The following is a 288,358-nucleotide window of genomic DNA, read 5'->3' on the forward strand; positions in this document are numbered from 1 at the left end:
ATCTTTTTAAAATTAAAGATAATTCATCACAAAAGATTGTTGAGAGGCTTTTGAGAGGCAGAAAATGTTAGTGACTTTCATTTTTTTCCCAGCGATTACTCAAAATTTTGTAAATCTTCAGGTCAAATTCCAGCCAGTGTACTCCATTAGAAAAATTTAAATAAGACAGGTATAACAAATAATCTAGAGGAAAGAGAGTAAAAAACTTGGGGATGAAAAATAGCATAAGACTCTCTATAAGAACCCAAGTAACAGAAGACTTACTCAAATAAGGGAAGTTATTGGTACATAGAACATGAAGCTCCATGGAAGAGAAATTCCAGGATTATTAATTTAGTAGCTCAAAGTCATTATCAACAACCTAGCTTTTTCCATCTCATCTCATTGTAATCACCTCATCAGTTGGCTTCTTGGTTGTAAGATGGCTATAGCTACTGGCATAAAATATTCCTATGCCAGTGAAGGGAGACAGAAAAAGTGACTATCTTTTTGTTGTGTTTAAAACTAAGAAGGATTTTTCAGAATCTCTCAGGCATCCCTCATATCTCATTGGTCATAAGTGGGTAATAAGCCCAAACCAAAATCAGTCATTGGCAAGGTAATAAGACCTGATAATTAGTTTAGATCCATAAGAATTTACCAAGGCATGTGGGCCAGAGGATGCTCTTAATCCATTTAGGCTGCTACAACAAAATGTCATAAACTGGGTGGTAGCAAATAACAGAAATTTATTTCTCACAGTTCTGGAATTGGAAAGTCCAAGATCAAGGCACCAGCAGATTTGGTGTCCGGAAAGAACCTGCTTCCTGGTTCAAAAATGGTCATCTTTTCTCTGTGTCCTCATATGGCAGAAAAGGAGGCAAACTATCTGGAGGCTCTTTTATGAGGACACTAATCCCGTTTATGAGTGCTCCACCCTCACGACCTAAGCACCTGACAAAAGTCCCACCTCCAAATACTATCACATTCTGCATTAGGATTTAACATCTGCATAACATTTAACAAACATTCAATCTATAGTAGTTGAACCTAAAACCAGAATAAAATTTCGACTCTGCATGGAGGAAAAAGGTTGGGAGTAAGTTTTGGGTGAGCAAGTATCAGTTTTACCTATATCTGCTCTACATATTAATGTCCTAGACCTCATATCTTTCTAAAAATGTGATTGAATATAGGAATTTTTCAATCCTTTTTTTTTTTTTTTTTGATAGAGTCTCACTCTGATGCCTAGGGTGGAGTGCAGTACCGTGATCTCAGCTCACTGCAACCTCCACCTTCTAGGTTCAAGCAATTCTCCTGCCTCAGCCTCCTGAGTAGTTGGGACTACAGGCATGTGCCACCGCACCCGGCTAATTTTTGTATTTTTAGTAGACAGGAGGTTTCACCGTGTTGGTCAGGCTGGTCTCAAACTCCTGACCTCAAGTGATCCTCTTGCCTAGGCCTCCCAAAGTACTGGGGTTACAGGTATGAGTCATCGCGCCCACCTTTAGCACACTTTCTAATCTACTTTTGAAAGACACAGAAATTCGCAAAGGAAGCTAATGTCTTTCCAAACGGATCCAGCATTTACCTATCAACCAGGCAGAGAGAAACTTACATTTTGCTATAAAGTTGAAGAGATGGAACATCAAAAAAGTACCATTTGTCCTGGTTTTTACATACATCTGGCAAGTTGTGTTAGTTGCACTAGTTTTAATCCCCGGTGGCGAAGAGAAAAAATATACCAGAGTTTGTAGACATGCAAGCACTAGAGTCACACTTTTATTGACAATAGCGTAACTGGGGCTGGGTCATCCAGGCTTGTGAGAACTAATGGTTACAGTGAAAGTGCTATGTAGTGGTATGCTACTACCGAGCATCTGTTCCCAGCTCTGCTTCAGTGGTATCACATTGAAATCAACCAAATCAACCATAATGAGCATATTAACCCCATAGAGATATTCAAATGCTACAGCCCAGAAAATAAAGCAGTCAAAAATGAAGTGGTTTGCTGTTAAATGTTTAACAACCACCACTCTGAAGGCAGAGAGGAACCCTGATGCTAGAGACTGAACAGTATTAGACTGTTCAGGGTGCTGTAACAAACTACCATAGACTACATAGCTTACAAAAACCAGAATTTTATTTGTTAGATTCCGGAGGCTAGGAAGTCCAAAATCAAGTGGCCAGAAGATTTGGGGTCTGGTGATAGCCTGATTCCTTACTCATGGATATCTTCTCTTTGTACCTTCACATGGCAAAAGGCACAAGGGAGCTCTCTTTCTTTCATAAGGGCATGAATCCCATTAATGACAGCTCTGCCCTCATGACTTAATAACCTCCCAAAGGCCCCACCTCCTAATATCATCACATGAAGAATTAGGATTTCAGCATATGAATTCTGAAGTGATGCAAACTTTCCGTCTATAGATTCAAGGCAATCCTCTGCCCCTAGAGAGCTGGTTGTTAAACATTTACCTAAATACTCAAAAAATTTACATTACCCATCATTACTACAATTACAAAAGTGAGGGTTTCCTGGGATGTTATAGCACAATGTAAATAAACAATATATGTAACAGACTCATAAACCTGCAGTCCTAGAACCTTCAAACAGGGCTTGGTCAATACTGCTAAGGATATAGAGGCAAATACATTCAAGATAATTTATAGCTAGTTCTTTTAGTTTGCAGTTTCTGCTTTCCTTAGAATTATTCAGACTCTATGCAGATCATTTTTCTAGAAATCCAGGTTTGGTGCTCAATTATGAGACATCAGTTTGAGACAGGGAATTTGGTTTAGTTTAATGGGCTTGCTTAAGGCACTTGTAAGGGATATAACAGACTTAGGTTCTTAAACATGTCTGGCATTAGCTAATATGTTGTTTTTCTCATTAATCCCTGTTAATACATCTAGTGCTTCTGAGTTTTGGTTTTGACATCTGTAATATGCAAAGGTTGAATTCACTCAGTGGTTACCAGTGCCTCACACTCCTCTGGCCTGTAGAACATTGGCCTCTTCTCTCTATCTCCATTTCATTGTATTCCTTTGAACCAAAACTCAGATCCTCAGAACCAAAATCGATTTATTGCTGTAGCTAATGATGACATCATGACCTTATTTCCCAAAGATGTTTCAGAAATATTCATAATGGATACATAAGATTCTAGGTATACCGCTTTTCTTTCAGCTGTCCAAACACACCAAGATCCTTTCAGCATCCAGGGCTGTGTCTGTTTTTTTCTCTCCCTGGAAATGCCCTTCTGCAAATAGCCATCTTCTCCCATCCTTCAGGTCTGCATTAGTTTTCTGGGACTTCCATAAAAAATACCAGAGACTGTGTGGCTTCAACAACAAAAGTTTATTTCCTCACAGTCAAGTGAAAGATCAAGGTGACAGTAGGTTTGGTTTCTGGTGAGGCCTCTCTGTTCAGCTTCTAGACCACTCGTTCTCGCTGTGTCCTCAGCTGGCCTTTTCACCTTGTGCATCCTGCAGGAGACAGAGGGTTCTGATGTCTCTTCCTCTTTTTATAAAACGAATGGTCCGATTGGATTAGGGTACCACCCACCTTTCTGCCCTCATTTAACCTTGATTACCTCCTTATCTCCAAATACAGTGACACTGGGGGTTAAGGCTTCAACATATGAATTTGGGAGAACACAGTTTAGTCAGTAACAAGGTCCCTACTTTCAGCAAGTGCTGCTCTGCACCTTCCACTCTAAATTTAAGCTCTCCTGTTTTTCTCTCATAACACCATGTTAATTTCCTTAATCATCTGTATGTGTATATGCACACACATACGTAATATTTTGTACAATTTATTTACTTGGAGCCTTTTTCTGCCATAAGACTCTAAATATCATAAGGGTAAGAACAAAGCCTACCATATTTACTATTACATTCTCAGCAATTGGCATGAAGTGGCACACAGTGGGCAGTCAATACATACTGTGGTTTGCTCACTATTTATTTAATAAATAAGCACTTTAAAAATCAAGATGCAAAAGAAGAATGATTCCTTGCACTCCCTGAACTCATCTGTGTACTGGCAGTAGTACCGGCACTTTTCAAGCATTATCTTATTTGTTCTTCACAGCCATGTAAGTTATTGCTGCTTTATTTTCCACTTGGTAGTGATAATCATTGTCTGCATTCATAATCCACAAAAGTGGAATTAAAGGGTCAAAAGGTATGAGCATTTTGAAGCTCTCAGAGCATATCATTAAATTGATTTCCACAGAAGCTTGCAATAATTACTGCATGTCTACTTCATCATGCCCTCATAAGGATTAACATTTTTATCTATGCAAGTTTTAGAGGTGAAAATGGTAGAGCATTAATATTTTAATTTGTTAGATTATTTGATAACCAAAGAGTCTGAAGCCAAAGCCCTTTCCTGCTATTCCTACTTATGTCTTGTCTCCCATGCCTATACCCCCTGCTTCTTCATGGGAAGTTGCCAGGAAGCCTGTAAGAATTCTTGGTTTTCTCAGCACCGTTACAGAAAATCTTAATGATGATGATCTTAATTAAAATTGCTCAAGAAATTTATTTTTTTTAGTTGACAACTTCTCTGATAAAATCCTCCAGTAACTTCTAATTACCTTCATGATTAAGCCCAAACTCTTCTTTACCATATCTAAGTCATTACATTTTCTGGCCACCACCTCATTTCCATGGTCATCTCTCCTTCCTCTATTTCATATTTTATAGTCAAACAACACAGAACTGCCCACTTTTTTTGCACACATAATCATTGTCATTTCTTTTTCTCGGCCGAAGATCTCTCCTCTCCTCTGGCTGTATTACTTTTCCCCTCTTTTCTCCTTCTTCTCCTCAGCTTCATATCCTCTGACAAGCTTCCATCTCTATTCAGCATTATTTAAGATATTTTCATGCTATGATTTTTTTCTATGTCACAATATCAACTTCTCTGTAAATACTTACCCATTGACTGGATTGGGTAACCTTCCTCTGCTTCCCAATAGCTCCCTGTGTTAACTGGTGAATTATAATGATATGTCTGTTTATCTCTCCTGAATAAGACAAGAAATCCTTGAAGGCATAGACCAGATCTTCTTCATCTTGTATTCTTAGGAACTAACACAGTGCCAGTGATTATTACATAGTACCAGATATGTAATAAACATGTTTAAATGAATTAATGACTGAGAGAATGAATTATTAACCTTGAGGAGGAAATGCAACATTTTTCCCTGTAAAGTGGATGAAAAAGAAGAAATATTATTAGGTTGGTGCAAAAGTAATTGCGGTTTTTGCCATTAAAAGAAACAGATTCAGTAAAGATTCTATCAGAACAAAAGAAACATCTCTAGATATTCGATATGGAAGAGATTTAACTCAGCATATTAGAGCCCAGGGAAACAAAGATCACAGCGTTGAGCATAAGCAGACTCTGGCTCCTCAGTGTTCCATTTTTCCCCTTGAAATGCAACTGGGCAAGAACTAGGTGAATGCAGCTCAGATGGTGAGCATGATATCACTGCTGAGGAGCCCCAAACGAACGCTTCTGCCTCTTTATGGATTTGTGAGCCAAATGGAGGAACTCCAAATGGAGGAACTCCAAAAATTATGACAGTGAAAAAGATCTGACCTAACTGACCCCATCTTGCTTCTAACCTCCCAAGCTGTCCTTGTTCATTACTGGGCATAGGCCAACTAACTTTCAGAAGAATTTATAGTTTAACTTTGAAACAAAGATAATAACAGCTCTTTTCTGAAACAAATTCCTTTCTTGTCTGGGGTCCAGGCTGCCTTTGTAATATAAACAAATTAGCCATAAGATTACAAATTATGGCTTAGGAGTCATAAAGCCACAGACCACAAGGTTCTGAACCTCCCCAATTGCTCCTGGGAATAACATCACTATTGTAAAACCTAAGATTGATGCTTGAAATATTTTTCAGACCCTGCATTCTGATACACCAGCTGGTGCCACCCAGATTGGCAATCTGGCTCAACCAGTTCTGTGATCCAACCCAGGAACAGAAGACAGCAAGAAGAACACACTTGGACCTCCTATGATTTCATCTCTGACTCAACCAATCAGCACTCCCTACTCCTTGTCCCCTACCCACCAAATTATCCTTTAAAAACCCCAGTCTCCAAATTTTCAGGGAGACTTATTTGAATAATAAAACCCTGGTCTCTCATTCAGTGGGCTCTGTGTGAATCGAACATTTTCTCTATTACAATTCCCCTGTCTTGATAAATTGGCTTTATCTGGGCAGCAGGCAAGGAAAACCTATTGGGGAGTCATAGGGGAAGTAATAGGAGTTGGCAGGTATGGAGTCAAAATGGAGAGAAGTGCCTTAGGCAAGTCCTCTACTGAGGTCTGGGAGGAGGTTCCTGGAAAGTGATGAAGACCCCTTGGGCCTAATAAAAATGCCTCCATGAAAGAGCATGGCTAGTCCTGGGGTGCCTGATTCCTTGACTGCAGTTCCCTCCAGAAAACTACAATGGACTGGCAGTGCAACAAGTCTGGTGTGGGGAGGGCGACTGCCCCCAGGGAGGCCTCTCCACCCTTGCTGTGGTTTAGCCTGAAAGATCACACATAGAATTTGGGAGTTAAGCTGGACTCCTTACAGGGAAACTGCTAGCATTCAAGAGTTTAATTATATGGGTATTGTAGAAAAATGCCAGGATAATCTCAGCTGCCCGTAGCACCAAATTGGAAGGCTGGCAGGAAAACACCCAGAAGGTGGAAAAACCTCGCATTTGCCTTCTGCCAAAACCCATATGTGTGACCCTGCTGCTTATGAGGAATGATGGTTTCTGCTTCTTTTTGGCCTACCCCATATTGCATAAAAGATGTATTGAAATCTTACCTGAAATCCAGCTAGTGGAATTTAAGTAAACATAATCCCCATGGTTCTAGCTCATGTGATATAAAGTAACAGGCAAAAAACGGGAAAAAAAATCTGAGTTGCCCATAAATAAACCAGCACAGTACAGAAGACAATGTATGGGGATAAAGAAGAGGAAATATTTTTGCCAGACAAACTAAATACCATCTAAAATGCAGGAAGCCAACTTGGAAGTTGTGGAATTGGAAATGAGATGGCTAAGAATAGTTCAAATGATTACTTTAAAACTGTGAACAAGTAATTCACAAAAACAATTGATGCTAAGAAACTTATAAAGTGAAAAGCTTAATCTTACTAGTAATCACAGAGATAAAACACACATATATCCGAATTTTACTCACTTAAAGAATTTTAAGTGCTATCAGTGCTACTTTGGTCACTGATCATGTATGGTCTCACATTTGGTGATATAAGCTAGTCAGCATGCCAAGTACAGGAAAAAAACAGTTGTTCTTGTTTCCACTGTCATTGGAATCTATTGTTCTCACTATTTTCAAAATTGATTTGTCAAAGTGCATCAAGAACCTTAAACTGTTATTTTCTTTAGCTCCCAAATTCTATCTTTCAAAACGCATTCTAAATAAAAAGTTAGAGTTGCTGGTCAGTAATAATCTAAATAACCACCAGTAAGGGAAAGTTGAAGATAAATAATAGAGTGTCTAAAAAGAGGAATAACATGGAACCATGAAAAATCAGATGCTGGAAATCAATTCTGCGACATTACCTAAGTGAATTTTATAATATTAAGGGGTATTTTATAAGATAACATGCACATTATTCCTGTTATATGCATAAAAATAAGATTGGGAGGAAAAGCACCAAAAAGCTGATCACCAGTTTCTGTGTAATGGTATTATGGGTGCCTTTTTTCTCTACACTGTTTTTGTTTGTTTGTCTGCTTTTGTGAGTTCTATAATAAATATGTTTTACTTATTGAGTTGCTTTGAAAATTCATTTGACATTTTGGCTTATAAATATGAAATCAAACTCATCTGTACGGTTGCATGATTCAACAGTTGTCCAGCAGCTCCCATCAGACCAAGCAGGGAATTAGGAAACCAAGAGTTTGTTTCAATTTAAGCTGTGTGACGTTTAGCAAAACAAGTTGGCAGAAGGGCCAAAGGCTTAGGGAGTTGAGAGTGTGACACCATGTTATCTGCCCTGGATAGAAACAAAAATTGTATCTGTTAGGATGCGAGACGAACACTGAAGTAAAGTGAAGGAATTGAGGGACTGAGAATCCTAATGCAATTTTTCCTTCGAGATGAAACAACCCTAGGAAACAGAAAAGTCCAGAGTGTAGCTGAGGTATCGAATGCTGCAGTCATGGAGATGCTTGGAAGATGTGATGCAGGACATACAGTCTACATGGTCCTGCAGGTCCTTTGGGATTACTCCAACATTTGAGGAAAGATCAGGACACAATAAGGATCCTAAGTCCTCAATGGATGCAGAGGGGTGCCCTGGAGCAGGTGGTGGCCTGGCCTGAGCAGCACACAGGAAGTGACATGAAGAGATGAGAATTGCAGCACTGTCTCTACACTTGAAGTTCTCAGGGTGTCTTACTTTTAAAATAAATGTTTACAACTTTGATTTTTAACATTTTTAATTATCATCACTTCCTCAGAAATGTGTTCTGATGTAACCAATTTTCCTGTGGTACCTTTATGATTCCTTAGCTTCTGAAGGGGAAGAGGTTACAGTATCAGTTAATTTACTTCCCAGCTATCATTGCAGTGATTAATGACTGGCCATATGGAGAATCTGCTTTTAATTTTTTTTCTCATTAAAATCGTACAAGAAATATTGACAGTACCAATTGCTTCGGAACAGACATTTCAGGTTCAGGAATAGTTGAGAACCATTCTGTGGATGGTTGCTCCAGTGAATAGTTTTCAAATTATATGAAATTGGTTTTTTGTTAAAAGTGCAAAAGTTGTCCTAAAAATGCATTAATTTTATTAACTTGTTTAGAGACTTGGAGTTCTCTTATGACTGAGCCAGCTAGCATTTTGGGAAAGGACAGAAGACAAGACTACCCTCACTGCCTACTGTATACACTGGGCTAGTGCGAAATAATTCTCTATCATTATGATAATCTATCCATCCTCAAGGTGGTAAAATTGAAGCAGGGGCTTCAGTGAAGTCAAATGGGCCTAGAAGTAGTTGTGATGTCAAGGGAGAGGGTTCAAGGGAGAGATAGTAATTCTGGTCAGAGTTCCTATCAGCATTATTTTCTCAAGGTAGACATTATCTGCACGAGATGTCTTCTTCACTGATGTTTCCAGCACCTCCGTTTCCAGCTCCTCTATGTGGAGTCTCATTTCAGCAGAGGAGCCTGAACTTCTTAGAAAGTAGTTCAAGACTTCAAGAGCCAGAAAGCAGAAGCAGCCACTCTGCCTAAAGGTCGGACTCAGAAGTTTCATAATGTCATTTTTAACTATTCTATTAGTCAAATTAGGTACAAGCAGTCGAGATTCAAGAAGGGGAGACGGCCATGAGTACAGAGAGGAAAGGAATTGACGGCACTGGCCATTTTTCCTGAGACATCCTATGAGAAGTGCAGAGAGTTATAAGGGGTATGGAAAAGAAGCTGCAGCAGATTGAGAAAGAGATTAGAAAATGACTTGAATAAAAAGGTCATATGATAGAAAAATAAGCACTACTTTTGGCATCACCCTTCTTTCACTGAGTGTCCATATACATCCTTTCCTATGCTTGATGGTGAAGATATAAAAATGATTCAATATGGGCAATGCTATAAGCTTGCTTGTGTTCCCTGCACCCCAAAATTTATTAAGTTGAAATTCTAACCCTCAGTAACTGAGAATGTGACTTCATTTGGAGATAGGGTCTTTAAAGAGGATAATTGTGGCTCACGCCTGTAATCCCAGCACTTTGGGTGGCTGAAATGGATGGATCACTTGAGGTCAGGGGTTCGAGACAAGCCTGGCAAATATGGTGAAACCCTGTCTCTACTAAAAATATAAAAATTAACCAGGCACAGTGGCAAGTGCCTGTAATCCCAACTACTTGGGAGGCTGAGGCACGAGAATTGCTTGAACCTAGGAAGTGGAGGTTGCAGTGAGTTGAGATCATGCTGCTGCACTCCAGGCCTGGCTAGCGCAAGACTCTGTCTCAAATAAAAATAAAAATAAAATAAAATAAAATAAAGAGGTAAATAAAGTAAAATGATGTCATATGGGCAGATATTATGCATTGCAAGAAGGGGGCCATCCGCAAGCCAGATAGAGAGGCCACAGAAGACGGCAAACCTGCTGACACCTTGATTTTAGACTTCCATCCTCTAGACTTGTGAAACAGTAAATTTCCATTGTTGAAGCCACCCAGTCTGTGGTACTTTGTTACGGAGGTCCCAGCAAGCTGACTGAATACAGTATACTCAAGACACTTAAACTGCATGGATGATGTAGACAAATAAGTAGATTTTTCAATATAGTGTGATAATACCTCCAATAGGGGTAGACACAGGATGCCATGGGAACATAGAAAAAGGACACTATATTCTCTTACTTTAGATTCTTCTTTAAAATAATGTATCATTGCTTTTTCTGATGATGAAATGAGACATTTTACATAAAGCCCTGAAATAATAGGTGTCTATTATATATTGGTTCTTTAGCTCCTTCCTTCAAACCTATTATATACATACATAATATTTTTTTCTCCTTCTACCCATGGAAAGAAAAAAAAGTAGAAAGTCAGATTGGAAGCATATGAAAAACACACCACTGACCCTGGGGACTGTATGCGCACCCAACCGTGAGGCAGAAGCCTCATTTTGGCAGCTCTGGGTCACTTAGGAGTTTTCCACAACAAAAGGGCTACTAATTCTGAAGCCTTATGAAGCTGTGTGTTGGAACCAGGATGGTGGTTCTGAAGACATTTTAAAATATTCTGGATGAGTTCATTCTTCTCAAGTTAAGAGGAATTTTCTCGAGATTAGTTCAAGTTGTGACTGAAAGCAAAAATTAGTAAATAGACCTCATTATTTAAAAATAATTCATGAAAATATAATGTTTAAGCCAATACTAATGGTATTTAAAGGATTTATTTTATCCAAGTTTATCAATGACGAGAGGTTTTTTTTTTTTTTTTTTTTTTTTTTTTTTTTTGAGACGGAGTCTTTGCTCTGTCACCCAGGCTGGGGTGCAGTGGCGCGAACTCGGCTCACTACAAGCTCCGCCTCCTGGGTTTACGCCATTCTCCAACCTCAGCCTCCCGAGTAGCTGGGACTACAGGCGCCCGCCACCTCGCCCGGCTAGTTTTTTTTGTACTTTTTTAGTAGAGACGGGGTTCGAGAGGTTTTTAAAAAAGAATTTTGATGAAAGGAATTTAACTTGGGAAATCTTGCTGGAAGTTGATGTCTAAGATTAAGTTAGCATTAATGCGTATGATTCATCAGGGAGGAGTTATTTACATTTCTGATTTATCATTTTAATTAAGCAATGCTCAGTGATGATCCAGGGCAGATACATAGGGTAAAGGTTATAGGTATGTGAAGTATTAGGCCAGGCTCTATGATTTGCTGCAGAGGGACCAGCCCAGGGTCATATCCAAATAGATAGGAAATAAATGCTTTTGTAGTCAGTGTTGACAAAAATAATGCTAGGAATAAAAATATCCTTGCTCATTCTATATGTTTTTTTGGATTCCCTCCAATAAACTCCCTTGGCAAATAAAGAATATTAAACACAGAAACGAAATGGCACATTGGGGCCTCTCTAAAAAATCGCATTCTAAGCAAATCCCAGAAATTTGAAAGCATTCTGTAAAAGTTCCTCTAATATGCCTTTGACACAAGAACAACCTTGCTTATACTTGTTGGACTGGCTTCTCTCACCCCTGTCAGTTCAATAAATGACCCCTTTGAGGGAAGTTCAGAATAGTTGTTTATCTATAAGTCCCACGCTTTTTATTAAAGAGGGATGAATTCCCAGTGTTCACATTTTAAAATGCAAGACAGATTGCAGCACCTATAGATGATGATTCCACTGGCAACAGGCAGCACCTGAGGATCTGTGTGCCCTGTCACTGGGTCTGTGGGATCCCTCGGACTGCTCTGCCATTGGCTGGTATTCATTGTCATTCCGGCTGCTCTTGCCCTGCATTCTGCCTCAGTGAAATACTCAACACGTTCTTCCTCACATGCTGCTTTCCTTCCAGCAAGGCTCATCTCTGAACCACATTATACACCAGCAAATACCATCTTCAATCTGTCTCACAAGATTTGCAGCTGGGACAAATAATACACAAGTTCTTAATTCCCAGAGTCTGGAAATTATACTCTAGTTACTAAAAATCTCTCCCCAAATTACAGTCAGTTTGAAGTGACATGTTTATGTTGTTCTGTGTGATAAAAATACCTCTACAGTGACAGTTTAGGTGCTAAGTGTTCTGCTTGTGAGTGCTACATACAATATAATAGTTGTGTCTTCTCAGATAATGTAACGAATATCATGTATTTCAACCTTCTCTATTGTGATAACCTAATATGCCCTCCAAAGGTTTGGTGATGCCAGGAGAGGAAATGTTCATTAGTCTACCAGTACCTTAGGAGTTCTTGTACGCAAACAACAGAAGTTGGCTCTAGTTAACATAAAAAGAAATAGGACTTATAAGAAGGATATAGGCTAGATCATAGAATCAACCGTAAAGGAAGAGGTCAGAGCTTGCTAAAAGTGCATGATCTTTTGAGAGACTGGGTAGAGAAGACAGCCCAAGTCTTCAAGTTCAACTCGTTCTACAGATATGGACCCAGCTACATATGCATAATTACTACCACTGCCAGAATCTGCCCTTCAGCTTCAGTGAATATTTCTAACTGCTCCTCTGCCCTTCCATCATTTTATCAGGATTCCAGGTGCTGAACAAAAGGATCAAATTGGCTGATCCTATTTCATATGCCACTAGCTGCCAGAGATCAGAGAGAGGGAATAACTCCCTGCTTTAGGATATGGAAAATGCCTTCAATATAAAATATTCAGATGCTTGACAGCCAAATAATGAAACTTCAACAAAGGACCTTCTCTCAAATTCATAAAATTGTGTTAATATTTCTAGTAATACTTAACAAAAAGTTTAGCTGACTTTGACATGATCTCCCTCACCAGTTGCACCACCATGCCAAAATAATTGTTTTCCATTAAGTCTGTATGTCAATTAAGGTCATCATATTTCACCCATAATTTTATTCATGATATTATGGAAAAGCAAATAGATTTTCCTAAAATCTTATCCCTGAGGATCTATTACAGCTGTGGCAAGTTTCCACTTACTGAGTAATTACTATATGCAGGGCACTGGGCTAGGTAATTTATATGCAGCATCTTATTTAGTCCTCACAAGGCCCTTTCAAACTCTGTATTACTCACTTCATTTTCCATGTAAAGAAAATGAAATTCAAAAATCTACGTAATGGTCTCAAATACAGCAAACTGTTTACAGGCAGAGCCAGGATGATAACCTAGGATTCACTGATTTCTCCTTCCTTCCTGCTTTACTTCTTTCCTTCTTTTCTTCTATGTCAAAGTCTCTGTTTAAGATATTTTCACCATTCTGTATGGCTAATCAGCAGTGTAAAAGACTGTGAATTCTACCTCACACACAAAAAAATCAATTTTTTTCTGAACATATGTATTTGGTCACCATCATCAAGGATTCTCTGTGACATAGACTGGTTGGTTTTTAAATTTTAAAAAATTATTCGATACTTTTACTCAAATATGAAAACCTATTTATAAAGCTATAGACTCTTGACTGTGTCAGAGAAACAGAATAGAAACTACAATGCTCTGAGAACAAGAGGAGCAGGAGCTTGTCAATGTGGGTTTACAGTTGGCATCCCTCACTTGGAGTCAGAGCAGAGTAGAAAAGCATCTGTCATCAAATGTGACAAAGGCCACTGCCCTAGTTAAACTGTTGTGAACTGGGGCACTTGAGTCTGAGTAATTCAGGACTTTTATTTTCAGACCATGTCCCCAATCATTCCTGTTGAAATGAAGGCCATCTCTTGCCACTAAATGTGCCTTTTGCCCTTAGTAATAATCTGCAACTTTCATCCAAACAGTAAAGACAGAAAAATGGAAAATGTTACATTCTCAGATAAAGGAAAAAAAGATATATTTCTCATTGTGCACTCCAAATGTGTTTTCTTTCACTTTCTCATTTGTTCTGTAACAGATTTCACTGACTGCAGATACATTTCACAAAGTATATAATAAATTTAAAAGGAAAATATCTTCATTCCACACAAATCCATACAATGTATACAACTCTTGGAATTGGGGGAGAGAGTGATATTTTGTGAAATTTTTTTACACAAATGCTAACTAGATCTAAATGTGCATCATTCATTTCAATTACAGTTCAGAAAAGAACCCAGGAGTCATACAGGTACCACTATAATCCACTTAGACATTCTGGATTCTTCTATCTTTTTACAGTATATTTTTTGCCTAGGTGAAGCCCATTGGCCCTGTCTAGTATTGGCCAAGATGAAAAAGAAAAGATAAGCCCTAGTAGAATGAACAGTAGACACGTTGCTGCTTAGTTACAGACAGTGTTATGTAGTGATTATGGGCTCTGGAATCAAGCTTCCTTTATTCAAATCCTAGTCGTTGGCTGTGTAACCTTTGCCAAGTGATTTAGCCTCTCTGTAACTCAGTAGCCTCACCTATTAAATGGAGGTGATGATAAGTGCACTTCATAAAATTACAGTGAGGACTAAACATGAGCTAATAAATGTAAAGCATCCAGGCCAGCCCACGGTAAATCCTCAGTAAATATCAAAATTGTGAAAACTTACTGTGTGTATTTTCTCCGTCATGATTCTTCCAAAACATTTGTTAGTTACCAAGCATTCAATTACAGAGATGAACAATAATCTACTTAACAATTGTCATAAAGTTTTAGAATTTTTTTCCAATTTTTCACAGTTATATATTTACCTAATTTTTCAGATTAACCTTAGAATCAATTTGTCAACTTTCTAAAAAAAATGCCTCTTGGATTTTAACTGAGATTATATTAAACATACACATTTATTTGGGGGAGATTTGCTTATGAAGTCCAATCTTCTCATCCAGGGATATAGTTTATCTTTCTGTAAATTTAAGTCTGCTTAAAATAAACCTCTAATGTTTTGTAATTATTTTCATATAAATCATCTGTATTTCTTTGAACATTAATTCTTTGGTGTTTTACAACTCTGTCATTAGGAACTATTAAATATAATTTACTCTTATTTCTTGCTGTTATGGAATATTTAGTAGTTTCTTTATGTCACTTTTAAATATAGAGGTTATAATTTTTCACAGTAAAAAATATCAAACCTTTACTGTGTATGACTGTTTTTATACACAGGAAAACATCAACTTACATGCTGAATTTAGAGCAATTTTTAGTTTTATCTTTTTAAAAGTAAAAGGACTTTCCAAAGAGGAAGAAAAATTAGGTGGCTCATGCCTGTAAGCCCAGCACTTTAGGAGGCCGAGGCGGGTGGATCACGAGGTCAGGAGATCGAGATCATCCTGGCTAATACGGTGAAACCCTGTCTCTACTAAAAATACAAAAAAATCAGCCGGGTGTGGTGGTGGGTGCCTGTAGTCCCAGCTACTTGGGAGGCTGAGGCAGGAGAATGGTGTGAACCAGGGAGGCGGAGCCTGCAGTGAGCCGAGATCACACCACTGCACTCTAGCCTGGGTGACAGAGTGAGACTCTGTCTCAAAAAAAAAAAAAAAAAAAAAGGTCCATAATATAAGTATACTTCTAAGCAAAGGGGTGATTTTACAGAGAAATCATTACGATAAATGGCATTCTTGCTTCACCATGAAGGATCGCAGCCCGAATAGAAAGATCAAGAACTTAAGAAAATTCTGTGCTAATTAATATGTCTATTAATGGGTTATTAGACCATAAAAGTCTAACATTTACTACAATCCTGCCTTCTTTTCCACATACTCCTACCTTAGAATTCTTCTCATACTTCTTTAATTATTTCATATTAATTGATTGCTTATTGTTTATTTTTGTCCACTGCCAATGTATTTCCATTAGGGCTACAACCTTCAGCTGTCTTGTTCACCACAGTGACCAATGTCCAATCACAGTCTCATTCGTTTATGTATTCATTAATTGAATAAACAAATATTAGTCTCCTATTCCTTATCAGGAACTGTTGCATATAGACAAGGTCTTTGACCTCAGAGTGTTTATTTTCTGTGGATTTGGGGGAGGATAGAAAGCAAATAACCAAATAAATAACATAATTTCAAGTAATTATAACAGCTACCGCATAGGGTGGACTGAGCAAATCTGGGTGGATGTACTGTTGGAAAAAAAAAAAAGCCAGTGAAGGCCTCTCTGAGTCGGTAACATATGAACGGAGAAGTGTAACATGAAAGATCTGAGGGGAAAACGTTGCAAGAAGACTGAATTTCTATGAAGATCCTGAGGTGGATAAACTTGGTGGTTTGAGAAGCAGCAATAAAACCAGTGACCAAGAGAGAGAATGGAAGGAGATGATGTCACAAAGTCAAGACACAGTGAGATTGTGCAGGCAAGGCCTTCTTGTGTCACACTTTTCAAACTTAGTTGTGCATGTAAATCATCTGGAATCTGGTTAAAATGCACACTGATTCAGGAAGTCTGGGCCAGGGCCTGAGATTCTGAATTCCTAATAAGCTTCCAAGGGATGCTAATGCTGTTGTTCTGGGGACCACTCTGAAAAGGAATCTTCTGAGTTATAAAAAGGAGGTTGAGTTTTATTGTAAATATGAATAAAAGCCATGAGAGGGCCTTGGGATGACATAATTGCTTTTCATTTTCAAAGGATCGCACTAGTGTGTAGAAAAGCCTGTGGAGGTGAAAGCGTGGAAGCAGAAAGCCAGTTAGGAAACTGCTTCCGTGAGGCAACAGAGGAGGGTGGTTTGGAGTAGTCTGAGCAATGAAGGAGCCCAGGACACACAGTGACGTTTGGGACATGTTTTGATTACATAGTCAAAATAATTGATAGACTAGATGTCGGATGTGAAAGTCAGAGTAATCAAGACTGTCTAGTATTAAATGGACCAGTGAGTGATTTGTGGTTCTTGTAAGGCCAGGTAGGACAGGATAGAAGTCAAGGGTTTGGTTTCAGATATGCTATTATTGAGAATACCGTATTAACGATCAAATAGAAATATTAAGTATAAGTTGTGTACATATGTTAAGAGCTTAGGGAAGAGTATTGAATGTAGATGGAAATTTAGGGGTCATTTGATTTTGAAGTTATCCAATAAAATGAGCTCATCTAGCAAGGGAGAATTAGAGAAGATATTTAAGTCTGAGAAGAAGAGGAAAGCTCAGCCAAGGAGACTGAAAAGAAGCTACTTGTGAGGTAGGAAAATAATTCAAGAACATGTGACACTCTAGAATTTAAGTGAAGAAGTGCTTCAGCATAGTGGCTAATGGAGATTGGGTAATCAAATAAGTACCTGTCAGGGTTCAGATGAAATGAAACTGAGAATTGACCACTGAATGTTGCAAGACATGGGCATTGTTGCTAACTTGACAAAGGTGGTCTTGGTAAATAGGGTGATAAATTATTGCCTAGAATGTAGGAAAGCAAGAATGGGAAATGATAAAGTAGAAGCAGAGACAATAGAAAACTCCTTCAAGAATTTTTGCAATAAAAAAAGAGAATGAGCCATAACTGGAGAAAGATGTAAAATCAAAGGAGTTTTATTTTAAGATAAGAGTTATTGAAACATGTTCATGTGCTGACATAAATGATAGGTGATGAGAAAATATGGATTATGCAGGTGGAGGGGCTGGCTGTGGAGAGAAGAGAGAGATGAGAAGAAAATAAGAGTATATATGGGTAAAGGTGCATGTAAGTTGAGCAAGAAGAAAGTGGGAAGATAAGCACTTTTCTTCTAGATGATTCTGTTTTGCAATAAAATAAGAATAAACAAACAGTAGAACATGAGGAAGGAGTGTTGGGGATTTGAGCGGTGAAAAATTTGTGTGATATATTCATCTCAGATAGCATGGAGGCAAATTTAAGAGAATGTAGTGGGATTCAAGGGTAGTACTGAGGGACCATTTAAGGCATGGTAATACTATAAATATGAAGTGGGATTTCTTCTAGTAACATTCACCTACTTAGGGAGAAAATGGCAAGGTTGCTGAGGATACATGCAAGAAAGAAATTATAGTAATGAGCCATGGCATCTAAACCAAGTAAGAAGGAAGTGAGGGCTTGAAAAAGCGGTGAGTCAATGCATTATTTAAATGAGACTGAAGAATAGTTATTAAGGTAAGTGAATTGAGAGGCAAGAGGTTCTTTGATTCTTTAGGTAAGTAAAACCCTGTATAACATACCCCTGAACTCTCCAAAGGTGCAGAACAGTGGAACTGTAGCCACAGGCACACAGCTTGAGCTGTCATGAAAGTTTCTGAAAAGGCTTACTAGAGATTTCCTTTTAGTACACATATGATTTTATTTACTTATGTTTCTCAGAAATACATCTATTGAGAAAGGCAGGGTTGATCAGTACAGCAACTGTATCCCTTTTTATTTTAAGTATTTTGAAATGTTTTAATGCACCAAACTCAAAAGCAAAACATCATTCAAATCAATGGGCTATTAGAGCACCACCCTTAAGTGCTGCTTTGTCTCTCTGCTTATTACTCTTTCAAAAGCAATAAAACAAAAATCATATCATCAAATTTGAATGTTAATTTATTTCCAAAATAATCTGGACAGCAAGCAAATAGAGTCTTGAAATGCTGTCTCATACATTCTTTAGAAAATTGTTAGGAGGGCAAAAAGTCCATAAAGTAAGGCACAAGGGTAGGCAACAAGAAGCTGCTGTCCTTCCATGTGCAAGGCTGCAATGAAGATCTTGGAAGCTGAGAGACTACACCAGCCAATGATGACCAGCGATGATACGGTTCCAAAGGTGCCCCTGCAGCAAAGACAAAGAGATGATTGCCTGTGCCAGTAGAAAAGAGACCATTGAGTTAAAGCTGCCTCTGAAATATCCTTGGTACAATATTTATAACTACTTTTTCCAGTGGTAAAATGAAAATCATGAAATATATGAACAAAAGCCCTTGACGAGTTAGGCATTTTTTAGTCAAATTCATTACAGAGGCTAAATATTTTATATTTCTGTTAAACCTGAATTAGAAAAAACAGTAGAAGTCACCTGCAGTCACTCTCCTCTCATCTGTCAATATTCAAATCCTAACTCCTAAAATTCTCTTAAATACAGCATTGAGAGCCTTCACATCCTTATAGCTATAGACTTCCTTTCCCCTACTTGTCTCAAAAATTGGCCAATGGTATGGGAGAAGGATGGACAGAGTTACATTCCAGTGAGGTGCCTAATTCCCGCTACTTTCAGATCTACTTCTCAGGTTTTTGTCGGACATCACAAAAAGTCTGACACAGCTCAAGTAAGGAGCACATGGGACAGGAAAGCACGTATGTGTGTGGCTTCCCACTTCATCCTTGAAGTTCCATTTTGTATATTTTTAGAATGTTGAAATAGATTTGTTCACCTGGTATCTTCAAAAAGTAACTGTGGAGGCAAGTGAGCAAATAAGATAGTCAAGTCGGGTCACTTGGAGTATAATAAGGCAGGAAAGGTGGTCAAGAGTGAATTTCCTTTCTTATGTGCTAAACAGAATGCATTATTTAGAAAAATAAGACATGAGAGCTGGGAGAAATCTCAGGAGATGTCTACTGCCCGGTTTTAAAGCAATAAAATGATGACAAAAATTGCATGGTGAAGTGGACAACAGGTCAAGATCTCTCCTATCATAGTACTCTTTTCACCACCAAACTAAACTGCCTTACTTGATCTTGGTTTGACTCTGAAGTTGGGAATTGTGTTTATTATTTATGAAAATGACAGAAATATCTACTTCTAATAATTGAACGAAAGCAAAACAAGTGAAAAGCTCTATAGTATGGCTTCTAATGCCTCAGACTATTAATAAACCAAACATATTTTAAAAACACCAAATAAGTACTACATTTATTGATTTAAGTAATACCTATTAGAGATAATTTCTAGAGTTGTTTAATGTACTGTATTCTTAGTAATGGTCTTGAGTTGCACATACTAATTGCCTAAATTAAGGAAGAAAAAAAAATATTGACTGAGCATGTATGTTATAAAATTCTCCAACATTAATATCCTCATCAGGGTTCCTGGGAATTCTACCCGGCAAGGAGCCCAGCTGAGAAAGAATAGTTGTTTTCAGCCCAGAAGGCAGAGTGCCTGAAAGCCGAAGCAATTTATCAGTGTTCACCAGGCACTTACTCTTCCAAAATCAAACAAGTGAATTTCCTGTAGTTGTTATTTTACACATGACGATAGTTCACATTGAAAAATGTGACAACTTAAAAAGTGCCAGTTTTTTTTTTTCTTTTCTTTTCTTTATTTATTTTTTTTTAGATGGAGTTTTGCTCTTGTTGCCCAGGCTGGAGTGCAATGGGATGATCTTGGCTCACTGCAACCTCCGCCTTTGGGTTCAAGTGATTCTCCTGCCTCAGCCTCCCAAGTAGATGGGATTACAGGCCTGCGCCACCATGCCTGGCTAATTTTGTATTTTTAGTAGAGACAGGGTTTCTCCATGTTGGTTAGGCTGGTCTCGAACTCCCGTCCTCAGATGATTCACCCACCCCGGCCTCCCAAAGTGCTCGGATTACAGGCACAAGTCACCGTGCCCAGCCAAAAAGTGCCAGTTTTAAAGATAACTTGGATTAACTTATTTTTTAAGTAACTGAATGAAGTAAGAACAGCACCTGGGCCAAAACTGACCTACTTTTCTGAATCTATGTGTAGCTTTTAATAGCCATGCTTTTCCCAGTTCCACTACCAAAACAATCAGAAAGGGCTTAACTTTTGCATGCCTGTGGCAAACCTTGGCTATGATTGTGCATGTGAGGTCAATGAGAGCACACCGACACTTACTGCAATGAAAAGAACATGGCGCAGCCAGACAGGATGACCATGGGGAGCAGGCAGTAACCCAGCACGCTGGCCACACAGCCGTATGACACCCCTGAAGAGCTCATCAGATTCAGTAAGGCATGAATCACAAGGCAGCCAATGGCACTCATGCCATACACATAACCAAACTGAACTTTTCCTGCCTGAAAAGACGTGGGGGAAAAAAAAAACAGTTTGAACACACAATGGACACCAAGAGGAAATCTGAATATCACGAAGCAGAGAGCGTGTTAGAGTCAGTTCAGTGCTGTTCCCTGTCTTTGTAGGACTGTCATCAGGAGACTGGTAGTTCTGGGAAAAACATGGCCAATGGTTTGAATTCAGATTCTGAAAACAAACACTTCTGACTAGAGTTAGGAAGGAATAAGCATGCTACAAAGAAGATAGACTATTTCTAGACTTATTTTTTATTATAAATTGTCTATTAAGAGTACAAGGCATAAGTAAGACTATACTTTGTCCACATATTTATTAAATAATTACGTGATTGAATAGAGGAATAAAAAACCCGATTTTAGTCTTGTGGATTTATAAGGCATATTAGTAAAATTAGCAAACATCTACAAGATTTACCATGTTGGAACCCATTCTAAGTGTGCCACATATATTTATTTAATCCACATAACCACCTTATGAAATAAGTATCATAATTACACCAACTTAAACATGAGGGCGCTGAGGTGCAGAGAGGATAAGTAACTTGCCCAAGGTAATATAACGCTAAGCAATGGAGGTTGGCTTTGAACCTAGGTATTTCAGCTCTAAAATGTAGGTCCTGAACATCAACAGGAGCTCTTACAAGTCCTAAATAAGTCCCAAAATAATGGCACATATTTAACCCTATTTAATTTAGCACTTAGTTGAACACAGAATCCTTTTATGTTTCATGATACCTATTGCCAGGTTGATTAACCACGCCTTATGAAAAGGTGATTTATATAAACTAACTGGTAATGAATCATAAAAGGTGTACTGTCAAAGGAAGTTAGTAGTGTTCAGAGTACACCACCAATCTTCTGAGGAAAACTCATAAAAACAGCCATTGCTCACAGAGCTAGTATTTTGTGAGTACAAGCCCCAGTAAATGCATTCAGAGAAAATCACAGCATACTATTACTTCAAAAGAGGATATTTTAATGTTTGCTTTCTGAGAATACCAAAGCTACAGTTAAAAATTCATTAATTTTTTATATTTACATTATGCTGATCATAACTTCTAGATAAAAGTTGAATAGGCTGTCTCTGGTTTTCATGGGAATTAGACAAAAACAGTGAGGGAGCTGATAAATTGATTCAGGAGAGAAAGAGCTTTTTAGCTGTCACTTTTCCTTCTCCATGCTATTATCTATGAAGTCTTTCAGAGATATTTATTTTACAATTAATCAGGGTAATGGAGAATGTCATAGCTATTTCAATGTTCAAAATTGTTCACCTATTCTGAATTCTTCTTCCTCTGCAGTTGGAGCGTTGATCACTATGAAGTCCTTTCATAAATATTCCTGACTTTTGCTGGCAGAATTGTCTCCAGCATTAGCCACTGATAAATTCTTATGATATCTTCTGTATTCTTGTGGCCATTTAATGAAATAATGCTAATGATGGACATGCTAGAGAAACACATCAGCTATCCACTGCTTTATTGGGTGAGTTTGCTCCACTTGCAAAATAAAGACAATTTCACATCATTGTCATGCATTAGAGAAACCATCTACTTAATATTTTACTTGGATGGGATAAATATGAGGTAGGGCTAGTCCTAATGGTATAGGACAACTCTCTTACACCCAAAGGACACCTAACTGCACCTTCCTGTCCTGAAAAGGCAGTTCTACAAATGGAGTGGGGCAAATAGGGAGTAGATGAAGCTAATTTGGTAGTAAAGTTGTGTGTTTTCATGTCAGTTATGAACTTCTCTCATCGTGTCTTTCTTTGGTAGTTTGTCCAATTTAAGTTGTAATTCCATTTAGCCTAAATCACTGCCATTTTAAAGAATTGTTTCAAATTCTAACAAGGGCTTATAATCGAAATAGAAAATAAATGTTCTATTTTTTTAACCTCAAAATTTTTAAGGATCCTCCCTATACCATCCTCATTACCACATCGTGATTTAAAATACTTAGTGTTCTTCTGATTGCACTTTTAAATTGGCCATGCATGTTGCTTTTTCAGACCACGCTCTTGGCCCTACCAGAAAAGTTAAATGGAGCAAAAGCTTTAAACCATTTGTCTTCTTGGTGTTGGAAATGAAAATAATTTGGGCGAAAAGAATAAGTAAAACTAAATTTGTGCTAAGTGCTTGAAGCTTTCTTTGGTTTGTCTCCTTTTGCCTGAAGAAAGTCCACTGAAAGAATGGCGTCTTATGTCAGCATGAATCTCAAAGAAGGAAGCATATGTGACTATGACTCTTATGACTCCAGAGATGATAAACAGATTTGGATATTGATTCTGGATTTAGTTTGCTTTCTCTAGTAAAATTCCTGTATCAGCCAGTAAAATCACTCTTACATTTTAATTCTACATATCCAGGAAAGAATTAATCTATAATCAAATGAATTCTGAGTTAAATCATACTTTAATTAATATTCAGTTGGTGTTTTGGGGGAGTCCTTTTTGCTCTATATCAGAATCAATTTGAAAGTTATCATATCTAATGGTAAAATTTCAAGTGATAAGGTTTCATAAAGACATTCAGAAAATACATATTTTCACATATTCTACACAATTTTAGAACTAAATAGAACCTGAAGAGCTACTTAAATAAACTCCTTTTGCCTTGAAGAAAACGAAATGAAAGCCTAGAAATATGAAGCCGAAGGTTAAAGATTACAGCAAGTGGCAAAGCTAGGGTAGATCCAATTTTCTCGCTTCCAGTTAAGAATTTTTGCCTCTATTGCTTTGTATTTAAAATATAAGAAGGGATATGTAAATAACTCTAACTAACATTATGCATCCAAGAGAGATCATAATGGAATTGATGCTGTTCTTTAAGGGATGGTAACAGTGATGTTCTGCTACAGAACAAACAGCTGTTTTATTACAAATGACTTGAAAAAGAAAGATGAGTTAATATATTAAATTGATTGTTTCTGACTATTTGATTAATTGACATGGCCTTACTTAGCAGTTAATCTAAGATTATCAAATTACTGTGACAAAGACAGAAGAAGGGAGGTTAGAGACTAAATTAAAACTCTAGTTGATATAGTGTTTGATTTACAGAGTATTTGCACTTGCTGTAGTACAAAGAAATAAGATGTTATCACTAAATACTATTGTATTGGATTAACATGATGTTATTATTGGCCAAATTACCTGCAGAAACTAGATTGCTATCAGTATTTTGATTGATTATATATAATAATTGAAAAGCAGAATTTTATTTAGTTGCAAATGCATTTTACAACTACTTTTGAAAATTGTATATCCACTGGAAGAAATTATTATTATGGAACATGAAGAGCAGGAAAATGGGGAGAAGGGCTAAATAGTTATTGTAAGAGCTTTTTTTATAATGTTTAATTTCTCATATTATTTATTCTGCCTAGTTTATCTCTTTGTGTCTTAATGAAACAGCATTTTTCACACTGCCTTGACCATCTTTATCATTCTCTGTTTTTATTGTATTGCCATCTCCTCCTTGGTATAAAGTCAGAGACATTTTCTCATTTTTTTCTTATTCCTTTTTTTTTTTTTTTTTAATGAAACATTTTCCTAAACTATGAGCTAGAATGTCTTTTAAACTTTACTTAGGTCACGTTTTTAGTGACCCTTAATACCATTACTTCCAGATATAAAGAATGAAAGCATACATAAGACATATGGTGAAGTCGGGGAACAAATGTCTTCATAAAATGTGGAAAACTAACATTTTAGAGGAAATATGTAGGCTGAGTAAACAAATCATAGCTTGTCATTGCAAATTAACTTTTTCCTAGTAGCCTAACCCAAAACAAGGAGATCAGTCTCGTACCTCATACGATGTTAGAAATAGTCTGGAGATTTATCACAGCAAAGAAAATGGTGACCAAAGAGAAGTGACTTATTCAGTGTCACAATAGAACTCTCACAAAAAACAAAAAATAAAATGTAGGCCTTATATCTCCCAAATCTGTTTTCCTCCCATTATTCCAGATTTAGTCTTTTCTTAATAACAAAAAAGACATAAGTGAGCTCCTACTTTGATCTCCTTCTTGATTTTTGAAATTCTATTTAAATTTATACGTTTTAGCTGTTGCAATGCATAATGGTAGCATATTTTTGTCACTATGGTTAAATTATTCTCTCTCACTTAACAAAATTCACTATGTAAAGTGACACAGTTTCTATTATATTTATACATATTGCTTCAAAACCAGCACTGGCAAGGACAAGCATTAAAATCTGGTGCTTATTGGGACACATTACCAGAAGCAAGGTGGCTCCCAGGGCTATACAAAAAAGAATGGGTCCAGTGAGGTCCGTTTCATTCATAATACTGCCATCTGCTGGCTTCATTGGATTTAACACTGTCCAAGTTTTTTGCCATATGTGATCAAAATGGATTCCAAGTTCTGTAAAAAGGAAAAAAAAGATAGATAATATGATAATATAAATATAGAAAAATAAAAATAAGTTACACTCTTTAAAGGTTAACATATCTGATTAACTTACTTAGCATTTTAATCTGATTGTTTTATCATACCTTCTGAAGTTCCAAGTTCTGTATTACACAGAAACTCAAGTTCTATGTAACATACAAATCTTTAAAAAACAAACTAAAAAGTAATTTGGTTTCCAAAGAATGACTTAAAAGAAATGTGTTAGAGAAATATTTCCATCAAGGAAAACATTCCCTGATTTATGCAGCAAATACAAGCTTTCAATCTAATTAAAAATTGGGAAATTGGCAATATACAGTAAAAAATAAAATTGTAGCTAGCAGATCAAAAATTTCATCCTATTGTCCATCTAGATAGTTCCTTTTCCTGTATTTTCTTTTTTTTTTTTTTAAATTTCTTTTTTGAGACAGGGTTTCCCTCTGTCATCCAGGCTGGAGTGCAGTGGCATGATCCCAGCTCCTCCGCTTAGTCTCTTGTGTAACTGAGACTCATGTCTCAGTTGTGGCATGCACCACCACACTTGGTTAATTTTTTTTTTTTTCCATAGTGATGAGGTCTCACTAAATTGCCCAGGTTGGTCTCGAACTCCTGGGCTCAAGGGACCCTCCTGCCTTGGCCTCCCAAACTGCTGGGATTACAGCCCTGTGCCACCGCACCTGGCCCTTTTCCTGTATTTTCAATTGCTGACACTTCTGAAATCCCGTCATATCAGCCATGGCATAATTTTTAAATTAGTAGTACTATACTAAACTAATGAGACTGAGTCCAAGTCCACTGTGCCTAATGAGAAGAGCAATTTTATGCTAAATGAATGAAACTACACAGAGGGGAAAAGGGCTCTTTCTGCAAGTAAAAGTGATCATGATGTGCACACATATTTTTGTAAGGTCAATGTACTGTGAAGCTGAGTCTATGTATTCAAAGATTAAATTCTTGAGACAAGTTAACCTTTCTCTTTTATACATGGTAATATTCAAATAAAGTATCCAAAATCAGTGAAGTTCAGCGTTCATGAGTCCAAACCTATTTAGAAATTTCTAATTTTTTTTCTCCAATTCCCACTTTTCAAAGACTTCTGACTGCTGCCTCACAGATCCTTCTGCTAGAATCTGCTTCTCTCATTACTATAAAGCAAATACCGAGCCATTTGACATCCCTTGAACATAGAAATAAGTATTGATACCACATTGGTTTCTTTTCCTACCACTCCTGTAGAGATCACCTAAGATGTATCTAGGGTAGAGAAAGAGAACATTCAAAGAGAAGAGTATGACTTCACTATTTAGGGACCAGCAATCAAATTGGTTATCCTCCTTCTATAATTTCAGAATGTCCGTAAGGGTGACGTGGAGGCTAGGAAGAATAAAAGCTAAAATTTACTGAGTGTTTGCTATGGACTTCACAAGATTTACAAAAATTGGTCTTATAAATGCACAATCAATTGCTATTATTTTATCCCTATTTTATGCATCGGATATATAAGGCTTTGAGAGATTAATTTGTCTGAAGACACAAAGCAGTAATAGAAAACCTAGCTTTCAATGCTGCGCAATCTGACTCAAGAAAGCACGTGTTTAACCATAGAGTTGTGGTTGGGTCAATGTTCGTCTAATCATATATATATATATATATTTTAATGAGCCCAATTCTTCCATGTGAAGGACTGTCTTCCTAAATGTATTTGTATGTGGCATGTAACTACGCTTCCAAGCTTTAGTAACTTTCTTTGGTCAGATACAGGGGTATAGCTCAACTTATTTTACAGAGGCACATACCACCTAAATACCTTGCAAAGCTGACTTTCTGTACACAGACTACAACACAGACTTTTAATAAACCCCATGACACAGAGGACCCTTGTTCTAACAACTCAGAAATTTTCAGAGGGTCAGCTAGACACTGGTCTAAACCAAGAAATAAAGTTTTATTCATTTCATGCCCAGAATGACATCTGTTATTTTAAGCTTAAAAAAATCGAATAGTTAAATTAATAGCAAATAATTTACATTTCCGCTTTCTTGTTTCATCCTTTATTTCCACAGTGCATTTGTATATTTATTAATGAACATACACTTTGAATAATATGAGCAGTTCACCAAGCTTAAAGGAGGTTAGAATGTCTAATATAATTTTTGAAAGAGAAGAAGACTTTAAAAATTGAGATATGCTATATATTTAAAATTAATTAATTTTAAATTAATTTCACCTGAAGCTTATGTTCTCAAACTTTATTTTTTAATTTTGGCATTTATGCTAAAAATACATTTTCAGTATTTACCACAATAAAGTGGTAAATTCCAAACACCTTTTCCTCAAAAAACATAATTATTTTGGAAGAAATTCAGATGAAAAATGCTTTATGCAACATCATTACTGATGTCAACCATTTATTTAATGGCATAACTAACTCCTGCACATATTTTAACATCAAGCCATGAGACAGTAAATTAATATAAGCCCATATAAATATTTTCATAATGAAAAATATTTTATGTGCTTTCTACTGAAATATCTCAATAATATTGTGTTTTTTATTTATTATAAGGTATGTGAGCGATTATAACTACTTATTAATTATACATACTCTAATATAACATCTTATTGTACAAAATAAAAGAAGATAAAACTGCTGTAAAATTTGAATGCAAAATTTATTGTTTTGCTGTCATCTAGTGGTAGTAAAGTATATGATACATATGCTATAAAAGTGAATTAAGATCTCTATTTTCTATGCAAATTGTGGCACTGGCCTTTCATATAGAAGCGTCAAGCTATGCTATAAATACAACATACCAAATATCAGTAATTCTTCTTATCTGACAGGTTTGAATTTACTATTATTCTCAAAAATGCATTTAACATATTGATTTTACATTAAAAGCAAAATTTATCATTCTTACATAAAACCAAACAAATATTTTAGACAACAAAATATTTAAGAAATAAAGAAGGACTCTTTTGAAACAACATGCTTTTTGTGCAACAAGGAATGTTCATTATTATAGCTTGATAATTTTATAGGCCATTCTGATGGATGGTCAATAAAAACTAGTAAATGTTATTTAATGCATTATCCTAGAAATTGTATCATTTTTTATATCTGAAAAAGACATATCATGGCCTTTTTCATATCTTTAGACAAAAGAGGCTTGAGGCTTTCACAAGTCACTCAGCTTGAAGAATACATTGGATCCAAAATCCAGATATTTCATAGATTCAAAACACAAAATTATATTAGGTACTCTATCTTCTAATACTGGGGTTCCCAAACTCAGGGCCATGGACCCATACCAACTTGCTCATGGCCTGTTGGGAACCGGGCCACACAACAGGAGGTGGAGGTGAGCAGTGGGCGAGCAAGTATTACCACCTGAGCTCCGCCTCCTGCCAGATCAGCTGCATTAGTTTCTCATGGGAGCATGAACCTATTGTAAACTGTGCATGCAAAGGATCTAGGCTGCACGCTTGTTATGAGAATCTAACTAATGCCTGATGATCTGAAGTGGAAGAGTTTCATCCCAAAACCATCTCCCCAACCTGTCTGTGGAAAAATTGTCTTCCACAAAACTGTTCCCTGGTGCCAAAAAGGTTGGGGACTGCTGTTCTAATACACTGTATATTTTGGGGAAATTGACTCTGAGCTGTATAAAATGGAAATAAAAATCTATTACGTATTTTCTATTCAAATTGAAAGACATGCTAGAGGAGGATGTATAGAGAGTGGTAAATTAATGCAACAGTAGAGACATTTCAGATAGTAGAAAAGATTATTTTCAATAAATGCTGCAGAAAAAAATAGTTAAGCAGTACAGAAAAAAATTAAATCTTACTTCACATATTAAGCTTAAACAACTATTGAATAATAATTTCAATATAAAACAAAAAATACAAAAGGATAATTTTAAAATGTGAGCATCTATAAGGAGATAGAGGCAGTACCTAGAGCTGGAGAAATAGATTTTAAACAAACAACAATTGGAAAGAAATGTTACTAGGAAACATATTCTGGGTTTAAAAAATTAATATCACACTTTTAATATGTCCCAATGACCCATAAACAAATCAGATGGCAAACACAAGCTAGGAAAAAAATGTTTAAAATACATATTCTAGACAATAATTAATATGGTTACTATATAAAATCCCTAAAAAATAAACAAGGAAAGAAAACTCTTTAAATTCTATAGAAATCTGAACCAAAAAAAACGTGAAAAATAAAAAGTCAATACACATACGAGAAATGTCAAAATTTTTTTAGTAACCCAGAGGTACAAAGTATTCCTTTTTCCTTTTTTCCTATGAAATTGACAAAGACATGTCATATTCTACTCTGGAAGTGGAGTAGAACACCATTTTTGACATCATTTGACAGTGTCAGTACCTTTAACCCAGCAATCCCACTGTTATGGGTACATCCTAAGGACAGACTCTACAAAGGTCAAAGATGGCAAAGCATTACTTGCTATAAGGAATAACCTTTAAGGTGTGTTTAAATTATGGTTATGTTATATAATAGAGCTCTATGAAACCATTATAAATTGTTTTCAAATAATATTTAATGACTTTAAAGAATGTTTGTATAGAAGTGCTCGTGACAGGCTGGACACAGTGACTCATGCCCGTAATCCCAGCACTCTGGGAGGCTGAGGCAGGCGGATCACCTGAGGTCAGGAGTTCGAGATTAGCTTTGACAACATGGTAAAACCCTGTTTCTGCTAAAAACACAAAAATTAGCCATGCACGGTGGTGTGCACCTGCAGTCTCAGCTACTCAGGAGGCTGAAGGAGGAGGATCGCTTAAACCCAGGAGGCAGAGGTTGCAGTGAGTCGAGATTGGGCCACTGCACTCCAACCTGGGCAACAGAGTGAGACTCCATCTCAAAAAAAAAAAAAAAAAAATGCTCGTGACATAAAGTAAATAAAAAGAATGCAATACTTAAGTACTCAAACGTATATATATTCATTGAAAAAATAGTATTTTACTTTAAAGTATGCATGTATATTCATGCATAATACATATACATAGGCATTCATAGGAAAATAGAATAAAGGTTAGAAGAAAATACATCAAATTGTTAATGATAGTCATGTCTTTGAGACAAGATTTGAAGTAATTTTTATATTTTTATTATGCTTCTCTGTTTTCCCAATTCTGAAGACAATTAGGCAGAGATATTGGCAAAGCCAAGAAAAATGTTTAACTAGAATAACTTGTAACTTTTAAGTGTTTATTACTTGTAGAGGCAAAACAGAATGAACTGGTTAAAGATAACTGATCCAGAAACTTGACTGGCTTCCAAAGAGCCAATAGATCAATTATATAAATCTCTGTTCTGTTCTGAACAGTTTAAATCTTTCACGGTTTTACATTTTTAAGGAAAAGAAAGAAGAATGTGGTTGGTTGTGTTCATGTGAGGCAAACATCTTTACATCTTGTGATGTAAAATACTGGAAATTTTAATCTATTCCTTTTCACTTGACTACATGCAAAGGCCTTGCAGCAGTTAACCAGTGACTATTTCTGCTTGGTTCTCAAATTTAAATCCACTTGGGGTTTTAGTGTCTTAACACCTATGTTTCTAGCACTGTATTAATCTTGTTTAAGAGCAAAAACAGCACATACAGACTGGCTACATATGAAAAAAAAAAAAAAAAAACCAGTGGATGGAACAACTCCAAAATCCCCTAAGGACCTTCAGCTCTAAGAATCTCTGGATTACCTTCCCAGCAGGAGCGTTATTTACTGGATTTATATACTTCCTCACCTACTCATGCCAAGTGAGATGAAAGGGCTTGCATGAGTCAGGAAAGAAAAATACTGGCTTGTCTCCATGTCAACAATGACAACAAAAATATTAATTTGAGAAACTATCCACTTTGCTCCCAGGAAAACATAGCAGAAAATAAAATATGCTGTTATGAAGTGCTTCATTAACTGGGTGGGAAGGGTGGTCACTCTGATGTAACTACTTTGCCAAAAGATGTCTGCATTTTTTTCTATTCTTGGCCAAGGAGTTCAAATTTAAGAAAGAGTGAAGGAGCATTTAATAAGTGCAGCAATGTCACAGAATGGCCCATATCTACACCCAATTTCCCCTACGCAAACATGCAACAAACTTCCAACGGTTTAAGGGTTTTGGTTCAGCAAACTCTTGTTATACGTGAAACAATCACACATAAAACACTGTACACTGCAGGCTGACAGCACACATTAAGTGCTAATTATTGCTATTATTCTACTAGCTGTACAGACATTAATAACACTTCCTTAACTTATCTTCTAGCAAAGGAGGCTCTTCATCAAAACTGTCAATGTAAGGAGATTGTGAATAATAATCTGAGTTGGATGCTGGCTGAAAAAATTGTCCTGCATAACCTGGTGACATGAGCGTCTCTGATGGAACAAAAGAGGCAGGCTGAGGCTGCTCACCAGCTTGTTGTCTAGAAAAAGAAAAATACAAACATTTTTAGGTCTAAGAAAAAGGTATCATGATAAATAAAGTAGGAAAGTTACAATTTTACTTATATGAATTCACGTAGTTTTTATGAGTATTTACTCATGAAAGAAACAACTTACTTAAAATTTAACTTTAGTCCAAAAATGTAAAACAACTGGTCATCTAAAGGCTTCTGGAAAAATAATCCATATCAATAAACATTAATTGAGCATGTACAACATGCTGAATGCTTCCACTAATCTTTTCTCAATTAAAACTCTATGAGGTAAAAGCTGTATTTCTAATCTCATTTTACAGAAAAAGACACAGAACTTCAAAGAGACTAAATGACTTGTCCAGTAACACAAAATAACATTGCAGGGGCTGGACTCTGGCATGAAGCTTTCTGAACAGTGATCTGCTCATCACACACTGCTGCTTTTTTACTTATCTTCAGGGACCGTCTCCAGCAACGAAGCCCCTCCAAATATGTGGAAGCAGCAAGGAAAAATGATAATTTTAATAGTATAGTTAACTGATAGGAAAAATAAATACATATACTAATCACTGTGAATAAGGAAATATACTTCAGTTCTGGCCAGTTCTGTTGGTAATGACAGTCATTATCAACAGAATTGTCTCTGAGTTCCTAGCTAAATGTATTATCTAGTTGGCTTTAGTGTCTCTTTATTTGTACAAATTTATGGGGTACATATAAAGTTTTGTTACATGCATAGATTGTGTAGTGGTCAAGTTAGAGCTTTTAGGATATCCATAACCCAAATAACATTCATTATATGCATTAACTAATTTCCCATCACTCCTTTCCTACTCTCTCACCCTTCCAAGTATCAACTGCCAATGATTCTACTCTCTACCTCCATGTGTACGTATTTTTAGCACCTTTATGAGTAAGAACATGTGATATTTGATTTTCTGTGCCTGGCTTGTTTCACTTAAGATAGTGACTTCCATTTCCATGTATATTGTTGTAAATGACATGATTTTATTCTTTTCATGGCTGAATGGTATTTCATTGTATATATACCACATTTTCTTTATTAATTCATCCACTGGTGGATACTAGGTTAATTTCATGTCTTTGCTATTGTGAATAGTGCTTCAATAAACATATGAGTGCAGGTACCTTTTTGATATATTGACTTCTTTTCCTTTGGATATATACCCAGTAGTGGGATTGTTTGATAAAATAGTCATTCTATTTTTAGTTCTTTGAGATATCTTCATACTGTTTTCCATAGAGGCTAATAATTTACATTCCCATCGACAGTGTATAAGAGTTCCCTTTTCTCTACATCCCCATCAACATCTGTTACTTTTTGTCACTTTAATAAGAGCCATTCTGACTGGGGGAAGATGATATCTCACTGTTGTTTTAATTTTCATTTCACTGATGATTAGTGATGTTGAACATTGTTTCATATAATTGTTGGCCATTTGTATGTCTTCCTTTGAAAAATGTCTATTCATATTCTTGCCCACTTTTTTCTTTTTTTAAAATTTTGTATTTCCATAGATTTTGGGGAAACAGGTGGTATTTGGTTACATGAATAAGTTCTTTAATGGTGATCTGTGAAATTTTGGTGCACCCATCACCTGAGCAGTATAAATTAAACTCATCTTGTAGTCTTTTATTCCTCACACCCCTCCCACCCTTTCCCTCGAGTCCCCAAAGCCCCCTGTATTATTCTTATGTCTTTGCATTCTCATAGCTTAGCTCTTACTTATAGAGAGAACATACAATGTTTGTTTTTCCATTCCTGAGTTACTTCACTTAGAATAATACTCTCCACTTCCATATAGGTTGCTGCAAATGCCATTAATTCATTCCTTTTTATGGCTGAATAGTATTCCAAAGTGACTAATATACAGAATCTACAAGGAACTCAAACAAATTAGCAAGAAAAAAACAAACAAACTATCCCATCAAAAAGTAGGCTAAGGACATAAACAGACAATTCTCAAAAGAAGATATATAAATGACCAACAAACGTATGAAAAAATACTCAATGTCACTAATAATCAGGGTAATGCAAATCAAAACCATGATGAGATACCACCTTACTCCTTGCCCACTTTTTAATGGGATTGTGTCAGGGTTTTTTGGCTGTTGAGTTTCAGGGTTGTTTTTTTTTTTTTTTTTTTTTTTTTTTTTTTTTTTTTTTTTTTTTTTTTTTTTTGCCATTTGTTGGCTATTTTTATTGCTGATTCAATCTTGCCACTCATTATTGGCTGGGGACCAAAGCTAGATGGAGCTGGACTAGGCAAGCTTGCACTCAGGCCCGCTAGTCATGAGTGCATGCACCAGCCATGACAGGTGAGGGCAAAACAGTCCATCAAAAAGTGGGCTAAGGACATAAACACAATTCTCAAAAGAAGATATACAAATGACCAACAAACAGGAAAAAATGCTCAACATCACTAATAATCAGGGAAATGCAAATCAAAACCACGATGCAATACCACCTTACTCCTTGCCCACTTTTTAATGGGATTGTTTCAGGGTTTTTGGCTTTTGAGTTCAGTTCCTTGTATGTCTGGTTTTTAGTCCCCTGTCAAATGAATATTTTCCAAGTATTTTCTCCCATTCTACTGGCTGTCTGTTCACTCTGTTGATTATTTCCTTTGCTGTGCAGAAATTTTTAATTTAATCCCATTTGTCTATTTTTGTTTTTGTTTCCTACGCTTTTGAGGTCTTAGTCATAAATTCTTTGCCTAGACTAATGTCCAAAAGTTTTCCGTATGTTTTATTCAAGCATTTTTATAGTTTTAGGTTTTATGTTTAAGTCTTTAATCCATCTTGAGTTTATTTTTGTATATGGTGGGAGATAGAGGTCCAGTTTAATTCTTCTGCAAATGGCAATCCAATTGTCCCAGCACCATTTATTGAAAAGCATGTCCTTTTTCCAACTTATGTTGTTGTCAGCATTGTCAACGATTAGTTAGCTGTAAATATGTGACCTTATTTATGTGTTTTCTATTATTTTTCATTGATGTATCTGTCTATTTTTATAGCAGTATACCATGGTGTTCTGGTTACTATAGCCTTGTAATATAATTTCAAGTCAGGTAATGAGATGCCTGTAGGTTTGTTCATTTTTCTCAGAATTGCTTTGGCTATTTGGGCTTTCTTTCTCGTTCTGTATGAATTTTAGGATAGTTTTTTTCTAATTCTGTTAAAAAACAATGCTGGTATTTTGATAGTGATTGCATTGAATCTATAGATTGCTTTGGGCAGTATGGTCATTTAAACAATATTAATTCTTTCAATCCATGAGCATGAGATGTTTTTCCATTTGTTTGTGTCATGCACAATAATTTTTCATCAGTGTTTTGTCATTTTCCTTGTAGATATCTTTCACCTCCTTGGCTAATAAATGTACTCCTAAATTTTGTTTGTAATTATTGTAAACGAAATTGCCTTCTTGATTTCTTTTTCAGGTAGATAGTTATTGCTGTATAGAAATGCTACTGATTTTGTATGTTGATTTTATACCCTACAGCTTTACTGAATTCATTTATTAACTCTAAAAGGATTTGGTGAATTCTTTAGGTTTTTCTAGAAATAAGATCATATCATCCAATTTCCAATTTGGATGGCTTTTTTCTCTCTTGCCTGATTTCTCTAGATAGGATTTCCACTACTATGTTGAACAGGAATGGTGAGAGTGAGCATTTTGTCTTGTTTCAGTTCTTAGAGAAAATGCTTTCAACTTTTCACATTCAGTATGATGTTATCTGTGGGTGTGTCCTAAATAGAGTTTATTATTTTGAGGTACATTCCTTATATTCCTAGTTTGTTGGGGGATTTTATTATGAAAGGATGCTGAATTTTCCATTGAAACAATCATATGGTTTTTGTCCTGGGCTCTGTTTATGTGATTTATCACATTTATTGCTTTACATGTATTAAATCATCCATTCATCCCTTGTATCAAACCTACTAAATCATGACATATTATTTTTTGATGTGCTGTTGCATTTGATTTGCTAGTATTTTGTTGAGGATATTTGCATCTATGTCCATCAGAACTATTGGTCAAGTTTTTGTTGTTGTTGTGTCCTTGTCTGGTTTTGGTATCAGGTGTTACTGGCCTTGTAGAATGACTTAGAGAAAATTCCCTCCACCTGAATTTTTGGGAACAGTTTCAGGAGGATTAGTATTAGTTCTTTTTTTGTACATTTGGTAGAATTCAGCTGTAAATTCATCTGGTCCAGGCCTTTTCTTTGTTTAGAGACTTTTTATGGCCGATTCAATTTTGTCACTTATTATTGGTTGAGGGCCAAAGCCAGATGGAGCTAGACTGGGCAAGCTTACACTCAGGCTCCTCAGTCATGAGTGCATGCACCAGCCATGACAGGTGGGGAGAAACAGTCCTCAGGCCTCTGGTAGAATTCTTGGGTAAACTGTAGTCACCACTGCACTGAGGTCCTGCCACGAGAAGGGTGGGACCAGTCCCAGTGGCCATAGCCTTGGTCAGTGAGTAAGAGACTTGCTTCCTTCTTACAGCCCCCAGTCTGGACAGGGTTCTCTCCCCTGTCTCAGGTGTCATAGCCATCCCAACTGTTCGGTTAGACCCCATGCCCCTCAGTTCATGCTCATGGCCCATAGGAGTCCCCACTTAGCTCAACACTAAGGCTTCATGGCAACTGTCATCCTGCTTAAGTAGGAGCAGTACCTGCTTCCTGCACTGGTGGCTGCAGCCCATGCCACACTAGCTTCTTAGTCTTGGTTGTTAGGGCCAGCCCCTAGTTCACACCCCAGTTCTGCAAACAGCAGCCCAAGTTTCCCTAATGCCTAGGACTGAATTCTCAGGACTTCACACAGTCTGTTAAGGGCTAAGATCTAGAATGGTGTCTTGCTATAGCTGCCTGGGTTTCAGAAACAGCATGGAATACAAGGCATGCTCCCTCTCTAAAGCAGTTCCTTCTCACAGTTTCCTGGTTGCTTTCTAAGTTAGACTTAGGGCTTGAGAGGGTCAAGGTGCTCTCCCATATCCTGGATTGTGCAATTCCCCAGCAGAAGAGTGGACCGCGTAAAGACTCTCACTCACCCTCTCCTGTACTGGGGAGTCATTCCTGGTTCATGACTGGACTTGGCCATGTATGCTGCCTATTTTCCTTCCCCTTCCTAGCTTTTGGTGTTTTCCATCACTTTCCTGTTGAATTCCAGTGTTCTGCCTTGTATAATATATTAGAAGTGTGATTGTCCACACACCGTTTTGCTTCTTCTAAGTGGATAAAGCATGCTTGAAATGCTCCAAGCCAGCCATCTTGAACAAAAAAAAGAGTCCCTCTCTTAAAATGGGTGATTTAATTTTGCCAAACCAAAATACCTCTTTGACATGTTTTTGCTGTTTATTTTTATTCATTTTAAATTGTTTTTACCTTAAAGAATGGAAAGAAACATAGAGCTGTCCAGTAACATGTTTTAAATTTCTTTCACAAAAGCCCTTGGGGTAAACTAAATATACAGTCCAAGGTTCTGAACTTGGTAACTCCCTGTGATTCTTTATGATAAAATATTTACAAAATGGCCTTTAGTACTTTCCTTTGAATATTAATCTTAATATGAAATCTAAGAATAACATATTTGACCTCCTTTATGTGAGTTAGCCTGACCAAGAGAATAACTTATTTAGGAAAAGAAAGCCACATATATAGAGGGGGGACATACACACTTAATCATTTACTAATTCAAATGTATACTCATTAAGAGCAAGAGCCTGGTGTAATACTATTTGAACCTGCCAGAATGTATGGTGATTACCTGCTATTATTTTTCACTTAGCCATGTGTAATATTCCTAATGTATTTTCCAGTAAAATAGGCACACCATCAAAAATACTGGTAGAAACAAATTAGAATAGGAATACGAATGGCTTTTTTCTTGATAAAAATCCCCCAATACCTATTTCTTTAATGTAAGCCTCTCCAGAAAAATGAAAGGGACACATAAAGATGACTAAATGGACCAATGTCTAAGTAAAACTATGTCATTGCCGTACTTGTCTGGCCTCTCCATAACTTATATCAGGTGCTACTAATCAGGTTTGAGTAAACATAACTTTCACAGTTATTAGCTGCAAAGCAACCTTTGTGAACGGGTGGACTATTTCAGGTAGTAACTTTGACTTATCCTCTTCAAAGAGAAACAAAATTTTACAGAAAAAGGTTCTCAGGAGCTTAGCTTCTATTGTCCTTATTGTAATGGGGGTATAATATTAAAATTCCTCTACCACTTATTTAAGAAAGTAAAAATTTAGAATTTGTTGCATAAAGGAAAATACAAAATTTATAAAATTACCATGCTCACCTTTGATAACTATCTAAATTTAAATTGTTTTTCTTTATCTTATATCTTTGTATAGCATCACTGTAATATTAAACGTTGCATCTCAATAAAAATAGCACAACCAATACCAAAAGAATCACATTATTAGTCCAAAGTATGACCCAAAAATCTGTAAATGATATGGTTTGGATCTGTGTCCCCACCCAAACCTCATGTAATCCCCAATGCTGGAGGTGGGGCCTAGTGGGAGGTGATTGAATTATGAGGGCAATTTCTCATGAATGGTTTATCACCATCCCCCTAGGGCTGTTCTTGTGATAGAGTTCTCATGAATCTGATTTTTTAAAAGTGAGTAGCACTTTCCACTTCTCTCTCTTGATCCTGCTCCTGCCATGTGAGATACCCACTTCTTTGCCTTCCACCATGAGTAAAAGCTCCCTGTGGTCTCCCCAGGAGCAGCTATTGCCATGCTTCCTGTTCAGCTTGTGGAATCATGAGTCAATTAAACCTCTTTTCTTTATAAATTATCCAGTCTCAGGTATTCCTTTATAGTAGTGCAAGAATGGCCTAATACAAGAAACTGGTGCTGAGGAGTGGGGGCTTTGCTTTAAAGATACCTGAAAATATGGAAGTGGCCTTGGAACTGGGTAACAGGTAGATGTCGGAAGACTGTGGAGGGCTCAGAAGAAGACAGGAGGATGAGGAAAAATTTGGAACTTCCTAAAGATTCGTCAAATTGTTATGACCAAAATGCTGATGGTGATATGGACAACAAAGTCTAGACTGAGATCTCAGAGGGAGATGAGAAACTTAGTGGGAACTGGAATAAAAGTCACTTTTGCTATAGTTTAGCAAAGAGCCTGGGTGCATTGTGCCCCTTCTCTAGGTATGTGTGAAACTTTAAACCTGAGAATGATGGTTTAGGGCATCTAGTGGAAGAAATTTCTAAGCAGTAAAGCATTCAAGATGTGAGCTGGCTGCTTCTAACAACCTATGTTTATATGTATGAGCAAAGAAAAGATCTGAAACTTGAAATTATATTTAAAAAGGAAGCAGAGTGTAAAAGTTAGGAAGATTTGCAGAATGGCCAAATGGTAGAAAACAAAAGCACATTTTCAAGGGAGGAATTCGAGCAGTCTGCAAAAAAATTGCATAAGTGAAAAAAAGGAGCCATGTGCCATTAGCCAAGAAAACAGGAAAAGGACTCAAAGGCCTTTAAGTGACCTTTGTGTCAGTCCCTCCCATCACAGGCTCAGAGGCCTAGGAGGGAAGAATGGTTTTGTAGGCCAGGCCCAGGACCCCACTTCCCTTCATAGCCTCAGGACATTGCTCCCTGCATTCTGGCCACTCCAGCTCCAGTCTTGGGGCAAAATGAGCCCAGTTACAGTTCACTGCTTCAGAGGATGCAAGCCCTAAGTCTTGGTGGCTTCCACATAGTGTAAAGCCTGCAGGTGCACAGAGTGCAAGAGTTGAGGCTTGGAAGCCTCCACCTAGATTCCAGAGGATTTATGGAAAAGCCCGGATGTCCAGGAAGAAGCCTGCTGCAGAAGTGGAGCCCTCATGGAACACCTCTACTAGGGAAGTGTGGAATGAAAAGGAGGGGTTGAAACCCCCACACAGAGTCTCCACACAGAATCCCTCACAGTGCAGCTGTGAGAAGATGGCCATCATTATCCAGACCCCAGAATGGCAGATCCCCCAGAAGCTTGCAACCTGCATCTAGAAAAGTCTCAGGCATTCATCACCAGTACTTGAGAGCAGCCACAGGGGATGCACCCTGCAAAGCCACAGGGTTGGAGCTGCTGAAGACCTTGGGAGCCCACCTCTTGCATCATTGTTACCCGGATGTGGGACATGAAGTCAAACGAAATTATTTTGAAGCTTTAAGACAGGGGTGTCCAATCTTTTGGCTTCTCTGGGCCACACTGGAAAAAGAAGAATTGTGTTGGGCCACATGTAAAATATACTAACACTAACGATAGCAGATGAGCTAAAAAAAAAAAAAAATCTGCAAAAGTATCTCATAACGTTTTAAGAAAGTTTATGAATTTGTGTTGGGCCACATTAAAGCCACCATGGGCTGCACACAGCCTGTGGGCTGTGGGTTGGACAAATTTGCTTTAAGATTAATGACTGCACTGCTAGGTTTTAAACTTGCATGGGGTATTCCCTTTTTTTCTGGCCAATTTATCCCTTTTAGAATGCCTACACCAATGCCTACACCTCCGTTATATCTTGGCAGTTACTAATTTGTTTTTGATTTTATAGGATCATAGGCAGAAGGGACTAGTCTTCAGGTGAGACTTTGGACTTGGACTTTTGAGTTAATGCTGGAGTGAGTTAAGACTTTGGGGAACTGTTGGGAAGGGTTAATTTGAACTTTGACATGTAGGACATGAGATTTGGGAGGGTCCAGTGGTAGAAGGATATGGTCTGGATCTGTGTCCCACCCAAATCTCATGTTGAAATGAAATTCCCAGCTGGAGGTGGGGCCTAGTGGGAGGTGATTGGATCATGGAGGTGGTTTCTCATAGATGGTTTAGCACCATCTCCCAGTGCTGCTCTGGTGATAAAGTTATCATATCTGGCTGTTTAAAGATGTGCAGCACCTCCTCGCTCTCTCGGTCCTGCTTCTGCCATGTGAGACTCCTGCTCCTGCTTTGTCCTCCGCCATGAGTAAAAGCTCCCTGAGGCTTCCCCAGAAGCAGCTGCGACCATGCTTCCTCTACAGCCTGTGGGACTATGAGCCAATTAAACTTCTTTGCTTTAACCCAGTCTCAAGAATTTCTTTATAGCAGTGTGGCAATGGTCTGATATAGTAAATAACCCAATTCTTATGTTTTAGGTTTTTTTTTTTTTTTTTTGTGCTAAAAATTTCTATTAACAACCTTAATTTTAAGCACATGTTATGAATTTACATTTAGTCCCCTATGTCTTCTGGTATTCTCCTTTTTTTTTACTAAGTGGCACTAACTCTGAATGGCTACAGCAATGAGTTTTCATATATTCTTAGAGACATCTTTCAAACCTACAATATCCTTTCATGAAAAAAGTCTCTGAGATAATGGATCTGGACACTTCACTATTTGCTCCATTAAGCTTATAGTCCTTGATGATTAACCTATTAGAGGTAACGTAATGAGTCAGATTAATATGCTCAATATTTAATACGTTAAAGTTATATATTTGTACCTCACAATAAGTCTTTTGCAGAATATGCCAAGAAAATGTAACTCTTCTCCTGTATTACACCATTAGTTCTATTGAAAGATAAATACTGAAATTGTGATAATTTCAAATTCAGCACATTATTACAGATAAAATAAATGTTAACTGAATTAGATCAAAAGAAACACTGAACTCTGGCTTGTTGAATTTAAACTTTAGCTTTGTTAGTAAACACTTCCTCTTCCTTTAAAAATCACTTCAAACTACAGAGAAGTGACTGTGGGGCTCCTTTAGAACAATCAGCAAATTTCATGTATAAGTACTCATAAATACATATACATTCATTGAAAAATAGTATTTTATTTTTAAATATATATATATAAAATATACATATTCATAGGAAAATAGAATAAAGGTAGCAAGGAAGTACACCAAATTGTTAATAATAGTCATTTCTTGGAGACAAGATTTGAAGTGATTTTAATATTTTATTCATATGTTTCTATATTTTCCAAATTCTATACTGGATACAATTAGATATCAGATAGTTTTCTAAAAGCAGAGATGTTGGTGGAGTCAGGGAAAATGTTTAACAAGAACAGTTCACAACTTTTTGGTGTTTATTAATTCCAGAGGTAACACTGAATTAAGTAGTTAAACATAGCTGATTCAAAACCATATTTGTGTAACTTATCTATGTGAATTTCCAATTAAGCCTGTAAACTTAGGCAATTTAAGTGCCCTTGGTGAGACCTTATCAAATAGGATAAATTTGGTGGTAGCATGAGTCAGGGAGTGGTAGCTGGGAGAGTTGGCTTCCGCAACATTCCTAGACTCTGGTTGGTCCAGCTGGGTACACAGTGATGCCTTAACCGTGTTTGAAATACTAGAAGATCAGGTCTGAGGATTCAGAAAAGATGATGATTCAGTATTTATCTGTTAAAGTCCTACCAAACCACTCAAAGGGATTTTTCCAGTTGTTTACACCCTTCTGCAACAGTATCTATTTCTTTTTTCCAAATAATATGAATAGATTTCACATTTCAAAAGGTGGAAAAATATAGCCTCAGTAGCTAGTTATAGATGGTTGGAAATTATCCCTATCTGAATGATGGAATAATTATGTTTTTTAAAAGATAACGATCCTACTGTTCATTCTAAAATAAGAAAACTTGTTTTTAAACATAAATATCTTCACTGTCTTAGTGAGCACAGTCATCCAGCTTTCAGATCAGTACACTATTGAGCCAAACAGGCTTTTAAAACAAGCTCTCATATACTGTGAGCAGGGTAAGTAAGAGAAGAGAGTGAAAGAGACAAGCAAAGACAGAGACAGAGAAACAGAAGCTGAATGACTGATTATAGCTGTTCTCTAGGTTGCTACATCTTTTGCCAGAATAATCATTATCTTGTTCTGATTTGGGGTATATTTTAATTGAACTATTCATAGTATGCATAAAAGATCAAATCTCTGGATTTCCTTTGATGTACATAGTAAATCACTGACCTGATTCCATGTTTTATGTACCTCATAAAACTACCACAGCTACTATGCCCTTTCCTAATTCCTGAGATGTACAGTGTGAATCAGAATTTAAATGTTGCCGCATCCAAATCAGGACTTGGATTTAAATGCTAAGCATCTGAAGCAGGGTAGGCCATCAACCTGGTACTGTAAAATTATGAGCTTTCCTCGTCTGGCTACATTAATTTCCATCTCTTTGTCATTTTGATTTCTAGGAGATGTTTAGTCAAATGGAAAAAGAAAATTAGAGTGTGTGGGGTGGGTGGATAAAGCTGTGGTCCATGAGTCCTAGCTTAGGGAGAAAGTTTTTTCTCTCTCATTGTACATTTTAGTTCAATTTAATCTGAAAATATCAATGCTACCCAAATGCTAATCTTATCTGGAAAAGAGAGTAGAGAAAAGAAACAGAAGGTTTAGGGCAACTAGTTCCTTTCTACGAAACAGAACAGAGCTTAAAAAGCCTAGTAGATAGCTTTCATTGCGGATTGCAAATTTAGAGTGACCACCTTTGTGTACCTTAGTGCTCAAACTACTCCCTGTGCCTCAAACATTTCCCTTTTTTTTTTTATTTTCACCTTCCAAAGTGTAAACCATAAAAGGCAGCCTGACTAGTGCTACACAGGAGATAGCATAGGAGTGTGAATTAGATACAATTCCAGATATTCAACTTTTCCAGCCTAAAAAAATTATATCTCAATACCTTTCCCTATCTTGAAAGCAGTATCTATTTGCTTATACCTGTAGGAGTGATCAGTAAAAAGAGAGTCAATTTTTTTCTGGGCAGAGTGGGAACAGAAGACTCCCCACTGTCCGTTATACATATTCTGTCTTTTCATCTTTCTATCTGGAGCTTTTAAGGGGTGTGTGTGTGTATAATAAAGCTTCAAAAATTAATACATTTGAAATATACCACACATCCTAATTTATGGCACAGTTTATTCCTATTATCCCAACATTATTATAATAGCACTAATTTTACACTTTAAAAAGTCTTTATTTTATAATAAGTCATATGCTCACACTAGTTACAGCCCTAATCAAACAACCTTGAGCTAAAATCCTAATCCCATTTCTTACTAGGTGTGTAACCTTGAGGAAGTCTCTTAATTTCTCTGTATGTCTGTCTTCTCGTGCAAAATGGGGGTGATAGCGCAAGTTGAATATCCTTTATCTGAAATCCTTGGGACCAGACTGCTTTAGATTTTAGATTTTTATGGATTTTTGAATATTTACAGAATACATACTGGTTGAGAATCCTTAATCTGAAAATTAAAAATCTGAAATGCTCCACTGAGCATTTCCTTTGAGTGCATGTCAGTGTTCAAAAAGTTTTGGATTTGGGGACATTTCAGGTTTTTGATTTTGGATTTGGGATGTTCAACCTGTACGGCCTAACTCATATGGTGCTCCAATGAGTTACTGTATATAATTGAGGATCCAATGAGTTAATTTATATAATTTCAGAACTGTTCCTAACATATAATAAAAACTCAATATATTGTGGTTATTATGAAAGTTGAACAGTCTGACTCTTCTTGCCCTCTAACCTAGACCCACAAAATTTCCAAGAAATCAATTATTTAACAAAATACAGTATACTTAAGTGACTTTAGGTAACAAAGTGTCAATTGCTTTTGTAAGTCATATTTATATGAATAAATAATATTTATATAGTGGTTTTACTTTAATACACACTTTCCTACACATTATCACAATTTTTAATAACAATTCCATTAAGCAGGTATTATTAATATCCTTATTTTTCAGATTAAGACAGTCAGAGAAGTTAAGTCATCCCAATATCACAGACAGAAAATGCCAAAGCCAGAATTTGAACCAAATTCTTCTTACTCTAAACGCCATATTTTGCCACTATCAAATTCTTAATCATTTTGTTTCATTTTCAACTCAAGTTGAATTTTTACCTCAAATAGCTATCATATTTTGACATGTTTACCTTGATTCCATCATGGTATTTTTCATACTTTAATTGCATATTTAATCACTCAATTCTTCAACATAAAAATATTAAATTGCACAAGAGAAAAAACTATGAATTTCATCATTATATTTGGATGTGCAGTGCCCTTCTTAATTTCTGAAACACAAGCAGAATTTCAATAAATGCTTATTAAATTAAATGAAATCAGTTTCACAAGAAATGTCCTGGAAAATATTAGGCAAAAGGAAAATGCTTTCTGTTTGCCCAGTGCCTATATCCCAGCTCCCTGCTAAGTGATAGTTTGAAAAGAGGAGACAAGCCATTCACTTGGCTTAGGCTGAGGTGATAAAGGGGATTCATGGAGAACTTGATTAATTTCTCTGTCCTTTCCTGACATTTCTTCTTGGGCAATTTACTGAGATATGTTGAGGCAAACGCTGGTTTTTCCCAAGGAAATCTCCCTCTCTAGAAATCCCAGTCATAATATTAAGACTTCTTAAAATAAGAACAATACAGCCTAGTACGGTGGCTCACACCTATAATCCAAGCACTTTGGGAGGCCCAGGGGGTCGGATCACTTGAGCTCATGAGCTCGAGGCCAGCCTGGGCGACATGGCCAAACCTTGTCTCTACTAAAAAAAAAAAAAAAAAAAAAAAAAAGCCAGGCATGGTGGCACACACCTATAATCCTAGCTACATGGGAGGCTGAGGCACAAGAATCACTTGAACCCAGGAGGCAGAGACGGCAGTGAGCCAAGATTGCACCACTGACTCCAGACTTATAAAAGCAATTGATACTTTGTTACCTAAAGTCACTTAAGTATACTGTAGATATTTTGTTTATTAGTTGCTTTCCTGGATATTTTTTTGTGGGTCTAGGTTAGAGGGCAAGAAGGATCAGACTCTTCAAATTTCATAATAACTACAATATATTGAGTTTTTACTATATGTTAGGAACTGTTCTGAAATTATATAAATTAATTCATTGGGTGACAGAGTGAGACTGTCAAAAAAAAAAAAAAAAAAAAAAGAACAATATTAAGTACTTACTTTCTAGATCCATAAAGATTTCCATAGGCATTAGAGTCATCACCACTGTGCTCCTGGTTATCAATAGTAAAATTAGATTGGTAAAAATCAGAGTCAAATTGTGCCAAGTTTGACATCCTGAAAAATAAGAGTATGTTTTTAATAAGTTCATGAGTCAATAAAACTTAGTTTGAGATATTTACAAAGCTCAACTGACAATGTGGTTATGGCTGGATTCCTATCAGAAAACAAGATGTCCTTTGAATGGGGTCAATAAGGTATTGGGGGAAGGGTATAGAAATATATGCTAGAAAGTTATTTACAAAATGTGTTATCTTCAACTACTTTGTCTGAAGTTTTCACACCCTGGACTGTGGCTTTTAATATGTTGACTTTAATTGATCTGAAAGAACTAATTTTCTCCAAATATCTTATTCTTAGCAATTTAAGAGAAAAAGCTTAAAACTCAGGACACATCTAGAAGGATTTCCCTAAAATGATGTGTTTTTCACTTTAAGAGTGCGCGCGCGCGCACACACACACGTAGAAAGGATTATTATCTGCAAATGGCTGATAATAATAATACTCCTTCCCAAAGCAAAACCAAAACCCTACAAACCTATTTCCTTGTTCTACTTGGCAATTCTTAAAAAGTGTTTGGATTATTTTCCTTTTTCTTTTGCTCTGGACACTGCACCTGGGCTTCTGGCTGAGTCAGAAAGAAATAGATTCAATCCTGCTAAGGAAAGTCTTTTCTATACACTCTCTCTATAGTTTCCACTCACTTCTGGGAGTAAAGAGGAGTGATTGTTTTTGAATTTAGACGTAATGGCCAGGAATACAAGAGGGAAAAATAAAGAACTGAGAGAAGGAAGAGGTATAGGAGAAGAGGACCTAAGAGAGGTAATAGTGGCTCTTTGGATAAAAAGTAGAGAATAGAGAAGAGACTCTTTTCAACTGGACAAATGTGGTTATTCAACTCAACATTTAATTCTTTATTTTTATTTGAAAATCTTCTTATTTTAAAAGAGTGGATTTAAAAATCACCAGGAGTAATCCATATACTTATAATAATATGTGGAATACTACTTATAAGAAATCTCAAATGAAATCGCATAAACAGCCTCAACTCTAAGGGTATCATTAATCAGAAATATTCAAGTAACAATTGTTAAATATATTAAATTTGTTCAGTTCAATAAAAACACAAAAAGCTTCTCTAGAATTAGATGCAGCGATTCATACATCTGATGCAATAAATCAAGGTTTTACATTAGTAATATGTATAAAAGTAGCTATGAATTATTTAAACTAAAATCAGGACTTAGTGATAAATCTTTTAACAACTTATAAGTTAAAGAACTTAAAATGTAATAGCATAACTTTCTCAACACATGAAAATACGTTATTATAAAGCAAAGAGAGTAATTGAGAATACACTAAATTTTCATAACATGCAAAGCTTTATGTAATATGACTATTGGTACTACAGTACTTACTTAACTGAGCTTTGTATTTTGTTGAAATGCCAGGTCTTTTAGAAGGATCAGTCACATACCTCTTATTTTTTATGGAAAGATCCTCCAGTAAAAGCAGCTTTGCGTGAGAAATTTAAAGCAAATCCTTTGGTGAAAAGATGACATGCTGGCTATATATACACCTTTCTAAATTTGTACTCTGACATCCTGAGCAGATGCTATAGCCAAAAATAAAAAAGCCTGCCAAAAGCCAAATACAGTATCTTATAACACTTATTGTGGTTTACAAACACAGTGAACAGTGTACAGACATATAATTTGATAATATGGAAATTGTGGAATGATAGATACAGTTTCCTTGTGTACATGTCTATTAAACTCTGAGGTAAGATCATTTATTTGAGGCAAGCAGTTAAAAAGAGGCCTCAATGTCCCTTCCGTTTCATGGATTTCCTAATAATATGCAGTAAAAATCAAAATATGGCACATGATCTTATCGTGAAGATCTCAGCACCAAAATGAAAATGAGTTGTGGTCAATTTTATCTAAATCAGAGCTGTTCTGTTTATATGCGCAATATTTATGAAAACTAATTATGGTCTACCTCTGACTTTTTTCCTGCTTCCTACTTTTCCAGCAGAGGCCAAGATGGATATGCTAATGGTATCTAATGCTTCTTACTTGACGGACAGGTTCTGTACATTTTTGAGCCAATTCTAACCACTGGAAGGTGTTAGGCCCATCCCCACCCCAGGAAGCTCCCTGAGTTGGCCCTTTTCTGTATCACTGGGTCACTGCTGGGAGCCTACTCTCTGGTTCTGACCCAGTTAACCTGGCTAATACTATCAATTCTATCTAGATCTGGTGTTCTCGTCCCTAATATTAATCACATGGTTGGAAGTCAAGTTCCCCTGTGGTTTGCTTCATGCTGATTCTCTTTTTTAGGACTTAAAACTTCCCATGCATCCAAGTCTCAGTAACTGAAATTTTACGTCCAAAGGCAGATAATTTGGCACTTAGGAATCTTCAACTGGAGCCAATGGCAGAAAGCTGAAGTAATTTCTTTCCACATTGTTTAAAAGCATTTGGAATTTGAATGTCTGTAATCACAGCTGCCCTTCCTACATTACTAGTCAGGCAACAATTGTTCACACATTTATCAAGGGAGTACTGTTGAGTTCCAGACTCTGTTCTAGATACCAGGTTTCAGAAACAGGCAAACTAAGTTACATCTTAGTACTGATTTTGCTACACCTACACCTAATAATAATGATTAACTGGGCATTGTTCTACAGACTTTAAGTCATTTAATTTTTGTAACAACCTGATAAGGTATTATTATCCCATTTTACAGAAAAAGAAATGGAGATTGAATAATTTTCCCAAGGCCATTAGCTAGTAGCTGAAAAAGTCAATGTTTGAAACCTAACTGAATTCAGAACTCACATTATCCAAGATAATTTCAGGAATTAAACAATAGAATATGCTATTAAGATGGAGCGTGCAAAGGGCAGAGGATTTGAATACTCAGGGAAGGCTTCTTAAGAGGGTCATTCGGATAGAGATCTGACGGATGATAATGAAGAAGTCACTTTAAAGACTACATGAAGAACATTTCAGGCAAAGACTTTCAGCTGGCAAGGAGTTTTGTGGTTTCTGGTTTAGAAAAAAGAAAGCCAGTATTTCTAGGGATTTTTGAATTAGAGAAAAGTTGAAGGAGATGAGGTCAGAGGTATGAACAGAGGCCAGATCAAAAAGGAGCCTGTAGGCCATGGTAAAGAACCTGAAGGTTACTATAATTGAAATGAAATGTCATTCTAGGGTTGTATAAAATGTGATGATATCCTTATTACTCACAAGTGGAAGAGGGAGACTGGTTAGGAAGAGAATGTTACAATAACACAGGCATGAGATGTGAGTGGCCTGAACTAGGGTTGCAGTGGAAGGAGAACTGGTACAAAAGTCATGGCAACTGAGGAAAAGATGAACTACAGGGGTCAATACTGAAGCAGTAATATCAGTAAAAAGAAAATTCAGTGCAGGAAAATGATGATGAGTTATATAAACTGAGGAAGGTCCAATGTATAGGTAGAGTACAGAACAAATACAGAAGATATTTGGAAAGACTTAATAGGATTCAACTTCTATTGAAAGGAGGAAGAAAGAAAAAGCAATTATTGAGGATGATTTCTAGAATTCTGTCAATTTTTCCATTCTAATGCATAATGCCATAGGAAAAGGCTACATTGTTATATAGTGGCCAAATTTTGATTATCATCTTTTCTATTCCTTCTTTCAAAGTTCTTTACCTGAGAACACAGGTCCCTTACGAAAACAGCAGAGATTTACGGTACATTCTTTTTTTTTGACATGTAAATTCCATGAAAAGCCTACCAAAGGTAATATTTTTTATCTTAGTCCATTTAGATACATTTTAAACTTATTTCGTGATGTTGTACTTTTCAACAGTTTCCTTCATAAAAACCTGGCTCGATTAAATGAATTGTAGAAATATATGGACTGAAAATGGCCTATAAAAAAATTTATCTCAGCCTCAAGTGAATTATAAAACATGAAACATTGAAGACAAAATGACTTCAGTCTCTTTAGAAGTGCATTAATGGACCATTAATGCATATACAAGAATATTTTAAAGCTATTCTTATAGATATAACACTGAGTATCTATAAAATACACATTTAAGTGAGTTTTTTCCATTAATGAATTATCTGATTGCTATAGCACATGTTGAAGAACAGAGTGTAGATTGATATTACATATAGTCACAGTGTCATCAATTATTTTAACTCATCTGTTTCAGTAATTGTTTCTGTGTCCTGCATGACCAAAAAGATTGTATTATGTGAATAAAGTTTCTCACCTGATGTAAAAAAAGCCCCATGTTCTACTCATAACCACTTTCTTTTCCTTCCTTCTCATTTTCTTTTCTCTCCCTGCTCTCTCCTTACCTCCATCCTTTCCTTCCCTCCCTCAGTTCTCTCTCAGAACTCTCTCCTAAGCTGATGCTATCTATTCCCAGGGCTTTATATATTAGCTGTATATAGACAGTTCCCAAAGTTACATATGCATCCTTGACCTTTCTTCTCAGCATCAGACTACTTGATAGACATTTCAAACTTAACATAATCCAAACTGGATTCTTAAAGTCTCTACCCTTCCCAATCCAACACTGTCTTCTCTATTTCAAGAAATGACATCACAAAGCACCCACTCAAATCAGAAATCATCTAACTTCTGATGAATCATCTAATTTTCAACAAATTATATCGATTCTGTCTCTTAAATATATTTCTCACTAACTAATTTCCTTCATCTCCTTTGCTACCAGCCTGGTTGAAGTCACCATTTTCTCCCACTTACAATTCTCTTTGTAATTATTTAAAAAGTGAAATATCACTTTTATAGTAGCAAATTGGTAGGAGACAACAAAGTTCACTTAAAAAGACTGTAAAAATACACCTTTAATGACTTGCCAAAATCAGGAAAGATTCTTCTATGGTTGCTAACTGCAATTAGCAGTAGGAATCAATAAGAATTTCCATCCATAGTTTCTCAGCCTCTTTCTGGTGATCTGTCACGTGTTGCAGAGGCTGTGAGTTGCTCAACAGATATACCGACAACAATTTGCCATATACCTGACAGTTATGCATGCATATCTGTGTTAAGTTAAATAATGAATGATTTGATGTATGGATGAATGATCAGTATTATTAATACTGCATACTCAGAATCCCATATTTTAGTTGATGTCTATCAATCTAAGTATAATGCAAAATTGCGACATTCATCACTGCAGTACTCTGATATAAAAATGGAGGCTCAGAGAAGCAAAGTGATTTGTGCGAAGTCACACACCTAGGATGTGAAAGAACCTAGTCTGAAGCATCAGTTCTCTCACTCGCCCAGTTTTCTTTGATTACTCTGTTTCTCCAAAAATATTATGTATGGCTGCCCAGAACTCTCATGTTATGAATGTACCTATTTAGGAACACTAAATGATGTTTATTTATATCCTTCTACCCCAAATATTTTCAGCTGAATAGAGCTGCCAATAAACCAAAAGAAAAATATGTCATCATTTTCTATCTCTGCTGACAGAGAAAGGTTGTTAGTTACCAGTGTTTATCATATAATTACTTTATTATGGCAATCTGTATTGCAATTTAATGCACATCTGCATTAATTCAGAGAAGAATACAATGCATTCTATTTTCCATTATTTATTTTTAATGCATTTTTATCAGTGTTCTCTAAATGCTCTTTTTGTTAGTACCACGTAAGATTTGTTCCTGATCATCTGCCTTTTAAAGACCGTGCTGCTTCTATTTTATAAGCCTGAAACTACAGCCCTGAATATTACAGAAACACATGAAAATAGGCATAAAATTCTGTTGTACTGCATGAATTTTAAAGAGCTCAATATGTTCTATAGCAAGCAAAGAAGAGAAAATTAAAGGATTTTGCTTCATTAATACTATCATAATTATCTTTGACTTTCAATTTGGTTATTTCTTCTTAATTTCCACTTTTTTCCCCTAAAGACTTTATTTGTCTTTATGGAAAACACTGCATTCTAGCAGACTTATTGCTGAACTCTTATTAAGTTTTTAGTTTGGCAATATGTTTTGTTAGCAAAAATATAATTTACACCTGAGATTATGAAAGTTGATATGAGCAGAAGTTGAGTTGTACATTCTTAGTAACCATATTATAATAATAGTCATTTAAATACATAAGAAGTCAAATTTACATCCATTTAGCAAATTTATGTAATTAATTTTCATAGGAAGTCTTTCCCATATACATTCTTCCACAAGTTATCTAACCACATAGATTCTTAGTTCCTTCATCAGTAAAAAGGAATAAAACTTATTCTTACCTCTTAGGTATTGTTTATTTCATCTTTATCTCATCCACTTAATTCTATTTTTCCATGTTTCACAATATATCAAGATTATTAATTAATGAATATATAACTTTTATGTGTGTATATAAACTTCAGTACAAAATATGAGGATTAGACATAATTTTGCAAAAGGAACAATTGAGTACGGTAGCTGGCAAGTAGTGAATTGTCAATAAATGTGACCTGTTATGATTATATTTCTAGGTGATTATGAAACTGGATCAACAGCAAGCACTCACATTTACTCTTGTGTTCATTTACAATCTTTCAACACATAGTTTTTTCTACTTTTATATAACATAAATCTGAATAGTTATTTTACCAAAAGAAGATAGGAGGTTGGACAATTGCAAATGTTCTCTCTTATAGAGAGACTTCAATTAGAGAGTCAGCATTTCCTTAGCATTCATGTCTCATTTTACAATTAAAAAAAACCATTTCTAATAAGAAAAGAAAAAATTGACTTTATTGTCCAAGTATTACTTACTATTTTGACTGAAATCCTTTAGGTACTGCTCAGTAAGGACATATGTTTATGTTGACCATATTTCCTTTAGCAAAGAAAGGTGAAATTCTTCATAATGTTCTGTCGTAATTATGTTTTTTATGACAACATTGCTATTTCATGGCCTATGCAATTGCACCATTATTAAGATTTTTGTCAAAGTATTCCAAGTTTATTGTGAACACTTTATTATGATCAGCAGGTGAGAGTTGTTAAGATAGTTTGAGAAAAATGACCAGATATAGTATGTTTTTAATGTAACTGTCAATATACAAATTCTACTTCATAAAGAGTATCTCTACCTTCTTTCGATAGTAGAAACTAATGGCTCACAGCTTAGAATTTTAACTTAATTTGAACATTTACTCAAACATTGCCTCTATATAGTGAGTTCTTTAAAGGACAACTCTCTGCCTTGCAGTATTTATGTTTCATACACAAACCTGAGCTAGGGAAAGTAGCATATAGCATGAAAAATAATGTTTTAAATACAATTGAATCTTCTTTTTAAAAAATTTATAGTTGACTCTCTGGTTTAAAGTGTCACTAGGCCAGAAAGTTGTCTCACAATCCCAGCAAAATGACATATGAAGGTTTACAAAAGGATAAACATACCACAATGTGAAAAACTAATGCTTGGAGTCAACCTCTTGCCAGAGCCTGGGTAAAATTTCTGTGTTAAGGTTGATGAGCATGTAGTGAAAAAAAAAATGATTTTAGACCATCGCAGTCTTCCTATCATGCACCAGGACAGCTCATTGATATGAAAGGAAGAAGATTCCTGAGACCCTCAGAGATTCAGGCTTTGTAATAAATAGAAAAGCAGCCATCCCCCTACTGTAACGACGCTGCTTTTCTAAGTGCCAGAGAAATAATCCTGCTACCTGGTCTTATGGTCTGATATATATTTGGGGAAAGTCACTCCTGGGAGAAGGGAGGACCACTCTCAGGATATATGGTGAAAGGAAGTTGCGGCTTAGTGGGATTGGGGTGGAAGTTCTCATTAATTGTTATGAACTGGCTGGGTGCGGTGGCTCACACCTGTAATCCTAGCACTTTGAGAGGCTGAGGTGGGAGGATGACTTGAGCCCAGGAGTTTGAGACTAGTCTGGGCAATATAGTGAGACCCATCTTTATAAATAAATAAATAAATACAATGTTTAAAAAGTGTTATAGACTGAATGTTTATGTCCTTCCCCGACCCCCTGCCAAATCCATATGTTGAAATCTAAACCCAATGTGATGGTATCTGGAGGTGGAGTCTTTGGGAGGTTACTAAGTCATGAGGATGGAGCCCTCATAAATGAGATTAGTAATCTTATAAGAAGAGGCCAGAGAGCTAGCTCTGTTTCTTTCCAATATGTGAGGATAAAATAAGAACTCAGCAGTCTGCAACCCGGAAGAGAGCTCACATCAGAATTCCACTATGTTGGCACCCTGATCTCAGCTTGCAGCCTCCAGAACTAAGAAAAATAAATTTCCACTGTTGACAAGCCACCCTATGTCACTTTTTTATAGAAGCCTGAATAGACTAAGACACTAATAATGCTTCTATGCATCCTGGGAACTATAGTCTTCCCACTACCTTGTTGTTACAAGATCAGAGACAAGAAGCACCCAATGACAATACATACTAGGGGAATGAAGCTTTTCATGTATCACACTACTTTCACTCAAAATTCTGATGTGAAACTGTGCAAGACGATCCAATGGAGAGAGAAAACAAGAGTAGACTATTTGTGTTAGCAGCTTTCATGCTGCTGATAAAGGCATACCCGAGACTGGGTAATTTATAAAGAAAAATCATGGTGGAAGGTGAGAGGCACATTTTATATGGCAGCAGATAGGAGAATAAGAATCAAACAAAAGGGGAACCCCTTATAAAACCATTGGATCTTGTGAGATCTATTCACTACCATGAGAACAGTATGGGAGACACTGCCTCCATGATTCGATTATCTTCAATCATCTCCCACCGGGCCCCTCCCACACAATGTGAGAATTATGGGAGCTACAGTTCAAGATGAGATTTGGATAAGGAGTCAGCCAAACCATATCACTATTATTTATATTTATTTCTATATAAAAATATGAAATATATTAATCATTACTAGTATTTAGTCTACACAATTACTGTACTCTCCCTGTTTGCCTGGGTTTATCTGCAGAGTGGGCTGGATCATGAGGAAGACCGGGAACCCATTACATGAAGATGTTGAAAGTGGCATCCATTTTCATTCTTTCCCTTTTACAGAGCCACAGGGTACTGTGGTTTGCAAGTGTGCATTAAATGTAGTTATAAATTATATTTTTTTAACTTAAGCTTGCCCTTACAATACGCATGCATGGCTTCAAAGTCAGTCAGAGAAGAGGAGGAAACAAAGACGTGTTAGTTTAGGAAGCAATGTAAAAAAATCTAGTAAAATAATGCAAATGATAGAGAGTATAAATGATAGTGCTGACAATTGGATCAGGGCTATAGAGACTACACTTAAGATATTATCTCCTAATTCAAAATAAAAGGGCAAAAAAATTAAAATGAAAAAGAAAACAAAGAGCAAAGAAATGACCAATTCATAATGGAAAAACCTGTGGAAAGCATTTAAACTCACTGTTAATAATTTTAAACTAAAATAAGACATAATGTTTGACCTATCGAGTTAGCAAAGATAAAACAAAATAAAAATATCTAGTTTTAGTAAGGCTGAAGACAACCAAAAATCTCATATAAAGTTTATTTTAGTATATATTGTTTTAAAAAATCTTTAGCGGGTAAGCGTTAAAAAGCACTATAAAACATCTATATTCCCTTGATTTAGCAAATTTTATAGCAAATCTTATTAGCAAAAATAACTTATCCTAAAGACTTAATCAGTGATATATATTAAAACAAAATCTTGGCCGGGTGCGGTGGCTCACACTTTGGGAGGCCGAGGCGGACAGATCATGAGGTCAGGAGATCAAGACCATCCTAGCTAACACGTTGAAACCCCGTCTCTACTAGAAATACAAAAAAATTAGCCGGGCGTGGTGGCGGGTGCTTGTAGTCCCAGCTACTCAGGAGGCTGAGGCAGGAGAATGGCATGAACCCGGGAGGCAGAGCTTGCAGTGAACCGAGATCACACCACTGTACTCCAGCTTGGGCGACAGAGCAAGACTCTGTCTTTAAAAAAAAAAAAAAATTATAGTGACCTGCATGTCTAGTATTAGAGGACTAGTTAATTAAATCATGATACACCTATGCAATTGAACACTTTGCAGTTTGAGGCAGATTAAATATAGCTACAAATTCTTTGACACTCTTTTTTAAGAAGGGATGTAATTTCCTTCACCTTCAATATAGGTTGGCCTTAGTGACTTGGTTGACCAATAAAATATGGAGGAAGCAATGTTCTCAGACTTTCAAGGTTGGATAAGAAGCCATTTAGATTTTGTCTGGATCCCTTGGAACACTTGTTGAGTCTGACTGCCATGTAATAAGTACCTGAGATTGTGATGCTGAAGAGGCTGTATGGGGAGACCACATGGAGAGACTGACTACAAGATGAGAGAGAAAGAGATGCCTGATTTTCACGTTCCCAGCTGGTCGAGACATCCCAGTGGAGGCCACAGACATCACAGAAACAAGTCATTCCTGCCAGGCTTTCCCAAATTGCAGATGAATGCACAAAAGGAATGATTGTTTTGAATCACTAAATTTTGGAGTGGTTTGTGATATAGCAATAAATAACTAGAACACATTTGGTGAATTGAATTGGATTTTGAAAATGTTACATTGGCTCTGAGACCAAGTAGTAGGAAAAAGATGGAAGTGCCTCAAGGAGACTATATTAGTGGAAGCTCAAAGGGTCCCACGGTGAGGATTTGAAGGCGAGTGAAAAATATGTTTTTGTAGGATGGAAAAAATTGAGCCTTATTTTATGTAGTACCAAAAAGTTTGGCAATCCTGGTGCCCAGGTTAATGTGAAAAATAGACAGCAGAACTTTACAGACAAAATACAGAAAATGCCAAACAGTTTCTTGCAGCAAGTTATAAGAACATATAAAGAGACTGAACTACAAAAACTAAAGCAGGAACTGTTAAGATTCTAAATGGAATTTAGAGGAAATTTCAAAGGGCCAGGACTTGCTGGATTTGAAAACAAAATAGTTTTCCAACCTTAGTCTCTCTTAGCAAAAATTCTCCAAGTAGAAAATAGCTTCAGCACAAAGATAAAACTTAGGATGCCACCATTAAAGTATGGGCTCAGAGATAAACTTAAGGTTGTGACTGTAAACTATTTGTTAAGACTTCAGACGATGTAAGGGTATACTTAGTAGGGCTTCTAAATATCTCATGGGCACGTCTTGTGAACCCTCTCAGTTAAACAACAGGGTTTTAGAAATATTAACATCCCACAAGAACCACACAGGGGGTCTAATGTAGAAAAAGGCCTGTCTTGGGAAGAAACATTTGTGGTGAAGTGAATTATAAATTGATCCATAAGAAATTCAAATAGGGACTCAGCGAATTGACTGAGCATCTCTGTTCTTTGAACAGAAGCTGGTAAGATTTGTAGATAGTACAATTTCTTACACAAAGTTTGCAAGTACTACAGGTTCCATTTGTTGCAACATGCATTTGTTGTCACTTGTAAAGGGTACACAGGTCTCTTTATGTCATCTTCTTAACAACAATAAAAAGCAGCATAATTTATTAATCCTATATGTTTCCCACCAGGGAGAAGACATCATTCATTGGGAGGTGAGAATTATTGGACTTAAACCTTCAAATTCTTAACATAAAAATGTACATTCAACGAAAAGTGTTGCAGATAAACCCACGCGGAAGACAAAAGATTACAGAAATATTACTTAGCAAGGCGGAATCAGAGAATGGGGACCAGGTCTTTAATTATCAAGTTAATTGGTTTTTATCTGTCATCATCTCTAGCCAGCAGATAGAGTTCTTGGTTCAAGGCACTCACAACTTTGAATCCTATAGAGGTACTGTCAGCCTTTTTCTCTTCAATGCTCTTTCTTCCTTGTTTCTGAGTTATCTTCCTTCTGATGAACGTGTGCTTTTCTTTAGTTATATTGAAACCATTTGTTACATTATACCAACTGTTGTGCTGTTCTGTACAGCAGTACCCCTTATCCCTACGGGATATATTACAAGACCCCAGTGGGTGCCTAAGAAAGCACAGATCCTATGGAACCCTATATATACTGTTTCTTCCTATACATACATACTTGTGATAAAGCTTAACGTATAAATCATGCTGCTATAAACACGCATGCACATGTATGTTCATTGCGGCACTATTCACAATAGCAAAGACTTGGAATCAACCCAAATGTCCATCAGTGACAGACTGGATTAAGAAAATGTGGCACATATACACCATGGAATACTATGCAGCCATCAAAAAGGATGAGTTTGTGTCCTTTGTAGGGACATGGATGCAGCTGGAAACCATCATTCTCAGCAAACTATCGCAAGAACAGAAAACCAGACACCGCATGTTCTCACTCATAGGTGGGAACTGAACAATGAGATCACTTGGACTCGGGAAGGGGAACATCATACACTGGGGCCTATTATGGGGAGAGGGGACGGGGGATGGGGGAGGGATAGCATTGGGAGTGATACCTGATGTAAATGACGAGTTGATGGGTGCTGACGAGTTGATGGGTGCAGCACACCAACATGGCACAAGTATACATATGTAACAAACCTGCACATTATGCACATGTACCCTAGAACTTAAAGTATAACAATAATTAAAAAAAGAAATTTACATGAAAGTCTAAAATAAAAATTGTACAGAAAAAAAAATTAGGTACAGTAAGAGACTAATAGTAAAACAGAATAATTATAACAATATGCTGTAATAGCAGTTATGTAAATGTGGTCTCTCTCTCTTTCCCTCAAAATATCTTATTGTACTGTAATCACCCTTCTTTTAGTTGATTTGATAACCAAGAAGGCTGCTTAAGTGACTAATGGGCAAAGAGCATACATGGTGTGGATACTTTGAACAAAAGGATGATTCATGTCCTGGGCAGAGTGAAGCAGAAGGAGGACAGAACAAGACAGGGCAAGACTTCATCATGCTACTCAGAATGACACTCAACTTACAACTTATGAATTGTTTATTTTTGTAATTTTCCATTTAATGCTTTTGGAACACAGTTGACCACAGGTAACTGAAACTGTATGCTTGCTATGGTTTGGATATTTGTTCCCTCAAACCTCATTTGAAATGTGATCGCAATGTTGGAGGTGGGGCCTACTGAGAAGTGTTTGGGTTCTGGGGTGGATCTCTCATGAACTGCTTAGTGCTATCCTTACAGTAATAAGTTCTTAATCTATCAATTCCTGTGAGAACTGATTGTGAAAAAGAGCCTGGCACCTTCCTCCCCACTCTCTCTTGCTTCCTCTCTCGCTATATGATCTACACACACCAGTTCTCCTTTGCCTTCTGCCATGAACAAAAGCAGCCTGAAACTCTCATCTGACATACATGCTGGTGCTGTGCTACTTGCAGATCATGCAGAACCATGAGCCAAATAAAACAATTTTCTTTATAAATTACCCAACCTCAGCAATTCCTTCATAGCGACACAAATGGACTACAACACTTGGAAAGAGAAACCACGTGTAAGAGGGAACTACTATACGTTATTCTTTTTTCTTGAAGTGGTTTTGGATATTCTTGAACTCATCTCCTAAAGATTTTAGGTTTTAAGTGATTAATGTAGTTGCTCTAATTGCTAAAGTTCAGATGGGTGTTTTGGCATCTAATAATAAAGGAAAGACCAGAACCACTATTGTGATCATCAAAGTGAGCACAGAGTTTATTGATTTGCCAGGCAAGAGAACACACACCAGAGAAGAAATTCAAGGAGTAGTTTTCTGAGGGAAAAACTTTAGGGAGCACTCTGCAATAGGGATGTGGTGAGAGTTTGTGATGGTTATGCTAATGAATACTTGATGTTTGCTTTCTGGATAGGACTGCCAGTCCGTAAGTCTGCCCAAGGTTAGTTAAAACAAGCCCCATCGTTCACCTGTTAAGAAAGAGTGAAGTTCACACTTTCATTGTAATTTTAGCATGTGAGGTTTTGTCTCTTTTTTGTTGTTACCTGTGTACAGAGTATAATCTTTTTTTCTGTGTGTGTGTGTGTGTGTGTGTGTTTTCTCCTTGGCTAATTCTTGGCAGGAATCTTTCTGGAGGAAAAGCTGGGGCCAGTCATGGCAGGAGAGGTGTGGAATCTGCCATGTGAGGCCTGCTGTTTGCCTCCCAGGCCAACTTCCTTTTGCTTGCCCCTGTCCTCTGCCCCTTTGCCTATCCTCAGGCCGCTAGAAGGACAGCTCATTCCTCATGGGCGATCACTCTGCACCTATAGGGTACAGTCTGAGGGAGATTTGAGGGTGGGCTGGGGACTCCTTGTCCTGGGTTCACAGCTGTCCCTACGTCCCCTCCTTCAACACCACAGCTGCCGCCTCCCACACAGGGCTGCTGCTTTCTGCGCAGCCACTGTGCCGCCTCCCACAAATTGTCATGGAAAGAGTGGAGAATGGAGGAGAACCTGTCCTTGGAGGCAGCCCAGGAGGGCGACTGTGTAATGTCACCCACAAGTGAGGCTAGGGCAATGGAGCAGGCCACCAGCAGCAGCACCTGCCGCGTGAATGTGCAGCATGTAACCCAGGCCAGGCCAGGCTCCGGGGTTGGGGGAACCTGCTTGGAGCTTTCTGCCCCACACCCCGAGCTTTCGGCAAGGAGCAAGGCTTGCGAGCAAGTCAGAAGGATTTGAACCGAGCAGCCAATCTTTTCAGCGCCTAAACTCTGCCTGGAGATGCAGCGGGCTGTGTCATCCAGGGCCTCTGATTTGTTGTACTATAGTATATTTCGCTGTGGAAAATGTCACGTTTATTCACCTTGATGCCCACTCACCTGGTCCTGTTGTTTTACCCCATCTCCTCTCCCGCGCGCCCTTTGATTTCTCGTTTCTGAGAAGAGTACAATGTTCACTATTGTAGATTAACCCCTGTGACTCAATATTACCATAGTGCGATGTCGTTTTGTGCTGTTTTGAGCAATTAAAAGTTTTTGAAATTAAAAAAAAAGAGTCTTCACTTGTGTTCAGTAATGGTCCAATATCCTGGAGTCACTCAAAGTTTACATTCATTTATCAGCCATGGTTTGTGAATGTTCAATGTTCATGATTGCTTAAAAGCTTCAGCTGGTTAGAACTAGTTGGGGTGAAACACAGCATATCATATAGTCCAATTATATCATAGGCAATCACTGCTTTAAGTTGAAAATCTTTCTTTTAGATATCTCATTGTTGCCATCACTTACCATCTACTATAATTATATACAAGGCTTATACTCTATTCTGGTGATTCACTTGAGAGTTTAACTGCATTCATATATTCTTCATAGCATCTAGCACAGTTCCTGAGATGCAATAAATGTTCAATAAAGGTTTGCTGAATTAATGAATGCTCAAACGAGACTTTTTTTAACCTCACTTTTTTGTTACCTTAACAAAATTAATGTGTATCTATTTATAACAAAATCTCTGTGTAAGAGGCTTTCTTAATATTTTATCAGTGTAATATACTTGAAAATATCATATAACATAGCAAAACCCCATCAATATATTTTCTCTTTTCATAGTCATTTACAACTAGCAGTTTATTAAAAATAAGATATACATATAAATCTATTTCTCTTCTGATTAATGAATAAATTGATTAAATGATAAATGAAATATACAGTATTATGTTCACAGCAGACATTCGAAAAATGAGACTAATAAGACATGTACTCTCAAATTCATGTGGCAGAATTGATTTTCAGGACTATTTTAAATATATTTATCAAATGATGTAAAATGTATCAAATAATGTAATGATCTTTATGACTTACATGAGCTTGTTTTAATTGTGTGTGTATACACACACACATATACATATTGTGGAACTAAAAACAGTGATAAATCATAGCAATTAATAAAACTGATAAATTAAATTGCTTACTATATTTTAAAGACAAATATTTATATTAAAAAGATGTATTTCAAATTTTATTATTACATATGTTTGATTGTTTTTGGCTGGGAAAATCAGAAGTTTTGGATTATAAATAGTTTCTGGCATTGTTTTTTTGTTGTTGTTGTTGAGACAGAGTCTCGCTTTGTCGCCCAGACTGGAGTGCAGTGGCTGGATCTCAGCTCACTGCAAGCTCCGCCTCCCGCGTTCACGCCATTCTCCTGCCTCAGCCTCCCGAGTAGCTGGGACTACAGGCGTCCGCCACCTCGCCCGGCTAGTTTTTGTATTTTTTAGTAGAGACGGGGTTTCACCGTGTTAGCCAGGATGGTCTCGATCTCCTGACCTTGTGATCCGCCCGTCTCGGCCTCCCAAAGTGCTGGGATTACAGGCTTGAGCCACCGCGCCCGGCCTCTGGCATTGTTTTATTACCTAAGTATGTTATGTAGCTTTAAATATAGCAAAACTACTTTAAAATATTTTTTTCTTTCTATTGCATCAATGTTTCTATATAAAAATCTATTGCTGAGCATGTTTTTAGGCTGTGGATATCGCACTGTGGTTTTCATAGAATAATATTAATAGTTTTACTGACTGTCTTTATTGGAAAGGTTGTTTTCTAACTGTGATAGGCAGCTTCTGATATGGTCACCAATAATCCCAGCATCCTGATATTCATGCTCTTGTGTTATCCCCTCCCCTTGAGCATAGTCTTGATTACTTGATTCTAACCAATAAAATACGGAAAAGATAATGGAATGTCATTTCTGTGATTAAGTGAAAAATATTATGACTTCTATATTGCTAGCAGACTCTATTGCCTTTTTGGCTTGCACACTTTGATGAAGCAAGTTAAAGTATGGGTGAGACCCAGGTGGCATGGAAATCAGAGAAGCCTCACTTTCTACCCGTCCCATTTCTCATGGATGAGTAGAAAAAGAGGTCCTCAGTCCATCAGACCACAAGATCTGAATACAGCCCCAAATCACTGAATGAACATGGAAAAGGATCCTTTCTCAGTTGTGTCTTCATATGAGACTGCTGATCTTTGTATGATATCTCAATTGCAGCCTTGTGATAGGTTGCATAGCAGAGAACCCAGTTCAGCTATGCCCAGTTTCCTGACCCAAAGAAACTATAAGATAAAAAATGTGTGCTGTTCTGTAGTAGTAGATAACTAATACAATAACTTGTCAGTAAAACTGACAAACTTAAATATGTCTTCACATCAAAATCTTTTAAAATACTAATTAAACATATAAGAACTTACCCTCACATATGTCGTTAATACGGTGCAATTTTCATTTTCTAAGAAAACCGGATAATTTACCTTACAAGATAAACCTGTAGCCATTCTTACATCTTCTCTTGATGTATTATGCTCATGCTATTTCTTCCTAAATCATCTATTATGACAAAGAAGGAAAATGGGAGACATTACATTCATAGAACAAAACTTAACCTGGTACCAGAGGGCCTCCAGTTCATCTTTTTCCAAGGGGAAAACATCATCAAATTTTTCCCCTAAGAGAGCTATCAAGTTTTGTCACAGAGATTTCCCTAATAATAGCTTCCTGTAAACTTGTAGGCTAGCAATGTATTTCTGTTACAACATAAGTTCTCTTCTTCCCGCTCTGTGACCTACGGCAATTTACTTAATTTCTCTGCATGTCAGTTTTCTAAGCATAAAATTGTATTTTTGGACTATATGGTATATAAGGACACCCCCATACCTGCTGAAATATTTCAAATACTGTAAGTGTACCTAAAAATATTTATATTTTTAACATGGCCACAGCAGAAGCTTCTGATGGGGAGACATTATCTGTGTTGCAAAGCTGCTTGATATATTGCCTAAATGTGCCAAAAATTTCTGCTAAGACATTTTATTGCAAACTCCAATCTACTGGATTCTGTAGGGATTCTTTTGAATAAATCCTTTTAGGCCTAAAAAAAAGTTCTCTTTTTTTCATATTCCTAGTGCAAGATTAAAAGTGTTTATTTCTCATATTCTTTATTTAACATGTGACAATTGCCTTCCTTGTGAGCATAAATAAATATTAAATTCCACAACTGCCACAGAGAAACAAGCACAAAAGGAAATGATGTTTTTCTAAGATAATTCACTTTCAAATGAATGGATACTACTGTGAGGTGCTTAATAAATCTAAAACTAGTGACAAAATAGGAGGAATTATTAGAGAAAAAATTGATAAGTACTATGCAAAAAATGACTCATATAAGAATACAAAATGTCAGAGAAGCAAAAAATAACACAGGTAAGAAATAGATGCTAAAGTAATATTTTAAAAAGACAAAGTCACAGGAAAATTAATTTCCTTAAGGAATAAAGATCTATTTTCCTTGGCATTGTGCACTTAGAAATGTACTCTTCTGGGTTGCTTAAGAATCCTTTAATCCTTATGATGGACATATATGGCTACTCAATATCCAATCCACCTTCTCATTCCTGTCAGCACCCAGTTTTCTTTTTGGGGAACACCCTGCTGACATTGTATAAGAGTTGTGGGGCTCAGATCAGAATTTTTTCCATAGTGCTACTAGTAGATCCAGATCAACACCTCAAAAAAAGATTATTTCACTAATTGTGAAAACTGGTGCTCTCTCCCTGTATCTGAATAAGAAAAAACAGTGTTTCAATAGCTTCTGACTCATTTTTTAAGGATGTAAGACAAGAATAAACCAAATTATGGAGGAAGGTAGAACCAATGGACTATCAGAGAAACAGACCTGTGGTTCTGATAAATCCAAGGCTTAAAGAGACTTGGCAGTGATAAAAGCCAACAGAACTTCTTATTTAGACCAGGTTAAGCTGTATAATTGTAACTTAAAGTTTACAATACACCTTCCTGTAAAAACATAGTTAACAACCAAAGCGTCTTACTCCCCCAAGAGATAAGAGTGTCTCACTCCACTGCCTAGGCTAGAGTGTAGTGCCACAATCATAGCTCCCTGTAGCTCTGAACTCCTGGTCTCCAGTGATCCTCTTGCCTCTGCCTTCCAAATCACCAGGATTACAGGCCTCATGAGTCACTGCTCCAAACTCCCCAAACTCCAAAGTGCCTTGAATTGATGCCTTTTATTTAGCTATTGTTGTGTATGTTGGGTCGGGATATTTTCCAATTTAAACACTTCTAATCTTATCCTTCCTAGTATTTTATGGGGATAAAAATCACACATTAATACTATATTTTATTTTTAATAGTGAAACCTATCAAAACTCTTAGTAATGTGCTCCTAAACAAAATACCATTGCTCCACGACATAGGTTTCTGAAGAAGACATACCTTTGAAAGACGTATGTGTGAATATGTGTGTTCCCAAATATAGGACAGTACAAAGGCCACGACCATTGCCTGGGGATTGCCTTGGGATTTGTGAAAGTTACTGGACTGGTGAAAAAATAGCCAAGCCTTTTCTGTGTATATACTTTGGTGCATGAGTAGCAAAGACTTTAAGCTAAGGCATCAAACAAGTTTCTGTACACCCTAAAGAGCAAAAGGAAGGATGCCAGAGACAAGTCATTTTCAGTTATTACTAACTTCCTGAATCAATAAGATTCACTGAAGACTTGGAGAACAATAAACTTTGCTTTTGAGATTTTTGTTTTAGAATAATATAACAACAAGCTTAGAAAGTAGTTGAATTGGTCTTCATTTGACAAGAATGACACAAGTCTCTACAGTGTAAAACTAAACAAAATATTCCCTCTCCCTGCCATGCTTAATTTTTTAACCAATAGATGATAATGGAGGCATAATGGAAACCAGCAATCAGTTGATACATTTCAAGTGTGAAATGCAAACATTTTCTTTACTCTGGATTTGTAATAGGCAATTGCTTCTTTCATATTCTATATTAAGGCAGGATAAATTTACCATCCAGTCAAACACATTTCTTCTCCAGACACAGTAACATTGTCCCCATGTAGGCTGACATCATTTATATCTTGAAACTAATTTATTCCCTGCCTCCACGCAGCTGTCAAAATGACCTACATGAGACACAAAATTGCCACGCTACTCCCCTGTGTAAAATCTTTCTAACCTTGCAGGGGCTACAATTACCAGCAACATAAAATCCAAGCTCCTCCTTCCCTGGTCTGGTTCCTAATTTCTTTTTCAACTTCACCTCTTGCCAAACTCTAAATTCCTGCAACATATAGAGGCATATATCATGCCTCTGTTCACGTAGGATCTTCCATCTGGAACCTCACACCTCACTTTCATCTCAGCCTGGTTGAATTTGACTTATCCTTTAGCCCCCAAGTTAGGGGCATAACTCTGTGGTCAAGGGAATAGTTTTCAAATCTGCCAGAGTGGTGTTTGAATGCCCCCTCACTACATATGATCTGTATGAACTCAGTCAAGTTATTCAACTGGCCCAAGCTCAACTGCCCTATCTGTAAAACAGGGGCAATAATACCTATTTATAAGGTTGCTTTGAAGATTAATTGAGATATTTACAAAGTGTATAGAAGAGTACCCGACACATAGCAAGTTCATTATTAATGTGTATAACTAAGTATTATTGTCACCTGCCATGGAAAGACTTTCCTGATACCACCACTCTCTGGCTGTAGAAGTGGCCTCTTCTCCATTCCTTTACAATATTTTATTGAAAATTATATCAAAGCAATTATAACATTGTAACATTATTATCTTTTATAAAATGGCTTTTTAAATTGATCGTAAATTTTATCAGTACTACAACCACACTTATTTCATTTTTGCATGCCCATGGCTTAATACAGTGTCTTACATGTAGTAAACATCCAGCTAATATTTGTTGAGTGATTAATAAATGATATGGGTTGGCTCTGTGTCCCCAGTCAAATCTCATCTTGAGGTGTAATTCTCATAATCCCCATGTGTAAAGAGAGAGACCAGGTGGAAGTGACTGAATCATGGAGGCGGTTTCCCCTGTGCCATTCTCGTGATAGTGAGTGAGTTCTCACGAGATCTTACGGTTTTATAAGGGGCTCTTTCCCTTTCACTCTTTCACTCAGTACTTCTCCTTCCTGACGCCTTGTGAAGAAGGTGCTTTGCTTTTCCCTTTGCCTTCTTCCATGACTGTAAGTTGTCTGAGGTCTTCCCAGCCATGCTGAACTGTGAGTCAATTAAATTTCTTTCCTTTATAAATTACCCAATCTCAGCAGTTCTTTATAGCAGTATGAAAATGGGCTAATATACTTATCAATGAATGCAGATTTCTCAGAATAAAATAAATATATGTACGTAAGTTGTTACAGATAGCCATTGCTACACACACACACACACAACACACACATCAAAATTTACTGAATTTAAGTAAGCAGACATTTATCTTTTTCAGAAATCTGCAGTTTGGGCTGCGCTGATGGGGAGAGCTCTTCCCTGCTCTCCTTGGCAAAATCTGTGTTAACTCAGAAACTAAATGCTGGAATCATGCGAAGGCTTGCTGAGTCCATATGTCTGGTGGTTATTGCTGGGTGTCACCTTAGCAAAAGGCATATAATTAAGGTCACTTGTTAGTTGACTTTAAAATAGGGAGATAATCTGAGTGCCTTAATCTAATCACATGAATCTTTTTAAAACAGAAAATTTTCTCTGGCTGGTGGCTGGCGGCAGAACAAGAAGTGAGATATTTGAAGCTCAGTGGGGATTTGATGTACCATGGCTAGCTTTAAGACGGAGAGGGCCACATGCCAAAGAATGTGAGTAGCCGCTAGGAGATGAGAGCTGCCCCCTGATGACAGCCAACTAGGAAATGTGTATCTCAGTGCTACATGGAATTGAATTCTGCCAGCAGCCTGAATGAACTCAGAAGTAGATATTGCCCTAGAGGTTCCACGTAAAAGTCCGGGCTGACTAGATCCCGGATTTCAGCCTTGTGAAATACTAAGCTGAACTATGCTGTACTTATGCCCTATATAACTGTGAACTAATGAATCTGTATTGCTTGAGGTGCTACATTTGTGGTAATTAGTTCCATAGCAATAGAAAACTAAAACAATGGAGTTTCTGGGGAAAGTATTCAGACAAGAAATACTGCTATGGCCATTTTAGAACTACCACATAAGTATCTATTCAGAGTATTTGGGTTTGTAATGTTTCTGCTTGAACATAAATACTTTAAAAGTTATTATCATTAAAAGAGTCTTTGAACTTAAGGCTAATTTTAACGTAATTTTTACAAATGACCATAAATTATGATATAACAGTCTCAGTCTGATTCATTTTTGAGGCTCTGAAAGAGGAGGTTCATCCAGATTCTTAAGCAGGATCAAGATTTAGACAGAAGGCTACCTCTGGGCCTGCCTGGAGGTCAGCCCTTAGATGTTGTTGTGGTTAAACTCTGTCCCCACCAGAAAGATATGTTGAAGTCTTAATGCCCAGTACCTCAGAATGTGACCTTATATGAAAATGGGGTCTTTACAGAGATAACCATATTAAAATGAGGTCATTAGGTTGGCCCTCATTTAATATTACTGGCATTTTATAAAAAGGGAAATTCCGAACAGAGAGAGAGACATGCACAGACAGAAGACTACGTTAAGAGACACAGGGAGAACACCATATGGCAGAGATTGGTGTGATGCAGCTACAAGCCAAGAAATGCCATGGACTGCCAGGAATCAAGCAGAAGCTAGGAGGGGGGAATAGAACAGATTCTCCATCCTGGTTCCCAGTAAAAATCAACTTTGCCAATTGAACTTCTAGCCTCCAGAACTGTAAGATAACGATTTCCGTTGTTTAAGCCGCTCAGTTTCCGGAAGCCCTAGAGAACTAATACAGGTGGCAAAAGGGAGTGGGCTGCTTCAGCAAGAAATACCTAGAAAAGTATAAGTTGTTTTGAACTTAAGAAATGCACAAAGACTGAGTTTTGAGGTAAATGGCAGAAAAAAACTAGATTGTCTTGAAGGGATTGTTGGTAAAAACTATGGATGTTAAAGGAGAGTCTGTGGAGAGTTCATAAAGAGGAAAGCTGGAGAGAAAGCTTCTATCATCTTAGATCATACATCACCACAAACAATGTCACTAGAAATATGAATGTTAAAGATGGTGGGGTATCAGACAAAAATGAGGATCATTTTTTTGGAAACTGGAGAATAGGTGATCCATGTTAATGGAAACTGAAGAAAAGCCGACAGAGAATTTGGTTGAATTGTGTTCTGTAGAGTGGAAAGAACTTATCCATGATGAACTTTTTATATTCAGCTGAGGAGAATTTTAAACAAAGTATTGAAGGTGCAGCCTGGTTTCTCCTTGTTGTTTACAGTGAAATACGAGAGGTAAAAGATAAACTGAAGAAGGAATCCTGCCTGAGTTTTCCTGCAGATTTTGAATTTCCCGCAGATTTTGGACTCAAGAGAGCAATATCAACTCTTATCTGAATTTCTAGGCTGCCATCCTGGTCTACAAATTTCTTACTTGCTAGCTTCCACAATCGTGTGAGTCAACTATTTAAAATTTTAAATATGATCTCTTTCTCTGTCTCCATATGCAAGTGCATGCCATGCATGGCTATAAATATATACATATATATTTTATATGTGTGTGTGTGTGTATAGCCATATATATACCTAGCATGTTAGACAGTGTGTGAAGCACCTTGAAAAATAATGTGAGAAGCCATTGTATCCAATATTTCTAGCTCAGATAGATTGGAGAATAACATTGCTGTTAGAAGGTTTTTAATATTCAATATCTCATAGGTAGTTATAAGTGGAGTTTAGGGAAAATGATTCAGGTCTAGAGTTCTGAAAACCATCTGTAAACAATTTTTTTTTAAACTGTGGTACTAGATAACTTTTTGAAGTCAGAGGGTAGGAAATAAAGTTGTTGAGAAAAGAAGAGAGAATAACTCAATACACTTGAGGGTACCCTTTTGTGAAACATGCCTTGAGGAAACAGAATAGCCTATATCCATTTGTTCTTACATTTTCCAAAAATTACCTCTAAGCATCTGTATTAGTCAATGTTCTCCAAAAACAGATGACGACCCCAGTCTCTTTAAGTTTCAGTCTGGGAAAGCTCAAAGATGCCAAAAGCATCTGTTTGTTCCAGCCAACACCTTATTTTGGTGCTAATTTTTAAAATTCTTCCCTAATGCTGACTAATCTCCCTTTTAAATCAAAAGAAATCAAAGTCTAAATGAATCACATTTTTTATTCATTATGTTGATACTGTTAGTTTTTAACGGGTCATTATGCTGTTTCGATTTATATTAATCATATACAGTTTTCGATTTTAAAATTCATTTACATATAAAAGGTAGGTTAATTTAAAAAAAATTGAGTATATAAGAGAAATAGGAAGATTGATAAAATACTCTTCCTGACTAAACTATAGCCAGGTTCCTCTGATCCCTTTTACTGGCAAAGCCTCCACTTTGGCCTATAAAAACTACAGACTCTCAGCACAACTGATTTCATCCACATCCTCCCCTCTCCTACCCCTACACACATATCAAAAGACTTGAACAAACACTAATATAGTTTCTAACAGCTCAAGGTTGCATTCTTAAGATGAAATTTGGAGTTATCCTGGACTTATCCCTCTCTCTACATCAAATTAATCTTGTTAATTTTGTCTCCAAAATGCCTACTAATCATCTCTTCATTTTCTGCCACTGATTCACCCAGGACTGTACGGTATCTTACCTAGATTATTAAAATAAAATACTCTCTTTTCCTTTTGATTCTCATGACCTTACTTGACTTCTTTTCAATCCATTTTATACACCATTGTTAGAGAAAGCCCCCTAGAGCAAAAAACTGTTACTTCCTTCCTTACAATGGTTTCTGCATAGATTAATGGTGAAATACTAACTAGTAAGTCCCCATTCAAAGCCCTTCACAAAGTGATACAAACTCTTCTTTCTGTGATTCCTCCTCTACCCCATACACTTTCTATTGTGTGATATGAAAATATTGGTAAAGATCCAATTTTTATGTTCAAAATTTGAAAAAATATAAAAGTCTAAAAAACTCAGAATAATTTAAAAATGGGCTTCAAAAATGAACTGAAAGATGTATTTTATACTGGAGACACACGGTGGCACCATTTTAGCAGCCTAACAGCAATACTAGAGAACCTTTGTTAATATTGTGTGATTATGCGCTAAAATTGTGCAAGTGCTTTAAATGGCTAATGTGATACTACTTTAATCATTTATTAATGGTATTGTTAGTGCTAAAAATGCTCCACAATATCATTAACTTTGAAAAAGAATTTAGAGGTGATAGTTATTTATAGATTGTTTTTATTACTCCTTTGTTTTAGGCTGAATTGTGTCAACACGTCCGTGTTCATATGTTGATGTTCAAACCCCCAGTATCTCAGAATGTGACTGTATTTAAAGATAGGGTCTTTAATGAGAAAATTAATTTAAAATTATTAGGATCGGCCCAAATCAAAGATGACTCAAAAATGAACTGAAAGATGTATTTTATACTGCAGACACACGGTGGCACTATTTTAGCAGCCTAACAGCAATACTAGAGAACCTTTTTAAATATTGTGTGATTATGCTCTAAAGAAAGCATATAATTTTCTGATAAGAAAAATATCAGAAATGTCAGCCTTATAAGATACTGCGGTTTTCTAAAGTGTGGGACAAATACCTGTGGAGGCACCAAGACAGATTTAGGTGAGATATAGACATGGTATCAAGGACACTTTGTCATTCAGATAAAGTTTTTCTTTCACTTATTTCTGGTAAGAAAATTAGGAAACAGACATGTATAGAGGGAAGACCCTGTAAGAAAACAGAAGGTACTGATCTACAAGCCAAACAGAGAGGTCTCAGAAGAAACCAGCTGTGCTGATATATTGATCTCAAACTCTTAAGCCTCCAGAATTGTGAGAAAATAAATGTCTATTGTTTAAACCACCAAGTCAATCTGTGGTATTTTGTCATGGAAGCCCTAGCAAACTCATATTCCCTTCAGTATATTTACAAATATAGAAACCATACAATAGTTGTGGATTAATGTACTATATAGGAGTGCAATCTCCATATTATATATTTATTCTTACAGAGAAACTGAGTCTTGATTTATGAGTTTGTAAATTATGTGAACTCTTCAGAAATCCTTGCTTCAAATAAAATGCCACTGTCCTGAATGTTGGCCGTGTTCTCTACTGACTATTAACCCAATATATTGTGTTTTTTTCCTCATTTGTATCCTTGCTCAGCTGAGCCAAGTTTAATGGAGTGGTTAAGGGTGCAGGCTCTAGAGACAGACTGTGTGGACTCACAGCCCCGGTTCATCACTAACTGTGACTCTAGGCAGTTATTTAAAAAGCGTGGGCCACATTTTTCTTGAAAATCTATAAAACAGATATTAAAAGGGCCAGCAATAGAGGGCTCTGTGAAGATCAAAAGAATTGATACAAAGTATGTAGAATAGTACTGGGAACTGAGAAAAATGTGTTATGCTGTTGATTACTCCTCTGCTTAAGTTCCATTTATCTCCTTGGGTAAAAACAAAAAACTGCCTATCCTTCAAAGCACAGAAAAGATACCTCCTGTTTCTTCTCAAGTTGAATAATAAACTTACGCTGTCAAAGATATTGCAAGACATGAGCTTTAGTTTCCAAAAACTTGGATTCAAATAATTTTTGCATTGATCTATGATGTAATTTTAGACATTTTGCTTAATTTGTTTGAGTTTCCAGAGCTGGTATATAACCTGACACAGTGGAGCTCAGCATTTTTCTAATAAATATGTTTTTCCGTTTGTAGGTTGGGAAATATTATAATATCAGCCTTATAAGATACGGCGGTTTTCTAAAGTGTGGGACAAATACCTGTGGAGGCACCAAGATAGATTTAGGTGAGATATAGACATGGTATCAAGGACACTGTGTCATTCAGATAAAGTTTTTCTTTCACTATTACAATCAATGTTATGGCCCGTTTCCTTTCAGATGCACTTCAAGATTAGCTCAGTCACTGACAACATGGGGAATATATTTCGACCTCAGATTTTAAAAGTGCCATTATTATTTAGACACTAGGTAGAAGGCTAAGTCTCAACGTTGTGCTAATAATAGCATCGTTTATCCCTGGACTAAGACCTCCGCTCCCGGTTGGGGAATCAGACTGCCTGGGCGGCACTCCAGGCTCGACAGCTCCCCAACTGCGACCTCCTGGGCAAGTCACTCGGTCCGGATTTCCTGACGTAGTATGGGGGAACTGACAGTACAACACACAACACAGGGCAGTAGTGAGAAACAGACAATGCAAAGGAATTGGCACAGCACTCAACAGACAATATAAGCTAATATATACTCTGCCTGCACACTGCGTTTTAGGGTTAATTGAAAGCCCCCACTCACGTGACCACTCCCCTGCCCGGCGCCAAGACGCGCTGATGTCACGACGTCGTGCGCCGTGCTGGCGTCAGCAAGCTGCGCCGCGCCGCGCCGCGCCGCGCCGCGCTTTCGGGGTGCTTCCGGAGCTGGTACTTGGGCAGAACTACCCGGGGTTTATTGTCTTCGCTTCACAGGGTCTGTTTGAGTCCTGTCCACCGGACCCTACCCGGGGTACCTTTGAAAACAAACGGGCTATGTTGCTGTTGCTTGTCGGTACCCTCTCCTGACGCCTCCATCGCCCGGGTCATGTGGACCCTCGTGGGTCGGGGCTGGGGATGCGCACGCACTCTCGCGCGGTGGGCCACTGGGGCCGCGCTTGGGCCCGCGCCGACCTTTGGGGCTGCTCCAGAGTCCTGGCCTACCTGCAGGGTCTACAGCTCCGCAGAATTCAAGGTGACTGCCGCCTGGAATCTGATATAGCCACGTTTTAAAACATTGGAGTACCCCATGCGATCTTGGAAATGTGTAGGACTTTCTGGGACTAGCTCTGAATCCTGCTTACAGGGAGGTAGAGCAGAGTGTGAGCACGGCTCAGGTTCCCGACCCTCCACCGTTCACTAGTGTGACCTTGGGCAAGTCACTAACTTCGTAGGATTTCTCATTTGCAATGTCAGATGTTGATTTGTTTACGCGAGCCACTGGTCGAAGTGCTTTGCGGGTATTCATCTATTCTCCTAAAAAGTCTGCTGAGAAAGTTGCTAGTAAATGTTAATATAACGTCCATTTTCCTGCAAATTAACTAGCTATGTGGCCTGGGCAAGTTACTTCTTTGTCACTCTCCTGCTTCATTTGTTGAATGCAGAACTAATCAAACATCCATTGGCTAATTGGTGAGATTTGTGTGATTTGAGGAGTGGACTTTTTTAGACTAATACCTAGAATGCAGGAAGTGCTCGGTCTGTCTTTGTAGTTTTATTATTTCCTTCTACCTCAGCCAGAGCAAACCTGTGTACTTTTGACTCTGGTGGGAGAGGGTGGGAGGTTCAACAACTCTGATAATTGTGAATGGATACAGTTTAGGCAGAAAAGTGAGGTGACTGAAGGCAAGCTATAAGTAGGCAGAAAGACAAAACCTTATAATTAATCAACTTTGGCCCTAATATGCCTGTGGTTTCAAAAATGGATTTATATTGCAATTCACGGTTTTAAAGATGGTGCAATTCTCTACCTTTTGAACTGAAGGGAAAGAAAATCTACAGGGCAAACATCAGAATTGGTCTTTTTTTGGTGGGGGGGCAGACTTTCAGCTATAATTGTGCTTTTATTATCTGTCTTATATGGGGCTGTTATAAAAAAACTTAAAGCTCTTGTGAATTTTATATTTCATTTTAATTTTATGGTTTTGATGATTGTGAAATATAGAGTTGATTGGAAAGAAATGTTTAGAGTACAAAAAACTGGTATATTTTGCTTGATAACAATTTCTAGCAGTTTGTGATGTGTTTTAGTAAAAACGTTAAAGATGTGTACACGTAAAACCAGGAGTTCCATTTAAAAATATTTTTAAGTTTTAAGTGAAAGTCTTTTGTTGGATGTCATCTGTTTTTCTTTCTCACCAGAGAAGCTGTAAAGTAGCAAAATTGTATCTAAAATAAAATTTTGAGGCTCAGTTAGAAACACAGATTTTTAAATAAATCTGATTCCTGGTTAAATGTGTGATAGGAGCAGAAGATTTCTTTCAGCTTTTCTGTAGCTCCGTTGCCTCAAAAGTTACTGGACAAGGTATTCTCAGGTCTTTAGAAGTTCTAGGTATCTTAAGTTCATTCACGATAACAAATTCAGTTCCTGGTTGGCCCTAAAAATGGTGTAGAAATGTTAAGGGATTATTATTTAGCTGTATAGTTACCTTTGACTGTTAAACTGATGTTCCTTGTAATATGAACTTAACCATATGTCTTTATTCTTAGAATAATAATATAAACAGTATAAATGCTAGAAATGATATTGTTCAACGATTAAAAGAATATTCTTTGAATTGTTATACTTGTTTGATAGTATGCAAAATTTATACTCTTAAATGTGGTATTTCCCCTTTCTAGGAAAAACTTGACATGTCTAGGTTTCCTGTTGAAAGTATTAGAAATTTCAGTATCGTTGCACATGTGGATCATGGCAAAAGTACTTTAGCTGACAGGCTCCTAGAACTTACAGGTATTTCATTTATATTGCATACTTAACTGATGGGTGCGAGTTATTGAGAATTACTTTTACTCTTAAATTTTAATTTTATACGTAATAGTCTCTCTTTTTTTAAAGCCCAGAGAAATATCAGTAAGTGTTTCTGTTTATAGGGACAATTGATAAAACAGAGAATAATAAGCAGGTTCTTGATAAATTGCAAGTGGAACGAGAAAGAGGAATCACTGTTAAAGCACAGACAGCATCTCTTTTTTACAATTGTGAAGGAAAGCAGTACCTTTTAAATCTCATTGATACACCGGTAAGTTTAATATTAATTTTGCGTGTATTATTAAAGTCAACATTGTGTCAGTAGTGCAGACAGATCCTTGTTTAATTTTTGAACTGAATATTAAACATCTGCCTTTGCTTTTTGTTTTCTCAGTGTTCTTGTGTTAGTGTCAGTTGTTTCAAAAGTGTAGAGTACAAAAAAGAAACGAGTATTTACAACTTTTATCAAGTCAATAAATTTGACATAATGCCCTTTCCTAAAAACTACCTCAGATTTACAGGTATCAATATTTTTGTTTCTCAGGGCCATGTTGATTTTAGTTATGAAGTATCCAGGTCACTTTCTGCTTGCCAGGGTGTTTTACTTGTGGTTGATGCAAATGAGGTAGGCATTTTTCATTTTGCATGATGTGACATGTGATATGACATGACTGTTTGGTTGTTTCAAGAGTTTTTCTTTAAAATGTGTTTTGGAAATAGAATTTTTGTGTTTGAAAAATAGATTTATTACTTATTGAAAATCATATGGTTTCATCCTATTAACTTGAAATATTATTACACTAAAGCATTCTCTGGAATTGACTAGTTTTTAAATTGGAATTGTTCAAAAGATTGTTGTATTTTTTTTGAAGTGTGACATCATGTTATCAATGCATCTTACAAAAAAACCCCACCAACTTTCGCATTTCTTAATCTGAGGTTTCTATATCCATTTTTTAGCAGATCTTGAGAATAAATCATTAGTTTCAGATCATTTTAGGTGATTTTAAGGCAATAATTTGGGAAGTATTAGGTTTTTAAAAAATCAGTAACATTACTAAGCTCTTTTGTGGTGTAAACCATAAAGACCTTCAGCAGATGACCATATAAGAGCTGTGAATATACTAAAGTAAGCTTTTGATACATGTTTCTCAGAAACTCTTCATTCAAAACCCAACTTTTTTTAGTGGGGGTGGTGGTGGTGTTGTGTTAAGACTTTCCTGATCTCATCAAGGAAAGTCAATCTTGACCTTATATAGGCAGTACTGGGCTTTATAAACTGCCTTGATGAATGTGTTCTTTACCAAGCTTTGAGGTCCTTGAGAGTCCATGTTACATCTTTTGTTTCTCCAATGCCTGATGTATTTCCTGGCATAGAAAAGGCCCTCCAATAAATGCTTTCTGAACTGAAAGGAATTATTACAGAGAATGATTCAGATGCATGGAAAAATAGCTATCATAGTTGATTTGCCCTGTACCTTTCCTTAAAGGCTTCTTATCTCAAACTTAGTAGACTGTTGGCTCACTCTACTTGGTGTGGTTATTGCTTTACCATCAGCGATTTTCATTTTGATCCCAAAGACATAAGTTGGAGAGAAAAGTATGAAGGGTAGCTATGTGGCATTTTGTTTAATTTTATTATTAGCATGATGCAAAGTCTCTTGATGAAGATGTGTGGAATGGTCTTAAATTACAAGTTTTGTGATAGATAATAGAATGGTCATCTCAGTGTCTTGTGTCTTGATATTTTCAGGGTATTCAAGCCCAAACTGTAGCAAACTTCTTTCTTGCTTTTGAAGCACAGCTAGCGGTAATTCCAGTTATAAATAAGGTAATTACAATGAGACAACAGTGTTGTTATTTCACTTTCTAAAAATACAATTAGTGTTTAAATGTCAGTTGTACTATTTATTATATGAGGGATCTCCTGCTATTTATTAAATATATTGGTGGGATTTATCTCTTTGAATTGTATGTAACAGAAGTGCAACTTAAACTCACCCTTGCACAGAGTTGAGAAGATAGTTCCCCTGAATTATCTTACAGTAACTGAGGGCCATTTCTGTAGGGAAGGAATGCAGAGCAGATGAAACATGTTTGTCGGATTAAACCATACATAGGAAAAGAAGAGAAGTTTATAATCTAGGAAGAAACAATACAGCACATGAAGCATGACAATTTAGTGCTAAACTGAGCTGTCTATAAACTTCCATTTCATATTTTAAAATTAATTTAGAATCTTAATTTTAAAATCTGCGTTGCTTTAAATTATATTTATTGATAATGGAGTTAAGTTTAAAAGAAGGCCATAGGTAGGACAGCTTGTTGTCAGACTTAATGTTATATTTAACTTTTAAAATCAGTTCACATGCTGCTTAATTGATAAATTACTACTGATCTCTTCTGCTGCCCTGGGTAGCTAACTGCTTAAAGTTTTTTTGCATGCTCTGCTACCTGACTTCTCTTTTTCAATCATGGTTATTAAATTGTACTGCTAATATATAGATTATTTTACTGCTTTTGAAAAAATGTCATAGAGGGGTCAGTTAGGCTGAAGTGGGTAAGCTTTTAACTACCTCCGAATACTGTTAATACATAATACATCTTATGCTTATTATACTAACACATAATGGATTTTTTTTTAAAGATAGATCTGAAGAATGCTGATCCTGAAAGGGTTGAAAACCAAATTGAGAAAGTGTTTGATATTCCAAGTGATGAATGTATTAAGGTAAAATACTTTCCTAAAAAGATTATACTTTGAAAAAAGTCGCAGGAAATTGGGCTAAGTGAAATTTCATGGTATTTGATAACCTGACATTATACGCTGTTTTTTTATAGTTTTGCAAATTTCTTTTACTATTAATTTCCTTTTATCCTTACCAAAAGTCCCTTTTATATTTTTGGGACATACAGAAATTATTGTGATGCTGTAGTTAAAGGAACTGAGGCGCAAAGGTTTTAATCACTTTCCTAAGATCATGGGTTTAGTTAGCCAATGTGCCAGGACTAAAACACAGGCCTTCTGAAACTCCCTGCGGTATTTCTTGTGTGTCATTTTGCCCAGTGGAAATACTGTCTTTGAAGAGCAGGTTCAAACTAATTTCAAGGCATTTGTATGTATCATTCTTGGAACTGACAAAAACCTATTTTATAAAAAGCTATAGTAGTGCTAGGAAACAATGGATCTTATTTATATCAAAGTTGCCACCATTATAAATTTGAATTTTTGTTTACCTTTCAAATGATGATTTGCTTGTTAAACAGCCACTGCCAAACTGCTATGCTACATGGTAGTGTAAAGTATGTCAGCGCAGCACTGTAATGTTTTTCTTTCAATCTCATTTAATTTTCAAAAGAGCAAGTTATACATGGTTTTATATTTTGGATTGTGTTATATTAAAATGCAATTAACTATTCTGATTTTAATCTTAATAAAATTCATTCAGATTCTTATTTGGTATATGCAAGCTAAGAGTATGGCAGTGAACAAGACAGACAAGACAGTCAATAAATAAGTAAAGACAGACAGACTTTCTGCAGACAGTCAATAAATAAGTAAACAAAGAAGTAACCATAGGAATTACTGACTAGGATAGAGTTTGTCAAGGAAATTCATTTGACAAATTGTTATTATTCTAGGTGAAATACCATAATGAACAGTGAAAAGTCTTTTTTCTTAGAGAGATGTTATGACATGGAATAGCTTAGCAAAAGCGTCTCTGATAAACTGAAACATGGAGGAATGAATAATTTTCCGAAAAGCATTCCAAGAATAGAAAAGACCGTGTGTAAAGGACTTAAATTAGAAAAGATTTGGCATGTTTACTGATCAGAAAGGTAGATTGGATGAGAAGGCTTTGTAGGGGTATGCAGGAATCAAGTTATGCTGGGACTCTTGTGCTAAAGAGCTTGAAAATTATTCTGAGGCAATGGAAGGATTTTAAAGCAAGAGAAACAAATAAATTCAGGTAGCCTTACAGAGAATGGATCAAAGAGGTGTAAGAAGAGATACAGGGAATCCAGCTATGAATAGTAGCCCAGATGTGAAATTATTATATCTTAAGTATTAACTATCCATATGAAAAGGAGATTATGATCCAGGAGGAAACAACATAACCCATGAAACATAACAGTTCATTGCTAAACTGAGCACTGTCTACAAACCTCCATTTTCATACTTTAAAATTAATAAATAACCTTAATTTTAAAATCTGCATTGCATTAAATGATGTTTCTTGATTTGGAGTTAAGTATATAAGAAGCACGGCTGTCCAGAGGCAAGATAGCTTGTTGTCAGATACAAGAAATGAACCATACCATTCATTTGATTTCTTTTTTCTGGTAATGTTAAGCTGCTCTGTGTATGGGCATAGAAAAAACATAATTGGATGCAGTCAAGGTTGAGGTTTTGCCAGCTGCCTCTGATAAGGAGAGAATAGAAAGTGGTTGAACCAGAGTGATTGTAAATGATGGATCTTGGAGTCCCATCTGGGAAAGAATAGAAATGGAGTGGAGGGTGGAGCTGATGGACAGCATCAAGTAGTATATTCAGTAGTTACAAGTTAAGGACTGTTGTAAAGAAAGTGCTACAGTCTAGAGCAGTAGTTGTCAGTGTTGGGTGGTTTTGCCCCTGGGCAAATATTTGGAGATAGTTTTGGTTTTCACATCTTGGGAAGGATGCTACCAGCATCTTGTGGGTAAATGAGGTGCCCTGGTTGCTGCTGAACATCCTATAATGCACAGGACGGCCTCCCAAAACAAAGAATTATCTGGCACAAAATGTCAGTAGGGCTGAAACTGAAAATTCCTGGTCTAGAGTGAATGGGAAGGGTAAGAAGTTTGAAATCAGGATTTCAGAGATAGTCCATTTATTACTGGTGATAAAGGTCAGTCATACCATGTGGTTTGAGTGTTGGCTTGCTTTTCTGGTGTGAGAACAGTAAAGTTAGTAGTAAGATGCCTTATGGTTTTATGCCATCCACATACATTGTTTATTCACACAACAACCTTGAGATTTAGGCAGAATGTGAATAATCACTTCATTTTTTAGAAGATAGAATTTATACTCAAGGAGATAGATACTGGTGAAATACACGCATTCAATGCAGAGATATGATTGTTACCCAGATTTTGAACTGCTAGTCTATTCCTCTTTCAGTGCCATAATCAGGACTCTCTTGTAATTCAATTCTAGAACTGTAGAACTACCCAATTATAATAGAAAAAGAGGTATTTGTCAGTATACTGTTTGCTTTGTTCTTTTCCTTTTGCTGTATTTCTCAAATTGATAACTATTGGAATTATTTCTTCCTTCTGATCATAAGTCACCGGTCATCAAGATAGAAAAGTATAGTCAACTTTAAATGCTTATATTTTTCGCATGTATCTTTTTAGATTTCTGCTAAACTTGGAACAAATGTTGAGAGTGTTCTTCAGGCAGTTATTGAAAGAATTCCCCCGTGAGTATTTGGTGATTTTTATACTAGTTGTCTCTATTTAATAGTTCAAAAACTGTCTATGCTTAATAGTTCAAAGATTTTATCAGCTTGAACTGTTATTTTAGCTTAACAGATGTGGCAAATATTCTTGTAGGGAGTGAGAATAAATTTATTTGCTTTTAGTAAAATATAGAAGGCAAGTACAGTAAAGAAAAAGCAAAGATGATTGATGGAGGTCTTTTCATGACAATCATTATAAAAGATACCTCAGTACATTGGCAATTATTTTCCTTTGCTTTAAGCTGAACAAATATATTTATAAATAATTTGTTAAAACTGGAGGTTATTAAATCTAATATATTTTATAAAAAGGTCTTTTTATTTAGGCTGTTGTGTATCAAACTTTCTCAAGAACTCAAATTAAGTACAATATCTAAGTTGAATACAGGAATTTTATTAAGATTTTAATTTAGTATATATGTATTTACTTTTTACTTATATTTACTAGCCCTAAAGTGCATCGCAAAAATCCCCTGAGAGCTTTGGTATTTGACTCCACCTTTGACCAGTATAGAGGTGTGATAGCCAATGTAGCATTATTTGACGGAGTGGTTTCCAAAGGAGATAAAATTGTATCTGCACATACTCAAAAGACATACGAAGTTAATGAAGTAGGAGTTTTGAATCCTAATGAGCAACCAACTCATAAATTGTAAGTAATCTGCATTAGTAATTAAAATGCATTTGTATGTGGTTCTGTTTCTGCATTTTTCTCAACTTGGTATGCTTAGAATGATCCTCAGTTGGTAACTTAAAAAAAACTGTTTAATGCAACTATACAGTAAATGCTCTGTCAGAAGGAATCTTGGGTGAAGGACAATAGAAATGTCAGTTGATACTTTTTTTATTCTAAATGACTAATTATAACTAGGTTTACGATCAAGGGTAGATTGGATCCTATATTGATACATTTGATGAGACAATGAAAGAGTTCCCTCCACCCATATTGGGTATCATTTTTGACAGTGCTTCATAACTAGATTTTCCATTGTAAAGGTGGTATAACAGAAACCTTAATAAATCTTTAGTGTGGAATTCATGGTAAAACCTTGATTAAAATTCTTGGGGAGTGGGATTAGCAAGGGTAGTGTGCATTAGAAAAACATCTGAATTGACTTGTAAAAGAACTATTTATTGAGTGCCTACTCCATATCAGGTACTGATGAGACATGACCTTGGATACATAATTTGAGCTTTGTAAGGTCCTGTTTCCTCATTTGTAGAAATTATTGAACCAGATGACAATCAGATCACATTTGAGTGTTTAGTGTTGTATGTCTAAAAACAGCACTATATTGAGTCAAAGTCTATTTTTATTTTACTGAAATATTTTAACATCTATTTATATTCTGCCATATATACTGAACATTATCACATCTTCATTTAAGGTTCTTAAAGCTCATTCTAAGTGTAAATTATTTTAACTTTGTAGGGATTTTTTTTTTTAAACTACAGCTGAACTCAGAATTCGTTCTTCTGCTAAAGGAGGAACATCAGATGTCCAGTTTGTTCAGAGTTCACATTTTTCTTGGATAAAAAGTTACCTTTTTTCCATTGTTAAAGCATTTGCAACACAATTCATTAATAAAAGACATCACAAGTAGTGTACTTATTGTAATGCTTTTGTACTTACTAGTTTCACTGTATTTACAATATACTTTAGAAACTGCTGTTTAAATTGCAAAGGTTGGCAGAATCATGAAAAAGGTGATAGGTTTATAAGTAGAGAGGTCTAATGGATTGTAAGACCTGGTGTGTCCATTTGCTGGCAAGCTTCAGAGTTTGATAATTGATATGGAGCACTTATTTTCAAAGTGTATGGAAAGTTTGGAAAGTGTATGATAGTTTCCTGGGAAGGTAGAACTAATTGTGAGTTATGTGCTTGAAACATTAAAGCAGTAAATATTTGCATATAATAATTTTATTTAGATATGCAGGACAGGTGGGCTATCTGATTGCTGGGATGAAAAATGTCATTGAAGCGCAAATAGGAGATACATTATATTTACATAAGCAACCAGTGGAGCCCTTGCCTGGGTTTAAATCAGCGAAACCAATGGTATTTGCAGGTGAGGAGCTCACAAATTCAAAGGTTGAAGGCCATATTTTTAAACTAAAAGTTTGTCTCAGTGGTTAAGGAAAAAAATACACATTCTGATTATGTTAAATAACCACGAATTCCAGCATATTGTTTTACTTAATTCTTTGTTTTACTTAATTCTTTGTGTTTATCAGTTTATAATTTCATATGTATGATGAAATTATATGTGGGAGATCATTTAGGATGTGTTAAGAAATAAGCTCTTAAGGAAGAAGTTGTGATGTATAGAATACAGTAATAGAAATTTTTCTTACTTTTCTAGGGAGTTCATTATTTGAAACATTTTTTAATTAGGATGTTCTTATTACTGATTATCATTAGACACTGACTATCTTCATCTTCGATAGAGTTTCTTTAATATTGTATTGTACTCATGTAGACATGACAGAGAATGGTGTTGCCTCATGTATATATAATTTCAGAATCTGTTACTTCCTTTACTTTGGAGAAAGAAAGACCTGATTGAAGGTCATCAGGTTACTCTGTGCCGAGTATCTAACCCTTGATTTTCGCCCTACAGTCTCTCTCACTGGGAATTAGGAACTTTGTTTACCCCTACCTTTAGGCAAAGTCAGTCATCTGGATTTTAGAGGACTTCTGAGTTGTCAGATGAAAGAGAATCAGTAGTGATTCCCATAGTTTTTGTAAGTAAATACCAAAAAGCAAAATTTATCTGGTTTTAAGTAGATAATCTGCCTTAGAAAATTGAGAGTGCAGTATAGTTTTCATTTCTACTCCTATTTTTATCTAATAATAAAGTTTCATTTGGGTTGTGGGATGTCTTGTGCTTTTGTTTTTGCAATTACAATGTGTTTCCTTAATAGGCCTAATTCCCATGTTTTTTTTTTTTTTTTCTTTTCCCTGTAGTTTTTCAAAAACATTAAAAACATTATTTGAAGTGCCAATCTAGGTGTATATTCTTTAAGACTAATGACTTGTAAGATACTTTGAAACCAAATTATCATAAATTTTTAGCAAACTAGTATTTTGGTCCATAAAATACAAGAAAGTAATTTAAAAGGTAAATGACTAATTTGGAACTTGGCAGCACTACACATGTGGTTTGATTGGTTTGGAGGCAGCTTATCACATGATAATTAGAAATCATTGTATCCCCAGGAATGTATCCTGTAGACCAATCTGAATATAACAACCTGAAGAGTGCTATAGAAAAACTAACTTTAAATGATTCCAGTGTGACAGTTCATCGGGATAGTAGCCTTGCTCTGGGTGCTGGCTGGAGGTAAGATTCATTCACTTTTTTTATAGGAAAGAAAGGTATAAATGGTATATTTTAAAAATAATTTTATAAGAAAGGGAGGTTTTTTTAAAGTATCAAGTACGGGAGGTATAAAATGGTGCATTGTTCTGGAACATTTACTGAAAATAAGTTTATATTAGTGTAAAGTGGACAAAAACAATTTTTATCTGCCTGTTTCACGTTGTGGATTGACATTTTATGGGTAAGTTTTATAGTGATTTAAAATAGATTCCCAGTGGAAGATTTTAATTTTATTTAATGAAATTATGCTAGCATTTAATTATATTGTGAATTCTTTGACTCAATTCCATCCCTCCCTTAAAATAACAATATGTTCATTAAAAAAAAAAAAAAAAATGAAGCCCATGGGACATAAACATTTTGGGGTTTATCTTTTCCTCCCCCAGGCTAGGATTTCTTGGACTTTTGCACATGGAAGTTTTCAACCAGCGACTGGAGCAAGAATATAATGCTTCTGTTATTTTAACAACCCCTACTGTTCCATATAAAGCTGTACTTTCATCATCAAAATTGATAAAGGTACTTAGTATTTAGTACTGTTTTGCATTAGTCTCTTGGAAAAAATAAATGTGTGTATATACAATGCAGGAGAAGCTTTTTGCTATACCAGTAGCTGATTAAGTTTTAAATATTTATTGATTCGTAGTAATAAACATTGAATTACCCTATGCCTAATGATGAATAACTTTTTTGAAAACTAATTTATGCAGTATTTTTCTTAACCTGATATAATCTCCACATTATCAAAACTAGTCTATTGCTGATAGTAAAAAGTAAAATTAGTAGTGAAAACAATGTTCTGATTCTAGCACAAAGATGCAAAATGTAATTTTGGTCATAAGTAATTTCTCATAAAAAGTGAAGCATTCATTCCAGTGACTGAGAAATTTTAAATTTCAAATCAGTGATGAAGACAATATTGTATTCCATGTAAGTGGCAATCTGTTCATTTTAAGCAAATACTAATTTTGGCAATCTAAATATTTTCCAACAAAATTAACTATTAAACTATAATGTTTTCTAAATGTCAGGTTAAAATGTATTCTTTTGTCATACTTTTTCTAAATGGTCCATGAAATATGTTTAGTAAATATCAATAATTGGAATATATTGTTTACTAATACTTATTAATACTAAATGATTTCAGCGGGAGAGATTTTAAAATATAAAGCAAACAAGAAAAATGATCATTATATTAAGATTTCTTTTTAAGTATTGCTGATTTTTCTAATTTTTAGGAATATAGAGAAAAAGAAATTACAATTATCAATCCTGCACAATTCCCTGATAAATCAAAAGTAACAGAATATTTGGAGCCAGTTGTTTTGGGCACTATTATCACACCAGATGAATACACTGGAAAAATAATGATGCTTTGCGAGGTATAACTGTAATACAATTTAATACAAAATTAGGTTTTAGTCCTCTGAAATAGTGATTTCCAACTTGTTTTAAAAGATTTCTTTCTGCTGAGCATACTGAATTTAAAGAGATTTTCATATATCTATATATGTCTGTGTCTGTACACACAGATATAGATATATATACTTTTAAAATTTTGATTTCAAATAAGAAAAATATTTCTGATAATTTGTGTAATTTACTGATTTGATATCTTAGCCCAAAGGAAAGAAATTTGATAATTAGCTAAATGTATAATTTCTTTTTGCCTTTTTGAGTAGTTTGAAAGGTGATTATAGAACTTCAAGGACCATAAATTTGAAAGTACTCCCATTTTGCTTTAGTTCTCACCACATTGTAATAAATGATTTAATCCACAAATGGTATGTAATTATATTCTTTAAAAATACTTATTTGAAATACTCAGATACATATTGGAAAGTGTCAAATGGTGACTTGAGTTTTAATTAGGTTAAAAACTAGATTGTAATCTTGGTCTCACACTTTTAATTTCTCTGGACCTAATTATTTATAAAACAAGAAATTAGGATTTTTGACTTTATATGTAGTTACATTTGATTTACTGTTAAATGAAAGTGTTTATTTTAAAAGATAAAATTCTTAGATAAAGATTAAAAGCTTTGATAGCAAGCCTAAGGTAATTGAAATATAAAATGTGTCGCCTTGGATTATAAATACTGCCTATAAGTTTTTACTAGACCATTAGAGAAATACATTATTCCTCAGTATTTGAGTAGGTTATCATTAAACCCATTTTTTTCCTTCCCTTTTTAGGCTCGAAGAGCAGTTCAGAAGAATATGATATTTATTGATCAAAATAGAGTTATGCTTAAATATCTCTTTCCTTTGAATGAAATTGTGGTAGATTTTTATGACTCTTTGAAATCCCTATCTTCTGGATATGCTAGGTAAAAAATCAATGAGAACCTAAGATGCCTGACCAACTTTTTTGAAATATTGATGACCAAGAGTACACTAATTCTTTAATACTTTCAGCTTTCTTGAAGATAGTTGAGAATCATACGCTAAGGTTAAAATGACTTGGAACAACCTTATAGGTGTTACAGACTACTTGTGATTTGCTTATAGGAGAAAAACTTCCTTTGATTTATTTTCTAACTTTTATTTCTCTTAACAAAAAAAGTTACTCCCCTTTTCATGAAGAGTTGTATTCCTTGTCTGTTAAGAATTAGACCTAATTTCAAAAATTTACTGTAACCTCAGTGGCACTTTTAAAATGTATTTGTATGTTACGCAATCTCAAGAGCATCTGTTTACATTTGAAAAATAAAAGTGCATATTCAGTCCGTAAAAAATGTTAAGTGTGCCCCTCCATTAGTGAACACTTTAATAACTTAGTCTTTCCAGGAACAGGTTGTCCACATCATGAAAACCATTGTGTATCTCATAGGAGTACATGGAGAAAAGCCAGACAAAAATGAAAGAAGAGTTACTATTAAATAACAAATAAGGAACTCAGGGCATGGCATTCTGAGAGGCTGTTTTTTTTTTGTTGTTGTTGTTGTTGGGGCATCTCACTCTAGGTACCCTCACTATGCCCTAAAATCTTATGTTACGGGATAGTATATAGTAGAAAATAGATATGAAACATGGGGAAGCAAAAGGGGAAAAATGAACATTGACATCTATAGAACTCCCACACAGTGCATGAATATTAATGTTAATGTGCAGAGACAAATTTCATGTTTAACGAACATGCTACAGTGACTTGGAATTTTAACTTTATTTAATCATCTTGTCAGTGAAGAGAGTTAGCATATATAATTCTTCTTACCAAGGAATCTTCATGTTCCTTTGTATTGAGAATTTTTTTCTACTTTGTCACCCAGTTTTTTTTTTTTTTTTTTTTTTCTTTTATGTCTTCTTTCAGACAAGACCTTGAGCAAGTAAGTGGCTGTGGAATTTAAAGTAAAATGAATTGGGGGCATATTAAAATTACTAGAGTTGAAAGGAAGATTACTAGGTTTAATGTTTATAAATATTTTTCACAGAAGTCTGTCAATTTTAGTTTGCATTTGGGTACTACTTTCTGAATTATAAGTGGTCTTAAAAACCCTTTTCATTTGGAAACTTAAATACATTTTGAATTTAATGAGAGAACGTGATTTTTGAACTACATAAAAATAAAATATTCCCGCTTCCAGCATTAAGGTAATTGTTATGTTCAAGATGGATGTTTTACATATGCAGTCAATTCCACACTTAACAGAAAGTCATCATAGGCTATGAATTAAGATCAGGGAAAAATTTATTTCATACCAGGAGGCAAGAATCAACTGCAACTAGGTCAGAGCAGGGAGTCCTGTGTTATACTAGAACTGTAGTGGTGTCTAATCAAACAGGCATTTGCCCTCAACCCATAACCCCAGTAGCTTTTTGGAATTGCAGATGTGTTTCCTGCATTCTAAGGGAACACTAGAATGCCTGTGTTTTCAGTAGAGGTTAGGAATTGATTGGGCTCCTTGGAAAAAGAAAGCACAATTTTTATAATGATTTCTTTTGAAAAAATGAGTTAAGAAATTTTTAAGATTTTTAATATTTTGGACCACAACATAGCTGGAGCTGTAACAACTTCAAAGTTAAGGACCACGTCTGTTTTTTCCTCTTCCTATTTGCTTTGTATTCTATAGGATACTTAACATGGTATCTTTCATACAGTAAATGTTTAATAAGTGATGCTTTCTGAAGAAAGGATTTTAACAGTACTTCTGAAAAGAATCTGTTAATAGAGTGTATTATTGTCATTTTATGACCTTTCTGCTGAAAATCTTTAGAAACCAAACATAATTTTGCAAGTCCAGGCACCAATTGTTTTAAAATTAAGACAGTAGGAGTATACATGTTCTTGTCTGTGATTGGGACAACTTGTAAGCCTATAATTGAAATTTTCTTGTTAGACTTCAGTTTTATAAGTTAAACATTTAAATACCTGTTTTGACTAACATTGCAAGCTTTGACCACATTGTTAAAAGTAACAGCTGAAACTAAGTGCTTGTTTGCATGCTAAACTAGGCTCTGTTTGGCTCTGTTTAAACATGTATTATGTACTAGGCATTGCTCTAAGTGGTTTACATGTATTAACTCATTTAATCCTCACAAAAGCCCTCTGAAGGGAGGTGCAAACTGAAGAGCCAAATAGGAAATTCAAAGGTCTCATTTATTAATGGCATTTTATGAGTGTCATAGCATTTATTTAAACATAGAGTTGTCATTGGTAATAGAAAGTTAAACAGAAACCCAACTCATAAATCTGAAAATGATCCATTAATATATAGTATTGTCTGAAGCTTGCCAGCTGCTGGGAACATGGGAAGGCATGGTATTTGTTTTCAATAAACCCTTTTCTTTGTCAGGTTCACCAATTTATTTCCCTTTCCCCTATAAACATATTCCCTTTGTTTTTGCCCTTGATTTAATAAACATAAAAAGATAACATTTAGATCCATTCACAAGAAATTGTATGTGTAATATTTTGATGGAAAGATCTCTTTGGGGAGTGTAATGTGGCAGAAAGTAGCCATTTTGTAAAGAGTAAAAAAGGTAATCTCTTGGGAAGTGTAATATTTATCACTTGGACTTTTTTCCTTTTAGTTTTGATTATGAAGATGCAGGCTACCAGACTGCAGAACTTGTGAAAATGGATATTCTACTGAATGGAAATACTGTAGAGGAGCTAGTAACTGTTGTACACAAGTAAGTTGAATAGAAACTAATCGTGGAATGTGAAAATACTCACTTTTGATATGTTTTTCACTTATTTTTGAGCAGCTGCATTTAAAAAACTTTTAAAGGTAATTAAAATAGAGTTCACCCTACGTACTTTGCTTTCTCTTCTTTTTCCACACTTCTCTCTGGACTGCTAAAAATAGAACAGAGCTATAATAGTCAAAAAGAATAGTGTAATAGAAATGTTTCCCCTTACCACACACACACACACAAAAGTTTAAAAAATTTTATGATGATGGATTTAGAATTGGGAACAAGTTGTTTTGTTTTGTTTTGTTTTTTTAGATGGGAGTCTCATTCTGTCACCAGGCTGGAGTGCAGTGGCGCAATTTCTGTTCACTGCAATCTCTGCCTCCCGGGTTCAAACGATTCTCCTGTCTCAGCCTCCTGAGTAGCTGAAACTACAAGCGCTTGCCACCATGCCCAGCTAATTTTTGTATTTTTAGTAGAGACGAGGTTTCACCATATTGGCCAGGATGGCCTTGATCTCTTGACCTCTGATCTGCCTGCCTCAGCCTCCCAAAGTGCTGGAATTACAGGCGTAAGCCACCGCACCCTTTTATATTTGTAAAAAAATTATAAAAAGGAAAAAACCCACGTGTTCAAGAAACAGCAGATTGGTTAAAATGAATTACAAAGCACCCATATTGTTATTTTCAGCCATTAAAACTTGTGGAGTAGTATTTAGTGACAAAAATGTCTATTAAATAAGAGGGTAGAATATATCATAAACACTGATCATAACAAAAATATGCAAAAAAATGACTAGAAAGATATATGTTTAAAATAAACATTCCAAAATGTTTACCGTTTTCAGTGGCTAAGGAAAGAGAATCAAGAACGGTTTCTATTCTCTAATGTATTTCTAAATTTCCTGTAATCATACATTGCTTTCTTAGAGAAGTTGTTCATGATTCAGAGAGTAAGAGATATTTATGATAAGTAAGTTCCATTTGAACCTCCTTTAGAGATCACCTTTACACTGATTATGCAACTGGCCTAGAAAAATACTTGAAATATTCTTATTTAGGATATATAAACAGTTGTATTTTTCTGTCTCAGAGACAAAGCACACTCAATTGGCAAAGCCATATGTGAACGGCTGAAGGATTCTCTTCCTAGGCAACTGTTTGAGATAGCAATTCAAGCTGCTATTGGAAGTAAAATCATTGCAAGAGAAACGTGAGTTGAAATTGATTTTTGTTCTTGAGCCAGTTTCAGAAATGATATACCTAAAAAGTGAAAGAATATTGAACATTTTAACATTGGCCTAAGCTTTATTCTTACTTGTAGAAACAGTATGATCGTGCTCTCCATTTTTCTGATTTAAGTAATGACTGTTAGTTTGAATTACTTATATAACACCATTGGGTGATGTGATTTGCAGTTAGTATAATATGTATGGGTTTGAGGAACTGTTTTAATTTCCACTCATATGAATGTCTATAACTGAATTTCCCGGGTAAGGAATTTCTTTATGGTTTTATCCCTTTAGGTAGATTATAAATTAATAGAAACTGAAACTAAAAGGTTTTGTCTTCCTAATGACAAAATTACAATTTTTTTTTTAACTCAAAGTATTTAATATCACTTCCCCACTTCCCCAGAGCTAGGGAGGTTATAAACCAAAGAATGCCAATACCATGTTAGGATTTGCATTCTAGATTAGGGACCTCACATGAATTATAGTAGACATGGAAGATAGGCTAGTTTCTATAGGACATGGAAATGTAATACAGAAATCAGAACACTGGCTGGGTGTGGTGGCTCAGTCTGTGATCCCAACTACTTGGGAGGCTGGGGCAGGAGAATTGCTTTGAGACTAGTCTGGGAAACATAGACCCTGTTTAACAAAAAAACAAAAATAGCAATGAAGAACACTGAATAAGCTGCTCAGCTTGTAACAGCAGGTGCAGGGTGTGTCTTGTAGCACTTCCCATTTCCTTTCCTTAATGATACTAAGACTTCTGGGAAACAGGAAGTATCTCCTCAGTTATGAAAAGTTGAAAATTGCTATTAAAGTCTACCTTTACTCAAACCTAATGGGGAAATACAACTATCATGTTAATATAGACTTGAGGTTAATTTTAGGCCCACTGTTTGAAATACATTTCATTTCCTAATACAATTTTGCTTCAGTTAGTTATTCTGTGTTTCGTAAATACTGAGAACAGGCAGAGTGGAGATGATAACCAGGGAACATCCTGGAAAGTGCAACTTAAGACAGTTAGCAAATGCTCATTCTAACATAAGTGTGTTGAGAGAATACCTTAAAAAAACAGGTTTTTCTCTCTAAAGGAATACATAAAGGTGGAGCTATTTTCAAAATTAGATGATCTAGAAATTTCTCAAACATTATAGAAATAGATTAGTTTATAACTGGTGGGGTAGATATATTAATCTTCCTAGCCACTCCATCCACATTCAGTAGAGGCAATAAGATAATAAACATGTTTTGTGTTTCTGAAGTAGTAGTGGTAACAGTATTTTTAGATTGAGTAAAAAATAACGTAATATATTTCGTGTAATCAAGGTCACATCATGCTTGAATTTGGCCTAATCAAGCCTACCACAAGCCTTGACCTTTTTTTCTTAATGTGTGTTGACAAACATGTTGAATTTGTTCTTTTATGCCAAGTACATGAAAATAAATACAAGAGCATTTGAAGTATCTAATTAATATGCTTATGGAAATTTTACATAGGTAATGATACTGTCATTAAAATTTTCTAGTAAAGGGGAGATTGTTTTTGGTAAGAAAGTGCTTTTAAACAGTATGGAATTATGTACTTAAACGAAATTTTCTCTTTTACAGTGTGAAAGCCTATAGGAAAAATGTTTTGGCAAAATGTGTATGTATCTAGTTGTATTTTTTCTACTTTATAACTTTTATGGGTTTTAAATCAAAGGGGGCATAAGCTTACTGATTTCTATTGTTGGTTTTTATACATTATTTCCAAGTTTTCATTTTGAATAGGTAAATTTCAGCTTGACCATGGCAACCGGTTCATTTTGCCCATATCCTTAAATATTTTTTCATCTTATTTATAAAATAAAAATTTACAAAAGAATTATGAAAATTGTTCTTATATGTAATACTAAGGAAGATTCTTATAACAGTTATTTCTATGATCTGGGTAACATGTTTTCTTGATCTAACATATAATGAAAGATTTTGAAAACAATGGCTTTATTTTACAGTTGAAATCAATCTCTCCTGACATATGCTTTCCCAGTTTGCTGTTATTGAGCTGTTAAAAAATTATTCTTGCCTGGGCTTGGTGGCTCACACCTGTAATCCCAGCACTTTGGGAGGCCAAGATGGGCAGATTACTTGAGGCTAGGAGTTCGAGACCAGGCGTGGCCAAACCCCCATCTCTACTAAAAATACAAAAATTAGCCAGGCCTGGTGGTGCATGCCTGTGATCTCAGTTACTTGGGAGGGTGCAGCGCGAGAATTGCTTGAGCCCAGGAGGCAGAGGTTGCAGTGAGCAGAAATCATGCTACTCTACTCCAGCCTGGGTGAGAGGGAAACTCTATCTCAAAAATTAAGAAAAATTATTCTTAAATATAGTGAGAATTGAATGATCAATTCTTTCTCCAAATGCTCAGTATAGTTTTTGGCACATTCATTCCTATGTGATTAAGAGTTTCCTATATTAGACTGTGGCTTTATAGTCAAAATTCCAAGCTTAGAATCAGTAATGAGATTAATAATTCTTCCTTGACATGCATATTATAATACTTGGTTTCTTTAGGGATCTTCACCTCCATCCAAATTAAAGCCTTTATCATTCTTTGACAGTAAAATTAGGATCTGCTAGGAAGATTAGAGAGATGTCTGCCTTATGGAAAATAATTTGGTATGGTTATTAAGATTGTACTGATGCCTCGGTAATCATGTGATTATTTTCTCTTTAGAGTGACTCAGACTTCCAATTTTTAAAAATATTTTTCAGTATGGTGGTGATATTACCCGAAAAATGAAGCTTTTGAAGAGACAAGCAGAAGGGAAAAAAAAGCTGAGGAAAATTGGCAACGTTGAAGTTCCAAAAGATGCTTTTATAAAAGTGCTGAAAACACGATCTTCTAAATAATTGGTGGGAAAACAAAAAATTTTCATAAATTAAAAACTATCTGTTTTTCACTGCAATTTGTAATATGCTGACAACAGAATGAAAATTATAAAATTTGCTTGTTACTTTCAGGGTATTCAGGTTCAAATAACTTACTAGCCTTTCGTTGAAAGGGAGTAATGAGTGGGTAGGTTAAGAGCTTAATATTTTGAAGCCATGTTGCCTGTTCTCAAATACTTGTTCCAACCACTCACTAGTAAGGTGAGCTTTGCCAAATTAACCTTTGTTTCCTCTTGGGTAAAATAGAGATTATATACTACCTACATAAGTTGTTGTGAAGATTAAATGTGGTAATACATTAAATATTCAGAGGTAAAAGCACTCAGTTGTTAAGTCCTTAATGCAGTTATATCCTTAAATGCATTGTAAGGTCCTTAGAAACTGACTTTAAGCAAGATGTCACGTAGCAGGTCCTTGAATGATGACATTTCCTTCTAAGTGGTTTATAACATTGATGAGGAAAAAAAAATTGGTTTATGAATCATTTCATTATTATTATATATTTTTTTTTTGAGACGGAGTCTTGCCCTGTCGCCCAGGCTGGAGTGCAGTGGCACAGTCTCGGCTTACTGCAACCTCCACCTCCCGGGTTCAAGAGATTCTCCTGCCTCAGCCTCCATTACAGGTGCGCGCCATCATGCTTGGCTAATTTTTTGTATCTTTAGTAGACATGGAGTTTCACCATGTTGGCCAGGCTGGTCTCAAACTCCTGACCTCGTGATCCACCCGCCGTGGCCTCCCAAAGTGCTGAGATTACAGGCATGAGTTACGATGCCCAGCCATGTCATTTCATTTAAAGTCACAATTTCCATGAATCTCAACAAGTGAGGACCTGCTATATTTTGTTGCGTGCAGTTTTTCCTTACTGACACTAAAAGGCCACATACTTAAGATTCCATCTACTTGGTTAAAGGATTTTCAGAATCACCTTAAGTGTCAAATTTGTTAGCAGGATTAATTTATCTGATATGAATTCATTTATTAAACAGAACTCAAACAACATACTAACTAGACAGCTGCTCTAGTTCATGATAAAATGTTTATAGATTTTATCAGGTTGTTTGAAACTAAATGGTTTACATCTAAATTCACGGCAGGAGCTGTCTTTCAGACATTCAAAATGCATTTGTGTAAAATGACAGGTGTTTGGTGTTACCAGGAACTCTTAATGATATTTTAATAATTATTGTCTAAATTTCATAATTGAAGCGATTTTAGAGTAGTTAACTTGAGATTTCAGAGCCACTAAATGGCTGTATTTCTCCAAAGCTCTCAGCTGCCGTGTTTATTCAGCCAATGAACAAACCAGACTGCAGACTATATTATAGCAAGATAACATTATTTAGCCATTGATTTTTATCTTCTACCTTGCTTGAATGAACTGAATGAAGAAAATGCCTTTTAGGGATAAACACTGTCAAGGATGAATTTTATACTAAGGTTATGTGAAAGAAAAAAATCTCAAAACCACTAAGCCAGAGGGAAGTCAAGCTGGGAACTGATTGAGGCAAACCTGCCTCCCATTTTATTCCTAAATGAAGACAGTCACAAAGATAAAATTTGCTCACAAGGAAATTCCTTATGGACAAAGACAGAACTCAAATTCTTCCTTCTGCTCACATGAAACAAATGCATAAATGGTTGCTTCCTGTGCCCCGTGTTTCACTAAGCCAGATTAAGATGTAAGTATTCCCCTACCCTCCTCTCACACGTAAATTGTATATTCAGTGAAAGGCTAATCAGAAACCCAGAAGAATGCAACTCTTTCTCTCTTACCTGCCTATGCTTGAAGCCCCCGCCCCTCTTCGAGTTGTCCTTCCTTTCAGGACCAATGTACACCTTACACATACTGAGTGATGTCTCATGTCTGTCTAAAAATGTGTAAAACCAAGCTGTGCCCCAAACACCTTGGGCACATGTGGCGAGGACCTCCAGAGGCTGTGTCACGGGCACATCCTTAACCCTGGGAAAATAAACTTTCTAAAGTGACGAGAGCTGTCTCAGATATTTTGAGCTCCCAGTTATTGTGAAATCATCTTAATTATAAATTAAGTAGAGATTTACTTAAAATCACGTGTAGAAGTAGCCTGAGATGTAGTCCTAGATACATACGTTATCATCTTATGTATCTTCCCTCCCCTTTCCAGGTTCTGATAAAACAGATGAAATCTGAAAGACCATGACAGCAGTATTTTGAAAATGACAGTATTTGAAACTAAAAAATTGTAAAACAAAGTGTTCTATCACTGCCAAGGGATAAGTTACAAATTGGTTCTTGGAACATAATATGTACTGTGTGCTTGCTATTTAATAATTTACCAATATTAGCCTTTTTTAGTTAGACTAATTTTTTTTTTAACCTATAACTCTTTAGGAAATAGTTTTAGTTATAATAGTACAAAAAGCATTTTCATAAGCTTAATTTCTTTCCCCGTCCCACTTTCTCAGTCAGATGACTTTAGTGACTTGGAGTTGTGTGCTTTATAAGTGTATTCCTCAGAGGACCTAACATTAATAAGATTTTAGCAATCATTAAAATATGTTTAAACACTGTTATCAATATTAAAATAGCACTATTTATTGAACTTAATATATGATGACCACTCTGCTGACCTATGTATGCTTCCCTCATTCAATCTATTTAAAAATTTTGGGGAAGAAGCAGAGTTTATTTTCCAAAGTCACCATTGTTGACAGACAGAGCTGGGATTCAATGGTTTCTTTCTTCAAAAAGCTAAGTTCTTTGCCTAACAGCAGCTTAGCTCCTGAGTTAGGGAATGAAAGCAGGAATGAAAGTGGCCAGAGTTTCCGCTACTCAGCTTGTGGAGGAGCTTGAGTACATGAACCTCAAGTAAGCCCCTAACATCAAGGTCAGGAAAGGAGAATTTTTAGACCTTTAAAGCACAGAAATAACTGGTGAATCATGTACCACAACAGGTACCTTTAGCTTTTTCACTGTGATGCTGTATGACTTTCTAAGGTAGTCAGCATAGTTTGTAGTAAATGATTCTTATTACTGGAAGTGTACGTGGAATGTTACTGACTCACTAGTTACTTAAAAAACATAAGGCTATTAAAACATCATCTGGAATTAAAGCAGCAAATTTACCCCATCCCCCACTTTTAACCATAAAATCCTATTACCAATTTTATTTCATTAATTTATTTGCTCTTTTAATATTTTAAGAAACTAAATACATTTTAATCACATAGACAAGCAGGTAAGTAAGGCTGCTTCTACCAGGTGGGCTTCTGAAATGCAAAATGAGCAAAAGGAGCATTTTTTTCGCTCCCCACAGAGGCAGAGACATCTTTTAACCTAACTCCTGATGCACGATGGCAACAAACGCAAAATAAATGCAGGTTCACATATACTATAATTGTTGGGAGGTGAATGCATGTATTCAGTTTCACTTCTGGAAATTTAGATAACTTATTTATTACACGCTTTATTTGAGTTAAAGATAGAAAACAATATACTTTTATGTAAATTGCTATGGCAATGTAGTTTACAGTAATTCCTTTTATATATACTTCATATTATTATTTTAGACATAAGGAATAAAGCTAGTTGTATATTAAGTTTAACAATAATCAGAAAATATTCTCCAAAAGAATTTCTTGAAGTGGATTGCTAGGTATAAAGCTCATAATTGTCAAGATACTTATGTTAGGGACATGAACCCAAGTCATTAAAAATAAGATATTTGTAAAAAAGTGCTATAGAAGGTGGTGCACAAAAAACATGCACTTACACATACTTTCCGAAAGGATGTAAACTACTTTTAGGCACTGTCATCTCTTCAAATGTCCTTTACCAACGATATATAGCACAATTTTTGATGTCTAGATAGTGCTGTAGGAAGATGACTAAGGCAACCACGTGCAGAAAAGCATGTGTGTGATGCACAGAAAATATAAAGATCGCATTCCAAAAGTGAAGGTCTGCAATGACAGTTTGATCTGAAAGGTTTGGAGTGTCATGTCATTAAAAAATGAAATATATGCCACTGGAGTCATATCACAAATGGCACCTTTAAAATGACTTTTTAAACGGGCAGACATTTCTATGCTGTTTTTTTAATAGGTGGCTATGTGACTTCAATACTTTATAATAGCCAATCTTGAGAGCCAGCTACTTCTCTTAAACCCAAGTACAAGATATAAATATTCAAATTATGGAATGTTTAACATAGATACTCAAATGAAAAAATGACAGTCTTCAAAATTCCCCATGTTTTATCATATTGCATAGCTGAAAATTCATCTACTACTTAGTAAAAAGTGCTCTGTTCATTCAAGCAGAATTTTGCTCCAATCTCCTTCAATTTCCATCTTTCATACTGAATAGTGGATCCACAAGTTTATTGTGCACATGCATTAGACCTTAAAGAAAAAAAGCACAGTTCTAGTTGTTTTGTTAATTTTGAACTATTTCATTTACTTCAGACAACAAAGTATTTTTTATAAGACACAGTAAGCTGTTTAGTTCCCATCTTGATAGTCAAGTTTATTGGAAAAGTACAAATAGAAATGTTTCAGAATGTCTTTTATCTACCTAGCAAATACCAATTTATAATTATGTAACAGTCAGATCTAGAATGTGTACAGGTATTTTGGGAGTAACCAGAAGAGCAGTTCTTGTCTTCAAAGAGATTCAGCATGACAAATTTGAATACTGACTTAGATGATATGTTTTAATTACATCTGAAAGTTTATGTTGATCTTGATCTTCTGGCACTTCCTCTACTAGACTCCAGCCAGGGGCTCAGAACTGCTGTCTCACTCTTAATACATTACCCTATCCATTCATCTGGCAAATTATTTTCTAATAGTTTGGCATGTGTATTTATGACAAAGGTTGATTACAAATTCTACAATGAGGGAGGGTTACTAAAACAATACAGAAAACAACCTGTACTAAATCATTTAATTCAGAATAGGAATTTAGATTTTAAATCAGATAGATTATAGATTATAATTATAATTTTGTAACTAGTACATATACTTGCAGACTGCTCTTAGCTATGAAAGCTGCTTGGGAAATAGCTGATCTTCCAGTTACTCCTGTTTTAATGCCTCAGTACTACACTACTTCAGGGAGAAAAAAAGTTCTAAAAAGACTGACCCAATTAGTGAACCAGAGATTTTACAATTTGGAGGGTAAAGAAATGAGTTAAAATTTCCAGGTTATTAAGAACATGGGGGGCTGGGGAAAGGCACTTACAATGCGGTTTTGCAGGAAATGGAATTACTGGATTGGAGAGATAGGTTGCTTGTTAGTGAACAGATATTCCTTGTCAGAAAGGCTGCAAAAAGGACTCTAAAATCCGAACTTTGAGAAAGACCCACTTTTAAGGGACAAGCAAAGAGCACTGGGAAGTGTTTGTGTAGTAGGAGAAATTCTAACCATAAGAACAGGACTGTAAAGGAGGGAAGGGGGAAGCATTCCATTCACTAGTGCTGCAACTGAAAGTGAGAGAAGGCTTCTCAACAGCCTACTTGAAGGTCATATTAGCACCGGAAACTACGTCCAGTAGGAGAGGGGACAACAAAGGGTAATATCAGCTGTATGATTTAGAAGATGTAACATTTTCCGGAGTATCAGTTTGTAGAGAATCTTTTTTTTTTTACTTAAATAGTCTTCATCTGTCATTTGCTAACAACTTTGATTATGGAAAGAATACACAGAGCTTTAAAATACATGCAACTTAAAATAACAGGAAAAACATTAAAAATTCAACTCCTTTATAAAGTTTTTTCCTTTACTATACATTGGATATATCTTTTATACATCAAATAGGACTGCTTCCAAACTAGAAATAATTATTTTGAAAATTCTATTAATTGCTTTTTAGGTATTAAGTCAAATATTTACTGTGACTTCAGGTAAAAATTGACAACTTTCTACATACGAATTTTATATAAATAAATAATTGCTACTTAAGTCAAACAAATAATTCTTCTGATAAAAATGCACCAGACTTCCTGAAACCTTACCAGAAGAAAGGTTAAATGTCACAGATTCTAACCAATGTCTATACAAAGTAACTTTTATGGTTTTGACTCAAAATGAACTCATTCTACCTTTGTCAAACTACTGAGGTGGAACCTAAATACAAAGTAAGAGAAAAAATTCATATGATGTCATGAAAATATACTAAAATCAAAGATAAACTGTTCTATTTAAAAAGCAAAAATGAAAAGCGAGAATGAATAAAACAAATCCCCAGGTACTAAACTTGTTGTCTTGTGATTAACTTGTATCTTTCAAAAGGTATATACTGCTATACAGGTGTATACTGAAATAAACTTGCATTTACTGACAGTTTCTATTGTTTTGGATCTAGTTAACCTAGATCTTATCTAGGCACTAAATAGAACCCTTTAAGATTCTGGTTGGCACTTTTTAGTGATGACAGAAGAAAGGGTAGTGATATGAATGGAATTTGAAGAGTTATGGATGACAATTTTAGGAATTTACATACTCCAGTATTTTGATATACTAGTAACTCAATGGACATATGAAAAGTATACAAACTACATTTGAAATGTGTTTATTTAAGAATATTCAATTTCTCTACCCTTTACTAAAATACTATAAAATGAGGCCCATATGTAGCCTAGAATATCTAAATTCTGTCTTCATATTGAAGGAGATACCCTAACAGAGGCTGATATCCTGAAACCTCTTCAGAAATACAGACAGCTCCAAAGTGAAAAATATTGTGTCCTTTTTAGGTAATGCATCTATCTTCTCATGAATGGTCTGTTTCAAAATTTTTCATAAGAGCTTACAATTAGATGAACTAAAAGAACTAAATACATATAAACATCTACCACCCTTCTATTTTAAATTCTCTAACATATGTCTATATACCTTTTTTGGAAGCACTGGTTATGATATGGGGAAAAAAGCATATGGAAGTATGATTTTGATGTAGATGGTATCATACCTAGAGTTTATTCTGGGAGGCAGTATAGCAGAATAGACAAAAGCCTATATACTGCAGAGATCAGCCTGATTTTGATTTCTATTACCCAGCTCTGCCCAAATATGTGCTGTATGACTTTGGGTAAGTAGCTTAACATCTCTGTCTGTTAAGCCTATTAATTCATTTAAAAATGGGACTATGAGTACCCATTTCATAACATTTTTGTGATAAGTAAATCAAAAAGTAAAATGCATTTGGAATAGTGCCTGGTCATAGAGATATTGGCTATTATTAAATATCTTACTATTCACCAAAATAATATTCACCAAAATGTAAAAATCTGATTAAAAAATTGTGACAAAATCAGATTAGTACAGGCATTTATCTGGGACTTAAATAGGACTAGAAAACGGCCATGTTAAACGAATCTCCTTAAAACTGGAATTAAAATTTGTGGATAGTAAGGATTCCTTGTAGTCAAGGAATCTATTATTTGGGATGAAATCTGAAGGATTACATGGGAAAATAGAGTTAAAACTCCATCAAATGCTCTGTTTTATTCACAAATCAGAAATTTTTCAGTTTTTCAATTTTTCAGTTTAATCTGATATATCTGTGGCTTGGTAAATTAATAATTTAAATGCTAAAAATATAAATAACTAGAAATAATCTTTAAGTGTTAAACAATAAGGAAATGTTTAAATAAATTATGATTTATGTACTTGACTATCCATTAAAATGCTTCCAAATATTTAGAAGAGGCAAATGCTCATGAAACATAAGTACAAATACAAAACTATATACAAAGCAAGATCAGTATTTTGTTTAAAAATAGACTATTTTATGCTTGCCAAATGTCAGTTATTTGTATAACACCTTCAAGATATTTGCCATATTCACACATTTACATGAAATATGGGTTACTGGTTTTGTTTGCATTGAATTAAAAATTTAAGATTATATACTTTATTTCTGAATATGAGATGCTATAGACTGTAAGACACATCATTTTATGTACCACTGAGAAAAAAATGCTACCCGGTAAGCTATGATCTGACACCAATTTTAAGACACAGTCCAACATCAGCAAGATCAATGTATATGAGAGCCAATCAAATATGGTAGCTTTTTTGGACCCTGTCTTAAGCAATAATATCCAAAAAATACAGCTTTCATTTATTCAGTGTATTTTCCAATAGGCATTAAAATAAATACCTAGTTACTAGAGTAAAAAAGATTAAAAAGTATAATCATGTAGCAAAAGTAGCATACCTACTACATGCTTATCACTGACCTATCTATAGGATCAACTATATAACTTTTAATATCAGCTATGTAAATACAGGTGCTTTATGAAAATTACCTGTTTGTACAGCTTGCTTACATATGTGTAGTATGTGGAGCTGACTCTTAGAGAATGGGTTCGACATTGGGTATAGGCAAAATGTCCCTTGAAAATCTCTTAAAACCATTATATCAAGCATATGTGTTTTGTAATACACAGCCTGGTACAGTAAGGTTTCTGAATTACTGGGCTACAGGAAAAAGCAAAAAGGAAAATCAACATGAAGTCTGGGCAATCAAACTCCTGCTTACTTGCAGAGTTTATTCCATACTGTTTTAACATTTAGCCATTATAACTTTAATATATGGGAATAAATTGGCTTAAAATTGTAAAGATTAAATTAGTGGGAGATCTCTATTATCCACTGATTAGGTTCTAAATTTAGGTTAGAGGGGAGTGAGGGAGAGGGATTGAGGTGGGACTGGTAAGTATGAAAAGAAATCCAGAATGAACAAAGATACATTTTCTTTTGGGTTATTTGGTCTTATATATTCAATATGAAAGTAAATTATTAAACCTTGGATTTCAAGAAAAAATGTTTACTGAAAATAGAAACTGAAGAGATTCTTCATGAAAAACAAAAAAAATAGGTACTACTTTGAAGACACTATTATCTGAGAACCTTCCATTCCTTGAAAGAACCAGCTGTGTGTTGCCACTTTTCAAGACTTCACAGTGTGAGATTTAACTCCACAGTCACAGTAAGTTTCAATTTTCATCCACAACAGAATATCTCAGTCGGCTTTTGAAATTCAGTGCTCACCTTTAAAGTATTTCACAGTTTTAACTCTTAATTCTAAAGTAGCATCTTCATCACATACAAAAATAGTTCGGGGATGCTGCTGGAAAGCGGAAACAGTCCACATGTGATTGACTCCTTCTTCTATTGCTTTGTACAGGGCAAATGCCTTGTGTGCCCCTGTTATGAGGATCATTACCTGAAAAATTATGAACACCAATTGGTAAAACTTGTTCCAAATGAGTAATGAGCTCTATTTTTAAAAAAAAAAAACAAGGACTTCGGCACCAATATTTTTTCTGAGAGAAAAAGAAAAATACATAGTTCCACATCATAGTTCAAGGTATTTATTTTTACTTTTTAAGGTAACAAGCACAAAATGTTGCTTCTAGTTTAACAAAGCAAAACAATACCTTCTTATGGGGTATTAGTGCAAACATTATAATACCTGTAATTATTAACACAGTAAATGATGTATAAAAGAAACCTGGGACAATGAAGAAAAAGGACTCTCTTGCAAAAGCAGACTTACAAATCTATGAATAATTTATACAATGTAGAATGATACACCAAATTGCTGTAGTCTAGATAAGCAATAGATACTACACCAGAAAAGCAAAGACTCTAAAACAATAGATAATTTGAAGAGTTACAAGAAACGCCTGAAGAGCATTTCACTGAACATGTGCTATTCAAAGTTGACTCAGAATAAAAACTGGATTTAAAGAAGGATTAGGATCTATTTAAACACAGGAACTGTCTTATAAGCACATATGACTGATATTACCCTTATAAGCTACAGAAAATCCAAGATCTTGGTCCTCAGTCCCTAACTGCCAATGAAATAATGCAATGACATGTTGCAAATGTGAATGTATGTGTCAGAATCTTGTCTTCATCACCTTTCAGCTGGAAACTGATTCCACTTAACACCTCATCTACACACACATTTTTGTAATGTAATACATCTTTAAACATTTTTTTCCTCATTACAATTGTTTTAAAAAAGAATGTTAAAACTGCTGTAGTTCTAAAATATTTATAACAAACTTTGTATTACATATTTTGTAACTAGACCTAAAATGGGAGGAAATACTCGGCACTCTCCTTGAATTACATCAACTCTTCAAAACCAACATGAGAGAAATACTATTCTTATTCATATTTTAAAGATAAGGAAACTGAGGCATATTCTGTAACTTGCCCAAGGTTTTGGTAAGATACAAACAAGCAGTTTTATTCTACAGCCCATATTCTTAGCGATTAACAATTACATTGCCTCTTGTAAAAGTTCTAACAATTAGACAATATGAGCTAAGAGTCTTTTCATTATTGAAGCACACTCTATAAAAAGGTAATGGGACAGGTGGCAAGAAATCTCAACATCAAGTATATATACTGAGAAAAAAAAAGACAACCAAACTTTTATTGGTGAGAAAAGTAAGTACATACCTACCATTAACGTTATGAAGGGAGTGGAGTTTAGAGGAAAGAAGGCTACTGGAAGCTTATAGTATGAAGAATTCATTATTGGTGTTTACAGCTAACGTGTAGATAAAACAAATTGCTCTCTAAATAGACTTGATCTGTGATTAGTTATATCTGTTCTACTCTCAAGGAGATTATTTCTCATATCATGGGAAAGGACAAACTATATGGAATAATTTGGTATGCTTGTTCAAACTGCAGAATCCCTAAATTTAAAGAATCAATCTAGGTGTGGATACCAGGTGATCCTTATGTACACTAATGTTTGAGAACCAGTGCTCAGGCAGATGTTGCACTGATACAGCTTTATGCTACTTAAATGTCACAGTAACACTATTTTAAAAGGTTATCAAAAAGCTAAAGAATAATCAACATTTAATCATCCCATAAACTGATATAAATGATTTACAAAAATTTATAACCTCATATTAAATCCTCCATATCCCTTCTTAGTTGGAATTTTTAAGTCAAATGTAATTTTTAATAAATGAGGAAATTAGCCTGGGCAGCATAGTGAGACCTTGTCACTTCCAAAAAAAAAAAAAAATGAAAAATCAGCCAGGCATGGTAGTGTGCGCCTGAAGTCCCAGTTACTTAGGAGGCTGGGGTGGGAAGATCTCTTGAGTCCAGGAGGTTGAGGCTGCTGTGAGCTGTAATCACACCACTGCACTCCTGTCTAGGCAAAAACTGACCCAAAGAAAAAAACTTAGTATTTGAGTAATTGTTTGTTCTAAAAATCAGCATTAAAAACTGTATTACATCTTGTTAAATGTAATGTATTACATAACTCAGTTTCATATTTTAGAAATAAGATTGCTCTAAAATCCTTTTCTCAACTTATTGACTATGAAATTTCAGTCCTTGAGAGGTCTTTTTTCATATACCTATGATTTTTAGGTTTCTCATATATTTTGATTGACAGTTTGTATCTATTTGTATGTTCAAGTTTAATTATATCAAGATAAGTTACTTATTCATCATACCTTGTCTATACTTTTTTCCTCTGAACCTGTCCGATCTGGCTACCAGAAAGGAACAGAGTTCTGGGTTTCCATATAATTTAACTACATATTACCATGAACTGACTACAATTTGTTCTGTATTCTCAAGGAAGAAAAGATAAATTAATCTTTTCTGTATTCTTAAGGAAGAAAAGAAAAAAGATAAGTTACTTATTCATCATACCTTGTCTATACATTTTTCCTCTGAACCTGTCCAATCTGGCTACCAGGAAGGAACAAAGTTCTGGGTTTCCATATAATTTAACTACATACAACCATGAACTGACTACAATTTGTTCTGTATTCTCAAGGAAGAAAATGACAGCCCAATTTAAAAAAAACTTAAATTACACAGGGTCTGCTGTTCAGAGCTCTTCCATGCTGAAATATACCAAATGTAGAATAGTTGCAGCCCCAGCTGAGTTCCTTTTCTCCTGGAAACCAACAGGGCTCTATCATCCTACATAACATACAGTAAAAAAGCATTTAAATCATCCTGAGAGCTCCAAAAAAGATGTTGTGTAACTAGCAATGCATCATTGTCCCAACAGTCCTTTCATGAGACACTTACAATAAAAAACAAACCATGTGATCAGTTAAGATTTTAGGACCTCAAACTGGAGCAGGAACTGGCAAGTAGCACCTCAAAAGAATTAAACTAAGCTTAATTCTTAGTTTACAGCTTCAAAAGACTTAATTGATCCCTAAACATGTCAGTGAGATTGACAAAAGTTAGTTACTGAAAACTAGAAAACAATTTATACTGCAAAGAGAATGCAATCAAAATATCACTTATTCAGCATCATAACCCGTACAAAATATTAATACATTGACATCAAAGGAAAAACAACAAAGAACATTTAATGCTTACTTCTCTAGCATCCATCACTGTCCCCACACCAACAGTTAGAGCCATAGTTGGCACTTTTGATAAATCTCCATCAAAATATTTGGCATTTGCCAAGATGGTATCCATTGCTAGAGTCTTTAATCTTGTCCTTGATACTAAACTGGATCCAGGCTCATTGAAAGCGATATGACCATCTGGACCAATTCCTTTCAAAAGAAATAGACATACATATACACGATGTAAATAGGTTTCACAAAGTTCAATGTGCATTAAAGAACAACAACAAAAAAACACTTACCTTGTTTTTATACTTGAATTCCTATTACTGCATTAAAATATTTGTTTCTGTATTGATTCAACAAATGTTTCCACATTTTCTACATGCTTAGCAATGAGCTGACATGATTCTAATAGTAAAATTAAGTATCACCTTATATTAATATAACATTTGATAATTCATAAAGCCCGTTCACATGCATAACAGATTAAATATCATTTAATAATCTTATGAGATGGTCAAATTAGCCATATCTATTTCCCTCATTTCCTCCACCTTTTTCTACATACAAAAGGAAATTTTGATGCTCAAGAAAAATAAATGACTTGTTCAACGTCACAACTGGGTAAATACTGAGACAGGACTCGGATCTTTCTTCTGATTCCTACTCGGACATCTTTATAGTCACACTTTAATTTACTTGGTTGTAGTCCAGATAGCGCAATAACTAGTAGACCTTTCTGTAGGATAGTTTCCTCACTTATAAAAATGTGTGGATTGGACAAGATAATGTCTAGGTGAATAGTTTTTTTTTTCTTTTTCAAACTTCTGACTGTAACCCTTGTAAGAAATAACATTTGATGTTGTAATCTAGTATATATATACACATATACAACACAAACATATAAAATATAATTAAGACAAGAATTGCATGAAATCATACTTACCCTTACTAGGAACCATACAAGCTGTTTTCTATTACATTGCATTTCATTAACAAAAGGAAAATGTTGCATGTAACTGGCTATATTGATTTTATGATATAATAATAGGTGACAACCAGTTTTAAAAACACTGCTTTAAAGAGACCTAGTGCCAACTCTAATATTCTAGGATTACCTCTAAAATATAGACAGGAATATGACATTCTTATTTGAAGGAAATGGAAGGTAATTCTTTTCACAAACTTAAGAATCTTTCCATGACATACATAAATCAAGTTTTATTTATAAGTACCCTAGTAGCTAGTCACATTTCTGGCAACCTCAGACAAAAAATAAATCCGCCAATTCCTTGAGTCATTAAAATATCTTTTACATTTATATTCTGCGTCTTTACTTTAATGATATCTGTATTTTACTGACACTTAGCACACAATTTTAACAAAATTTATATAAAATATGACAGAGTAACCCAGTTTTGAAAAATGAAGAAATGAATACTCTATTGAAAGAGGTACAGATGCCAAAGTACAACAATTTATGAATTTTTAATAAGGAGACATAAGACCAGACCTACATGTGGTTAATATGCATTGACTGTTTCTACTATTATGTATTTGCTTATAAATATATAATAATTATAGGCATTAAATTCTCTAGATTTGTAAAAGTGTTCTGTTTCTCCTCTTAGGTACACATATCCCTAACATTTATATTTCTCTATATATGTGTAAAGAGGGAAGGATGGGATCAGGAAAATACAAGCTTCAGGAAAAAATACGAAGTCTACTAAGATCTACTACTAGTGACCTCACTGATGATTTGGGCCTTACAAAAGTGTACAGCTAGTACCGCTAAGCTGAAATTATGAGCAAAGGTTAATAATAGAGCTGGGTCAAGATATTTGCTTGTTGGCTGTAACTGTCAAAAATTGAGGTTCCTGAAATAAAATTATTTTTTAAAATGTGGCTAATTCTTATTCAGCTTTTAAGTCTAAATTAAGATATCAGCACCTCTATGAAACATCTCTAAAACTCACTGTCTGGAGTAAATGTCATTCCTGTGTTCCTACAGTTCTAAGGGTAGAGTGTACATGTACTCTTCATGAAAGTACGGGCTTTATCTTCATCACTATATTCTTACCATTTAGAACAACTAGTGACACACAGGATGCACTTATTAAATAATGGCTGGATAAATGAATGCATGGTTGCTATTCTTTGGTCAGCTCAGTATAGTTTCTTCCACCTCCCACCTTGTTCTCTTCTGCCTTGCTCCCCTCACCAGAGGGGCTGGAACAATTTTAATTTCCTATATCCCTCTTAGGTAAAGTTACTGTGGTCTAGAGACAAGCACTTGTCTCAGGCTGAACCAATCAGAATCTCTGTGTGAATCTGAATCTTGACCAGGGATACAGTAAGGAAGAAGGCATGGCAAACTGAACTACTGGATGATAGCACTGCAAGGAGAAGATTGATGAGTTTCTACTTCTGAGATCTGAGGTTCTCTGGTTGTTTTTCCAGACTTGGTTGTTTCAACTTTTCCTTCAGTTGGTGAGTTAACCTAGAATCATTCCAGTTAATTTACTTTTGATCCCATTATTTCCTTTTTCTAGTAAAGCAAAGAATCCAAGCATGCAATCAAATCAGAAGGTTAACATTTTCCCCACTGTCTTATTTTTACTTTTTAAAAACACTATCACCTAGGCCGAGTGCAGTGGCTCACACCTGTAATCTTAGCACTTTGGGAGGCCAAGGCAGGTGGATCACCAGAGGTCAGGAGTTCAAGACCAGCCTGGCCAACATGGCAAAACTCCATCTCCACTAAAGATACAAAAGTTAGCTGGGCATGGAGGCAGGTGCCTGTAGTCCCAGCTACTCGGGAGGCTGAGGCAGGAGGATTGCTTGAGCCTGGGAGGTGGAGGTTGTAGTGAGCCAAGATCAAGCCACTGTACTCCAGCCCAGGCGAAAGAACGAGACTCCATCTCAACAACAAAAAAAAACCCAAGACACTACTGCCTTAAGATATTTTAAAAGTTTATATATTTAGATTTTATTGTAAAACTAGATTTTTAAAATTATTTATTTATTCATTTTGAGATGGAGTTTCACTTTTGTTGCCCAAGCTGGAGTGCAATGGCATGATATCAGCTCACCACAATCTCCACCTCCGAGTTCAAGCGATTCTCCTGCCTCAGCCTCCTGAGTAGCTGGGATTACAGGCATGCGCCACCACGTCCAACTAATTTTGTATTTTTTTAGTAGAGATGGGGTTTCTCCATGTTGGTCAGGCTCGTCTCGAACTCCTGACCTCAGGTGATACGCCCGCCTCGGCCTCCCAAAGTGCTGGGATTATAGGTGTGAGCCACTGGGACCAACGCTACATTTTATTTTTAAAAATCCATGTTTGTGTATCTTATTGCTGGGGTTAAGTCAGGAATTGCATGATACACCTTTACCCTTTCTCTCAACATGTTTGCCATCAAGAGGAAGAATGAGAACATTTAAGTATGTATTTCCTTTTTTTCTTTTCCTCTTCCCTCTAGGATAGGGAACTCTGCTCTAATTCCCTGGAATGAGCAATAGCAGATTAACATTTTTGAGCTCTTCTCATTCTACTGTTTCAATTCAAAGGGTAGGAGTGAAAAACCCCATTCTGGCTTCAAGCCCAAACTGCAATCTCTATTTCAACTTTACCTTTAATAAAGCTGATATTTTGATCCCATTTGGCACAGTTCTTAAGAGTTTTTATTAACCAAACCCTGGAACAAAAGAAGGGTAGTCGTAAGACCCAGATGCCAATCCTCATCTAAAAATCCAATGATGATAAACCTAGATCAACAAATGAGATTCTTTCATGAATACATATCCAATAATAGGGCATCCCAAATAAGGAAAAGTTCAAAGAAAATGCAATAATCCTTCTCTATGCACAAGTATGTCCTTTAGATGGTACATATAAAATGTCAGGCATTGGATCATCCATGACTACAGTAAAGATGTTAATGTAAGAGGCACGGGAACTCTCTTAAAATATATTTGGGAGCGGGGAGGAGCGGAGAAAGAACTACAGGAAGCTTAAGACTAATTGGTTAAAAAACCAAATCAAATTCTTTTTAGTGGTGTCAGTGATCAACATAATTACAACTTATGCAACATATATTTCAAAAGGAGAACTGAGGTGGTTTATACTGAAGAAACATAACCCCCCCAAAAAAAATTAACTAAAAAGAAGTACTAAATGATTTAAAGTTATAAGGAAAGAGGGAAGTTCTACCAGACATCTTGAATAAGAGTTACAGGCTTAAACATTATTTTATGCTATGAATGCTTTCTGGAAGGCAGGCAAAGGAACAAAATCAAGTGTTCTTATCAGTGTTATTCCCCATAGTAAAATCTATTTCCTATCTTTGAGTCTACAAGAGATTTGTCATATGCATACTTATGTAAGGTCAATAAATTAACAGGGGGAAAAGAAAGTCCACAAATGAAGACATTTTCAAGCAGTACTTAATAATGAACCTCCAACAACTAAAAGCCTTTTTTTTTTTATTATAGTAAATGAGTGAAAACTTTTTTTTATATAAGCAGTTGCAGTATGTTGTACTCCAGTAATTCTCCTAGATTCTGGTGGGAATTTAGAAAATCTAAAGATTAGATGGTCTATACACCCCTCAGATACTCTCAAATATCTACTGTCTTAGCCTGAATATTGGAAGGTACAAATGGTTAATTATCCCCAAATTGAGCCATATGTACAAAGCAGGAGTATGCATATTTTCTAGGATTACAGAAGTAATATTAGTAAATTTTATTTAAAACAGATAACCTTCTAATTTGAAAAGCAATAGTCTAACTTGGTTTCTTGCTCCAATAAACCATTCTATCAAGAAAGTAAATGTTATTGACTCTGCTAGGTAGAAGTAAAAACTGAAAGAGAAGATTTCAATCCAGCTGGATGTCCTTAGAGGGAATTCGGTAAAAATCCCAAGGAATTCAGTAATTCTAAGGGACAATTATTTCCGCATTTACAGTTGAGAGAGAAAGAGAAGACTGAAGTAGCACTTATGGAGTACCAACTACATACCAAGCACCGTGTAAGGCATTTTATACATGTTACAACATGATTAATTCTCACAAATTTTGGAATGGTTAATATTAATCCTCTTTTACAAACGATGTACTTATACTGAACTTCAACTTTCCAAGGTCACACAGATACTAAGTGGCTAAAACAGGATACAGTTTTACATCTGACTTTAAAACCAAATTTCCTCCAAAGATAATCAACTATCTCAACCATACTTGGCCACTTCAAGTATAAATTAACCTCAGTACAGCTCCATTGAAGATCAAATTCATGTAATTTTGATCAGTGTTCTATTAAGTTAATAATAAGTTATATACAGATAATTTACAGCATTAGTATTTTTAGTTGAATATTAAAGAATATGGCAAAAAAATTGATTTTAGTTTAGTTGATGTTGTACTATTCTTATAGCAATTAGCTAGCTGACTGCGATAGTTTATACTAATAGAAAACCATATTGTCTTTATAAAGAACTTCCTATTTTTAACTGTAGATTATGTATACACACACACATATAAAAATTACAAGTGGAATTTGGCAAATTAAACATTAATTTTGGAATTTATGACAATTACACAGCTTAACTCATATTAAGGCTGATAAGTAAAAAGTTTTACATCATTCTTAACTGATTACTCAGTAAGATGAAACAATTAAAGTGATCTACTAAAATCCACCTGTTCCTCATGCAATCGTTTAAACTCTGTAATTTGATAAGTAGGTTGGCTAGAGTTTTAAAGAAATAGTAAAAAGAAACTATCATTTAGGTAAAGAAACATATTACTAATTTTGAAAGATGTGGTAAACTGTCAACTTTAAAGAGGTAGTTGTAAGAGTTTAACACGGATTGGGATGTACCTCTCAAGGCATAATGTAAATAATTCCAGCTGTCAATTTGAAGATTAAGATGGGAATTTTAAGATTATTTTCTAATGAAAATGAAGTAAAACAGGAATCAGTAGCAGAATTAATGGGTATTATGGACAGTCACAGGTGCTCTTCACATTACACAATGAGAAGATTTCTTTTTTAAATTTAAAAATCCCTAATTCAAACACTAACAGTTAATGACAAAAGGATTTTACATACCTCCAACAAAAAGATCTATTCCTCCAGCTTCCTTTATTTTCTTTTCAAAAGCATCACATTCTGCTTGTAAATCTGCAGCATTCCCATCAAGGATATGTGCATTATTAGGATCTATATCAATATGCTTAAAAAAGTTATTCCACATATAAGAATGGTAGCTTTCAGGATGATTTCTCGGAAGTCCTAAAGATGAAGTTAATAAAAATGTAAGTATTCCCAGAAATAAATCTAAAGTTTATTTTTCTGTTTAAGTCATAAGTGTTATTTAATATATCTAACTTCTCTATACCATATTCAATTTAAAAGCATTTTTATGTGGAATATATGATTATATGCCGAGTATTAATCACTTTAAATGTATGCATTAATTCATAAAACATTTATGGAATACTATTATCTCATTTTATAGGTGAACAATTGAAACATAGGAATCTTTCCCAAAGGTCCCATCATTCACAAAGGAGACAGGATTCAAACACAGAAAGTCTAGTTCATGTGCACTTCATCACTGTATTCTCAAACACACAAAATTTTAATCAATGAAACTGACTTTCATGTTAAGCTCAAAATAATCAGCCATTCAAGTGAAATGATAGCCATGTTCCTCCTCTATTCATACTATCTGTGTGCAGATTATGTGGGATCACAACACTTCTTTGGCTATCATTTATGCTACCATTAAATATGTATTGCTATATTTAAATTTTAACAGAGTTTCTATACATCATAGATTTCAGGTAGGCAAGTTAACACTCAAAAATAAAAGTTTCAGGTCTACCAATATAGCTTTTGATTTGAAAAAATACTTAACTAATTACCTTTACATATACATTAGATTATCCTTACAACACTGATTTTAACTCTGCCTTAAGAAAAAAAAGAAGGAGAAATGTGAGTAGACTGGCTTAAAGTTACATCACTGGTGAGTGGCAGAGCCCAGGATGAATGCAGATCTTCTGATTTCTAGTCCTTCATTCCTTCCACTATTCTGTGCTACTATCACAAAAATACAGGTTTTTATATAAACTCCCAATCTCATCTCAAAGCAGTACATTACATTTTAGAAATATATTCATACATTAATATTATATTCAAAACATAAATTCAAATATACTAATATTCTAAAACTACATTCATTTTATTCAAAATGTAACATACCCAAATAGTATCTTTAAGTATAGCTTACCTACATATTCATCCATATTAAAGGTCTTCACATATTTAAAAGAAAGGTGTCCATTCTTATGATATTCTATTAGTTTTTTATAGCATCCTAAAGGTGTACTCCCTAAAAGACATAAAAATACCATTTTCTAACATGACTTAATAATCTATTAAAAAAACTTATTAACTTTATCTATGTTTTTCTTCTTAATAATATTCTGTCATTCCGATTAATTAGGCAATTATTAACTTAAATACATAATCAATTAACAAGTACTTAAACATTTTGGTAAACTAGAATTTGCTGAATAAAGCTGGAAATCTGTCAATAAAAACTGAAGTTTGGAAAATTATCCTTGAGTTGTTGGGTATGGGATATACTATTACAAATTCTAAGATTAGAAGCTTCTGGAGTATGTACCTGAATTTTTAAAAATCTCCCTTTCTGAAAAGAAAATCTTGAGTTCTTGCACAAATGATATATAAATAGGTCAAGTGTTGACCATTTACTGAAATCAAAAGGGAAAACAGAGCTAAATTTAAATATTGCCCCTACTTTCAAAATAGAATCTCAAACTGGCAAACACTGAGTAGGGACTTTAGCCTTACAGCTTTCTAAATGAAGCCCCTGTTTCTCATCTTTTGATAACTTCAGCATGTATCAGCTAAAATGTGTAAAGTGAGAAAAAGAAGTTATTTTTGCTTAGGACAGAACTTATAGGAAAGAGGATCTTCTAATATTTCATCTGAGTTCTTGATTCTATTGTTTTATAAAATTAGTTTGATATGTGAAAAGATGGTGCTTCATGATACGACAGAATAAATTAATTTAGCCACTTGATAGCCTTCATCTTTGCTTTCTAAATTTGTTTTTTTTGTTATTTTTTGTTTTTTGTTTTTTCATTTTAACTTCAAACTGAAAGGCCAGATTGCATTCTTATAACAAGTTATCTGGCCCTCCCACTCCTAGTTGGAGTACTGATTCCTAGTTAACCCACCATCACAAAACAGTGCAAAACAAAAGGCTGCACAAAAAATTTCAACCCAAGTATCATACAGAAATCTGATAAAACAGTCTCTGACAAAAACAAATATAAAGAAAATTCAAGAATAGTAAAAAGACTGCCTCTCATTTGAGATGACAGAATAGACAAGGCTATAAATAAATACCACACAGGTTCACAGAACAGAAGAATAAAAGATTTTCTAAAAGCTTAGCACACAGGTTGTTTTAGATTACAATTATTAATTTAAAAATTATGTAGTAAAATTTTACATTTCTTTGTCAATACGCTATAGCCCACTAACATGAAACCTGCCTAAAAGATGGATAAATATGCTTTCCTCTTCCTTTCTGGAAGGATAAATGAATCTCTTCTCTCTTTTAGTGTCAAGAGACGAGTTATAGGATTCTGTCAATTAAAGGATATATGAATAAAAAGATGATCTGTCACAACTGAGGTGACAAAAAAATTCATTTTCTATTTTGTAATCAATGTGGCTAAAAGACTGAAGAAAAAAAACTGGTTAAAGCAACTTAATTTTAATATTTGCTTTGTAATAGTCATTACTAACACAATTTAGCAAGTACCTACTATGACTTATATAAAACAAAGATTAAGACATTTTCTTTCCTGTAAGAACTCACAATATAAGGATAAGCAAGTACAAAATAGCGATAACACAGGAAAAACGCTATAATCTAAAAGAAGTCTGAGTATTGTAGAACATCAAATAAAAAAGACTACAATCTTGCTAGTTGGAAGAACAATAAAAGAAAATGGCATTTCAATTCAGTCTTGACGAAGGGATACAATTTCCACAAAGAGGAAACTAACTCAGAGCAGAGCAAAGATGGAGCCGGAGATTCAATGATGACATCTGTCTACCATGTGGCTAGATGCTGTGCTAATGTTTTTATATATTACCTCACATAAAGCTCACAACCTTGAGAAACTGGCATTATCTTTCCCATTTTGAAGACAGAATAACTGGGTCAAAAAGATTAAGGAATTTGCCAAATATCATATGGCTGTGAAACCAGGGATTCAAATCTAGATACATCTGGTGCCAGAGCTCATATAGATTCCATTAAATAACATGCGAGGAATATGAGTGAAAGCAAAGCAAAGCAGCTGGCAAGTTCAAGCCCTATTCTTGAACTGCAATCAGTCAAATCTGCCTAGCCCAGTTCTGGGTAAGGAAATGGTGGGAATAAGTTTTGGGAAGCAGATCAGGCTCACAGCATACAGGCTTTAAATGTCACCCTCATTAAGATCACATGAGTAAATATAAAATTGAACAGATATTGCCCAGAAATTGAGCTTGATGGGGAGATAATTACAATACAGCCTGGTACTAGCAATTACTGACATGTATGTTCAAGTCTCAAAAGCAGTGGTGGAAGGGGACATAATTAACCTTGTCAATGGTCAGTGAAGGAGAGTAATGGAAAATTTCAACAAGGTTTTCCAGAGATACTCCCTTGGCAGATATATTACTAGCAGTTATGCTATTCAAAATAAAGCAAAGCTGTAGATCTAAATACACAAAAAGATGTTTAGCACTGCTGACATTTAAGACTCTCTAAGTCTTTTTGTCCCCATTCAAATTACTGTTTTTTCTGCATCATAATTAACACAATGTCATTAACAGAGGTAGGCAGAGTGCAACTAAGGATAACAGCATAGAAACTATACAGAAACCATATTCAACCCCAAGGGCTCACATATCAGAACTGAGGGTGCTGGGGGTGTAGTACTGGTGTGTCCAGTGAAAAAAGTCACCTTTGCCATTCTCACCAAGATCTACTGCCCTGGACCAAAAGAGAAAAAGCAAAACAAAACAATCAGCTTGAAGAGTACCATTCATGGAAATTACTCAAGTGGAAAAAAATTACAATTGTAGTTTTTATGTAATTAGCATGTATGACGGGAGGAGCTGGAGAAAATAGTCTGTTTAAATAAAACACAGAAACTATAAATTTATAGACTATTTACAGTATACAAGGGACTTACACATACACTATCTTAGCTGACTCTCAAAACAGCATCTTAAGTTATTATCCATATTTTTCTTATAGGTAAGGAAACCAAGGCTCAGGGGTATAGAACAAATGCCTTGTAGTCAATAAGGAGCAACTTTAGTTCCAGGTCTAACTCTTTGTGAAAATCATGGGTCAAATAAAGTGCCATAAGATCAAATGATACCACCTGGTTGTTTTTTAAGAGCACGCTTAATGGAAAACTTAATTCAATAAAATATGTAATTAATGCTTCTCCTTAAACTGTGATGAAGACATATTTTTCACTTGTAATATATCTATAATAGAAGCAACATAAATAGTAAAAGGCTAATAAGCATTACATAATATATAACTTCTATATTAATAAGGATTTATAAGGCAGGTGAAGTTAAATTAAGAGGCAACAGTACATAACTTAGGTACCTCTTAATGATTAATAAGAAAGCCGATTAACTAAAAACTGGTATTAATGGTAAAAGCAATGCTCCCCAAAACAAAGGACTACTAGAAAAATGTACAAAAAATATGAACAACACTTAAGTTACAATATATCCTATTGCATTTTGGAGTGATAGGTGAGACTAAACTTTGGCACAAGACCTAGTAACACACTATAGACAGTAGATTTTATATACATGCATTTTTCTGGCCTTTTATACTACGATGTTCAATTAGTGATATGGCAAAAATGAATGAGAAAAGTATCTTACTAAGAGAAACCCTTCAATTCCACCAGAATTAAATTTGGGTAACATCAGAATATAAAATGGAAAAAGTAGTTAATTACCTGTTGGTAAACCCAGTGTAAAATATCTGTCCTGTCCAGGTTTGAACTGAATGATGCGATTACAGATGTACTTGGCTGCCCATTCACTAGCCAAGTCATAGTTATCAAGAATTACAAGCCTCATTATGGCGACGCAGAGCTTCCAGAAACAGAAGTTCAAACCTGAGAAAAGTCCATTTTAGAACACTTTATATAATAAAGAGATAATTTAAATTTAATAACTTTGTAAAACATGTAAATAATAGAGCACTGAAACAGCAGAATATATTGATGATTTTTAAAAGTGCATTACTGAAGAAGGATATGCACATATACAATCTGAATTTTAAAAATAGTAATAATAGCTGTTCTCTTTTGAGCAGACACGGAGTTTAAGGCAGTGGGCAGGTCATTTAAAAGTACAGTTAGCCTTCTGTGGATTCCATATTCGAGGACTCAACCAACCAAGAACTGAAAATATTCAGGGGAAAAATATGTTTGCATCTGTATTAAACAGGTACAGACTTTTTTTTTTTGGTCATTATTCCCTAAATACCGTATAACAACTATTTACACAGCATTTACATTGTATTAGGTATTATAAGCAATCTAGAGATAAAGTATATAGGCATATGTGTGCAGGTGATATGCAAGTGCTATGCCATATAATTTGAGGGACTTAAGCATCTGTGGATTTTGGTATCTGAAGGGGGATCCTAGAATCAATCCCTAACAGATACCAACAGACACCACCCACAGATACCAGGGACAAGTGTACATATTTTAATCCTTACAGCCATCTTGTGAAGTAAATAAAATGCCCAGTTGTAGATGAGGAAATGGACTCACATGATTTGACTAAGGTCACACAGGTAGTAAGCAACAAGGTCAGAATTCAAATAGTAACAATGGGATCACACTAGACATGTTCTTTTTAATAAGAGAATTCAACAGAAGAAAAAGAAAACAAAGTGAACTAAATAAACTGATCTCTGGAGGAGAAATTTCTTCACAGAAAGCAATTTTAGTTCCTCAAAAATTGTTCTAAAGAAAATTATACGTATATTAAGAGATCAGTCACTTAAAAGCTACACGATTCCATTTTACACAATGTAGGTTAATACCATGAAAGATGTGGAAATCAGCATTCTTACAGTAACTCACAGTTTCTGATATCTGTAAGATATATTGTTTTCCTTTTTTTAAAAAAATGGTATAAATTTAAGGGGTACAAATGCAATTTCGTTACACGGATATATTGTTTAGTGACTAGGTCTGGGGTTTTCATGTATCTATCACCTGAATAATGTACATTGATCCTAGCAATTTATCATCATCTACCCACTCCTACTCCCCAACCCTTCTGAGCCTCCAATGTCTATCAGTCTGCTTTCCATCAACCACGTGTACACATTATTTAACTCCCACTTATAAATGAGAACATGTGGTATTTTTCTTTCTGTTTTGGAGTTGTTTCACTTAAGATGATGGCCTCCAGTTCCACTCATGTTACTGCAAAGGACACGATTTCATTTTCAACGGCTGAATTTCGCGGTGTATATATACCACATTTTCTTTATCCAATCATTCATTGATCGACACTCAGGTTGATTTCTTATCTTTGCTAATGTTGTTAATGGAGGGAAGGCCATAAGCGTGAGGTGTCCAACTCCTTGGTATTTTGAACAAAGAACTGCACAAAAGGAAGGAAACACAGGGATGAAGCAGCGAAAGCAGGGATACTGAAGCAAGAAAAGCACTCCATGGGGTGGGAGTGGGCCCAAGCAAGCAGCTCAAGGGTCCGGTTACAAAGTTTTCTGGGTTTTAAGTACTCCTTTTGAGGTCCCTTATCGGTTACACCTTATCTGCATGAAGGATTTGGTCCGTGGCTAATTAAAAGCTGAGGTGAATTGGCTCCCTATGCAGATGAAGGGATGGCCCATGCTCACTCCACGGCCAATCCAAGGCACATTCTCCTTCCACCTGAGAGGTGGTGGAAGGCAGTCGATTGTAGGGAGAGTAGCCTTTGGTCCTTTGCTACTTGGGTATGGGGAGATGGGTTTTTTCCTTTTGGTTTAGCTTTAGGAAGTTTCCGTTAATTGGTTAACTGGCTTTAGGTTCCCTGCCCCCAGACGCAGGTGTTTTCTCTTTCAGGAAGTCAGCACAAATTGGCCTTAGATTTCCTGCCCCTAGACCTTGGTGTTTTCCCTTGATTCAGCTTTAGGAAGTCAGCACGAATTGGCCTTAAGTTCCCCGCCTCCAGACCCTATTCTACTGCCTCGCTGTCAATAGTGCTGAGATAAAAATGAGTGTGGCTATCTTTTTGATATAATGAATTATTTTCCTTTGGGTACATACCCAGTAGTGAGATTGCCAAATGGTAGTTCTACTTTTAGTTCTTTGAGAAATCTTCATACATTCTTTTCTACAGAAGTTGAACTAACTGGCATTACCACCAATAGCTTATAAACGTCCCCTTATAACATTTACTCAACATTCTATGACAATTCCCATAATCCTTAGATTTTTAATTCTTAGTTTTATATTTAAATGCATCAGTCACCAATACGAACGAAGCCTTTTATAACATGGTTTCGGCATTTCTGACTTTTGTACCCACACACTTTACATAGAGTAATAAGTCAAATTTTCTAAATTAATGAGATTAAAGTTCTTATTAAAATAAATGTATGGAATCTAAATGTCTTTAAGAAGATAACAGTTTCGAATTCCGACACACAACAAAATATTATGGTCACCATGATCTAGAATTCTGGCCCAATAACATTTATTTACAGAAAATAAATTACATAGTAAATCATAAATTCAGTACAACAAATGGACTCAGCCTCCACTTAAATATATCCATAATCTAATGTCAAAAACAATTTTAGACGTAAAGCAAAGAATCAGAAACAATTATTGGCTGTCATGACCATCAAAAGATACATTTACTTCTAACAAGAATATATGGCAAGCTGATTGTTAATAAAATGGGGGGGGGGAAAGTAAGGTAAGTAGGACGAGAAGCATTAGAGCTTTCCAATGTCTTCTGCGTCCTGGGCATGTTATTTTTCTCAGTTCAACACACATTTGAAGACCTATTATATACTAAGCACTGCTAGGTTCTGTAGACACAAAAATGATTGAGAACTCTATTGTCAAAGTGCTTAGAATCACTTAATTGTCTCTGAGATTGAAATTATTATTCTCACTCTTCAGATACAGAAAACTGCAACTCCAAGAAGTTTATTGCTGACGTTAAAAAGTGGCCCAGTGAGCTGACTTTAAAACCAAGTGTATCGGACTCAAAGACCCATATGCCACAGATGTTTTATAGGTTGAGAATCACTTAGGATGCTAGCTAAAAATATAGATTCGCAGGTCCCTCTCCCTAGATACAGTGTTTCAAAGATCTGGAAGTTCAAGGAGTCTCTGCTTTTGCAAATTATCACAGGTGATATTCATAATCAGGTGAAATTTGTTAAGAACACCACACACCTCACTGAAACGAAGTTCAAGCAAGTCTCTCAGACCAAGGTACAGGCAACTTTTTGTTTTATTAAACTCTCTGGAGGGCGCAGAGTCATCTCCAAAAGTCCCAAATGAATCCCTTCACCCAGAAGAAAGAAGAATTTCTTCACATTTATTTAAGTTTTTAAGATTTGACTTTTCCAGTTTTTGCCAATCCTCAGAGATCCAAACTACTATGGCCTTATGCAATTCCCTGGCATCACGACAAGACAGCATCAAAAAACAACAGAGCACCACCCTTTCCCTCGTCTTCCTTCAGGTGCTGATTCATTTTGGATGTGCATCGCTAGGGAAAAGGGCTGCTGAATATAAAATCGCAAAACTTCAAAGCTGGATGGCAACTTCCACACCTGTGAAGTTACACAACTAGTTAATGGCGGGGCCAGGACCAGAATCTACACTTGCAGAACCTCTGCTCCGAGCTTTTCCTTACTCAACCTGACCTGACCTCAAAGGGTAAGGGTGGCCTGGCCGCGCGTGTGGGACCGACCCGAGGAGGGACGAGAGACAGTAGAGAAGGCTGTGGTTCCAGCCCGGGAGGCGGGGACTGCAAATACCCTCAGCCGCGCTTTTGCCTGGCCCTCACTCGGCAAACGACAGCGAATGCAAATGAGGATGACTGTTAGGAATTTTTAACAAGTGTAGGGAGAGGTGTCAGGAGGAAGCCGCGAGAGAGGAGAGGACAGGGACGCCTCCTCCCGTAGATACAAATCCTGAGAGGACAACCAGGTCCGCGAGGGGCAGGACGGGAGACCCCACGCGCCCCCAGCCTCGAGGTTCCTGAGACCCCATTCTGCCCGGCCCAGCGTCCCCGTCTCGGCACAAAGCCCGCACAAGGCGAAATCGCCGTTGGGTCCCCCGGCCCGAGTCCCCTTCTAGGCGCTCCCCCCGTCCCCCCGCCTCTAAGCTTACCGGCAGACCCAATGGCTCTTCCGACGCTGGAACAGCGGGAACAAGCAACGCCCAACCACCCGCGAGCGACCCCGGCGGACCAGTGGAGCGCGAATCCCACGGACCCGGATGCAGATAAAGGCGCAGGAAGGAACCGCGGCGCGGCCGGCAGGCGCTGCGCATGCGCGCTGCCTTTTGGGCCCCTGAGCTGAGACTCTGGGAGGTCGGTCCGAGTGCGGTGCCGCGGGGCGCGCTTCCTGCTTGGATGATCGCAGTTTCCAGGGCATCACTTTACCGCTGCTTTCCCCCCGCCATCTTTCAGAGAGGGATTTGCAGTAGATTCTTTAGGCTTATGAGATTTCGTATGTAGTACCGTAGTGCTCATACATACTTTGTTGCTTATGTTGCTGTTTGGCAACATGAAAACATTTGCCGTTTATGAATACATTTCTCTCTCTACTCCAAGTTATTGAATGCATATTTGCAAATGCAATGACAGATAAGCGTCTTGTGTCAAAAAACTCATCAAAGTCAAGTTTGCAAAAGGGCAAACAGTACCATGGGAAATCGGGAGCGTCTCAGTAAGAGAAAACAGAGACTATAATAGGGTACCGGCTTTTGCTGAATGAGTCTAAGAAAGGGATAGAGGAAGCTGGAATCAGCTTTCAGCTGGGTATCACAGATGTCTATACAGGAGTGGGAAGGAAGTAGCGCTGTGGAAATTATTGTAAAGAAAGCAGCAATCATTCAAAAGGAGAAAAGGTTGTTGTGTCTTCACCATATTCCACCAGGAACACTGTTCCATTAAGAACACTGTTTAGAGTTCTATTAGGAACAATACAATCTTGACTCCTGGCCGACTTAAGGTTCTATTTCCGTGGAAACTACAAGTTAAAAAATTGTAAAACGCTGTGTCCTCCAACTCGTTATATGAAATTCTTCACCTGGATTGTAAATCCAGCCTGCTTCTTTGGATGAAATGACTCCTCGTGCATCCTTTAGTTAAGAGCAGGATGTTACATTCTCGTTGATTTAGCTTTAAACAGCAACATTGCTCACATACTGATAGTAGACAGCTTTGTTAGTACTATAGCCTTGAGTAAGTTTGCAAAAGCGATTTTTGGCCAGGTTCGGTGGCTCACACCTGTAATCCCAGCACTTTTAGAGGCCATGGCGGGTGGATGGATTGAGCCCAGGAGTTGGAGACCAGTCTGGGCAACATAGCCAGACACTGTCTCTACAAAAAAGATTGAGGTAAAATGATGAAGTAGTTTGTAGGCTGTGCAAAGAATTTAGGCTTTGTATTATAGGCAATAGGGAGTCACTTAAGCTTTATGAATTAGAGATAAGAGACTAGAACATATGTGTTTTAGAAAGAATGCTGTAGAAAGGTGGAGATTGAATGACGGTCTTGAATTACAGATATGTACCGCATAAGGAAGTTTAGGTAAGGAATGGACTGGATATTTGGCAATGGTCCTGTAAGATTATAACGGAACTGAAAACCTACGGACATTGTAGTAAATGTAAAGCTGTAGAGTAACGTCACTCGTGTTTGTGGCTACATGGGTGTAAACCTACTGTGCTTCCAGTCTCATAAAAGTCTAGCACATACAATTATGTACAGGACATAATACTTGATAATAAATGACTATGTTACTAGTATATGTATTTGCTATATTCTACTCTTTATCATTATTTTAGAGTGTATTCATTCTGTATTTATTTATTTATTTATTTTGAGACAGAGTCTTGCACTGTCACCCAGGCTGGAGTGCAATGGCACAATCTCAGCTCACTGCAACCTCCTCCTCCTGAGTTCAAGCAATTCTCCTGCCTCAGCCTCCCAAGTAGCTGGGATTACAGGCAGCTGCCACCAAGCCTCTCTAATTTTTTTTAGTTTTAGTAGAGACGGGGTTTCACTTATTGGCCATTCTGGTCTCGAACTCCTGACCTGGTGATCTGCCTGCCTCAGCCTCCCAAAGTGCTGGGATTATAGGCATGAGCGCCCGCGCCCAGCCCTATTTATATTTTTAAAAGTTAACTGTAAAACAGCCTCAAGGAGGTCTTTCAGGAGATATTCCAGAAGAAGGCATTGTTGTTGTAGATGACAGCTACATGTGCATTATTGCCCCGATGAACTTCCAGTGGGATAAGATGTGAAAGTGAAAGACAGGGATATTGATAATCCTGACCTTGTGTAGGCGTAGGCTAATGTGTGTGTTTGTGTCTTCATTTTAACAAAAAAATTTTAACAGGAAAAAAAATTAAAAATACATTTAAAATAAAAAAACTTATAGAATAAGGATATAAAAAAGGAAATGTTTTGGACACCTCTCCAATGTGTGTTTTAACCTTAATGTTATTACTAGAGTCAAAAAGGTTTTTTGTCTGAGATGGAGTCTCACTCTGTTGTCCAGGCTGGAGTGCAGTGTCACAATCTTGGCTCACTGCAAACTCTGCCTCCCGGATTCAAGCAATTCTCCTGCCTTGGCCTCCCAAGTAGCTGGGACTACAGGCGCATGCCACCACACCCGGCTAATTTTTTGTATTTTCAGTAGAGATGGGGTTTCACCATGTTAGCCAGGATGGTCTTGATCTCCTGACCCTGTGGTCCCCACTCCTCAGCCTCCCAAAGTGCTGGGATTACAGGCGTGAGCCACCACTCCTGGCCAAAAAGATTTAAAAAATTTAAATATGAAGTAAGAAAGCTACAGGAAACTAAGGTAAATTTATTATTGAAGAAAAAAACCATTGTTTTATAAATTTAGTGTAGCCTAACTGTACATTGTCTATAAAATCTACAGTAGTATACGGTAATGTCCTAGGTCTTCGCGTTCACTCACCACTCATTCACTGACCTACCCAGAGCAACCTCCAGTCCTGCAAGCTCCGTTCATGGTAAATGTCCTATATAGGTGTACTGTTAATATTTTCTAATTTTTATACTTTTTATACTGTACCTTTTATTTGTTTAGACATGCAAATATATACCATTGTGTTATAATTGCTTCCCGTATTCAGTAATATGCTGTACAGGTTTGTAGTCTAGGAGCAATAGGCTATACCACATATGTGTAGTTTGTGTACATATACTAGGTTTGTGTGCATATACTGTATAACATTCACACTATAATGAAATCGCCTGAAGATGCATTTCTCAGAATGTATCCCCATCATTAAGTGATGCATGACCGTATGGTAGGAAGACTCTAACACAGAACGACTCTGAGTGTACCTTGTATTTTTCCTGCCCAGCCTTAGTATCAGGCATTTCACTAATAGCTGATAGTTGTATTATTAATCAACAATGGATGTTAAATTTTGTCAAACACTTTCTATGTATCTATTGAAATGGTTGTATGGTTTTCCATTTTAATATGTTGGTGAATTCAGCGTTGAGTACACTTTTATTGCTGGGGAAAATTCGATTTGGTCATTGTTTTTCTTGGTCAGGATCTTTCTTATACATTTATTGTTGGGTTCAATTTTCTAAAATTTTGTTTAAAAAGTTTACACCTATGTGTATGAGGGATATCAGTCCATAGTATTTTTTGTTTGATAGTTTTTATTTGTGTGTGAAGTTTTTGTCTAGTTTTAGTATCATAGTAATAACAAACTCATAAATTGAGTGGGAAAATTTCCCTCTTCAATGTTTTGGAAGAATTTGTGTTGAATTGTAATAATATAATTTACTCTTTAAATACTTGATAGCATTCACTAGAGAAGCCGTATGTACATAGAGTTTTCTTTTTTGAAAAATGTTAACTACAAATCCAATTTCCTGAATAAATACAAGATTATTCAGGTTATCTATTACATAATTTTCATTGAGATGTTATTCACATACTATAAACTCAGGCTTTTAAAGTATACAATTCAGTGACTTTCAGTATATTCACAATGATGTGTAACCATCACTACTATCTAATTGTATTTTTCTATTTCTGTCCCCCACCCCCACATCAAAAGAGACCTCATCACCTGTTAGCAGTCCCTTCCAATTCTCCCTCGCCTACCTCATTTCCTGGCAACCACTAGTATACTTCCTTTCTCCATGGATTTGCCTATTCTGGATATTTCATATAAAATGGAATCAACATGTGGCCTTTTGTGTCTTGTTTCTTTCACTTTGCACTATATTTTCAAGCTCCATCCATGTTGTACTTCATCACATTTTATTGCAGAGTAATATTCCATTGTGTTGATATACCACATTTTGCTTATCTGCTTGCTAGTTAATAGACATTGGATTGTTTCCTGCTACGATGAGCATTTACACAAAAGTTTTTGTGTGAACATTTATTTTCAGTTCTCTTGGATATATACCTGGAAGTGGAATTCCTCGGCCATATGGTAACTACATGATTAACTTTTTGAAGAGCTGCCAAAATGTTTTCACAGCAACTGTACCATTTCATATTCCACCAAAAATGCATGAGGGTTAAAAATTTCTCACATCCTTGCAAACACTTGTTATTTTCTATCTTTTTTATTATAATGATTCTAGTGGGTATGAAATTATTTGAATATGCGTTTCTCTAAAGACTTATGATGTTGAGCATCTTTTCATGTGATTATTGCACTTTTGATATCTTATTTGGAGAAGTGTCTATTCAAATCATTTCTTGATTTTTTAAATTGGGCTATTTGGTTTTTTATTGTTGAATTATAGGAGGTTTTCATATATTCTCAATAGTAGACCCTCATCAGATATATGATTTAGAAATATTTCCCCATTTTATGATTTATCTTTTCACTTTCTTGATACTGTCCTTGGAAGGAAAAACATTTTTTAATTTGATAAAGTTCAGTTCATCTACTTTTTCTTCAGATGTCATGATTTTGATGTGCTAGCTATGTAACTAGAAAAATTTGGGCTTGTATTTTGTGTCATTTTTCCTTCTATTTTTCCAGTTATTCATTTTTATTGTATTTTACCAAAGCACTGGTTTGTGACAAATTGAAAATTAAAAAAAAATTATCCTTCACCACAGATAGCTTGATAAGTGCTGTTTTTGAGACCTATCCTGTTTACACTGGATGATATTTAGGGTATGTTTGTGGCCCTACACAGTGGCCAAAACAGGGTGCCAAGGGAACGGGGATGGAAGGGATGAGTCAGGGAACAGGTCATGAGCAACTGCTATGGGAGTTGTTCCCTTAACCAGGGAGGAAAGGGAAGGGGTGACTTCAAATCTTCCGATGTTCAGGGTCAAGAAGATTCACACCTATGATCTATTATAAAAGTTTTATAGTTTTATCTTTTACATTTAAGTCTTTGAGTTAATTTTTATGTATCGTATATGGTAGAGGTCCAACTTCATTCTTTTACAGATAAATATTCAATTGTAAAAGCGTCATAGGTAAAAAAGACTGTTCTTTCCCCTCTTGAATGGTCTTGGCAAACTTACTAAAAATCAGTTGACCACAGAAACATGGGCTGTCAGTTCTATTCCATTGAGCTACATGTCTATCTTTATGCCAGTACCACACTATTTTGATTGAGATCAATTTGTAGTAAAGCTCGAAATCAGAAAATATGAGTCCTCCATGTCTTTCTTTTAGACTGTTTTGGCTAGCCTGGATACCTTGTATTTCCATGTGAATTTTAGGATCCGCTTGACCATTTCTGGGGGAAAAAAAAGGCCATTGGAATTTTATATTAATTATACTGAGTATATTGATCAATTGGTGAGTATTACCATCTTAACTATATTAACTCGATCAGTCCATGAACACAGGATGTCTTTCCACTTATTTGGCTCTTAATTTCTTTCAGCAACATTTTGCAGTTTTCAGCATATGAGTCTTGAGCCTTTTTGGTTACATTTATTCCTAAGTATCTTTTTGATGCTATTGTAAAGGGAATTGTTTTCTTAATTTCATATTTGCATTGTCCTTTACTAATGTATAAGAACTCAACTGATTTTGCAAAACCACAATGAGGTACCATCTCACACCAGTCAGAATGGCTATTATTAAAAAGTTTAAAAAATAACAGATGCTGGTAAGGCTATGGAGAAAAGGGAACATTGATACACTGTTGGTGGGAATTTAAATTAGTTCAGCCAGTATGGAAAGCAGTTTGAAGATTTCTCAAAGAACTTAAAACAGAACTACTGTTCAACCCAGCATTCCCATTACTTGCGTATATACTGAAAGGAAATTAAATTTTTCTACCAAAAAAGACACATGCACTTGTACATTCATCACAGCACTATTCAAAATGGCAACCTAGGTGCTCATCAATGGTGTATTGGATAAATAAAATGTGGTACATACACACCATGGCATACAAGGCATCCATAATAAAGAATGAAATCACATTCTTTGCAGCAACGTGGATGCAGCTGGAGGCCTTTATCCTAAGCAAATTAATACAGGAACAGAAAACCAAATACCATATGTTCTCACTTATCAGTGGGAGCTAAACATTTGAGTGCACATGGACAAAAAGGTGGGAAAAATAAACACTGGGTTCTATTAGTGGGGAGAGGGAGGGGTGGAAAACTACCTATTGGGTTCTATGCTTACTGGGTAATGGGATCATTCAGACCCCAAACTTCAGTGTCACTCAATATACCCAAATAACAAACCTGCACATGTACCCCTTAATCTAATAAAAAAGTTAAAATTATTTTAAAAACAACAAAATACAAAAAGAAAAGCAAAGCAAAACAAAATGAAAATACTCATATATCAAAGATCATGGTGCCTAAAACAATCCATGAAGCCAGTACTTCTAGATTTGCAAATAATTCCTTTCTCAATCAAACTGTTTAAAAAAATAAAAATAAAGCCAGGACTGGGTTAATAAGCAAAACAAAGAAAAAAAACAATTGGTTCTTAAATGTCAGTCTTGTATTCTGCAACTTTGCTGTACTAGCTTATTAGCTATAATAGTTGTGTGTGTGTGTCTGTGTGTGTGTGTGAGGATTTTCTATATGTAAGATTATATATAGTTTTACTTCCTTTCCAGTTTGAGTGACATTTATTCCTTTTTCATGCTATGTGCTCTGGCTAGAACCTCCACAACAATATTTAATACAAGACATCCTTATCTTGTTCCTAATTTTGGAGAAGAGCTTTCAGTCTTTCACCATTAAGCATGAGGTTTGTGTGTTTTTCATGGATTTCATTTATCAGCTTAAGGGAGTCCCCTTCTATTTTTAGTTTGCTGAGTGCTTTTTTAAAGAAAAGTGTATTGAATTCTGTTACTTGTCTGTGTTTGTTGAAGGGATTTTTGCTTTAGTCTATTAAATGGTGTTTATGCTGATATTCCTATATTGAACTAACTAACACTGGGTTCTATTAGTGGGGAGAGGGAGGGGCTAAATCTCACTTGGTAATGTACAATTCTTTTTAGATGTTGCTGGATTTGGTTAGTGCTTTGTTGAGGATTTTAACATCTATCTTTATAATGCTACTAATCTGTAGTTTTTTTCTTTTGATGTCTTTGCCTGGCTTTGGTATCAGAGTAATATCGGCCTCACAGAATGAGTTAGAAAGTTTATTCTCCTCTTCTTGTTGAGAAAAACTGGTGTTAATTCCTAGAATTTACCAGTGAGATGGTCTGTTCCTGGGCTTTTTATCTGTTGGAAGTTGTTTGATGGCTAATTGAGTCTCTTTACTTACTATTGATCTATTTGGATTTTCTTTCTTGAGTCAGTTTTGGTAGTTTGTGCATTTCTAGGAATTTGTTTCATCTAGATTACCTAGTTTGTTGGCATATAATCATTCAGTGTACTTCTTTCTAATCCTTTTAGTTTTTGTGAGGTTGCTAGAAATATCCGCTCTTTCATTCTTGATTTTAGTTATTGGAATAATTTTCTTTTTTTTTTCCCCTAAAAGTTCATCAGTTTTGTTGATCTGAGTCAAAAAAACCAACTTTTGATTTTGTTGATTCTTCTGCATTATTTTTCTATTTCTTATTTCTTTTATTTCTACTCTCCTCTTTGTTATTCCCTTCCTTCTGCTTGCTTTGGCTTTAGATTTCTCTTCTTTTTTTTTTTTTTTTTTTTTTTTTTTTTGAGACGGAGTCTCGCTCTGCCGCCCAGGCTGGAGTGCAGTGGCGCGATCTCGGCTCACTGCAAGTTCCGCCTCCCGGGTTCACGCCATTCTCCTGCCTCAGCCTCCCGAGTAGCTGGGACTACAGGGGCCCGCCACCTCGCCCGGCTAGTTTTTTGTATTTTTAAAGTAGAAACGGGGTTTCACGGTGTCAGCCAGGATGGTCTCGATCTCCTGACCTCGTGATCCGCCCGTCTCGGCCTCCCAAAGTGCTGGGATTACAGGCTTGAGCCACCGCGCCCGGCCAGATTTCTCTTCTTTTACTAGTTTCCACACGAAGTGTTTTGTTGCTGTTTGTAGTTATTGTTTGTTTGTTTGTTTGTTTAGAGACTTTTCTGCACAAAAGTCACAAGTAAATTCTTTCATGTGTGTGGTCACTGAGATCTCTGTTCTGTTAACCTAATGATCAGATAATGATTACGCAGAGATTCCCTTAAATGTCTGAATAATTCCACAGTCCTTGCTGAGTGATTGTGTGTGTGTGTGTGTGTGTGTGTGTGTGTGTGTGTGTGTGTGTTGGGACACACCTGCGACACAGGCAGTTTACAAATCTGCTTTAGCCTTTACTTCCTCCTTGAACAGAGCCTATAGGTTAGCCATGGGTGAGAGCTTGGGGTCTCTTGGGTCTTTCTTGAGCATATACATCAACCTATGCATGTGTTTGACATTCTAGATTCCAAAGAACATGTGGGAGTTTTCAAGGTTCCAATGATATCTTATTCCCCAGTCTTTCCATGTGTGTTGGTTGATCTATTGTTTACCCCAAGTATTAACCATCAACTCAGCCAGTTAAGAATTTTTGACAAATGTCTCCTTCCTATTGGTAGTGACTTTATCACTAGATGAGTTCTGAGTTGGGCAAAATAAAGACAAGTCTTTCAGTAGATTCTTCCAGAGTTCTTCTGTCTTAAACACACAGGCTAAGTATGGCTATTCTTTGGAAATGAGGCTTTGAAAGTGCTGCAGCCCTGTTTCCGCCACTGATCTGGGGCATGAGGATGTACCTAGGGTATACTAAAACACGACAGAACTTACTGTTCTTACTAATATTTAGCCACTTTTATTGAATAAGTCATCCCTAGGTTTCTGCCAGTCTTTTGTTAATATCTAGAGTTCTGAAAAAGTTGATTTTGATAGAGTTTGCTAGGTTTTCCTTTGGAAATTTTTCTCTTTAACTTCTTGAAAATATGGACCAGAGTTATGATAAATGTTTTTATGTTCTTATCTACTAATTCTATCATTTGTGTTATTTCTGATTATCTTTCAATTTATCAACTTTTATTCCTCTTATTTTTCATACTTTTCTACTTCTTTGCCTTACTGGTGATTTTCCATTTGATAGTCACGTTGTGAATTTTACCTTTTTGAGGGCTGGATATTATTGTTTTCCTAAAAATATCCTTGAGATTTGTTCTGGGATATGGCTAAGTTACTCAGAACTGTTAGGAAATAGTTTGGTCCATTTCAGTCTTGTTTTTATGCGTCTTTAGGTAGGATTAGAGCAGGGCTTTTTTCTAGGGTTAACTTTCCCCACTACAGAAGTAAGAACTTTCTTAGTATTTTAACCTTTACTTTATGAATTATGGTGTTTTCTCTTCTAGTTGTGGGAAAAGACAATATGTCTTTCCCTACATGGGCCTCAGACACTGTTCTCTCACCTTTCAAGTATCTGTCTCCCTAGACTCACATTCCTCACATACTTGTGCTCATCAATACTCAGCTGAATGGTCCAGGGGAACATTCTTCCAGAGTTCTCTTTCTGTGCAGAGATCTCCCGAGTTCTCTTTCTGTACAGTTCTCTCCTCTTGGTTCTTTGCCTTGCAAACTTAGCCACCTTGGCTTTCGTGGACTCCCAGTTCTGTCCTCTTAACAGAGAGACAGTGGGTCTCTGTTTGAGTTTCCTCGCCCTATACTAAAACATGGAAACTCTCTGTAGACGTTAATCTAAGACAATTTGTAGGGCTCATTTTTTTTTGTTCCCCACCACTTAGGAATCTCTGTCCTTCACTGCCCAATGTCCAATGTTTTCAAATATGTTGTTTCATACATTTTGTCCCATTCCTTAGTAAGTCAAGAGGGTAAATCAAATCTATGCATGATCTCAGCTGGATTTAAAGAATAGTTGACCCATTCAAATACAATTCAATAAAATCTCATTACCCAAATTCTGTCTAATGCTGAAAAATGAGTTGCTGTGGTTAGTAAAAAAGCAATATATTTTCTTCAGCCAGTTGTTACAACTTGTTTGCTCTCTGTAAAGGGTGACTATTAAATTTTAAATGACTTTTAAAAAGTCATTATCAACAATTATTTATAACTGTGTTAAGCATAAAACCTGGTTGAAAAATATTGTGTTCATGGAATCAATTTCAAATTTCTCAGGAAATAAAAATAGAAAGATGTTATTTGGAAGTTTCATATAAATTGAAAGTTAATGTCTTTCTTAATACTTTGTATTTCATTTTTCTTGTCTGAATTATGTAAAAGGAAATTGAAAACATTTGTAAGTCCCTAGATGAGAAGTCAGTAAAAATCTGGAGGATCTTGGTGCTAGAAGTAAAAACTGAAGAAATGTGGATCGGTGTGTGAGCTCATGTAAAGGGTACCCAGAAAGTTTGTGTGCGCATGTGTGTGTGTATAAATGTTTTTGTTCAGATTATGTAATAAAAGCAAAAATAAGGTCAGATTTGATTAAAAAAGAAGATAATTTTATAGAAATAATTACTTGCCATCTTGTGGCATACTGACTGCAAAAATAACCTTAATTCTCTATCTCCTTATTCTACTTCCTTTCTAATGTGATCGAGCTTTGTGGTCACTTATTGAACATCATGGTAGCTATTGCTAACTGATACACATCTGCCATAATGCATCAGAGAAAGGATGTGGCCTTGTTTTGTTCCCTGCACCCTCAGGAATGATGACAAGGCTCTCAGAGATGTTGGCTATATCTTCCAAGATGGGTTTTGTGCTCCTGAGAAAAGGTGTTGCCACACATTTTGCCTCACGCAGGAGCAAATGTGTATCAGATCAGGTCTCTTGGCTCATGAGTTGGGCCTCCATTGACAAGGCAAGCAATACGGGGTGTCTAAAGGTTTAATAAGCTTTCATTCATAATTTTAGCCAGATAGTTGAAAATATAATTAGATAGAATAAAAGCTTTCCTACAGGAAAGTGGAATATGCTCACATCACCCATTTCTTACAGAAAATGTACAGTCTAAGAGGGCAAATGGGGCATTTAGATTGTTAATGTGATTTGGGTTTTTAGTCAGCCATCTGGTTATAAGGAGAGATGGGGAAACTGACTTGAAGATACATTTGCATAGCAGGCTAATTATTTTTAATTAGATTTTAGATTTATTTCAGTCATTCTAGGCTTGATAAAGTTGGGTGAAAGGCGAAAGTCACCACTTGCAAGACTAAACTTAACCAGATTACCCCCTCCATACAAACACTGAAGTAGAATAAAGGTTTATCCCAGAAAGATTAAGAGGACAATTGATTAAATGAGCAAGGCACAGTGTTCACAAGTAAGAATGAAGGAACAAGCTCCTGATGCAGAGATGAGATGATTTAACTGCTAAAGGTGAAGAAATAGTCTTTGTGTAATCAGAAGCTAGCATGGATGATTATTGATTTAAGGATTTTATTAAAATCTAATTTTACCAAACCTGTCCACCATGGTTTACATCTTATCATATTTGCATTTATTACAGGAAGGTTCATTCTGAGCAACATAAAACATCATTAATATGCTGCCATTTCAATTTACTCACTATTCCTCTAAATTAAAACAAGAATTTTTTATTTTGAAAGCCAAAAAAGCCAGACAGTAAAATTTGAAAAATTTATATCAGCACTGAGATGTTCATAAGATTTCTTTAGACAAGAATAATAAAAATGCACATGGTAAGAATATATAATGAGATTTAGGGAATTTCAATTTTAATAACATAGAGTAAAGCACTGTCTCTTGACTGTAATTTAATAAAGGATGTTTTCCTGGGATCATAAACTGTGAAATTATAGCCTCAGAGGCTTCCCAATGACAACTAACACTAAGGTTAAATAAGAACTTTAGAATTAAACAACACAAGGTATTGTATTGAAGAATATATCGTTGTAAAAAAATAGCTATAAAACTTAGTCAGTGTATTCTAAAATTTACCAATGGAAGCTAAAGAGAAAAGTTTAGAGGCATATGGATAAATAATTTAAGATTATATGCCAAAGAAATTATTGACAATACTTCTCCTTTATTGATAAAACTATTTGTACCATACAATGAAATGTTTCATGTTCATAGAGGTTTTGGAATAGAATTTAAACTTCCAGAGTTATTAAAATGAGTCCTAAATAACTTTCATGAATATGAGGACTTTGTAGGTCTTGTCCTCAGCTATATTCTTGGCATTAAGCATAAAGCCTGCACTTAGTAGGTGCTCGGTATTCAACGTTATTTCTGTTTGAAATGAAAGCTGCTGCTATGCTACACTTTTACACAAGAGGGCGTGATTGAAACTGATATAAGACAGGATATGCTGATAGCACTACTACATTTTCATATAAACTGTAGGTTTTCCTTTTTCTAGTCCATCTTTATGGATAGCAGGTCACTCTGGATGCCCTTCTATAGAATAGCAGCAACAGGCAGCAAAAAGTATTTAAAAATCCATTAAACTGAAATTTTCTACAATATAAAACATAGTGTCCACTTTCATTTGTTAGGTTTAACAGATTTACCAGATAACTCAAAAAGAAACACAAAATAGAGTGATAAAAAAAATTCAGGAGATTTTCTTTAAGAGCAACTTTTCCGTATGAACTAGAGCTCTGTCTCAGATTATTACTATGGGAATCGTGCTTGTCTTTGGATAGCACGTCCCTTACATTTCATTTTTTTCCATTTTTGTGAGTAGTGAAGAAACTAGTATCGACAAAGTTAACCTTGAAAAGAAAATGGATTATTTAGAGAATAAAATGGCAATAAAAAGCAAAAGGTGAAATTGGAGAAGTGGCTGCTAATATTTTATATGTTGGGGAGAAGGAGATAGACTTGTTAGGTGACTGTGCTGGTTCTACAAAGATCCAAGGCACAGACACTTCCTGACAATTGTAAATTGCAATTGTATAGCTATTATAGTTCGCCCTTGCTCCCTTGTCTTCCAGCTCTCTCCTCATGGGCTCACAATGGTCTTATTCAAAAATAAACAGCATAACAACCCAAAACCAACAACAAAAAAATCCTCTAGAGCTAACTTCCTAGATAGTTTTCTTGCTTGGCAACAGTCACCATGACATATTCACTGCTATAATTGATGGGCACTCTTTATCTTCCTATTTAGTCTCTGGGAAACATTTAGTTCCATTGACCTCTCTTACATTTACAAATATTGTTTTCACCTGCTTTCCTTCTTACCTTTGTGGACTTTCCTTTTTAATCTCTCAGATGGGCTTTTCTTTCCCAGATTTCTTCTTTGGCTCTCTTCTCACTTTATACAGTATCTCTGAACAAGTACTTCCATTCTGTGACTTCAGTTATATTGTCTGAAATTTTAAACTCTAGCTTTCCTGTCAAGCTTGAGCTCCAAATCCCTGTGAAACTGAACTCTAGGCTTTCCAGCTGGAAATTCAGACGTGTTCAAAGAGATCTCAGCACTCTTTACCCCATATCCATTCCTATTTCATTGTTTATTTCAGTGAATGGCAATACTATCTGGTCAATGGCCCAAGCCAGGTGTCTTGGCAGTAATTTGAATTTCACTTTCTTTCTCAGCCTCCACGTCTAATCAATGACTCTGGGAGACATTATTGCTTATCTCTACACCAGCCAGTTTCAACCCTCTCTTCTTGTTGCTGGAAACTGCCACCTATTTTAGAGGCTGAAGGGCCAGATTTTGCTTTCTCAATTTTCCTTGCATTTAAGGAATGGACATTTTACCTAATGGGACATTGAGGGAGATGAGCTTAAAGTCTTCTGGGAAAGACCTTTCTCTCTGATAAAGAAACAGAGATGTCTGTGCAGAGGGCTTATCCTTTTACTTCCTGTTATGAACACTGCTGTTTGAAGATATGATGCTCAAGGTTACTGCTTGAAAAAGAGAGAGCTGCGTGGAGAAGTCAACACAGAGTTCTCACAAGAATGTAGCAACTGTGTTGTGAAGGTTATTTTATGTATCAACTTGACTAGACTTAAGGATGCCCAGATAAGTGGTAAAATATTATTTCTCGGTTTGATTGTGAGGATATTTCTGTAAGAGATTCGCATTTGGATTAGTGAGATGGCCCTCACCAAGGAGTGGAAATCATCTGAGACCACTGAGGGCCTGAATAGAACAAAAAGCCAGGGGAAGGGCAAATTTGTTCTCTCTTCATGAGCTGAGCCATCCATCTTCTTCTACCTTTGGACATCGGTACTCCTGATTTCAGGCCTTCAGACTTGGATTGGGTTTAGATCACTGGCTTCTCTGGTTCTCAGGACTTTGGGTTTGGGCTGGAACTATGCCACAGCATTCCCAGTCCTCCAATTTGCAGAGGGAAGATTTGGGGACTTCTCAGCCTTCATAATCAAATGAACCAATTCCTCATGATAAATCTTTCTCTACATATCTATGTATGTCCTTTTGGTTTTATTTCTTTGGAGGACCCTGAATAATACATGTGCCCATCTCTTTTCTTATTACACAAGAAAATGACCACAAATTATTCTCGTACTTACATTTGGAATTAGTCTACCGAAATTTAAGGCTAATTGATTTTAACTGCTAAATGTATTTTGAATTTGACTCCTTCTTTAACCCCCTTTGCTAATACCTTTGTGCTTTACTCTATTATTTCTGACATGGATTACTGCAACAACAGCCTCACGGGTTTATCTGCTTCTATCTCAATTCTTCTTCTCCAGTTCAACTTTCTCTCTAGTATCTGAGTGATTTTATATGTAAACTTCAAGTCAGAGGATGTCTTTTTCCTTGTAACAAAATTTTCAATGATTCTCATTAAACCTCAAGACAAAGTTTAACTTCCTTCAAAGCAGAGCATAAAAGGCCCCTCCTGAATCTATACTGGCTCTCCATACCCACCTCCTTCAGTTTGGTACTCCCACTATATGCTATTTGTACTGAGCTATTGTGCTTAGTTTTACTGACATACAATTTTTATTACTTTTAAGGCTGAGATTTGTAAGCTTCTTTCCTGATCCAATTTACCTGCAATGCATTTGCACCTCAATGGGATTATTTATTCTCAGACAGTTTAACATACACAATAATGTTATGGAAAGATAAGTTTGGTTTTAACCTCAGATAGATAGAAGTTTATGGTATAATGTGCAGGTCAAAAGATCTCTGGATGAAGGCTTTAGTAGGCTTAGTTTTGGTTTCCCTTAATGGTTACACCCTTCTTCACCTCAAGACCTTTATTATGATCTTCCTTCTGTCTGGAATGTTTGTTTTTCCATTCTATCTCTGTCCAGTCCCACCTCATTTCTAGTCCCTCTATATTATGTTCCATTTTTCCCGGGTAGCAAAAAATATTAGTAGGTTTTGTTAAGTGGTCAAGTAGTCCCTAAGCAGCCACTACTATTTAAGCTGCTAGATTGACTCACTTCCCACACTTCTGTAAATTTGGTTGGCAAGGAAATAATGAACCTGAACAGATTCAGTCAGTTTCTTACTCATGCGGCATTAGGCAGTATGGGTTTCAGGACTGCACTGTTTCCCTTGCCCTTTCTTCAGCTCATGGGGGTGATGCAGAGTGGGCCCTGGTGGACACTGCGCACACAGTGGGTTTGTGTTGCAGCTGAGAAACACTGAGCTTGGGAAGCCAATCTTTTAAGGAGCTGCATGTTTTGAGTCAACATTTCCAATTTTTGTTCCTGAGAGAGACAATGTCTTTATTGTCTTAATCAGGAGACAAATCTGTTCTCTGACCTAGAGGGAGAAAGTCTTTCTTGTTTCCAAGAATATTTGCTAACCGAAAATTGAGGAAATGCAATGGAAAATTGCTCTCAACAGTTAGGAGCTAGGAATCAAACAGATCTGGGATTTAAATTTATCTGTTGATGGGTTCCAAATTTATTTCTCTAGCCCAGACACTTGCCTCAAACTCCAGTCTGATATATCCAACTTCCTACTTGACAAATATACTTGAATGTCTAATAAGAATATCAACCTTACTATGTCCAAGTCTTAGCTCCTGATATTCCCAATTAACCCTTTCCTCCCAAAAGCTAATGGCAACTGATCTTTCTGGTTGTGCAGGCTGCAAATCTTGCTGTCATTGTTGACTCCTTTCTTCTCTTACACCCCACATTAAATTATCTGCAAATTCTGTAGGCTCAGCTTTCAAATGTATTGAGAATCTTATGATTTGTCACTCCTGTACTGTTATCACATTTGTACAAGTTGGTACCTTCTGTTTTCTGGATTATTGAAGATGTGTTCTAACCAGTCTTTGTTTCCTCTCTTGATTGTTCTCAGTGTAATAAGCCAAAGCGATCCATTAAAACATGGCCTCCTAGAAATAAAATCTGATTTCTTATCATGAACAATGTTGAAGACCTGCCTATGATCTATAAGTTTGTGTATGATCTTCCCCTCTCCACCCTTTGTCATCCTGATTTCATTTTCTGGTGCTTTTCCATTTTCTCACTTAGCCTCAGCCACAACAGCCTTTCATCTGAGGGCCTTTCTACTTGTTGTTTATTCTCCCTTAAGCGCTTTCCACTCAGATGTCTGCATGCCAAACTCCCTGGTTACCTTTAGGCAATTATCCAAATGCTGCCTTCTCTCATATATTCACTGCCTGCTTGGCAATTACACTTCGGTATCTAACAACATGTCAGATTGAACATCTTTGACATAAGACTTCACTGATCATCTTTGGGACACTGTCTCACACACCATAGATGCTTAGTAATTATTTGTTGAATGAATTAGTAAGTAAATAAGACTTGGATTTACCACTTATTGTTGCCAGACCTTGGAAAAGTTAATCTTCTCAGCCTTTCTCATTAATAAAAAGAAAAAAACAAGAGCATGATTGGATTGGAGGGTTAAATGATATAACATGCATAAAACACTTACAATGCCTAGTGCCTGGCACATAGTAGGCACTCTGATTCCCTAGGTACAGAGATACCTCATCACTTCTCTCCCAATTTGTGTTGTGAGTCTTCATAGAATTCTCTTACATATTTTATATATATATATAATATTATATGTTAATTATTAATATGTTGCCTAATTATTATTTGTGTGCCCTTTTTGGTGTTTGGCTAATAGTAGGAACTGGGAAAATAAGTGACTTGGAGTCAGACATAATGGGGTGCACCTGTAGTGCAAGCTTCTGAGGAAGCTAAAGCAAGAGGATCACTTGAGCCCAGGAGTTTGAGGCTACAGTGAGCTATTATTATATTACTGCACTCCAACCTGGGTGATAGAGTGAGACCCCTAGCTCTAAAAAATACAATAAATAAATTTTAAAAAAATGTTATTTGGCAGGTTACAAGTTGCCTTAAATATATCATCTCATTTTATCATCAGAAGCAATCTGTTTAGGGAATAGGCTAGGTAAAATCAGCTCAGTTTTAAATATGAAAAAACTGAGATTTAGAGAGATTCTCTATCTAAATGAAAGTCAGTATATTGGCAAATCTTGACTGGTGATTTTTTTAATGTTTACATTAAAAGAGTCACATTTTCTAAAAGGCACTCCATAAATATATTTTTTAAACAGAAGCAATCTATGTATCCATAAACATTAATATGATTTCTTCTTCAATTCTCAATTGTATCTGACCCTCACAATCTTTTAAATATGTTTCTTGAAATATCTTGATGAAATTGTGTTAGAAAATGAGATCACTATAATTCTTCTCATTCACTTATGCTCCACCTACATACCTATTATAGGAAGATGAAACAAGGTCTAATTTTCTTTTTCCTTTTCATTCATATATATGTGTGTGTGTGTGTGTGTGTGTGTGTGTGTGTGTGTATTTATTTATTTGATACATGTGCAGGATGTGCAGGTTTGTTACATAGGTTAATGTGTGCTATGATGGTTTGCTGCAACTGTGAACCCATCACCTAGGTATTAAGGCCCGTGCATATTAGCTATTTATCCTGATACTCTCCCTCCCCCAGCCCCTTCCGACTGGCCCCAGTATGTGTTGTTCTCCTCCTAGTGTCCATGTGTTCTCATTGTTCAGCTCTCACTTATAAGTTAGAACATGTGATGTTTGGAGGATAATGGCTTCCAGCTCCATCCACGTCCCCGGAAAGGAGATGATTTCTTTCTTTTTATGGCTGCATAGTATTCTATGGTGTATATTTACCACATTTTCTTTATCTAGTTTATCACCGATGAGCATTTGGGTTGATTCCATGTCTTTGCTATTGTGAATAAGAATAGCAATGAATATATGTGTGCATGCAGCTTTATAATAGAGTGATTTACGTTCCCTTGGGTATATACTCAGTAATGGGATTGCTGGGTCAAATAGTATTGCTGGCTCTAGATCCTTGAGGAATCGCCACTGTCTTCCACAATGGTTGAACTAATTTACATTCCCGCCAACAATGTAAAAGCATTACTATTTCTCCACAGCCTCACCAGCATCTATTGTTTTCTGACTTTTTAATAATCTCCATTCTGACTGACATGAGATGGTATCTCATTGTGGGTTTGATTTGCATTTCTCTGATGATCAGTGATGTTGAGCTTTTATTCATTATGTTTGCTGGCCATGTAAATGTCCTCTTTTGAGAAGTGTCTGCTCACATCCCTTTCCCAGTTTTTGATGGGGTTGTTTGTCTTTTTCTTGTAAATATGTTTAAGTTCCTTGTAAATTCTGAATATTAGACATTTGTCAGATGGGTAGATTGCAAAACCTTTCTCCCATTCTGTAGGTTGCCTGTTTACTCTGATGATAGTTTCTTTTGCTCTGCAGAAGCTCCTTAGTTTAATTAGATCCCATTTGTCCATTTTGGCTTTTTTTGCAATTGATTTTGCCATTTTTGTCATGAAATTTTCGCCCATGCCTATGTCCTGAATGTTATTGCCTATGTTTTCTTCTAGGGTTTTTATGGTTTTGGGTTTTAAATTTAAGTCTTTAGTCCATCTTGAATTAATTTTTATATAAACTGTAAAGAAAGGGTCCAGTTTCAGTTTTCTGTATACAGCTAGCAGTTTTCCCAGCACCATTTACTGAATAGGAGATCCTTTCTCCATTGCTTGTATTTGTCAGGTTTGTTGAATATCAGATGGTTATAAATATGTGGTCTTATTTCTAAGACCTCTATTCTGTTCCATTGGTCTGGTGTCTGTTTTTGTACCTGTACCATGTTGTTTTGGTTACTGCAGCCTTGCAGTATAGTTCAAAGTCAGGTAGTGTGATGCCTTCACTTTTGTTCTTCCTTTGCTTAGGATTATCTTGGCTATACAGGCTCCTTTTTGCTTCCACATGAATTTTAAAGTAGTTTTTTTTAAAAAATTAATTCTGTGAAGAATATCAGTGGTAGTTTAATGGGAATAACATTGAATCTGTAAATTACTTTGTGCAGTATGGCCATTTTCACAATATTGATTCTATCTATGCGCATGGAATGTTTTTCCATTTATTTTTGTCCTTTCTGATTTTCTTGAGCAATAGTTTGTAGTTCTCCCGGAAGAGGTCTTTCACTTCCCTTGTTAGCTGTGTTCCTAGGCATTTTATTCTCTTTGTAGCAACAATGCCCAATTTTCTAAAAATAGTTTTTTTAGGAGAGATCAACTCATAACACAAACAGCAAGTATATCTCCTTAAAATTAAAAATAACAACTTAACAAAGTTAGTGTGTGCCATTTGAGGAGTTAAAAATATATGTTGCTTCTAAATTGGTGTCTGAAATGACATTAATTAAAATAGCTGTATAATCATGGCTTAAATATTCATTAAGCCTGGAATATCTCTCCTAGTAATTTTTCTGACAAAGAAATTCATAGAAAGCATCACTATCTTATCAAATTATAATGATCATCTTACAAATAAATATAGTTTGGGAGTAATGACAGGTGACTGAAATAGGAAAGATATTTCATAAGGAGGGAGCAGTTTCTGGGCATCTGGGGGAAGGTTTAAATAACTTGAGGAGTGTATTAGTTCCCTATTGCTGCTGTGTAAAATTATCACAGACTTAATGGCTTCAAACAAGACAAATTTATCTTATGGTTCTATGGGTCAAAATATGAAATGGGTCTTATTGGACTAAAATAAAGGTGTTGACAGGGCTGTATTCCCTCCTGCAGGCTTCAAGAAATAATCCATTTTCTTGCCTTTTACAACTCCTGGGAGTTTCCTGGATTTCTTGATTCATGTTTCTTTCGAAATCTTTGAAGCCAGCAAAACCACTCTCATAATGCCATCTCTCTGGTTCAGACTGTCCTGTTTCTTTCTTCTATATTTAAATAAATCTTGTGTCCTTGCCAACATGGTGAAACCCCATCTCTACTAAAAATACAAAAATTATCCGGGCATGGTGGAACATGCCTGTAGTCCCAGCTACTCAGGAGGCTGCTGCAGGAGAATCGCCTGAACCTGGGAGGCAGAGGTTGCAGTGAGCCAAGATCACACCACTGCACTCCGGCCTGGCGGCAGAGCAAGACTCCGTCTCAAAAATTAAAAAAAAAAAAAAAAAGAAAAGAAAGAAAGAAAACCTTGTGGTTACATTGAACCTACCTGGATAATCCAGAATAATTTCCTTACCATAACTTCAGTTGCTAAGAAACCTTAATTCTGTCTGCGACCTTAACTCTCCCTTGCTATCTAATATAACATATTTACAGGTCTCGGGGATTAGGATGTGATCATATGTTGAGGGGCATTATTTTGCCCACCAGAGTGGATAAAGCAAAGATGGAGGCTTAAGGTGGTATGAAATATTATAGTTATGATTGAATACTTATGTCAGGAGTGCAGGAGTGAATACACACTGCAATTTAATACTTGCTCATATCTTAGTTCACTACTTATTTTAAGAAGTTCTGATGATTTAGAAAGTTGTGATTTTGCTTTTTTTCATGGCTATTTGATCCCAATTGAACCCATCACTGACAATTACCTTATATAATAGTGCTTAAAAGTACTTATTTTTCTGCTGGATTGCCACTTTTGTTTTTTAGCAAATGATTTGCAATTATCAGTAATATATGCCAACTGACTTAATATGTGATTTTTCATACTTGATATTCCTTTATTGTTCCTTCTGGCAGTAAGAGAACAATTTTATACATCATAACAATTTTAGCTTACATATACCGCTGCCTACCACCATGGGAAAAAGATTATGTCTAGAACAGCAGAGGATGCAAAAATAAGCAAACAGTGGTTTTAAAACTTTTAAACATCTACAGAATTCTTTTTTTTTCTAATGACATATTACATGGAATTCTATAGATCAGTATATGAAGCAGATATCAATGGAACCATTTTGTTGGTGGGGTTGGGGGGCTTCAGATCTCACTTCTCACATCCCACTTCTGGCAACTTCACCCTGAAAGCGGATTCATATCTCATCAGGAAATATACAAGAATGTAGGGGGTAGACAAAAATGCAGTAGAAGACAGACTGAGATAAGTGACAAGGATGATGCACAAAGTAGAGTGGAAGTTCAAGAAACAGAAATTCTAATAAGCTCCTGGAATTGGTTGGAGTCCTAAGTTGAAGGACAAATACAATTTTTGAATGTTTGAAATCATGAGGAAGCATGAGGCAGAGAATAAAGAGGTAAGTAAAGACAAAGAAACAAAGGACAAGGTGTGTTTGTGGGACAGCACACTTGGATAATCGCTTTGGCTAAATGTAAGAGAGGACTGAGAAATATGGGTCAAGAGATAAATTGGGGAAGTCTAGGGAAAGCCTTGAATACCAAGATAGAAAACTAAAGTTTTTACTTCATTTGGTCATGGGAAACTTGCACTGAGAATGGGAGTCAATAATTAGAAGCAAGTTAAATTCAAAAATTGGAACCCCATTCATAAAACCAGCTGATAGTCTGAAAATATGCTTTGAACTAAGCTAAGAATGCATGTTGACAAATCGTAACTAGTTTAACTTCCTTTCTTTTGTACAATGGTGCATCCTAGGTTGTGACAATGCATACCTTCAGTCGCCTCCCCTCACCTCAAAGATGCCTTCTCTGTTACAAACCCACTCTCCTCTTTTCTGTAATAGTACATATGGGATTTTCCTATTCCTAGGAGGACCTTGAACTTGATTTAAACATAGCAAAGCACATAAATACAAAGCCTGTTTATATAGCATCCTTGGAAATTGTTGCATTTTGTGAATTCCCACAAGAAGCTTGATGTGACACATGTGAGATTGGACTTTATATGGCTTCAAACGTCAAAGGAAATCATGACTTATTTATACACATTCTGGCAGTGTTTGCTATAAGAGTTTAGTAGATTCTACTCTTGCCCCCAATGCCATATTATTTTCAATAATAAGTGTTTTCTTAAATTGGGTCTTACATTGATTATTCTATCACAGTTCTTACTGTTATTATTGTTGTGCCATTTGTATAGATTTACTTTTTAGAATACTGAAAACATGCATGGAACATTTATTCATTTTCTGGGGGAAAACCAGTATAGGGCCTTACTGGCCCCATCTCTGTAAATGGAACCATCATTCGCCCAGTTTCTTAGGCAAGAAACCAGGGATTCATTATTGATGCTCCCCCCAACCATTCTCTTCAGTTAGATTGACAAATAAGGTGACAATTACCTATTCCTCCACATCCCACACTTTTTGGAATGTGACTTTGCAGTTCTTTTCATCAACAGGCAGATATGTGTCCCCTCCCCTTCAATTTGGGTTGGCCTTGTAACATTTTATATATATAAATATATAAATTAAACATTTTTATTTATATATAAAAATATAAATTAAAAAATTTTAATTTATATATAAAAATATAAATTAAAAAATTTTAATTTATATATAAAATATATAAATTAAAAATATATATATTTGTTGTTCTAAATATTTACACATTAAATTTACAGGGTTTATTCTAGTATCTATTTGTAAATCTATAATTTCAAGGTTGTCCCGCTATTATCCTTATCCCAACAAATCCTTTTTAAACATAAGTTTATTAAGATATAATTCATATACCATAAAAGTTAACCATTTAAGGTATGCAATTCAATGGTTTTTAGTATATTCACAGAGCTATACAACCATCATCACAACGATTTTAGAACATTTGTTTTTATCTGCCTCAAAAGAAACCCTTTACTAACTAGTAATCACTCCCAATAGCCCTCCACCGCCTTGACCCTAGGTAACCCCTGATCTATTTCCTGCCTCTTTAGATTTGACTCTTATGGACATTTCATATAAATGGAGTCTTGTGATATTTGGCCTTTTATGACCAGTGTCTTATCCTTAGCATAATGTTTTATCGGTTCATTCATGTGATAACATGTATCAGTACTTCATTATTTTTATTGCCAAGTAATATTCCATTGTATGCATATAGCATATTTTACTTTTTCATTTATCAGTCACTGGACATTAGGTTATTTCCATTTTTGGTTATTATGATGAATGCTTCTATGAACATTCATGATGAAACTTTTGTGTAGACATATGCATTCAATCCCTTTGGTATGTACCTGGGAATGGAATTTCTGGGTCATATAGTAACTCTATGTCTAGGACTTTGAAAAACTGCCAAGCTGTTTTCCAAGCCAGCCTCACCATTTTCACTTTCTATCAGCATAGTATAAGGGTTCTGATTTCTCCACATCATCAATGATGCTGTTACGGTTTACCAACATGTATATTTCATATTTCCATGAAACTGATGTTTATTTGTCTTCAATTTCTCATTAATTCAGTTCATTTCCCACAAACCTTTCATAGTGATATTTCTAAAGCATTTCAGCAGGTAACTCTCTTGGAAATATAGAATTTATTCTTATTTCCTGTGGTGTCAAACACAAATTCTAAACTTAATTTCAAAGTCTTCAATAATTTAGCACCATCTTAACTTTCCTGCCTTCATTTTTGTTCTAGTTAGGCCCAGATTTCCACCTCCTTACTTCTCCTGACCTGGAAATGTCCCACTATATTTTTATTAACTTTGTTCATTCCAGTTTCTTCACATTTTGGAAACAGTCTTTGTGCTGCCAATCAAAATTAAAATTGAGATGCTTTTGTTCTGGAAGTTTTTCTCTAATTCACTTCAGCATGTATTGAATTATTCTTTCTATGAATGTTTTTCATATTTGTATTAAACATCAAAAGTATTAGTTTCCTCTCCCTAACTAGATTGGAAATTTCTGGAAAGTTGGAATTGTGTTTTACACATTTTTGTGACCCACCCTCCCACCCCTGATTCATAGGGTGCTTAATGGATATTTTGAAACACTTGTGAATGGAACAAGATGGAGCCGCTACAATTAGCTAATGTGCAGCATGTCTGAGACTTGCCCCCATCTTTCCAAAATTGGAATAATTTCCACAGGACTGTTTTAAAAAAAAAAATCAAACATATTTTTTTCTAATTTAAATTATCCAACATACTATTTACTACAAGCGCTTTTCTGATGAAGAATGCATGGATTTATTTTCACAGTTTTCATCTCTTTTATATTATTTAAAACTAAAGGTGATTGGTATTATGGAAAGAAAATTTTTTTCAATTTAATCGTGCATTCGGAGCATAAAGTTGTTCAAACGCTGGAAAATTGATCTGACATGATTTCTTATCCACAGCAAAATACCATGATCTCTTTATTATGGTTTTTACTTAACATATTGGTAGGGATTAAAGTCTAAGGAAATATGATAGAGGATGTTGAAATTATTATAACTGATGCCATGATATAAAGAAAGGCAAAGGATTAGAATCCAGATAACTAAACGTCAGACATGATATATATTATAAAACATATTATGGAAAGGAGTCAGTGCTAGGGATTCTAGATTTATCAAATGATTTATTGCTTTATACATTTTAAAATGTATGACCATAACATTACTAACTTTTCATTTATTTAAAACTTCAGCATTTTAGAATTCAAGGCACCTGCAAGTTAGTTAAGGGAAGGCTCAGCTGCTATAACAAAAAAGACAAGTTTAGTGGCTTAGAGAAAATAATCATTTCTTGCATGTTACAGTCTGAGGTGAGCATTCTAGGTTGGCATATAGCTATGCTCCAGCCAATCCTTTAGAGAACTGGCTTGTATCTACTTTGTTTCTGGGCGAAACCCTAGGCCACTGTCCTCAACAGCTTCATTGAAGATGGGTTCAGGTGCTTTCTCCTAGCTTGTGAAGTGAGCCTGGATACAGGGTCTCAGTGCAAGGTTTTACAGGCTAGGCCATAAGTAGTTACATGTCACTTCTGCTGACATTTCATTAGTAAGAATTCAATCACTAAGCTGCACCTGTCTACAAGGGGCACGGGGAAATAAAGTCTTCATTAGGCAGTCATGTCAGCCATAGCTGCCTTACTGTGTCAGAAAAAAAGACAGATTTGGGGCAACTAGTGGTGTTTTCCACAGTCAGCCAGACCAAAACTGCAGATTACTAATGAGAAAACTGAGATTAGAGAGAATATTACTTGCCACCTATATAGCCTCAGATATGTAAATCCTACCACATACCACTTTTGTGATCTTGAACATATAACTCTATCACTTTCCACCTGTTCCACAGTAGAGGAAATAACCTCTATCTTTATTTCGACCTGAATAACTAACTTCTTAGCATCTATGTGACCTTGGGCACAAAACCTCTACCATTTAATACCTTTGTGACCTTGGACATGTAATTGCTACCACTTGGCATCTGTCTGACCTTGAACACTTAACTTTCACCACTTATTACCCATGTCATCTTGAACACCTACCTTATACCACTTACCACCTATTTTTCTTTACTTCATAGGGTTGTATTAGTCAACATAATTGATATAAAGACTAGGACAATGACGAGCACATCTTTCTCCATAAATGTAAGCTGCTGTTGCTGTTACTATTATTACTACTCCTGTTACTGTTACTTTTGCCACCTAGTTAACAGAAAACTACATAAACATTATAATTAATCTTTTATTAATCACATAGAGGAATGTTTTACGGCCTCCAGGTTACTAATATGAATCTTAGTTATTGCTAAGCTTTTAGACATGCTATTGAATAAAAGGTTGTAATCATATAATGTCACCCAAATCAACATTTAATATACACACTTCAATATTATGTAGTAGCTACAGCTTCAGATTAAAAGGAACTGTAACATATTTATGTATTCTGGTGCTGTTTGTCAGTTATTTAATCCTGTGACTTGTTTATTGACTGTTGCTCCTGTGGGGGAAATTAAAACATCAAAAGTGGGATAATTTATTGTGAATATATTCTCAGAGTTAAATCAACTGTTAGTGCGTTTTATCTACTGTTTTGTTATGTTAACATCCCAGAGAACCTAAGTGACCTTAATGATTATTTACTCAATAAATAAACTAGTTGGAAAAAGAAGTCTAGAAACTAAAAACTCCGAGTAGTAGATTTCCACAGTTTTCCAAAATGAAATTACATCAATTTGTAAATAGGTCTTTGCATGCAAATGTCCCGTCCCTTTCTTCATGAAGCAAAATAACTTGGGCAGATGGAGCTCTTATGAACTAAACAGATTAAACAGATTACTGTCAAAGTCATAATTAGTTTTTCTGTATCTTACAGACATCACACAAAAAATTTTAAATAGCTTCCATTTATGCTCTAGCTTGCTTTCTGTTTTCTCTAAAGCAGTCACAAGTTCACATTTATATTATTAATATTTTCCTTTAGAAGCATGTTGATACTTGTTACCTTAAATGAGAGCTCATCTTATTGGCCCCATATACAGTATGATTTTCAAACAGAGCATTTAGCTGTAAATGTCTGTGTTTTGATGTATATTTTAAATCCTAGCAATAATTCAAAGTAATTTCCACCAGATACAGAAGATGCTTGATATTTGTAAATTGTGCACTTACATGCACACACGCACACACACGTGCACAAGGATTTAGTGCTTTTGATTCATCACGTATGTGATAAATAACTCTATTTACTCTGTTGAAAATGGACCTGAAAAGAAAATGAACTGGAAATGATGAGAAAGTAAAGAAGTCTTACAACATGACTGCTTATGAAATAGAAGCATGGGCTATGTTAAAACCAAGCAGTCAAATTCACCTTATGGCATGACTGTATGTCATATGCAAGATCACTACATATTTTACCTAAAAATGTGAAAATATAGGTCATGACATTATTTCAGTGGGTATTCTAAGATGAATTAATTTTTATAGCTCTATAAGTGCAAAAATTTAGAGCTATTTTATGAAATCCATAAGGGTGTGAAGAACTTTTTCTTCATTTAGTTATGGCATTTTATGAAGGAAATCATATGCTATAATAATGTTTAAGAATTTGGAGAATCTTCACAGCTTCAGCATATGCCTCCTGGAATGGTAATATTTATTTAGCAAAGAGATAATCATTGCCTACTAGTCTCTCACTCACTTAATACATACGAGTCAATCTGCAAGCGTGGATATACGGATTGTGTTCTGGATTTTACTGAAGAAGCACCAACATAAAAATGTAGCTTAAGGTCAGTTATTTCTAAATATGTTAGTTTATATTCATGGTTATAGCTTTTTAAATCAATTTCCAAATTAATTTTCAGAATATAGTAAAAGAAAAAAATGGCACTGCAATTAAAATTAAACAGTAGTATTCAATTACACAATAAGAAATAGCTTTCCATCTCTCTTTTAGAGATATTTCATAGAAATACATGAGAGTCATTTTCTTTTTTTTTTTTTTTTTAATGTTAGTTAGGGTATGTTGATTGGACACTAATATTCTACGATCAGTCAAAACTGTCCTGACCAGTATCTCATTTTATTTCAATTCTTTATCGTGTGCGGATACTAACAAGTTTTGCCACTGGGGGTCACTGTTTACCTAGATTAAAAAAAAAAATCACTTAAAAACGAAGTGATGTAACTGGATAATTTGTGGTGCGTGGTGTACAGTTTAAAGAAATATTGCTGCAGGAAAAGTCTAAATTTAGATAGACGTTCCTAGAGACTAAAATACCATCCTTGGTAAATTAAGTGATTCCGTAGAGCTACTGATTTTTCTCGAGATTTTATTCAGAGATAACTAAATCGTGATTATGTCCAAAATAACCATGTATGTATTTTAGGATGCTTTGCCAATTTGAGGCAGTTTATGGGCTGGATGCTTTCCAGGGCCCCAGGGAATAATGGAGGAGACAGGATGCAGTGAAATAGATGGAACAGGGTCGATGACTCAGGAAGGAGAGCTAGGTTCAGATCTGGCTCTTTCATTCACTGTTTGGGGACATAATCTAGTCCCTTACTTTCCAGTTTTCCACTTTGTAAAACGACGGTGGCAGGTTTCATGATTTCAGTAGTCCCTTGTCATGCTATCTCTCTAAGAGTACCTTTCATTAACTGTTAGATTGTAAAGTTTTTGGATGAACGGGAATGAAAATGTTTTTACTTTTTTATTGCCATAATAGACAAATATTAAGACAGCAACAACAAAAGTTTTTTTTTTTTTTTTGGTTGAATAAAATATTTTATGACAGCATGATCAAGTGACTATTACTATAAGGTGTTCTTTTGTAGTGAGTGACGTAAGACACAAGGGGGATCCAATACCCTGGAAAGTTCTTAGAACATTTTAGATCAAGTTAACGTGTTTTTGATCAATTCTGCTTAATAAATTATTATTGGACCGGTGCTTTTCCCTGACTTATCTGGTTCTGATTGATCCACAGGAATAATGATTCCCAGCCTAGGAGCTGCTGGAATCTCTTCATTTAACTTTTGGCCAAGAAAGATTCACTCCCAGATGAACACTTACCCTCCATTTCCTAGTCTGGTGCTATTTCATTCTCTAGCACTAGTTCTAAGCCAGGTATCCCTGATCTTGTGCCTCAGATCAGTCAGTGATTAAATAAATAAATAAATAAATAAATAAATAAATAAATAAATATTTGTCTGTGGTGCCAGGGAAAGCCACAGTTTTAATAGCTTACGTGGTTAGAGTTAGAGTTCAGGACTGCCAGCCAGCTGGAAATTGAATAGGAAAATACTTGAAAAAGAGGAACGACCCAAAATCTGCATATAAACTTCTCTCACATCATTGGATAAACCAGAACTGTGCATGTACAGTGGAGATTCCAAGGAATATAGAAAGAAAACCTGCTCGTAGGCTGAAAATGCTAAGCAAAGATTTGAATTTCTGCCCAGCACAAGGATCATGGGAATTGACACTTAAATATTTCCAAATGGGAATTGCTTTTAATTGAAACCCCAGAAGGGCTATGACTTAGGAATAATGATTATTTCTTCAGGCCTAGGCATTCTGCCTACGACTAAGGCTAAACTGAAACAAACCTTCCCCAAGAAATTATAAAATCAAGCCCACACAAGTTGAAGATACATAGTAATTTAGTTATTTATTAACCACAAATCAGCACTCTTTAGAGGAAGATTCCAGAATCCAGAGTCTAGTTTTTACAATCCATAATGCATAGCATAAAACCAAAAGTTACTACACATGAGAAAAAAAAACAAAACAAAACAGGAAAATGTGGCTGATTTTTAAAAGTAAAAGTAGACAATTGAAACATTCTTGGAGATTATAGAATTGGAAGACAAAGATTTAAAATTCAACTATTATAGATATGTTCAAGGATGTAAAATAAATGATGCTGAAGAGATGAAGAATCTCAGCAGAGAAATGGATGTTATAAGAAAAAAAAGGAATTCTACTTAAAAGTATATTACTTGAAATGTAATATTACTTGAAAATTTACTGGTGAGATTTAATAGCAGACAGAAGATGGCAGAAGAAAATGTTGGTGAATGAATTTGAAGATAAATTAGTAGAAATCATAAAATCTGAAGAATAGAAAAATAATTTAAAAATTGAATAGAACCTCAATGCATTGTAGGACAATATCATACTACTAATATATGTGTAACTGGAATATAAAAAGAAAAAGCACAAGATATGAGTAAGAACATTATTTAAATAAATGATAGGTAGGCTGGGCATGGTGGCTTATGCCTGTAATCCCAAAGCTTTGGGAGGCCAAGGTGGGAGGACTGCTTGAGGCCAGGAGTTCTAGACTGGCCTAGGCAACATAATGATACCTAATCTCTTAAAGAAAAAAAAAAAGAAAGAGAGAAAATTAGGCAAATGTTGTGGCTTGAAACTGTAGTTCTAGCTATCCAAGAGTCTGAGGTGGGAGAATCTCTCGTGCCTAGCAAGAAGTTTGAGGCTGCAATGATCACACCATTGCTCTCCAGCCTGGGCAACAGAGTGAGACCCTGTCTTGAGAAAAGGTTAAAAAAAATTTTAAAAAACAGAATGATGGCTAAATTTCTCCAGATATGGTAAATAAACACCTACCTAGAGAAACATATACCTTAAGCATCATAAAGATAATATATACACATAACACTAGGAACATCATAGTCAAATGACTGAAAACCAAAAGTAAAGAAAGGAACGTTGGAAGCAGTTGGGAGTAGGAGTTAGATAAAGTTCATAAGTGTGAAAAATAATACAAAACGCACCATCATCTCAGGAGAAACAAAGATGGGTAGACAATGACATTATAACTTCAAAGTACTCAGAGGGAAAAAAAGGGTCAATCTAATATTTTATATGTAGCATTCTAAATAAAAAAGAAAAGCAAGATAGATATTCACAGATACAGAACAGCTGAAATAATTCAAGATGATCTGGAGTGCAAGGAAGCTAGAATAAAGTCTTCAGGATGAAAGGAAATAACATTAAACATAAACCTGGATTTATGGGCAACAATACAGAGCTCCAAAAATGGTAAAATGAGAGTAAATATAAAAGACCATTTTTTCCCTGAATTTCTTACAAGTTATTTGCTATATTACATGTTTGGATTGTGGGGCTTGTAATATGTAGATGTAAAATGTAAAATATAAGACAACAATAGCAAAAAGAACATGAGGGGAGGGTAAATGGAAGGATATTCTAGCAAAGTTCTTAACATTTTATATAATGTGATATAAGATTAAATGTAAGTGGACTGTTATAAGACTTAATTTTGTAATCTCTGGTGTATAAAATGTTAGATCTAAACATTTAAACATGTTAGATCTAAACTCCACTGTATTATTACATTTAACAAAGATAAACTAGACACTCAGAGTAAAAAGCAGAGATTATACTACTAGATTTTAAAACTTCTGAAAATATGCTATTTATAACAAACACCTAAATATGCTATTTGTAACAAATATCTAAAATATGCTATTTAGAACAAACAACTTGGTTGCTGAAACCCAGACAGATTGAATCAACAGAAAAATATATGTCATGCAAATAGTAACCATCAAAGAGCTAATGTGATTATACTAGTATCAGAAGTATCAGATAAGATGTATTTCAAGACAAATAGGATTATCTGAGAGAAAGAGGGCCATTTTATCATTTCATAATGATAAAAGGGTCAATGAATCAAGAAGACATAACAATCCTAACTATATATGCCCCTAATAGTTGAGCTTCAAAACACATGCACAAAAATATAAACAGAGCCCATGGGAGAAACTGACATAAGAACACAGCTGGACAATTTGACACTGCTCTACGAACAATTGATAGAACAAGTAGATATAGATCAGTAAAAAGATACACAATTTTAGCCTTGACCTAATTAGTAATATTTAGAGCACTTCATCTATCGCTTCTCAGACTGTTGACTAAGATCAATTGTAGAGCACTTCATCCAATAGTTGTGGAATATATATTCTTTTCAAGTGTATGTGATACATTCCCAAAAATAGACCATCTACAGGGTCATAAGTGTGTCTCAATATATTTCAAAAGATTGATATCATACAGAGTATATTCTATACCATAGAAAATAAGTTAAAGATCAATGATTATCTATACAACAATATACTTATAAATGCTTAATGGCTCAAGAAATCATGGGAGAAATTACAAAATATTTTGAATTAAATAAAAATAAAAGTTAAAGCTACAACACATCAAAATTTGTGAGACACAGTGCTTAAAGGGGAATTTTTAATGTTAAATGTCTATATTCACTGTCAGTGATATGTTTTCATTGTAAGAATTTCAAAAAATATAAACATATTAAAACTAAAGTAAGCCAAATAAAGGAGGTAATACAGAGCAGACATTTTTTAAAATGGAAAAAATGAATAGAATATTAACTAAGTCAAACTCAGTTCTGCAAAAAATGACTATAAGTATATATGCCACTTTAGTAAAATTGATAAAGAAAATGTCAAACAAAAATGAACATTCAGGAAGGGAAAGACTGTCACTATAGATTCTATAAAGAATGATAACAGAATATTATAAACAAATACAATTCTAGTTGAAGTGGAAAGATTTCTTGAAAAAGGAACCTAGCATAGGCAAAATTAAAATATTATTTCAGTGATACTGAAGAGTAGAGAGACTAGATAATTCAGTATTAGTGCTGCCTCATTTGGATACCTATATGAAAAAAAAATGAAATTTGACCCCTTCTTTCCACTATGCATAAAATTTAATGCTGGGTGTATTACAGATTTAAGTGTGAATGGCCAAACAATAAAACTTGTAGAAGAAATAAAGCTCACCTGGCAGAATTCTGAGCACCTTTGAGACTACAATTCAGGATGTTCAAACTGTTTGTCAGCTTGCGTGACTGTGCATTGAGCAGCGGCAGACATGGTGAGAAGACATGCTGCACAGAAATAAATGCCTGAGCACATTAAGGGGAGCAAAGTTCTCAAAGTTATAGCTTCAAATTTTATATGTTCTTTGCTGAGTTGCAGCTCCACCTGTGAGAACCTGTTCTTGGTCTGGAAGCATTGCTTTAGCTTAATTAGAATGGTTAACACAGGAGTTAGGTTTTTTTAATGTGGTTACCCAAAAAATGGTGCTTGTACTCTTTCTTCAGAAAAATTGTTTGTTTGAAGAGAAACTGGACATTTTTTTACACTGTTGTAGAGCACACAGTGTCTTAGGTGTCCCAGTCTTTAATAGGTGGTTTATGAACTGCTGCTGTTAACATTTATAACATTCGCTTAACACATTTCCTCACCTCACATGGAGCTTAGCATCTTTGTGACATAAATGGAGTATAGGGAGGAGGGCAATGCTAATATGTCCAGAAGCTGTGTTTGTGTCTTAGATTGTACCTGGTAAACTGAATCCATTATGAATATTTGAAGGCAAAATCCTCTTTAGGAGGCTGAGGCAGAAGAATTGCTTTAGGACAGAAGTTCAAGACCAGATAGGCCAAGATAGTGAGACTTTGTCTCTGTAAAATATTGAAAAAAAAAAAAAATTAACTGGGGCTTGGTGGCACATGCCCATAGTCCCAGCTAGTCAGAAGGCTGAGGCGGGAGGCTTACTTGAGTCAAGGAATCTGAGGCAACAGTGAACTATGATCATGCCACTGCACTCCAGCCTGGGTGATAGAGTGAGATCGTGTCTCTATAAATAAAAAGAAAGAAAGAAAGAAAGAAAGAAAGAAAGAAAGAAAGAAAGAAAGAAAGAAAGAAAATAAAGAAAAAATCTATATCTAATTTTTATTTCTAGAGAGGTTCTTCAGTTAAAAGTTTATAGCTATAGTCTAAAGAATGCTTTGAAAAAATATTTTAATACTGCTACTATCATCCCTAAATGGAATGGAGGTAGCTGGACCATGAGAACACTATTGGCAACCGGATATGCTTCACTTGTTGCTTTCCATTGTTTTCCTTTACCCATGCTGTTTGAGTTTGTCTTCCATTCAGTGGCTTATCCCTCTCATTTAAGTTATCTTTCAAACCGAGTTTTTTTTTATGGAAAATATTAAACAGTTCTCTATAAACCTAAAGGAAGGACAACAGTCTGGATTCAAAATACTGCAGTAAGATCTCTGTTAGCAGGGCGTGGCCAAGATGTCTGAATAGGTACAGCTCCAGCCTCCAGCTCCCAGTGTGAGTGACACAGAAGATGGGTGATTTCTGCATTTTCAACTGAGGTACCGGGTTCATCTCACTGGGGCGTGTCGGACAGTTGGCGCTGGTCTGCAGGCGCAGCCCAACCAGCAAGAGCTGAAGCAGGGCGAGGCATCACCTCACCTGGGAAGTGCAAGGGGGAAGGGAATTTCTTTTCCTAGCCAAAGGAAATTGAGACACACAAAACCTGGAAATTAGGATAATTCCCACCCTAATACTGCACTTTACCAACGGTCTTAGCAAGTGGCACACCAGGAGATTATATCCCACACCTGGCCCAGAGGGTCCCATGCCCACAGAGCATCCCTCATTGCTAGCACAGCAGTCTGAGATCTAACTGCAAGGTGGCAGCGAGGCTGGGGGAGGGGCAACCACCATTGCTGAGGCTTAAGTAGGTAAACAAAGTCACCCAGAAGCTTGAATTGGGTAGAGCCCACCACAGCTCAAGGAGGCTGGCCTGCCTCTGTAGACTCCTTCTCTGGGGACAGGGTATAGCTAAACAAAAAGCAGCAGAAACCTCAGCAGAGGTAAATGCCCCTGTCTGACAGCTTTGAAGAGAGCAGTGGATCTCCCAGCATGAAGGTTGAGATCGGAGAATGGACAGACTGCCTGCTCAAGTGGGCCCATGACCCCTGAATAGCCTAACTGACAGACATCCCCCACTAGGGGCAGACCAACACCTCACACCTCACACGGTGGGGTACACCCCTGAGACAAAGCTTCCAGAACAAGAATCAGACAGCAACACTCGCTGTTCAGCAATATTCTATCTTCTGCAGCCTCCACTGCTGATACCCAGCCAAACAGGGTCTGGAGTAGACCTCAAGGAAACTACAACAGACCTACAGCTGAGGGTCCTGACTGTTAGAAGGAAAACTAACAAACAGAAAGGACACCCACACCAAAACCCCATCAGTACATCACCATTATCAAAGACCAAAGGCAGATAAAACCACAAAGATGGGGAAAAAGCACTGCAGAAAAGCTGGAAATTCAAAAAATCAGAGCGCATCTCCCCCTCCAAAGGAACACAGTTCACCGCCAGCAACCGAACAAAGAAGGATGCAGAATGACTTTGACGAGTTGAGAGAAAAGGGCTTCAGTCAATCAAACTTGTCAGAGTTAAAGGAGGAACTAAGTAAGCAGTGCAAAAAAACTAAAAACCTTGAAAAAAGAATAGATGAATGGATAACTAGAATAATCAATGCAGAGAATACCTCAAAAGAACGGATAGAGATGAAAACCATGACACAAGAACTACGTGACAAATGCACAAGCTACAGTAACCAACTCAATCAACTGGAAGAAAGAGTATCAGCCATTGAAAATCAAATGAATGAAATGAAGGGAGAAGAGAAGCACAGAGAAAACAGAGTAAAAAGAAGTGAACAAAGCTTCCAAGAAATATGGGATTATGTGAAAAGACCAAATCTATGTCTGATTGGTGTACCTGAAAGTGACTTGGAGAATGGAACCAAGTTGGAAAACACTCTGCAGGATATCATCCAGGAGAACTTCCTCAACCTAGGAAGGCAGGCCAACATTCAAATTCAGGAAATACAGAGAACGCCACAAAGATACTCCTCGAGAAGAGCAACTCCAAGACACATAATTGTCAGATTCACCAAAGTTGAAATGAAGGAAAAAATCTTAAGGGAAGCCAGAGAGAAAGGTCAGGTTACACATAAAGGGAAGCACATCAGATAAACAGCAGATCTCTCGGCAGAAATTCTCCAAGCCAGAAGAGAGTGGGGGCCAATATTCAACATCCTTAAAGAAAAGAATTTTCAACCCAGAATTTCATATCCAGCCAAACTAAGTTTCATCAGTGAAGGAGAAATAAAATCCTTTACAGACAAGCAAATGCTTAGAGATTTTATCATCACCAGGCCTGCCCTACAAGAGATCCTACAGGAAGCACTAAACATGGAAAGGAACAACAGGTACTAGCCATTGCAAAAACATGTCAAAATGTAAAGTCCATCGATGCTAGGAAGAAACTGCATCAACTAGCGAGCAAAATAACCAGCTAATATCATAATGACAGGATCAAGTTCACACATAACAATATTAAACTTAAACGTAAACGGACTAAATGGTCCAATTAAAAGACACAGACTGGCAAATTGGATAAAGAGTCAAGACCCATCAATTTGTTGTATTCAGGATATCCATCTCACATGCAGAGACACACATAGGCTCAAAATAAAGGGATGGAGGAAGATCTACCAAGCAAGTGGAAAACAAAGCAAAACAAAAAGCAGGGGTTGCAGTCCTAGTCTCTGATAAAACAGACTTTAAACCATCAAAAATCAAAAGAGACAAAGAAAGCCCTTACATAATGGTAAAGGGATCAATTCATCAGGAAGAGTTAACTATCCTAAATATATATGCACCCAATACAGGAGCACCAAGATTCATAAAGCAAGTCCTTGGAGACTTACAAAGAGACTTAGACTCCCATACAATAATAATGAGAGACTTTAACACCCAACTATCAACATTAGACAGATCAACGAGACAGAAATTTAACAAGGATATTCAGGAATTGAACTCAACTCTGCACCAGGTGTACCTAATAGACATTTACAGAACTCTCCACCCCAAATCAACAGAATATACATTCTTCTCAGCACCACATCACACGTATTGCAAAATTGACCACATAGTTGGAAGTAAAGCACTCCTCAGCAAATGTACAAGAACAGAAATTATAACAAACTCTCTCTCAGACACAGTGCAATCAAACTAGAACTCAGGACTAAGAAACTCAATCAAAACCGCTCAACTACACAGAAACTGAACAACCTGCTCCTGAATGACTACTGGGTACATAACAAAATGAAAGCAGAAATAAAGATGTTCTTTGAAAACAATGAGAACAAAATATACAACATACCAGAATCTCTGGGACACATTGAAAGCAGTGTGTAGAGGGAAATTTATAGCACTAAATGCCTACAAGAGAAAGCAGGAAAGATCTAAAATTGACAGCCTAACATCATAATTAAAAGAACTAGAGAAGCAAGAGCAAACACATTCAAAAGCTAGCAGAAGGCGAGAAATAACTAAGATCAGAGCAGAACTGAAGGAGATAGAGACACAAAAAACCCTCCAAAAAATCAATGAATCCAGGAGCTGGTTTTTTGAAAAGATCAACAAAATTGATAGACCGTTAGCGGGACTAATAAAGAAGAAAAGAGAAAAGAATCAAATAGACACAATAAAAAATGATAAAGGGGATATCACCACTGACCCCACAAAAATACAAACTACCATCAGAGAATACTATAAACACCTCTATGCAAATAAACCAGAAAACCTAGAAAAAATGGATAATTTCCTGGACACTTACACTCTCCCAAGATTAAACCAGGAAGAAGTTGAATCTCTGAATAGACCAATAGCAGGCTCTGAAATTTTGGCAATAATTAATAGGCTACCAATCAAAAAAAGTCCAGGACCAGACAGATTCACAGCCAAATTCTACCAGAGGTACAAGGAGAAGTTGGTACCATTCCTTCTGAAACTATTCCAATCAATAGAAAAAGAGGGAATCCTCCCGAACTCATTTTACGAGGCCAACATCATCCTAATACCAAAGCCTAACAGAGATACAACAAGAAAAGAGAATTTTAGACCAATATCCCTGATGAACATTGATGGAGACGTCTTCAATAAAATACTGGCAAATCAAATCCAGCAGCACATCAAAAAGCTTATCCACCATGATCAAGTGGGCTTCATCCCTGGGATGCAAGGCTGGTTCAACATACGCAAATCAATAAACGTAATCTAGCATATAAACAGAACCAAACAAAAACCACATGATTATCTCAATAGATGCAGAAAAGGCCTTTGAAAAATTCAACAGCCTTTAATGCTAAAAATGCTCAATAAATTCGGTATTGATGGAACGTATCTCAAAATAATAAGAGCTATTTATGGCAAACCCACAGCCAATATCATACTGAATGGGCAAAAACGGGAAGCATTCCCTTTGAAAACTGGCACAAGACAGGGATGCCTCTCTCACCACTCCTATTCAACACAGTGTTGGAAGTTCTGGCTAGGGCAATCAGGCAGGAGAAAGAAATAAAGGGTATTCAGTTAGGAAAACAGGAAGTCAAATTGTCCCTGTTTGCAGATGACATGATTGTATATTTAGAAAACCCCATTGTCTCAGCCCAAAATCTCCTTAAGCTGATAAGCAACTTCAGCAAAGTCTCAGGATACAAAATCAATGTGCAAAAATCACAAGCATTCTAATACACCAGTAAAACACAAACAGAGAGCCAAATCAGGAATGAACTTCCATTCACAATTGCTTCAAAGTGAATAAAATACCTAGGAATCCAACTTACAAGGGATGTAAAGGACCTCTTCAAAGAGAACTACAAAGCATTGCTCAGTGAAATAAAAGAGGACACAAACAAATGCAAGAACATACCATGCTCATGGAGAGGAAGAATCAGTATTGTGAAAATGGTCATACTCCCCAAGGTAATTTATAGGTTCAATGCCATCCCCATTAAGCTAGCAATGAGTTTCTTCACAGAATTGGAAAAAACTGCTTTAAAGTTCATATGGAACCAAAAAAGACCCTGTATTGCCAAGACAACCCGAAGCCAAAAGAAGAAAGCTGGAGGCATCATGCTACCTGACTTCAAACTATACTACAAGGCTACAGTAACCAAAACAGCATGGTACTGGTACCAAAACAGAGATATAGACCAATGGAACAGAACAGAGTCCTCAGAAATAATACCACACATCTACAGCCATCTGATCTCTGACAAACCTGAGAGAAACAAGAAATGGGGAAAGGATTCCCTATTTAATAAATGGTGCTGGGAAAATTGGCTAGCCATAAGTAGAAAGCTGAAACTGGATCCTTTCCTTACTCCTTATACCAAAATTAATTCAAGATGGATTAGAGACTTAAATGTTAGACCTAAAACCATTTTCTAGAAGAAAACAGAGGTAATACCATTCAGGACATAGGCATGGGCAAAGACTTTATGTCTAAAACACCAAAAGCAATGGCAACAAAAGCCAAAATTGACAAATGGCATCTAATTAAACTAAAGAGCTTCTGCACAGCTAAAGAAACTACCATCAGAGTGAACAGGCAACCTACAGAATGGGAGAAAATGTTTGCAATCTACTCATCTGACAAAGGGCTAATATCCAGAACCTATAAAGAACTCAATCAAATTTACAAGAAAAAAACAAACAACCCCATCGAAAAGTGGGCAAAGGATATGAACGGACACTTCTCAAAAGAAGACATTCATACAGCCAACAGACACATGAAAAAATGCTCATCACTGGCCATCAGAGAAATGCAAATCAGAACCACAGTGAGATACCATCTCACACCAGTTAGAATGGCAATCATTAAAATGTCAGGAAACAACAGGTGCTGGAGAGGATGTGGAGAAATAGGAACACTTTTACACTGTTGGTGGGACTGTAAACTAGTTCAACCATTGTGGAAAACAGTGTGGAGATTCCTCAAGGATCTAGAACTAGAAATACCATTTGGCCCAGCCATCCCATTACTGGGTATATACCCAAAGGATTATAAGTCATGCTGCTATAAAGACACATGCACACGTATGCTTATTGTGGCACTATTCACAATAGCAAAGACTTGGAATCAACCCAAATGTCCATCAGTGACAGACTGGATCAAGAAAATGTGGCACATATACACCATGGAATACTATGCAGCCATCAAAAATGATGAGTCCGTGTCCTTTGTAGGGACATGGATGCAGCTGGAAACCATCATTCTCAGCAAACTACCACAAGAACAGAAAACCAAACACCACATGTTCTCACTCATAGGTGGGAATTGAACAATGAGAACACTTGGACACAGCGAGGGGATCATCACACACTGGGTCCTATTGGGGGAGCAGCGGAAGGATAGCATTAGGAGATATACCTAATGTAAATGACGCGTTAATGGGTGCAGCACACCAACATGGCACATGTATACCTATGTAACAAACCTGCATGTTGTGCACATGTACCTTAGAACTTAAAGTATAATAAAAAATAAAAAATAATAAAAAAAATCTCTGTTAGCATCACAAATTGCCTGGATTTAAGGATATTTTATGTTCCTTGCTCTGCATATAAATGAAATAATTTATATCATCCTTCTTTTCCTCCTTCCTTCTCTCTTTCTTCAAACAACAAATATTGATTGAGAACCAGTTACATCTTATGTAAAGAAAACTTAGACGTGAACGAAATCAAGACCATCATTTTTTAATGGAAGGATATGGATAACTAACAAAAACACGTAATACGTTACATAATGAAATGTGCTATAAAGATGAATAAAGCAAAGTGAAGCCTGGGTGACTGATAAAGTTGAGGGGATATTTTATATCTTATAGAGGGTTGTCAGGAGTGTGACATTTGCTTGATACCTGAAGGAACTAAGAAATGAGCCACGTGAATGCCAGGAAGGACAGGATTTCAAATAGGAGATAGAAAGTGAAAATGTCCTGATGTGGGAGTTTGCTTGGTGTGTTAGAGCAACAGCCACAGGGTCCTGTAAACCTGGAGGAGAGTGAATGAGGTGGGAGTTGTGGCCATGAGGTCTGAGAGATGTCATGAGTTTTAGGTAATGGGTTTGAGATTTTACTTTAAGTAAAATAGGAAGCCAAAGGAAGACTTTATCTTAGAAAAACCTTTTAGATGAGTTTTTGCTAAACTTTCTGAAATTCCTAAAATTGATTAAATGTTCTAGTTCCAATTCTGCTGGGCTTTATATTCAAAAGTGTAAAGAAACTTTCATATATTCAATAAATATAGATACATACTATTCTGAGGAGGTATGTGATTTCCCAGAAGTAAATAATAACAACATTCTAAATTGATAAATAATAGCAATATAATCCTATTCCAGCTGTTTCAAACTATGTGTAGAAGCAATTGGAACACTGTTAATGGCTGTCAAGAGTTAAGATGAAACTTGAAAATTAGGATGAAATTTGAAAATTATTTCTTAATATTTCCTCTCATAAAACTTCTGTGTATTTAATATTACCAAGCACTGTCAAAATAAATGAGGCAATTAGGATTCTGAACTTGGAATCTGACCAGGTAAACTCTACCATATACTAACCATGTGACCTTGGACACATTTCCCCAGTGTCTTTGAGTCTCAGTTTCCTCATTCCTAGCATGAACATAATAGTTCCTATGTCATAGATAATGTATGTAAAGCACTTAACCCAGTTTTTACCACCTAGTAAGCATTTAAAATTAATCATGATTATAATAACTATCTAGTTCTTGCCTGTTATAGTATTATTAAATATTGGGCAGACTAAAATAAGTTACAATATTTGCATTCAGTTGACTGTAGCCAACATGAATATTATTAATGTACTCATTTTTTGATATTGCTAGGATCTAAAAATAATATGCACAGGAATAAAGCAAAGAAAATACCCTATTAATGCAAATAACTTCAACTGATAGGCAATACATACTTTTATATAAATCAATGAACATCAGATTTTAATTTTGAACTACCCAAACTCTTATCAGGACTTTTTTTTTCAATTCAAAGAACACAAGTTTAACAATGCCTAATTTGTCCTTGACTCACTCTGACATCTGGTTGATTATAAATGTTCAATAAATGCTTGACACACATAGAAGGAGGGGTGGGGTTTGAAAAGTAAAATATCTTCCTGAATTTGGGATCCCTGTGCACTGCTGGTAGGAATGTAAATAGTACAGCCACTATGGAAGACAAGATGGAGATTCCTCAAAAAATTAAACCTAAAATTACCACACGATCATGCAATTACACTTCTAAGATTTACACAAAACAACTGGAAGCACAGACCCAGAGAGATACTTGTATACCAGTGTTCATAGCAACATTATTTACAATAGCTAAAAGGTGGAACAACCCAAATATTCATCAGCACACAACAAAGCAAATTGTGGTGTATATATTAATATACAATAATATTCGATGGAATATTATTCAGTCTTAAAAGGAAATGAAATTTTGATAATGCCCTAATAAGGGCAAACCTGGAAAGAAAATGCAGTTTAAAATAAGCCAGCCACAAAAAGACAAATATTATATTATTCACATACATGAGGTACCTAGAATACGCAAATCCATAGAGATAGAAACGGAGGTTACCAAGGGTGGGGAAGGGGTCAATGGGGAGTTATTATTTAATAGGTACAGAATACAAAGTTCTGGAAGTGGATGGTGGTGATGGTCGCACATCATTGTGAATATAATTGATACCACTGGATTGTACACTTAAAATGGGGGGAAATGTTAAATCTTATGTTGTATGTATTTTACCTCCACAAAAATTCTGTTCAGAATTTTAAAATGGTAAGGTGTCTCCACAAGTAAATTTATTAAACATTCTTCAGATATAAATACTTCTGTAGTATTGCATATTTGGTTATCCATTCATTCACTGAGAATTTATTACATGTTATGGTTTTTTTCTCAGCTCATTTCCCAGAGGATTGTGTATCAGTCTTATAGTTTGGGGGTGGGGGGCAGGGTGTTGGTGTTTCCACGCTCTCTGGGGTTGTTTTAGCTTATCATTGTAATTTGGTGCCTCTTGCTATGGAGATTTTTTCACAGATGGGTTGTTGTCTAGATCTAAGACAATATATTAAGGGCCACAAAATGTCTACAAAATGAGCATGGCCATAGAATAATTACCCTAACTACTGCAGGATTCCACTCTCCAAAAGAATGGAAAAATGGACTGGGCCATAGACATTTTTATAACCTAGCAACACAAATCACAGACAACTTATACCAAAAACTATGTCTCAACTAAATTCACTGGCATGTTATGAAAGATTAAAGGCTCATCTGTCCTCAGAAAAGGTGTCAGTGCTTTGTTATTTTTTTAGTGTTTAAAAATAGCTTGAGAGCTACTGGGAAAACCACTGGCAAAGAGGAGAAGCATGTGAAGCTATAAAAAAAAAAATCTGCTTTTTTTTTTTTTTTTTTTTTGGTTGTTGTTTAATATGCTAAATGCAGAATGGTGCTGTGTGCATTCTTAGGTTCATTTAACCTAAACTCTGTTATTCTGCCTAAGAACATTTGGAACAGATCGTGTCCACTCCCCCTACCCACAATGTTAGTTAAAGCAAGAAAGTCATCTGAAGCAAAAGGAGACAAATTGTTCCCAGTCTGAAACTATACCACCTTTGCTGGAGGTGGAAAAGAATACAATAGTGGAAGTTATTTTGGTGCTGCTGCTCTGCTCAGTAAATGCAGGCTTGTGTCCTTTCTCCTCCCCTCCTCCTTCCCTCTTGTTTTCCATTATCTGTCAAAAGAAAAACTTCAAAGATACATTAAGATAAAATAAAATTTAAAAGATGGGTACAAATAATTGAGGCACATATCTTAAAGAAACAATGTTTAAATTCTGGTTTTTACTTTTTAGGAATAACAGTGTACACAAGGTTCATTTAATTTAACTTTTGAGAAGGGGAATGATTTCGTATCCAAAGAGAAGTATGAAGTGGAGTTTTGGAAGCAAAATTGTTCTCAAAAAAACATGGAAGGGAGGCAAAGTTAGAAAAGTTACAAAACAGAAATCATAATGTTCTAAATCTTAAGACTTCCAAAGCATTCAAGCTCTGTTATCAGTGAAGATGGCCTAATTATGAAGAATAAATTGACAAAAATTGTATGCGCTTTTCTAAGAGTGCTTTGGTAAATCAGAAACATTTCTGATTTCTCTTGCATCCAAAAGGAGACAAATGATTGAAGGTTTTCCAAAACAAACAAATATAAGAGGAATGACTGAGAACAAAACCCAAGAAGGGTGCTGAGGAGATGTGGGACTTGCCATACAAAAGGAATTTTGGAGAAACATGGTTTCTTGCTGCTTTTCATGGGAATTTTGAGCCACTGCTATGTGCACATGACTCTAAGCTCTCTGCAGACAAGGGAATCTGGGGTTCTATGTTCAGAAACCTAATGGCACGGCTAAGGAATTATTCCTCTAAAGAGATAGAAATGGAATAATGTGTGGGCAGTGAGTAGGAAAGTCTCTGTTCTTGTGAATTAAAATTATTGTTAAAAATTATCCCTTGCAGCACTGCAGCAAATTTGAGTATGTAGTGGGAGGGCTCAGAGTAGGAGAGCTGAGATTCCACTGAGAATCTCCAAATCAACACTGCCCATTGAGACTCAAGGCATAACACTGTATCTTGTTTATAACTCCTTTTCCGCTATATTTTATATGTGTCCATTATGCAAATGAAATTATAATCATAGCAAAGATTCTGAAAGAAATATATTCACCCAAAAGCCCATGTATTAAACCACTGGCAATATATTTTATTCGCTCTTTTGCCTTGTACATTTAAGGTGTTATTCATATATATCCATCTCATTTTTTGGTGGTTTTAATCACTTCATGGATTAAATTTTGAATTCAGTCTTTTTACCCTAGCATTTGTGTATGACAATTATTCCATATTCTTGTTAGTTTTAAGATAATCTCATTAATGGCTATAACTGCCTGTTTCTGTAGTGTTTAACAGTTAAGTTTTACCAATTTGTCATAGTCATAAATAATATTAGGAATGAGTACTAAACTTTCTTTCAGAGAGGTGCTGCCCTGATAAAAATATATTGCAAACACCTAAGGTACAAGGTGAGATATTAAAACCTCAGTGAAGACCAAGACTTTTGAGAAGAGTGGAGAATAATGTAAAATAGAAATAGAGGTGACACTATTGAGGTTGAGAGAGAGAGAGAGACAGAGACAGAGATAGAGAGAGAGAGGAAAGTGAAAGCAGGAAAAGGTGCTAATACTACTGATATGTTCACGGTTGTTAAACTTTATTTCAATTTTTTTTCTTTAGAAATATGTAAAGAGAAAACATATTCTTGGTTCCTGATAACTGTTGCCAAATTACTTCTCAAAGAGCTTCTCATTGACATAGCTATCAACATAAAATAAGAACAATGGATTCCTGAAAATGTTAGCAGCTTCTGTATGTTACACAGCATTTTCACGAATCTGAGAGAATCAGTAATGGTGTTACAGTAGGTAGGTAGTCAGACATGATCAGGGCAGGAGAGAGCTCCCTGCATCCCACCAGGAATGTCAGCTGAACGTCAGATGACGGTCAGGCCGTTGTTAGCCGTCTCTCTAAAACAATAGTTGGGCACATCCAGCGCCAGAGAAAGGTAGTCTCCCAATAGATAGAAAAACCTGAAACTAGTGATCAGCTTCCTAATAAGGTCTCAGGAACTGGGTGAGTGGTCTCGAGCATGAACACTAAGAGGAAAAATGGCAGAGGTTTACTGGTGTATGACTTCCTCTAGGAACACTCAACTAGTATGAGAAAAATGCCTGAAGTGAGCACATGCACAATTCCAGTAAACACACTGAGCATGCAGCCACTCCCAAGAGTCGGCCGGCCACTGCACATAGGAACAGCCCACCCGAGGGAAGAATTGGGAGAAGGGATGCAAGATCTCAGAAGTATGCCAACATATAAAACTCCAAGTCAAAGGTCAAACAGGATACTTGATCTCTCAAGTCGCCTGCTTGGCCCTTTTCCAAGTGCAATTTATTTCCTTTTGTTCCTGCTCTAAGCTTTTAAATAAACGTTCATGCCTGTTCTAAAATGTGCCTCAGTCTCTCACTCTGCTTTATGCCCTTCAGTCAAATTCTTTCTTCTGAGGGAGCAAAAATTGAGGTTGCTGCATACCCATATAGATTCACCGCTGCTAACATGGTGCCACATGACTTGGATACATTCCCTAGTGGTAAGACACCTTTATGCCTTGCCTTCTTTGGCTGAAGGTGTTCAGTCCTTGTACACAGTTTCCTTCTCCCCTCTCACTCTCTTGCTTACTAACCAAGACCCTCCCAGTCACAGTGGCTCTGCTCCCCATGGCTGATCCCTCAGCTTGCTCTGTTGGGTGGCTTGCAGGGTTGGGAAGGACTTTGGAGTCTGCACAGAGTGGAATGGAGACACTAATGACCCTCCTGGACAAGAGGCTTGTGAGAGTGGTAAGTCTGAAGTATAAGACCATGCAATGTCTGGGGTTTCCTCTGCTCTTCCAACTGAGGTTCCCCAAAACCCCACGACCTATTCTCCACGTGTATTCTGAAATGGCCGTGTGCACCACAAGACCATCCATCTCTGCCTTTTCATTACTTTCACCTCACATGCCACGTGACTTCTTAAATATATACTCCCTGATATTCATGTACCTGTGGCTCTTGCGTTAGCATGGAAGCAAATACACAGGCTCTCTTGCAAATATTCCCTGTGATTTATTCTTGTTTTTACCCTACCAGCTCAGATTACTTCCAACTCTTCTCATCTGCTGGCACATTGCTGGGACCAACAGTAATTGGAACCTGGACTCTGCCAGCTCTTTATGACTTTCCATGCACTTTTTGTCCCTGTTATGCTCTAGGGCTAAATTTTTTGGTGGCTTTTGAAGCAGTTTATATGCCTGCATGGGGCTTCACATGGTGGTTTGTTAAGGATCCCACCTACTTTCTTTTTTTGAGTTAGCACCCCTTTAGGAGGAAGGACAGTTATTCCCTTGCCATTCACAAACTTTTCCCCAAGCCCCAAGTCCTCTGGAAGTTACTACTTTATGTTAAGAGTGCAAATAAATGTTTCTCTCTTAAATCTAAAGGCTACTGTTTCTGCAAGTATATGAAGGTTTCTAATGAGTATCCCTCTTGCTTCCTCCCACTTACTTCTGTACCCTCAAATTCTCTGACAACTTCCACACCCTTTTCAACATGCATCAAGACCTTCAAAAATTTTCTCCCATTCTGTAGGTTGCCCGTTCACTCTAATGGTAGTTTCTTTTGCTGTGCAGAAGCTCTTTAGTTTAATTAGATGCCATTTGTCAATTTTGGCTTTTGTTGCCATTGCTTTTGGTGTTTTACACATGAAGTCCTTGCCCATGCCTATGTTCTGAATGGTATTACCTAGGTTTTCTTCTAGAGTTTTTATGGTATTAGGTCTAACATTTAAGTCTCTAATCCATCTTGAATTAATTTTCGTATAGGGAGTAAGGAAAGGATCCAGTTTCAGCTTTCTACTTATGGCTAGCCAATTTTCCCAGCACCATTTATTAAATAGGGAATCCTTTCCCCATTTCTTGTTTCTCTCAGGTTTGTCAGAGATCAGATGGCTGTAGATGTGTGGTATTATTTCTGAGGACTCTGTTCTGTTCCATTGGTCTATATCTCTGTTTTGGTACCAGTACCATGCTGTTTTGGTTACTATAGCCTTGTAGTATAGTTTCAAGTCAGGTAGCATGATGCCTCCAGCTTTCTTCTTTTGACTTAGGATTGTGTTGGCAATGCGGGCTCTTTTTTGATTCCATATGAACTTTAAAGCAGTTTTTTCCAATTCTGTGAAGAAACTCATTGGTAGCTTGATGGGGATGGCATTGAATCTATAAATTACCTTGGGCAGTATGGCCATTTTCACGATATTAATTCTTCCTATCCATGAGCATGGTATGTTCTTCCATTTGTTTGTGTCCTCTTTTATTTCTCTGAGCAGTGGTTTGTAGTTCTCCTTGAAGAGGTCTTTTACATCCCTTGTAAGTTGGATTCCTAGGTATTTCATTTTCTTTGAAGCAATTGTGAATGGGAGTTCATTCATGATTTGGCTCTCTTTGTCTGTTACTGGTGTATAAGAATGCTTGTGATTTTTGCACATTAATTTTGTATCCTGAGACTTTGCTGAAGTTTCTTATCAGCTTAAGGAGATTTTGGGCTGAGACAATGGGGTTTTCTAAATATACAATCATGTCATCTGCAAACAGGGACAATTTGACTTCTTCTTTTCCTAACTGAATACCCTTGATTTCTTTCTCTTGCCTGATTGCCCTAGCCAGAACTTCCAACACTATGTTGAATAGGAGTGGTGAGAGAGGTCATCCCTGTCTTGTGCCAGTTTTCAAAGGGAATTTTTCCAGTTTTTGCCCATTCAGTATGATATTGGCTGTGGGTTTGTCATAAATAGCTCTTATTATTTTGAGATACGTTCCATCAATATCGAATTTATTGAGAGTTTTTAGCATGAAGGGCTGTTGAATTTTGTCAAAGGCCTTTTCTGCATCTATTGAGATAATCATGTGGGTTTTGTCTTTGGTTCTGTTTGTTTGCTGAATTACGTTTATTGATTTGCGTATGTTGAACCAGCCTTGCATGCCAGGGATGAAGCCAACATGATCATGGTGGATAAGCTTTTTGATGTGCTGATGGATCTGGTTTGCCAGTATTTTATTGAGGATTTTTACGCATCAGACAAAGGGCTAATATCTAGAACCTACAAAGAACTCAAACAAATTTACAAGAAAAAAACAAACAACCCCATTGAAAAGTGGGCAAAGGATATGAATAGACATTTCTCAAAAGAGGACATTCATACAGCCAACAGACACATGAAAAAATGCTCATCATCACTGTCCATCAGAGAAATGCAAATCAAAACCACAATGAGATACCATCTCACACCAGTTAGAATGGTAATCATTAAAAAGTCAGGAAACAATAGGTGCTGGAGAGGATGTGGAGAAATAGGAATACTTTTACACTGTTGGTGGGATTGTAAACTAGTTCAACCATTATGGAAAACAGTATGGTGATTCCTCAAGGATCTAAAACTAGAAGCACCATATGACCCAGCCATCCCATTACTGGGTATATACCCAAAGGATTATAAATCATGCTGCTATAAAGACACATGCACACGTATGTTTATTGAGGCACTATTCACAATAGCAAAGACTTGGAATCAACCCAAATGTCCATCAGTGACAGACTGGATTAAGAAAATGTGGCACATATACACCATGGAATACTATGCAGCCATCAAAAAGGATGAGTTTGTGTCCTTTGTAAGGACATGGATGCAGCTGGAAACCATCATTCTCAGCAAACTATCGCAAGAACAGAAAACCAAACACTGCATATTCTCACTCATAGGTGGGAACTGAACAATGAGATCACTTGGACTCGGAAAGGGGAACATCACACACTGGGGCCTATCACGGGGAGAGGGGAGGGGGGAGGGATTGCATTGGGAGTTATACCTGATGTAAATGATGAGTTGATGGGTGCTGACGAGTTGATGGGTGCAGCAGAGCAACATGGCACAAGTATACATATGTAACAAACCTGCACGTTATGCACATGTACCCTAGAACTTAAAGTATAATAATAAAAAAAAAAATTAGGAAAATAAAAGACCTTCAAGATCATATTCAAAGGGAGAGAAGACCAGTCTTTGCTGTAGTTAGCTAAAAAACAGGCTTCTTGTCTACTCAAAGACCATGGGAAATAGAAATCTGAGAAAATAGATAATCATTTTGTTGGTAGAATACTCTGAGTGAGAGTCATTATAAGGTCATGGAGACAAGGATATAGGCCAGCCCAAGACCACAGGTTCAAGGGACCCGTTAGAAAGAGATGAAGGTTGGTCCCAGGCTAACAGATTACCACTAGAACAGAGATAAAGGCAGGGTTAAGACTGGTTATTTTGGAACCCCAAGGATGAACAGTCAGCTCTCTGTCACTCTGGTATCTCCTGTGTTCTCGAGTGGGTAATTGTGATGAGATGAGACCAAGGTTAAGGTTACAAAATAGGACAGATTTATTCCAGATTGCGAAGGACAAATGGGGGATGCCCTATTCAGGATAATAAGATAGCAAGAGGGACACCTTCTTTTTCCTCTTTTTCTCCTGTCTTATCTCTTCACAAATGAGTAATAGAATCTCCATGCCAGAGGATTTGCCACTTGGATGATTCCCAAAAACTGAAAAAAGTTTGCATACTCCTAAACCTTTAACAAAAAACTAGTTTTCCTATGTAATACTGTTTGACCTAAAAATGAACTGGGAGAAAATACAAAAATCATCTTAGACCCCAGTAATCTTATGCAGGAAATCCTCAAATTAGCCTCCAGTCTTTTACAACTGAGAGCAGGAATAAAGAGGACAGAAGAAAAAAGAAGAAAAAACACAGAAATAAGAGACAGGCTCATCTACTGGCTGCTTTACAAGCTCTCCAGTCCCCTCCAGATTGTCCTAAGGACACTCCTCCAGGTAACTGCCATTGATAGGGAAAGCCAGGTTCACTGGAAGGCAAACTGCCCCACTGGGTTAAATGGGAAAAAGCCATGCATGGCTTGTCCCCTCTGCCACAAACTTAGCCACTAAAACTGGACTGCCCTGAAGGCCAAAGAGCCCCCGGGATAGAATCCCAACCTTTGATGAGCTTGAGCTGAAGGCACTCTGCTCCAGCCAGCTCCCAGATTAGATATCATCATCAACAGGGCAAGAGCAATTTTGGAGGTGGCATATAAAATTATAAATTTCCCTTTTGGGTTCAAGAGCTTCCTACTCTGTGCTAATCTCCTTCTCTGAGCAGGTGTCCTTCAAATCCTGTCAGGTAATTGGGTAAATGGCACCTCTTCCCTCCAAAAGAAAAGAATCATGACCCTTTGGGGCAAAAACATACTTTTCAAAATGGGTGCCAGTTTAATACTTACTCAACCTCTAAATTTGTCTTTTGCTCTAATATCTCTATTTCTCTTGGGGAAAAATACCTAAATATTTAAGCAATAACTTTGACTTGGACTGTCTTTCCTCAGGGGTTTTGAAATAGCTCACACTTATTTGGATAGGCCCTAGCAAAAACTCTAACTGAGCAATCTCTTGAGGGGGGATAACTTCTACAGTATATAGATAAACTCTTTATCTGCTCCCCCTTCACAGGCACTTCTCATGGCAACACATAGTGCAAACCATGAGTTACTAACAGAAAGGAAAATGATTTCTGTCTAATTCAAAGAGTATTAAGGTAAAGAACTATTTTTGCTAAGGAAGGTTATAAAGAAAGTAGATTTTATATGAGAAAGGATCTTGTATGGTAAATTATTGTCCCAAAGTAAAATGACTGGTTGTTTAAAAAGAAGGATGTTTAGGACAAGTCAGAAAGTCCTAATAGATATTTGGTGTAGGTCATAAAAAGATTCATGAAAGGGAATTTACATAAATAAATAGTATATAATTGTAAAGGTTATTAGGCATAATAAATGCTTCATAAACTGCTACTATGACTCTTAAATGTACAGCTTGCCCACTTTAAAGTCATTAAATTTTAGGTAAGGCCTGGGGATATACAGAGTTATCCATGCTCCCTAGCTATGCTTGTAAGAGTCAAACTTTATCTGTATTTCCATCTGATGTCCTAGACTCCACACCGAGTACATAATTAACATCATTTACTTACCAAGTCGTACACCAAAAGTAAAAGTTGCTAAGTGCTAACAGTGTAACACATGCTTGAGGCTACTGGAAAAACAGTTTTCAATGCAAGGCATGTAAGGAAAGTAGAATGTACTTTTAGTAAAAGATTATAAGAAGGCATAGGAATGTAAATTTTTGCCTAGCTTAGAGGGTTAAAGGATTGTTATAAAGTAGACAGGATAAAGCTGAAGGTTAAAGCAAGTTGTGGGAGGTTTGTCAAATAATTTTGTCAAAGAAATTCTGTGTGTGATCATATAGGCTAAAGTTAAAGAGGTATTTTTCAGTTTTTCCATAAACTTAACATTGGAATAAAAGCACAGCATGTTTTTTTAGAGCATCATTCTGTTCTTTAACAGAAAATTATAAAGGGTGATGAGAATCTTACCTTATAGTCAAACTGATAAAGATTGAATAGATTTGTGTATAAGGTTTTATTAGGAACTAGATTAAACATTAATAGTACACTAAAGCAAAGGTAATATTTGGCCAAAGTCGTGTGAAACTTCTATAATTCTAATGTAACTTAGTAAATGTTATTAGTAATAATTGTAAGTGCTAAATTATTTTGTGCCACAAGGTAACAAATTTCCTTGTCAATTGTGCCTTTGACTGTGGCTTCCCTAAGACTTTTTTTCATCCACATAAAATTGTTGTCTTGCTTTGATCCTCTTTTTTTATTATGATTATTTTTGAGATGAAGTCTCACTCTGTCACCAGGCTGGAGTGCAGTGGCGTGATCTCAGCTCACTGCAACCTCTGCCTCCTGGGCTCAAGCGATTCTCCTGCCTCAGCCTGCCAAGTAGCTGGGGCCACAGGCATGGGCCACGACGCCCAGCCAATTTATGTATTTTTAGTAGAGATGGGGTTTCACCATGTTGGCCAGGCTAGTCTCGATCTCTTTACCTCAGGATCCACCCACTTCAGCCTCCCAAAGTGCTGGGATTACAGTCTTGAGCCACTGCACCTGGCCCCATTTTGGTCCTCTTTAAAATGTGTTTTTATCATCAGCTATCAGACTCTAACTGGTGCTCTTAAATGCAGGTTTCTGATTTGGAGATTGTGACATGAGAATAGAGGAAAAACTTTCAGGACACTTATGGAGAGCTGAAATGTTCATGAATGTTAAGCAGAACATAAGTCAACTTCTGACCTAATAGAAGACTGAAATAATCCTTCTATTTACACCTTTTGACAACTGAATAAAGTATACTCCTGTAAACAAAATTCGGAGCATATTTGTTTCTCTGTACCTGATTTTTCTATAACTGGGAAACTATGAATATTCTTAACTTATGTCAATATAGTTATTTGCATAAGTGCAGTAAGAATCTGTTTTCTTTTGCAACAGGACACAATTGGGAACTGGTTATTTTACCAAGACTTTGCAAAGCCTTGCTAACTGGAATTTGTGTTTTCCATTAAGGAATCATATTTGACTTATAGATCCAATAAAAGCCCTTTGGGAAAACTGGCCTCATACCTACTCTACACAGTCCCTGTATAGGCTTCCTGACCTGTGGTAAGTAAAGCATATCACTTTGTGACAGGCCCAGGAGCCCCAAGTTATCTTGGGACCTCAAGTAGAAGGGAATTTATTGAACTGATACAGGTATTTGATGGTACAGGTATTTGAAGACTTAAACCCATGGCTGAGCTTAAGGTTTTAAAAATTCTTATCTGAGATTTCTCTTGGAACAAAGTTCCATCAAAGCCAATTTAAAAAGTAGCCTATATGGCAAATAGTTATTCTTGCTATCCTTTATACAAATAGCCAGGCCAAGTATAATAAGACTAAAGCTTATTTTGCAAATAAATCAGTTCTATCATGATTTGTTTTTAATAGAAATGAGATCTGGTGAGAGAAAAATTATGTTCATGTACCATGGTACCTGTTATTAGGTTCTAGTCTCATCAGTTGTTTTTGAGATTTGTCTGCAATTTAGACTAACCCTGCTTATTTCTGTGAACCAACTAGTGATCTCTAGCCTCAGCTCAGAAGAAATAGGAGGGATGGATAATGCAAAAATCTGGATCAATATTCTAATGCTGGGTACATATTGAAATTGGCTAGCAAATCCATCCCCCTAAGTCTTAGCAGGCCTCACTATAGCTTTCAGCTACCTGGGCATGTCAGCAGCTTCAGGATATTTTTTTGAAGCTGTCCTCACTCACTTATTTCATTTTGACAACTTCTAAATCTAATAACCTGATTTGTCTTCTCTTGCCTTCAGGCCATCAAGCACTCAGTGAGTGATACATCCCCTTAATGTTCAAGAGCCACCCTACTGTAGGGTACCCATAGGATGCCCATCAGTGGGACAAGACAGAGGTGAAATCATGCCCCTCTTTCCCTTGGACCTGGCTGGATACTGCTTTTGCCAACCCATGGAGCTACAATGCCCTGACAGGTAGCAAGAGCCCAAGGCCCATAGAACAACCACCATGGTCCCGCTATCAGCAGGAGGCAGTTAGAGAAGACTGACTTTCATCCATTTTCCCCAAAGAATTGGGGTCTTGGACTCTTGAAGTGTGAAATGTTATAGTAGGCAGTTAGTCAGACATTAGCAAGGAAGGAAAGGGCCCCTCTCCCCAGTCAGGAACGTCAGATGACCATCAGGTGATGGTCAAGTGGTTGTTAACTGTCTAAAATAAAAGTAATGGCAAAACAGCAATTACTTATTCACCAACCTAATAATTAGTTGCATCAAGTGCCAAGGAAAGAAATTCTCCCAATAGATAGAAAAACCTGAAACTAATGATCAGCTCTCCGATAAGATTTTAGGAGTCAGGTGAGTTGTTTCAAGCATGCGCACTAAGAGACAAAATGGCAGAGTTTAACTGGTATGTAATCAGTATGTATGTAATATGCAACTGGTAAAGGAAAAAGTGACCATGTGCACAACTTCATAAACACACTGCCCATCTCAAGTGATGGCAGGCCACTGCATGTGTGGACAGCAACCCTAAGAAAACAATGAGGGGAGAAGGGGGAGGGGAGAAATATGCCAATGTATAAAACTGCAAGTCAGAATTCAGGTCAAACAGGGCACTTGATCTCTCAAGTCGCCCACTTGTCCCTCTTTCTTTCATTCCTGCTCTAAACTTTTGCTCAACTTTTACTCCTGCTCTAAAACTTGCCTCAGTCTCTCTGCCTTATGCCCCTCAAATTCTTTCCTCTGGGGAGGAAGAATTGAGACTCACTGTCCCTAACAATGGTGAGCATAGAGTAAGGAAAGAGACTACCTAAATTGCTTTAGAGATAAAGAGAATAGGGTGGGCATATGCTGATTATAACTCTATTTGTGAGGGCGGTTCCAAGATGGCTGAATATGAACAGCTGCAGGCTACAGTTCCTGGTGTGAGTGACACAGAAGACAGGTTATTTCTGCATTTCCAACTGAGATACCAGGTTCATCTCACTGGGGCATGTTGGACAGTGGGTGCAGGACAGTGGGTGCAGTCCAACGATTGAGAGCTGAAGCAGGGTGAGGCATCACCTCACTTGGGAAGCACAAGGGGTAAGGGAATTCCCTTTCCTAGCCAAGGGAAACTGTGACACACAGTGCCTGGAAAATCGAGTCACTCCCCCGGTATGGTGTGCTTTTCCAAGGGTCTTAGCAAATGGCATACCAGGAGATTATATCCTGTACCTGGCTCAGAGGGTCCCACACCCACGGGGCTGCCCTCATTGCTAGCACAGCAGTCTGAGATCTAACTGCAAGGTGGCAGTGAGGCTTGGGAAGGGGCGCCTGCCATTTCTGAGGCTTGAGTAGGTAAACAAAGCAGCCAGGAAGCTTGAACTGGGGGGAACCCAATGCAGCTCAAGGAGGCCTGCCTGCCTCTGTCGACTCCACCTCTGGGGACAGGACATAGCCAAACAACAGGGAGCAGAAACCTCTGCAGATTTAAATGCCCCTGTCTGACAGCTTTGAAGAGAGTAGTGGTTCTCCCAGCATGGAGTTTGAGATCTGAGAACGGACAGACTGCCTCCTCAAGTGGGTCCCTGATGCCTGAGAAGCCTAACTGGGAGGCACCCCCCAGTAGGGGCAGACTGACACCTCACATGGCTGGGTACCCCTCTGAGACAAAGCTTCCAGAGGAATGATCAGGCAGCAATATTTGCTGTTCAGCAATATTCACTTTTCTGCAGCCTTCACTGCTGATAGCCAGGTAAACAGGGTCTGGAGTGGACCTCAAGCAAACTCAAACCTGCAGTTGAGGGTCCTGACTCTTAGAAGGAAAACTAACAAATAGAAAGGATATCACACCAAAACCCCATCTGTACATCACCATCATCAAAGACCAAAGGTAGATAAAACCACAAAGATAGGGAAAAAACAGAGCAGAAGAGCTGAAAATTCTAAAACTCAGAGCACCTCCCACCTCCAAAGGAACACAGCTCCTTCCCAGCAATGGAACAAAGCTGGATGGAGAATGACTTTGATGAGTTGAGAGAAGGCTTCAGATGATCAATCTTCTCCAATCTAAAGGAGGAAGTTCGAACCCATCACAAAGAAGCTAAAAACCTTGAAAAAAAGAGTTAGATGAATGGCTAACTAGAATAACCAATGTAGAGAAGTCCTTAAATGACATGATAGAGCTGAAAATTATGGCATGAGAACTATGTGACAAACACACAAGCTTCAGTAACCGACTCAATCAACTGGAAGAAAGGGTATCAGTGATTGAAGATCAAATGAATGAAATGAAGTGAGAAGAGAAGTTTAGAGATAAAAGAGTAAAAAGAAATGAACAAAGTCTCCAAGAAATATGGGAATATGTGAAAAGACCAAATCTATGTCTGATTGGTGTACCTGAAAGTGACCAGGAGAATGGAACTAAGTTGGAAAACACTTACAAGATATTATCCAGGAGAACTTCCCCAACCTAGCAATGCAGGCCAACATTCAAATTCAGGGAATACAGAGAACGCCACAAAGATACTCCTCGAGAAGAGCAACTTCAAGACACATAATTGTCAGATTCACCAAAGTTGAAATGAAGGAAAAAATGCTAAGGGAAGCCAGAGAGAAAGGTCGGGTTACACACAAAGGGAAGCCCATCAGACTAACAGCAGGTCTCTCGGCAGAAACTCCACAAGCCAGAAGAGAGTGGGGGCCAATATTCAACATTCTTAAAGAAAAGAATTTTCAACCCAGAATTTCATATCCAGCCAAACTAAGTTTTATAAGTGAAGGAGAAATGAAATCCTTTACAGACAAGCAAAAGCTGAGAGATTTTTTTCACCACCAGGCCTGCCCTACAAGAGCTTCTGAAGGAAGCACTAAACCTGGAAAGGAGCAACTGGTACCAGCCATTGTAAAAACATGCCAAAATGTAAAGACCATCGATGCTAGGAAGAAACTGCATTAACTAATGAGCAAAATAACCAGCTAACATCATAATGACAGGATCAACTTCACGTATAACAATATTAACCTTAAATGTAAATGGGCTAAATGCACCAATTAAAAGACACAGACTGGCAAATTGGATAAAGAGTCAAGACCCATCAGTGTGCTGTATTCAGGATACCCATCTCACATGCAGAGACACACATAGGCTCAAACTAAAGGGACGGAGGAAGATCTACCAAGCAAATGGAAACAAAAAAAGGCAGGGCTTGCAATCCTAGTCTCTGATAATATAGACTTTAAACCAACAAAGATCAAAAGAGGCAAAGTAGTCCATTACAATGGTAAAGGGATCATTTCAACAAGAAGAGCTAACTATTCTAAATATATATGCAACCAATACAGGAACACCCAGATTCATAAAGCAAGTCCTTAGAGAACTACAAAGAGACTTAGATTCCCACACAATAATAACGGGAGACTTTAACACCCCACTGTCAACATTAGACAGATCAATGAGACCGAAAGTTAATAAGGATATCCAGGAATTGAACTCAGCTCTGCACCATGCAGACCTAATAGACATCTACAGAGCTCTCCACCCCAAATCAACAGAATATACATTCTTCTCAACACCACATCACACTTCTTCCAGAATTGACTACATAGTTGGAAGTAAAGCACTCCTCAGCTAATGTAAAAGAACAGAAGTTATAACAAACTGTCTCTCAGACCACAGCGCAATCACACTAGAACTCAGGATTAAGAAAATCAATCAAAACCGCTCAACTACAGGGAAACTGAACAACCTGCTCCTGAATGACTACTAGGCACATAACAAAATGAAGGCAGAAATAAAGATGTTCTTTGAAACCAATGAGAACAAAGATACAACATACCAGAATCTCTGGGACACATTGAAAGCAGTGTGTAGAGGGAAATGTATAGCACTAACTGCCTACAAGAGAAAGCAGGAAAGTTCTAAATTGACGCCCTAACATCACAATTAAAAGAACTAGAGAAGCAAGAGCAAACACATTCAAAAGCTAGCAGGAGGCAGGAAATAACTAAGATCAGAGCAGAACTGAAGGAGATAGAGAAAAAAGAAATCCTTCAAAAAAATCAGTGAATCCAGGAGATGGTTTTTTGAAAGATCAACAAAATTGATAGACTGCTAGCAAGACTAATAAAGAAGAAAGGAGAGAAGAATCAAATAGATGCAATAAAAAATGATAAAGGGAATATCACCACCAATGCCACAGATATACAAACTACCATCAGAGAATACTATAAACACCTCTACGCAAATAAACTAGAAAACCTAGAATAAATGGTTAAATTCCTGGACACATACAGTCCCCCAAGACTAAACCAGGAAGAAGTTGAATCTCTGAATAGACCAATAACAGACTCTGAAATTGAGGCAAAAATTCATAGGCTACCAACCAAAAAGAGTCCAGGACCAGATGGATTCACAACAAAATTCTACTAGAGGTACAAGGAGGATCTGGTACCATTCCTTCTGAAACTATTCCAATTAATAGAAAAAGAGGGAATCCTCCCTAACTCATTTTATGAGGCCAACATCATCCCAGTACCAAAGCCTGGCAGAGACACAACAAAAAAAGAGAATTTTAGACCAATATTCCTGATGAATATCGATGCAAAAATCATCAATAAAGTACTGGCAAACCAAATTCAGCAGCACGTCAAAAAGGTTTTACACCATGATCGAGTGGGCTTCATCCTTGGGATGCAAGACTGGTTCAATACATGCAAATCAACAAAAGTAATCCAGCATATAAACAACCAAAGACAAAAACCACATGATTATCTCAATAGATGCAGAAAATACCTCTGACAAAATTCAACAGCCCTTCATGCTAAAAACTCTCAATAAATTCGGTATTGATGGAACATATCTCAAAATAATAAGAGCTATTTATGACAAACCCACAGCCAATATGATACTGAATGGGCAAAAACTAGAAGCATTCCCCTTGAAAACTGGCACAAGACGGGGATGCCCTCTCTCATCACTCCTATTCAACATAGTGTTGGAAGTTCTGGCCAGGGCAATCAGGCTAGAGAAACAAATACTCCACCATCTCAGCCCAAAATCTCCTTAAGCTGATAAGAAACTTCAGCAAAGTCTCAGGATACAAAATCAATGCACAAAAATCACAAGCATTCTTATACACCAATAACAGACAAACACAGAGCCAATCATGAGTGAACTCCCATTCATAATTGCTTCAAATAGGATAAAATACCCAGGAATCCAACTTATGAGGGATGTGAAGGATGTTTTCAAGGAGAACTACAAACCACTGCTCAGTGAAATAAAAGAGGACACAAACAAATTGAAGGACATTCCATGTTCATGGATAGGAAGAATTGATATCGTGAAAATGGCCATACTGCCCAAGGTAATTTATAGATTCAATGCCATCCTCATCAAGCTACCAATGACTTTCTTCACAGAATTGGAAAAAACTACTTTAAAGTTCATATGGAACCAAAAAAGAGCCTGCATTGCCAAGACAATCCTAAGCCAAAAGAACAAAGCTGAAGGCATCATGCTACCTGACTTCAAACTGTACTGCAAGGCTACAGTAACCAAAACTGCATAGTACCGGTACCAAAGCAGAGATACAGAGCAACGGAACAGAACAGAGCCCTAAGAAATAATATCACACATCTATAGCCATCTGATCTTTGACAAACCTGAGAAAAACAAGAAATGGGGAAAGGACTCCCTATTTAATAAATGGTTCTGGGAAGACTGGTTAGCCATATGTAGAAAGCTGAAACTGGATTCCTTCCTTACACCTTATATAAAAATTAATTCAAGATCTATTAGAGACTTAAATGTTAGACCTAAAACCTTAAAAACCCTAGAATAAATTTTTATTCACATAATTTATAATGTCTAGAAAATTAAGGAGAATTTTTGGCTTCAAAGAAGAACATTTCTTTGTCTTTCTACTGATATGAAGGAACTTTCCCTTCCATGAGTCCTCATGAAGAGGGCACTATATAAATGCAATAACATGCTCCTTAGTTACATCCTGAAATTAACTACAGTAGTGGTTTCTATAATGATTAAGGGAATGGGATCTTAAATTGGGTTCAAATTTTCCTACCACTATTTACAAGAAGAATGGGCTTAAGAAAATTAATCTTTGTTGGTTTAATTTCCTCATTGTTAAAATATTGAAAATCATAGGGTTTAACTCAAGTTTTTATGTATGTGTGAGAAGAGTAAATGAAATCTTATGCACATGATACTTTTTTCTTTTTCTTTTTTTTTTTTGAGACGGAGTCTTGCTCTGTTGCCAGGCTGGAGTGGTGCAGTGGGTGCAATCTCAGCTCACTGCAACCTCTGCCTCCCGGGTTCAAGTGATTCTAGTGCCTCAGCCTCCTGAGTCGCTGGGACTCCAGGCATGTGCCACTATGCCAAGCTAATTTTTGTATTTTTATTAGAGATGGGGTTTCACCCATGTTGGCCATGATGGTCTCAATCTCCTGACCTCGTGATCCACCTGCTTTGGCCTCTCCAAGTGCTGGAATTACAGGTGTGAGCCATTGCACCCGGCCACATATGATTCTTAGAATTGTGCTGGGCACATAGTCAACACAAAATATTAAGCTACCACTGTTACTGAAATACAATTTATTATTTTAAAAAACTGTCAAAAAGTAATGATAATCTAATGTCAAATTGAATTTCTCTCACAGTAAGTTTTTGGGTAAGCCAAAAGTTTCAGAGTTCTTTGACGATCCTACATAACTGAATGAGATACTTCATAGTAGATGAATGAGTTTATCTATTCTTCAGATAAGAATTTACCTATTCAGATAATCATTTATAAATAGTTTCATTCAACATAGTTTGTGAGAAGTATTGATCAGTATTGATTTTGTGATTATACTTTGACAAGTACTGGGAGTACAGTCATTCGGAGTTGTTGATTAAGTGTAAAACTCATGATTGGTATTTGGAAGGAGTAAAAAAAGATTTAAAAGTGAGAAACTTGATAAAAACACATCTGAATAGAAACTCTCTTTTTCTGCATGGAGACGCGCTGAGGCTACCTGTGAGAAATGTTAATATTATTGTTAAAATGTAATCTGAGGCTTGACCCAGTATCTAAATAAATGTGCAATTGAAACTCACAAATTTTAAATCAGAAAGCAGAGGTGCAATAATTTTACCTTGGAAAGTTTTGAAAGCAGGTGTAAACAAATGCTCACCCCAGGCACAAATAAAAGCTCACTGAAACATTTATGGAATGTTTAACCTTGAGCAATATTCCTTTCTTGTATGTGCTCCAAATGTGTGCCAAAGTAACTGAATGGATTTAACATATTGTGCAAATTTATTGATTAAGGGTCGTTTAAGAGTTAGAGAATATATTTCTAAAACAATCATTTTAGTTACAGAATATTTTATGATACAATTTATGTTTGAAATTACTTTGGTGGCCATCTGTAGAAGATTGTTGGAAGGCAATAGTGAAATCAAGAGGTGGTGGTTAATTTTATATGTTAAGTTGACAAGGCTAAGGAATGCCCAGACAGTTGGTAAAACATGATTTCTTGGTGTTAATATGAAGGAATTTTTGGAAGAGATTAGCATTTGAATAAGTAGAGTAAGAAAGTGGCCTTCACCAATGTAGATGGGCATCATCCAATCCATTGAAAGCCCAAACAAAATTAAAAAATAGAGAAAAGACAAATTTGCTCTCTCTACTTGAGCAAGTCCATCCATCTTCTCCTGTCTACAAACATTGGCTGTCTTCATTCTTGGGCCTTAGATTCGAGCCATAACTTACACCATCAGATCCCTGGTTCTCAGGTCTTCAGGCTTGGTCTGAAACTATACTACTGGCTTTCATGGCCTACCAGTTTGCCGATGGCAGATAGTGGTACATCTCAGCCTCCATAATTGTGCAACCCAAATCCTAATAATGAATATATTCCTCTATATCTATAGGTATCCTATAGGGTCTGTTTCTCTGGAGAACCCTGACTAATATACAGAGATAAATTAGGCTGCTATAGCAGGAGTATAGGTGAGATGCTTATAACTGAAGGTGAATCAGTTCAAGGATTTGTGAAACCTCCTAATAGGACACCCACATGATTCATACCCAATCTTAATATTCATATCTGCAGGTTTAGCTAATTCTGCCAAGGCATATGGGGAATAAAAGTTAAATACAGTTAAAAAGATATTTTATATTTTAGCACTGGATATATGCCTTGACAGAAGAAATGTACATTTTAAAACAAACCGTACATACCTTTCCAGGGAACTGAACAGGTATCAGAAAGAAAAATTTTCAGTGATATGAGCTAGGTGACAGTTCCTCTGTAGTTGACACAGATAAGAATGGCCAAACTAGCCCTCTTTTTTGCTAATTCTATCTCTGAATGCTGAAGTTATAAAAGTCCACAAGACTCTGAAAGTGAATAGATGATTCCTCTGAAGTCCAAGTCTCTTGCTTGAAAATAATATAAGTTAAAAAAAAAAAAAAAACCCATGTTCTTTGAAGGTCACATTTTAGGGAATCTATTATACTAAAATTAGGAGACTTCTGAATCCATGTATTTATAGTGACAACCTGGCAATATTAAGAGGTATTGTGAATACAGATCAGTCTGTCAAAGCAGATGAGGTCATGTGTGCAAAAATATTGATTTTAAATTTAGAAGTTTATCAAGAACTGTGAAGGGTCTGAGATTTTTATCCTACCTATAATTTAACAAGTTAGCCTGCCACTGTTTCATGGATCTCACCAGCAGACATGGGATTTTATTTTTGTTCAAAGACAAAGGACTGTATTACCCTTGGCACAGCAGGTAGCATGCATTTCACGTTTCATTTGATCCCCATGCTCTTACCCACAATAAGCCCGACAGGAGCAATGTAGATGGGTCAAGGTGGATGCTGTGTCCACTGTGTTTGTATCACAGCTGAGAAACTTCATGCTTAGGAAACCCCAATGTATTATAAGATGGCTGAAAGGAAACTTGACCGATCTTTGCTCTGCAGGGAGACGTTATTTTTATTATACTGCACAGAAAACAGACTTGCCCTCTGCCTCAGAGGTAGATAATATCTCCATCTTCCATGGGTCCTTGCTATCCAAACATCCTTCAAAAGATAGTCCAGAAAAATATCTGCTAGTAACACTGCTTGCAAGACATAGGGAAATATGAGAAACTCGTGGATAATTTTATTCCAATAGTGTTCAGAAAGAAAGTCACACAAAGAGTATTCAAACATAATTTTAACTATGGTAAACTTGTCTGAATTGCAAAAAATTTATCATTGTAAAAAATGTATAGTCACCAATAGTTTGCAGCACGCTTATGTCCTATTTAAGTACCTGAGTTGAAAAACTATTTTATATATGATGTAATTAGTCTTAATTGGGCTCTCCCAAATTGCTCAACCAAAAACAGACAAAATGTTCTTATTTGGGCCCTCAGCAATGGAACAAGCTCTCTTCATCCTTTGGGGTTGTAATAGCAAAATATCGGACACTAGGTAATTTATACAAAATGGAAGGTTATCCTGGAGTTCTGGAGGTTTGGAAGTCTACGATCAAGATGCCAGTAAGGTTGGTATCTGGTAAGGGCCTGGTATCTGGTAAGGGCCTGGTCTCTGCTTCCAAGATGGTGTACTGTTGTTACTGTATCTTCTGGAGGGAAGGAATGGCACATAATCATGTAAGAAAGAGTGGAAGAGCAGGAGAGGCTAACTCTCCCTGAAGCCTGTTTTAGGAGGCCATTAATTCATTTATGAGGTCTCTGCCCTTATGACTTAATTACTACTAAAAAAAGTCCCTCCTCTTAAAACTGCTGCATTGGGAATTACATTTTGACATGAATTTGGAGGGGACACCATCATTCGAACCATAACACAATCCCAGACAACCTTCTTGTGAGAATTTCATTCTGTCCCTTCTAACCATGTCCATCTCTTCTGCTTGGAGTTTTACTATCTATAGCTAGATTAAAGGTCCTGTTACCTGTGGGAAATAGTGAGGAGGCTCCAAATGGAGGCAACACATGTTTTAAAATTCCTACCATATATTATATTGAGACAATTTACAAGGTTACTGGAAATGATATACAGAAAACCAAAACAGTAGAAATTTTCCAGAATTACAACTCATAGTCTTTTCACCGAACTTGGAAAAGACACTTCCGTTGTTTGTAACATATGGCAAATACTGTTAGCAAAAGGATATGTAGCCATAGATTTCTTACTGTGAATCTCTGTATTGAAGCTAATAGCAGATTTTTCAAAATTAATCATGCATTAAAGTTAAGTTCCATGATGACTTTTGGTGTTTACTCAGCTATTTGGAGTGAAATTTAGTCTCGTTATTCTTTTTCTCCACTTTTTAGCACAGCATTACATAAATTGTAATTATTGCTTCCTCATTTCATTTTCCTCTCTATCTGACTTGACCACTAACCTAATGTCACACAGTTTAGACTTTTTGGTATAAAGTAACTCAAATTAAAATTTAAATTTTGGGGCAGGCACTGTGGGTAATGCCTGTAATTCCAGGATTTGGGGAGACAAAGCAGGAGAATCACTTGAGGCCAGGAGTTCAAGACATGCTTGGGCAATATAGCAAGACCGTGTTTCTAGTAAAAATTACCAAAAAATTACCCAGACTACAGGCATGTGCCTGTAGTCCCAGCTACTATGGAGGCTGAGAAGGGAGAGTTACGTGAGCCCAGGAGTTCAAGCTTGCGGTGAGCTGTGATTGTGCCATGGCACTCCAGCCTGGGCAACAGAGCGAGACTTTATCTCAAAAACAAAACAAAACAAAAAAATTAAATTTCTGGAAATTAATGAAATATGACTGGATAAAGAAATGGAATTACTATATTTTTGAAGGCTAACATGAAAGCTGTTGAAAGACACAGTAATGGAAGTCGCTAAAAAGAAATTGCTCTCAAATTAGGATTAGGTGAGCCAAATGTATATAATTATAAATAAAATAATGGAAAACATTTAAAAAAGATTTTACACTGATATTACTTACAATTCACTTTAAGTTGTTTTCTAGGTTTGAAGAAGTATATACAGAAAACTATAGATTTTAGAAAGTTTGTATATGTTTATCAATAATAAGGCACTAAACTACAGTCAGCAGATCTATACATGAGATCTAACCCTTAGTCAGATATCACAAGGTTGGTAAAATAATAACTCTATCTATTGATTCATCAATCTGTTGCCTATCATCTGTTTTTATGTCATCATATTTCTATCTATATTTTTAATTGCCCATTTTAGCCAACATTTTCAAGTAAGTGACAAATCTCAGTGATATAATATATGGGGGCTTCCCCTCCAGAGATGGTAGCTGGTTGCATGGATGCTCTCCTGCCCCTTCAGAGGTTTTTGCACATGCCTATTCTGAGTCAGTCTGTGCTGATTATAAAACTTAATCCATTGAAGATAATTTAATTTCCCCTGAATTTTTCAGGAGAGAGAGAGCCCTATCATGTACAGGTAGTCAAACTGGGTAGGTTTATAGTTGTTTGTTTTTATTAGTTTGCTTTTGTTTTTTCACTTATGATTGAGTTATGAGCATTTACTGCTAGCATTAAGTCTTAGAAAAATGTGATTTTGAGGGGCATTGCATGGCATTTCATCAAATATAGGCTCTTTTAAATTTATTTTAGTGCCCAAATTTTGTACATTTAGGTGACTGATATGGTTTCATTCTGTGTCCCCACCCAAATCTCATCATGTAGCCCCCATAATTCCCACATGTCGTGGAAGGGACCCAGTGGGAGATGACTGAATCATGAGGGTGAGTCTTTCCCGTATTGTTCTCATGACAGTGAATGAATGTCATGAGTCTTAAAAATGAGAGTTTCCCTGCACAAGTTCTCTCTGCCTTCTGCCATCCACGTAAGATGTGACTTGGTCCTCTTTGCCTTCCACTATGATTATGAGGCTTCCCCAGCCATGTGGAACTGTAAGTACAATAAACCTCTTTCTTTTGTAAATTGCCCAGTCCACTGTCTTTATCAGCAAGCCCACTGTCTTTATCAGCAGTGTGAAAATGGACTAATACAGTTACCAAACATTTTTAATTCTAATAATTTAAACTTGAGAAAGATCTGCTATGATAATATTTTGTGCTTTATCCTTTGAATAAATTACTAGAAGTGGAACTTCTATATAAAAAAGTATGAATAATTCCAAGGCTTTGCTATATGTAACTAAAGTCCTTTACAGAGCTTATTCCAATTTAAATTCCCTTCAGCTAACTTATTGCATCGTATTCAACAATAAATATTGATATTTTAAATTCTGTCAAATTGCTAGGAAAAAAATAGTATTGTACTACTTTAATGCATATTTGGTTCCAAGGGGGACACATTCTCCATATGTTTATTTATCAGTTTTTGTTTCTTTTTTGTGAGTTGACTGAACTAAGTACATCTTTCCAAGAGATTTTAATTGTGGTTGATCTTATTTACTACAAATATTTTACCCCCCATTTTTACTTTTTAATTTTGTTTGTGGTGTCTTCAGGTGCACAATATACCATCAAAACTAGAATTATAAAAATGTTATTGCTACCATTAAGTACCTTTATTTATTTTTTTAAAGAGAAAACATTTAAATGATTAAAGGGCATCCTTGTAACTAAGAGTAAATACATAAAAAAATTACTTGATTAGAGTTTATGAGTTTTAAATCCTGTCATTAAAAAGTTGAAAAAAAAAGTATGACATTATGGCTTTGCTATAATAAGATGCTGCTTTTATAATGTAAAATATTGTTACTTGCTTGAAAAATAAACTCAAGAGAATACTTTTATTTATTTTGTCATTTATTCATCCAGGCAAATCCCAAATGGTGAAGTGGCAATAATATTATTGGTATGGGGCTGGAATAAATCTTTTAGCTGTCTGTGTGATTTTCTGAAAGATGATGTTTCTTTAGAGAAGGACATATAAAAACATTTTTTCAAAGAAGAAAAAAAAAAAAAGAAAAAGAAAACAAAAAATATTGTAGCATTTCACATACAGCTAAATGAAGTGTGATATGTATTTGTCAATTACCTACAAGTAAATCTCAGCAAAAATGCAATAACTTTCATTACAAGAATAAAATGTGAGATATAATTTGTGTGTGTGTGTGTATTGTTACACAGAACAAAACATATATATTTTATTATGCTTTAAAGGCTGAAGACATTTTTAAAGCATCAACCATGAAAATGAAATTAATTGAAAAAAGAGAGAGAGAGACTGAAACCTAGAAGAGGAATTAAAATAATCACTGAAAGCTACTAAAATTTTAATACAGCAGGTTTTTTTAATTTTTAATTTTTGTAGATACTTAGTAGGTGTATATATTTGTGGGGTATGTAAGATATTTTAATAAAGGCCTGCAATGTGAAATAATCACATCATGGAGAATGGGGTATTCATCCCCTCAATTATTTGTGTTAGAAGAAATCCAACTACATTCTTTCAGTTATTTTTAAATGTACAAGTAAGTTATTACTGACTGTAGTCACCCTCCTGTGCAATCAAATAGTATGCCTTATTCATTCTTTCTATTTTTTGTACCCATTCACTATACCCACCTCCTCCCCCTCCCCCCACTACTCTTCCCAGCCTCTAGTAACCTTCCTTCTACTTTCTATGTCTATGAGTTCAATTGTTTTGATTTTTAGATCCTACAGATAAGTGAGAACATGTGACATTTGTCTTTCTGTAGTTGCTTGATTTCACTTAACATAATGATCTCCAGTTCCATCCATGTTGTTGCAAATGACTGGATATCATTCTTTTTTATAGCTGAATAGTACTCCATTGTGTGTAAGTACCACATTTTCAACATCCATTCATCTGTTGATGGACACTTAGGTTGCTTCTAAATCTTAGCTATTGTAAACAGTGCTACAACAAAAAAGCGAGTGCAGATACCTCTTCAATATACTGATTTCCTTTCTTTTGGGTATGTATCCATCTGTGGGATTGCTGGATCATATGTTATCTATATTTACTTTTCTGTGAGAAAGCTTCAAGCTGTTCTCCACAGTAGTTGTACTAATTTATATTTCCACCAACAGTATATAAGGGTTCCCTTTTCTTCACATCCTCACCAGCGTTTTAACCCAGAGTGAGATGCTATCTCATTGCAGTTTTGATTTGCGTTTCTCTAATGATCAATGATGTTGAGCACCTTTTCATATATCTGTTTGTCATTTGTAAGTCTTCTTTTGAGAAATGGCTATTCAAATCTTTTGCCTATGTTTTGATCAGATTACAAGATTTTTTAACTGTAGAGTTGTTTGAGCTCCTTATATATTCTGGCTATTAATCCCTTGTCAGACGGGTAGTTTGCAAATACTTTCTCCCATTCTGTAAGTTGTTTCTTCACTTTGATGATTGTTTCCTTTGCTGTGCAGAAGCTTTTTAACTTGATGTGAGACCGTTTGTCCATGTTTACTTTGGTTACCTGTGTTTGTGGGGTATTATTCAAGAAATTTTTGCCCAGACCAATATCCTGGAGCTTTTCTCCATTTTTTTTCCTGTAGTGGTTTCATAGTTTTATGTCTTAGATTTAAGTCTTTAATCCATTTTGATTTGGTTTTTATGCACTGTGTGAGAGAGGGGTCTAGTTTCTTTCTTCTGCATATGGACATCCAGTTTTCCCAGAATCATTTATTGAAGAGACTGCCTTTTCCTCAGAGTATGTTCTTGACATCTTTGTTGAAAATTCATTCATTGTGTGTGGATTTGTTTTGGGGTTCTCTATTCCGTTCCATTGGTCCATGTGTTTGCTTTATATGCCATAGCAGAAGATTTTAAAAAGCACATTTTAAAACATCTATTTTTAAATTTTATGGATATGTAGTTGTGCATGTTTATGGGATACATGCGATGTTTTGATACAAATATGCAATGTGTACTGAGTCTGGGTAACTGGAATACCTGTAATCTCAAAATTTTATCATTTAATTTGTGTTGAGAATATTATAAATCTTCTTGTTTAGCTATTTTGGAATATACAATAAATTATTGTTAGCAATAGTTACTCTATTGTACTACCAAACACTAGATCTTATTTTTACTATTTACCTGTAGTTTTGTACCCATTAAAACCAACCCCTCTTCATCTCCCCTGCCCACTACTCCTCCCAGCCTTTGGTAACCACCATGCTGTTCACTATTACCATGAGATCAATTTTTAAAAGAGGATTTAAAAAAAGAAGATGTTTTTCCTATATTCAAATGGAAGCTGACAAGAAGTTACTGTGAGCCATATTTTTATTTCAAATGAGGAGGTATTTTAAAAATTCTTTTCTAACAACTTTTTGAAGGTTTAGTTTCTTTTTAAGTGGCCTGACCCCATTCTTTGCTTTTGCACCGTTCTTGAATTTTCTTTCCCTAACAAGATGTTTTATATGCAAATGCATTATATTTTACTTAAATGAGAGTCTGCTATCATCTCTTATCTTGTGGCATCATATCTTTATCTGTCTTACTCCTGTTTCAATAGTTTGGCATGAAACAACTGTCACAAAATGACACTTGATTTGTTTTGGGAGCTTCTGGGGCAGGTGCAGAAAGATGTAAGTTTGAAAATATAAAAAAGAAATGCCTGTTGGAAGTTCATTCACTTGCAAATGACATAGAAAAATTAGATTCGGGGAAGAGGCAGAGAAAAACATCAACCTAAAAATAAATAATTGGCTTTCAGAAAATTGATAATTGGGTGAATTTGATTTGTACTTCCAGTTTTAGTATATGTGCTGCCGAAGCGAGCACTTGATTTGTACTTCTTAAAAATTTGAGGTATAATTTAGAGAAGGAGAAATGCACTGATCTTATGTATACAGATTGATAAATGTGCACAGACAGGTATCCTACACCCTAGTTGAAATATAAAATATTGTAATAAGCCTGGCAGGTTATCTCACATCCACTTCTACTCCATCTCCATCTGTCCAATAATTTCTATTCTTATTTTTATAGTCCTAGATTAGTTTTGACTATTCTTGAATTTCACATAAATAAATTATCCAGCATAACTTATTTTGCATCTCTTTTCTATAACAATATTTTACCATTTATTAATGTTGCTGTGTGTAAGGGTTCAGTCAGGATAGTGGGAGAAATTGTAAAATAAACACAAACTTTCTTGGAAGTCCTGAAGGTTTTTGCAAAAGCCTTAAGATAAAATTATGGCTGAAGGCAGGCTAATCCTCTTTGAGCTATAGCAAGGATAATTAACATAGGAATGTAGAGGAGTCTATCTAAATATCTTGTTTAATCATGTGGTCCTAAGACTAATCTTTGACCATGGAAGGGTGCATGATTGTTCTCTACTGGGGGGGATCTGCAATGGTAATTACCTTCTAGTGATGTGTTTACTTGAGAGCTTTTATCATTTAATGTGTACTGAATAAATGCCAGGAGGGCCAGTGAGTCAGGGCCCCAGCTGCTACTCTTTACAGCACTCTCCTTGGAATCTGTAAGTGGCCTGGACACTCAGCTGGACTGACAGGCATAATATCTGTGTAAGTGTATGTTACTCATCTGTCGTTGGGACAGGGTCTGTGGGATGGACCCCCCCAGCTGGTGCCCTGTGTGAGGAACACTGCGAAGGGAGTGTGATGGATCCCCTGAAAATGAAGGTGAAAAGGACTATGCGGTCAGTGAGTCAGTAAGTCATTGGTGCCCAGTTGGGATTTCCAAGTTCAGGGGGCATTGTTCAGGCTGAGGTTTCATCATGAGACAACAGCTATCAGCTCAACCAAAACAGTTTATAAAAATACTGAAACAGCTGCATAAGGCTAGGGGAGCCTCAGTTTTGCAGGCTCAATTAAGGGACCTAATGCAAATGGTTGTAAACCATCGTCCATAGGTAGAGTTCTAGGAACAAGTTAAGGAGAAACATTTTTTTTTCTTGCAAAGAATTTTCTTTTTCTTTTCTTTTCTTTTCTTTTCTTTTTTTTATTATACTTTAAGTTCTAGGGTACATGTGCACAACATGCAGGTTTGTTACATATGTATACATGTGCCATGTTGGTGTACTGCACCCATTAACTCGTCATTTACATTAGGTATATCTCCTAATACTATCCCTCCACCCTCCCCCTCCCCACAATAACCCTGGTGTGTGATGTTCCCCTTTCTGTATCCAAGTGATCTCATTGTTCAATTCCCACCTATGAGTGAGAACATGTGGTGTTTGGTTTTCTGTTCTTGCGATAGTTTGCTGAGAATGATGGTTTCCAGCTGCGTCTATGTTCCTACACAGAACACGAGCTCATCCTTTTTTATGGTGGCGTAGTATTCCATGGTGTATGTGGGCCACATTTTCTTAATCCAGTCTGTCACTGATGGACATTTGGGTTGATTCCAAGTCTTTGCTATTGTGAATAGTGCCTCAATAAACATACGTGTGCATGTGTCTTTATAGCAGCATGATTTATAATCCTTTGGGTATATCCCCAGTAATGGGATGGCTGGGTCAAATGGTATTTCTAGTTCTAGATCCTGGAGGAATCACCACACTGTCTTCCACAATGGTTGAACTAGTTTACAGTCCCACCAACAGTGTAAAAGTGTTCCTATTTCTCCACATCCTCTCCAGCACCTGTTGTTTCCTGACTTTTTAATGACTATCATGCTTACTTGTGTGAGACAGTATCTCATTGTGGTTTTGATTTGCATTTTTCTGGTGGCCAGTGATGATGAACATTTTTTCATGTGTCTGTTGGCTGTATAAATGTCTTCTTTTGAGAAATGTCTGTTCATATCCTTTGTCCACTTTTTGATGGGGTTGTTTTATTCTTATAAATCTATTTGAGTTCTTTGTAGGTTCTGGATACTAGCCCTTTGTCAGATGAGTAGATTGCAAAAATTTTCTCCCATTCTGTAGGTTGCCTGTTCACTCTGATGGTAGTTTCTTCTGTTGTGCAGAAGCTCTTTAGTTTAATGAGATCCCATTTGTCAATTTTGGCTTTTGCTGCCGTTGCTTTTGGTGTTTCAGACATGAAGTCCTTGCCCATGCCTATGTCTTGAATGGTATTACCTAGGATTTCTTCTAGTGTTTTTACAGTTTTAGGTCTTACATTTAAGTCTCTAATCCATCTTGAATTAATATTTGTATAAGGAGTAAGGAAAGGATCCAGTTTCAGCTTTCTACTTTTCTTTTCTTTTTTTTTTTTTTAAGATGGAGTCTTGTTTTGTGCCCAGGCTGGAGTGTAGTGGGGCAATCTCGGCTCACTACCAGCTCCACCTTCTGGGTTCATGCCATTCTCCTGCCTCAGTCTCCCAAGTAGCTGGGACTACAGGTGCCCCGACACCACGCCTGTCTAATTTTTTGTGTTTTTAGTACAGATGGGGTTTCACCGTGTTAGCCAGGATGGTCTCGATCTCTTGACCTCGTGATCCACCCACTTCGGCCACCCAAAGTGTTGGGATTACTGGCATGAGCCACTGTGCCCAGCCAGAGGAAATCTTAAACAACATTATGCACAAGGGCAACGGGTCCCAGTAACAGCCAAATGCTTTGGGCTTTAGTTAGAGCTGCTCTGGTTCCGTTACACACAGAAGAGCCTAAAAAGTGAAAGGAGGAGGAACTGTCACCTGCCTTACCGCCCCCTCTTCCCTCAGCCCCAATATCACCGGGTCAAAAATAACAAAGAGGAAATGGAGATTTTACCTGAGTCCCCTCCTCCAATAAATAGAAAAAAGGACAAGAGACATGCTCCAGCTATGGGACCTTACCTTAAGCATGCAGCATTAGAAGGGGAGCTCTTAGCCTGCCCAGTAATGCAAGATTGGCAAAGCAATCAGGCATGCTATCTACGTCAGTGTACGTTATTCATCTGTCTTTGAGTCAGGGTCTGCAGGATGGACCCACGCAGTTGTGTTTTTTTTGTGTGTGTGTGTGTATATGTGTGCATATATATATAACTGAGTAGTACTCCATTGTATAGATATCACCAAATTTTTTAGCTGTTGGTTTGGTGGCCACCAAATGAATTTGATGATCAACTTTCCCTTTTCTGACCCTCAAAAAAGTCATTGGAGTTTTGATAAAGATGGCATTGAATCTGTAAATTAATTTGGGGAGTATTGACATCTTAACAATATTGATTCATGATCATGGAATGTTTATTTATTTAGCTATTCTTTTATTTCTTTCCATATTTCATACTTGTTAATGTACAAATCTTGCCCTACTTTTATTAAATATACACATATTTTATTGTTTTGATGCTACTGTAAATAGTATTGCTTTATTAATTTTGTCTTTTTTTGCTAGTATATAGAAATACAATTGATTGTAGTATATTGAACTTGTATCTTGCAATGTGCTGGACCCATTTATTAGTTCTAATAGTTTTTCGGTGGAGTTTTTAAGATTTTTTTGTATACAAGAATGTGTCATCTATGAAACATAGTTTTACTACTTCCTTTCAAATCTGGTTAACTTTTATTTCTTTCTATTGCTTAATTTACCTAGGAAGTTCCTTGGACACAATGTTTACTAAAATTGTTGAGAGTTGATATGCTTGTTCCCGATTTTATGAAGAAATCTTTCAGACTTTCAACATTAAATATGATATTAGCTGAGCATGTTTAATAGCCACCCTTTATCAAATTTAGGAAGTTTCTTTCTCTTCCTACTTTGGTTGAGAGCTTTTATCATAAAGAGTTGTTGAATTTGTCCAGTTCTCTATTGAAATAGTCATGTGCTTTTTTACTTTCTTTTATTAATATGGCATATGACACAGCTTTATTTTCTCATGTGTCTTAGTCCATTTTGTGCTGATAAACCACAACTGGGTAATTTACAAAACCCAGAAATTTATATTTTTACAGTTCTGGAGGTTTGGAAGTGCAAAATCCAAGTGCTGATATTTGGTAAAGGCCTTTTTGCTGGGTCCTCTGGAAGAAAGGAATACTGGGTCCCCACATGACAGACAGTGGGAGGTAAGGAGACAATGGGGGGCCAGACTTGCCCTTTTATAATGGTATTAATCCCACTCAAGAGAGGAAAGAACTCGTGGCCCTATTACCTCCCAAAGGTACAATTTTTCAACACTGCCACAAGGCAAATAGCTTTCAACATGAGTTTTGGAGGGGACAAACATTCAAACCATAGCAAGATGTTTTACACTAACATTGCAGTCCTGGGATACATCCTAATTGTTCATGGTTCTTGATCCTTTCTAGGTTACTGAACTGTTGCTAGTATTTTGTTGAGAATTTTTATGTACATATTCCTCAAAAGATATTGGTTTGTAGTTTCCTTTTTGTAATATCTTCATCTGGTTTGAACACTGCCTCCTTAAAATGACTTGAGAAGTGTTCATTCATCTTCCGCTCTTTGAAAGAGTTTAATAGTGGTGTTAATTTTAAACTATTTGGTAGGATATACCAGTGAAGTTGTGTGTTCCTGAGCTTTTCTTTTGGAGATACTTAAAAATTAGTAATTCAACCTATTTGGTCATTATAGGTTTATTTGGGTTTTTTATACCTTTTAGGGTTAGTTGTTATAGTTTGTAAATTTACAGAAATCTGTTCATCTAGGTATCTAATTTGTTCATATACATTTGTTTAATAATCCATTTTAATATTTTTTTATTTTCATAAGGTTGGTAGAAATTATTCCTCTTTTAATACTGATTTTAATAATGTGACTCTTTTTCTTGTTCAGTCTGGTTACGTTTGTCTTTTTTGTTGTTTTAACATAACACATTATTGGTTTTGTCTATTTTCTGTATTGTTTTTATATTCTATATTCCATTAATTTCCACTATAATTCATACTATTTTCTCCCATTGTATTGCATTGATTTAGTTTGCTCTTTTTTCTAGTTTCTTAAAGTGGAAACTTTAAGTTTATTAGGTTGTTTATTTGAAATTTTCCTTCTTTTATTACATAGGTGTTTACAGCTATAACTCATGAACTGAGCACTACTTTAGCTGCATTCCATAAATTATACTATGTTGTTTTGTTTTCATTTATCTCAAAAATATCTTCTAATTTTTCCTTGTGAGTTTTTGGCCTATTGGTTAGGAATGTGTTGTTTACTGCATATTTGTGAATTTTCCAAATGGCCTTCTATACTTGATTTTTAATTTCATTTCACTAAGATAGGAGAAACCACTTTCTCCATTTAGAATAATTTTAAATTTATTGAGTCTTGTTTCATAACCTAGCATAAAGTTTATCCTGAGGAATGTTTCAAATGCACATGAGAAGTATGAGTATTCTGCTGTTGTCAGGTGGAGTGCTTTATAGATGTCTGTTAGGTCTCATTAGCTTATGATATTTTTCAAATCTTATCTTTGTTGTTTGGATAGTTTTTCTATCCTATGTTGAAAATGGGGTATTGAATGCTCCAACTACCACTGTTGAACTATTTCTCCCTTCAATTCTGTCAGTTTTTGCTTCATGTATTTGGGACTCTGTTTTAGAAATATATATATCTAAATACATATATATTATATATATTTAGAAATATATATATATATATATATATAGAGTTATAATTGTTTTGCTGATGTGTTGGCCATTTTATAATTGTAATATGTCCTCTCATCTCCTTTTCAACATTTTTTGTCTTGAAGTCTGTGTTGTCTATTATTATAGCCACATTAACTCTCTTTTGGTTATTGTTTCCATAGTATACCTTTTCCTGTCATTTAACTTTCAGTCTATTTTGTCTTCAACTGAAGTGTATCTCTCCTGGAAAGCATACTGTTGACTCTTTCTTTTTTCCTATTCATTCTGCCAACCTCTGCCTTTAGATTGGAATGTTTATCCATTTAAGTTTAACATGATTACTAATTATGTAAGTTTTTTTTTCTTTGTTGTTTCTCTATTCCTCCAATATTACTCCCTTTTGTGTTAAGTAGATACTTTTAATTATACTACTTTCATTCTTGTATTGTCTCTTTTATTATATTTTAGGAAATATTGTTTATACATTGCCTTGGGATTTGTAATTGACGAAACGGTATTTTTTAGATTAATATTGACTTAATTTCAATAATATATAAAACCACATACATATGTATGCCTGTATGCGTACATTTCTATTTCTTTCTCTTCTTTTGTGCTATTATTTATACAAATTATATTCTTATGCATTATAAGCCAATTAGCATCGTTTTATAATTATTGCTTTCTGAAATTATGTTTTAAGTAATATAGCAGAGAAAAAGAGTTTCAAACAGAAATACGTTTATACTATCTTTTATGTTTACCGATGTAGTTACCTTTACTGATGCTATTTATTTATTTGTGAGGATTCAAGTTATGGCCTAGTGTCCTTTTCCATTCTCTCCTATTTTATTTTTCTGGAATACTTAAATTTAGTTTTAAAGGATAAGTTTGCTGAATGTAGAATTTTCAGTTAACACTCTTTTTTTTCCAATACTTTGAATAAGTCATCTCATTACTTTCTGGCCTTTACAGTTTTTGAAAAATCTGCTGTTAATTGATTGAGGATTTCTTCCACATGATAATTCACTCCTTTTGACATTTTGATAATGATGTGTCAATGTGTGAGTCTCTGAGTTTATTCTATTTTTAGTTTATTAAATTAAACTTCTTGGATGTGTAGGTTACACTTTTTCATGAAATTTGGGATGCTTTTAGACACTGTTTCTTCAAATATTCATTGTCTTTTTCTTTATCCCTCTTCTCCTTCTGATACTTCCATAATACATACGTTGATAGCCTTGTTCATATCTCACATGTCTCTGTAACTGTGCTTACTTTTCTGTATTCATTTCCTTTCTGTTTCATATGGTTTGGATCTGTATCCCCACCCAATTCCCATATTCAATTGTAATCCCCAATGTTGGAAGTGGGGCTTGGTTGGAGGTGATTGGATCATGGGGGTGGTTTCTCATGGTTTAACACCATCCTCCCTTGGTGCTTGCATCACTATAGTGAGTTATTGTGAGATCAGATTGTTTAGAAGTGTGTGGAACTGGCCAGGCACAGTGGTTCACGCCTGTAATCCCAGCACTTTGGGAGGCCAAGGCTAGTGGATCACAAGGTCAGGAGAGCGAGACCATGCTGGCCAACATGGTGAAAACCCCATCTCTACTAAAAAATACAAAACTTGGCTGGGCGTATTGGAGTGTGCCTGTAATTCCAGCCACTTAGGAGGCTGAGGCAGGAGAATGGCATGAACCCAGGAGGCAGAGATTGCAGTGAGCCGAGATCGCACCACTGCACTCCAGCCTGGTGACAGAGTGAGACTCCGTTTCAAAACAAAACATAACAAAACAAAACAAAACAGTGGCAACTTCTACTTCTCTCTCTTGGTCCTGCTCCTGCCATGTAAAACATCTGCTCCCACTTTGCCTTCCACCATGAGTAAAAGCACTTTGAGGACTCCCCAGAAGCAGGTGCTGCCATGGTTCCTGTATAGCCTGCAGAACTTTGAGCCAATTAAACCTCTTTTCTTTATAAATCACCCAATCTCAGGCATTTTTTTATAGTTGCATGAGAGCAGACTAATACAGAAAATTGGTACTGAAGAGTAGGGCATTGCTATAAAGATATCTGAAAATGCAGAAGTAACTTCGGAACTGGGTCACAGGCAGAAATTGGAAAAGTGTGGAGGGCCCAGAAGACAAGAAGATGAGGGAAAATTTAGAACTTCCTAGAGACTTGTTAAATTGCTGTGACCAAAATGCTGGTATTGATATGGACAATGAAGTTCAGGCTGAGGAGATTTCAGATGGAGATGAGATACTTATTGGGAAGTGGAACAAAGGTCACTTTTGTTACCCTATAACAAAGAACTTGGAAGAATTGTGCCACTGCTCTAGGGACAGTGGAAATCTGACCATGACAGTGATGATTTAGGGTATCTGGCAGAAGAAATTTCTAAGCAGAAAAGTGTTCAAGATGTTGCCTGGCTGCTTCTAACAGTCTATTCCCACATGTGTGAGAAAATCAATGATGTAAAACTCCAAGTTATATTTAAAGGGGAAGTAGAGCATAAAAGTTGGAAAAATTTTCTGCCTGACCATGCAGTATAGATGGAAAACCCATTTTCTGGGGAAGAATTCAAGCAGGTTGCAGAAATTTGCATAAGTTAAGAGGAGACAAATGTTAATAGCCAAGGGAATGAGGGAAAGGCCTCAAAGGCATTTCAGAGACCTTTGCAGCAGCCCCTCTCACCACAGGCCTGGAGGCCTAGGAGGAAGAATGGTGTTCTGGGCCAGGCCCAGAGCCCTACTGTCCAGTGCAGCCTCAGGACACTGATCCCTGCATTCCAGCCACTCCAGTTCCAGTCATGGCTATAAGGGTCCCAGTTACAGCTTGGACTGCTGCTTCAGAGAGTGCAAGCCATAAGCCTTGGCAGCTTCCATGTGATGTTAAGCCTGTGGGTGCACAACATGGAAGAGTTGAGGCTTGGGAGCCTCCACCTACATTTCAGAGGATGTATGAAAAAGCCTGGAGGTCCAGGCAGCAGTCTGTTGCAGGGGCAGAACCCTTATAGAAAACCTCTTCTAGGGCAGTGCAGAGGGGAATGTGAGATTGGAGCCCCCACAGTGAATCCCCACTAGGGCACTGCCTCATGGAGCTGTGAGATGTAGGGCACTATCCTCCAGTCCCTGGAATGATAGAGCCACCAATAGCTTGTACCGCATGCCTGGAAAAGCTGCAGGCTCTCAATGACAGCCCCATGAGAACAACTACGGGGGCTGAACCCTGGAAAGCCACAGGGTTTGATCAAGGCCTAGGAGCCCACCCTTTGCATCAGCATGCCCGGATGTGAGAAATGAAGTCAAATGACATTATTTTGGATATTTAGGATTTAATGACTGCCCTGCTGGGTTTCAGACTTGCATGGGGTCTGTAGCCCCTTGCTTTTGGCACATTTTTCCTTTTTAAAGGGAATATTTATCCAGTGCCCATACCCCAATCATATCTTGAGGTAACTAACCTGTTTTTTATTTTACAGGCTCATAGGTAAGAAGGGACTTGCCTTGTTTCAGATGAGACTTTGGACTTTTGAGTTAAGACTTTAGGGGACTGTTGGGAAGGCATGACTGTGTTTTGCAATTTGAGAAGGACATGCTATTTGGGAAGGGCTGGGGTGGAATGATATGGTTTGGATCTGTGTCCTCATCCAAATTTCATGTTCAATTGTAATCTCCAGTGTTGGAGGTGGGGCCTGGTGGGAGGTAATTGGATCATGGGGGCAGTTTCTTATGGTTTAACAACATTCCCCCTTGATGCTGTCATTATGACAGTGAGTTCTCATAAGATCTGGTTGTTTAAAAGTGTGTGGCACTTCCCCTCTCTCTCACTCCTGCTCCTGCCATGTAAGACGACTGCTCTCACTTTGCCTTCCACCATGAGTAAAAGCTCCATGAGGCCTCCCCAGAAGCAGCTGCCACAATACTTCCTGTACAGCCTGTGGAGCCATAAGCCCATTAAACTTCTTTTTATATAAATTACCCAGTCTTAGGTATTTCTTTATAGCAGTGTGAGAACGGACTAATACAACTAGATAATCTCAACTAACCTATCTTACTATTTTTAGTAAGATAGATACTAGTTTGCTACTTCTTTCTTCCACCAGCTCAATTCTTCTGTTGAGCCCCACTAGAAAGTTTTCGTTTCTGTTATTTTACTTTTCAACTCCAGAATTTTTGTTTTTTAAAAATAATTTCTATTTTTATTGATTTTTCTTATTATGACATTGTTCTCACACATATCTTTAATTCTTTAGACTTGGTTTTATTAGTACTTGAAAAATATGTGTACGTGTGTACACACACACAGACATCTATTTAACTCATTAAAAGTCTCTGTCTAGTAAACTAACATCTGAGCTTCTTCAGGCACAGCTTCTAGTGAATGTATTTTTGCTTGTATATAGGCCATACTTTTCTCTTTCTATGTATGCCCCAATATTTTTGTGGAAAACTAGATATTTTAAATTGCATAATATGAAAAATGTTGATATCAGAATTCCTCACTTTCATATTTGTTGTTATTGCTGTGCTGTAACACAGTGTGTGTTGGTGTATACCTTCAAGGTTTCATTAACAACTCTACCTTAGTCTTCACATCCTGTTTTGCAGAGTCTCATAATCAGTCAGAGGTGAGCGATCATGGCCTTTCATACTGTTCCCGGGCAAGCACATTGCCCTGCACATGTGCACAGCCTTCTAGATCTCTAGATGTATGTCTTCCTAAGAACATTTTAATCTCCATATTCCTTAAAGATTTAGACCTTTAAGACCTAAAGTTTTCGGTTAGTTTCCGTTTGTTTGTGCCAACTGGTGTTGCTGCTCTAATTGGCTCTGATAAACAGTTAACACTGATTGTTTCTGAAAAATGTCTTGGCTTATACCACTGAGTGAATGCTGAGTTACATAAAACAAAGAAAAGCTCTGTGAATGAGAATTCTCTAGGGAGCTGCAAAACATGCCAAACAGTAACAATATTTGTATATGAGTCTTAGGGAGGTGCTCTAGTGCCCCCTCCAGTAGCTGCTATATTGTTGAATTTTTACAGCTACTGTTTTTGCAAGACTGATTATTTTCAAGGATATTGTGGAGATGTGGCAAGGGGGATGGAAGTAGAGAAAATTAATATGCCACAAAATTGTCTGTCATTATGAAGATTCAGCTATTTTTCTTTAAAAAATGCTCTTTATAATGTTGCAAGCCTTTGGCTAATTTCTGGAGTTTAAAAAAAAGTTGATTCTGACCATTTTTGGGCAAGTGTTTTTTGTGCTTACCATGGAGTTGACTTACTTTGTTATTCCAAAACTCTTGTGTGATGGTGTTTTAACTGGAATTCTTACTTATTACTTTTTTCCCCTCACAATACGTTCTTGATCGAGAAGCCTAAGAGAGCTAGTAAAAGTGTAAATCAGATCATATCACTACTCTGACAAAAAACTTTGAATTGGCATTTCTTAATGTTTAGAATTAAATTTAAGCTTCTGATTATGGTCTACAAACCATTCTGGCTTAAGAGACTTTATGTAAGTGAGGTTCAAAAGCAGCAAAAAGGTAGTGCAAAGAGCATAGGGAATTACTTTGAAGCTGATATCTGTACAAAGCACATTGCATTTTAGGAGGAGGTGGAGTGTTGCTTTTCTTTGCTACTGACAATTGTAGTGATACAAGTCTCTTATCTGTTGGATTATCTTGGTTCTTAACTGGACTTTTATTTCATCATCTCCTTCCCTTTAGAAGCCACAACTTTCTGATTTCTGAAAGCCTAGTCTTCCCTATTACATTATTCTCCTCTCATTAGTTGTCTGTTTACTTTTACATCTGAATTTTAATCTATTGTTGTAGACAAGGAGATGTGCAACTCCATTCCCTCTTCAAGGAAGGAATTATTACCCAACCCTGAAGATGGTAGCCAGCCAAGAGTTTCCTACATTCAGTCCCTTTGGGCCAGGCTCAGTTGCAGGAAGGAAACGTCACTGAGGTTGTGCATTCACAATCCATGGTAATCATTTACCCTGAATTATATATTAATTTATCCTGACTATATAATTGGGATTTAGATACTTGTAAGTTGGCACTATTGCATATTTGGTCTTTGGGGGCAGGGCAATGGCCTAATGAAAGCCTCTGAATATGCCCTCTCTGCCTTCAGTGAAGATAATTTTTTTTAAAAGGTGCATAATGAAAAACTGGGCATAGATGGAGAGTATAGAGTTACTATTAAGAATCTAAAAAATGAAGAGATGGTGATATTTATCACATATACTGTGAATTTGCCAGTTTGGCCACTGCAGAAACTAGATGTATCCTGTAAAATGACTGTGCATTACAGCAAACTCTAGTAAATAGTAGCTCTAATTACAACTACCATGCCAAAGATAGTATCTTTGCTAGGAGGATTAATATGGCCTCATGTATATAGTTATTCCCCAGGACTATGTTAACTCTCTTTTCACAATGTAATCTAAAGAGATATGGACCATTTTTTTTTTATATCCTGAAGAACATTACATTGATTCATTGCATCAATAATATGTAGATCTGGCTGGATGAGCAAGAGGTGGCTAGCCTTGCTGCAGGCTCAGTAAGGCAAATTTGCTCCAGAGAGTAGGAAATAAACCCTAAAAGATTTGGGGGCTGACCACTTGAGGAAAATTTTAGAGATTCAGTGGCCAGGACCTGTCAGTACATCCTTGTCCAAAGTCAAAGTTAAATTATTACATATTGCTTCTTCTTCTGCAATGACTAAGAAAGCACAGTGTATTGTGGGCTACTTTGTGCTCTGGAGACAGCATATCTGACACCTAGGTATACTGCTTTGCCTAGATGCTGAGTGACAAAACAAATTTAAAATGTTGCTATCTTTGAGTATGGATGGAGCAGGAAAGAGCTCTGAGCAGACTGAGGCTGTGACATAAGCAGTATTTCTTTTTGAACTATGCAATCTGTTGGAATCTACATGTTAAAAGTATCAGTGATAGGAAATGGGACCTTGTTGATTTTGTGTGAAGTATAAGAGAGGTTCCTGGGATAATACAGAAATGCCATAAAACCAGGGAATATTATGTCTTTTGAAAAATAACTCTTGACAAGCTACCAGGTCTGACCATGGGACTGCAAGTGACCTTGTGGACAGAAGTATCATGAGCTAGGTCCTGTGTTACTAAGTCATAGTCAGATAATACCAACAGTGACCCCATTATAAGAGAAAAATGTGATATCCAGGATTGAACACAAACAGGTTCAAAGGACACAAGAAATTTGCATAAACAGGTAGTTGAGAACCCTATGACTCCCACCAGTAGTAGTACAAGCATTTCTCTCTCAGCTCATTTCTATGGCTGTATGACATACTATAGGACTAAAATTTAAGAAATGAAACATTTCTGAGTTTGGCTTCCAGATGGGTCAGTTTGGTATGTAAGTGTAGGCCAAATATGGATACCAGCTACACTATAACCATATTCAAAGATGCCTTGAAAAACTGTGATACAGAAAAAATCTTTCCAATGGGGAGAGTGATTGTAATGCATCCAGGCATTGACTTAGTATGAAAAGAGAAGTGACCCAAGGTTAGAATGCACACACACACTCATGGAAAAAGAATGGAAGATCATGAACAGGAAGATTTGGGATAAAGGTATGTAGCTGGACATATGGAAGTGAATGAAGTTTGAGGATCTTTGTATTGCACATAATAACCACTAGCAAATACCAACCATTGAGGAGGCACAAACAACCAAGTAGACAAAATGACCTAGCCAATTTTCATTAGCCAGACTCTTTCAACAGCTACCCCAATGCTGGCAAAATAGGCTCATGGATGAAGTGGCCACAGTGTCTACTTCATAGTAGATATAGGAACTGTGCCTAGGCCCAGAATTGTGAACTCCCACTTATGTCACCGGATCTAGCTTAGCCCATGAATTTCCTCCCTACTAGCAACAGACTAATTCTGAAACCCCAATAAACCATTTCTTCAGGAGACCAACCTGACACTTGATAGAAAGTTGATTATAACAGGACCTCTGTTCCAGATAGCCAGTGTTTTTTTTATGCAGACATGTATCATGGTTATTGGTTTTCTTTTTTTGTCAATAGAATTTTGATCAGCACATCATCCAGAGACTTAGAGAGTATTTTATTCATTGGCTTGTGGTCCCATACAAAACTGTGTCAGACGAGATAAACTATTTTACAGCAAAGGGGGTGTGGAAATGGGCCTATTACTGTGAGAGCTATTGTTAATGTCACTCCAAGTTGCTAGCTTGAGAGAGCATTGAAACAGCCTGTTGAAGGTATAGCTGGTGTACTAACTTGGCAGCAATATTCTGCTAGAAAAGGCACTATAGTCTAGGTTGCATTGTACACATTTACATAAAGACCTATATGTAGTGCATGCCCTCGATGGAAGGAATGCATGAGTTCAGAAACCAAAGTGTAGAAAGAAGAATGGTACCTCATACCATTAATTTCAGAGACTGATGAGGAATTTGCATATCTTGTCTTTACAAATCTGAGTTCTGCACGGCTACAGGTCCTGATTACCAAAGGGGGAACATTTTCACCAGTGGTACAAAAATAGTACCATTGAATCATAAACTATCACTGCTCCCTGGGCAGTTTGAGCTCTATTTCTTTGGGAACCAGCAGACAAAAGTAAGGTTATCATCTGTTCAGACTGCTGTTTCACAATACAGATAGAGAGAGACATAAATAAAAACAGGTAATCTACTCGAGTTCCTCCTATGATCTACTTGTGTCAACCCAAAATTCATATATTGAAACCCTAATACTCAATGTGAGGGCATTTGAACATGGGACTTTTGGGAGGTAATTAGGTAATCAGGATAGAACCCTCATGCTGTGATTAGTACACTTATCGGAACAGGCAGAAGAGAGCTTACATCCTTTCTCTTTGCTCTCAGCCATGTGAGAATATAACAAGAAGATGGCTGTCTGTGAACCAATAATTGGGCCCTCACTGGACACAAGGTTTGCTGGCACTTTTATTTTGGACTTCCCAGTAAGCAGAACTGTGAGAAATGAGTGTGTTGCTTATGCTACACAATCTATGCTAGTTTTGTTATAGGAGACTGGACTAAGACAATGTCTCTTGGTTCTTTCTTGCTTTATTATAACTATAAATGGACAGTGATAGCAATCTCAGCTGGAGAAGAACACAATTATCATGGTTCAGGGATTTCAGATATGAGTGTTTGTTTCACACCATCAGGTAAGCTTCTAAGCTCAGCAGAGTTGGTAGCTGAGAGTGAGGGAATTCTAGAATGGATAGCAGAGAAGAAAGACGATGAGAATCAATTGCCTTCCTAAGGTTAACTTTCACTCCCTCCCTCTTCTGTTTTCCTTCAGAAAAAGAGGCCTGCAGCAATCCTGGAGAGTCTGTCCCTCTAACGTTTATGGAAAAGTCAGTAGTAGAGACATCATGGTGAACTATGGTAGACATAGAAATATATCATGCAGATACTACCTCAGAGATCTTGATGCCCAGCTGTGGTCATTGCAGTCAACAGGCAGCCTCCAGATCTCAGCTCCTTCAGGATTTGCCTTAGTTGCCCAAAGCTGTTTCACTCCAGGTCACAACATTCCTTTGGAAGCCCACAACTGATGACTGAGGGTTTGATATCTAAGGTCTGGCCATTTTAGCCTGGCATCAACCACCCTGACAGGTAATATTCCCTTTAGAGGTGTTCACAGGTTGGCCAAGACTTTGTTAGGTCTGCATTGCAGTTAAACTTCTTCCCCTGTTCACTTCTGCTTGCTATATCTTTCACAGACTCACGGATTTCTGTAATGTATTTTTTATCAAATTATTTTATAGAAAGGGACTCTGAAAAAAAAATAAAAACTTTTGTTTGTGGCCCTGAGTATGTAACCTAGAGGTAGCCACTAGGGGACATAACCTGTGCAGTCCATTTCTTGGATAGTTATCTTACTCTATACTAAATTCTGCTGGAGAACACTGGCCTCTGATTCCTTCTCTCATACCAATGACCCCTCACTGCTCGCTTAGTGTGTCAGTAACATTCACTATTAATTTCTAGAAATGAGATGCTTTATATAACAAAATATAACAAGTTGATCTTGATTATAACTACCTTTGACAATTGATATATTTATTTTGTGTCCTGAGAGAGATGCCATTCACCTCTTTTTCGTTTCCTGAGACAACTTGTATTACTTTCTTGGCAAGCATTTAGAACACCTGCACATAAACCACAGGTAAAATACAGAATAGAGCCTTCTATATTAATTTTCTTGGTAGCAATTAGTTGTACTTGTGTTTGTTCTCAGAAAGCTTCTGAACTACTGCTCAAAGCCAGCCCAATTTTGATGAAGGAGACTGATTTCTTGGCAATGTTTTCAATCTTTGTACCCCATGCTGATAGCAGCTGGATCAGAAATACACTCAGCATTGCTTTCATGCTTGACAGTTACAGTTGTGACTATGTTAATTACCATCCTGTCTAACAGCACAATAGGGACACTGTATAGCTCTGAGAGTGATTATAGTCTTGCCTTCTGCAGAAAGACTTTCTTGGAAACCATGAGTAATTTGTAATTAAAGAAGAAGTTCCAATCATCCTTGGTAAATATATCTTTTTTCTAGAATGAAATTCTGTTTCGCTTTCATTTTGGTTAGGTATTTTGCAAGTTAGGTATACCTGGGAATGGGATCCCAAGGGTGTCTGTGACAGTTAAGGATAAGAAAATCTCTTATTATAAAATGTGCCTTGTTTTATAATAAAAATGTAAAATTAGTTTGTTTTTTAATAAACTATTTTATAAAAGTTTATGTTAAATATTATTTTATATATGTAAAATTTTATAATAAGCTACAATGTGCATAATTATATAATATAAATTATAATTATATATACTAAGATTTATATGCATTAAATATATAAAAAATATATATTTAAATGTAAAATAAAGTAACATATTTTCATCTTAAAAATATATTCTGTTTAGGAGTGTAAAAAAAAGTATAACCCATTGAATTATAAAGTGCAAAATGAACAACCATGTAGATCAAGAAATAAAACATGCCCCCACCACAAAATTCCCCCTCATGTCCGGTACTGATTGTGTCCAAACACTGATTCACCACCCCAGCCTCCAAAGAAAACATGCTTCTGACTTTTATAATATACGCTTTTTTTTCTTTGCAGTTTTTTCACTGAAGCACAAATCTCTAATCGTTACACTATAGTTTCATCTCTTGTCAAACTTCATATAAATCAAATCATACAGTAAATGATTCATTTTATCTGCTTCTTTTGCTCAATGTTTATGTTTGTGAGACTCATCCATGTTGTTTCATGTAGCAGTTTGTTCACCTTCATTGATGCATAGTATTCTATTGTTTTATTATTCCACAAATTGTGATCTATTTTGTTTTATTTTTTTAATTGATGCATAATAGATGTACATAATTTGGGGATATATGTGATAATTTAATACATTCATACAATTGGTAAAGATCAAATCTGTGTACTTGGATATCCATTACCTTAAATGTTTGTCTTTTCTTTATACCAGAACCATTCGAATTCTATTTTGAAATTGAATTCAAATTCACAAAACTATTTTGAAATGTATAATAGATGACTGCAAATTATATTAACTCTACTGATCTATCTAACACTAATTTTCATTTCTTCAATTGGAATTGTATTTGTACCCATTTAGCAACCTCTCTTCATCTTCCTCTTTTTGAATGTTGATAGACATTTGGGCTTTCTCCAGTTTGAGGTGTTTGTAAATAATATTCAGTTTTGTATATATGTTTTGCTGCATGTGTCCCCAGCTTTCTTTGTTATATAGATGGGACTGGAATTTCTATTAGAGTGTGTGCATATTTTCAATAGTAGTAGCTTACTCCAACCTGTTCTCAAAATGGTTGTCCCAATTTATAATTCCACCAGCATTGTATGATAGTTTCTGTTAATCTATATCCCTGTTAAAATGTTTCAGTCTCAATTTTAGTCATTAATGGTTTTCTAGTGGTATTTCTTTGGGATTTTCATTTGTAGTTCTCTGATTACTTCTAAGATGAAAATATTTTCATATATTTATTTGCCGTTAGTGCTGTCCTTTTTATGAAGTAACTGTTTAACTGTCTTGCTTATTTTGGCTAGCTTTTTATTTTTGATTTGTAGGCGTTCATTATATTCATATATGTGTGTTATATTTTCTTCTGTACATTGGCTTGCCTTTATCTTCCTTGATTATATTTTTTGAAGGATATAAGTTTTTAATTTTTATATAGTCCAATTAAGAAATTTTTCTGGTTTAGGCTTTTTGTGTTTTGTTTAAAAAGCTTTTTCCTACCCCAAGGTCATAAAGATGTTCTCTTACAGTACATTCTGAAAATTTCTAGTTTTGTCTTTTACATTTACACCTATATTATACCTAGTTTTGATATTTATTTATGATGTGACACAAGAGTACATTTAATTTTTTCCAATATTTTATCCAATTGTTTTAGTGATAATTCTTTTGTCTTCATCTATCTGAATAGTATTTTAACTATTCTGAGTCTGTTGCATTCAATTTAAATTTTAAGATAATTTGTAAAGATAGACACACACTACCACACTCCACACCTGTATATCCTGTTGTAACTTCATTGACTTTTTTAGAAGTTTTAGAAGAATCTAAGGATTTATTTCTTCATAATATCAAGTCTTTCCCAAATAAACATGTTATACCCCTACATTTCTATAAGTATTTATTAATTTCTTTCAATAATGTTTTATTGTTTTGTTTGTAGAAGCCTTACACATCTGGTCTAGATTTACTATATTTCATAATTTTGATGCCACGGTAAATAGTATGTCCTTTAACATTTTTATTTTCTAGTCAATTGTTATGGGAACTTTCAGAAACATAATAGATTATTTCATCTGTATTTTATTTTATTTGTTTAATTTCCAACTTTTATTTTCAGTTCAGGAGTACATGTGCAGGACGTGCAGGTTTGATACATAGGTAAATGTGTTCCATGGTGGTTTGCTGCACAGATCATCCCATCAGCCAGGTATTAAGCTCAGCATCCATTAGCTATTCATATGATCCTCTCCCTCCTCCCACCCACTACCCTCTGACAGGCCCCAGTGTGTGTTGTTCCCCAACATGTATCCATGTGTTTTCATCATTTAGATCCCACTTATATGTGAGAATATGCAGTATTTGGTTTACTGTTCCTGCGTTAGTTTGCTAAGGATAGTGGCCTCCACCTCTATCCATATCCCTGCAAAGAGCATGATCTAGTTTCTTTTTATTGCTGCATAGTATTCCATTCCAGGTTCAGGTATAATGAACATGCATGTATTCATTATATACCTTTATAATTTGGGCATAAAATAAAAATTTTGTGGGTATATAAAATGATTTATATTCCTTTATAAATGCCAGTAACGGCGTTGCTGTGTCCAATAGTATTTCTGCCTCTAGATCATTGAAGAATTGCCACACTGTCTTGCACAATGATTGAAATAATTTACCCACCTATGAACATTGTAAAAGCATTCCCTTTTCTCCACAACCTCACCAGCATCTGTTGTTTTTTGACTTGTTAATAATAGCCATTCTGACTTATGTGAGGTATCTCATTGTGGTTTTGATTTTCATTTCTCTAATGATCAGTTATGTTGAGTTTTTCATGTTTCTTGGTTGCATATATATGTGTGTGTGTGTGTGTGTGTGTGTGTGTATTTGAGAAGTGTCTGTTCATGTCTTTTGCCCACTTTTTAATTTTTTTTCTTGTAAACTTGTTAAGTTCCTTATAGATGCTGGAGATTAACTTCTGTCAGATACATAGTTGGAAAAATTTTTCTCTGACTCTGTAAGTTTACTTTTTACTCTATTGATAGTTTCTTTTGCTGTGCAGAAGCTCTTTAGTTTAATCAATTTTTGTCAATTTTTGCTTTTGTTGCAATTGCTTTTGGTGTCTTTATCATGAAATCTTTGCCTGTGACTATGTCCTGAATGATATTATCTAGGTTTACTTCTAGGGTTTTTACAGCTTTGGGTTTCCCCTTAAGCCTTTAATCCATCTTGACCTGATTTTTGTATATGGTATAAGGAAGAGGTCCAGTTTCAATTTTCTGCATGTGGCTGGACAGTTCTACCAGCATCATTTATTAAATAGAGGAAACTTTTTCCAGTGCTTGTTTTTGTCAGGTTTTTTTTTGAAGAACAGATAGTCGTAGGTGTGCACTATTATTTCTGGGTTCTCTATCCTGTTCCATTGGTCTATGTGTCTGTTCTTACACCAGCACCATGGTGTTTTGGTTACTGTAGCCCTATAGTATAGATTTAAATGAGGTAGCATGTTGCCTCCAGCTTTGTTCTTTTTGCGTAGGATTATTCTTTTTGTGCCACTTGTGAATGGGATTGCATTCCTGATTTAGTTCTTGGCTTGACTGTTGTTGGTATATTAGAATGTCAGTGATTTTTGCATATTGATTTTGTATCCTGAAAGTTTGTTGAAGTTGCTTATCACTTAAGAAGCTTTTGGGCTGAGACACAATGATGGAGTTCTCTAGATAATAAGAACATGCCATCTGCTTTGACTTCCTCTCTTTCTATTTGAAAATCATTTATTTCTTTGTCTTGCCTGATTGCCCTTGCAGGAACTTCCAATACTGTATAGAATAGGACTGGTGAAAGAGGGCAACCTTGTCTTGTGCTGGATTTCAATGGGAATGCTTTCAGCTTTTGTCTCTACAGTGTGATATTGGCTGTGGGTTTGTCATACACGTGTCTCATTATTTTGAGGTATGTTCCTTCAATACTTAGTTTAATGAAAGTTTTTAACATGAAGGGATGTTGAATTTTATTAAAGGCCTTTCTGCATTTATTGAGATAATCCCGTGGTTTTTATCTTTATTTCTGTTTATGTGCTGAATTACATTTATTGATTTGCATATGTTGAACCAGCCTTGCATCCTGGGGATGAAGCCAATTTAATTGTGGTGGGTAATTTTTTTGATGTGCTGGTGGATTCAGTTTGCCAGTATGTTGTTGAGGATTTTTGCATCAAAGTTCCTTAAGGATATTGGCCTGACATTTTCTTTCTTTGTATCTCTGCCAGCTTTTTGTATCAGGATGATGCTGGCCGCATAGAATGAATTAGGGAGGAAACCCTCCTATTCAGTTGTTTGGAATAGTTTCAGTAGGAATACTGCCAGCTCTTCTTTGTACCTCTGGTAGAATACAGCTGTGAATCTATCTGCTCCTGGGTTTTTTTTATTTTTTATTTTTTATTTTATTTATTTATTTTTTTGAGACGGAGTCTATTCATTACTGCCTCAATTTCAGAACTTGTTATTTCTCTATTTAGGGATTCAATTTCCTCCTAGCCTTGGGAGGGTGTATGTGTCTAAGAATTTATCCTTCTTTTTTCTTTTTTTCGTTTTTATTACACTTTAAGTTTTAGGGTACATGTGCACAACGTGCAGGTTTGTTACATATGTATACATGTGCCATGTTGGTGTGCTGCACCCATTAACTCATCATTTACACTAGGTATATCTTCTAATGTTATCCCTCCCCCCTCCTCCCACCCCACAACAGGCCCCAGTGTGTGATGTTCCCCTTCCTGTGTCCAAGTGTTCTCATTGTTCAATTCCAACCTATAAGTGAGAACATCTGGTGTTTGGTTTTCTGTTCTTGCAATAGCTTGCTGAGAATGATGGCTTCCAGCTGCATTCATGTACCTACAAAGGACATGAACTCATCCTTTTTTATGGCTGCATAGTATTCCATGGTGTATATGTGCCACATTTTCTTGATCCAGTCTGTCACTGATGGACATTTGGGTTGATTCCAAGTCTTTGCTATTGTGAATAGTGCCACAATAAGCATACATGTGCATGTGTCTTTATAGCAGCATGATTTATAATCATTTGGGTATATACCCAGTAATGGGATGGCTGGGCCAAATGGTATTTCTAGTTCTAGATCCTTGAGGAATCACCACACTGTCTTCCACAATGGTTGAACTAGTTTACAGTCCCACCAACAGTGTAAAAGTGTTCCTATTTCTCCACATCCTCTCCAGCACCTGTTGTTTCCTGACTTTTCGATGATTGCCATTCTAACTGGTATGAGATGGTATCTCACTGTGGTTTTGATTTGCATTTCTCTGGTGGCCAGTGATGATGAGCATTTTTTCATGTGTCTGTTGACTGCTTAAATGTCTTCTTTTGAGAAGTGTCTGTTCATATCCTTTGTCCTCTTTTTGATGGGGTTGTTTGTTTTTTTCTTGTAAATCTGTTTGAGTTCTTTGTAGGTTCTGGATATTAGACCTTTGTCAGATGAGTAGATTGCAAAATTTTTTTCTCCCATTCTGTAGGTTGCCTGTTCACTCTGATAGTAGTTTCTTTGCTGTGCAGAAGCTCTTTAGTTTAATTAGATCCCATTTGTCAATTTTGGCTTTTGTTGCCATTGCTTTTGGTGTTTTAGACATGAAGTCCTTGCCCATGCCTGTGTCCTGAATGGTATTGCCTAGGTTTTTTTCTAGGGTTTTTATGGTTGTAGGTATAACATTTAAGTCTCTAATCCATCTTGAATTAAATTTTGTGTAAGGTGTAAGGAAGGGATCCAGTTTCAGTTTCAGCTTTCTACTTATGGCTAGCCAATTTTCCCAGCACCATTTATTAAATAGGGAATCCTTTCCCCATTTCTTGTTTTTGTCAGGTTTATCAAAGATCAGATGGTTGTAGATGTGTGGTATTATTTGTGAGGGCTCTGTTCAGTTCCATTGGTCTATATCTCTGTTTTGGTACCAGTACCATGCTGTTTTGGTTGCTGTAGCCTTGTAGTATAGTTTGAAGTCAGGTAGCGTGATGCCTCCAGCTTTGTTCTTTTGGCTTAGGGTTGTCTTGGCAATGCGGGCTCTTTTTTGGTTCCATATGAACTTTAAAGTAGTTTTTTTCCAATTCTGTGAAGAAAGTCATTGGTAGCTTAATGGGGATGGCATTGAATCTATAAATTACCTTGGGCAGTATGGTCATTTTCACAATATCGATTCTTCCTATCCATGAGCATGGAATGTTCTTCCATTTGTTTGAGTCCTCTTTTATTTCACTGAGCAGTGGTTTGTAGTTCTCCTTGAAGAGGTCCTTTACATCCCATATCAGTTGGATTCCTAAGTATTTTATTCTCTTTGAAGTAATTATGATTGGGAGTTCACTCATGATTTGGCTCTCTGTTTCTCTGTTATTGGTGTATAAGAATGCTAGTGACTTTTGCACATTGATTTTGTATCCTGGGAAGTTGCTGAAGTTGCTTATCAGCTTAAGGAGATTTTGGGCTGAGACAATGGGGTTTTCTAAATATACAATCATGTCATCTGCAAACAGGGACAATTTGACTTCCTCTTTTACTAAGTGAATGCCCTTTATTTCTTTCTCTGGCCTGATTGCCCTGGCCAGAATTTCCAACACTATGTTGAATAGGAGTGGTGAGAGAGGGCATCCTGTCTTGTGCCAGTTTTCAAGGGAAATGCTTCTAGTTTTTGCCCATTCAGTATGATATCAGCTGTGGGTTTGTCATAAACAGCTCTTATTATTTTGAGATATGTTCCATCAATACCGAGTTTATTGAGAGTTTTTAGTATGAAGGGCTGTTGAATTTTGTCAAAGGCCTTTTCTGCATCTATTGAGATAATCATGTGGTTTTTGTCTTTGTTCTGTTTATATGCTGAAGTACATTTATTGTTTTGCATATGTTGAACTAGCCTTGTAACCCAGGAAGGAAGCCCACTTGATCATGATGGATACACTTTTTGATGTACTGCTGGATTCGGTTTGCCAGTATTTTATTGAGGATTTTTGCATTGATATTCATCAGGGATATTGGTCTAAAATTCTCTTTTTTTGTTGTGTCTCTGCCAGGTTTTGGTATCAGGATAATGTTGGCCTCGTAAAATGAGTTAGGGAGGATTTCCTCTTTTTCTATTCATTGGAATAATTTCAGAGGAATGTTACCAGCTCCTCCTTGTACCTCTGGTAGAATTCAGCTGTGAATCCATCTGGCCCTGGACTTTTTTTGGTTGGTAGGCTATTAATTATTGCCTCTATTTCAGAGTCTGTTATTGGTCTATTCAGGGATTCAACTTCTTCCTGGTTTAGTCTTGGCAGAGTGTATATGTCCAGGAATTTATCCATTTCTTCTAAGTTTTCTAGTTTATTTGCATAGAGGTGTTTATCCTATTCTCTGATGGTAGTTTTTAATTCTGTGGGGTCAGTGATGATATCCCCTTATCATTTTTTATTGCGTCTATTTGATTCTTCTCTCTTTTCTTCTTTATTAGTCTTGCTAGAGGTCTATCAATTTTGTTGGTCTTTTCAAAAAACCAGCTCCTGGATTCATTGATTTTTTGAAGGATTTTTTTGTGTCTCTATTACCTTTAATTCTACTCTGATCTTAGCTATTTCTTGCCTCCTGCTAACTTTTGAATGTGTTTGCTCTTGCTTCTCTAGTTCTTTTAACTGTGATGTTAGGGTGTAAATTTTAGATCTTTCCTGCTTTCTCTTGTGAGCATTTAGTGCTATAAATTTCCCTCTACACACTGCTTTAAATGTGTCCCAGAGATTCTGGTATGTTGTATCTTTGTTCTCATTGGTTTCAAAGAACATCTTTATTTCTGCCTTCATTTCGTTATGCACCCAGGAGTCATTCAGGAGCAGGTTGATCAGTTTCTGTGTAGTTGAGCAGTTTTGATTGATTTTCTTAGTCATGAGTTTTAGTTTGTTTGCACTGTGGTCTGAGAGACAGTTTGTCATAATTTCTGTTCTTGTACATTTACTGAGGATTGCTTTACTTCCAACTATGTGGTCAATTTTGGAATAAGTGTGATGTGGTGCTGAGAAGAATGTATATTCTGTTGATTTGGGGTGGAGAGTTCTGTATATGTTTATTAGGTCTGCTTGGTGCAGAGTTGAGCTCAATTCCTGGATATCCTTGTTAACTTTCTGTCTCGTCAATCTGTCTAATGTTGACAGAGGGGTGTTGAAGTCTTCCATTATTATTGTATGGGAGTCTAAGTCTCTTTGTAAGTCTCCAAGGACTTGCTTTATGAATCTGTGTGCTCCTGTATTGGGTGCATATATATTTTTACCATTATGCAATGGCCTTCTTTGTCTCTTTTGCTCTTTGATGGTTTAAAGTCTGTTTTATCAGAGACTAGGATTGCAACCCCTGCTTTTTTATGTTCTCCATTTGCTTGGTAGATCTTCCTCTATCCCTTTATTTTGAGTCTATGTGTGTCTCTGCATGTGAGATGGGTCTCCTGAATACAGCAAACTGATGGGTCTTGACTGTTTATACAATTTGCCAGTCTGTGTCTTTTAATTGGACCATTTAGTCCATTGACATTTAAGGTTAATATTATGTGTGAACGTGATCCTGTCATTATGATATTAGCTGGTTATTTTGCTCGCTAGTTGATGCAGTTTCTTCCTAGCATCGATGGTCTTTATATTTTGGCATGGTTTTGCAATGGCTGGTACCGGTTGTTCCTTTCCATGTTTAGTGCTTCCTCCAGGAGCTCTTGTAGAGCAGGCCTAGTGATGACAAAATCTCTCAGCATTTGTTTCTCTGTAAAGGATTTTATTTCTCCTTCACTTATGAAGCTTAGATTGGCTGGATATGAAATTCTGGGTTGAAAATTCTTCTCTTTAAGAATGTTGAATATTGGCCCCACTATCTTCTGGCTTGTAGAGTTTCTGCTGAGAGATCCACTGTTAGTCTGATGGGCTTTCCTTTGTGGGTAACCTGACATTTCTCTCTGGCTGCTCTTAAGATTTTTTCCTTCATTTCAACTTTGGTGAATCAGACAATTATGTGCCTTGGAGTTGCCCTTCTCGAGGAGTATCTTTGTGGCATTCTCTGTATTTCCTGAATTTGAATGTTAGCCCGCCTTGCTAGGTTGGGGAAGTTCTCCTGGATAATATCCTGCGGAGTGTTTTCCAACTTGGTTCCATTCTGCCCGTTACTTTCAGGTACACCTATCTTACATAGATTTGGTCTTTTCACATAGTCCCATATTTCTTGGAGTCTTTGTTCATGTCTTTTTACTCTTTTTCTTCTAAACTTCTCTTCTTGCTTCATTTCATGCATTTGATCTTCAATCACTGATACCCTTTCTTTCAGTTGATTGAGTCGGTTATTGAAGCTTGTGCATTTGTCATGTAGTTCTCGTGTCATGGTTTCCATCTCTATCAGTTCATTTAAGGACTTCTCTGCATTAGTTATTCTAGTTAGCCATTCGTCAAATCTTTTTTCAAGACTTTTAGTTTCTTTGCACTGGGTTTGTAATTCCTCCTTTAGCTCAGAGAATTTCAATTGTCTGAAATCTTCTTCTCTCAACTCGTCAAAGTCATTCTCCACTTTGTTCCATTGCTGGTGAGGAGCTATGTTCCTTTGGAGGGGGAGAGCTGCTTTTTTTTAGATTTCCCAGTTTATGTGCAGAGATAATATTCTATGATTTCTTTTTTTTTGTATTTCTGTGGGGTCAGTGGTAATATCCACCTCATCATGTCTGATTGTATTTATTTGAATATTATCTCTTTTCTTTTTGTTAGTCTAGCTAGTGGTCTATTTTATTAATATTTTCAAAAAACCAGCCTTGGATACATTAATTTTTTGGAGGGTTTTTCATCTCTTTATGTCCTTCAGTTTATCTCCAATCTTGGTTATTTCTTGTCTTCTGCAAGCATTAGGGAGTGTTTGGTCTTAGTTGTCTATTTTTTGTTTGTTTGTTTGTTATGATGTTAGGTTGTTAATTTGAGATATTTCTAGCTTTTTGATGTGGCATTTAGTGCTCTAAATTTCCTTTTTTTTTTTTTTTTCTTTTAGATGGAATCTCATTCTGTCACCCTCCTGGAGTGCTGTGGCATAATCTCAGCTCACTACAAGCTCCGCCTCCCAGATTCATGCCATTCTTCTGCCTTAGCCTCCCGAGTAGCTGGGACTACAGGTTTCCACCACCACACTTGGCTAATTTTTTTGTAGTTTTACTAGAGATGGGGTTTCACCATGATAGCCAGGATGGTCTTGATCTCCTGACTTCATGATCCGCCTGCCTCAGCTTCCCAAAGCACTGGGATTACAGGCATGAGCCACTGTGCCCAACCATAAGTTTCTTTCTTAATACACTGCTTTAGTGCATCCCTGAGATTCCAGTATGTTGTCTCTTTGTTCTCATCAGTTTCAAAGTACTTCTTGATTTCTGCCTTAATTTTATTATTTACCCAAAAGTAATTCAGAAGTAGGTTGTTCCATTTTTGTGCAATTACATGCTTTTGAGTGATTTTTCTAATCTTAAGTTCTAATTTGATTGCGCTATAGTCTCTGAAACTGTATGATTTAAGTTCTTTTGCATTTGCTGAGGAGTGTTTTCCTTCCATTTACGTGATTAATTTTGGAGTAAGTGCTGTGTGGCAATGAGAAGAATGTATATTTTATTGTTTTTGAGAGGAGAGTTCTGTAGATATCTATCAGGTCCACTTAATCCAGAACTGAGTTCAGGTCCTGAATATTTTTGTTAATTTTCTGTTTTTAAGATCTGTCTAATATTGTCAGTGAGGTGTTACATTCTCCCACTATTATAGTGTGAGAATCTAAGTCTCCTTGAAAGTCTCTAAGAACTTGCTTTACAAAACTGGGTGGTCCTAAACTGGGTTCATATATATTTAGGATAATTAGCTTTTCTTGATGAATTGAACCCTTTACCATTATGTAATGCCCTTATTTGTCCTTTTTCATCTTTGTTGGTTTAAAGTGTGTTTTTGTAGAGACTAAGATTGCAACCCCTGCTTTTTTTCTGTATTCTATTTGCTTGATAATTTTTCCTCCATCACTTTGTTTTGAGCCTATGTGTGTCTTTGCATGTGAGATGAGTCTTTTGAAGGCAGCATACCATGAGTCTTGGTTCTTTATCCAGCTTGCCATTCTGGGTCTTTTATTTGGGCAATTTAGCACATTTACATTTAAGATTAGTATTGTTATGTGTGGATTTTATCCTGTCATCATGATGCTAGCTGATTACTTTGCAGACTTGTTTATATGGTTGCTTCATAGTGTCACTAGTCTGTGTACTTCAGTGTATTTTTGTAGTGGCTGGTTATGATTTTTCCTTTCCATATTTGGTGTTTCCTTCAGGAGCTCTTGAAAGGCAGGTCTGGTGATAACAGATACTCTCAGCATTTGCTTGTCTGAAAAGGATCTTCTTTCTCCTTCATTTATGAAGCTTAGTTTGGTCAGGTATGAAATTCTGTGTTGGAAATTCTTTTTTTTTTTTTTTTCTTTTTTTTTTTTTTTTTTTGAGAAAGTTGAATATTAGCCCCCAATCTCTTCTGGCTTGTAGAATTTCCACTGAGAGATCCTCTGTTAGTCTGATGGGCTTCCCTTTGTAAGTGACCTGGCCTTTCTCTCTGATTACCCTTAACATTTTTTTCTTTCATTTTGACTTTGGAGAATCTGATGATTATGTGTCTTGGAGATGGTTTTTTCATGGAGTTCTCTGGATTTCCTGAATTTGATTGTTGGTCTACCTAGCTAGGTTGGGGAAGCTCTCCTGGATGATATCCTGAAGTATGTTTTCCAACTTGGTTCCATTCTCTCCATCTCTTTCAAGTAACCCAGTCAGTCACAGATTCAGTCTCTTTACAGAATCCCATATTTCTCTTTCATTCTTTTTCTCTATTCTTGTCTGCCTGTCTTATTTTAGAAAGACAATCTTCCAGTTCTCAGATTCTTTCTTCTGCTTGGTCTATTCTGCTATTAATATTTGCAATTGCATTATGAAGTTCTTGTAGTGTGTTTCTCAGCTCTATCAGGTTGGTTATATTCCTCTCTATACTGGCTATTTTGTATGTCAGTTCCTGCATTGTTTTATCATAATTTTTAACTTCTTTGCATTGGATTACAACATGCTCCTTTAACTCTGCAAAGTTCATTTTATCCACATTCTGAAGCCTACTTCTGTCTTTTCAGCCATCTCAGCCTCAGCCCAGTTCAGTACTCTTGCTGGAGAGGTGTTGTGGTCATTTGAAGGAAAGGGGGCACTGTGACTTTTTGAGTTTTCAGCATTTCTGTGCTGCTTTTTTCTTATCTTTGTGGGCTTATCTACCTTTTGTCTTTAAGGTTGCCAGCCTTTGGATGGAGATGTTGCTTTTTTGTTGTTGTTTATTGTTTGTTTGTTTTTCTTTTAACAGTCTGGCCACTCATCCATAGAACTGCTGCATTTTATTGGGGGTTCACTCCAGACCCTAGTTGCTTTGGCTTTTCCAGTACCTGGATATATCCCCAGTGAAGGCTGTGAAACAGCAAAGATGGTAGCCTGTGGTTTTCTCTGGAACTCCTGTCCCAGATGGGTATTGACTTGTTGCCAGCCCAAATGCTCCTATAAAATGTGACAGAGAGCCCAGTTGGGAGGTCTTACTCAGTCAGGAGGAACAGGATCATGGACCTGCTTAAAGAAGCAATATGACTGAGTTTTGGTAGAGAAGCTGTGCTGTATTGGGGATCCCTTCAGCCCCCTATTGGTTTGGGCTTTCCAAGATCTGTATGCTGGATTGGCTGAGATGACCAAACAGCAAAGGTGGCAGCCTACCCTGCCCCTCCACACACTCTATCACAGGGAGGAAACAGAGCTCTATTGGCTGTAAAACACAGGCAGAGGTGGCCAGAGGCTCCAGCTGGGAGGACCTACCAAGTAAGGAGGAATGGATCCAGGTCCTGTTTAAAGAAGCAGTCTGTCCATGCCTGGACAAAACAGCCATGCTGTGGTGGGGAACCAGCTCTGCCCTGGTTGACTTGGACTCTCCAAAGCTGGCAGGCTGGACCACTGAGTCACCCAAACAGCAAAGATGATGGCCTGCCCCTCCCCCAGGTACTCTGTCCCAGGGAGAAATTAGAATTCTATCCATAGAATATGGGTGGGCAGGGGTGGCTAGAGGCCTCGGCTGGGAGGTCCCACTCAGTGAGGAGGAATGGAAACAGGTCCCACTTTAAAAAGCTGTCTGGCCACTTTCTGGCAAAGCAGCTGTGTTGCACTAGGGGAACTCTTCCTTGACTGGACTGTTTGGACTCTGCAAAGCCTGAAGACTGGAACAGCTGAGTCGACCAAAAAGCAAAGATGGCAGCCTGTCCCTCCCCACTGGGGAATCTGTCCTGTCTCAGGTAGACTCCATCCTGATGCCAGCGGCTGGTTGGAATTCCAATCCAGTGGGTCTTATCTTGTGAGGTGCTGTGGAAGTAGGGCCCGCAGACTGATGTTGCTTTACCCTTGGATTCTGTCCCCTTCCTAGGGGTATGTTTGGATTTCCTGCCTTTCCTGAGTTGCAGTCACCTTTGCTGGGAATCCTGGTATGTAAATCTTCTGAATCTTTGTATATGCCTGAGCATATGCTCTGCTGAGACTCCACACAGCTGTGTGTCTGACCCAAGGTCTGGTGGCACAGTCTCACAAGGGGACCTCCTGATCCGAAGGTGACAAAGATCTATGGGAGAAGTGTGGTATCCTGGGGTTGCACATTGACTCACCACTTCCCTTGGCTGGGGATGGGGGTTGCCTTGGCTCTATGTCACTCCCAGGTGGGCCGTCTCCCTGCCCTGCTTTTCTTTGTTCTCCATGGGTCAAATTGTTTCCTTGATCAATCCCAGTGTGAGTACCTGGATATTTCAGGTGAAGGTGCTGTATTTGCTTTCCCCTTTCATTTCTCTCTGTGAGTGTCACATACTGCAGCTGCTTCTAATTAGACATCTTCTATAGCGGATGTTTCTATCTTGACCTTGTAAGCAATAACTTTCCTAAAATAATTTATTAATTTAAAAAATACATGTGTAGATTTTTTGTATTTTCTATGTGTATTGTGACTTTATGAGATAGTACAAGATAATGATTAAGAGTATAGGTTCCAGAACATGACTCTCTGTATTTCAATTCCAGCTCTGCCACTTTTGGATAGTCTTTGGTAAAGCTGTTTAAACTCTTTCAGTCTGTTATCTTATCTGTAAAAATGCCATAATTATAGTACCTACCTCATAAGGATTTTTTTTGAGGTTTAATTCAGTGCTTAATTGGGTGAGCTCCCTGAGAAAGCTAGCTAACTATATTTAGAAAACCAAGAGTACATCTGTGTATATACTTTTAAAATAAATTTTTTATTTTAGAATAGTTTTAGATTTACAAAAAAATTACAAATATAGTACAGAGAGTTTCCGTTACCCTCTAGCCAGCTTCCACTATTATTAATATCTAACATTAATACAGTACATTTATAAAAATTAAAGAGAATTACACATTATTATTAAGTGAAGTCCATATTCAGAATTTTTTGGTTTTCAACTAATATCCTTTTTTTTCTCTTCTGGAATTCCATCCAAGATAACACATTACATTTAGTCGTGATGTGTCTTTAGGCTACTCTAGGCTATTGACAATTCTTCAGACTTCCCTTGCTTTTGATGACCTTGTTGGTTTTGAAAAATACTAGGCAGATGTTTCGTAGAATATGCTTCAGCAGGCATGCAACTAATCTTCTTCACATGCTTCAAGTGGGATTAGGTGTATTTCGGAGGAAATAAAGTGCCATTCTTATCACATCATATCAAGGGTACACACTATCAACATGCCTTGTCATTGTTGATATTAACCTTGATCATCTGGCTAGATAGCGTTTCTCAGGCTTCTCCACTGTCAGTTACCATCCCCCCCAACCCTTTCTGTAATGTATTCTTTGCAAAGATGCCGCTATGTGCAGTCCACATCTCAGGAATGAGGAGCTATGCTCCACAGCCTTGTGTGCACAGATTGTAGATACATTGTACTTCTACAGGGAAGATTTGTCTCTTCTTATTTATTTATCCAATTGTTTATTTATGTTTTTATAAACTCATGAATATTTATTTTATGGGGCTGTAATACAATACTAGTTTATTAATTTTGTTGTTCAAATTGTTCCAGTGCTGGTCACTGGGAGCTCCTTTAGTTAGCTCCCATGTCCCTTTGACATGGACATACTCCATAATGTGGGTTTTTTTTTTTTCTTTTTGAGCCGTCATATAAAATAGAAAAAAATTTATAAGCCTCTAATAGAAATGTCTTAGTCCATTCAGGCTGCTATAACAAACTACCATAGACTGGGTGGCTTATAAATAAAGAAATGTTTTTATCATAGTTTTGGAGGCTGGGAAATCCAAGATAAAAATGCCAACAGATATGGTGTCTGGTAAGAGCCTGTTTTTTGGTTCATAGATGGTGCCTTCTTGCTGTGTCCTCACATGGTGGAAGGGGCAAGGTAGCTTTCTTGGGTCTCTTTTCTAAGGGCACTAATCTCATTAATTAGAACTGGGCCCTCATGACTTAATCACCTTCCAAAAGGATGCACTTGCGAATACCATTACCTTGAAGATTAGGATTTCACCATATAAAATTTTGGAAAACAGCAACATTCAGACCTTACCAGGAAAACAAGAAAAACCATAAAACAATAAGCTCATGGATACATTCTAAAGAACCGAATTTTTAATGTTCTGTGCAAAAAAAGTGAGAAAACACTCAATTGTCTTAAAGTATATGACGTGATGTATCCTAGTTGTTAGAATTAGTACTAGTAAGCGCAGGACAATGGGAAATGGAGAAGAATTTAGAAATTTATTTTTGAGTATGTGCCTTGTGGAGACTCTGGAATTGCCAAGGCAATCTATCTCTGATTTTTACACTACAGGAGGAGAAGGCGGATGCAGAGGAGTCGAAGGAAGAGGAGAAGGAGGGAGGCTTTGGGTAACTGTGACGGGAGCTAATTTTTAGTGAGTACTTATGCTATATTCCTGGCACTTTGCATATGTTATATCATTTGAAAAATAGCCATCTTCCTCAGTTTTTTTTTTTTTTTTTTCCTTCTCCAAGTTTGGGGAGTACATTTAACAGACTTGTTCTCATGCTGCACTATGGTTCTGTGAATCATCAAAAGCCAACTGAAGAATTTCAGAAGCATTAGTTATTTTTATAGAAATGAATCAAATTATATCTGAATTCTATAGGAATGACCTTTTTTTTTTTTTTTTTTTTTTTTTTTGCTACTCTGATACTCCCCTTTGAAAATTTCTAATAATAAGCAGTGAGGTACAAAGAATAGAATGTAGAACACAGCTTGATCCAAATACAATTTTGAAGTGACCTTTACTTTGCAGTTTCTAAAAGCACACCACTAACTTTTATAATGTAATCTGCTGTTGCTGATAAACACAATTCAAGAGAGTGAGACCATGAAATTTGACTCATGTGCGATGCATGATGCTTGGAGACTCCAACTGAGACCAATCTATTTTCCCTGTTGTGGCACCGACCTTGGATTATCACCTGTATTTGGTTCAAGTAACAAGATTCTCAGGTGGAATAATACATTCATTTTCCCCTAGAATTTAAAAGATCTCTGGGACAAGTTATGCTATTACCAGGCAAGACTGGGATCCTTGATTTCCAGGTCTCCCTTGTTCTCTTGACAACTTAACCATTCCAGACTTTTGCGTCTGACTTCTAGCCCAGAATAAACATCTAGAGGTTTTTTGGTCTCCTGAAATATCTTCAAAACCACGTAGAGAGTATATTTACCTAGCTTTTTTTTTTTTCTTTCTCCTAGCAAAGATTCTTTAACCTATATTTAAATTTAGGTACATTTAACCTACATTTAGAGAAAGAAGAACCCACCTGCATTTTAATGACCTGTTTAAATACAAGGTTTTTTTTTTTGTTTTTTTTTGTTTTTTTGTTTTTTTTTAGATAATATTTCACTCTTTTTGCCCAGGCTGGTGTGCAATGGCACAATCTTGGTTCACTGCAACCTCCACCTCCTGGGTTCAAGCGATTCTTCTATCTCAGCATCCCAGGTAGCTAGGATTACAGGTGTCCACCACCATGCCTGGCTATTTTGTTTGTATTTTTAGTAGAGACGGGGTTTCACCATGTTGGCCAGGCTGGTCTCCAACTCCTGACCTCAGGTGGTCTGCCCACATCTGCCTCCTGAAGTGCTGGGTTTATAGGTGTGAACCACCGTGCTGGCCGTTTTTTTTTTTTTTTCTTTTTAGACAGTATGTCACTCTGGTTGCCCAGGCGGGAGTGCAGTGGTGCAATCCTGGCTCACTGCAGCCTCAACTTCCCAAACTCAGGTAATCCTCACACCTCAACCTCCCAAGTAGCTTGGAGTATAGGCCCGTGCCAACACACCCAGCTATTTGTTTGTTTGTTTTTCTGTATTTTTAGTAGAGATAAGGTTTTGCCACGTAGCCCTGGCTATTCTCAAACTCCTGGGGTCAAGCAATCTGCTCATGTCAGCCTCTCAAAGTGCTAGGATTACAGGTATGAGTCATCACACCCTGCCTTAAATACAATTTCTATAAAGTTGGTGCATTAGTATTCTAGGATTGTTGTAACAAATTACTATTTAATTTGGTGACTTTAAACAACAAAAATTTATTCTCTCAGTTCTAGAGGCAAGAAATCTGATATCACTGTGTTGGCAGTGCCACATTCCCTCTGAGGGCTCCAGGGAAAAATCCTTCCTTGTTTCTGTGTAGCATCTGGTGGGTCCCCACAATCTTTGGTGTTCCTTGGCTTGTTAGCTGCATCACTCTAATCTCTGCCTCCATCTTTAAATGGCTTTCTCCTCTGTGTGTCTGTGTGTGCCTCTCCTCCTCTTAGATGGTCAAAAGTCATTGGATTTAGACTCTACTCTTACTTACTTTTTATTTACTTTTAAAATTTTTTTGTGGGTACATAGTAGGTGTATATATTTATGGAGCACATGAGATGTTTTGATATAGGCATCCACCCTCATTTAGTATGACCTCATCTTACCCTGACTCATTATGTTTGTAAAGATGCTATTTCCAAATAAGTTCACATTTTGAAGCTAGAAGTGGACCTGAATTTTTGAGGACACTATTCAACCCACTATTACTATTAGAAGTAAACTAGAAGTAGAATCAGGGGCAGGTTAAAGAGTCTTCTGAGACTGCGTGTGGGAAACACTGATAAATGTTGGCTGACAAATGGAGAGTGAGAGAAAGGCTAAAAACTCTAAAACACACTTATGTGTTGTGTGCATTACATCTCAGTTCCCAAATGTATATACATAAGTGTTATATCAGGAATATGTTTCTGTGTGGATTTGTCCCATTACTAGTTCACAGAGAACATTGTATAAATATTAACTTGGCTATGTATTTATATGTGCAGTGTATAAGAAAATTTAAGACACACTATCTATTTTGTAAGTAAATGCAAACACTTAGCTGTGAATTTATCAGCAAATATATGTTTATGTACAAATGTTAACAGAGGTACATGTAAGTCATCTTTTAATTTTTTTAATATATAACCATTGACAGTATCATTCATTTAAAGTAGAACATGTGTACGATTGCAGCAGGACGAGCCTCAGACAAGAACCCCTAGACACCGAGTTGTGGAAGGAAAGGGCTTTACTCAGTGGGGAGCGTTGGTGGGCTCACCTCTCCAAAACTAACCTCCCTGAGTGAGCAATTCCTGTCCCTTTTAAGGGCTTACAGCTCTACGGGGGTCCATGTGAGAAGGTTGTGATTGATTGAACAAGCAGTGGATACGTGACTGGGGGCTGCATGCACTGATAATCAGAACGGAACAGAACAGGACAGAGATTTTCACAATGCTCTTCCATACAATGTCTGGAATCTATAGACACTGTAACTGGTTAGGTCAGGGGTTGGTCTTTAACTACCGGGCCCAGGGCGTGGTGCTGGGCTGTCCGCCTGTGGATTTCATTTCTGCCTTTTAGTTTTTACTTTTTTTTTTCTTTGGAGGCAGAAATTGGGCATAAGACAATATGAGGCATGGTCTCCTCCCTTATTCCCCCACTTTGAGAACCTCCCTCATTAGTGGGAGTTCTCACTTTCATCCTCACTACCCACGTCTTCTTGCAAGTCAGATCTATAGTGATTCGTATAGTACGCTTGTGCTGAAGCATTTTGATGGGACTAAGGTAGTAACAAAACTTTTCATTACTTGAAGGAGAAAAGGCAGCACACAGCGAAGCAACAAGCAGATTTCTATTACTATTATAATTCCTATTATGGGAGCTTTAAATTCTCCTAATGCTGGAAACCATTTTCCAAACATGGACCTAGGATTAAACCCATGCCACACCTGCATGGGCACATGTGCCAGCTTTGCTGTATTTTTATATCTTCAACTACTTGCCCTTGGTCATCTATGTGCAGACAGCAATTGGTCAGGTTAAACTTTTCACAGTCTCATCCTTCAGTTGCTAGCAAGTAGTCTAGGGCTAGTATATTTTTATAGATAGCATTTTTCATCTGAGTTTCTTGCTGGGCCAGAATAGTTAAGGTTCTGCCAGTTTTATTAGTGATTATTTCTAAGACAGCTTGTAACTGTATGATTTGGTTGAACATGTAAATGGGGGTTCAGTATCCCCACGAGCTGTCTTGTGCCCAAGTAGCAGGACCATAATATTGTATGATTCTCTCAGGGGCCATTCATCATCTTTCCAATTTTCCATAGCTATGCTTCTCTTTTCATGGGAAGCATAGACAGGGAAACCCAGGAGTTCACCTATTTTTATGGGCAGTAGGAAGAAAGATGGTTTAATAGTGCCAATAACACAACTGTCTGCCCACTGGTCAGATAATTTGGCGTAAGCTCTATGCCCACAAATCCAGTATAACACAGTGGGGGCTGTCCAGTCCTGGTGGGACTCTGGGTGGATCCACACAGTTTGCAACTTTGGGAATTTACTAAATGGATTCCTTTCTGTGTGACTTGAACTCTATCAAGTGACCGTTTTTTTTTTTTTTTTTTTTTTTTGAGACGGAGTCTCGCTCTGTCACCCAGGCTGGAGTGCAGTGGCCGGATCTCAGCTCACTGCAAGCTCCGCCTCCCGGGTTCACGCCATTCTCCTGCCTCAGCCTCCCGAGTAGCTGGGACTACAGGCGCCTGCCACCTCGCCCGGCTAAGTTTTTGTATTTTTAGTAGAGACGGGGTTTCACTGTGTTACCCAGGATGGTCTCGATCTCCTGACCTCGTGATCCGCCCGTCTCGGCCTCCCAAAGTGCTGGGATTACAGGCTTGAGCCACCGCGCCCGGCCCAAGTGACCGTTTTTGTAGTACCATTATACAGTTTCTGTCCTAGACAACTAAGTCATCCTACGGGGTGAATGAATTCTTTTTCTTCTCTAACTATGCAATATTGTCCAATAATTGATGCTTTTAGGACCCAGAAATTATCAGGGTAATTCCTTTGAGCCGGGAATCCATCAGGAACTGGGTCTGTAGGTACTAATTCTCGGACTTCCCATGGCCGTTGATCTCCCATTACATTTCCTCCACATACATAACATGAAGTGACACTGAGAGACTCGGCTACATGCTCAGCTAATTGCAAAAACAAATTTCTTGTTTTTCTTGGAATTTCTGGTACTGGCACATTCAGTTCATCATAGAAAGGTTGAAATTCTGGCTCAGGAGAGCATTTGTAAACTGCTCCTCTAACTAAGATATTTACTCGAGGATCCAGTCTGGCCCCATCAATTCCTAGGGTCACATGCTCCCCTTTTTTTTCCAGTGAGGATCAAAGGGGATTGGTTATTACTAGCTCTAAGAGGTTACTTTGTCCCTCAGTATAGGAAGGGCCACTTTTTTTTCTTTCTGAAGGTAGACTGGATCCTTTTCATTCTTTATCCAAGTGGCCCAAATGACACAAAACTAATATCCACATTTATTTCCACATAGTCCTAATTTATGGCAAATGTACTTATTTTTGGTCATATAGCCTTTTTCCCAATTAAAAGAGCCATATCCCCTTCCTAACTTATTGCTATTAATGAAAGCACACGCATCAAATTTGAAGAGTATGTATTTGGGCACCCTTTTTTCTTCTGTTTTGGCTAATACTTTACTTGTACCAATTATGAGTCCCCACCAGTCTTCAGTCCTTAATCTCATTTCAAAAACTGGGGACATGGGAAGCTCAGAGGGGTTAAAACACACATCAGGCTTGTCACTTCCTGGGCTACATACCTTGCACTTGTGGCATTATACAAACAAGTCCTTTTTAGAGTTCTACCACATTTATAATAACTATAGAACAAAAAGACAGTTTTAACTTTTTTCCCTACCTTAGTTACCTGATGTATACACTGGGAACAGTCTTTAGTTTGAGGAAGGTCAGTTGAAGTCCCTACTGTACACGTACAAAATTTAAGGAAAATAAGTCCCACAGTGAGTTTCCTCATGCTTCGGTCATGCGTGCACCAGTCAGCTTCTGGGTGTGACTGGAGCAGGGCTTGTCATCTTGATCAGAGCCATTTTGGGGAGATTGTTCGGGCTTGGTCTCACCCCCCAGGTCTCAGGTTCTGGGAGTGTCACGCAGCTGTGGTGGATCCAGGTTGGGATTCATTTTACTTTTATGGCTATGGGAGTGGTCAAGATGATGGTCTGGGGTCCTTTTCACCATAGCCACAAGAGGCCTACATTCTAATCCTTGATCTACACTTGATTACCTTTGCTATCTTCTGTACCAAGTCAGCCACAAATGCCAGCTCATTGTCTGAGCCAATTTGTAAGAGCAGTCCAAACCTAGGGATGAGATCTCCACATTTGGGCATCTCAGTGAAGTCTACTTGGAGATCTTCAAAGGGATCTGCTCTATAAGCCTGTATGCCAGGTGGGATGGTTGGACCTTGCCTAGCATTGTGCTGCTGGGAGGTGACACACTGCTGTGCCACTGTTTGGCAAGGGCTAACAGATGCAAGATGTAGAAGTACTGGCTTAACAACTTTTCAAGTGACTCTTGGCCTAAGTGGGTGGTCTCATGCACAGCCAGTACGACTGTGGCTCCTAGCAGTTGTGGCATGGCTATTCTTCCATCCAATAACCAGATCCATCCTTCTTCTATTACCTGCCCTCCCTCTGGTTGATGAAATGCCAGGGAAAAAGGGATAGCCAATTGGACTAAAGCATAAGTGCCACTCCAGTTATTTGGCAGAGTGTCCAGCAAAAGTCTACCATAATACCACCACACATTCGCTCAGGGATGAACAAGGACTGACTTACTGGTAAGCTCTTGAAAATTTTTAAGCTCACGGCATCCCTTCAGGTCTCCAAGGACACTAAGTTTCCTCCCTGTCATGAGAGACACGAAGTGAACTTAGTGTTGGGAGATGGAAGCTAGATGACCCCTGGGGGCTAACCTGCAGGGTGTCGAACTTCGGGATGTAGCAGAGACAGCTTGGCACTACTCCAGGCTGTAGAATCCTGGAAAAGAGCTACTATGCAGCCCACGCCTAGTCGACTGGAGGACTACCCTAGTGAAAGGGGACAATCTGGGCCTCTGGCTTGCCATGTACACAAGCATAACAATTGCTTTTGCTTAACGTGCAGATGGAATATTTGATCCATTCCAACCAGGCATTTGCATCTTGGTATCCTGTCTTAATTGCCAAAGTTTGTTTTAAGTCTTTAACTTCTATGATCCTCTAATAAAATGAATGTATGATTTTAGGAAATTACAAAAAACGGTTGAGGCAGTCCCTCCTTGCTCTTTAGTGGTCCACAGAATGTTGGACCAATTATGGCATAAAAGCTCTATATCGGGGGCGAGACTCCTGGTTGAAGCTAGGGTCTTTATTGAAATCTTCCTGGATTAAATGGTCCTAATTTACTGATGACTAGTCTGAGGAGAGTTGGGGGAAATAGGTGCTTTTCTGAAGTAGAGAGCTATCTTTGACTTGGCAAGTCCCCATAGGGTAACAAGGAAAGCAATAGTTTGAGGCAAAATTGACTTGCTCATGTTAATAACTAGATACTTAGCAATAGAGCGAGGAAAGAAGAAAGAGTAATAGAATAGATGAAAGAGTTAAATTTTTCTTAGCTTTAATTTGGTGGGGTTTTCACCCGGGATTGTGGCCTATGACTCTGGAGGGGGTGGCACTTTGACTCAGGTGTGATGAGTCCATTCCTTTTTCACTGTATGAAGAGCAGTCTTGGTGATTAGCAGCACAAGGTAGGGTATTTCCTGGGCTGGCTCAAGGTTTTCTCCTTTCCACCCTTTGATGAGAAGGGTGTTCTTTAGGCTGGTGCTGGTTTACTGGAAATTCTAGTGGTAGTACATGTGCTAAACCAAGTATATAATATTCAAGAAATTGACCTCTTGTTTTAAATGTGGGAACATCAGCAGTGTAGTCCTTGGTGCCTTTTTACTGAGAAATTTCCTTTAGCTCCTATTTTTTATTAGCTTTTAGACCAAAGAAGCCAAACACCATTTTATATTTGGCAATGCTACCTACAAGATTTTTATACCAGATAAGCTAAATTTCACCTTTATATTAGTGTTATATTAATGTTAAACTTAGTTTTAATAAAACTTTGTAGACATATTTATTCAATTTTTAATGTCAGACCATAAGGTAAGATTTATAGTCTCTTTTAAACCTTTTATGATTTTTGTTAAAGAGCAGGTTAGTGCTTTAAGAAAAACCCATTGTGTTTTTATTTTTATGTTCAGTTCACAGAAAAAACTGGATGATACCCCTTTAACTTTAGCCAATATATTTACACACAGAATTTCCTTTACAATTAACATTTTAAAACTTGCTTAAACTTTCAAAACAATTTTTTAACCTTTTAATATAGGTAAAATTCCACATTCTTATGCCTTCTTATAATCCTTTTACCAGAGGTATATTTTACTTTCCTTATACACCTTGCACATAAACCCTTTCTTCAATAGTTTTACATTCAAGAGGCCTAATTACTTTTAAATTATACAACATTTCTTGCATAAATTCTTTTTTTATAACTTTTTTTATTTCACAACTTTCACAGACAACCCTTCAACATGCCTCAACTTTCTGACTTATTGTGAAGATTTCTTTCTTTAAATCACCAGTTAACTTATTTCAGGACAAGAATATGCCATATAACATTCTTTTTGCATAAATACTGCCACACCCTTTTTTTCCCTTTTTATTCGAAGATGATAACCCTTCTTTTCCAATGTGAACTTCCTTTATGTCTGTGTCTAAGGCCACAAGATTAGAAGTTACTATAAAACATGTTACACTGTTAACTTTTAGCAAACTTTACTTTTGTTGAAAACTTTGTAAGTTTGGGATTTCAATTATCCTTTGCTATTAATAAGACCTTGTTTAGTCCAAATTAACTTAGAATTGGTATAGATGGCTTTTTTTTTCCCCCTTCAATTGCTTGGGAGGAACCATCTATCATCCTGTCCTGAAGGGATTTCCTCCTAGGTCTGGTTGTACCTTTGTATGGTAATTAAGATTTAGATCCCCTGTTAGGAAACCTGCTGGGTTAAGGGAATTTTCAGTGGTTAATGTTAAAAATGTTAAATCATTTTTTTTTTTTTTTTTAAGAAGGATACTTCTGAACTGGTGAGGTGTGCTCACAACGAGGTTTCCTCTAAAAGTTATTTTTCTACTTTCTTCTATAAGGAAAGCAGTTGCCACTACAGCTTAAATGCATTTAGGCCAGCTGCAGGTCATTGGGTTAAGGATTTTTGATAGGGAGGCAACGGGTTATCAGTGGCCTTAGTGCTTTTGGGATATGACCTTGTTTACACTGACAACAAAATGGTAATGGAGTGTTACAGGGTTAGGAAGAATGCGTTTTATTATCAATTATAGGTTTTAAATTTACCTTAGCTTTTAAAGCAATAGGGTACACTGTTTTCCTTAACTACTTGTATCTCTCTCTCTTTCTCTTTTTGACTTTCTGTCTCTCTCTCTCTTTGACTTCCTTTTGCCTCTGTCTCTTCCTCTTTCTCTGCCTCTTTTTCTCTCTGTCTTCTCTTTCCTCTCTCTCTCTCTCTGCTTGTCTTTCCTTGCCTCTGCCAGCTGCTTATGCTGCTGTTCTCTCAACCGTTGTGGGGGTGGGTGGGTCTAAAGCCAGCTGTAACCAAGTGTCTATGTACTGTAACTGGTCTGGGTGCCTCAGCTTACAGGTTACCTTGTGCCATACCTTTGAAACAAGGGACCTGCTGAGGCTTCCTTCTGATGGCCAACCCACCTCTAATGCTGGCCAGTCTATTTCACACAAAGTTTTAAGTTTTCCTGGTGTCCTAGTAACACTGTAATCTCCCTTAAATCCTTCCTTGAAATTTTTCAACATAGTTCCTAGTGGGGTGGGCTTACTTTGTGCCTGACCCATGCTTTCTTGAGACAAAACACATGCTTACACCACACACACTCTACAAAACAAAGAACAGGTTAAAAGGGCACACACACACTTTTACAGTTTACACCAAAATAGAATCAAAACCAAAATCAGAGTATCACAAAATCGAAGCCAGGACAAAACAAAAACCAAAGTATCAAACAATCCAAGTCAAGTCAAAAACAAAAACTCAAGTGCTGGTACAGGCACGCCGTGGCCACGCTTCCACTCAAATGGAGTGGGCAAGTTCCAAAGACCAGTCTTACCAAGTTTCAGATGTCCAGACTCCAAGTGCAAGTTCCTTCCTGATGTTCAGCCACTGCGTTGATCCTCCATGGGGGCCTGCCATGCACTGCTCTGGCGAGGTGTCCCACCGGGGCACTTGCCTACCTGGGAGAGCTCTCAGGATCCAAGTTGCTCAATCTGGCTGGAGTCCCACACAGGGATGCTCCACAGGGCAGGCCTAAGTTGCGTAACGGGCTGCCTTGACTGTCCGTTAATCACTTCACTTCCCAGTCAGGGAACCAAGAAATGTAGCAGAACGAGCTGCAGACAAGAACCCCTCAGACACTGAGTTGTGGAAGGAAAGGGCTTTGCTCAGGTGGGAGCATTGGCAGGCTCACATCTCCCAAAACTGAGCTCCCCAAGTGAGCAATTCCTGTCCCTTTTAAGGGCTTACAACTCTACGGGGGTCCGCATGAGAGGGTCATGATTGACTGAGGAAGCAGTGGGTACATGACCGGGGGCTGCATGCACCAATAATCAGAATGGAACAGAACAGGACAGGGATTTTCACAATGCTCTTCCATACAATGTCCGGAATCTATAGATACCATAACTGGTTAGGTTAGGGGTCAATCCTTAACTACCAGGCCCAGGGCGTGGTGTGTAGAGGACTACGTGCTCACAAACGAGATGTTCTTGATAAGTCCTGCTCTTGCAAATGAAGCAGGGCATTCCTTCCTTGTAAACAGGGAGGACAAAGGAGCCAGCTGCAAACAGCAGACCCTGGGGGCTTGTTTATGTGTAAACATCTTGAAAATCCAGAAAGTCAGGGAAAGGTCAGAAAAACAACAATGTGTCTTGTGACTTGGCAACATTCCACAAATGACTGTATAAAATAAAGCAGAGTGCGCCATTCGAGGCGGCCACCATGTTTGTCTTGTCTTGTGTTGTCTTGTGTGTTCATTCCTTTGTTTAGGAAACACATGGACCCCAACATCTGGTGCAGCGAGCAGTGTCCGTGGCTCCACGAGAGCAAGGAACCAGAGGGGGAACACCCTGGGCAGGTAAATAAAGAAAGGGGGACCCACAGGAAAATTATGGGGAATTGCACCTCTCTGGCCTCTGAATATTTGCGGTTACTCCAGGGACTGTTGATGTCTATAGAAGTAGAAGTTAGTTAAGGAACATAAGACTTTGAAGCAATTGTTTGCCCATGTTGAACAACATTGTTATTGGTTTCAATATCAAACCAAAGTGCAGTTAAATCGAAAGGAATGGTTACAAGTGGTTAAAGTCCTGCGTCGAGCTCATCAGTGAGGGCAAACAATGCCTCTGACTTTGTGGACTTTGTGTAGTTCCATTACTCAGGCATTAGAGTTACTTGAAACTGACTCAGAGCATGGCGATACTGCCACAGGAGGTGAGGCATCTGAAGCTTTAGAGAAGAATGATTCTAGAGAGGAACATATTTATACCCCGGTTGTTGAGGACAAGGAATTGGAAAAAGAGCTAATGTCTCCTTCATCTGAAGGAAATTCTGATTTGCAGCTTATTTTAGAGATGTTACAACAGTTGTTAAAATTGCAAGGTACCGCTGCTCCTGTTTCTCCTATGTCAGGTCAGGTTTTCTCTGTGCCTCTTCCTCCTGTAGGAGAAAAGAAGGAATCAAAGGAAAAGGATGATTTCAAGGAATTAGATTTATTCCCAATAACACGGGCTGCTTTCGGTTCCAATGCTCAGTTCCCAAACGGTGGCCAGAATGTGACTTTTACAGCCCTACAACTTAAATTTTTGAAAGAAATGAAAGCTGCAATTTCTAATTATGGACCTCAGTCACCATTTGTTCTTGGCCTTCTCGATTCCTTCTCTTCAGAACATATGATGATTCTTATTGACTGAGAAACGTTGGGACAGGCTGTCCTTGATCATTCGCAATGGCTTCAATTAAAAAGTTGGTGGTGGGAGGAAGCAAGAGTACAAGCTAGAAAAAATGCTACCCGAAATCCCCCAGGACCTACTGAAGAGCAGCTTACGGGTTCAGGACAATACGCCACTCTTAATGCTCAGGCAGGCCTAGATGATATTGCTCTCACTCAGATTAAAGCCTTGTTTATAAAAACATGGACTAAGGTTGAAATAGTGGGAAAAACTTCTTTATCTTTTGTAAAGATCCTACAAGAAGCCACTGAGCTGTATCCAGATTTTGTAGCCCATCTTCAAGATGCTGTATTAAAGACTGTAGGTTCAGGCCTTGCTGCTAAAATTCTTTTGGATACTCTGGCTTTTGAGAGTGCTGATCCCAAGTGCCAAAAATTGCTGCGTCCTCTAAAGGTTAGTGGAGCTGATTTAGATGAATACATTTGGGCTTGTGCAGGTGTTGGAGGAGCTATTTACAATGCTCAATTGTTTGCTGGGGCACTTTCTAAGGCTTTAAAAGGCAATTCTAAACAAGGTATATGCTATCTATGTGGGAAACTCGGTCATTTTAAAAAGGAATGCTGAAAAAAATAGGCTCTTCTGCTCCAAAAGTAAAAAGGTTACCATCTGATATGTGTAAACGATGTGGCAAGGGTCGACATTGGACCAATGAATGCCATTCAAAAACTGATAAGAGTGGAAATTTATTTTCACCCTTCCCGGGAAATGGGAACCAGGGCCCACAGACTTGGGGCCCCAACAACTATAATGCAGGCCTACCCCAGTACCCAGTGAGCAGTGGCTTACAACATCAAGAAATGACCTCGAGTCCTCCTTAAAGACATCTTACCCTACCCCAGTTTCTCAACTTTATGCTGCCACTAAGCAGAGTGCCGCTGCTGACCTAGCTATTGTCCAACCTTATACTTTATCTCCTAATGGAGGAATATATAAGTTGGCTACCGAAGTGTGTGGTCCTTTGCCAAAGGGACATGTAGGAATTTTACTAGGTTGAAGCAGCAGCACTATACGGGAGTTAATGGTGGTCCCAGGAATTATTGATCCTGATTTTACTGATGAAATCCTTATTATGGTACAAGTCTCACAATTTATGTGCCTAGAGGCAGGGGAATGTATTGCACAATTGCTTTTATTGCTTTTTTTTTCCTTTCTTATCTAGAGATGTGTCTCGTCAAGGAGGTTTTGGTAGTACTGGGAAAACTGTTTTCTGGGAAACTTTAGTTTCTGATCAAAAACCTTTATGTTTTGGCTCAATGGCCTGATCACTGGAAAAAGAAACAAATGTTGGTTACTCTATCTGGCCTAGGTACTGCTTCTGTAGTCTACCGAAGTGTCAAGCCCCTGAGCTGTGTAGGACCTGAAGGACAACAAAGAAAAATGTTCTTTTATATTGTTCCCATTAATATTAACCTTTGGGGCTATAATCTTTTACAATAATTTGGTGCCTTTTTAAGCATTCCTCATATTTCTTCAGCTGCCAAAAATATGATGTTCAAAATGGGCTACAATCCTTCAAACTCTCAGCCACTGTCCACAAGCCTCAAGCTTTACAATTAAAGTGGAAAACTACAACTCTTGTTTGGGTGGAACAGTGCCATTATCTAAAGAAAAACTTAAGGCTTTAAAGAATTTAGTTAAGGAACAATTGGCCGAGGGGCATAGTGAACCAAGTGCTTCTGCATGAAATTCGCCTGTGTTTGTCTCTTAAAAAAAAAAAAAAAAAAAGAAGGAAAATGGCACTTATTAACTGATCTTAGAACTGTAAATACTTGTATTCAACCTATGGGGACTTTATCCCCTGTAGCAAAAGAAAAATTGTCATTTGTAGAAAATAAAATTAGTGAAGCTCACCTTGATTATATTGCACCCAATCTTCCACTTTTGTTGTGTCTTTTTCATACTCCCCATTCACCAATGGCCGTTTTACACCAAGATAATAATATTCTGGAGTGGCTGTTTTTGGCTAATAAAGCCATTAAAAAAATTCACCCATATATTGATAAATTGGCTAAATTAATTATTAAAGGATGACATTGAGCTCATCAGTTGCTTGGTGCTGACCCTATAAAAATTATTACCTGATTATCTAATCAATACATTGAATCTCTGTTGGAAATTCATAAGGGTTGACAAGTGGCTTAAGCTGAGTATACTGGTTCTTTTTCTCAAAATAAATTACTTGCTTTTCTGCAACAATATTCTTTACTGCCATATAATACTATCTCTTACACTCCAGTTAAAGGTCCCACCTTTTTTAATGATGCTTCAAGCAATGGAAAGTCTGGATATTGGACTTCAGACAATTCAAAAATTTCTCACTATCCATTTGAATCAGTACAACAAGGAGAACATTTTGCCATTCTTATCATTCTACAAGACTGGCCTATATGTAACTAAATATATTTCTCAGACTTCTTTACCATTATTTCCTCAAACTCCTTTACAAAAATTATTTTCTTTATTATTTGTAACTCTTACTTCCCGCACTGCCCCTCTTTTTTTTTATCACTCATATTCGTTCTCATTCAACTTTGCCAGGACCTTTATCTTTTGGCAATAGTCAGATTGATTCTTTACTTATTGGCAGTGTCCAACGGGCTCAGGATGAGCACCAACTACATCATACTAATAGTTTAGGATTACAACGACGATTTTCTATAACACACCATCAAGCCCGAGCTATTGTCAGAGCCTGCCCATCTTGTGCTCCTATTATTGCACCTTTTTTAAGTCCAGGTATTAATCCTCAAGGCATTCAACAAAATCACATTTGGCAAATGGATGTAACTATGTTCCTTCCTTTGGTCGTTTAAAATATATTCATCATACTATTGATATGTGATCACATTTCCAGTGGGCTATGTCATTACCCCCTGAAAAGGCTGACTCTGTTATTACTTATTTACTTACTTGCTTTGCAGTTATGGGAGTCCCTGCTGAATTAAAAACTGATAATGCCCTGCTTATTGCTCTCGCAAATTGGCTGCCTTCCTCTCTTTATACCATATTCGTCATTCCACTGGTATTCCATTTAACAGTCAAGGTCAAGCAATTATTGAAAGAGCTAATACTACCTTAAAATTACAACTTTTAAAACAAAAAGGGGGAGATGGGCGAGATTCCCCAAAACATCAAATTCTGAAAGCCCTTTTTACTTTAAATTTTCTCAATCATTGGCGCCAATTACAGCAGTCTGCAGCGGTGAAACATTGTCAACAGCCTTTAGAAAACTGCAAAACAGTAATCTGTGGGTGTATTATCCTTCATTACAAGGGAAATATTTAAAAGGAAAAGTTTTACAATGGGACCGAGGCTATGCTCTTGTCCATACAGGTGCTGGAGACGAGTGGTTTCCATCTCGACGGTTGAAACGGTGCCATGGCGAAGAGGAGCTGATCTGAAGAGCTCCTGAAGGAATTCCAGGAGCTAAATCTGAGCGCTCAGAGAATATTCACCTTCAGAACTCGACGTGCAGAGCCCCCGACATGGGGACAACTGAAAATGTTAAGAAGCTGAAGGGGTTGTTCAACAGCTGGGCAGCTCACAACCCCACTGACTTTATTCCTGGCTATGCTGGCTGTAGTAAATTGTCAGGTAACAGCTGGAGAATTTACATACTGGGCTTATATTCCTTTTCCACCCTTATATCAAGGTGTGGCCTGGGGAGACAGAGAAGTCCCAGTATTTACTAATGATACTGCTTGGATGCCATCGCCTTTTTTAAACCAGGATCCTGAATTAAACACTGGCACAGTAAATAGTTCATATCAATTTGGGGTTGAAGGGTTACCTATATGTCTTGGGAGTAGTCCACATTGTCTGCATCTTTCTCATGAGGCTTGGGCTGTTCGCTATAACCATAGTCGTATCTCTGCCTTTACTATGATTATTGTGGTTCAAAGTTTTAAGTATAATCATACTGCAGTACTTAATGAAACTCTGCCAAGTACATTATCTTTATGCCCTATCCCTGATGTGTCCGGAGGTGTTTCCCAACTAGAGTGGACTAGATGTAGAAGTAGCGGGCCACGATTGTTGTTAGAAGTAAAAGGGAAGAGTTGTAAATACCTTGTTACAGATTGGAGTGTATATGGAGATTTTCAGACTAAATTCAGCCATGTCAACTTGTGTTGGCATAAAGGTAATCACAGCATTGCTGCAGATGGCAATGAAACTATTATTTGGCATGATGGTGGTCTATCACCCCCTATGCCACATTTGGCTAATACTTCACAAATACAAGGTCATATTTGGAAGTTGCTAGCTGCTGGTAAACCAATGTTCACTTTCACGGGAAACATGTCCTTAAATCTTACTAATATTGCTAACCCTTTCCATATATCTTTGCATTGAAATAGTTCTAGATATGTTATTGCATGTGTAAGAAAACCTTATTTGTTAACAGGAATTTTTAAATGGGATAATTATACAGGAGTAGTTAACTGTACAAACAATTGTACATTCTTAAGTTGTATAAATACTACTTGGTGGAATAATAATTGGAATGAGTCTTATTCCAATTTATATATACTAAGAGCCAGAAAAGAACCCTGGCTACCTGTAAACTTAACATGTACTTGGAGTGAATCTGCTGGGGTTACTCAAATTTACAAGGTTATGCAAGATCTTGTCCACTGCAGTCAGAGGATGGTTGGAATATTCGTGACCACAGTGATAGGACTTGTAGCAATTGCTTCCACCACTGCTGTTGCTGGATTAGCTCTACACCAGAGTATACAAAATGCAGAATTTGTGCAACAATGGCATGAACAATCACATTTGTTGTGGCAGCAGCAACGAGACATAGATGCTCATTTGACTGAACAAGTGGATAATCTGGAGCAAGTGTTTTCTTGGTTGGGATACCCGAGCTTTGTTGAAATGTGATTGAAACACTACCCAATTTTGTATTACTCCTGTTCCTTTTAACAGCACTGTACATAATTGGACTGAGATAAAGAGACTTTTAATTGGTCATAATAATCTTTCCCTAGAAATACAAGAATTAACACAGAACATTTCTGAAACATTTCGCAGTTACCGTTGCTGACTGGTGCAGATTTGATGACTGGTATTGCACAAAGTTTGACGTCTTTGAACCCTATGAGCCCTGTAAAAACTTTGCTGACCTCTGTTACTAGTAATGTATTGATTGTTGTTCTTGCCTTTGTCATTTTCAGTCTGCTGGAGACGGTGCCAAAGGGCAAACACCAAATCCCAGCAAGCCCAACATGTAATGATGGTTTTAAAAGAAATTCAAACTTGTAAATAAGGAAAGGGGAAATGTAGAGGACTACGTGCTCCCAAATGAGACGTTCCCGATAAGTCCTGCTTTTGCAAACGAAGCAGGGTGTTCCCGATAAGTCCTGCTCTTGCAAACGAAGCAGGACTTTCCTTCCCTGTAAACAGGGAAGACAAAGGAGCCAGCTGCGAACAGCAGACCCTGGGGGCTTGTTTATGTGTAAACATCTTGAAAATCCAGAAAGTCAGGGAAAGGTCAGAAAAACAACAATGTGTCTTGTGACTTGGCAACATTCCATAAACGACTGTATAAAATAAAGTAGAGTGTGCCATTCAAGGCAGCTGCCATGTTTGTCTTGTCTTGTGTTGTCTTGTGTGTTCATTCCTTTGTTTAGGAAACACGTGGACCCCAACAGTGGTGCTGGCCTGTCTGCCTGTGGATTTCACTTCTACCTTTTAGTTTTTACTTCTTTTTTCTTTGGAGGCAGAAATAGGGCATAAGACAATATGAGGGATGGTCTTCTCCCTTACTATTTTATAAGTATCTCCAACCAAAATGATCAAATTGAATAAAAGTCTGATATTGAATATATAAAGAAGTGAGTGTCAATAATACTGTGTCCGTGAACAAATATTGTAATTTTTTATTTTTATTATTTATTTTTCTTATTGTGCTTATGTGGTTATTGTGAGGGATTTAATATTTTTTAATGTCCCAATAGAGGTAATTAACTTCAAACTTTAACTATAGTAACTAACTATATAGACTTTCTTCTGGACAGATCAACAACACATTAACTTTAATGTCCATTTTGGAAATGTTCTGCAAGAGAAAAAAGGATTTGGTTGAAAATCGTCATCCTCATCATCATTGTTGTAGTAGTTAAAATGTATTGTGCACTTCCTGTGTTCTAAGTACTTTTATGTCTATCATTTAATTGAATCCTAATAACCATGTGAGATAGGGGCTATATCAACCCTACTTTTAAGATGAGGAAATTAAATCAGAGAAGGAATAACTTACCTAACACTGCATAGCTCTGATATCGTGGATAGTCTGGGTTAACTGAAAATCAGATCAATGTTGATTTTGATGAGTTAACTCTGATAAGCCACTATATTAGCTTCTAAACTCTAGATACAGAGACTCTATTAGAGATGAAGGCTGTCAGGACTGTAGGGTAAACACATCTGATAGCATTAACTTCAGCATACCCTTAGAATGAACGTATATGGTCGATGCACCTGAACTGGGCTTCCAGACACTGAGTTGTGGAAAGAAAGGGCTTTGCTCAGCTGGGAGCATTGGCAGGCTCACATCTCCCAAAACCGAGCTCCCCAAGTGAGCAATTCCTGTCCCTTTTAAGGGCTTACAACTCTAAGGGGGTCCATGTGAGAGGGTCGTGATTGATTAAGCAAGCAGTGGGTACATGACTGGGGGCTGCATGCACCGATAATCAGAATGGAACAGAACAGGACAGGGATTTTCACAATGTTCTTCCATACAATGTCCAGAATCTATAGATACCATAACTGGTTAGGTCAGGGGTCGATCTTTAACTACCAGGCCCAGGGGGTGGCGCTGAGCTGGGAAATCCAGGAGTGGCAAACATGGAGATTCATTCCTTGTCCATGAGGAACATCTGAGCCCCCATCCTGTGGAACATAGGCCATACAGGGGATTGAGGCCCAGAGCTTTGGCCCAAATGAAGGCTGCCAGGTGGAGTATATTAGGGTAGGGTGTTAAGTGAAAATGCTGTGTAAACTGCATGGTGTTTGCAAGCAGTTGTGATTTTCCTGCTCAGCCAGCTGCCACTGAACTCTCTCCCCTGTATGTAAACCCCGTGTCTTGTTTACTGGCTCTGGGTCTCTTCTTTGGCTTCAAGAATCGGGTGCCATCCCCACTGAAGTCCACAGGGGCTCGGTATGACAAGGACTGACTGGACACATGGAAAGTAAAGCAGCCAATTCTCACTGTCATCACCCTGCAAATTCTACCTGCCTGTATTTACTCTGCATCCTCTTTTGCCTCTTCTACCTTTTTCTTAAATTCCCTTTTCATAATTTGTATTTGGCTCCCCAAAACATGGAAAACAAAAATATAAAAGAAATTTTAAAAGAAAATAATTCTTTTAAGGTCAATGACATGAAAATCGGAGTCAGAAAGTGCATCTGCTGGTCCTACTCCATTTCATATCCTTGGTAGATCATTGACAAACCTCAGCCCAGATGAAAATAGACTTCTTTCCACAGCATTGCAGGAAGCCACTACTAATTACTTGGAATTGGCTAAAAAGAGGAAGCTTTTTTTGGCAGTAGCATCTGAATTGTCAGCAGGTGCATTCTACTTCATTTGACTAATTTATAGATGGAAATGACAGTAACATTGTTTAAGGAAAGATTGGCTAAAGCTAGACAGTAATATATTAAATACTTCTGTCATGTAGATAATTTCTGCTCAAAGTTCCAGAAACTTTCTCTGGTCAGGGTTTGAAAACAATTAGGTAATAAAATATAACAAAGAATGAGCATGGTATTGAACAGAGAATACAAATTTATTTATGTAAAATAAAAATAATTTTATGATACTGAAGGCTTTCTTTACATATGTGTAAGGTACATGGATGTGCCTTGGTCAAGGAATAGGCCAAGGCAGATATCTAGGCCTGCAGGACTCAGCAAGTTTGACAAGCAAGTGCACACCTCCACTTCTTATATAACCTGTTTGTCTAAGTTCATACTTGGCTCTAAGCCACTATTGTCTGTAAAAGGTATAACTGTCCTGCTAACACTGTGCAGGGGCTCTTGGCTTGGCTCAGCTCAGCTCAACATGGCTTGACATGGTGGGCATGATGGTGCCCAGAGAAAGAGAGAGAGTTACAGCTATCCATCTTTGCAAATGGACAGAAGGGAGCCATAACACAGCTCCGCTTGCTCATGCCCAGAGAGAGAAAGAGTTAAGCTACTGATCCTGAAGGCAAGGGAGAGCTGGTGGCACAGCTTGTGTGGGGGCCACCAGACTAAGCAGCTGAGACAGGGCAGACAGTGTGAGAAAGCTGTGGATGAGAGCTGCTGTGGATTAAAATCATTCACCTCCTTGCAGCCCCCAAGTCTTCCTGCTGCTCATCCACCCACTCCCTTTGGACCTCAGCATGGGCTGGAACCTGACCCCAAGCATGCCCACTGGTATAGTCATGAAGGTAACAAGAATAGTTTAACTGGAAAATTAAATTAAGATGGTAACTTTGTCAATATAGAAGTAAAGAGAAAGGAATTTTGAGAGTATTAATAGAATTTAAACTACAATAGTCTGAAGTAATTTGCTCTTTTAGCATAGAACTTTCTAGTTGGTCAGCTTTGAATGGCTTACAAGTATATTCAGTAAATTGATTCCTTATCCTAAGGACAGCTGGGCTATGTGGGCTATTCACTAACCTTAGCTCCTGGATCCTAAGAGCAACTTTTTTGATTTACTCTATTTGCTGCACATGAAACTGTTTGAGAAGAACTTGAACTTACTGAGATAATTGAAATTTAATGATGAAGAAAGAGGTCTTCTGGTCTGGCAGTGGTAAGTGGCAATGCACTTAGTCCCTTAAGTGTACTATATACTAAGAGACCCACTAAGTAATGTTTTCCCATTATAACCTCATCAAGGCCTTAAGTCATTACAAAAACATTTTGTACAACATTAACAAATTAACTTTTATGAAACCTTAGTTTCACCATATTCCCTCCTACTCAAATACATGCAATCTCTACCCATTACATCCAGCACATAGACTATATTCTTTCCTCTGGCACATCCATATCATTGTACATGCCAATTTACCTAACTGGAATCCTATAAACTCTGTCTATTTAACTCTTACCCTCTCCTCAAGGCTTTATTCAAGTTTTATCACTTCTGTATAGGCTTCTCCATAGACTTTCCCATGGCTCATAATGGCATCTCACTTTTATGTCATTTATGTTAGGCTTATTGTTTAAGCCAAGAGAGTTTTGAAAAGATATTAAAATTTTAAAAGAGTACAAAAGAGAGAAATTTTAAAGCTGGGTGTCCGGGGGAGACATCACATGTTGGCAGGTTCCATCAAGACCCCCAAGTCGCAAAACCAGCAAGTTTTTATTAGTGATTTTCAAAGGGGATGGAGTGTACGAATAGGTTGTGGGTCACAGAGACCACCTGCTTCACAAGGTAATAAAATATTACAAGGCAAATTGAGGCAGGGTGAGATCACAGCACCAGGGTGAAATTAAAATTGCTAATGAAGTTTCAGGCATGCATTGTCATTGATAACATCTTATCAGGAGACAGGGTTTGAGAGCAGACAAAATTTACTAAGCAGGAATTTCCTCTTCCTAATAGGCCTGGGAGCGCTATGGGAGACTGGGGCTTATTTCATCCCTTATCTGCAACTGTAAAAGGCAGACATTCCTAGAATGGCCATTTTAGAGCCCTCCCGCTAGGAACACATTCTCTTTCTCAGGGCTGTTCCTTGCTGAGAAAAAGAATTCAGTGATATTTCTCCTGTTTGCTTTTGAAATAAGTGAAATATGGCTCTGTTCCAACTGGCTGTCAGGCAGCCAGACCTAATGGTTATCTCCCTTGTTTCCTGAACATCGCTGTTATCCTGTTCTTTTTTCAAGGTTCCCAGATTTCATATTGTTTAAACAATTTATGGAGTTAGCGCAATCATCACAGGGTCCTGAGGCGACATCCATCCTCAGCTTACCAAGGTGACGGGATTAGGAGATTAAAGTAAAGACAGGCATAGGAAATCACAAGTGTATTGATTGGGGAAGTGATAAATGTCAATGAAATCTTCACAATTTAAGTTCAGAGATTGCAGTAAAGACAGGTGTAAGAAATTATAAAAGTATTAATTTGGGGAACTAATAAATGTCCATGAAATCTTCACAATTTATGTTTTCTGTCATGGCTTCAGCTGGTCCCTCCGTTTGGGGTCCCTGACTTCCCACAACAAATGAGAACACATGGACACAGGGAGCAGAATATCACACTCTGGGACCTGTTAGTGGGTGGGGGACAAGTAGAGGGAGAGCATCAGGACAAATACCTAATGCATACGGAGCTTAAAACCTAGATGATGGGTTGATAGGTGCAGCAAACCACCATGGAACATGTATACCTATGTAACAAACTTGCATGTTCTGCATGTATATCCCAGAACTTAAAGTAAAAAAAAAAAAAAAAAAAAAAAAAAAAAAAAATCTGAAGAGTCAGGATTATTTAAACACCCAATAGTTTGAGATTGTTTTGAATAAATTATAGTATATCTAAAATGGAGCAATATATTACATAGAAAGGCGGTCATGATAGAATTAAGCAGGAAAAGTAGGTTACAATAAGTACAGGAAGTCCTCACTTAACATCCTCAATGGGTGCTCAGAAACTGTCATTTTACAGGAAGCAACACATAACAAAACCAATATTATCTTACACTAATTGACATAAGCAAGAGTTAAGTTCCTATGACAAACCTTCTAAATAAAGAGCAAAGCATTTCTTTTTTTTCTTGAAATGAAGTCTTGCTGTGTCCCTCAGGCTGGAGTGCAGTAGTGTGATCTCGGCTCACTGCAAGCTCTGCCTCCCAGGTTCATGCCTCAGCCTCCGGAGTAGCTGGGACTACAGGCGCCCACCACTACATCCGGCTAATTTTTTCTATTTTTAGTAGAGGTAGGGTTTCACCATGTTAGCCAAGATGGTCTCGATCTCCTGACCTCGTGATCCACCCGTGTTGGCCTCCCAAGCTGCTGGGATTACAGGCATGAGCCACCGCGCCTGGCCAGAGCAAAGCATTTCTAATATTAAACATTGAAATAAATGTGTACTCTAAACACATTTAATATCTTCATTTTTAAAGTGCTCTATATAGAAAAAAACATAGTTGTATTCTTCCTTCCTTCCATCCTTTTTTCTCTTTCTTATTCTCTTTCTCTTATTTTCTCTCTCTCCTTTACAGCGTCTTACTCCATCACCCAGGCTGGAGTGAAGTGGTGTGATTATCACTCACTATGATATTCGTTTTCTAAAAAGCAAACTGTCCCTTACACATCTTTGGTTTTCCTAGTATCAATCTTGCCTTCGCATCTAAAATGTAACCTCCTCAAGAAAAAAAAAAATGGTAAATATATTGTTTCTGACATCAACTAGCATGACTTCTCAATAATATCAGGTATTTATGAAGCATGTCCTAGTTAATTAAATGATGCTATACCATAATGATTAAAAGTGCAAGCTCTGGAGACAAACCATCTCGATTTGAAACGTGGATCTATACCTTATTAGCTGTGCCTTAGTTTCCTCATCTGTAAAATGGGAAGTATAGTTAAATGTTTCATAAAGTTATTATAAGGATTACATGAGTATATGCATGTTTGTCAGTGCCTGAGTATATCTATGTATACTACAAAGAAGAAATATTATATGCTTGACACTCAAAATTCTGTGTTTTACTGGATCACACCATAATCTTTATAATTAATCTTTACATATCATTTTTATTATTCTCAATTTATACATGAGAAAAATGATACTATCCTCCAAAGAGATAAGAGATAAGTAAATTACTGAAGTGCATGCAGTAAAGTAACTAGGATACTAATGCAGGCAGTCTAGTTCCAAAATCCATGTTCCTAATGACTATATGATACTGATTCACTATGTCATAGGTGCTTAGTATACACTTATTTAGGGACTATATCTAATTAATAAACGTTAATTCCTGATAATATGACTTATAAATCTCTCAAATTTATATTCCCCTTTAGTAGCTAAAGGTCACTGTATTAGTTATCTATTGTTAAATAACTGATTATGCAAATCCTAATGACTTAAAACAACTATAATCATTTATTATCTCTCACTATTTCTGTGGGTTGGGAATTTGGAATAGTTTGGTTGTGCAGCTCTTGGTTCAGGTATCATATGAGATTGCAGTCAGGTGCTGGCTGGGATGGCAGTCATCTGAAGCCCTGACTGGGCCTGAATGTTCTGCTTCCAAGGTGTTTCATTTCCATGGCTGGCAATTTGGTGCTGACTATTAAAGAGAGTGGGTGTTTCAGTTCCTTTTCACATGGGGTTGTCTGCAGGACCACTTGAGTGACCGCGTAGGATGGAAGCTAGCTTTCTCTAGAGTAACAATTCAAGAGATTCATATGGAAACTTCAAAGAACTTATGTTCTTGGCATGGAAGACACAAATCTTCACTTCTACTATATTCTCCTGGTCAGCAAAACCAGCCCTCATCAACATTCAGAAGACTATGTCATAGTCCATTTGGGCTGCTATAACAAAATGCTGTATAGACTGGGTGACTTACAATGAACAAAAGTTTCTTTCTCACAGTTCTAGAGACTGGGAAGACCAAGATCAAAGTACTGGCAGATTCGGTGTCTGGTGAAGGTCTGTTTCTTGATTCATAGATGGAATCTTCTTGCTGCGTCTTCATATAGAAAAAGGGGCATGGCAGTTTTCTGTGGTCTCTTTTATAAGGGCAGTCATTCCATTCCTAAGTGCTCTGCTTCCATGACCTAATCACCTTCCAAAGGCCCCACCTCCAAGTAGCATCACATTGGGTATTAGGTTTCAAGATATGAATTTGGACCTATGAAATAACCATTCAAACTATAGCACTATACAAAGACATGCAGCTTATTGGGGGCCATTTGGGAGTCTGGCTAGCACAATCTTATACACACATCATGGTTCTGTCTCTGGTCCATCTGCTTTGGCAGTATTCTTCCTTCTTTAGGGAGATGACTTTTATGCATTTCACCATAACCTACCCCAAAACTAACCTCCCCTTAGGCTTACAAAAATATGAAGGTGACCAACCCAAGGATAATTAGGTGTCACCCCCAGGAATTTTTTATTCCCATGTGGAAATATACAAATACAAAATATCATCAGTTTAAATCATAAAATGAGTTCCATAGGATGATCATCTGCAAATTTCAGTTGCTTTCCTGCTTTTTTTCACAGCTTGGGTGGTCAGTTCTTTCTGAACTTGTTGCTTCTTAGATAAGTTAGAGTTGGTTGATTTTCTTCACCATTGGAAAGTCCTCGTTGATAGATTCACTTTCAATATGCCCCCAGGCAAGAATAAAATACAGTATGTGTGTTATGTTGATAAAACAAATCAGGAAACTTTTTTAAAAAAAATCTCAGGCAATTGGATCATTGAGCTCAGGGAGACAAGAGGGCCCTCAGATGGCCTTTGGAGACTCTCATGAGACCTGTACTACAGACAGCTTCTGTCTCTTGTCAGGTTCTGCCATCACAGAGGCAATACTAAAAGATGACGTCCCTTACAAATCTGGGCCTATTATTAATCGGAGACTTTTTCATAGAGGATTTATTAATTTAGTTAACATTATAAACTCATAATTTAATTCTGTTTACGTGAAAGTCAAAATATGCCTCAGAATATTAAAGACAAGGAGGGGCGGCGCAAGATGACCAAATAGGAACAGCTCCAGTCTCCAACTCCCAGCGCGAGCGACACAGAAGACCGGTGATTTCTGCATTTTCAACTGAGGTACAGGGTTCATCTCAATGGGGAGTGCCGGACGATCGGTGCAGGTCAGCTGCTGCAGCCCGACCAGCGAGAGCTGAAGCAGGGTGAGGCATCGCCTCACCTGGGAAGCACAAGGAGGAAGGGAATCCCTTTTCCTAGCCAGGGGAACTGAGACACACAACACCTGGAAAATCGGGTAACTCCCACCCCAATACTGCGCTTTAAGCAAACAGGCACACCAGGAGATCATATCCCACACCTGGCCGGGAGGGTCCCACAACCACGGAGCCTCCCTCATTGCTAGCACAGCAGTCTGTGATCTACCGGCAAGGCAGCAGCGAGGCTGGGGGAGGGGCGCCCACCATTGCTGAGGCTTAAGTAGGTAAACAAAGCTGCTGGGAAGCTCGAACTGGGTGGAGCTCACAGCAGCTCAAGGAAACCTGTCTGTCCCTGTAGACTCCACCTCTGGGGACAGGGCAATAGCAAACACAGCCGAAACCTCTGCAGACGCAAACGACTCTGTCTGACAGCTTTGAAGAGAGCAGTGGATCTCACAACACGGAGGTTGAGATCTGAGAAGGGACAGACTCCCTGCTCAAGTGGGTCCCTGACCCCTGAGTAGCCTAACTGGGAGACATCCCCCACTAGGGGCAGTCTGACACCCCACACCTCACAGGGTGGAGTACACCCCTGAGAGGAAGCTTCCAAAGCAAGAATCAGACAGGTACACTCGCTGTTCAGAAATATTCTATCTTCTGCAGCCTCTGCTGCTGATACCCAGGCAAACAGGGTCTGGAGTGGACCTCAAGCAATCTCCAACAGACCTACAGCTGAGGGTCCTGACTGTTAGAAGGAAAACTATCAAACAGGAAGGACACCTACACCAAAACCCCATCAGTACATCACCATTATCAAAGACCAGAGGCAGATAAAACCACAAAGATGGGAAAAAAGCAGGGCAGAAAAGCTGGAAATTCAAAAAATAAGAGCGCATCTCCCCAGGCAAAGGAGCGCAGCTCATCGCCAGCAACGGATCAAAGCTGGACGGAGAACGACTTTGACGAGATGAGAGAAGAAGGCTTCAGTCCATCAAATTTCTCAGAGCTAAAGGAGGAATTACGTACCCAGCGCAAAGAAACGAAAAATCTTGAAAAAAAAGAGGAAGAATTGATGGCTAGAGTAATTAATGCAGAGAAGGTCCTAAACGAAATGAAAGAGATGAAAACCATGACACGAGAAATACATGACAAATGCACAAGCTTCAGTAACTGACTCGATCAACTGGAAGAAAGAGTATCTGCGATTGAGGATCAAATGAATGAAATGAAGCGAGAAGAGAAACCAAAAGAAAAAAGAAGAAAAAGAAACGAACAAAGCCTGCAAGAAGTATGGGATTATGTAAAAAGACCAAATCTACGTCTGATTGGGGTGCCTGAAAGTGAGGGGGAAAATGGAACCAAGTTGGAAAACACTCTTCAGGATATCATCCAGGAGATCTTCCCCAACCTAGTAGGGCAGGCCAACATTCAAATCCAGGAAATACAGAGAACGCCACAAAGATACTCCTCGAGAAGAGCAACTCCAAGACACATAATTGCCAGATTCACCAAAGTTGAAATGAAGGAAAAAATCTTAAGGGCAGCCAGAGAGAAAGGTCAGGTTGCCCACAAAGGGAAGCCCATCAGACTAACAGCAGATCTCTCGGCAGAACCTCTCCAAGCCAGAAGAGAGTGGGGGCCAATATTCAACATTCTGAAAGAAAAGAATTTTAAACCCAGAATTTCATATCCAGCCAAACTAAGTTTCATAAGTGAAGGAGAAATAAAATCCTTTACAGATAAGCAAATGCTTAGAGATTTTGTCACCACTAGGCCTGCCTTAGAAGAGACCCTGAAGGAAGCACTAAACATGGAAAGGAACAACCAGTACCAGCCATTGCAAAAACATGCCAAAATGTAAAGACCATCGAGGCTAGGAAGAAACTGCATCAACTAACGAGCAAAATAACCAGTTAATATCATAATGGCAGGATCAAATTCACACATAACAATCTTAACCTTAAATGTCAATGGACTAAGTGGTCCAATTAAAAGACACAGACTGGCAAACTGGATAAAGAGTCAAGACCCATCAGTCTGCTGTATTTAGGAGACCCATCTCACACGCAGAGACATACATAGGCTCAAAATAAAGGGATGGAGGAAGATTTACCAAGCAAATGGAGAACAAAAAAAAGCAGGGGTTGCAATACTAGTCTCTGATAAAACAGACTTTAAACCATCAAAGATCAAAAGAGACAAAGAAGGCCATTACATAATGGTAAAGGGATCAATTCAACAGGAAGAACTAACTATCCTAAATGTATATGCAACCAATACAGGAGCACCCAGATTCATAAAGCAAGTCCTTAGAGACTTACAAAGAGACTTAGACTCCCATACAATAATAATGGGAGACTTCAACACTCCACTGTCAACATTAGACAGATCAACAAGACAGAAAGTTAACAGGGATATCCAGGAATTGAACTCATCTCTGCAGCAAGCAGACCTATTAGACATCTATAGAACTCTCCACCCCAAATCAACAGAATATACATTCTTCTCAGCACCACATCGTACTTACTCCAAAATTGACCACGTAATTGGAAGTAAAGCACTCTTCAGCAAATGTACAAGAACAGAAATTATAACAAACTGTCTCTCAGACCACAGTGCAATCAAACTAGAACTCAGGACTAAGAAACTCAATCAAAACCGCTCAACTACACGGAAACTGAACAGCCTGCTCCTGAATGACTACTGGGTACATAACGAAATGAAGGCAGAAATAAAGATGTTCTTTGAAACCGATGAGAACAAAGATACAACATACCAGAATCTCTGGGACACATTTAAAGCAGTTTGTAGAGGGAAATTTATAGCACTAAATGCCCACAAGAGAAAGCAGGAAAGATCTAAAATTGACAATCTAACATCACAATTAAAAGCCTAGAGAAGCAAGAGCAAACACATTCGAAAGCTAGCAGAAGGCTAGAAATAACTAAGATCAGAGCAGAACTGTTTTTGTGTCTCTAAGACACAAAAAACTCTCCAAAAAATCAATGAATCCAGGAGTTGGTTTTTTGAAAAGATCAACAAAATTGACAGACCACTAGCCAGACTAATAAAGTAGAAAAGAGAGAAGAATCAAATCGACACAATTAAAAATGATAAAGGGGATATCACCACCGACCCCACAGAAATACAAACTACCATCAGAGAATACTATAAACACCTCTATGCAAATAAACTGGAAAATCTAGAAGAAATGGATAATTTCCTGGACACTTACACTCTTCCAAGACTAAACCAGGAAGAAGTTGAATCCCTGAATAGACCAATAGCAGGCTCTGAAATTGAGGCAATAATTAATAGCCTACCAACCAAAAAAAGTCCAGGACCAGATGGATTCACAGCTGAATTCTACCAGAGGTACAAGGAGGAGTTGGTACCATTCCTTCTGAAACTATTCCAATCAATAGAAAAAGAGGGAATCCTCCCTAACTCATTTTATGAGGCCAACATCATCCTGATACCAAAGCCTGGCAGAGACACAACAAAAAAAGAGAATTTTAGACCAATATCCCTGATGAACATCGATGCAAAAATCCTCAATAAAATACTGGCAAACCAGATTCAGCAACACATCAAAAAGCTTATCCACCATGATCAAGTGGGCTTCATCCCTGGGATGCAAGGCTGGTTCAACATTCGCAAATCAATAAACATAATCCAGCATATAAACAGAACCAATGACAAGAACCACATGATTATCTCAATAGATGCAGAAAAGGCTTTTGACAAAATTCAACAGCCCTTCATGCTAAAAACGCTCAATAAATTCAGTATTGATGGAACGTACCTCAAAATAATATGAGCTATTTATGACAAACCCACAGCCAATATCATACTGAATGGGCAAAAACTGGAAAAATTCCCTTTGAAAACTGGCACAAGACAGGGATGCCCTCTCTCACCACTCCTATTCAACATAGTGTTGGAAGTTCTGGTTAGGGCAATTAGGCAGGAGAAAGAAATCAAGGGTATTCAGTTAGGAAAAGAAGAAGTCAAACTGTCCCTGTTTGCAGATGACATGATTGTATATTTAGAAAACCCCATTGTCTCAGCCCAAAATCTCCTTAAGCTGATAAGAAACTTCAGCAAAGTCTTAGGATACAAAATTAATGTGCAAAAATCACAAGCATTCTTATACACCAGTAACAGACAAACAGAGAGCCAAATCAGGAATGAACTTCCATTCACAATTGCTTCAAAGAGAATCAAATACCTAGGAATCCAACTTACAAGGGATGTAAAGGACCTCTTCAAGGAGAACTACAAACCACTGCTCAGTGAAATAAAAGAGGACACAAACAAATGGAAGAACATACCATGCTCATGGATAGGAAGAATCAATATCGTGAAAATGGCCATACTGCCCAAGGTAATTTATAGATTCAATGCCATCCCCATCAAGCTACCAATGAGTTTCTTCACAGAATTGGAAGAAACTGCTTTAAAGTTCATATGGAACCAAAAAAGAGCCCGCATCTCCAAGACAATTCTAAGTCAAAAGAACAAAGCTGGAGGCATCACGCTACCTGACTTCAAACTATACTACAAGGCTACAGTAACCAAAACAGCATGGTACTGGTACCAAAACAGAGATATAGACCAATGGAACAGAACAGAGTCCTCAGAAATAATACCACACATCTACAGCCATCTGATCTTTGACAAACCTGAGAGAAACAAGAAATGGGGAAAGGATTCCCTATTTAATAAATGGTGCTGGGAAAATTGGCTAGCCATAAGTAGAAAGCTGAAACTGGATCCTTTCCTTACTCCTTATACAAATATTAATTCAAGATGGATTAGAGACTTAAATGTTAGACCTAATACCATAAAAATCCTAGAGGAAAACCTAGGTAGTACCATTCAGGACATAGGCATGGGCAAAGACTTCATGTCTAAAACACCAAAAGCAACGGCAGCAAAAGTCAAAATTGACAAATGGGATCTCATTAAACTAAAGAGCTTCTGCACAGCAAAAGAAACTACCATCAGAGTGAATAGGCAACCTACAGAATGGGAGAAAAGTTTTGCAATCTACTCATCTGACAAAGGGCTAATATCCAGAACCTACAAAGAACTCAAACAAATTTACAAGAAAAAAACAAACAACCCCATCAAAAAGTGGGCAAAGGATATGAACAGACATTTCTCAAAAGAAGACATTCATACAGCCAACAGACACATGAAAAAATGCTCATCATCACTGGCCATCAGAGAAATGCAAATCAAAACCACAATGAGATACCATCTCACACCAGTTACAATGGCGATCATTAAAAAGTCAGGAAACAACAGGTGCTGGAGAGGATGTGGAGAAATAGGAACACTTTTACACTGTTGGTGGGATTGTAAACTAGTTCAACCATTATGGAAAACAGTAAGGCGATTCCTCAAGGATCTAGAAGTAGATGTACCATATGACCCAGCCATCCCATTACTGGGTATATACCCAAAGGATTACAAATTACGCTGCTATAAAGACACATGCACTCGTATGTTTATTGCAGCCCTATTCACAATAGCAAAGACTTGGAATCAACCCAAATGTCCATCAGTGACAGACTGGATTAAGAAAATGTGGCACATATACACCATGGAATACTATGCAGACATCAAAAAGGATGAGTTTTTGTCCTTTGTAGGGACATGGATGCAGCTGGAAACCATCATTCTTAGCAAACTATCACAAGAACAGAAAACCAAACACCGCATGTTCTCACTCATAGGTGGGAACTGAACAATGAGATCACTTGGACTCAGGAAGGGGAATATCACACACAGGGGCCTGTCATGGGGAGGGGGGAAGGGGGAGGGATTGCATTGGGAGTTATACCTGATGTAAATGACAAGTTGATGGGTGCATCACACCAACATGGCACAAGTTTACATATGTAACAAACCTGCACGTTATGCACATGTACCCTACAACTTAAAGTATAATAATAATAAATAAATTAAAAAAAAAGAATCTTAAAGACAATTACATACTCTTAATATTCCATTAAGTGTCCTGAAAAAAATCAAATCTTTGATAAATTTTCAACTGTCTTATATGCCAAAAGATTTCTACATATTAATGTGTGCAAGATTTTCTTTTCATAATTCTTTAATGCAAATCCATTTCAAATGATTCAGTCCTTTTTATTTCATTATTACGAACCATGAACATAAACTTTTAAAATATACTTTCTCAGCTAGAAGTGTATCTTATTAGCTTTTTCTTCAAAGCTAATAGAAATAGACATTGTGTTCCAATCTTTTCCCAACCTGAAAAACAAGCTTAGTGGAAGGAGGGATACAATTATGCGTGGGAAAGTAAAAGCAAAGACAATAGTTTCTGGCATATTGTTAACTGAATCATGTGTGTGGGTGTTCCAGACACCATCAGCTGAGAAGCAAGTATAAGAATATTAACATAAGGTGTTTCCAACATTTTTCTACCAAATGAACGTGCTGAAGTCTTTTGCCAAAATGACTATTTTTGCCTATGTCTGATATTAAAGTAAATGTATTGAACGTCACATGATAAATCAGGGGCTAATAAGACAAAAGTCACTGGGCCATATTTCATCTGAAGGTGGAATTTCTGCATCTCTAAGCAGAAAATCACAGCTACCTCCTGTCATTCCCTTGCATTCTGAGTTTTTCTGTAGGTATTGATAGTCACCTGAAACATCTTAGCACACGTAGGTACAGATATAAATTTTAGGTAGAGAATACCAGCTTTCTTTGGCACTCAATTGCGTGTTTGGCCTTTTTTTTTTTTTTTGAGACAAAGTCTCACTCTGTCACTCAGGCTGGAGCGCAGTGGCACAATCTCGGCTCACTGAAACCTCTGCCTCCCGGGTTTAAGCAATTCTTCTGCCTCAGCTTCCCAAGTAGCTGGAACTACATGCGTGTGCCACCACGCCTGGCTAATTTTTGTATTTTTAGTAGAGACGGGATTTCACCATAGTCTCCAGGCTGACCTCAGGTGAGCCACTCGCCTTGGTTTCCCAAAGCACTGGGATTACAGGCATGAGCCACCATGCCCAGACATGCTTGGCCATTTTATGTGTGTAATTGCTGTCTCCTGACTGCTGATAGAGTTTGTATTTGTTGAGATTTGTGTAAATACATGTAATCATGCATACATATATATATTTGTTTGCATGATTGATGATAAGTGGGCCTTGTGTGTCTGTGTTTGTGTATCTTGTATATAGTCCTTGTTAACGTAATTACCCATTTCATTCCATGATCGCTAATTACTTCCTCAGAACTCCAGGTTTTTGTTTGTTTGTTTCTCTTCCTATCACCTTATTTCCCTAATACAGGGTTCATATAACCCTTTTCAATGACGTAAGCCCTTCTTAGATTGAATTACTATTTGAGAATTTAGTGTTTTTCTTCTCCTTCCCTTTCTCCTAGTTTGTTCCTCTGTACTTTATAAAAATGTCACTACTATTGTGAGTTGAAACTATCCAAGACACATTTTCCTTATTTGTGGGAGGAGAAGAGCAAAGAGAAATAATTGGTATTCCATGGAAAGGAAGTACAGGTCAAAGAGATATATGAATGTTATCTCTGGTGTAGTGATTTAAAAGGTTATGTAGAATAAATATATCCATTTGTTCACCCAGAATTAATTGATTTTTCTTCCCTATGTAAGGTACAGGTCTGGGCAATATTTAAAATGGTAATAATATTCATTTCTTCACATTTTGCTGGAAATTGTGCTAATAGAAGAAAATACGAATATAAGTTATTTAGTCATCCAAAATATAGGTGTATCTCAAAAGGCAGTTACTATGGAAATAATACCAGACTTGGAGACCTGGTATCTACATTGAAACCACAGGCCTTCACATACAGATTCTCCACGCAGAATCGTTGTTTTAGAATGTAAATCGGATTGTAGTATGTTTCCTTGTCTATTAAAGGCTTCTGATTGTCCTTAGGATAAAGAAAACAGTTTATACAATTACATACAGTTCCTGCATGATCCAGCTCCATCTTTCAGTGCTGACTCACATGTGCTGTGAGTACTGAAACACATGTACGTGCATTATGGCTATGATCATGCTTCCAGCCACCACAGCCGTAGTTCATTGAGTAGACAATGCTCCATCTCTCAGGACCATTAATCATACGACTTTTCTCTCTAAAGCACTCTTTTCCTTGCCTTTAAAACTCTCACTACTCCCACTTAGAACAGATTAGTTTTTACAGGTGTTTATGAAATATGTTGCTTTCCTTTGGATCACTTATCTCCATTTTTAGTTGAATATTAATTTGTGTCATCAACGTTGACACCTCAACTGAACTGTTAACTCCCCGAGAGCAGGAATGACATCTGTGTCCCTGACCACTGGATCCCCTGTGCCTATCTCAGTTTCTGACACACACAGCTTTTTGAAAAAGTTAATTACTTAAGAAAATTATTGAACTGCTCAGAAACAAAATTTCGCCAATTATAAAATGGGGATAATAAATTACTTATTAGATTAACTGAGAGAATGTGCATAAAAACTTTGCAGAATGCTCTAAAATATAGGGTAAGATAATAATTATAACAATAACCAAGATTAATTGCTATTCTAATTGATTTGGTCAATAGATAAAAACTAGTTAGTGATATGGGTGTGCATATAACTTTAAAATAAACCATCGTCTTATTGTATAAAAAAAGAGCAAAATATGTTTTTATATATATGTATATATATGTATGTATGTATCTTCAGATAGTGTAAAAGAATATAAAATTAAAGAAAATGAAAGTTCCTTTCTCTATCATTACTTCCAGCTGTAACCTACAGTTGTAACCACTTGAAATTGCTTTTTGTTTTCGGCTCTTATGTGGTTATCATTGGATCTCTAAATTTTATGTTTTTATTTCTATTTCTTGTTTTATCAACTTTAGACAGTATCTACTAACTCGCTGCTATGAAAGATGAGTTGAGATCATCACACTAACTTCTACCTTCCCGATTTCTATATGCAATTTTTATTATTTATGTTATTATGATTCTTCTAGTATCACACTTTTGACTTTAAATAATATTTTTAACAAACGTTTCTTGCTTCATGTAAATTTAAGAGTAGCTATTTATCTCACATTGTATAAGTAGAAAATATTGTACACACATTTTTCTTTCATAATTCTTGCCCTTTACATTTCCTAAGTTCTGCCCGCCATGCCACTGTTTGATTTTGTCAGCTTATGTTCTGTTTTGTTCTGTCAAGTCTTATGTTATCTTCTGTGTTTTTTCACCGGTTTGATTTTAAAAATTATAAACAAAGCAACCTCATAAACATTAACATTATGTAAGTGTGATAAATATTATACATAAACAACATTAAAAACAAATAAATATTGCAGTCAAAGTACTGTAAAGGGACACATTGAAAAGAGTTGTACTCCTAACTGAAACTGTGCTTAAAAAAAAAAAGAGCACATTCCAGGTTCTTAATGCTCAAAATTATATTTTAATGTGCTCGATATGTGGTCTATGTTTTTTATACAGCTTTTTGTTCTTAAAAGTGTTTCTAATTCTTTCTTTGTTGTTACTGGCAGCAAAATACCCATACGTTTTTATATCAATCATAGAGAATGTAGAATGGAACTGATTTTCTCATTAAGGAATTTTTTTATAGCAGCCATTGATTTCCTGCTTTTATTTGTATCGATGGCACAGATATTTCATTGCATAAAGCCAATGAATTCGAGTGTGTTTCTCTTTCTTGACTTCCTTTTTGACCTTTCAGGAATATAAACTCAAGTAATTTTATTTATTGAAGGATGTTTGGAAGGAGATATTTTTTAATCTCTGAGATCTGGAAATGCTTCTAATTTCTCTTTAAATTTGATTGATATTTTGACTGGGTATAAAATTCCAGGCTTTAACTAATTTTTCCTCAGGAATATCAAAGGCATTGGTCCATTGTCTCCTACCCTTCATTTCAGCTAATGAGAAACTTGATGCCAGATTCTTTTTCCTTGGTAGATAATCTAGATCTGTTTTATCTAGATCTATTTTCTAAATATTTTGAACATATGCCTTTTATTTTGGTGTTGAGATTTTGCTAGGATATACATCTGTGTGGATTAACTTTTCATTAATATTTTTGGCATAAAATGAAATCTTTCATTCTAGAGATTATATTGTCCTTCATCTCAGGAAATATATATTTTAAATTTTTCCCATTTTTCTTTACATCCTAATTTCTAGAATTCCTCTTAGAAAGATGTTATCCTTCTTGCATTTTATCTGTCTCTTCATTTTAATAATTTACATCTTTCTAAATTGTCAATTTACATGCTTTATAATTATTTATTAATTCATTAATATATCAACAAATATATTTTGGATACCTCTGAAACAAATATTGAGCTCTAGGTTTTATAAATACAATAGAAAGCAGGCAACCCCCCCCCCACTTTGACATACTATCTAACACACCCTACTTAAGCTGTTCTCAGAGATTTCTTAAGCTCTGTCTTAAATAACAAAAATTTTGTCTCCTTCTTTGTTTATCTTATTATTTTTTCCTTCTACTATGTTTTAAATTTCAGTTATTATATTTTTAATGTAATGTCAAAAAGATTTTTTATTTTCTTACATTTTTTGTTATGGCCTCTTCTAGAATTTTGCTTTTAATATCTACTTGCATAGGCTGAGATTGTTAATTATATCCTTTTGCTACAAAACTTTTAATTTCAGAGATATAATGTCAAAGTTTTACAGGTACACATGGAAAAAAATCAAACACAATCATAGGTGAAAGTGAAGGCAACCTAATCATAGCTATTGCTATGCTAACTATTCATTAGTGTGGAGACAGAAGTTCTCTGGGTGAGACATGCTGTATGTAGGACAGACAGGAGGGATAACTACTGCTCCTCCCCTTCCTGTCAACATCAATAGACCCTGCACACACCAAAGAAATTCCTCAATATCTTTTTGGGATAGCAATGTTCTTAAATGCCCATCATACTCTCCCTCATCCAACCCATTATGCACATTTCTAGGCATGATTGAAATAGATTAGGGCAAACCTATGATCAAGTGAGTCTAATCTTCAGCAATGGCTGTACCTTGGCCAGGTCTCTACCAGGAATCACAGTAGGAATCTGGTTATTAACACTAACCTGGAGTGCAGTAGGGTACCAATATGCAAACTGAATACTACACTTTTCTTGATGATGGGAAGGCAGAATAAACACTTTTGGGAACCACACCACCACTACATATAACATGGCAAAATTCACAGTCCATGTTACCATGTGGTTGGCTGGCTCTGCAATCTCTGCTATGAAAAGCTGTTTATCATGAGCTTTCTAGGCAGAGATGACTATAGTTTACGTGGCTACAGGGAACTTTAATATAAAAGGATGGCATTTAAGATTGGTATGGAATTCTGGCAGATCCACATTAAAGGCATTTTCCAACCAAAGGGAGATAGTTATGGAGTACTATCTATCTAATAAAGATGTTAAGTTTAGTGTAGTTTGGGCACTCAATACTGAAAAATGTATATCTTAATTTCTACTAGAAACACAATGACAGTTTCAGGATAGTGTGGGGGGTGAGGATGGAATTATAGGGGCATGTAGTTCAGTTACAGCTGTGAGGTCTAGGTAAATAGAGATTGTAAGCTTGGACTTGTTACCTAATTCAACAGCAACTTTCCATAAGCAGGAAATAAATCCAGAATTTGTTCCCCCTCCAAAGTTATGGAACAACCAAGAATTTTTAAAGATCTCTTCAGTCATCAACCATTTGTAAATTCTGTCCAAGACTAAATTAATGATTTCCCTGACAGTGATAGAGTGCCCTTGGGCATAGGTATTGGTCTTCCTTGTCAGCGATGTGCTGATTAGAGTGGAAGAACCAGCGGTTAAGTCTCAGTGCAAGCTTAGTAAGTGTGAGTTTCAGGACTTCAAATGCTGTTTTGGAGACATGTTCTCATCACTCATCTCACGGAAGGTGGTAAAGGAATCATCTCTCTACATGGCAACAGTTTTGTTACTTGACTAGATGACATGTTTCAGGAAGTAGACTTCTCAGTAGTCAATTGCCTGTCTGGGCACCAGCCTATGTGTGGTGATGAATGTAAGCACGTGGCCATGGGTTTGGAAATGAAGCTAGCTGGAGCAGACAGAGAGTCTTAGTTACCATGAAAAAGGGCTAAGGTTTGAGGTAAGTAATTCACTCAATTTTTTTTGAAATTTTTATTTTAACCTCCAAATTATTTCTCATGATTTACATCATGTTACTGTAGTTTCTCATCTTAGTATTTCTTTTTCGGCATAAAAAGGTCCCCAAACCTCTAGTGCTATTTAGTTGTTTGATAATGTTTATGAGTTGTGGTTAGATTGGTTAATATAGGTAACTGGTATACAGATTTTTAAAAATTAAATGTAAATAGTTTCAGAAATAAAAAGAGGAAGGAACCATATCAATTGGTACAATATCTCTGAAATATAATAGCCATGTTTAGAAAATAGCTAAATATAAAGTTGTTGTACTGTGTTTGAATAATGACACTATTGTCACCATCATTATGATTGCCCAATATTTCCTTCTATTAGGATTTATCAGCATACAGTGAATGCAAAGGTTTATGTTTAGATTAGATAGAATCCCTGCCATAGGAAGATTTACAGCCTAGTGGATCTAATAATCTTTCAGTAACTTTGGAAAATGTATTAACTTGTCAAGCCTGGCATCAATTTCGCACCAAGAGCAAATATTAAATAATGAAGACCGTTTCTTACAAAAATCCCATGAGTAACCATTTTAACTTCTTTTGCAAAAATTTTGAGACATACTTAGGATAGAAAAGTAACAAAGTAAATATGAATAGTTTTATGGCAATTCTTTCCTCTTTGCCACAAGAGATGTGTTCCATTTATAGTTTTTTAAGTGCTGGCTTTGAAATACTGTGTTGCCATATTTTATTTGTTCCTTCATATACTAAAGGATGAAATAACAATATGAAAGCAGTAAATACTGCAACAGAAGATATTGATGGAAACAATAGCATAATAGAAAAATATAATTCACCTTTTCTATTTATATGGGAATATTGAAAAACAAATCAAACAGAAGGGGGGTTCTGTGAGATGTGATAAATTTTTAAAAATGTGCCAATTACATTTTTTCTTTTCCTTCCACTTTTTAAAGACCACATTTTCTTGGAGTTGCTTGGATACATTCCATGGTGTGACACTTCCAGAAGTTAGTACTAAAACATAAATCAAAATGACAACTTTAGACACTGGAACTAGTCCTGTAGAGGTCACAGAAGGTGATTCTCCAAGGTCATTTTTTAATCATTTCATTTAATATGCAGATAGCTTCCAAGATGATGCTCTCTCATAGCTTTTCTTCAGTGCTTTCCAGAATGATTCTGAGGCACACATCATTATCAAAAGAAAAAGAAAAAAGATTTCAATTGTTTCTGACATAGGATTTAGCTATGTATGTATCTTATATTGTAACTTCTTCCATGTTTCTCAATTTTTATGTTGATCTTTCTAGCTTTTGCATTTCTAATCTCACTTAAACTGAAAGAGCATATTTTGTGCACTTTACCCTAATTATTTCCTCTTCATTAGATAATGATAGGTAATATATAATTGATTGTGATAAATGAGCTATTTTGTTATTGCAAAATTCTGCACTTTCCTTAAATTGTTGTAAGATCCAATCATCTTTGCCTAGATGCCATTGCTTAGCTGGCCCACAATATCTGGAGGCAGAGATGGTTCTGTGGCCCTCAAGGTGTGTATGGTGACAAAATTTATTTTTCTTTACCTTTGTTCGTGGTTCTTAACTATAGACTGACTCAATAACAAGCCATAAATACTGGAATGTCTTCTTGCACGTATACTTCAAGAAAATGACTGTCAGTATTATTCTCACAAGGATTCATGATCCTCTCTGATACTGAAGAGAAGGTCTCATTCTAGGAGGAAAGAACTATTCCTTTTCCAGAGTCCAGTCCAATTAAGTCTCTGAGACACCTTGACTTTTTCTCACTATGCTGCCCAGGCTGGCTTCAAACTCCTTCCACTTCTGCCTCCCAAGTAGGTGGGACTACAGGCACTTGCTGCCACTTCTAGGGACATTGTGACTTCTGTAGAGAACTCCTCAATAGACAATGGAGATTTCTCTCTAGACACATACACCTGGAAGTGGAAGAAGATGAGACATTTCAATTCCCTAGGTGTTGAGTCATTTACTGAAAGTATCACAGTCCATTTAAAACAACATTTTTTTTCCATCAATTATGCATTAAATACCCAGCATGAAGATTCATTTCCTCTCTTTTTCCAGTGCTCTCTCTTCCTCTCTCTCTCTGTTTTTGAGAAGCTGAGTTGAACATTTTATAGAAACAATAACTTCTTTGGGGCTCTCCTTAGTACTAAAAAACAGTACTCTTTTGTCATAACCTTTGAATGCTCACATGTTCAGCCCCATATTTTGCCTAGCTGTACTTTATCATTGTCACCAGAATATAGTGTCTCCATATTTGATCCCAATTTACGCTTAGAGTTGCTGTATAATGTTAATTTAAATAACAATGTTCTAATAAGCAGTATTACTCTAGGTCAACTGATTGAATTCTATTAAAATATTTATTGCTCTCATGACTGATAATGACATGTCTGCTTACACATGTGTCATTGCAGGTACATTCTTTGTGTGCTCTACCCTTGTCAGAGCTTACTATTTCCAGTGATAAATCAAAGATTATCCATAGAGTAATCCTTATAAGAATTTTCATTAATTAAAACCCACTAATGGAAAAATGATGCTCAGAGGCAATAAGTGTATCATATTACTACATTTCATTAGTTGTTCATATATTAACATCTCTGAAATTAATTTTCATCTACCAGCCCTCTTAATGCCCTCAAGCATTCTACACCTAACATGCAATGACTGAATTGTGCCAGATATTTTAAAAATCTAGTTTCATCCATTTGCAAGAGGAATGAATTATATAGAACCTTCTTTTCTGAAATGAAGTGTTCCATCTTTTTGGGAATACTATAGATATTGGGTGAATTCTAAGAATTCTAACTGATAGGATAGACATTAGAGCCTGGGTTATGAAAATGTCTATTTTCATATTTGTATTTTTGTACTTCAAGAACCAACCAGGTAGCAGTAATTAGAATAGAATTGCCCTAACCCCCCACAAAATAACAACTGGTAGAGCATTCCTGTGTACTGACAGATGTTTGGGAAAAGTGAAAACAACTCCTATTTAAATGGAAAAGTTTCAAAGTAGAGTGTTCTGAATAATAAAAGAGGAGACAATGACCAAAAATGTATATATTTTTTTACCAGTATAAAAACTTAATAAGGGAGATCTAGCCATTTTGTTAAGCTCACACAGAGACCCATTTTATATTGAAACCACTTGAACAATATCAATTATAATAAAAAGGTCATTAAGAGGATGCTATTCAAGCCTGCTGGCTCTTTTCAGTGGGCCACCTTACAGTCCACTGTTGGTTGCATGATTACTGAGAGCCAAGTGAGCACAGGCTTTTTGTGTTCTGCCAGTATTTTGAAGTGGATAAGCTAAATCTGCCTCTCAGTACACAGTATTCTATAGAGTTAGCATCAACAATGGCTGTGGCTGATGACATTACCCAGTAAATCATGCTCCCCGCATCATTCAAGACAGAACCATTTTTAAAAAGAGAGATGTATCTTGGCCTTGACAGGCTTGATAAATCAAAATCTAGGTTTCAAAGCCAAGAGTAGATTCAGTGAAACCATATTAAGCCAAGAGTTGGTTGATGGACGTTATACTGTAGAATTAAACTTGTTTTAAAATGTCATAGGTATGTTTAAAAGCCCCACTTGTTTGGACTTTAAAAATATTTTAATTAATTTATGTATCCAAATGAGAGGGAGCCTGACACTAAAAATTTAAACAGCCCACATCCAACAGACTCGGAGATTAGATGTCCTTATTTATCATTTAAGACCTAACCAGATAAATGACTGTGGACTTGAAAGTGAAAAATAACAGGAAGCCTCTCCCACTGAAATCTAATTCCTACTAAAAGCAACTGTAATCAATACATGGAAGGGACTGTGGTGAACAGGGAAATGGTCTCCCATATCTCCCTTAATGGTAAGACTTGTTCCAGCTGTCAGCAGATAGCCTCCAACTGTTAGCTTCTGCAGTGTTTGCCTAAGCCTAAGAGGGCTACCTCACTATAGTGATGGCCTTCCCAGTATAGTCTACCTCAAATGAATAAGCACGGTGGTGGAAAAAGGCCCAGCCATTTTGTTCCACTGAGGAATGGGCCATATGAAGCAGAGCTCTGCATGGGGTTAAGTGGGGCTGTGCTGGGACTGCATCACTGCTCAACTCCTCACTCTGCCCAATCCTGATTCCTTCCCTTGTCACATTCTCTAATGATTATCCTGCATGCCAAGCACTTTCTCATTGTTTGCTTTTGGAAAACCAACCCACAACAGGGAGCATATGAGATCATCTCTGCCAGGAAAATGTCAAGACACAACTCCTCTCTGAATATATTACAACAAACAAGTCAGCCTGAAGAAGCCTTTGATGGGGCCAAAAAAGAACCATCCATGATATCTACTGCTTGACCATAACCAAATTTCTCACTACCTTGCCAGAAAGAGTTGTAGGTTATTTCCTTCTTTTCCAGACATTTACTTATAAAATGAGAATTGTTGAGAAATTTTCTAGATTTGAAAAATGTGGATAAAAAATAATTTACCTCTAGGATAGACAGCTCCAAAGGAGGGAAATGCACATGTAAGCTGTTGCAGAATGACCCCTGAGCTGGCTTGTTTCAACAGCTTACTTTGATACTCTCTATCTGATTATTGCCACTGAATTAAGTGATCTCAAATTAAGCAATCTTAAAATCACAAACCAGAAAGGTAAAGAGGGTTATTTGTTTATTTTTTTAAAGTGGAAAAATAAGAGTACTATTAATCCATCCCTTACTCTTCCACTCTTGGCTTAAAGGAAGGTAACTCTTGCTGTAGGAATGTCTTAGCCCATTTTTGTGCTGCTGTAAAATAATTTATAATGAACAGAAATTTATTGGCTCACAGTTCTGGAGGCTGAGAAGTCCAATATCAATGTGGTGGCCTCTGGTGAGGGTCTTCTTGTTGCTTTATCACATGGGAGAAAGTGAGAGGGCAAGAGATAACAAGAGAGGGGCAAATTCACTGTTTTGTGATGGCGCTGATTCTACCCATGAAAGTGAAGCCCTCATGGCCTAACTGCCCCTGTAACACTATTACAATGGCAATTAAATTTCAAGATGAGTTTTGGAAGGGACAAACATTCAAATCATGGAAGGAAGTCTTCTTTTTCAGGATGCATGTGTCTGGCAATGAATGTGATATGAGTTGGTTGCATATAATCCTTGTGTGCTGTTATTTGTTCTCTCATGGGGAAAATCAGGAGGACCAAAGGTGGGTGTCAAGACATTATCCAAATATACCTCATAACAACCTATTCTGTAACGGGGCTTCTTTCAGCTAATATCATAGCATTTCCCCATTCCTTTACCATTCTCCATCTCCAGCTGAGAATTAGATACAAAAGTTTTTGTAAATAGCTCCTTTCCTCCAAGGCTTATTATCCTAAATGGAATTGGAAACTCATAGCTTCAGTTACTTTTAAGCCTGATCAGAGGAGCGAAGACCTAATTTATTCAATGCCTTCAATTTGCTTAGTTGTATGAAATAATAAATATTAGGAATACAACACATTCATCTTGCCAGATGCATTTTAAGGGAAAAACGTAATTATCAATGAACTCAGATTATGCCAATAAAATTTTTCTATTGTCATTGAAGTAAAAAAAAAAAAAATGAAAAAAACACAAGGCAATTACCATATGTGCTTTACCATTTTCCCCTAAATCTGAATATTAACTATATAATCACAAAAGGGAATTTCACTAAATAGCCAGTGAAGTAGCTCTTCCCGCTACCTACCATACTCAGCCTCGTAGCTACCCACCTATTCTTTCTAAAGAGCAGGGAATAGACCAGTGAGGTGAATAACCATAAAATTCTATGGAGAAAAGTGATTTCAATTTTGATGGGATCAAATGACCTATACTTGAACTTCAGAGCAAGACTCTCAGAGAACAAAATCCTTTTGGTCAGTTATTGTTTTCCTTACTCTTTTTGCTATAACTCTCTTTGTTTTACAATATTGCCTGAGAATCAACTCATTTTTATCATTGCTTTGCTCATTGTTAGTCTTTGATTATCAATCTACTTATAGGGAGATGGTGGCAGTTAATTGCCCTGCCTCCTTTTGCCTCACTTTTTTACTCAGTCACTTTGTACTCCTGCCATGATATGAGACAGAGTACATTATTGTAGTGTTTTGCCTGATGATTAGAAATCTATTCTATAGAATAAGAAAGTTTGGTTAAATGTCTGATCATGGAAAATCAACCTAATCTCTCTCAGAGTTTGGTCAGAAAACAAAATACTCTAGATATTTTGAGAAGACAGGGTCTTAATACACGGAAGAATCTTTGAAGATATTGGAAAACCTAAAGGTGAAGATCAGGGAAGGCAAGGGAAGAACACCACTAACTCTCAATTTCTCTGTTAGTTTTCTGTGAATCAGGAAGTCATTCCGCTGATCTGGCTCAGGAAATTTAGAAAACAATTTACAATAGGCACATCTGTGTTCAATGCCTAGCAGATGATTCATGGGAGAACACCTGAAGGCTTTAGCAAAACTACCCATCTGCTAAAGCCCTCAAGTCTGAACAAATAGAAAGATAATGACCTCTGGCTTTCCAACAAGTGTCTTTTATTGGTGATATCTAAATAGGCATCACACTAAAAAGGTTTCTAGGAAATGTAGCTCCCAGGATTCTTAGTTCAAAAAAGCCATTGTTTTCCTTTTTGGAAATGAAATGACTCAACTGTATTTCTTCCCTGTGTTACCTAAGAAAAACCAAACAATTTTACCTCCTGTTACTCACATGATGGCCAAATCTACCTTCATTTTAAATAAAAGGGCAGTGACCACTAATGAAATTTCTCTAAAAACTGTGTATATAGGGAATACCTTTGTTCAAAGACATGCTGGGCATCAACAGTTGGGATGAGAAGAATAGTTCTCTTTAGTTTCTCAAAGAAGTTCCTTAAAGATCTATTCTAGCTAGTTCCTTGAATATATAGCTTTTATCAGGTTTTCATGCCTTTTTTGGAATAAGTTAAATTTAATATCACTCTACTCTTTAACTCTCTTTTTTCTTCAATCTTTTCTGATTTATCAGTTATTTTAGAATATGAATATGAGCTGGGGTTAGAAGTGATGTCACATTCTGACTGATTCATCTAGGCTCCATCTGCCTCTTCTTCCTCACTCTTTTTACCACTTTTTTATTGTTCACTATCAATTCTCACATAAATGATCAGCTATGCTTTGTGCTCTAGGATATTCTAAACCACAAGTGATTTTTAAGCATCCAAAGCTCAGTCTTTAGTGGCTTAATTTCAGTTGTCTTCTCTGTTAGGCCATCTATAATATTGCTCACATTTTTAGTAAATTAACTTCAGGATGATTTTCTGTGAATGATGTTGTTTGGGTTTTATTCTGAGGGTGTGGGGAGGCAAGGGGAAGGCTATCCTAACCATTCTTCTTATCTCTTCTGGCCTCCAGGCCAATGACTTTGGCCATACTCACATCTTTTTTTTTTTTTTTTGAGACGGAGTCTCGCTCTGTCCCCCAGGCTGGAGTGCAGTGGCGCGATCTCGGCTCACTGCAAGCTCCGCCTCCCGGGTTCACGCCATTCTCCTGCCTCAGCCTCCTGAGTAGCTGGGACTACAGGCGCCCGGCACCGCGCCCGGCTAATTTTTTGTATTTTTAGTAGAGACGGGGTTTCACCGTGGTCTCGATCTCCTGACCTTGTGATCCGCCCGCCTCGGCCTCCCAAAGTGCTGGGATTAAAGGCGTGAGCCACCGCACCCAGCCGCCATACTCACATCTTAATTTGAAAAGTCACCAATCTGCTTGAGTGTGTTATTTTTACCAGCTGTGTTCAATCACTGGGGTAACAAAAAAGAGCAGCATATGATTAGTTTGATACATGTTTAGAGGAATTGCTGAATGGCCATAACCACAACAGCAAACAGGTGAGATGATTAAGGATGTTGCTGAGATAGAGATTAAAATAATGAATTATTAAATGGAATTGGATTTAGAAAAAAAAATACAGCTAATAAAATTTATAGACTTGGAAAAAAATGGATGTATCAGTTTCTAGTAGAAAATAGATGGTATTCTTAAAAGAGGTAAAAGCTAAGAGTTTATATAGTAATACTTGGGCAATCAGTAAAGCATGATAAAGCATTATTGAGAATTCACAAAGCATGGTAAAACTTCCCTGGATTATCAACAGTGGGAGGCTGTTACCTCATGTAAACCTAAAAATTAAGGGAAGGGAAGGAAGTTGGGGGTGGGGGTAGGAAAGAGCAAGTGAGAGAACAAGACGGGGCAGGGAGGGGAATGAACAAGAGCATTTTGCATTTTAAGAGAAGCCTACTGACAGGAGAATAAATTTCTTAAACTCACTCTCTTACCCTCTGATATCATGTCCATAACTCATTGGCTGAACTCACCCAAACACCAAACATCAGAGTTGCAAGGGGGCAGATAATAGGTGGCAGAGGAGCAGAGTATAGATTTGTGTAGAGTACAGGAAATATTTGGTATAAAGTAGAAATCCACTGGTATGAGTTTTTTTCTTTTCTTTAACTGTAAAGAAGCATGAAAGTTATGGTACATGTTTTAAAAAAATGAAGATAGAGATAAACCATTTTAAGCATTTAGTAGGTAAGCAGTTTTGAAGAGTGAAAAGTTCTAGTATTCAATCAAGTGAATGAGTTGATCAAGTGGAGGAGTGAAGGTCATTGTGCTTGGTCCTGAAGGTAGAATGGACTATTGTAGTTTGCTTGGGACTGAGGGTTTTCTAGGGATACAGGACTTCTTGTATGAAAATCAGGAGAGTCTTGGGCAAACCATGACAGTAGGCCAACCTTCTTGAAGGATAAGTGGATATTTATAGGAATTCCATGTAGGAGAAAAGCATTAGCCAAGATGTAGCCAGAGATATAGATAATGCAGGTTTGTGTTTTCAGAAGTGACACATAAACTGAATAGGTCATTAAAAAACATCTAGAGTTTTAAAATACTAAAAAGTATAATTGGAATTTTGAGAAACAGGATGCTAAAGTGCTGTTTTACTGTATTCTGCTTATTAATCCCTTTTCAGTTGAATCATTTGAAAATATTTTCTCCCATTCTATAGGTTGTCTCTTCACTGCACTGATTGTTTCCTTTGCTGTGCAGAACTATTAAATTTAATGTGATACTAATATGCTTTGGCTGTGTACCCACCCAAATCTCATCTTAAATTGTAACTCCCACAATTCCCGTGTGTTGTGGGAAACACCCAGTGGGAGATGATGGAATTATGGGGGAGGGTCTTTCCTGTGCTGTTCTCATGATAGTGGATGAGTCTCATGAGATCTGATGGTTTTAAAAATAGGAGGTCCCTGCACAAGTTCTCTCTTTGATGCTGCCATCCATGTGAGACGTAACTTGTTCCTCCTTGCCTTTCACCTTCTGCCGTGATTGTGAGGCCTCTCCAGCCATGTGCAACTGTAAGTCCAATGAACCTCTTTCTTTAGTAAATTGCCCAGTCTCGGGTATGTCTTTATCAGCAGCATGAATACGGACTAACACAGTAAATTGGTAACAGTAGAGTGGGAAGTTGCTGAAAAGATACCCCAAAATGTGGAAGTTACTTTGGAACTGGGTAACAGGCAGAGGCTGGAACAGTTTGGAGGGCTCTGAGGAAGACAGGAAAATGTGGGATAGTTTGGAACTTCCTAGAAACTTGTTGAATGGCTTTGACCAAAATGCTTATAGTGATATCAACAATAAGGTTGAAGCTGAGGTGGTCTCAAATGGAGATGAGATGCTTGTTGGGAACTGGAGTAAAGGTGACTCTTGCTATGTTTTAGCAAAGAGACTGGTGGCATTTTGCCCCTGCCTTAGAGATTTGTGGAACTTTCAACTTGAAGGACATGATTTACAGTATCTGGCAGAAGAAATTTCTATGCAGCAAAGCATTCAAGAGGTAACCTGGGTACTTTTAAAGACATTCAGTTTTATAAGGGAACAGAGCATAAAAGTTCAGAAAATTTGTAGCCTGAGAATGTGATAGAAAATAAAACCCCATTTTCTGAGGGGAAATTCAAGTTGGCTACAGATAAGTGAGGAAGAACCAAATGCTAATTCCCAAGACAATGGGGAAAATGTCTCCAGGTCTCCAGGGCATGTCAGAGGTCTTCACCACAGCCCCTCCCATCACAGGCCCAGAGGCACAGGAGGAAAACTTTGTTTCATGGGTCTGGCCCAGGGTTCCTGTGCTGTGTGCAGCCTAGGGACTTGGTGCCCTGTATCTCAGACACTCCAACTGTGGCTGATAGGGGCCAATGTAGAGGTCGGGCTGTGGCTTCAGAGGGTGCAAGCCCCACCCTTGGCAGCTTCCAAGTTTTGTGTGCCTGCAAGTGCACAGAGGTCAAGAATTGGGGTTTGTTAACCTCCACCTAGATTTCAGAAGATGTGTGGAAATGCCTGGATGCCCAGGCTGAAGTTTGGGGTGGGTTGCTCATGGAGAACCTCTGCTAGGGCAGTGCAGAAGGGAATGTAGAGTCAAAGCCCCTACACAGAGGCCCTACTGGGGCACCACCTAGTGGAGCTGTAAGAAGAAGGCCACCATCCTTCAGACCCCAGAATCATAGATCCACTGACAGATTGCACTGTGCATCTGGAAAAGGTGCAAACACTCAATGCCAGCCCATTAAATCAACTGGGAGGGAGGCTCCACCCTGTAGAGCCACAGAGGCAGAGCTGCCCAAGACCATGGGAACCCACCTCTTGCATCAGTGTGACCCGGATGTGAGACATGGAGTCAAAGGAGATCATTTGGGAGCTTTAAGATTTGACTGCCCTGCTGGATTTCAGACTTGCATGGGTCTGTAACTCCTTTGTTTTGGCCAATTTCTCCCATTTGAAATTGTTCTATTTACCCAATGCCTGTACCCCCATTGTATGTAGGAAGTAACTAACTTGCTTTTAATTTTAAAAGCTCATAGGTGGAAGGGGCTTCCCTTGTCTCAGATGAGACTTTGGACTGTGGACTTTTGAGTTAATGCTGAAATAAGTTAATACTTTGGGGGACTGTTGGGAAGGGATGAGCGGTTTTGCAATGTAAGAACATGAGATTTGGGAGGGTCCAGGGATGGAATGATATGGTTTGGCTTTGTCCCCACCGAAATCTCATCTTGAATTGTAACTCCCACAATTTCCATGTGTTACAGGAGGAACCCGGTGGGAGATAATTGAATCATGGGGGCGGGTCTTTCTAGTGATGTTCTTGTGATAGAGAATAAGTCTTACAAGATCTGATTTAAAAATGGGAGTTCCAGGGCCAGGTGTGGTGGCTCATGCCTGTAATCCCAGCACTTTTGGAGGCTGAGGTGGGCAGATCATGAGGTCAGGAGTTCAAGACCAGCCTGACCAACATGGTGAAACCCTGTCTCTACTAAAAATACAAAAATTAGCCAGGCGTGGTGGCATGTGCCTGTAATCTCAGCTACTCAGGAGGCTGAGGCAGGAGAACCACTTGAACCCAGGTGGCAGAAGTTGCAGTGAGCTGAGATTGTGCCACTGCTCTCCAGCCTGGGAAACAGAGTGAGAGTCCGACTCAAAAAAAAAAAAAAAAAGAAAAAAGAAAAAGAGAATTCCCTGTATGAGCTCTCTCTTAGCCTGCTGCCATCCATGAAAGACGTGACTTGCTCCTCCTCACCTTTCACCTTCTGCCATGATTGTGAGGCTTCCCCAGCCACATGGAATTGTAAGTCTAATAAACCTCTTCCTTCTGTAAATTTCCCAGTCTCAGGTATGTCTTTATCAGCAGCATGAAAACGGACCAGTACAGATACCACTTTTTCATTTTTGCTTTAGTTGCCTGTGCTTTTGACATCTTGCTCAATAAATATTTGCCCAGATTGGTTTCTTAAGGCATTTCTGCAATGTTTTCTTTTAGTCATTTTATAGTATCAGGTCTTATATTTAGGTCTCATTTCATTTTAATTTTATTTTGGTATATGGCAAAAGATGGGGGTCCAGTTTCACTCTTCTGCATATGAATATCCAGTTTTCCTAGCATCATTTATCGAAGAGTCTGTCTTTTCCCTGATGTATGTTCTTGGTGCCTTTGTTGAAAATAAGCTACTGTAAATGCATGAATTTATTTTTGTGTTCTCTATCCTGTTTAATAATAATGTTTCTGTTTTTATGCCAGAATCATGCTGTTTTGTTTATTATAGCTTTGTAGTATAATTTGAAGTATGGTAATGTAATGCCTTCAGTTTTGCTTTTTGCTCAGAATGGCTTTGGGTATTCTGGGTCTTTTGTGCTTCCACATAAATTTTAGGATTTTTTTTTTCTGTTGCCATGAAGAATGTCAATGGTATTTTGACAAAAATTGCATTGAATCTATAGATTGCTTTAGGTTGTATGGACATTTAAACAATATTGATTCTTCCAATTCATGAACATGAATTATCTTTCCATTTACTGTGTCCTTTTAAATTTATTGCACTATTGTTTTTTAGTTTTCATTGTGGACATCTGTCACTACTTTTGTTAAGTTCATTTTTAAGTATTTTACATTTTTTGTAGCTATTGTAAATAGATGCTTCTTGGTTACTTTTTCAGAAAAAGTGTGCTGTTGTAATAAAAAAAAAATGCTACTGATTTTTGTCAGCTGATTTTGTATCCTTCATCGTTACTGAAATCATTTATCAGTTGTAATTGTTTTTGTGGTGGAGTCTTTGGTTTTCCCAAATATAAGATCATATTGTCTGCAGACAAAGATAATTTGACTTCTTTCTTTCTAATTTGGATGCTCTTTATTTTTTGTTCTTGTCTAGTTGCCCTGGGTAGAACTACATTAAATAAAATGGTGAAAGGGAGCATTCTTGTCTTGTTCCAGATCTTAGAGGAAAGGCTTTAATTATTTTTCCTGTTAAATATCATATTAGTTGTGAATTTTTTATATATGTCCTTTATCATATGTGGAAGCTAAAAATTGGTATCATGGAGTTGAAGAGAATAGAATGATAATTAGCAGAGGCTCACAAGAGTAGTGAAGAGGGGAGGGTGAAGAGAGGTTGGTTAATGGCTACGAAAATAGAGTTACATAGCTGAAATAAGATCTAATATTTGGTAGCACAACAGGATGACTATAGTTAGCAATAATTTATTGCATATTTCAAAATAACTAGAGGAATATATTTGAAATTTTTCTGACAAAGCTATAATAAATGTTTGAAATGATGGATGTCCCAAATACCCTGATTTGATCATTAGACACTATATCCTGGTATCAAAATTTCACATGTAGCCCATAAATATGTACAACTATTATGTACCCATACAATTAAAAATAATAAAAAAAGTAAATCTAAGACAATAATGTGGACTTTCCCCAATTTATTGTTTATTTTCTTATGCTATCATTTTCTTATGCTATCATTTTCTTAATTTATAAATAGACACATTAACCTTTAAAGAACAGAAAAACCACCAAATATTTCTACATAATATTTTATTGTTGTAAGTATTTACTTGGTGACTATAAAGAACTCTTCCATAAAGAACTCTAGAGCACTAAATAAGAACCAATGAGTAGTAGTTTTTAGGAAGCCTCATCATCCTGTGGAATAACAGTAGAATCATTGTGCTGTGTAGATTCGTGTTGAAGTGTTTAAATTCCCTTGTGCATTTTTAAAAGGTCAGGAATGTGTTGACAAAAGCATTGGCAAGCCAGTTTGAACTGAAAGAGACTGAGGCTGAGATTATAGCCTGCAGAAAGCAGATGGTGAGGTTGTCCAGCAAGTAAGGAGGGCATATTCCCCAATATCCTCCTAAAAAGTAGTCAAGATGATTACTAAAAAGAAGATATCTAGAAGCTTTTGGAAAATGGATTTTGTCACCCTGTTCAACCCCATCTTTGGACACTAAAAGATTTTCCAAGATGGACATTTGTTAAACTATAGGAGAAAAATGTTGTGCTATATACTGTACTCTCCTCAAGGCATTGGCTGCCTACTTTGACCATATTTGCATTTTCATAACTAAGAGAGACCCGAAAATATTTACTTCTACAATAATAAAAATCTGTACAGAAAAGACTTGCCTATTTACCTACTGCAATAGAAATTCTTCAAGTTTGCAATTCTCATGTAGTTGTAAAGTTTCCTGTGTTGATGTCCAGTTAGAAATCAACTTGCTTCATTTTTAGCATTGGAAAGTAAAAGTTTCCCCCTCCCCCACTTTTTTTGAGTTATCATTTTTTCAATGCCAGCATTCAAGAATAGTTTCCCATTGCACCTAATATTACAACAGGTATTTCTGTATTAAAATGTGTGAACCAATGTTTACTTAGAATTTTCCCACTCTTTCTTTTTATCTTTTAATGCTACAGAGTATAGTAAATTATAAAGTTGTAGCACTGAATAGATTTGGTTGTTGAATCTCAATCCATAAAATCAAGTATTTCTATATTGTTCTAAACATTAAACTGCAGTTTAAAAATTACTTTTTGTTGATTTCTTTAAAATTTAAAGGATTTAATATGAAATCCTCTCAGAGAAAGATGTTTTTGTTGTTGCTGTTATTTATTTATTTTTTTATATTCCAAAGCTCATGTATCCAATTGTCCAGTGGGAGGTAACCCCAATAAATGTAATGGTAGAGAAAAAATAGCTCTCTTGCTTGGTAAGAGAAAAATAATAACTGGATCACTCGATATGGTAATATGTGGATGAGGGATAAGATTTATTCTTTTAACTTCAAATGTCAGAATGAAGAAAAATGGGCAGGTATCTTAAGGAGGCAAATTCAGTAGAATGAACCATGGTTTTAAGTAAACCCTGAATGATCGTAAGTGGCAGATATTGCTGACTCTTATACAGAATGGGAGTTGAACAGTTTGCATGCTAAGGTATTCTCCAAATTAAAAACTAAGATTTCACAAATTTCAAAATTTGAGAAAGGTGTAAACTTAATCCAGAAAGGCTAACTTCTCCCAGATCCTTTTTAAAACTACCTTTTTACTTAGAATAATCTTTAGAGCCATTTCTTTCTTCCATGAGAAAATTGTTATTTATAGTAAAAAATTCTTTCTTGATTTTCAGTCTTTCTTCCTGCATGCATGCCTTCCAATTTCTTTTAAGCTTATGTCTTCTTCCTTCACCTTGTGATGCACATTAATTTATAGTACTTAACAGATCTCTGAGAAAACAATCTGGATTATCAGACAGTTTCTGTGCTGGTGCCAGCTGTAGTAAGAATCTTTGGGGGAAAATGACTGTTATGTAGATAAAGATTCAAATTGAAGCTTATAAGAAGTACAGTAGAATAAATATGGCTCATGTTATGTAAGAAGAGACTGAGAATTATAAAAGCTAATTATGGAAGATTTATACTCTTTAGATCTTAGGATTACTATGACCTAATTTCATAGCTAGAAAAATGGAAAAAAACCCAGAATTCCTAATAATTTGAAAGTGCAGCTATGAGTAGAAGGCAATATTATAACCAAAAAGTTTACCATAATTTAAAAAGTCTCTAACATTAGATTAATTTAAGTCTTTTATTTCACAGAAAATTCTTTAAATACTAATGTGAACTCTAGAATGGACAATAAATCCCCTTAAAACACATGAATATTTTCTTACATCAAGCTTCTTTTATATAGTATAGGGCAGTGACCTCATGAGTTGGGTCACAAGACAACCATACTATATGCAGCAAGAGTAGAGGAGACAGAGTCCAGAGGGCAGAACCCCGTGGGTTGCAAACATATGGGCCAAAGAGATCCTTAGTAACTGACCAAGAGCAAAAAGACATTGAATTGCTGGTAGGAAGAGAGGCACCCAATGGAAATAGATGTGAGGGAGGACTCTACAGAAGACAACCTAAATTGGTAGAAGAGCTTAAAATTTATGCTAGAAAACTTTGGAAATTTTAGATCTGGTATTATCTGTGGCAAGTTTTTTAGGCTATATATGCATCCTTATCTTTACCCACATACCAGAAAAAACTCTATAATAGTTAGTACTTAAATAGAATGGTATATATGAAAGCATACTATATACTTCTAAGGGTTATGCATGTGTTATTAAATCATATTGATGACGATTGTCTTAAGATTTTATCTGAGATCTGAATCATATACAAAACAGTGAACTGCGAATTAAAGGTAATTAAACTACTGAATATTTCAGGGCAAATCAGTTTCTCCTAAGAAAAATCTCCGGATTATTCTACCAACGAGTTCTGGCAATCTTAGTGCTACGTGAGCAATCTGATTCTACTGTAACCTGGAATTTGGGCAGAAATTCTGGCCAGAGGATTAAGATAGGGAAAGCAAAGAGTGAGCAATTTGTTAATGATAGCACAGCTGAATATCAGACTGTTTAGACATCCCAATGTTTTCCTGATTCTTCAGGCTCACCATCCCACTGCCTATTTGCTTAGTGTTTTTACAGTTGTCTGATCAGAGGACAAAGAAATTTTTGCTCACATTGGGGATCTGGTGACCTCAAGGATTGTGTGGTAGATAGCAATTACTACACAATTTGGGGCCTTATGAATTGCTCTCAACATAATCATCATGGTTTTCCACCGACACTTTTTGTTCTTAATTTTACTTTCTAACCTTCTCACCCAGTCTTGAAAGTTTAGGAAAATCTATCCTTATTTTAAGGTATGTGTTATTTCTATTTAACATTGGTTACACTTTACTGTATATGCAATTAATGTCTGTGTGTGTGCATGTACATTAGATATCCTGTTTTAAATGCCTTAATTTCTTAAAAAATCCCAAAATAATAAAAGCTTCTTAACTTCTAAATATGCTTGACCCTTTCATAACTTCTAAATATGCTTCTTTCTGTGAGTGTCACAAAATTACAGACATTTGCACAAATTGTGGCAATGAAGTAAAGAAGTACCCTTTTAATCATGCCTGTAATCTGGGTATATCAACTTCTACTGACTATTTGAAGAGAATACAAAAACAAAAAATCAGAAATTTTATGTTCCAGAAAGCTATCTTCTATTCAACATATGTTGTCTCATGTGTTGATGTTAATAATATTAAATTACCAGGTGCATTTTTCATCTTCAACTAGAGACTTTTCCTACTGAATTTCTGTAAAAATTATTTTAAAAGCTCTTACGCGAGATTTATGTGTGGGTTGAAAATTGTATAGGTGTTTAGAAGAGCTGCTGTTTTTGGTGATTGCATAGAACAGTCTTCTACAAAAATGATTGAGAATTAATTTGCTATCATGGGTCCTCACAATGTGATGATTCAAAATATCTACTTGATTAGAGAGATTTTTATCCCCAAGAAACAAACTAACCTGTCCTGTTAGCTATGGGATGACATTCTTTCACTGATCTTATTTCTAGTAGGTAAGAGCAAGGGCTCTGGATCCAGAGTGCCTGGGTTTGAATCCAACTCTGCTGTTTTTTCGCACTGGGCTGAGAGTTGGCTGATATACACCAGGATGGTTCTCTCTCTGTTCGGATTGTTTGTGCCTTTGCTGTTATTCCATATTTTGAATGTCATCTCTGTACCGCTCTATAATATCACTGTATGACCTTGGTTAAGTAACTTCTTTCACTTATGTCTTCATTTTCTTAACTGAAGGATAAAATTGGTGTATATCTCATTGCGCTATTGTGAGGATAAAATTTGTAAATACCTATAGAGTGTTTTAAAAGCTCCTGCCACAGAGTGAGTGCTTAATACTGCTATCATTATTTTTTCTCTCCTGCTGGTTCCTTCTCTATGTCTGTTTCTGCCTCTCACTTTCTCTTTGTTCTTTCTGAAATTATGCTCTCATAGAATGTAAACGTAAGGGAAAAAGGTGACACAGAAGAAAAAGAAAGCAGGGATACTAGCTAGGAGGTTATTTCAACTGCCTGTTCATGAGGTAAAAAGGAAGGGCTTTATCTAACATAGCTGAGAGTGGAAAGCAAGGGCTAATTGTAACAGCTGACATTTATTGAGCATTTATGATGTACTGGGCACTGTTTTAAGTGGTATCCCAAATTCATTCTGCCACAGATATTTTCTCTAGGTACATTTATCAACAAGTCAAGGACTCTAGAATTTAGTGAAGTTAAATAACTTGACATCTAATCAGAGACAGACTTGGAATTTTAATCTGGGTCTTTGAAAGTACAAAACCTATGCCCTTAACTACTATTTATTGCTTCTCTGCAGGGAATATATGTATCCAGGCATTGCATCTGAATGAATCAAAAGAACCCAGTCAATATGGCTTGAGTTACTCAAAAAAGCTGTTAGAAGATTGTCTTTTAAGTTTTTGGCTCATTGTTTTGATAACCAGGAAGAAGGCTTTCATCAGAAGTTGCTTTCCTTTTGATCTTTAAACATAAGTGGTTTCTTAAGGACAACAGAACACCAGTGAAAAAGGAGGACTCATTAGCCTTATCTCTGTAAATGGGTTTAACCACTAGCTATCTGGAACTGCCCCACACTATTTTATTTGGGCATAAGATGGTAAATAGCAAAACTGTCCTTTGAAAAGAAGTCTTCCCCATAACTCTTTTTCATCCTTGCTGTATCCTGGTCATCAGTATCTGAGGAAGTTAAATAAAGTTTGCTTTCTTTTGCTCTGAAGGAGAAGCAATGACAAATTCTTTTTATAAATGATCCTCTTCTTTGCATAAATGAAATATCACTCCTTAACAGAATTTGCAAAAACTCTTACTATTTATTCCCCTGAATTCACACATTAGTTAAATCAGTCATGAAATGCACACATGAGAAGCTGATGATAAACTAGAGTTTTGGTTGATCCAATTTTTCTTCCTTAAAAATATTAGAATGAGAATGAGTTAGGGAGACAAATGTCTCTAAATAGGATTTCTATTTATATGTACCACATACCATACTATGCTCAAGGGTTTAAGAGGAAAACCCAAAATATAGTTACACTGTCAAGAATATATATTTTATATATATATTATATATATATATATACAGTTCTGTCTATGTAAATTAAGGACACTTACTCCACTTCACTGAGCACTTGCCAAAATTGCCTATTGTAGTCATCTGAGATCATCTTGTCTCTCTAAATGATAGTGCATTGACAGGAAGAATTATGTAGCTAGTCCTGTATTTTAATAAAATAATTACTTGTATTTGAATGCTTCCTAAGGAAGTTTTGCAGTGATAGGAGTTTATCTTATTTTGTTGCAGTATTTTACATACCACATTTCTACCTCATATTTCTATATTTTTCTCTTAAACTGTAGCAAGTCCATTTATGGGTGATTGTCACACAAAATGGACAAAATGCACTGTCTCCCTAATGTAGAACTCAAACAGATATATTGCTCTTGGGAGTACCCTGGAACCATATTCTGTATATAAATGGCTAGACAGGCAACTACCTGTATATTCTGTATTTTATATCTCACAGTGTAGTATTAGGTTATTATTAGGTTTATTTAATCTTCTTTGTGTTTCTGTTCAACTGATGGGCATTGGCCAAGTCTACGGATGACATATGGTTTAGGATCAAAGAAACTTACAGATGCAGGGTTGGTAATACATGTGACTTTCTTGGGTGGCATGGTTTTGCTCTAGAAGAAAGACCTGGTTTCTCTGAAGCTTTTCATATTGGAGGAGATTTGGAGTAATGAAATCATCCTAATTGGGACACCCTGAGCTTAAGAATATGGATTTCATTCTTGCTGGCATCCCCTGATGTCTCTTTCCATGTCAGTTTTGGTTTTAACTGGAGAGCTTGTCACTCACAGCCTCCCAGCTCAGACAGCTGACTTTAAGGCTGCTGGAGGAGGAGTTGCTGGGGTCTTCCAGCGAACCATCTGTTCTTTTTTGCTTTGCTATCTCCTATAAAATGTTGAAAGTTAAAAGAAAAAATCCTCCAAAAATTTGGCAGAATTTTGTATAAACTTAGTCTCTAAATTAACTTTCTTAAAACCTTTATACCAAAGTGAAGTTATTAATGAGTATTGGGAAACAAGAGCTCTAATTCAACTTAAGTCAAACCATCACTGTCAGATTCATTTCCTCTCTAGTGAGAGGAGGAAGTAAGACAAGATGATCTCTCATCTCTAATAAATTTGTGATTCTGCAACAACTTGCGGCATTAGATAAATTTACTAAAGGAAGTGACTCAATTTCTATGCATCTGCAAAGCATGTCTTTACAAATTTTTCACTAAAAATATGCCCCTATATTCCATAGTTTTATTTACTCTATTATTCCAGTCTCTTATAAACGGTAAGGTAACAAAACAAGAGACTGCTAAATATTGCTTCAGAAGATAGTGACTTAAATTTATCTTACTACATTTTAAATTCACTAAACTCAGATGCCTTCATTATAATTGTGTCTCAAAAGCTTAAGACACTTGCATCTTTTCTCTTAATATGTGTCGAAGTGGCTGCCAGAAAGAACTTTATAATATTTTATATAAACAGAAGTCAAATCAAATGCTTTTATGTGGCGATCACGAATAAAATGATCATACAGTGTAAACAGGAGTGTTTCATATCAACTCGATCTCCTTCTCAGAAACATAAACCTTTTAATATCTCTAACAAATTATTAAAAATAAACTAATTTTAGATGACAGCAGTAAAGTGACCATGTTTACTTTTCTTTCTTTAGCTTCTATTTAGTAGCAAAATAATATGTTATTATTTGTCAATAAACATATAAGATAAACTGGGCAATATGGGTCTTTTAAGTGCAAATTAGTTTATACTTAGAAATGGTTTCTGCAGAATGAATATGAAGCACTATATTTCAGTAAAAAATTTTCAAGAGTTTTTTTCAATCTTAATGTACTTAAGTCCCCAGAATGAATCAAAGGCTTTTATTATTTCAAAGGATTTGTCATTATTTTAGCTTAGGGAAAATGGAAATCAATGTAAAATAGAGTTTCAAATCTGAGATAAGTGTGTATGTAAAATGTATTTAAAAACCAGTGGTACTTGGAAGCCCCTTTAGAAGCCTTGAGTGGGGATTTTAGAACTGCAGTTGTTCTTCTTCTGAGCAAATGAGAATAAAAATATCCCTATTAGGTCTCTGCCAGCAAATATCTGTAAGATGTTTCAAAAGTACTACATTAAAAGACTAATGAGTAAACTGCAATTCTAAATAAATAAATGTTTTTATTTAGGCCGGGATTTCTCAACCTTGGGCCACTATTGACATTTTAGGTCAGATAGTTCCTTGTGGTGGGCTGCTGTTTTTCACACTGCAGAATGTTCAGCAGTATCTCTGCCCTCTACCCACTAAATGTCAGTGACTTCCAGTTGTGAAAACCAGAAATGTCTCCAGGCATGACAAACGTCTCCTAAGGGGCAAAATTGTCCCTTGCTACATTGAAAACAAGTGTTTTATGCAAAACAATGTTTTCTCAGATTGAATGCTGCTGCCAGGTTCTGGCAGCAGGGAATTCCTGGGATGACCAGCAGTCTTATGTGCATAGAAGAGTAATGTTCATTGCTATTTCTGTTCAGATGCAGAGGCGCTGGGGCTGATCCTTGATGGTGGATAGCATTCTGCAGGTTCTTCATCCAGGTTTTCCTAAGTGTGTAGCATTGTTTATAGAAAGTGGGATTGTAGTCTGTCTGTTGGCAGCCTCTGCAAAAGGCATTACATTTCTACTCTCTGTCTCGTTAAAGCTCCACAGGTCTTCACTAACACTGTCTTCAAAGTCCTTCCAGCTTCTGCCCACTTCCTGGGCACTCTCCCATTTCCAAAGTTATTCCCCTATTTTTTAGTGTCATGGCAGCACTCCATTTCAAGGTACCAATACCTGTTTTGGTTATTTATTTTTACATAATTACTCCCAAACTTCATGTTTTAAAATAATAATAATCTGAATATTTCACACAGTAGTGGTGGTCAGAAATTCAGGAGTTGCTTCACTGAATGGTTCTAGCTTGTTGTATTTTGTGAGGTTACGGTCAAGATGTCAACCAGTACTGCAGTGATCCAAAGCTTTGATTAGAACTGCAGGATCCATTTACACCATGAGTAGCTGTTAGTAGGCATCTTTAGTCCTTGCTGACTGTTGGCAGGAGGCCTGCTTGGGAATGCTTGGAAATCTTCATGACATGGCAGCTGGCTTCCCCCTGAGCTAATGATCTGAAAGGAAGTATGGCAGAAATGCAAAGTATTTCATGACTTAACTTTGAAAGTCACACATTCTCATTTTGTCTGTATTTTACTGCTTACAAAGTCAGGAATAGTCAGTGTGGGAAGGGACTACGTAAGTGTAAATTACCGCCAGGCGCGGTGGCTCACGCCTGTAATCCCAGCACTTTCGGAGGCCGAGGTGGGTGGATCCCCTGAAGTCAGGACTTCAAGACCATCCTGGCCAACATGGTGAAACCCCGTCTCTACTAAAAAATACAAAAATTAGCCGGGCATGGAGGCAGGCGCCTGTGATCCCAGCTACTCGGGAGTCTGAGGTAGGGAGAATTGCTTGAACCCAGGAGGCAGAGGTTGCAGTGAGCGGAGAACGTGCCACCATACTCCAGCCTGGGCGATAGAGTGAGACTCTGTCTCAAGGGGCCGGGGGGGCGGGGGGGGGGGGGGAAGAAAGAAGGAAAGAAAAAGAAAAAAAAAGAGTAAAAAAGAGTAAACTACCAGGAGGCATGCACCATTGGGGACCGTCTTGGTAGCTGGCTACACCAATCTTTGAGTTTGTCCCCATTGCTCTCTTGGTTATCAGTCACAATTTCTGTCATTATGTGGGTCTGGTAATATGATTGTATGTTGGGTTTGGGTTGTTTTATCGAACCTTTATTTTAGCTTCAGGGGGTACATACACCGGTTTGTTACAAAGGCGTATTGTGTGATGCTAAGGTTTGGAGTATAATTGAACCTGTCTCCCAGGTAGTGAGTATAGTACCCAACAGGTAGTTTTTCACCCTTGTCCCCTTCCCTCTCCCCTGCCTCTTGTAGCACGATTGCCCATTGTGTGCATCTTTACGTTCATGTGTACCCAATGTTTAACTCTCACTTATAAGTGAGAACATGTAGTATACGTTCTGTTTCTGTATGAGTTCACTTAGGATAATGGCTCCAGCTGCATCCATGTTGCTGCAAAGGACATGATTTTATTCTTTTTTTATGATTGCATAGTATTTCATGGTGTATATATACCACATTTCCCTTATCCAGTCCACTGTTGATGGCTAACCAGGGTTAATTCCATGTCCTCACTATTGTAAATAGTGCTGCAATGAACACCACAGGTCTTTTTCATAGAATTCTTTTTCATAGAATTATTTTTCTTTGAGTAGATACTCAGTAATGGGATTACTGGGTTGAATGGTAGTTCACAAATGCTCTTTTAAGATCTTTGAGAAATCTGCAAACTGCTTTCTATGGGGACTGAACTAAGTAAATTCTCATCAACAGTGTTTAAGCATTCCGTTTTCTCTGCAGCCCCACCAACATCTGTTATTTTTTGACTTTTTAATAATAGTCATTCTGGCTAGTGTGAGATTATATCTTATTGTGGTTTTGATGTACCTTTATCTAATAATTAGTGGTGATGAACATTTTAAAATATATTTGTTGGATAGTTGTCTTATTTTAAAAAGTGTCTATTCATGTCTTTGCTAACTTTTTAAAGAGGTGATTTGTTTTTCCTTATCAATTTGTTTGAGTTCTTATAAAGTCTGAATATTAGACATTTGTGGAATGCATATTTTGTGAACATTTTTTCCCATTCTGCAGGCTGTTTATTCTGTTGATAGTTTCTTTTGCTGTGCAGAAGCTGTGGAGAGCATCCCAAATGTCAATTTTTGTTTTTGTTGAAATTGCTTTTGAGGACTTTTGGCTATGTCCTCAAAAGCAATTAGCCGTAGGTCTTCAAAAACCAATGTTGAGATTGATGTTGAGAAGGGTATTTTCTGGGTTTTCTTCTAGGGATTTTATAGTTTGAGGTCTCATATTTTTAAATCCAATTTGAGTTAATTTTTGTATATGTGAAAGATAGGGGTCCAGTTTCATCCTTTGTATATGGATAGCCAATTATCCCAGTATGATATATTGCATAGGGAGTCTTTTCTCTATTGCTTATTTTTGTCAACTTTGTTGAAAATCAGATAATTAGAGGTGTGTGGCTTAATTTCTGGGTTATTTCTTCTGCTCCATTGGTCTGCATGTCTATTTCTGTACAGTGCCATGCCATTTTGGTTACTGTAGGCTTATAGTATAGTCTGAAGTCAGGTAATGTGATGCCAGCTTAGTTTGTTTTACTTAGGATTGTTATGATTATTTGGGCCTGTTTTGGGTTCATTTGAATCTTAGAATATGTTTTTGTAATTCTGTGAAAAATGACATTGTTATCTTGATAGGAATAGCATAGAATCTGTAGATTTCTTTGGGCAGTATAGCCATTTTAACAATATTAATGCTTCCAGTTCATGAGCATAGAATGTTTTTCCATTTGTTTGTGTCATCTATAATTTTTTTCAGCAGTTTTGTACTCTCCTTGTAGGGATCTTTCACCTCCTTGGTTAGTTGTTGATCCCCAGTTGATCCCTTTATCATGATGTAGTGTCCTTCTTTGTATTTTTTTTTTAACTGTTGTTAGTTCCTAGGTATTTTATTTATTTTCTTTGTGGCTGTTGTAAATGTGATTAAGCTCCTGGTTTGACTCTCAGCTAGAATGTTATTGGCATATAAGAATGCTCCTTATTTTTGGGTATTAATTTTGTATCCTGAACCGTTACTGAAGACTGATCACATACTCAGTCATAAAGCAAATGTGAATACATTCAAAAAATCTAAATCATACGAAGCATACTCCCATACCACAGTGGCATAAAAATAGAAATCAATACCAAGAAGATCTCTCCAAATCACAAAATAACATAGAAATTAAACAACGTGTTCCTAAATTATTTTGGGGGTAAACAATGAAATTAAGCCAGAAATTAAAAAAAAATATTTGAACATATAGTATGTTCTATGTGCAGATGAGAAGAACGTATATTCTGTAGCTGTTGAGTGAAGATCTGTAGATGTCTATTAGGTTCAATTGGTCAATTGTTGAATTTAAGTCAATAATTTCTTTGTTATTTTTCTTTCTTAATGATTTGTCTAACATTGTCAGTGGAGTGTTGATATCCCCTGCTATTATTCTGTAGCCAACTCTTTTTGTAGGTCAAGAAGTAGTTGTTTTATGAATCTAGGTTCTTCAGTGCTGGGTGTGCATATATTTAAGATAGTAAACACTTACTGTTCAAGTGATCCTTTTATCATGATGTATTGTCCTTCTTTGTATTTTTCTTTTTTTACTCTTGTTGGTTTAAAGTCTGTTTTATCTAATATAAGAATAATGACCTCTGCTGCTTCTTCGGTTTTGTTTGCATGATAGAGTTTTCTTTATTTTTTTTACCTTTGATTCAGTTTGGTTCTTTCAACTCTTGGATCATTGTACTGGATTCCTTGGATTGGTTTTCAGCTTTATCTTGAATCTTGTTGACCTTCCTTGCTATCCAGATTCTGAATTTTATGTCTGTTATTTCAGACATTTCAATCTGATTGGAATCTATTGCTGGGGAGCTAGTGCAATCCTTTGGAGGTAAGAAAAACACTCTGATTTTTTGAATTGCTAGAGTTCTTGTGCTGATTCTTTCTAATCTGAGAGGGCTAGAGTTTATCTTTTTGAAGTTGTTGTCATTTGAATGGGTCTTTTTATTTTTATATTCTTTTTTTTCCCTGAGGATTTGCCTATGATGTGTGTTGTACATAGTTGATTGGCTTCATTTCTGGGTGCTTTCAGAGGGCTAAGGTTCGTATGGGTTCCTTAGTTGTAGCCAGATTCATGCACTAGTTTTGTAGGCAATTTTTTGAAGGAATTTATTTTTGTTTGGTGGTGTCATTCAGACTGTGATCCAGTATATGGCCCTTAAGAGTAAAAGTAGGCTGATAGGCTCTTATTCACCCATGCACCTCTTTTGTATTTTTGGTGCATTTATACCAGTGCTCTGGAGAGGGAACAGGCAAGGGGGCTGGGAGATGACCCCTTCACCAAATCCATTCATGGGCCTTGGCGGAGCCCCCTCTGATTACTGGCACCACACCCACATTTCCTCAGTCTCAAGGTAGGCATTTGAGGACTACACTCCCCCTTCCCACAGGGTGGCCCATGTTGAAGCTTAGGTCACCAACAAACACCACGGCTCTCTGGGGACCCACTGATCCTCTGAGCTTAACAAAGTCAGAGTAGGTTGTGGGGTATGTCTGGGGGTGGTCTGTTGCTTTAATTTTATTTATTTGTGCATGATTTTTATTATTTTTCTTCTACTTATTTTGAGTTAGATTGACTTTTGTGTTTCTAGTTCTTTAAGATGTATCAGTAGGTCAATTATTTGAAGTTTTTCTTCTTTTTTGATGTAGGGATTTATACATATAAACTTCCCTCTTAATATTGCTTTCACAGTATCCCATAGGTTTTGATATGTTGTCTTTCCATTATCGTTTTTTTCAAGAAATTTTTCAATTAAAAAATATTTCTTCATTGACTCACTGGTCATTCAGGAGCATATTGTTTAATTTCTAAGTGTTTATATAGTTTCCAAAATTCCTCTTGTCATTGATTTCCTGTTTTATTTCACTGTGGTCAGAGAAAGTGCTTGATATTCTTTCTTCTTCTTCTTCTTCTTCTTCTTCTTCTTCTTCTTCTTCTTCTTCTTCTTCTTCTTCTTCTTCTTCTTCTTCTTCTTCCTCTTCTTCTTCTTCTTCTTCTTCTTCTTTTTTTGAATTTCTAAGACTTGTTTTATGTCCTTACATATGTTCTATCCTTGAGAATGATCCATGTGCTGAGAAGAATGTGTATTCTGCAGCCATTGGATGAAATATTCTTCACATATCTATCAAGATTATTTCATCTACAGTGAAGATTAAGTCCAATTTTTGTTATTGTTGTTGTTAATTTTCTGT

At 36.8% G+C, this 288,358-nt stretch overlaps 3 protein-coding genes and 3 long non-coding RNA genes across 20 annotated transcripts; 3 read left to right on the top strand and 3 right to left on the bottom strand.

Moving 5' to 3' along the window:
• Nucleotides 1-3,321: 3,321 nt before the first annotated feature.
• LOC135970909 (uncharacterized) lies at nucleotides 3,322-8,027 on the bottom strand. Its single transcript, XR_010586803.2, has 2 exons — nucleotides 4,927-8,027; nucleotides 3,322-3,468 (listed from the first exon to the last, which is right to left on the bottom strand). It is a non-coding gene; the product is annotated as an uncharacterized lncRNA (long non-coding RNA).
• A 10,562-nt stretch (nucleotides 8,028-18,589) lies between these two features.
• YIPF7 (Yip1 domain family member 7) lies at nucleotides 18,590-73,250 on the bottom strand. Of its 3 annotated transcripts, XM_065544959.2 has the most exons (6): nucleotides 73,206-73,250; nucleotides 45,932-46,048; nucleotides 31,770-31,934; nucleotides 25,301-25,445; nucleotides 20,858-21,039; nucleotides 18,590-18,838 (listed from the first exon to the last, which is right to left on the bottom strand). In XM_065544959.2, exons 2-6 carry the CDS (start codon nucleotides 46,045-46,047, stop codon nucleotides 18,676-18,678), a joined length of 771 nt encoding a protein of 256 aa, XP_065401031.1. In that variant the 5' UTR covers nucleotide 46,048; nucleotides 73,206-73,250; the 3' UTR covers nucleotides 18,590-18,675. The 3 variants fall into 3 exon arrangements, with proteins under 3 accessions (XP_065401031.1, XP_073897038.1, XP_073897037.1); XM_074040937.1 differs by lacking the exons at nucleotides 31,770-31,934; nucleotides 73,206-73,250 and adding an exon at nucleotides 47,469-47,537 and having other exon boundaries at nucleotides 25,301-25,446; XM_074040936.1 differs by lacking the exons at nucleotides 31,770-31,934; nucleotides 73,206-73,250 and adding an exon at nucleotides 47,410-47,537 and having other exon boundaries at nucleotides 25,301-25,446.
• A 54-nt stretch (nucleotides 73,251-73,304) lies between these two features.
• On the top strand, nucleotides 73,305-95,585 carry GUF1 (GTP binding elongation factor GUF1). 5 transcript variants are annotated; one of them, XM_074040931.1, is made up of 17 exons: nucleotides 73,305-73,899; nucleotides 75,281-75,392; nucleotides 75,533-75,681; nucleotides 75,955-76,035; nucleotides 77,164-77,241; nucleotides 78,058-78,141; nucleotides 80,808-80,872; nucleotides 81,360-81,563; nucleotides 82,841-82,980; nucleotides 84,132-84,255; nucleotides 84,681-84,813; nucleotides 85,533-85,676; nucleotides 86,491-86,624; nucleotides 89,329-89,430; nucleotides 90,526-90,645; nucleotides 92,279-92,315; nucleotides 93,423-95,585. In XM_074040931.1, exons 1-17 carry the CDS (start codon nucleotides 73,849-73,851, stop codon nucleotides 93,558-93,560), a joined length of 1,896 nt encoding a protein of 631 aa, XP_073897032.1. In that variant the 5' UTR covers nucleotides 73,305-73,848; the 3' UTR covers nucleotides 93,561-95,585. The 5 variants fall into 5 exon arrangements, with proteins under 5 accessions (XP_073897032.1, XP_005554852.2, XP_005554855.2 ...); XM_005554795.5 differs by having other exon boundaries at nucleotides 73,305-73,634; XM_005554798.4 differs by lacking the exon at nucleotides 85,533-85,676 and having other exon boundaries at nucleotides 73,305-73,634; nucleotides 93,423-93,920.
• On the bottom strand, nucleotides 87,440-121,573 carry GNPDA2 (glucosamine-6-phosphate deaminase 2). Of its 9 annotated transcripts, none has more exons than XM_065544956.1 (8): nucleotides 121,476-121,573; nucleotides 120,531-120,913; nucleotides 117,051-117,212; nucleotides 113,261-113,362; nucleotides 112,075-112,257; nucleotides 105,979-106,163; nucleotides 102,643-102,817; nucleotides 87,440-87,631 (listed from the first exon to the last, which is right to left on the bottom strand). In XM_065544956.1, the coding sequence occupies exons 3-8, from the start codon at nucleotides 117,172-117,174 to the stop codon at nucleotides 87,522-87,524; spliced, it is 879 nt and encodes a 292-aa protein (XP_065401028.1). In that variant the 5' UTR covers nucleotides 117,175-117,212; nucleotides 120,531-120,913; nucleotides 121,476-121,573; the 3' UTR covers nucleotides 87,440-87,521. The 9 variants fall into 9 exon arrangements, 8 of the variants coding, with proteins under 8 accessions (XP_065401028.1, XP_065401027.1, XP_065401030.1 ...); XR_012435312.1 differs by lacking the exons at nucleotides 87,440-87,631; nucleotides 120,531-120,913 and adding exons at nucleotides 96,747-97,985; nucleotides 109,593-109,657; XM_074040934.1 differs by lacking the exon at nucleotides 87,440-87,631 and adding an exon at nucleotides 96,747-97,985.
• Nucleotides 121,574-125,764: 4,191 nt separating this feature from the next.
• LOC141410377 (uncharacterized) lies at nucleotides 125,765-174,195 on the top strand. Its single transcript, XR_012435313.1, has 3 exons — nucleotides 125,765-125,810; nucleotides 147,475-147,541; nucleotides 174,013-174,195. It is a non-coding gene; the product is annotated as an uncharacterized lncRNA (long non-coding RNA).
• A 60,080-nt stretch (nucleotides 174,196-234,275) lies between these two features.
• On the top strand, nucleotides 234,276-241,126 carry LOC123573564 (uncharacterized). Its single transcript, XR_010586805.2, has 2 exons — nucleotides 234,276-234,421; nucleotides 238,629-241,126. It is a non-coding gene; the product is annotated as an uncharacterized lncRNA (long non-coding RNA).
• Nucleotides 241,127-288,358: the final 47,232 nt, after the last annotated feature.

This window comes from Macaca fascicularis, chromosome 5 (assembly GCF_037993035.2).
Source record: "Macaca fascicularis isolate 582-1 chromosome 5, T2T-MFA8v1.1".
Classification (NCBI taxonomy): Eukaryota; Metazoa; Chordata; class Mammalia; order Primates; family Cercopithecidae; genus Macaca; species Macaca fascicularis.

Excerpts from the sequence above, each read along its gene's own strand:
- YIPF7 (XM_065544959.2), bottom strand. The coding sequence starts at position 46,047 with ATGTCAAACTTGGCACAATTTGACTCTGATTTTTACCAATCTAATTTT. Across the intron at positions 25,446-31,769 it reads GAGCCTCCTTTGCTAGAAGA|ACTTGGAATCCATTTTGATC; the intron begins TAAGTTAAGGAA and ends CCTTTTTACAGA. Across the intron at positions 21,040-25,300 it reads TGGGAGCCACCTTGCTTCTG|GCAGGAAAAGTTCAGTTTGG; the intron begins GTAATGTGTCCC and ends ACGTCTTTTCAG.
- GUF1 (XM_005554795.5), top strand. The coding sequence starts at position 73,488 with ATGTGGACCCTCGTGGGTCGGGGCTGGGGATGCGCACGCACTCTCGCG. Across the intron at positions 76,036-77,163 it reads TTGTGGTTGATGCAAATGAG|GGTATTCAAGCCCAAACTGT; the intron begins GTAGGCATTTTT and ends TGATATTTTCAG. Across the intron at positions 77,242-78,057 it reads TAATTCCAGTTATAAATAAG|ATAGATCTGAAGAATGCTGA; the intron begins GTAATTACAATG and ends TTTTTTTTAAAG.
- GNPDA2 (XM_065544955.1), bottom strand. The coding sequence starts at position 117,174 with ATGAGGCTTGTAATTCTTGATAACTATGACTTGGCTAGTGAATGGGCA. Across the intron at positions 112,258-113,260 it reads TAATATGGATGAATATGTAG|GACTTCCGAGAAATCATCCT; the intron begins GTAAGCTATACT and ends CTTCATCTTTAG. Across the intron at positions 87,632-102,642 it reads AACTGTGAAATACTTTAAAG|CCACTTACTTGCTCAAGGTC; the intron begins GTGAGCACTGAA and ends TAAATTCCACAG.